Raw genomic sequence first — 283050 nt, forward strand, 5'->3', positions numbered from 1 at the left:
GCGCTTTCCAAATAACGCAGCGAAAGCGACGCGCCGGTGCTTTTCCCCAAACACACACACACACAAAACAGCGGTGTTTACAGGACAAGCAAGCGGCGGGACCGGGGATGATAGCAGCAGCCGTCCATCGGGGAAGGAGCCTGACGTGAAAAAAAAAAAAAATAAGACCAGAGCAGGGAGTGAGTAAACTGGTGCTCTGTTTGCTAATTACACTGCAAGCTGTGGAGTCAGCTGCTCTGACATCACCGCAATGGAAACGCTACCTCCAGCTGTGCTCCCCTTTATGCCATATGTTAACTCTGGGCTGCGCAGTCCAAAAAAGACACCCAACTTTAAATGGGGTGAAAAAAAAAGGGAATATATATATATTTACGGGAGTCACAAGACTTCACTGCGTTTCCAACTTTTTTTTAATCGGACGATTTATCACACGCTGACATTAAAACGCTTCGTGGCCCCCTTTTTTGCGCACTCATCGGACACTACGCGCGCAACTGTGAATATTTGTCCAAAGGGGTTAATTCAAAGCTGATGGAAAAGGGAGGATGGAAAGTTAGGGGGGAGCAAAAAAAAAAAGAGGATTATAGGAAATTAAAGTTGGATGCTGCCGAGAGAATTGTGCAGAAGTATGATCTCTGCGGGCGATAGTTTGATTTCTTTTAAAGGAAGAAGAGGAAAAAGTGTAGGAAGGAGACCGGAGGGCCAAGGGCGCAGTAAACCGAGCTCCATGTCCGTGTTGGGAAACGCATTGCTGGGAGCCTTTTAAACAGCGGAGGAACTCACGGCAAAGCCAACTGCGCTGAACGAAGCGCCGAGGGGGGAACACTCTTTTTTAACTTTCGCTTTCTCCGCTCAAACGCACGAAAACGGTGTACTCACACGTATTTCCGCCCGCTTCGTCGTCTTTTTTCCTACGAGCCCCGGCGTCCTTTCATGATGTGCGGCCAGATGTTCGCTTCTCCTTGTCGTTTCTTGAGCTCCAGTCCGACCCTGGTAAGGCAGGCTGCACTCAGCGCTGCTGTGTGTCAAGCAGGTTGATAATGGCTCAAGTCTCGCGATAGCGCGCCTCCACAATAAGTTCTGTACTACTCCGCGAATTCACACAGCGGCAGCAAGTAGCAGGGTACACTGGGGACTTCAATTGGCTGCCTTATTAAAACACCTGTCCCACGAACAGGGGGAGCTCTCAGTGTGATCAATCTTTTCACTGTTGCCGAGTAAAGGAAGTGGACAAGTGGAGCAAATATAGATGGCTGACAATCAGTTTTACTCAGAAAAATGTGGATAAATGTGGACTTTAAAAGAAGACAATTTAATAATAATAAGTGCACATTTAAATCTGTTTTTTTGCCCTTCCATTTTCTCAGAAGTATACACCCCACTTTGACTTTCACATCCCCTACTTGAAATTGATGATAAATAAATCTTACTTGTGTTTTTGCATCTGCTCTGGGTGAAAGGACCCTCAAAGAACTGATATCTGTAAAAGAATCTAAACTGATCAAAGTCGAATAACTCGTGTATTGTGACACAGAAGGTCAGTGGTCTTTTTGGGAGCTTTTAAGGACTCTAATCCCGCTTTGAGTTGCGGAATTCCCTGGCACCAAACCTCACAGTGCTTTTGTCTTTTTCCCTTCCCAGAAAACACCCGGTCCTGGATGTGATTTATTCGGCTCAGATTGTCTTGAGACCGGAGTGCTTCTCATTTTTGAGTATTTAAAAAAAGGTTTTAAAAAAGCTTAACCGTTCGAGTCACTATGAACAAACCGCTACCCGGAGCCTGTTCTGTAATTGTTAAAGCCAGAGATGGTGGCACGGTGGAGAAACAGGGACTCGAGGCTGCAGCTGCTCATCTCGTGCCCCCTTCCCCTCCCTCCCTCCTGTCCCTCCCTGTGCTCCCCCAACTGCCTCAGTCACCTTTGCCCTGTGTTCCAGCTGTCGTGTGTTTTGAAAGGGCCATTTGCAGCTCCTCACAGCCTCCTGACACAGAGGGGAATGAGCAATGTGACGGGAGGCGGCAGCCACTGGTCGGAAGGGGCCACCAGCTAGATTCTTAACCACTTACTGCTTTATTCCATTTTTAGTCCGGCTGTTACTGTTACAGAGGGAGGATATCTGCACTGTGGTCATGTCCAGATGATCATAACTGAGACAGTGTCATGCTCTCCAAATAAAAATTATCCGGTTTAAGAGGATAGATGCGAGCGGGAAATAAAACAATGAATGACTTCTTACACCAAGTAAACTAAGTGTTTACTGGAGTGTCAGATGTGTGCCACATGAGAAACAATTTGCACTTCACTCAAGGACCGATGCACACACACACACACACACACACCATCCATGCAGGGGCAGCGATGTGGATAAGAATGGGAGCAGTGGCCCTGTGTTTCCCTGGCCCTGGCAAATCTAGGCGCCCAGTAGAGGAGGGGTGTGTGTTCACAGGGCAAGACAAAGCAGTGGTTGTGCCTGGGGACCGTGGCCTCAGCGGAGAGAGGCTCGGCACGGTGAAGGTTCTCACACACAGAAAAAAAAAGAAAAAAAAAAGATAGAGAAAGAGAGACAGAGAGAAAGAGGGAGAGAATGAGAGAGTGGGGGAGCGGGGGAGAGAGAGAACACTTCCTGGAGGTTCATTCTTCCTCTCTGCAATCATCAATGGCATTCTCCCCCTGACCCACTCCTCTCTCAGACAAACAAAAGACCCCGCATTCCAGTGTAGCCTGACCGGCCAACCAGCCAGCCAGCTATCCAGCCACATCACTCTCCCCACTGGACCAAAGTCTCATCGCGGCCATCCTGTAGGTGTCCGTTTGACAATAGCGCGTCCTTACAAACACCCTAAAACCCCTCAACACACTTCTGAAACACTTTTAATTTCACTTTGAGTAGCTTTGATGTTGAAAAAGCCACAACATGTCACAGTGTCTGGTTACACTGTGTGTCAGCTTGCTCCAACTCGTACAAATATTCAGACATGGAAATCAAAGGTCCTGCGTCCAAACTTTTAGAAGCGTTTCCAGAAGTCGCGCAAAATCTGCAACTGGGTTTGAAAAACTGATGTTTCGTGAATCCGAGCAACGTCTCGCCGCACATCGTGAGGTCATAATGGCGGACTGTCTGAGCGGTTTAATCCAAGTTCAGGCTGTTTCATCACAACACCTGCACTGGTTAAATTAAACAAGTATCCTCACACTCCTCTTCTGCTCGAATACAGAGCCACAATTTCAGATAAATGTTAGACACCTTATATTTTTATAAATGCCCCCCCTTCCTATTCTTCTCACATATTAAGGTACATACTGTAAGTGAGACATACCTAGAGAACAGCAGTACAATAAACTATGTGTGAATCTCACATTAAATGTGGATATTGCATCTTGTTAAATCATGTGATGGCTCAAGCAACATTGCTCTGCAGTTGCCTGGAGATCCTGTTTTGGTCACCCCCTCATTACCTCCTCCCTATTGTGGTCCTCCCGCCCTTCTGTGTCTAATAGTTGTTAGCACTTGTTATCTATTCTCCTTCAACAGTTCTATTCTATTCCATTGGTTATATTCTAGACAAAGCAAGTAGTCAGGGATCAGATGAGTCTGTGTCAGGTAAGACATTATTAACTCCCTTTGACTCTTTGAACCTGCAAAACAACAGGCCGCAGAGAGCCGAGGAGGGAGAGGAGTGGGAGGACTTGGTCAGTGAATAACAACAGCAGAAACTATGGGATACCCTCACTGCCAGCTCTGTTTGTGTGACAGGAACAGCTTGGCAAAGCTGACGCATAGTAGCAGCGAGGAACACATTACAGCGTGAGTGACAAAGAGGGGAAATGACAGCAGAAGAGGGTGAGAGACAGAGGGCACAGGCCGACGAGGGTCTCACTACTGAGGGAACACTGCTATCCTCTTCTTTTAATATTATTTATCAGGTACTGCACAACTTTTCCTCTTTGCATTTTTATATCATACATATTTATGGCTGAATGCACCATAGCGACATTAAACCTAGGTTAACTGCTTTGTCATGCTGACAGATGGAAAGATAACCAATAAGAAGAAGTAACAAACATCACAAAAAAGGCCAAGAGAATCACAGTGTGTGTTATGGAAACGTCACAGCGAAAAGTTTCCAAAAATGGCCTCATTTGATGCAGAAGCTCCCTGACGTCTTTTAAATAGACTGAGCTGGCCTGTCTGTACCTGTCCTAAACTGGTTTAACTCCTGCGGCTCCAACAGAGCGTTGGCTGTAGCTGTAGATGACGGTTCATCTGTAAAATCCTGATAGACACCAGGAAATAATCACATAACTTTAAAGGTTAATCTAAAAGCCTTTACAAAACTCGTTGGCAGTTTTATGTGGGAACACTTCCCTTTTTAACTATTCTGATTTGAAATCATGTCAAAGCCCCATTTACACCTAAACTAGGATGCATATGAGGCGCTGAAAGAGAATATTCAGTACGTCCTTCTTACATCTTACTAACGAGGATACTGGGCATTTACGGGAAACGTCAGTGCTCCTTTCACAGAAATTCTTTTTTTGCATCAGCAGATTACAGTAATGCCCTCTGATCAGGTGGCCCAGAAGCCCTGGCATAAATCAGTCACCAGAAGCTTGATGCTTCAGTGGTGACAAGCCACAGACGGAGAGCAGCATCACACCTACCGCTTCCAAAGCGCACCCACTATGCTGTTTGTTTTCACTGTTGATCTTTTAATATAGAAACAACGTCGACGTTTTTTTTTCTCACCACAGAAAAAAAGGTGTAATGCTTGACCAGATCAAACACAAAACTTAGCGCAGTATGCCCTGTATCATTCCCAAGCTAAACTTTCTGAACACACTTCTGATGGTGCATTATTACACTATTTACTTTAATGCAGAGAATTGTATTTTTTTTTAAAAAAAGAAATCATTGTTTACTGTCCCTATTTGAAATGCGCCACTTTCAATTTAGTTTCCATTTCCACTGATTCTGTCTGAAAGCTGATTTACTGATTAATAGGGATGGAAAGCATAAAAAAAGCAGATCAAATTTGTTAAATGTATTTCACTCAAACTTTTACTTTCACTTCGATTACGTGCACTTAATAATTTCTTTGCAGATTAAAGAGTTTACACGAGAAACACAAGCTTCACACACTGCCGTGCCAATGAAACAATGCCTATAAATAGGATGCCATAAGGTGCAGCTGCAGCTTCTTATTAGCTAACTCATTTAACACCCTGAATGGAGCTGCTCTTGTGTACCACATATACTGTTTTTCTTTTTCTGTTTTGTGTACTTTTACATGATTGCAGTACATTTTGCATCAATAAACTACTTTTTATATGTTGTTGTGAGATGGTGCACATCCACCAGACAGATGAACGGCCCAGATGTGAAATTCTTATTCATATGACTTGATTTGGTCGAGTGTAGATGCAGTATTTTTTTGTCGTATAAGCTGCTGGGAAACTTGGATGAGCAATTTTCAAACTTTCTTATAAAATTATTACTTAGAAAGATGGCGATGACAATAATTTCTGCTGGGTATAAAAATGACTACTCGCATACTGAAAAGTCATCTCATGAGATTGCAAGTGAGAATGAGCATAACCTCCACCATTGTAGCAAGGACCCCTTGGAAAGCTTACAGGGGGACGTCTGTTGGTTCCTGAACCCCATTTTGGAAACCACCGGCTCAGATAAAACAGCTCAAGAGTTCAACGGGGCCGTGCAGAATGAGCCCCTATAGAAACTGCAGCAGGATTTTTTTTCTCTTTCTTCAATGGGACGGCTGACAGCCTACTACTCCTCCTGCGAGTGTGACTCTTAAAAAGGTCGGCTCTAGGACCCGGGGAGAGCGGGCTGCCACAGAGGCATTGCAGACAGCGCGTTTGGGAGGTGTAGTGGAAGAAAGGCAAGAGAAACGGAGTAAATGAGAGCACTTTGTCCACATTGTTGAAGGACTTATCAACTTAAAATACCGCCGAAACTGCTCACTAGAATGAGACGGACACATTGTTGAATTCCTGTCCAGGTAAATGTCCGCGTTTCCTTCGCATGGTTAACTACAAGAGGTCGACAGCTAGACAGGGTAGGTCCCCATTGTACTTACATGGGATGCGGTTATTCTCACCCAAGCTGCCCTGCTAGGCCCCATATCCTTTCTATCGCTAAATGCAAACCTGAAATGAGGTACTTTCCTGACTTCACTTCGCTTTTAGGAGTTATTTAGCAAGCGAAGTCGAGGGCTTTACAAACGACCTGTGGTGAATTATAACGCGCTGTCGCTTTTCCACTAAACAACAGCGAGCCTCTCCTTTTACCATGTTTAACCATTCATTTTTTTTTCTCTTTCTTTTTTCCTCTCTCTCTCTCTTTTTTTTTTCTTTCTTTCTTGACAATGAGCACTTTTGGGACTCAGCCCTCAGGCCAAAATATCTGCAGTCATGCTACTTTAAACGGTTCACCGCCACTGGAAAGTTGTTTTTGCTTGTGCTGCTGCTTTATGGCCCAAATGAAAACAAATGAGCTCAACAAGAGAGCAGCTCATTCATTGTTATGAACTGCGTTTGTTTACGTGTTTGAGGGCGAAATGTATTGCCAAAGACAGCCGTTTTTATCTAGTCATTAGCTCTGCTGCTCGCCTGTTGAGACACTGTTGTATCCACATTACTGAGTAGTATATCTTTGTTGTGACTTGTTGCCACCATGCTGGCAAACAAAATGGGGACTTTTTTTTTTTTTTTTTTTTTTTTTTTGGTCAACAACTTGGACACCAGGGAGGTCTTGAGAGAGGAAAGAAAAAAAAGCCGCCATAGTGTTATTTTCATGTTTTCCACTCCAGTAATCACTACAGTCTCATAACACTTAACAGTTTTTTGATAGTTTCCCCTGCCATCATGCCACCTACAGTGATGACAGCCTGTGCTGAATCATGTTAACTGCAGTTCTTCTTTATTTTATTTTTTTAAAAGTTGGTTTATTTTCGCAGGAATCCCATCAAGTGGGTGTGTGTGATGAGAAGTGTACTGAGGTTGGTGGGAGTCCAAATAACAAGGCGCATGTGAGCAGCACAGGTTTCACCGCCATCCATGCAGGATGCAAGGCCTCGCATTACTAATGTAACTGTCTTGTTTGTTTCCATCTCCCAGGGCTTACATAGGCGCGTAGAGAGAGAGAGAGAGAGAGAGTCTGGAAAGAGAACATTGTCCTCGGGCGTGTTTTACCCGCAGTGCCTTTAGTGTCAATATGTTTTTATCGGTCATGAGACCACGTCTGTCCAGTGTGTGTACGCAAGGGGACTTGGCATGTGACCCGGCGAAGACGCAACAAGCTGGCGTAATGATGCAGCCAGTGACTGCTTGGCTCTCTCCCTGTTCTATTTAGAAAATACCATTCACCTCCCACCCAATCCCCTCGCAAGCCCCGTTGACGCAAATGTGCCACCAGTTGCATGCAGAATCTGAGGAATGTTGTTCGAAATTTTGTCACAGTCAGACCAGGCTGCAACCACCACAGTTTAGATGCGTGTGACCTTTTTTTTTTTTTTTTTTTGCATCTCATAACCGTACACTCGGTCTGTGTCACAGACTGAGAACACGTTAACGCTTTTAGTTTCATTCATCGTGTTGCCGTTTGATTTGCAGCAACCCAGATGTATTGTTTTTTTTAGTGGATGATGGACGCTTGTTAAGACTGGCAAATATTTAAATGAATTCAGTTTGGTTTTGCATCTTTAAATTGGCCCGTAACGTGTCTGAACTGCATGAGTCATAAAGAGGCTGTTCATGTCACTGCTGGTTTAAAGCAGTGAGTCTACTTCTCTGTCAAGGTTGCTGAAGCTGTGGTTTAGGTATTCATCTATAGTTACTCGCAGTATTCTTATCATGAATGGTGTGTTTTCAGAGAACTTGAAAGAGGAACTTGGTATGGTATAGTAGGTCGTACTAATACTGGTTCCACTGAGACATTTGAGTACAAACCAAGTGTCGCTTCGGGGACTGTTTTCCAGCAGCAGGTGAGCGTGTTTGATGTTCTCGGAGTAATTTTAAATATCTGAGTGTAATGTTCTACCTTTGTAACTGTAAACCCGCTGCAGACTATCTTGTTTACCCGAGCGGCTGCAGAAAACGCAGCAAAAACAGACGTGTATCTATTCATCTGTGATGAAGGAAGTAGTGTGGTGATGTCGGCCTGATTTTTCAGCTTCCTGCCATAAACACATGGGGCTGTCCTCTCTGGCCCGTTGACAGGCTCAGTGTGTGGCATCTTTTGCTGCATGACACTGATTTGCATTGAATGGGGTGGCCCCCGGTGCTGGAGCCAGAAAGATGAATGATTGAAAGCCGCCCTGACATCAGGGCAGGCAGGCAGGCGGTGGCCCAGAGGCCTGAGGACCATGTGACCTGCTGTCAGGGTACTGGGTTCATTCAGTGGCTGCTGGCTGCAGCGCTGGCAGCAGCCCAGCTTTTCCACACAGGCCGCAGTAGCAACAGGTCGCTCCCATTAAAACAGCAGCGCTCTGTTGTGGCTCCAGAGCCGGTCTTGTGCATGTGTTGCTTTTTTGGCTGTGGTGTGTGCGCTCAAGTTTGTTTGTGTGATGTATCCCAATGTGTATATAATGTGTGCGTGCCTGTGTCACAGAGTACACACCAAGATGCCGAAGGGATCCAACGGTTTGTGTGATCCTTAGTTTGAATTGCTCTCAGTGTGCTTTTTCAAATCCCTCTCCAGGATCCTTCCAACATCGGTTGTGTGACACAAGCACCACAACCTCAGTGCAATAAACAAAAACACTGAGCAAAAATAAACTTTGACTTCATAAACTCACTTTTGCTCATTCATGGAAGTGAGCAGAATGACAGTAAAAAGGCGTGTTGATCGCACATTCACTGATAGATGTGCTCGAGCCTGAGGCTGTACTGATATGACTCGTAGTCTGTCAATAGTCACATTCACTTCCTGTTGTTGTCCTCACCAGTAAGCTGGATGAGGCCATTCAAACAGAGCTCTCTTTTGATGGCCTTACTCTGATGGTGCAGCAGACAAATTGATTTCAGTCGATAGTCAGAGATTGCCTGGCGCAGTATGTGGCTCTTGTGTGAACAAGCGTCGCAATTGATCACTCTTTTGCCTCTTCCTTGCGTTCAAAGCTATCTTTATGTAATAGAGAAGAACTGAATGAATCAAGGCTCGAGCGTTTTGTTTGTGATAGCCTGTAGGTTTTTAGTATGCGCTGTGGATAACTGAAGTGTGCCACTTTATCAGATGACTGTTTTGCCATGTCCTCTGTCACACATTTAGACATAAATTTGAACAAGTCAACTATTGCATCCCCTGCTGGAGCCTGATCTTTCACCCATTTTTAGTTGTTATACCATGCTTTACTCATACATCTCTCCGAAGACCCTTAACAGACATTTACTATGCAAATGTGACAGTAGTTTTCTTCATGTGTGTGTAATTAGGGGCCTAACATGTTGTTCTGTAAACACCAGTCTGGCATTTCGCCATTTCTGGACCTCTTACTGGTAGTTTTTTCCAGCGCAGGTTAGTGCACATGTTTCTGTCTAGCAGTGAAATAAAACAACGACACTCAAAATAGTCAAGGCATAAAGGTTATTTACGTTCTTAAACATGTGAATCTATTTATCCTGGCAGTAAACAATGGGCCTTCTTCTCACAGTATATTTAGTTTTGTTGACAGAACAATCTCACCTCGAGGTTTATTTGGTAGCTGTTGTTCCGTAGCTGTTGGGAACATTTGATAATATCACATGATCCTCATCAGCTGTTGTCATGGAAGTGTAAAATGAACCACGGACCAGTTCACAGTGAACCAAAATTATTATTAGCAGTGTCCATTCCTGAAGCTGAATTGAATTAAAATAATAAAAACAGCGGCATGTTGGACAACACGTCACATTGCTCTTTTACCTCGCCAAAGCAGTGAGAAAGGTAACAATGAATTGCATTTTAATCTAGCTCTCAGACACAAGGTGATCAAATTAATAAAAGCCAGTGACATAGTCATGTTAATTTGTTTCAAGTTGTGGGACAGATGATGCTCTTTTTCCCTGATTCAGTGTTGGCCAACTAGAATTAAAGACTCAAAATTATCATAAATGTACAATATAAGGAGTGATCAACGTCAAGAGTTCTGTTGGTGCCTGTTGAACTTTATGGTGGCAGGCAGTGGAGCACTACATTGATAGACAGTTGGACACTTCCTTTTGTTCTTTGGATTTTCAAGTCATTGAATCCACTCCGAGTTTTTGCTTTGTTGCTAACCCGTCCGCACTACTCCAGCAGGACCCTTAAAATGGATACGAAAAGTCTGCTTACATTGCTTTAGTTTGAAAGCTCCAGGGATGAGATTTATTCTTGTTGCACAGAAACTAAGAAAAAAAAAAAAGCCAAAACACTGTAGCTAAGTCTACATTTTTGTGACTTCATCCTTTTGGTGTGGGTACTCCTTACCATTGCCATGACGTGATCTGGTGATGGGTAACTCTCAAATATGTCATTATGTTTGCCTTTCCAATTCTCCATTCATAATATTTTCTACAACTAAGCAACCTCTCTAATGCTTCCTGTTTATACCGGCACACGCATGCCTATTGTACTTTCATTGGTCATGTGTTGTGCTTTTTCAGGGGTGTGAGTATGAATGGAGATTAGTTTTTAAACTGGACAAAGAGTTTTAAACCAGATGAGTGCTTTAACATTGTTCTAGTCTTAAAGTGAAATGATCTACAACAGGATTTTAGACAGAGTGTGAAATGCATGCAGCTGTGTAGAGTATGAGAAAAATCATATGTTCTTGAACATTAAATGTATAAACCTACTCAAGGAGACCTCTTAGATTAAATTATGAACCTGTAAATTAGTATAATATGACTGTTAAAGTATGAGTAGATGAACAGCCATTCAGTTGTAAAATGAGTTTAAAAATCAGATTTACGTGGACTGTGTTAGAATGATTTGACGTCATTTAGTAGAAAAAAAAACAGCCAGTCTATCAGGAGTGGCTGTGTCGGCTGTGAACGGCATGGAATTTTCCAATACGGGAGACTTCATTGTGAATGCCAAAAACCACGGCCTTACACAGATATTTGAACCTTGAAATATTGCAGGTTCCACTTGTGAAAAGAACTACACTGTGGTTGTAGCATATACTCCACTGACTGGGGCCATAAAGCACGAGGATCTTCTCAGTTCCACTGCCTCCCTTCCTCTTCTGTGTTGACCCGAGGGTTAATATTTATTCAGACAAGTGGAAAAAAGTCTTTCACCTCAGTGTGGGGCTAATTTTTACTTTTCTTCAACTAATAGGTAACCACCATTGAGAAGGCGGCTATAAACCCCAGGACCCCATCTCCAGGCTCTTGCACAGGGCTGGGCAAAGAAAACTTGGGAAACAAAGTTGTGTCTCTCCCTGTGGGAAACCTGGATCCTCCATCCTGCCCACCAACATGACCAATGTGGTGATCGTCAAGGAGGGATGGCTGCATAAAAGAGGTAAACACACAGATGCAGTTTTTACTCTATGGTTTTCTATCAACTGTAAACTATTATTTTTTTTATTTAATTCCTCTGTGCCCCTCCTTATTTATGTGCGAGGGATTTTTGTATGTTTAAAATTCAATCAAAATATGGAATCGTCATCTTCGCCTCATGTCCCAGAAACTCAAAGTTTCCAAACATGTGGGTTAACGAGTTTTGGCACACAACATAAAGTATGTAAAGACCCTAAAATATGTTCATTGCGCAAAGATTTTGAAAATCCCTTGTCAATACATGTTGGAGTAACATATTTAAACCACAAAACAAAATGGTTCATGCATTCACCGCTGTATGGCATTCTTGTGTATTCTGTATGTTCTTCATATTTTGAGTTGCCATTGGAGCAGAGTAAAAAATTTCACATTAATAGTTGAGATATTTTACCGTATTACCTTAATTCCTTAGAACGTAGATTAACAAGAGTTTGCTGCGGTACAATATAGTTATTTTCTAAATGCTGCAGAAAGGACTAAATCCAATGACATTACACCATGTGCAAAGTGATTAGGTAATATATTTAAAAAGTGGTAATGTGCTGGATCTAATGTATAGAGCTATCCAGTTGCTGAGTCCCCCAGTGGGCCCCATTTAGCTGCTCTGACAGTGCTGTGTGGCGTGGCGTGGCTCTGTGTCGGGCGTGAGTCCTGTTGTTTGGACGAAGAGGCATTCCTCACATACCTGCTGGCTTTGAGCAGCTTTATGTGTGCATACTAAGTCTGCCTTCAACTGCAGCAGAGCCCACTCCGCCGCCGCCTCCACCACCACCAGGGGCAAAATAGGATAAGAAACCTTTCCAAAACCACTGAAATCCTGTGGGCACGGAGCCAAGGAAACAGTCTTTTACTGGAAGGTGGGAAACTCAGACTTATGGGATAAGGTGATGGGTGCATACTAGAGTTCTGGGACTCAAGGAGGGGACGGAGTGCTGTTTTGATGTGTCGGCCCACAGTCTCCCTCTTCAAGGCTTGGGTTAGGCGCATAACAGGCTTCTGTTATAAGAATGGATCAGCCTGGTTTGACTCAGTCAGCCCGGCCAGACACACCTCACTGTTTTCTAGTGAGAGTGAGGATGCTGTTAGCAGAAGTTGTGTTTATCTATACACTGAAAACTGTGAACAGGAAGAACCTTTTCCTTAGAAGTGGATATGTAAAATAATGACATTTGTTTGGCGTGACAGCCAAAGTGTCATTCATTCTGAGTGTCTAAATTGTACACTCACAATCATTCAAGTGTTTCCCTGTTTATTGCCTTTTCCGCAAACTGGCTTATGTCCATTTTTCCACACCTTTCCCCGTGCTGATAAGAACGGAACATTCTAATAGAAAGCCGGTGTAAAATATAACTATAAACGTAGTCAAATAGTGACTGGTAAGAAAACATTGAGGTTGTGTGGAAGTTGTGTACACACGCACACACACACAGGTCTAGCAGTGGCACCCCTCTAGTTGTGACACACACACTAAACAAATAGCCCTTCAGGAAGAGTGAGTTGGCATGCTGTCGCAGCCCAGCAGCTGTGCCCTGTGAAATGTCACCCAGAGCCTCTGTGTTTTGATTGGAGGGCCTCTGCCTCCCTCCTTGACAGGAAGGCTTTTAGTGTCGCGTCACTGTCATGCAGTCTTTGCCCCAGAGCCACTGCACAGAAGGTGAACCTGCAGTAGCCCTGTCTTACTGTCCATCACCTCAACAAGGCAGTATGTGCTCAACAACTATCTTCCCGTCCTGCACCGTGAGTGGAGCCTTTTTTGTGTGGCGGCGCCACCCAAGTGACTCAAAACTTCATGTGGGCGTGATAATAAATGGCTTATACTGCCTCTAAGTGTGTTCACCATGCTCATTACTCCCATGTGTGCAGTCAAAACACCAATTTAATGTTTTACAAAAGATAGACGTGTGTGTTCCGTGCACCAGGTCAAGCACCCAGCTATTTTCTTATACAGCCTTACGACGCAGGTCTAGTTTGAATGGCCTCGTCCTCTAGCAGTGCCCATTTACTAGCTACATGATGATTGGATTACACAGGCACAGAGTACAGCCGCATGTCGGCTGAACGCAGCCACTCACTCTCACTCTTTCATTCCTTTCTGATTAGTCATCTTCAGCATGCACGTGCAAACTGTGTCAAGACTCCTGAAAGAAAGTGGAGAGAGCTTTGTGCCTTGGTACCCTGTGACCCCCCCTTCCAGTAGAGCTAATCTGTCATTAGACCTCCAGATTCTCAGCCTTGGAGAGCTCTCTACATTTGTTCCAGACAGGCTGTGCTCGCTGAAATGATCTCATTCTGAAGGACACACCTTCATACTTTCTCCTTAAGCCTTGTGCTGCAGTAATGCGTCTGGATTGTGGACACTATTTGGGATGTGTTGTCGTGGCTTTTATCTCGGTTATCTGTTTGGGAAGGACAGTTTTGGAATGTAAGACAAAGCAGCTAAGTATAATGGGAGGTGTGTGTACATGTAGACGTGCATATGCAAATGCATGAGCGAGCACGACAGTGTGAAGCACATTTATTTAGAAGTTACACTGCCAGCAGGACATTACCCATTGCCCTTATGCACAGACCACATTGCAACTACAGGCTTGCAAAAACACTGTAACTTTGTTGTTACTATCATAACCAGTTGTTATGTGTCCCCAAATGATACTTCCCTTTTTGATCCTTCACAGAGAGCACCCACACACTCTGAATGTGCCTACGGCCTCTAGTGGCCACAGAGACCGAGCAGCATGTTATTTCTTTTTGCAAGTGTGTTTTTCCAAAGTTTCCATCAAAGCCAGAGCATCATCAGACATCAAAGAGGCAGATTGTGGGTTCCCTAGTTTCCAGGGAAGCGCTGTGGCCAAGAACCCAGTGAAGCTCGACAGAACAGCGTTCGCTTGTCCTCCCCTCTTCCCTGGCCCTTGTTTGTTTGACTCATTTGCTCCCTGACAAGTATAAAGAGCCGGCCCCCTCGTTAGGCTAACGAAGGCCACAACAACTGTTGGATTTGGGTAGCACGCTCAGCTGGCTCCGACTCATGGGGGGAGGTGTGGGGGGAGAGACACACTAGTAGAGATAGTGAGGGAAAGATAAAGGGGCAAACGGAGAGAGAGAGAGAGACAGAAGTTGAGCAGCGTCTTTGTGATGTTCCCAGAACATTGCTCAGTGACCCAGTCGGCCTGAGCAGAGTCGGTGGATGTTGTGTGCGACGTGCCACAGAGAGGCTCTCGTGGTTTGGGTTGGACCTCATCAGCTGATTGGCTCCTTTGCTGGTCATGTGCTTGAAGGACACCCATGAGCTTCTCCTTGAAGCGAGACCTTGTTGGTGGTCCAGAAAAGTGCATGAGACACAGAGGGAGGAGGGGGGTAGTTATGAAACACTAGACACAGTAGTTGGTGTAGATGAAACTTTTTTTTTTTTTTTTTCTCCCATCTTTTGAATATCTGTGCTTTGTGCATCTGGTGAACAGGCCTGCAACAATTCAGCCAGCATTTTCCACATTTGTATTAACTTGCTCCGTAAGATCTCAGTAAGGGAATGCAGTGTTTCCTGCTCTGTAAAATTCTCTTCAAAAGAGCAGACCCACCTGATTAAAAATGTCTCATGATACTGCAATGCTGACTGTCTCAGGACCTCAGGACTTTGACTTGCTGCCAGATCTGCTGCTGGGCTCACCCAGGCTCCTACACATCCCCACATTATGGCTGTCATGGGCCGCACAGTGCTGCAGTACAGAAACGCACGCTTACATAAACATATATCCCACTGAATATTTACTTTCTGTACATTGCGAGGGATTTAATAAACAAAAGTCTCAGGTGCCTATAAATGATTTCATTCTGTTAAATGAATTCTACAATCATTGTTGTGCCGCTTCTTTAGTAATATATGCATAATTAGGCCTGTTTTTTAAAATCTGTATTAAATATTAAATATTTCTATCCTGTTCACATTTGGCCTCTAAAGCTATTGTGTCTGCAAAAAAAAATCATGGGAGCTTTCTGACAGATAAAAGGGATATTTTTTCCAGCGGAAAAGAAGTTGTGGGAGACAATTCTGTGACAAAGGGTGACGTATTAGTTTGACTGAAGCTAGTAGTTTAGCATATATTACTCTCAACTAACTTTTGATAACTTTTTTTTTTTTGGTTAAATATCTCAACTAAAACCAGCAGTGGAAGCCGCAGTGGCTGACAGATCTGGGAGTGTAGCCCCCGTAGACGGGGTCCAGCAGCAGAGGGTATCACACCAGGAAGCCAGCGCTCTGGCCGGGTGTTTGGCCGACAGCGCGGACCCCCTGCTCTGGGTAATGGGAAGCAGTCTTCCTGTTAAATGTGGTGGAGAGAAGTAAATTACTGGGGTGCAGCTGTCGGCAGGCAGGCTAGCTGGCATGGTGGGGGGGACCAGGAGGCTGAGGGAGGTGACACCTCCACTGTTCGCCTCCTTTCACGGCAAGCCCGCTGTGTGCTTATTTTGCTGTGCAGAGTCCGCCTGCTCGCCACAACTGTGGTGCTCAGCAGCGCTCTCTGTTACACTTACTCTGTTCCCTTTTTGTCTGTGTTGTTTCCTCACTGTCTTCATCACCATCCTTCCTCTTGTTCTCTTCCATTCTTACTCCCACATTCTTCCTTTTCTTCTTGTCTTTACCCCCTCTTTGCCCTTAGCTCATGCCTACCCCCACAAGCTCAACTCCCCCCCACGGTCCTCCCCCACTTCCAGCGCACGCTCCCCACCCACCACCCTGTTGCTAGGATAATGACCCTGCTGACAACTCAGACCCATGGCGGAAGCGGCTATGGACCAGCGAAAAGCTCCCGGTCTCCGACATCAATCACATCACTGGCACCTCTCTCCAGTTTAGGGAGGGTCGGGGAGACGGAGAAATGAAAGGGATGCTCAGCTGTCTGCTGACTGAGAGTTGACTGTATGCTCTATGTGTTACTTTCCCCGTATCTTCTTTTACTGTTACTTGTTAAGAAGTTACTTGAACATGTTTGACAAATCAGAAGCAGATAAAAACAACTGGAGATTTACCTGTCTTAGAAAAAAAAAAAGCATCCTCTAGATATTATTCCTCACTTGTTGGATGGTGTTAGATTGCACGCTGGTCATTGAAAGTTCATTGGCACTAATTTGCTCTAAATAATGTGTGTTTATTTGTTTGCCATGCAGTAACCCAGTTAACTAATCCATGGACTGCTTGTTTACCCAGGGAGAGGGGGCAAATCTCAGCCCCAGTGTGGCAGGGGGGAACTTCCCACAGTGTCTCTATGGTAATCAGCAGGTGTCACTCACCATGGAGAAGAAGTGAGGGCTTTCTTACGAGCGTGAGAAAGAGGGGCAGCCTCCATCGCACCCCCAACCCCCGTGCTTCTTTTTTTTTTCACGTTAGGGTAGCAGCAGCAGCAACCCTAGTGACAGAGAAAGAGGGGGATAAGGGGAAGAGACAGGGAAGGCTAGATTGGAGACTGGGGTGGCACTTCAACGCAACCTGTTGATGCTGCTGCCAAAGCCCTGGCAATGGAGTCCTCTCATCCAGCTGCATAGGAGAGAGAAAGGCCAACAAAAGAGGTTTGGGGAGTGGGGGTGTCAGGAAGACATAAAGAGGAGGAACGAACGGAAGTAGTCCAAACTCCTGGATAGTTTAGGATGGCATGCGAGCCTCATGCTGCCTTATATGGGCACAGCGAGTTGGGTAGCATGAGAAGCTCAGTTCAGTGCCCTGCAGCTCAGCGCTGGGCACGATGAAGGCGGAGTTTGTCGTTGCTGGGGCTCAGTGGTGACCCCCTGCATCAGGGAGCCCCCTCTCCTCTGGAGCGGGCAGCCCGCGGCTCATTAAGATGCAGGGCACAGGGTGGCAGGCCGCAGCTGCAGCCTACAGGCAGAACCCGGCAGAAAAGGGCCGAAGGGATGGCGGGGGCGGCTGAGGAAAAACCAACAAAAGACGAAGCCCCTCTCCCCCTCCTCCCTCGCTTTGGAGTTCTAATTCCCTAATCCTCAACCTCCGCCCACCCCCCCTTCCCATCCGATTCTCACCACTCAAACACACACACATGCACAGTTCATGCAGTTACCACTGGCTCCCTTCCTCTCATCCCCAAGCCATGAATGGCCAGACGGGGGACAAAACCCAACAGCAGCCCTCTCAGGAAGTCCAACCACTGGGTGTGGGCACAGAGAGGCACATTTTGTCTGACCCTCTCTTGGTTCCTCTCACCCTGTGTGAGATCATTTACCCACTTGCAGTGTGAGTGTGCGTATGGTTTATCTAGAGCCAAATGACTACGGTGGTCCTCTTTGTTTTGAGATTATTGTTTTGAAAATTTTATTAAAACCCTGTGAAGTCGAAAGAGACAGGAGAGGACAGTGGAGAGAAAGGGATGATGTGCAACAAAGCTGTTAGTTTGGATACATTATTGGGACACTGTGGCCTCTCTTCTGGGGCCCGCTTGATGAATGCTACATGATGTGTCTTATTAAAAGCCAACAAGCCACTGCAGCTGGGACCTCAGCATTCCTGTCGTTGTCACATAGAGACGGATAGAACAGGACGCTCCTCGGAAACAACCACTAACCTCTGTCACTCCCTCTTCTGTTTAAAGTGTTCCACATTTTTTTTTTTTCTTCTTTTATTCAGTGACTCCCCAATAAGCTGCTCGGCTAACCCTTAAGGTTTAGGCCTCATACGCTAAATTGCCTTGCAAATTGTTCCTGAAATGTGAAATCTGAAGTTGAACACATTCTGGTAATATTTTCAGCATCTGGAATAGAATTAGAAATTTTAAACTATGTTTCAGAGATGTCGTGTCCTTGCTTTACTTTGTCCACATGCAAACTCTGAGCATCACAAATCAGTACACACGGGGCCTCGTATTTCACAAATGCACGCATAAGCGAACAAGACGATGCTCCGCCGTTTACAGCTGTGGCCAAACCTGTTCTCTCCCCCTGTACCTTGTTGTGTGTGTGTGTTTGCGTTTGGGGTATAGAGGGTGTGGCGACGGCATGCTGGAGCTGTCCACACACAGGGCCATGCAGCAGTTGGCAAATAAAGATGAATTCTGTTGTGTTTGGCAGCGGTTCTCCGTTCATTATTTTCCACTTTGCCCAGCGCGTGTCCCAGCCCTCAGCAGCTGCTTGTCATGTAAAGACACTCTATCAGGTCCTGACAGCTCCTCCCATGCACACACATGCGCACACTTTAGTGCGCATGGCTCATACACACTTCACTTGCGCTCACACCCCCCCCCCACTCATAGTCGTACATATGTGGGGAACATATGTAGTGATCTGTCTCACTACCACTCCGCTCAGCACAGCTCTCTCCTCACACTGCGTAGCTTTCTCATCCCCTCCAGTTCTCTCATCTCTCATCTCGTGTCAAATCAGTCTTCCTATTCTTCCGTCCTTCCCCTAATTTGCTTGAGTTGAGCCACATGTCTGCTGCCACACTTTACTTTACTCCTGCTTTACTTTTCTGGGACGCAGATCATGTAGAGGATTTCCTCGTAGAAAAGTTTTTTTTTCTGCGTGTATGTGTGTGTTAGTCTAAACCAGACACTTGAAGTAGGTGTTATCTTATCTAGGTTGTGGTCAGTCTGTCTGTTGGCCACTTTCCTGTTTTGGAGAACATGTTGACATCAAAAGGGTTGAGTTTACTGGAAGGCTGTGATGATGAACTGAGTTAAAAGCAGAAGGCTCTCCTGTGTTGTTTTGAGGCCCATTGTCCTTTGTCAGCAGTCTGCACCGCGTTTCTTACTGTACACAGGATGTATTTAGGTCCTACTCTGCAAAGCACTGAAGTCAAGTTGTGTTTAAATATTTAAACCTACTATAAATAGAAATATGAACATTTAGTTAATGAATCAATTTGGTGTGGTTTTATGTTGCCAGTCCTGCTTAACACTCCTTATAAATAATCCCCATCGTAATGTAATGCTATGACCACATTTACGCTCTTAAGTGTGTTTAAGTGAACAATAAAAAGCCCAGCTGTCAGTTTCGCTTTCTCATCATGCGTAGTGTTTTAAGAAAAGCCTGCGTGTAAAGTACAACCAAATAAAAGTAGAAGAGGAAATGTGTGTGTGCATGTGTGTGTATATATGGGAAGCTGACAAGGGTCATCTTTGTTGTTTATGCTCTGAGCGCAGACTGTTTAGGTGGGGTTGGGGGGGGGGGTTGCACTGCAGAGTGGTGGAGACTCACACTCTGAGACAACCGGATATAGCCGCTTCCACTCTTGTCATGTGACCCTGTTTGTGGTCACAGACGGGGAAGTTGCCGTGTCCTCTTGTCTAGAAGGAGTGTGTACAGTGTTGTAGTGCTAAGGATGCCTGAGGCAGACGTGGGCAGGCTTTGATGTCAGATATAATAGCATTATAGAAAACTATTAGAAATATTTTAGATTCTTTTTATTTATTTATTTTTACATCCGATTACAGTACGATAGCTATTTATCTGATTACATAACAGGGTTAGATCTAAAATGTCACATTCTTTCATGAGCTTATTTACCATCTTGTGTGCTTTGTTTTGGCTTTACCTAGTGACCACACACACTCACTCAATTTCACAGTTGCATAATTCATAGTCTAACAATTGTCAGTCGCTGAGAACGTTGGGCTGGCATCATCTCCGTGACGTCAATGTCATGAAGGCCACCCAAGTGTGACCGACTGTCTACTAATACAGTACACGTCATGCCTTGTGCTGCTGCTTGCGTCATCACATACGACCACCCATGCTACCTCTGATAGGTGCTATGAATCAGCTCTAAACCTTCCAAACTGAATGTTGTTGTAATCTGTCACACACAAATACCTTTCAGTGCTTACAAGGGAGTGTACGCGCACGAATGTATTTACACGTGCGTGCACATAAACACCTGTCTCTGCCCATCAGGTTCTGAGATCACGTACAGTCTGGAAGTGATTTGCTGCATTCCTGCTGCCAAACTAAAACTTCTAAACTGAAACTTTAGTCTCTGCTGGCGAGACGAGCGTGTATGTTGAGCCTTCATCTCGTGTCGTGGTGTCAGGTAGGGGGCTCATTATGCTGTCTCTGCGTTGTGCACATACTGTCCTCAGTGTTGGCTGGCATGGACCATAGCTGGGGGATATGGGTCAGCCAAAACCTGACCAGGGAGCGAGGCACCAGCTGGGGCCCAGCTGAGGAAAACAAGGCTCAATACGAAGGGCTTAGGAGACTTTGTGGCTGCTGATTTAGGCAACCAATGTTTGTTGATCAGGGTCTTGATTTAAATACATGTACACTTAAATGGCACCGTTTTTTTGTGCTTTGATCATTCCGAATTTTATGCTAACCGTGTCTCCAAGCGCTATTGTGCTGAAGTAAGGGAGTCTGGATCTTCTGAAGGCTTGTGATAAATAACCCTGTGCTTGTGAATTCTCCGGAGACCAGCATGTACATGTGGGTGACTGATGGGGAAGTTGATTGGTGAGGCTTGTAGTTCGAAACAGACAAACGACTCATCACGGTAATTGTGTTACATTGAAACAGGCATGAGGGAAATCCGACAAACGGACTCCTGCCCTCGTGTATTTCAATTAGGACAGCACGTCCGCGGCGAGCGGCTTTGTTGAAAGGCAGGGAGAGTTGCAATCTGACGTCTGACAAAGTCGAGCTAATTTCTAAATGAGCTGCGTTTGGTGCAAAAACACTTACTCTGCAGAAAACTAGATGAAAAATCTATTCCCATTTCATGATGGAAAATGTAATACCATATTGGACATATGCTGTGGATTGAAGACTAAAGTATATTGTGCTCAAGGACAGAACCCCTAGTGTTGTAAGTGCCACCACCTTGCCAATCACAGTAAATCAGGTGTTTTTACACAGACGGCATGTTTTACAAGGCTTCATCTTTGCCATTTTTTCTTAAGTGACAGACAAGGGTCTGTCACTTAAGAAAAAACATAAAACTTAAGAAAAAGGGCCAGACAAGCCATACAGAGGATGTCCTATTAGAGGTTGCTGTTCATGACACCACTTTATGGGTGAATGTGGCAGAGAAGTAGCAATAGGAAGTTCATAATTTTGAGGTGTCAAAAGTGTCAAAACTAGAAAAGTGGCATTCAGCCAGTGTTAATAATTCATGTGATTTCTTTAAATATTTTATAAGGACGTGCACTAAACATAAGACACATTACTAGCTGCTGTTTGCTCTGCACTGTCTGATCTGTTATCGGCTTCATCAGTCAGAAGTGTGTGTGTTTGAAGGAGGGTAACAGAAGCTCATATTGACAGATCTTCTGCTTCTCCCTACACACACACACACACGTATCACACTTCTACGTTAGAGGAAATGGGGCAATTAAGGACAGCTTGGTACGGCTCTGCATGGGGTTAATATGCGGCTCCGTAATTAAAAATAAATTACAGTTTTCCTGTATAAATATTCAAGTTCCACTCCGCTGTGTGCCACTGCCTTGTTATGGTATGTAAGCTGTTTTTTTTCCCCCCGTCTGCACAACATCTGGCGCAACATTTCCTGAAGCATCACCGGAATAAATTGAGTTTCGTCTGCCTAAGAGAGATTCATTTGTGTGACTCTAGTGTGTCTAAGTGAATGGGATGGACACGCACGGCTTGAGCTCATGGCTGTTGTCTAGAAAAGTTTTATTTGAAGATGGAACTGAGGCTTCGGCAAACATGTTGCTCTGAGTTAAGAAAAGATTGAGAGGAAGTTTTAAATGGCCCACCAAATGTACGCATCAACAGTACCTCTGCATTTATTTATTTTTATTTATTTATTTTTACATAAAACCTTTTGTGGCTCCGGAAATGGCTGTGCAGATTTAGAACGGCAGTGGCTGAAAAAGTTTGAAAATGAAAGAAATCTAAGTGAATAATTTCAGCACTATATTTTAAGCACATATAATCTCAACTGCAAGTTTTTGTCTAAAGTGGGTAACGTTTGTCAACTTGGATCGTAAATTTTAGCTCGCCAGTTCAAGGAAAGCTTAGGACAAGGTTTTTAATTTAGTTTGAGCATTCCCTGAATATCTCCATTGCAGTTCACTCCTGAAAAGGAGACATTACTGGGTGACGGAAAGAGTCCTGACTCCTGCTTAAACCGGCATTTGTCCTGCTGCTGACCTACACTGAAAAAATAACAGTGACAAGATGGTCATTTTGGTGCGCACTTGTGAATAGCATAATAATTAGAAATGAGTTGCTCTGCTGGGGATTAATGAAAAGAGAGAAGGGACGAAACCGTTTTGTCATTAATCATGAAACCACAATGTAAACAAAGCTGTTGCACATTAGTCAGCATTTTGAGAATGTAAAAATATGTGAAGTCTCCCAAAGAAGGTGAGCAGAAATAAAAAAATAAAAATAAAATACTAGGTCACGAGTTGTTTAGCGCCTACTGTAACTCAACTGCCCTTTTCGATCTCTTTTTCATATCAGGAGAATACATCAAGACCTGGAGGCCGAGGTATTTTCTCCTGAAGAGTGATGGTACATTCATTGGCTACAAAGAGCGACCACAAGATGTTGACCAGCTGGAAACCCCCTTAAATAACTTCTCGGTAGCACGTGAGTATCTGCTTCAGAGAAACCACCGCATTTTTTCCCCTCTGTTTCTTGGCAGCTTGGTTTACTCTTATTTTGTTTGCTGCTTTTCTTTGTTTTCACTTTCATCCATGTAACCGATACATTTACATGTTTTGATTTTAGATGTATTTCATCTCTGTCCACACTATAAAGTAATTATTAACATTTGAAGTTAATCATGGCCAGGTTTTGGGATAAAAGTATGAGAGGGAATCATGTGTAATATTGAAAGCAAGCAATCATTTTATCATACTAAATGATTATGAAGAGAAAACTTTGTAAATTAGCTGTAGTATCGGTTGCCTCCGAACGTGCGTGCAATGTGTCTGGCTTCTGACATTCAATACATGTCATCCCTCTTCTCTGTATGCGCCTTCCCCAAATTCTGTTTTTATGATGTGACAGAAAATGGCAAATAACAAATAAATGCCCAGAGCAGCGGCTCACTCCATCTTCACATCAGAGAAAGTTGCTGCGATAAGCTGTGCAGATGACTGAACACAGCAATTAGACAGCATACTGTTTGTTTAACAAAATGTTTCCTCCGCGACACTCTTGAGTTATCGTGGCCATTAGTCGCCTGATTTCAAGTATTTATCTGGGCCCCGGCTTGGCTTTGGTTTTTGTCACCACTGCGACCCCACCGCAGAGGACACATGGTGCGACGCTGCTGACGGGGCGGCTGCAGCTGGATTACATATTCACCCTGATGGAGCCATGTTGGATCTCAGTGGTGGTCCACTCCGAGTCCTCCATCTATCAGGCAGAGGCCATTTTGTGTCACGTTCTGACATATTTGCTGACATGTTTCATTTGGGAACAGATGTTAGTGCGATGGAGGTGCAGATGGAAGTCTCTGCTTTGTAAATTCAGTTATTAGACTGTTGTGAGTAATTGTTTTACGAACTGCTTACAAGACAATTATTTGCTCCATAAGTGTGGAAACTGAACGAAATGCAATAAAAGAAGGACGTGATGAATTTTTTCTAACTATAAAAATTAAGAATAAGTACACAAACAGGCAAAACATTTTCTCAAATGGTCTGCCGCTTTTTATTGTTTTATGTCACTTTAATGCCTCTGGGTTGTGTACACTTTATCAACAACACATTCAAATTGGTAGCTTTAGAATTTCTTTTTCAGAGTCATCAGTGGTGAAAATGATTATTTGCATTTATAGTCACAAGTGCAGTAACAAAATGCCGGAGACTTGGTATTTTATTGCTGCAGTTAAAGTATATTCAACTGCACGACTCGACTGGATTATATTGGAATTTGCATTTGTTCATTAATTCTACGTACTTCTTGATTTTATTTATTACAACTCGTACTCCAAATTTCAGTTCAAAGCACATATAAGCTACAAGGGCCTGACAAGTTAAGGATCATAGTTGTTTTCTTCCACCGAAGTGCACCTGTTCTTTTCCAAATTGGCCAACAGTGTCTGTTCGGGTGGCGATAAAGATAAATGGCTATAACTGTGGGTCTGTCTCTCCCCTCTGCTCCCCTACACACTGGCCCTTCTCTTCATCTCCCTCCCGTCTCTCCCTGGCTGTGGTCAGAGTGCCAGCTGATGAAGACGGAACGGCCCAAGCCCAACACATTTATCATCCGCTGCCTGCAGTGGACCACTGTCATCGAGCGCACTTTCCACGTGGAGACCCCCGAGGAGAGGCAAGCAAGAAGCACACACTACTTTGCTCACAGAGCAGTGAATCACAAATCATTTACATGTTAGGAATCGGCCCCTGACACTAGAACGCAGTTCAGCCGTTCAAGGGTTTTGTTTTTCTATCATGGGGAAGCATACACAAACATTCAGTCATTGTTATACACTTGCACAAGGACTACTGGCTATTGGCAGAACTCACACTTGAAATTGCCTTCCTGTTGATAAGAAGACAATTATGTGATTGGGCTGCTGGGCTTGCATGATGGTAAATGGGCTGATGTAATCTCTTTGCTGCCTGTGTCTCCCTCAGGGAAGAATGGACCAAAGCCATCCAGGCAGTGGCTGAAGGCCTACAGAAACAAGAAGAGGAGATGATGGACTCCTCTCCGGACCCCATGGACATGGAGGTCTACCTGACCAAACCCAGACTCAAAGTGGTACTGGCAATTAACACTCTATGCATCTTTCATCCATTATCTCCACCATTTACTTACAAGCATGAATAACTGTAATCATGAAACTCAGTTACCTCTTTTTGTAGAAGCTGTGCAAGTGCCGTACTTGCACTTACAAAGCTTCTGCCCATTTTTCCTTGCCTCCCTCAGCTTCTTTCCCAGAATCAGCTGTGGGTGGTTTAGCACCAGATAGCATGTCCAGTAGGTTTCACAACCCCCACATGTTTCATGACATAAAGGTCCAAGGCCACCGGATTGGATGTCCCCCACATAACCATTTTCAACATTCTGCTCCGTGCTGGGGTCACAGGTTAACTAAGACACAGCCACATATAGGCCAAACCATTAGAGGAGTGGAAATTCCTCAGTGGGTGAAATGGTGCCTTAAATGTTTCAGTGTTGTTGTCAGTGGGATTGTGTGTTTTGCTGTTCTGGTTAGGTCTTGAGTTTATTAATGCTCCTGTTTGTAACTAGATGCCACTTTCTCTCCTCTGGCCTTCCAGACTATGCACGACTTTGAATACCTCAAACTCCTGGGAAAAGGCACTTTTGGCAAAGTTATTCTGGTAAAGGAGAAGGCCACAGGACGCTACTACGCCATGAAGATCCTGAAGAAGGAGGTGATCGTAGCAAAAGTGAGTGGTTGCCAGTGAGCTAGTAAAAGGGTGAAGGCACACGGGAGGTTTTGGGGGGAGTGGAGCAATGACTGATACCTAAATAGTTAGCTATTGTAAGAGTTTCACAAACACTCTTTGTTTGATTTTTTTTTTTTTTTCCCCAGGATGAAGTGGCGCACACACTCACAGAGAACAGAGTCCTCCAGAATTCAAAGCATCCGTTCTTGACAGTAAGGAGCCCCTCCATATACCTAAACCAAACCTTATCTTAACCCTTTGAGATCCTCAGGAGCCTCTTCAGTCTAACCTAGCAGCATCCATTCAGAAAAGTGGGGCAGTTTCACCAGGAATGTTCTGAAGTGCTGTGCTCACAAAGGCTGCAATCGAGTGAGGCCCTTTATAGTAAAACTGGGCATTCAATTTTTTTTTTATCAGTTAACCCTTTCTCTTTAAGTTTGAGGTCTATTGTAGTGAAAAGCCCCAAATTGTTAGGTCTGAGTGGTAGGTGGAGAAAGCACATAAAGTGATGTGGTGCAATGAATGGTACCAATGTCACACAACTCTTGTTAAAATGCTGAACACACTGGATGATCTATGTTGTGTTTTGCCATTTCTCGTCTGTTGTTTGAAAATGTAGCTGAAGGCGCAAATCTGCATCATGTGTTGCGATATTTAAATGGCAACTTCCTCTAGCTGGAATGATCAACTTCTGCTTAGATTATTTTTCATTTATATTCATCTGTTTTTTGCAGGGACTGAAATACTCCTTCCAGACGCATGATCGCCTGTGCTTTGTTATGGAGTATGCAAACGGTGGCGAGGTAAACTATCTTAACCATTACTAAGTGTGCATCTTTATGTCTCCAAGAACCAACTGGAGTATATCATGAATGTTAATTTTCCCATTTATTCTGGACTCACCAACACTCTGTAATTTTGTAACTTCCCTCCTTGTTGTCAGCTTTTCTTCCATCTCTCGAGGGACCGGGTATTCTCAGAGGAACGGGCACGGTTCTATGGTGCAGAGATAGTGTCAGCACTGGACTACCTGCATGCTGAAAGAAATGTGGTTTATCGAGATTTAAAGGTAGGTTAGGGGAATCACATCCCTACTTCCTGTCATCCTCGCTGTCCACCCCTCTCCTCTGCCTTTCTCCTTTTCCCCTCTTCCCTTCATTCCTCCCTCCCTCCACTGGCAGGATATAAATAGGGTTTGCCTCCATCCAGTGCAGTGACAGTGGCCAGGGTTTATTGATCTGCCTCCCCCAGATCAGACTCCAGACCTCACTGCAGCTGGAAGGAAGCTTGGTCTGTACATTACTGCAGCTAAACCGAAATAACCACCGGCGCTGTTTGAACAGATTGCCACTGCCTCCTATTATAGCCACATACAGTCCTCAGTGTGGGATATTTGTGCACTTTGAATGTGTTTGATTTTTATATGTAGCGCTTTTTTAAGAGAGAAAAATGTTCGTAATCAGAACTGTAGTTTTCTAAAGATGACATACCGATTGAAAAGGCATGCTTGTTTTTTCGAGCGCTTTTTTGGGGATTATTAGTGTGACAGTAGGCATCAGTACCTCTACTACTTCCAGCTGATAAAACCATACCAGCCAGGTCAGCACAGCGCTCCCTCCCTCCCTCCTTCCCCTCCCTCTCTCCCTTGGGTTTATGAGGCAGGCTCCCAGCCTGCTAGGGTTCTCTTGAAAATGCCAGGGTAGCAAGATTGGAGGATGTGCTGACTCTGGCCGGGCGCTGCTGGCCACGTGTGAGCTACAGCTGCCAGGTGACTTTAACAGAGAGAGAGAGAGAGAGAAAGAGAGAGAGACAGTTAGGGGGGAGGACATGCTGATATTAAAGGCCATGCAGTCTCAAGTCATGACACTGCATGATGCACGTCCTTTAGGTCAGTGTACAGTGTACATGTAGTCACCAGGTACATTTTCATTTTTATGTTTGTATATTCAGTCTCTGTGTTAAACTGATATGAAGACATCCAAAAAACAGAACCTGCAGAAATAGAGCAAGGAAGCACTGTTTGGCTGATTTGAAGTGGAAGCGTCAAAAAAAGAGAAGATGCAATAAAAGCTGATAGAGAAGTAGTTTTCTAACAGATCTCTATTATGCTTTTATCTTACTCTACTGGAAAATCATTCGTGTCACAGTCTCCATCAAACGTCACGACAACTCCCTGATAATAAAGGGGAAAAGAACATAGGTGTAGAGGGATTTTATAAGTGCAATGTTAATTTAACTCAAGATGGGGAGGGTTTTTGGCACACTGAAACCAATTTAATCAATAAAAGACAAGCGGTATCTTAGGTTGGAAGCAACAAAAAACGTAATCTTGATTACACTTGATTAGTGATTTATAATTTCTGCCATTTTTGTAGATTTTTAACAATTGTTTGCTGCAGAACTTCATGCCAGAGGAAAACGCTAACGTATGTCTTTCTCTTTTCTCCTCAGCTGGAAAACCTCATGCTGGACAAAGACGGTCACATAAAGATCACAGATTTTGGCCTGTGCAAGGAGGGGATCAAAGATGGCGCCACCATGAAAACTTTCTGTGGGACACCAGAGTACCTTGCACCAGAGGTAAACACAACAGTGGTTCGCATTACCTGATTTTGGCTTTAGCATTTCTTTGACACAAAGCCAGTTTTGTGTAGTCCAGTCAGGCCAGTTTAGAGCTTCAAAGTATCTGTTACATTCATCATTCAACGTTTGATGTTAGTGGAGAGCGCCGTCTTAACATGTCAGTCCAAAATCTTTTACTGGTATTGATATCTGGTGACTGTTAAGGGCTTCTGATATGCCTCACGTAAGTTTTGTAGTTGATGAGACGATTGAGCGATCCCTTCTGCGTTTTTTTTGATTGTTGGTTAGGTTTCTTTACTTCTTTATTTAGGTCTTTATCTTGATTGAACTAAATCAAGACTAAGATGTGGAGCATGGCGATGAATGCTGGTCCACGTGACAAAAAGGCAGCGTGTGTTGTTGGACATTAATGTATGAGAAGCATTTGGAAGAAAGGGCAGCTGTCCCAAAATGCCTTGCTAATCTCCAGCCAAAGTGGAGTTAATGAGTGTGCCGTGTGCCCAGGGCAGGGCAGCCTGCTCTCATATTTGCTGTATGTGGAGGGGTGTGGCTACTCACTGTTGCGTGCAGGTATGACAAGTGTTGGAGTGGGCTGTGTAACCCGATATTTCATTGTGAGTGTTTGCCGTGTGAGTAAGTACGTGGGTGTTTGCGCTCGCCCCTTGCCTGTTGTCGTAAAAATGTTTTCCGGAAGAAGGGTGACCGTGTTGACACAGTTGCCGTATCGTTGTTTTTAGCCTCCATTTGGAATTTTCTGTTTGGGGGAGGAGGAGGAGGCGTAATTGGCGGACAGCATCTCAGGAAACGTGAGCTTCCGGCACTGGAAAAAAAAATAAGAAAGTCCACATTGGCTACAGCTGTTGTGTGGCACCAGGGGAGCCATAGCCCCCGCTGCTGCTTGGGATGCCTCACCTGACCTGGCAGACTCTGCACTGGTGTGAGCACGCCATCCCCCCCAGAGCTTCAGTCTGCCTGTCGGGAACACATACCTGTAATTGTTATCAGTCAGACTAAACTCTAAACTAAGCTGCAGACCACGGAGTCAAAAATCTAGGCTGGTCTAGCATCTGAAAGTTTACTTCCTCTCACCTGGACAAACATTCAAATAATAGATTTATCTTTCATAGGTCTATAAACCCTTTGTAAACACTCTTTACGGCGCTCCACCTGCCTGTCCAAAGCTCTTCCTAGCCCACTTTGCTCCTCCACAGAGTAGCACAGTCCATGACAGCTTCAACCTCGGCAGCGGAGAGCAGGGAGACATCAGGGGGCGTTACCGTGGCAACAAGGTCGCTGGCGAGCGTCTCTATGGAGTGCGGGCCAGGCAGTGTTACAGGTTGTTCTGCAGTAAACAATGACCTTGTTGTGTGTGCTGCACAGGAATGCTGTAACGTCTGGGAATATTCCACCCAGAACGGAGGGAAAAGAGAAAGAGAGCGAGGGAGGGAAGGGGAGGACAGACCCAATATGCAATAGCTTGACCAGTTTGTCTCTGGAGTGAGGAGTGGGACAAATTTCTCTTTTTATTAAGTGGTTACAAGAAGAAAACCATTACTGGCTGAGGGAATGGGCTTTTAGGGAACATCTACAAAGAACAAATGTGGACAGGTTTAATCTAGCCACTGACACTGATCTGGATTCACCATCCTAAAAGATTAATGGCTGTCAGTGTAGAATTCTGTGAGCAGGAAAAAGTGCAGTATGCAGAGTAGAGGTTCAAAGCAGCAGCAGCAGCAAGTGTGTCTTTTATACTCTCTCTCCTCCCTCTCTCCTCCCCGATCTCTTCTCCTTTGAGGCAGTGTAACAGTATTAGTTCGGGGCCCAAGCAGGCAGGCAGGCAGGAAAGCAGTCCTGGTTACGTATATGAGGGATGAGCTTGGCTCCTGCGCTCCTGGCAGCTTCACAGCTGTGGTACTCTTCTACATATATGGGGCAGCTGCAGGCCCAGCTGTCGCACGGTGTGAATCACACGACAGCAGCGCTGGAAATAGAGACGGCCCAGTAATCCTAGCCCCACACCGGCTTCACGTTTCTCCCCCTGCCCTCACAGTCCTCCTCCTCGATGCTCACCACTCACCGCAGCACCAGGCTGAATGCCCACAAGCACATGCATGGTGTCCGCGTGCACATACACAGCAGTTTGGTTCCTTTTACGGACACATCCTTCCATCTGTTTTCCAGGACCCCCTTTCCCTGTCTGTGCACTGATGAGTCCATATCTAATTCCATTAATCCACCCTCATCTTTTTATCTAAGTTTCTATTCTTAGGTCTGAGTTACCTGGCATCATGCTGCTGAAGGTTTAAGAGAACAGACTGTTCTCCTTGTCTTGATTTCACCTTCAACATCCGCCTGGCGAGGTAGAATCCAGTACAAGTCCCCAGAGACCTTGGAACAACTCCGCTCAGCACACATTAGTCATGCAACAGGTTGCGCTGTTCACTAAGCACAACACTGGAGGAGTTTGTCTCATTAAGAACTGCCAAGGAAAGTCATCTTATGGAAAGAATAAGACTAAATGTGTCCCTTTCTGTGACTCTGGCTGTGTTTTTTTTTTTTTTTTTTGAGTTGTATGTTTGTTGCCACATATTTGCTTATTTAAGCGACCCACACCTCTGCTGCTTGTTGATCTGTATGTGTGTATGTGTGGAAGGCCCTGTGGTGATTAAATATGCAGGGCTCCAGGGGAAACTCTATCCTTGCTCCTAATGTGAGATGTGAGTCAGTGTTGGCTGAGGCTGCCTCTAAAGCTCTGACCAGTGGAGGGAGCAGGTGATTTTGTTGGTGGTGGGATGATGGGGGCAACCCTTGCTTTAGTGTTTGTATATTCAGCTTACAGAGCTGCTGTCTTTACAGCATTTTGATGTATGACCTTATCAGTTGAGCCATAAACAGTAGCAGTAAAAGCAGAACAACTTTTTTTTATTTTATTTAAGCTCTGCACATCTGTGCATGAAACCCTCTTTGAGACATCATAGAACAATAGTGCGTTCTTAAAATACTTCTTAAAAAGCTACAGACAAACATTATCTACCCTCCATCCTCAAGGTACTTGAAGACAATGATTACGGCCGTGCTGTGGACTGGTGGGGTCTGGGCGTGGTGATGTACGAGATGATGTGTGGCAGACTGCCTTTCTACAACCAGGACCATGAGAAGCTGTTTGAGCTCATCCTCATGGAGGACATCCGCTTCCCTCGGACACTCGGCCCTGAGGGACGCTCACTGCTCTCTGGTCTTCTGAAGAAAGACCCCATGCAAAGGTGAGAACCTCTACCTCGACCTCAACTGTAGTGATTCATGTATCATTTTGTTTGGATAAAAGAGCTGGAAAAGTGACAATCAAATGGTCAGCATCCTTAGCGATCTTTATCCTGATTTAACCTTCTGTACTTGTGTTTCCAGGTTAGGCGGAGGGCCTGATGATGCCAAGGAAATCATGCAGCACAAGTTCTTTGCTGGGATTGAATGGCAAGATGTTTATGAGAAGAAGGTGAGTTTCTAAAATGTTGCTGATGCTGAGTTCTCTCTCAATCATCAATACCATTTTGTGACTTGAAGCGAAACCATCTAGAATAGATTATCATCAGACTGGCAACTGTTTCCAAACTGATAGACGGCTCTGATGTGCCGATACATTTGTGTCTCCTCTCGTCTCCAACAGCTGGTCCCGCCGTTTAAGCCCCAAGTTACCTCGGAGACGGACACGCGATATTTTGACGAGGAGTTCACAGCACAAACCATCACTATTACGCCACCCGGACAAGGTAACGTCAAACAAACGTTCTCATAAACACACACACACACACACACACACACACACACACACACACAAACGGTCTGCTTTGGTTGTGTGGTGTAGACAAACCTCAGATGATGTGACTCATTCATTGTTTTGTTTTTTTGTCTCTTGATGTTTGCATGTGATATGCTGATGGGCACTGTGAGAAAATAATCTGCCAGCAAATTCATGTAGTAAAGTTCCCAGTCACACATTAACCATAGTACACTCATAATTTCACTCAGATGAAAGTAACCTTCAACTTCAGGGTGTCTGATTTAGTTTTCACGTGAAATCCTTTAAACAACTGTCGGTATATCCTTGTAGTTTACATTAAAATCTAAATTGACAGCCTAATTTTACAGACTTTTGTACTGTGTTCACTGGCTGATGTTTGAGTTAAGTTGTGAGAAGCTTATAAAGATGAGTAGTAGAAAGCATTCTGCAGGCCTACCCCTCTCCCTTGAGAGCAGCCTGCCCTCTACTGGAGAGCCAGTGTCACTAAAATTAAACATTGTATCTCCATAAAGTCCTCAAGTCTGTGTGAATGTTCTTTATGTTTAAATGATTATTAATTATTTGGTTAAAGGAAACTAGTGTCATAATTAAAACTGGTTAAATTACAGTATATTGGGCTATTGTGACTAATGACATGGAGAGAAACAAGAGGACAGGTTTAAGGAGTCATGCTGCCAGGCAGTAGCTGTTATTTCACTCTTCAAAGATGCAAATTCAGATAAACTGTATCATAAACTCTCTCAGTTGCATTTATATGGACACTAATAATTATATAATAACCCAATCAGAAGAGAAATGCCTCCATGTAGCGCCTAATAACCATGTAAGCACATGATCCCATCCATTTCTCTCTGGCTAGGATAAATACATTCTTTCTTCCCATGTGGATTAGCGTCAAATGACGTAACGGGTTTCCAAGAGGGACAGAAACATGGCGGTAGAAGAACTGGTCTGTGGTCGACTTATCTTTCCTTGTTGGAGAAAATTGTTGAAGGTTGCGATCAACAGTCAGAATCGACGAGTGTTTATCTTAGACATCTTTTTTTGATTGAATCAGCGTAATGTTTTCATTCTAACGGATGCTTTGGGACTTGTAAACAAATGTAGCTTATGAGATCATTTTATTTGGCATCCATGTTAATAGTTGAGTTGGAATCTGATCAGAATTATTTCGGTCAGACTGAAGATGTATTGTCCGTGTAAACACAGTCACTGAAATACAGGTAGTAAAGTAAGGAAAAGTCACCTTACATTAAATTAATATAAGAAAAAAACAGTTGAGCATAGTGTGTTGTGGCTCTAGGGGTATTTCAAATTCACATGTATTTTTGTTTCTGTACACTGATATAAGACATTTTAAAATCGTGGGATGTCTGTTTGTTATGCCAGAGAATGAAGTACCTGACAAATAAAAAATCAAACTAATATTAAATATTTCTATAAACTGCCCTGGTCATCACTTTGTAACATTACAATGGTCAATGTTAAATGTACCCATGTATAATTGGTATGGAGAAGTGTTCATCTCTTAGATCAGACAAGCATTTGTTGCCTCATTGTGTATTTGTGTATATTGTCATATCAGTCGCCCCTGACTTCATCAAGAACTGACAGGCTGTTTAATCTCCATCCCCAGATGACAGTATGGAGTCTTTTGACAGCGAGCGGAGACCTCACTTCCCTCAGTTCTCCTACTCTGCCAGTGGGACAGCCTAAACGACTCTCAAACATTCCTCTGGTCCCACCATCTCCCCTCACCCAACCCGACTGCACTCTCAAAAAGACGGGCACCGCAGCCCCCGTCCTCCCAGCATTGTCTGCGCACGCTGTCGATGGATGCAACCGTCGCAAATCTGCAAGTTGTGTTTTACAGGAAGGAGGAAATGCAAGATAAAACAAAGATAACTGTGGCTGCTCTGTGTGGCCTTTGAAGACTGACCACAGAGATAACACTACTCTGCATTTCCTGGTTGTTATGTTGTATACTGAGCAGGCACCCATACACCATAATGAATGGGGAAATGTAGTCATGTTATGCACAAATTAGGCCACTGCTATAAAACGATGAATTATGAAAAGGGCCATTTATATTGAACATATACAATGAAATACAAGTCAACCATTTCAAATAGAGAGTAGGCATGCTGTGGACCAAAAAAAAAAACACAAAATCATGTGAGCAGAGTGTGTTGTTTGTTGAGTGGGTGATAAATTCATGTTTTCCCGAGTCCGTTCAGACATTTTTGGCTTCATAAGTGAATGTACCGTATCAAATAAAGTCAATCTTCCTGCATACTCATGAGTTGTAACACATGGCTAATTCTCCTAAGACTGAAATGCCATCCTCTGGAAAGGTTTTTTTTTTTTTTGTTTGTTTTTTTGTTTAAAATATCACCTTCCTGCTACCCTGATACGAAACTGACACTAGTCGGTCTGTTGTATTATCATGTCACACCGTGATGGGTCTGATAGATCAGTTGTGCATTACAGTCTGATATGAGGAATGGCAGACATGCAAAGAATGCACCGACAATATTAATCATTAAGGCATACGCCGGCCTGCAGTGGATTCCTTTTGTAACTGTTTGCACATTGAGAGACCCTCAGTTTCCTGTTCAGGATAATAAATAGCTTCTCCAGCTTCCCCCCTGAAGTAAGTGCTTATAGTTCCTGATGCCTTTTTATCTCGATGCTGTGCTACAGACACCTCTCTCGGTTTCCCTCTGATCGGGGTCTCTCAGTGTGACCCCCTCAGAAACTCTTTTTCTCCTCTGGGTTTTTCCTCCATGTACAGTACACTATTGGGTGTTTTCCACCCAGTGCATTCGCTGCAGCCTCAATGAGGTCTCTTTAACATAATACACTTCTTTCGGAATACTTTGCAAACAAACTGGGCTTCAGGGGAAAACACACAAAGAGTCATCTTTGATCTGCTACTTTAGGGGACTTCTATCCCTTCACGAGCTTCTGAGTTATTTATATGAGACCAGCATTGATTAAAAATGAGTTTTACTGTGCCAGTGCACTTTGCTGCCCCCAAAATGATTGTATTTGGACTCTATTTTGTACTTTATGGTTGGTAAAGACTAAATTAGCTTCTTTTTTTTTTTTTTTCTTTTTTTTTTTTTAAATATGAATTCAAATGTTGAAATAAAACACAATTTGCTTGTTTGGATGACCCCCTCCCCACCCCACCCCCCTTCTAAAGTCAGCTGAGGCTAAACTGAGACTCTTTGGAAGTGAAACTCTTCTTTCAATCTGTACTCAGAGTTTCCAAAAGCACTTCAATATTTTTAAGATGACAGATAATCATTTTTTTTTCTTCAAAAAGTGCATAATACCTTATTGAATGTAATGGTTTTTATGATATTGTTTTCTCTTCAATCGTTTTGCAGACTTTTGTTCAGTCTTTGAATCTGTTTGTTACTTATTCCTATGCACTCTCTCACCCTTTGCTGTCACCTTCTGAAAATAGGGAAATTCATTTTATACTTTTTATTTTTTTTTTTGTACCCGCCCTCCCGTATTCCCTGAGACCTGAGGACACCAGCTTTAGTAAACAAATAATATAAACTTTGTACACTGTTTTTACATGTTTCTTTCAAATTGATGAAATAAAAGGTCTTAACAACGCCTGTGTGGACTCATCTTTACCAGACCCGATTTGTTTTGTGGGTGTTGTGGTTTAAACAAAAAGCGTTCACGTGCTTTTCCACTGATTTCTAGTCAGATTTTTTGCTTTATTTATCCTGGGAACTCACTTAAATTTGTAATTCTTTCTGGATTATACGGCCCTTCCTGTTCATTGTTTGAGGTGTAAAATAAATGGTATTCATGATGTCTATAGAGGCAATAGCAGAGTTTTATGTTGCAATAGTGATCAGATGGCTGTACTTTCTCTATCCTTCACTAAATGATAAAAACATTATTAAAAGCAGGACTTTTGTTTGTCTAACCCTCGCCGCGATCACACCCTGCAAATAAAACATGGCTAAGTGCGCGAGACAAATGTTCCAAACTCTCACTGGCTCTGACTGTGTCTTGGCCGTGTTCTCCGCCTCTGCAAGGCTGCTCAGGTCTGTGGCTCCGCAGCTGGCCTGAGACGAGCAGAGATGCTCCCCCCGGGGCCTCGGGCAGATGGTACGGTCTCTGGAGCAGATGTTGACAGCCAGGGCTCGCAGTCTGTCTCTTGGCCAGCTGCAGTGCACATCATCACACGGCGAGACCGAGGTTTGGCCCAGTGTGGCGCTCACCTGACAACCATCCCTTACTTGACTCCAGCTGCACTGCCCAAAACACAACGCAAAGCTTGGCCTCCCCTGGGGGGCGTAGTCACTCACACATTGCCTGCAAGCCAGAGTACCTCACTTCTTATCTTTGGAAACAAAAGTATATCTCAGAGAAATATATAGTAAGTGTAGACTGGCATCAGTATATACCATATGATTGAATTAGTAGGCATTTTTGCTTTTGTTTAAAGGCAGCAATGAGGCAAAAAAGTACTTTCCTGTTTAGAATAAGAAATGTGAGACGTGCAAAAGATACAAAATGAAGAGGATGCACTTTTACTTGATAAACATGTGACTGCAATAATCATACACAAAAGCAGTGAATGTATAAAAACAACTGCACCTGGGACGGACCTGGAGCATGTTCATGGACACTTCAGCAGGGCTGCTTTATCCAGATGTTTCAAATGTGGCTCATGGATAAAAGCAGTAAAGTAAAGGAATAGCAGGTTTAATGTTGAAGCTAAGGCCCCTGGAAACAAGTCCAACCTGTTCACTACAGGCCCCTTGATTACACTAAGAGCAGGATTATAGTAGAGGATCTGGATTTGCAAAAAAATGTTCAAGAAATATGAGTTCACACATACATTTATAAGCATGCTGTTTTCATTGTGTTCAGTGCCTCATTGACTTTATTTCTCTTTTTTAAGCTACTTCCAACACATTCAGAAAAACGAATCGATGTGTGATGAATGAGATAAATGAATGGTGACTTTTTATATAAACACAGAGAGACGTTGTGACTTTCTTGCTTCTTGAAACTGCTTAAATCAATCTTGTGGCTAAACTTTCGCTGAAGAGCAGCCACACTGTAAATTGGAACTAAAGCGCCATCTAGTGGAATATTAAGCTCCTGACAAAGGTATTTCCGTTTGGATTACTATTATTCATATGTACACATCATCACCAAAGGTTTTGTTGGATTACAGGTCAAAGGATTAGCTGGGCTGCTCACTGCAAATTGACTGCAGAATGATGCAACCTATTGTGTCTCAGTTTCTGTGCAAAGTTTTTAGCAAACAACACCGTTAGACCGATCAAATCCCCTTTATTCTCTCGGTACCAGCCCTTTCTGACTGTATCTGACTCGCCACTTGTCACAGTAGAGTATTAATTCAAGTTATGAAAAAAGGCAAAGTGACACATTAGATAAACAAAACTCCTGTCTGGCCTGGCAGCGACTGTAGCCGCAGATCGTCTATAAAAGCGGTGACTCGCCGTATAGTTAATAAGGTTCTCCTGCACTACGCATGCGCTTCAAGTCCACCAAAAGCAGCTTTCCGTGCACGGATTTAAATAATTACAGCATATTCTTGCAATAGGGAAAAGAAACAAACATTTAAGTAGATTAATTTTATTAGTTATTTACATTCTAATATTATTTATGCCTGCGCACTGTAGATGCCAAGAAGTGCCAAAATTAAAAATAAAGTAAAGTAAGTAAACGTACGAAAGAAAATTAATTTATACAATCTGAAATAAATAATAATTTCTCAGTTTCTTTATTAACTGATTGTATTTCAAATGCAGTCATTTTTTCGTATTTATTAGTGAATTTATACTCACTTATTCATTTATTTTAATTTTAAATGTCTTTATACGTTTCTGCTTCAATATGCAAATGAAGGGGGGTTATTTTACAGTTTTAAATCACCGATATAAAAATATGATGAATATTACTGACACCAATAATAAAAGCTTTTGTTGTGCTTTAACGGTGTTGATAGAGAGGGCGTGGCCGTCTTCTTACTGTTTTTGTTTTTTTTTCCGCCAGCGCCCGGAAACCGGACAGAGTGAGAGCTCTGACTTCCATCACCTCTCAGCTTAAACGCCTTTGATGGGGACTTGTCAAGCTACGTCACCGCCGTGTAGGGAGGAGAGAGGACAGTTTCGCCCGGTTGTCATTCCCAGAGGAAGAAGAGGGTGTGAACGAAATTTACCTGGCCAGAGTTACCTGGTGCGTCTTTTGTCGTGACTACATGTCGGTCGTCGAATTTCACCCGCTGTGAGGACGTTGTAAACGCTGGCTTCACTCAGGAGTAAAACGGAGAAGGCATTAAAGGTGAGTCCTGGACAATCATTGGAGAAAGCTGGTGTCGTTGTGTCCGGAGGCTCACCGACGTTAGCCAAACAAGCTCACTGTCACCGACCGCCTGGTTTAAACACGAGTTCTGCCTTTAACACAGGCTAATGGTCGTAATTTAAATTATGAATACGTGTTAATATTTTTAACAATAATGTTTAGTTAGCTAAGACTTCAGGAAGTCAAACCTGTGCTTTAAGTTGAAGTTGTTAGCTAACTTGGTCACAGTTTGCGGCAGGTTTCCCAGCATGCTTCATTAAACTGGCTCTGGTTATAAAGGAGGTCACGTCTGGGTTACCTGATCTGTTAATGAAGAAATCTGCATCTGTGACTTGTGTGAACCAAGGTAATATATGATCAAAATAAACTGTGTGACAAAAGAAACATTTGACTTGACTGAAAATTAGAAAACAACTGAAATGATGTGGTGTGAAAACTTAAACAAAAATAGACAGGAAGTGTTTTTAGTCCATATAGTCCAATATAGTCAAATTTGTCAGCGCGTATGAGGAGTCACGTGTGTTTATTGAGACAGGGGTGTCCACATGACTGAGCTTTCACAAACTGTTGTGTATGTAATGTAGTTAAGTCCTCCTTGAATCTAAAACTAACCCCGGACTAATAAAAAAAACAAAGCCAAACATTTTTAATTTTCACTGAATCAGTAAACCCAAAACTAAGAATTCAGCCGACATAAAAACTAATGATAAAAACGTAGACATTTACACACGGAAACCTACAAACAAAATGTGTTCATGGTGTTTATTTAGCTGCATTACCTAACTGTAACCGGTATTGGTTAGATAAACAGGCCTAACTTGGGCGACATGATTACTTCCCCTCAGTAATCTCTGCATTGAAGCAAGCTTATTTAAAAGACACGACAATCCATTTTATTATTTTTTTTATTCTTTCCATTGTCTTTTCCCAGGATGCTAAGAAGATCCTGACTCGTGGCCCCAACATGAGCGTCACATCATGGTTTCTGGTCAGCAGCTCCGGCACACGCCACAGGTTGCCGCGGGAGATGATCTTTGTTGGACGGGATGATTGCGAGCTAATGCTGCAGGTGAGCTTCAAGTTTACACAGCAAACACCTGCACGGCATCACGTGGGTCCTCCCCGTCCTTCACCGCAGCCTGTGAAAGATGGACAGGAAATGTTGCATTGCTCTGTCATGATGTCTTGACAGGACGGCGCGTCACATGAGTATGTGAAGCAGCCAGCGGCAGGTTTCTTGCATGCTTTGTGTGTGTGTAACCTGGTGACGGTGCTTTTAGAAATAGCTGCTCCTGACATTGTTTCAAAAAAATGACTTAAAACGCTGCTGAAGTGTTCCACTGTGTTGTTTTTTCCATTCTCTGTCTGTTATAAACACAATTTCTTTGTGGTTTTTGTATAATATTCTCCCACCCGCCTTCTTTTCACTCTGAATTTAAACCAGTGAAGGAGGAATGTTGCCTCAGAAGAAGTTGTTTATACTTTTCCCTCAGTTTGTGTGTTGTGCTCAGAAAAGCCCTGCCAACCACAGAGGCCGGTTAGATTGAAAAGTTGCTCGTGTCCACATTTAGGCGTCGCCTGATCCAGGAAAAACCTCAGCTTCTCCCTGTCTGGAGTGATGCAGACTTTCTATTGCGCTGCTTAAGTGCTCAGCACTGCTTCCTGACTTGGCACACACTCTGTTTCTGTCCCAAATTATCTTTAACCCTTTCATGTTTTGGGGTATTTTTGTGGTTTGCTCAATGCATTTTTTTCCATTGAAATCACAGCTGAAAGTCTGTAACATGAGAATCCTGTTTGGCTTGAAAAGCGGACAATCAGTTTAAGTGAAGCCCTATCAAATAGCAGAGCTCTGACCTTAGTGTTTGGACTTTCCATGACAACTGGTGTTTGATCAATATCTCCATGGGCAGTAATTAACCCAACAATAGAGGCTGAAGTTTGTTTCTAGTTCAGTTGTGTGTTTACTGTTTCTTAGTGCCGGAGCTCACTTTTTCTCCCTGATGAGGGGGCAAAGTGAAGCTAGGGGCTGTCGAGTTAGGAATTTGAATTTCTTTACGCTGCTGTGGCCTGCACAGTTAAACTAATCAAGAAGGTAAACTGATAAGCCCACAACTTTAGACTGCGTGGTATTTACAAGAAGTTCACTGACAGTACGCACAGCGTCTGAACACTGTTTATTCCACTTAGAGTTTCTAACCGTATATGTGGTCTATTGGAGGACAGCATTCATTTTGCAAATGAGCTTGGCAGTCATGTTCAGCCTGTGATGGAGAGGCCCAGAGTGGTTAATGAGCAGAAAAGAGAGAGTGAGTCAGCCTGAATCACTTTCTCGTCTGCACATAATTGATGAAAGCATATTTAGAGAGAAGCAAATTTTAGGCTGGTGAAGGGCAGATAAGCGCGCATAGATGAAGGTCATCTAGGAGTTTAATCAACTACAAACATTTCTGATGGTGTATGGGGCTCTGCTTGTGTGTCCAAATATAGGATCCTTAAATTAAATTATTTTGACATCCCCATTTTAGTCAGTGGGCTAGGCTAAATAACAGAAACACCTTTGTGTGTAATTCAATACAGTTTAAAAGCACCACAAACTACATCCTCCAATGTTGATCTCTGGTAATTCAGTTCAAGTTCTACCTTTCTGATATTGTTTCAACATAAACTGAGCATAATAACCGTCATGAAGGAGGATTTAGTGTAGGACTGTTATATTAGGATGCAATTGTTTTCACGAGTGTACCTGATGTTTTTGTGTGCACAAAATTTTTCGATTTATCAGCTCATCATTTCAACTGTATTGACTTTACTTATGTTTTAATTGATGCAGTCTCGCAGTGTGGACAAGCAGCACGCTGTGATCAACTACGACCCGAACACGGACGAGCACATGGTGAAGGACCTGGGGAGCTTGAACGGGGTGAGCGAGTCCATCTCTAGTGGCAGACAACCTGCCTCAGCCGGAGCAATAAAGCTTCTCTGCTCCCTGAATTATCCAGTCCACAAAACAAAACACAGAGACAGTTTGTAGAACGCTGACCATCGGGAGACTTGATTTTCCTGCTAGACTGGACCCCTTTCTTTCTGTTTCTCTTTGTAGCCCTCTCCCTCTCTGACTCTGTTGCCACTTCATTGCGCCATTATCCCAATGAAATCCAGAGTTGAGCAGTGAGAGAAACCGTTCATTGTTCTCAGAGAGTGTTTTCTTTTGGCCTTGGTAACCGCAGCCAAACTAATCAGAGCAGAACAGAGCGAGGACCTGTGACTGAAATCCCGCCACAATTATAGTAGTTTAGTCTGCATAGAGTGAGATCTGTCCCTTTCTGCACTGTGTTACCCGTGAGTATCTTTTCAATTAGTGATCTGAAGACAACTGCTGATTCTAAGGTTATCGCAAAACACCGTTACATGTGTTTAGTTCCATCTGGCCATTAAGCATCACACAAAAGCTAAGACTACCATTGCATAACAACATAATCTCATCAGAGTTTCAGTGTGTTGCTGGATTAACTTTCCATGGGAAAAGAGCCAATTGCAAAGCACCTTACAGTATCTGGGTGCATGCCAGCCTTTCACTTGTGTGTTTGCACTCATAGTTTTTTTTAATTAACAGTATAAACATGATCTTGATGTTATTTTTCTTTATTTTGCAGACATTTGTGAATGATCTCAGGATCCCGGACCAGACGTACATCACCCTTAAACTTTCAGATGTCATTCGCTTCGGTTATGATATCCTTTTTTTTGTCCTCATATTGTCCTGATTTGTCCGTGGCTTGTCCATAATCCTGACTGGAATTGTATCTTCTTGCTCCTCACTTGGAACAATTACAGTTAGCAGCACACATTGAAACGCTCCAGCGTTTTGGCAGCTGTTTCACTCAAACATTTATTGCATTTTCTTCCCCCTCCGTGGTCTTTCACTCCATTGGCATGTTAATCCCCTGTGGTTTTTCAGTCAGGGGTTTTAGATTATGGTCAACTGTGGATAGAAAAGCTCCTGCACCCTTTGACCCCCCCCCCCCTCCCCGAAGAAAACTCATGAATGGTGAAATGCAGTTTAGATTACAAGAGGGAAAACTATTGAGTTGTACAGACATTTAGGAATGTTTGACACCACAAGTAAACACTGTATGAGCTTGTTTGTATTGCCGCAGTAGAAGAAAGTACTTTGCTCTCAGGAGAAAACTCAAGTGAAGGGGCACAAAACCCTAGGTGGCAGTTTTTTGCATCCCTTGTGTCCATCTGCTGCAAACATGTTTCCCTCCGCTTTCTGCTGAAGTGTTAACTACATTTACATTATAACTAGTTTTGCAAAAACATTTGTTCTTTAACTCCTTCTGCACATGTTCACGTGTATATCTTGGAGAAGAGTCAACACAAAGTCCCAGAAGAAGCTCTGAAAGTGAGTGATGCTAACAGCCTATTCAGTCTTGCATTGATCCGCTGCCTTTTTAGGAGAAATAAAACCTCAAGTGCATTATTCTTATGTTATCAAGTGACATTTATCAATTTAATCACTTAACCATCAAGATATCAAACTGTCAAAAACATGAGGCGTGTTATGTACTAACTTTAGTCAGCTCTGTGCTCTAAAACAAAAGTGTTTTTCTTGTTTACTTTGCATCTACAGCACCTTTGTGTGTCTTAAAGATTTAATGTCCTGTTTTTATGTTCTCCCTGCACTGGCATCTTAATAACTCTTCCATGTGCTCATTGTGTGTCATTTAAAAGACCATTCCCACATGTAGACCCAGTTATTTGTCAGCATTTGACATTTTAATGGAAGAGAATTTGTATCATATAAATGTCAACACTTGTTTCTAACAGTTGAAAGATTATGGTGAATTAAAACCGCATGGTTAACAATTAGATGTAGAAGCCAAAACCAAAGAAATGTATGAGGACAGTCGCGTCTGTACTGATTGTTGGCACAGACGTTTTGCTCACATCCTGCTTCCCTCCTGTGTATGTGTGCAGCACGAGAAGTACACCAGCCAATTGCAGCTTAGCACAAAAGCCCTGGAGGCCAAGGTGAAGGAAAAGCAGCAGATCCAGAGCTCAGAGAAGAGCAAAGATTCTCTTTCCAACGTCAAACTGCAGGACAGAGCCGAGCGTAGAGCTCACTCACTCACAGGTAAACAGCTGTGGCTGTGCACACGCAGCAGGTTCATGCACCAGCAGAAAAGCAGCAGATTTTATGACAAAAGAAGTAGGTTAATTGTTCTTGTCGCCTAAGAGGAACTGTTTTAACTGAAGTGGATTTGAATGTCCGGTTCAAACACGCGAGGAAGAGGAAGTCTTTGAGTCTCCATGTGTTGCATGACTTTGGCCAGAGATCCCTTGATAAGGCTTCTTTTATTAAGAGCTCGCCTGGTGCAAGATTAGGATGCCATGTGAGAGGACAGGCTGAAGCTGCAATCCTGTGGTGTCAAATAGATCTTGACATCCCTGGTTTGGCAGAGTTAGTAAACGTGAGTAAGACAAGCTAAGGAGTTAGGGACAAGCAGTCTTATCTCTGTCAGCCATGCCTGACTGCTGACAAGAGGTGGGGTCCTGCCAAGCTCTCTCCCGATGAGTCAACACGTGCTGTAGCAGAATTAAGAAGGTGTGTTTTTAGTGTGGCTTCTCTGTCCTTGCTCTCATGCCCTCTCTGCTCTGAGTTAGACTGAGTAAATCATGCTTTACAATATGGGCTAGTGGAACAGTCAAAGGACTGTTAGATCAACAGACATACTTTGTGAATGAAACTCATTCACACTCGCAAGACTTTCCCAGCTGTTGCTGCGCTAGAAATTCTTGTGCTTTCTACTCCGTAGTCAGACCTCTGAGCTTAGTGGGAAAAAAACAACAAGTGCCTAAAATAGAACTTTTCATGCCTTATAATTGTCTATTTGAACTGGAGCACATTAAGAACCCTTTTGTGACCTTTGAGTTCAAAGCATATCTTACTAGGAGGTGGTTGTTTTGCCTGCGCTTAAAAGCTAACCGTGTGATGATCCGACAAACCTCACACTGAAGCCATGTTTACTAGTGATTATGCACTTACTTCCTGCCCTCAGTGTAGCCTTGCCCTGTGAGCCAGTTCTTCTATGATAAATAAACCCTTCACTGTTTCGCACAGCCAAGATAAGGGTGGTGTTTCAAAGTGTGTCAGGGAAAATAAAGCTACACTTGTGTTACAGTAGCCACTCAACAAGATTGGAAATTGGATTTTTTACATTACCTATATATATTCCCACATACTCCCAGTTTGTTTAAGGAAACTCACATACAAAAGTCTGCTGCCATATTCCTCCCAGAGCTCACATAGCTCTGTTGACCCATGCAAATACATCCTCTTCAGCTGAATTAGTTTGACTAGAGTCCTACATATAATGTTGGTGTTTGTCTGCAGCAGATTGGTCTTGTTTTGTTTGTGTTTTATTTTAACGCCACAAACATGACACAGTTTTCTTATTTGAGTGCTGAGAGAGAAGCCAAGATACTTTTCTCTGTGCTTGTTGCTCGTTTCCCTCTGCAGCTGCACAGGATGTGGAGCGAGTCCAGTCCTCCAGCTGTCTGCAGGGCAGGGCACTTCACTTGTACAGTGTGTGTGACTCAGTCAGGCCTACTTTACTCTGCCAGTGTAGAAAAGGGGCATGAAACCGAGAGCTCACGGTGTTCCCTGATAAAGGCATTAGCCCTACATGATTTAAACTGTGCTAATATCTATTTTTATGTAACTGCTCATGTAATTTCTGCACCGCTAACATATAGAACTTAAGCAGAAAGTTCATCTGCCTTTTTTAGGCCTGGCCACTGGTCTCGGCCATTCTACCATCTTATCTCATGTGCTTTTGGTTTCTTTTGCTCATTAATAAAATAATAAATTCAACGTAACTCTCCATTACACTCAGTTCGTTTTAACTGTGACACTCACCCATGTTTTCCTTAGCTAAAATGGGAGGACTGAGTAAGTGGGAAGGAATTGGTAACATGCCTCTCTGCCTCTCCTGTCACTCTGTTGATGTCTTATTGTGTGTGTCCAAGGCAACAGTGGCCAAGTGCTGCTGATGCTTGGGATTGTGTGGCCACAATAAACTCCAAAGCTTGTTTATCCTTTCTATCTGGCTAAAACCCGGCATTTACTTTATCTGATTAGTGCAGTATAGGCTGAATGTTCGGACCGCCATGCCAATCTATATGTCAGCTCTGCCTGGTTCAGAAACCTCACGGACTAAATTAACCTTAACTCCTTTGATTATACCTGTATAAGGAGTATATACAGAGGTCAACAAAGATTGGCATTGTCTACAAGAATCTCAGTTTGGATGCACTGATTATCCTATATCCTGCGCTGTATTTGAAGATTAGGATTATCTGCATGGTCCTCACATGAGGAGGATTACATTTTAGTGGTTTCGTGATACAGCTGGTATCACTATTTACCCCCGCTACTCTCTGTGTCATGGGAATGTGTGGGAATTGTAGAAATAAAACCCAAAGGCTACGAGTAGTTCAACACTGGGTCCTTTTGAGCCCCGGCGTTGCAACACTTCTGCTGTTGCTAAACACTAAACCCAGACACAACTGTTTGGTCATGTGAGTATGTGAACATAAAAGTATTGGCTTATAAATACAAGGGGCTGTATAAATTCAGCTCTTTGCTTGGCTCTTTCTTCATTCCTGCCTGTACCTCGGGTTATTATGTGCCTGACGGTTTGCGTGTGTCTGTGTTTGTGCCTTTGTTTGTGCGTTTCTCTGCTAGGTGCCACAGATACTCCGTTATCCAAGCCTACTCCTCTGTATGGCCAACCGTCCTGGTGGGGGGAAGATGAGGACTCGGCCAACAAAAAGCAGAGCAGAGGTGGAAAACTGCCAGAACAGGAGTCTCCAGGTCAGAGAATGTATCTTACGTTTTTACATAAAAGTACTGTCCACTAAATAAATTGTGGTATTTATTCTAAAGTGTGTGTGTGTGTGTGTGTGTGTGTGTGTGTGTGTGTGTATATGAAAAAAATCATATTATGTGCTGCAGATATTTGTACTGTAATTGTATTGGATATTCACACATCTGTGAATTAGACCCTAATTTAAAATGACATGCTTCTCTGCGGCACCGTTATCCGATGCTCTTTGTGGGTCACTGAGAGATGGATGGTGTTAAGCCCAAGGCAGGTCTCTGGCTGCCAGTTGTGGACCGTTAGCCAGCCCTTACTATGCCAGGCCAGCGGGCAGAGGCTGTCTGCCTCGTGATGGATTATGACCCTCTAAGCTGCTGGAGGGGGAGGAAGGGTGATTGTTCTCCTCATGTTGCCCAGACTGAAACAGATTATTCCCGCTCAGATACCCTCCACTGGACTCTGAGCTCCTAAAGTGATATTTGGCCACATCCAACTGGCAGCCAATGGGAAGATTTGTTTTCTCAGCCTAACAGCTGGAACCTTCGTGTTATTTGTGGCTCCTATTTTCAGGGATTGTTCATCAGTAACTTCCCAATTGATTTCCTTATTGTGACTTTTATATTTGTATTTATTTAGTGGAGAGTGAGTTGTGTAGGACCATCCCTAAAGCTTTGTCTGAATGTGTATTTATTCACATCTCATCACTTTATTGTTAACAGAGTCTGCAAAAGATGTGTCCAGATATGAGGTCAACGGTTCTCTATCAGAGAGTCAGGCCAAGTCCTTTTTCCCCTACCGCCGGGAGCCCAGCTACTTCGAAATTCCAACTAAAGAGTTCCAGCAGCGACCTACCAAGAAACCTGAGTCGCAGGTTCACGAGGTTCCAACAAAAGACACTTCAGATCCCACCCATTGCGCCCCCTCCACCCCCACACCCCCCGTGGTCCAAAGCCACGCTTCCTTCACAATCGAATTCGATGAATGCACGCCAGGTAAAATGAAGATCAAGGACCACGTGACCAAGTTTTCTTTCCGGCAGCAGCGCAGGCAAGCCTCCACGGAGGTTGTCACCACACCTACTGAGGTGATGTCAGCAGAAAGCAAAGTTGCTGATTGGCTGGTCCAAAGCAATGCTAGTATGATAAGAAGGAAGTCACTAGCTGAAGACTTGTATAGCACAAACAGTGACCCGTCACTTCTGAAACACAACAAAGGTGAGTCCCATATACACTTTCTATTTACATTAGCTATGGTTTAATATTGTGCTTACTATTGAGCTGACTTGTTGTCTTTCTGTCATCAGCAAACCATACTGAAGATGGCTCTCACAGTGATTCAGGGCAACCTACAATCAATGGAAACAATCTTCTCCAATCAGAACCTCCGATTGTGTCCCAGGTTTCTTCACAAGGATTAAGAGACTCCCCACCACAACGCTTTGCTTCCCCTGGCTCTGAGGAACACATGCCCTGCTCTTCACTAGAGTCCCAGTCGCTGTCCAGTGTTGACAAGCCTGAGCCCCACCAAGCCTTTGTTATTGAGTTCTTTGATGATAACTCGAGAAAGAAGCGCTCCCAGTCCTTCACCAGTAACGCAGCCCCACCTGAGCCCTTGGGCTTCAGGCTCCAGCAAGAGAAGGCAAGAAAGAGCTCAAGCCCAACTGGGGAGAGACGAGTCCCACCTACATCGTCCACCACTCCCCCAACCCAACGATACACTGTTCCCCTGAAGGGCCCTGCGTCCACGGGCTTTCAAAGAGCAGGTTCTCTGCGAAGAGAAAAGACAGAAGACCGCATCAGCACGAGCACCAATACCAGCTTTTCCTCTCGCTCCTCCTCATCTGTAGCTTCAAGACCCTTTAGCAGTGTGGGCCGGAGATCTAAACTCGCCCAGGAATTCACTGCTGAGTTTCTCAAACAGGCACAGGAGAACTCTGCTCCGAGCTCAGAGAAAAATACTTCTTCTCCCCTTAGATCAGCTAAAACGGGGACAGTGGTGGTATCACAATTTGATCAGAGTTCCACCAGCCCTCCTCAGTCTGATGGGCATTACCAGCCTCAAACCTCCTCCCCTATCCTCAAGCCTGTTCCACTTAAGGTCCCTGTCATGCCCCAGACATCTCAGAATGTGGAAGTCAAGAGCCCCCATGCAGGCCCCAGAAATGAAGAGGAGGACAGTCTGAGTGATGCGGGGACGTACACCATTGAAGCAGACGTTCAAGATAAAGAGCTGGAAGAGGCACGCAGCAAGATTGACCAGGCAAGTTGTTCCATCCAGTTTATGTTTGTTCTAAAGAAAAGTTGGTTACGGCTAAAAATCACATGCTCCTTTAAAAGCAACAAGCCTTCTTTGCTGTTCACTGCTCTGTTTCTTGGAAGTCCTGCTCGGAATGAGCCATGGATACTAGCAGAGCCACTTTCTGCATTCCAGCACTTATCCACTTGCAATGCTTTGTTCCTGACAGGTGTTTGGTGTTGTTGAGAGCCCAGAGCGAACGAACCTGAGTGAAGCAGAAACATCGTCCGCTTTTAAACCTGTTATTGTTCAGGGCAGGGAGCAGCATAGGCAGAGTAGCGGTGGGGAGGTGAGGACAGCTCCAGAGCAGGGACAGAGTCTGGTAAAGGTAAACCCTCCTGCTCAGGGTGTGGTCAATTAATAGATGAATAATTCCTAATTTTAACACCAAAGACAATGAATATGTTGGGTCAGTAAGCCACAAGTGTCTACATGCACAAATCAGCATGCATAGTGATTTGGCTTCATGGTGTTTCCTCTCTCTTTTTGGTGTCTCTCTCGATGATTTTGATTGACCTCTTCTTTCCTGACAGCTTCTGGGTTTGGTTTTGTTTTTTCTGTCTAACCAAATTTAAAGTAATCCACGTTTGTATAGCAGTTGTACTACATAGTTGTTGTTGTTCTGTTGTTTGACTAAGGAAATCACTGAATTATCAACTGCACCTTCTTCAAAATGTTTCTACCTTTTTTTTTTTTTTTTTAAGCTGGTGAATAAGATGTATATTTTCTTACACAGGGGGCTCCTAAATGGATGTCTCGATGGGCCAGCCTAGCAGACAGCTACACAGAATCTGGCCCGTCATCTGGCCTCTTTGACATCCCGTCCCAGATGGAACTGTCAGGAGGGGGTAAGCCACCTGAAGAGACATTGGTCTATTTGAAATGATAATGAGACACTCTGATGAATATGAATGATACTCAGTTTTAGTATGTGTGGTTAATATGCATTAAAACTGTTCCTCTTCAGCACCGGGTACACCCGTCCACAAGGCCGCGCTCAGCCGAAGCCACGACAGCACAGACTCTAATGGTTCAAAAGCTCCACGTACACAGGTACCACCGAAGGAGACAAGTGACGTTCCATCTCCCAGTATTCATGTTCACTATGACCCGCATTCAACATTTGATGTGGGAGACAATAGTCTGGTGGCCCCCAGGTCTCTGGATGGTGTTCATAGGTTAACAGTGCAGGATGACGTAGAGCCTGACAGCCTCAGTGATGCCAGTAAGTCTGATGATGGCTCCATCATAGAGCAGAGGACGAAATCGGTGTCGGACACAGAACAAAAGCAAATTAAGGATAAGCCCAAACTTCCAGCCAAGTCTACATCTTTCTATATTGGGTCACAGGAGGCTGGCTCCAAACAAGAATATGGAGGATTCAAACCCAGCACTCCTAAGACTGAGAGAAAAAATGGGAACAAAATGTTTTCAACAGCCACTCTAACCAAACAGAGAGGCAATCAAGACTCTGAAAAAGTCAAGTTTACTGAGCTAGGCCAGGAGACACAGAGTCCAGAGGGTAAAGAAGGCACAGGATCATTAATCAGACAGGAGAGCTTCACCAAGGAGCGGCCTAGCAATGCCAGACTGCCCAACATTTCTAGCCAGCCTGCTCTCGGCGATCCAGAATTATTCCAGGGAGCCAGCCGTCAGGACACTCATTCTTACCTCAAAGACACAGAGGATGTTCTGGCTGTTCTGGAGGCCAAACTCCAAGCAGGACAATCAGTGACTACGCCGTCTTCTATAATGGACTCTCTTTCTGGGGAGTCTGACGTGGATACATCCAGCACAGTCAGCCAGCATAGCAATAAGACAAAGCCAAACACACTGACTAAAAGACCATCCATTAGTGGCCTTCATAGAGAGAGGTCTTCAGCTAGCATAGCTAGTCAAAACAAATCCACAACATCAGAAAAGCACCGCTCTCAAGGAGCAGAAAGCAGCAACAAGACTGAGTCTTTCAGGAGGCCGCTTGGACTGAGACGTAGTGTAGGGAAACGTGGCTCCACAGACCTAAGTGATGACCATCAGAGTTTACCGTACTCTGATCAGGAGTCTAACAACCACCAAGCAAGCAGGAAATACATCATACCCCTTCAGAAGGAGGATGGCAAGACTTCCAAAACGTCACAGGGCTTGACTCGTACCAACAGTTTGTCAGCCCCAAGACCCACCAGGGCTTCCATGCTCCGCCGGGCTCGCCTCGGAGAGGCATCTGACAACGAGGGCACAGAGACTGACAGGCTGTCCCAGGAAGCAGGCAACACCCAAACTAAGCAAGAAGCTAAGAAACTCTCCAGGCTGGATATGTTGGCCATGCCTCGCAAGCGGACAAAATCTTTCAATACACCCAGCGACAACGAAAGCTCCTCCACCCCTCAGGGTACAGGCAGGAGCACAGGATTTTCCAACCGCAGCACAGAGTCAGGCGCCACCTCCGTTCGTAGGGCCTCTGCTGCGGGGCCAAAGCCCGTTGAAAGGCCGCAGAAAGCACCGCTCGCCAGAACGCCACTCACTCGTGTACGCTCCACCACGTCCAAATATTCCAACAGCACGGCAAGTGAGTACAATACATTGACATACTTTATTAAGCTGTTTAATTGACTCCTAAGACATTTGCTTAGTCAAATCAGCATTGTAGAAAAGCAATGACGTGTCTGGACTGGAACCTGGACTACGCCTTTCAAACAGTCACAGTGAGCGGTGAATTGGTTTGAATCATTAATAGGCCTTCAAATAATATACTTTTTTGTTAGCCAAAAGCTGTGTGTGGGAATCAGACTCACTCTGGGTTTTCACTAACATCAGTAACACTAACATTAATGCTACAGATAAAATTTTATTTCCTTCATCTTCACATTGTACTTATACTATATAAGGTGATTATTATCTTGTTAATATGTTGAGGGTTTTGCAATCATCATACTTTGTAATATGTTTCATGGCATACATGAATGTTTTCACTAAATGGTTTTATTTATTACTCATCTAATATATTGTGGAAATCAAGTGCTCATTTCAGTTTGTAAATCATCTGGGAAGGAAACAGTGAATAAGAAATATGGAGATGAGCACTTCCACACCATCTTCTCTGTCTCTTGTTGTGGGAAATGTTTTGGTGACTACATCTGAAAGGGGGTTTTCCCTTGGCACTATTCTTTGATGGTATCTCCTCTCTTCTGTCCTCATCTTTTGTAACTCAAACCAATTCACGACGCCAAGGCTCCAGGAGACGACAGAAAGGCTCTGACTATACCTCTACCTCAGATGAGGAGTACGACTCAAACCAGAGCACTCCTAAACACAAACGCTCCCAACCTTCCTCAGCTTCTCATGGCAATCGCAATGCGCCTCGGCCCCAGCCGCTGGTCGCCCTGCGTCCCAAAGCCCGCAGCAGAGATTCTGAAGAGGAGACACATGAGGGAGAGGCGTACCACAACTGGTCCACCCACAGTGCAGAGATTGCACGGTATGGAATTTCACACCTCAGTCTTCTGGTATTAATGATCAAATCGTTGTATTGACCCTTGGACAGAAAAGCTGGTTTCACAGTTACGGCTTAAGCATTTTTGAAGTATATTTTAATCAGGATTCAAGTGTAACAAAGAAGCCTATAAGTAAACAAGACAACAAGAAAGAAATTGGACTGCTTAGTTGGGACTTAAATTACTGCAATGGAACATTAAATCCAGTATAGTTTGATATGCAGTGTCTAATGTTTCTGCAAAAGAGTAATCAGGACTAAGAGTGGTGTTTGTGTTATTTTTATCAAGCTGTCCTGTACTGTTAAAATGCAAGAGTATAAAGAGATTTCATTTTTACATTCAATAGAAAATGTTTATTATTATTATTGTTATTTATTCCTTTATGTGTTTCCCTTTGTTAGGTTGAGTCAGGACCTGGCCAAAGACTTGGCGATATTGGCCAGAGAGATCCATGACGTAGCAGGAGATGGTGATCCAAAAAACCCTGAGGTGGAGTGCAGCGCACCTGTCTCCACAGTGACCGCTCACGAACAGGTACTTCTGATAACTACTGCATTCCCTGCACTTTTTTAGCTCCCGACATGTGACTATACTTCAAATGTAATGGATATAGATGTCACAGTAACAGATGTCATAAAGAGAATTGGTCAAAACCCGAAGGAAACGACTCCAGACATAACGTTAACAAGTTGCTTTATGAGCTAGCTATCAAAGTTAGATTGAAAGTCAACTGTTTTCTATAAATTAGATTTATTTGCTGATACTTTATTTAATCTTACCTACATTTGCCCATAGAATGCCACATCTCTAAAGCATTTGTTGAGTATTCATGTACATGAACTGCACAGACTGCTGCGTTATTACTGTAATTTAAAGACGGACTGATACATACCCATAATCTTATTCTATGTGCCATATACTGTATGAATAGTTTTTAATAGTTGGGATAGCGTCATAATAAAGTAGTAGTGCCGTTATGTCACTTTTAAGTTTAAGAATCTAAGTAACATAACTCTGTTGACATTTTTTCCAGCTGGTTCAGTGTATTCCAGAGGCTGGACTGAACTACCAGCGAGTCCCACAAAGTTCTGCACCTACAGGGGAACCTGACCAGAGCTCAAGTGACCACGAACAGGACTCCAGGCAACAAGCTAGAAGCAGAGATGAGGTCTGACACGATGTGCTGTTTCCCCTCGTTTTTAAAGCCTCTGTAATTTGCCATCATTATAAAGTATTTCCCATTTCCTCCAGGTCGTTGTGGACAATTTGATCCTGAACCCTTTGTCTCAGATCATCATGGCCATCAGAGAAAACACAGAGGAACTTGCTGACAAAATTAAGTACGATGTTGAGACACACACTTGCATGAACGCCCCTCATTCTCATGCTTAATCTGGCTTTGATGGAAAACATTATTGATCCTGTCTGACGACCAGACTGCACTGAGCATCTAATCTTATTTAATTAGTGGAATTTACTGAGTCAGCACACAGACAGATAGTCTGACTGACTATATGGGACAGAGAGGAGAGAGATCTAATCTTCTCAGTAGCCCTTTTTCAAGTCTTTATTTAATGACAACAAGATACCAAAGAACAAATATAAGCTATAGTAGACTTTAATTTGATCCAGTTTACGGCATTAGCATTAAAATAGCTGTTTACAGTGTTTTGGACACAACAATGTCGATTATCTCTCTTTAATGAACACTTGTAAGATACCACTGCTCTGGCACACAGGGGACTGTTCCAGGACAGGGTGGATGTCTGGGGAGAAATCGAGGCAAAGGTTAATTCTGACAATGATGTCCCTGTTGTAAAAACATCCAATAAGGTTAGTGGCTGTTTTTGTTCAGCTGTAAGCTAAAAGATTGCTAGTTGATGCTCAGTATCTGACCTAATGGAGGCTATGTTATTTCAGGAAATCATATCTATCATGAAAGAACTCAGAAGAGTTCAGAGACAACTTGAGGGTGAGTCACTCTGACCTATTTAAGACAATATAAATGGAAATCCTTTATAATTTTATATGAGCTAATAGCTAATTTCTTGTCTATTGTCTTTCCCATTTCAGTGATTAACACAGTCATAGAGCCCAGTGGGCAGTCTGAAACTACAAAGACCTCCCGATCATCTGGAGTGCGCTCATCCAGAACCACGTCCTCACAAGACTGGAGAACAGTCCACTCCGTCACCAAACGTGGCGGCGGCCCAAGGCCGGGAGAGAGTGTCAGGAGAGCAGCTGTGACACCGGACGATCTCAGAGAGGGATACTTAGTCTGAGATCTGACACACAAATAACACAAGACGGGTTCCGCCAGTGCTGAACTTCTGCTATAACCCCACAGGTGCTGTACCACCACGCTGAATGAAACCAGGAGGGGGGAAGTGAGACTGAATACATAGAAGTGGCACGTACAAATACAACACTACTGCTGCACTGTGAGCACCACGAACCTACATGGTGGTGTAACACAAAGTGAAGCCTGCGCTAAATGCTCTTAAAACACACTGAGTGGGAGGCCACCATGTGAGGTGATGATTTGAGGAAGTGCCACTGTGATATTTCAGTGAATTTTACCTTCACCTCTAAAAGGCAACAGAGCTAAACTTGATTCTGTGCCGTCCTCATTATTTGCCAATGATATGACCAAGATAGCTGATTTAAAGGGCTCTTTGTAATTATTTGGTTTAACTGAAAACCAGCCTGGGCATAATCATCTCAGGGAAATCTATAAAGACATCAGATATTTGTGTTTCGTGACAAATCAAATATTAGTTCATTGATGTTCAAATAGAAAGGAACTGTAGGTAAAGCTTACAGATGATGGTGTACTTCTACTCTCAACAACCCCATTGCATTTCCATATATATATATATACATGTATTTTCCATGTCGTTGTCTTTGTCACTTTTCCTGTTTGTGGACCAGATTTATAGAAGAATGTAAAAAGTATTTATTAGTGGTCTTTTGTGAGACACTGTGGTATTTTTGAACTGACACTACATGACATTGGCAGAGAGTTGGTCGCCTTTGATTCCAGCGAACGTTATATTACACAGTTGCTACAAGCCAATGCTGCGCGTGTTCTGGTAACAGTTTTCTCCCCGGCAGATGAATGAAAACTACCTGTTTTGTCTGACAAGGAGTGTAAATCCCTCAGGAATGTGGGATCTGAATAGAAGGAGTGGCTCATGGGATAGTTTAGTCACCTGGCAGCCACTAACTCAAGTGGCTCTAAAACATAACTGGTTTTCAAGGCCAGTTATCTTTAGAAAACGTGTTTTTATTCATGTCAAACATTTCTGGGAGCTTAAAACTTGTTCTTTAGTTTGTTTGTTTCCATTCCTAAAAGGCTCATAAGTATGGCCAAAGACAATCATAAAACAACTGACAGGAATAAGTCTGTGTTTGACTGAGCTCATCACAGCGCACTGATAGCTATCAGAGCAAAAAAAAAAATAAATGGTGTTGCCACGGCCTCTTGAGTCACAAGTTCACTTCTGTGACGGCCTCACATGATGGTGGAAGTAATTATAGCATTCATGTCGACTTAAGTGTAACTGTAAGCCTTGATTGTTAGTAGCTGTCTGTACGTCCTACAAATTACCTCTCAATCTTGTCTTTTGCACTAAGGTAGTACAAACATGGTCCCTCTATAGCCTGATAGGCTGCAAACTGAAAGCTTTTGCTCTCCCGTGTAAGCTAGTTGGCATCTGATGCTGAAGCAGAGGGGAAACGGGCAAAACAGCACATCAGCAAGTTTTTGTTTTCCTTTCCCCAATCCATGCACATGTGACTGTAACTGGGAAGTACATAAAAGTGCCGTACAGCTGTGTGGGATGATGTGTCACGCAGCCAAGTATAGTGGTTGTTTACAAGCTCAATCGAAAATCGAATGTCTTTCTTTCTTAACGTATTGCTGCTATTCATCTTCTCTGGGATAGTATTTTTCCCTTTGCTTTATTCCAACTCAGTCAGAGAGCTGAAGTTAAAAAGAAATTGTGTCAAATGTGTGTGTGTGTGTCCCTTTTTTTTTTTTTTTTATAAATGATATTCAGTTTCTGTTTCCCCTCCTTTTCACCCCAAGTGGTTGCAATTTGTTAGCTGGTATTTATGTTGTGTGGATATTTCTTTAAGTTCTTAGACAATGATGATTCTTTTTGTTTTGTTTTTTTCAAATAAATATTTGATTAGCAAACTTTGTCTTATTCGATTCTTTATTTTTCACTGACTGTGTCCTTGCATTGCACTGTTTTTATCCCTGATGTCTGAAAGCCTGAAATGAAAGTAAAAACAGGAACTGTGCTGTGATATATTCAACAACAGAGACATCACTACAGCGCAGTTCTGAGTGAAAGCTGGAGGAGGAAGAAAGAAGTTTGTCGTGAGCTAAAGAGGAAAGGTCGCTACATCTTTCTGTAAGTGCTTTTATTGCCTCGAAGCACGTTTGGACAAATTGTAACTGCAAGAAAATGATTTCCTGCTTCTGCTCTTTAGTAGGTGGGTCGAGCTTGAAGGGAAGAAAAATGCCCTCTCCGTACGGCAGCCTTCATGACAGTTACGTTTCAAACAAAGGGGTAGGGCTACATCAAACATTAACTATTGTCTCCGTTTTCTGGGACGCATTATTCTGACTCGGCAATGTTTTCCTGCCAAACTTGATGTCGTTAGAGGTCGACCAGCTGTGTAACGTTGGCTGTGGTTTTGGGATGTCTCACGGTACTGGGGGTTTTGCTTGCCATCGCTGTGTTGGAGAGACCACCAGAGCCAAAGAATGAGACGCTTCCACAGGACATTTATGACAGCAACTACACTAATGACCAGTGCAGGTAACGATAGTAATCATACTATATACTGTATATAGAGATATATAATATCAGCTGTCAATACCTGCCACGGTTTAAACTTGTCATTTTTATATACTGATACTGATTTTTATTGATTCTACTCTACTGCCATGAGGTTTTATTTCCTGCTCAACCACTTATAATCTATTGATTTAATCATTAAAGATTAAAGTCTCTCAATTGCACCAAATTTCTGAGGAGCTTCCTCTGCAGACGTCTTTGTGTTACCCCTCAGTATGTCCCTCGTGGAGAGCATTCCTGAATATGTGAAATTTGAAGCCAATGCAACGCTTGGGATCCCACTGGAGCAAACCTGGAAACACCTTATCTCCCTGGCAACCAAACAAGTGCACGTGGTCTCTTTCTACTGGACGTTAACTGGAGAAGACATCAACGTTAACTCTTCCTCTGACGCACCTGTGAGTTATCAAATGAAAGATGTTGATGTTATCGTGAAAACATTCCTCTGGATCTTTGTGGGAAAAGATGCCTTTAATAAAGTCAGTCTGTCCTCGGCAGGGGAAGGATATCCTCAAAGAACTCGAAGAGCTGCCCTCCAGGAATGTATCTGTGCAAGTGGTGACCAGCGTTCCCACCATCAGGACAAACTCAACTGATTTAGAGTTCTTAAAAGAAAAAGGTGTGGGTGTGACTAACATGTTCACGTAGGTCCTGTTCACACCTGGTGATCAGAACACAAGTGGACAGCTAGTCATCAGTATCCTCGTTCAGACCTGGTTTAATATTTGAAGGGTCAAATTCTTTTAGCAAAGTGAACACAGAAGTTTTAAACATTTCAAATAATTCCAAAACAATGCTGGCTTACACATTTCTGGTTTGATTTGTTCACACCAACTTCCCTTCCTCGGCCGTCTGCAGGAGTTCAGGTGAGGAAGGTGAACTTTGGCCGGCTGACATCCGGCGTCCTCCACAGCAAGTTCTGGATCGTTGATAAAAGGCATGTGTTTATTGGGAGTGCCAACATGGACTGGAGGTCTCTAACCCAGGTGAGACAGTGAATTATACGACCACAGGTGCTTATTTTCAACTTCAAAACGCTGATTGATTATTTCCTAATTGACTTTCTACAGGTGAAGGAGCTGGGTGTGGTGGTGTACAACTGTTCCAGTCTAGCCAAGGACCTCCATAAGATCTTCCTGTCCTACTGGGTGATGGGACAACCCAACAGCTCCCTGCCGCAGCCCTGGCCTGCAGAGTATGACACGGCCATCAACCAACATCACCCCCTGCTGGTGAAGGAGGATAACGTCACCAGCCGGCTGTACATCACAGTGAGTTCCTTCAGTTTCAGTTCCTCTTTACAGGACACTGATAAACTGATGAAAAAAAGACTGTTTATAGAGAAGTTTCAGCTGCAGTCACCAAACTACTAATTCTTTTGAATCCTCACTGATTTGTGTTTGGCCTCAGGGTTCTCCACCATCCTTCTGTCCTCCATCGAGGACTCAGGACCTCGAGGCTATTCTATCCATTATCTCAGAGGCTCAGCACTATGTTGATGTAGCTGTCATGGAGTACTTCCCCACCACGCGCTTTGACAGGCCTAACAAGTGAGCAGAACCTGACAATTTTTTATAACCTTCTGCTATGTAAATTTGATTCCTCTTCACTTTGGATGCTTTACTGGAACTGAACAGATACTGGCCGGTCATAGACGATGCCATCAGGACGGCTGCATTCGAGAGGAAGGTTAGGTTCAGGATGCTGATCAGCTGCGGGCGGGACTCTGATCCGGCCATGCTGCCCTTTCTTCAGTCTCTGGCCTCAATGGACTTTCCTCGCCATCATATCAGCGTCCAAATAGTAAGACGCTGCCTGAAATGAAAGCATCATCCAAATATTTTCAACACTGAATTGTCTTTAGATTTATTGTGTTTATTTATATTTTTCTATTTCAGAAATTGTACATTGTTCCTGTGGGAAACCAATCGGATATTCCATATAGCAGAGTCAACCATAACAAATTCATGGTGACTGATAAAGTAGCCTACATTGGTGAGTCACACAGTTATTTTTTAACATTTAAAGTGATAAACAGATCAATTCTTCCAACTTCAGTAGGTCAGTTCAGTTAATCACTGACCAGATAACGCTGTTTGCCTGTGCAGGCACCTCCAACTGGTCAGGAGACTACTTTCAGACCACAGCTGGAGTGGGCCTGGTGATTTCCCAGCATGCTCCCCACTCTGTGTGGAAGACTGACGCCCTGCAGGGCCAGCTCAAGGCCGTCTTTGAGAGAGACTGGAACTCAGAGTTTGCCGTCTTCCTCGACGATCTGGGGCACCACGCGGACTGTGCGCTATCAAAGAAGACCTGAACCCTTTCATGAACTTTATACTTTTGCTATCAAGGCTAAAGCCAATCTGTATATAGTTATTTTTACATTATCTTTATTAAAACTGTCCTTTCATCGTTGTTTTATTTTATTAATTCACATCTAATTACAAATGTTTGTTAAACTAACAGTGTTACAGAGAGGTAGTGACCACAGTGTTCAACTGGTTTTTGAACATATGACGACTGAATATACTGATAATACAAAGTAGTATTATTAAATGTTTAATAAATGTGTATGTACTTTATAATATGCTACAGCGCTTATGAATTTTTCCCCTTTTGTTGCTTTCTTAAAGGGAATTGTGATCAATATAATTTGGTACTGTAAAAATTTTTAATACGGGATTCCCAAGTCAGTCACTTCTTGTAACCGCATGGATAGATGTGTCATCTGTCACTGCTGTGTGTTGGATACGGAAATCCCACTTGACTGCGGTAATGGCTCCACCAATGCCTGTGAGTGCTCTCTGTGGCTCATTAGTAACACTGACTAAGACAGCGTTGTAAAACCAGACACTAATGTCTGGGTTTAAGCGTGGATCCAATCAATTAGGACAGACGTGAGGGCTCATAAATCCACCAGTGTCATCCACCTGAACAACCTGCTGCGCCTGAACAACCCCTGTCACAGGCTTGGTAATCACGACTGCCATATCTGGTTAGAATCACAGCCGCAGTTCCAAGAATAAAAAAAATAACAGCTCTGATAATGACGGCTCTAACTTGTTTTCAAGTGTGGACCATGTGCACTTCCTCTTAATAAAGTCCCCTAAAGTTCCTGCTGCAGTCATATCTGTCAACCACATCTATACTTTACATCTGTAACAACTGGTTAAATGATGTTAATGAATTAAGTGTATATTCTTAGTTGTATTGCGCGCCATTGTCAGAAAACATTACATTAAGAAAAACTACATCCGTGTCTGACAGAGGGGCTGTTTACTTGTTGCGCCACCTCCTCCCTGACAGTAGGCGGCGCTGTGACGGCAGCGTAGACCCCCGCGGTGAGGGCGCAGGGCGGGGCTTCGGCTTGTGTAGTACGTGTGCTTCCCAGCGGTTAGCTTGCGGCGAGTGAGCTAACGCTACAGCTGAAAAGAAGACAGAACCATGGTGCTGCTTGAAAATGATTCGGTAAGAACAAAAACTACACCCACAACAACGAGGCCTGTTGTCGCTGTTGATAATTAATGGAAAAACTGACACTGTCCGCTTTAACTCACCAACAGTTAGCTTGCCGATAGCCTCAACGATAGGCAAGCTAGTCGTTAGATGATTGGGTCACTAGCCTGCTAACGTTAGGTTGAAGCTAACACTGGTTTAGAGTTGATTAAGGAGCCGTATAATGTGTTCAGTAGTTGGACTTTCTGGCATAAATGGAGGCAGTAACGGCCTCTTTCTTGCTTAACTGTTAAGCTAGCTCCTAAACTAGTCAAACATCGACTGTTAGCACCCTGTTACGTAGTCTTCCAATGCGGAGCAAAGCGAAGTGAGTTAAGTAAACACGCCTTTAACTTCATTCATTTATCTGAATGACAGTCGTTCGAAATTTGTAGGTTCGCCACCAGATTACGTGGCAATTTATTTGGTAAAATCACTCTTAGCTAAACTGTAGTTGTTAAAATTGTTCCGTTTTACATCATTTACAAACTAAAAACTCCTCCAATATCTCTGAGTGTCCTTAATTCAGACTTTACGCCAACTATTTAATGCGGCATCCTCAGTCTCATCCAATAAAGCATTCTAATGTTCATAAAGGTCTATTCTACGGTTGTTTTATTGGACTGTATTTTTGACCAGGTTTAGCTACTGAACAGACAGTTGATTGCGTAATCGCCATCTTTGTAAACTATCTCTTTGTGCTGAGATCCGCCTTAGTACAAAACATTCACAACTGCCTGCCTGTGTTAGGACTTGATCACCAAAACATTAAGACCAACACCTTCTTTCTTTCGTCCAGTTTCTCACTGAGCTCACACGGCTCTTCCAGAAGTGCAGAACATCGGGCAGTGTTGTCATCACGCTAAAGAAATGTAAGTGGGATCTTCTCAGTCAGATTTAGCCAAGATGCATAATTTAAAAGAGGATGTAGAGTTCCCCTTTTCACTATCAAAGCAGCTATAACGGGTTGTGTTTTTAATTTTTTTTCTTTCCAGATGACGGCAGAACCAAGCCGGTGCCGAGAAAGGGCCACACAGAGTCGTTTGAGCCTGCAGATAACAAATGTCTCATCAGAGCGTCTGATGGCAAGAGGAAAATTAGCACAGTGGTGAGCTGACGGAGTTTATTATGTTTGTGGATTCACGAGCCTTTGCTAGTTAATGTTTGTCCACAAGCTGTTAATGCTGAATTCTTGTTTCTTAAAATTTCAGGTCAGCACCAAAGAAGTAATCAAGTTTCAGATGGTAGGTAGATTTGTGTTTTCGGGCAATTATCCTGGGTCATTAAATGCAGCTTCTCTTAATCAGTTCTTCTTGATGTTCATAAAAGACTGTCAAGACTGTCACTATCTCTGATCAGCCATTTGTAACACTTAATCTCGTCTTTACAGGCGTACTCCAACCTCCTTAGAGCTCACATGGATGGACTTAAGAAGAAAGATAAGAAAAGCAAAAGCAAGAAGACCAAAGCCACTCAATGAGCAACAGACTCTTTAAAGATAACCTTGGGTACCTGAACTGGCCTGTACAATCTGAGGGAATGGGAGAGGACTCCATCTGATCTGCAGCCCTAGCCGGCTTTCTCCCCGTTCGTTCGAGGCCTCAGGATCACCGTTAATCCACCTGGTGACTGCTTTGATATCACACCATTGTTTGCATGGTAACGTGTCATCCCTGGCTGCCTGGTGCCATCGGTGATTTGGAACAGAAAACCTGAGGATTTCTCACGCAGTTCAAAGCAAGCCAACTTTATTGAACCTCCACTATTTCTGCTCCGGATTGAGGTTTGGCAACAGCGGCGTTGCCTCTGGAACCAAATGCACCGAGCACGATGATTAACAGCCCCTCTTTCTATTTAATCGTTAAGAGTCCCTATTTATGTTCTTATACCCGCTAACGTCGTCTTTAGCAGGCCATTTCATTTTACAATATTAGAATGTTTTCTTGAAGGGGATTTAGAATTTCAGAAACACAGATCAGATTTATTCTTGTGACATTTCACCGTATAAAATGTTGTTTTACATTTTTTTTTTATTGTATCTTTTGAAATACAGCGAGAAGTTATTTCCCCTTTATTTTTTTTACATACCAACACCAATCTGTCCCGCTGGCTGTCTTAAATTGTTAAACAGCAGTGAAATATACTGTATTCTTCAGTTTACGTGGTTAATTCAAGGTTTCAAGTGAAATAGCACAAAAAGCTGTAGATTTACTGAAAGGCATGTTTAAGTTATGAATACAGAGACAAAAGATTGGCTGCCACTCTAATCATGTCTTTTCTGTTTATCACAAGTAAAAGGCAGGTTCAACCACGGTCAGAAAATGTTGTCGACCTCTTGTATCGTCTCTTGTCCTCGTGGAGGAGGACTGCAGCAGAATTTAAGTTCAGAAATAAAGTGCTTCGTTAAAAGTCACTGCATGTTTTTGTCCGTTTCTGACAAAGTAGCAAATTATGATTGAACACGAGCAATGTAGAAAACAAAGACAGTCAATATACACTATATACACGTGCGCATTTCTGCGCCGTAGTGGGGAGAACAGTCTGTTGTGGACGAGCGATGCGGCGTCTCATAGCGCGGTGTTCCTCTTGTCTGGTCTTTCCTTCGGGGAGGCAGCTAGGTGGCGCTGACGGGCGCTCTCTTCCTGGTATCCCTGCTTCATGAGGCCGGTCACATACAGGAACATAGCCTGGACGACAAAGAATAAACTGGGTCAGGACTCCCACAGGTGGACGCTCGGTCTTTCATCCAAGCATTGAAGTGTGTGGGCAGGAAATGAATGATTCTTTTGTATTCAGACGGCGCTATTCTACTTAACCATCTCATGAAAAAGACAATGTAGGAAAAAAATGCACAAAGGTTGAGTTGATTGCTCATTTTTGAAACATTTAGTCAGTTACTTAAAAAAAAGCTTCCAAAATTGTCTTTATAAGGTTAAACTGTGAAGTATTTTTGAATCTGCTGTTTATTAGTCACACATACTTGAAAATAGTATAAACAATTTTCCAGTAGACTTTTTTACATTTTTTTTACGTGACAAAAGATTAAGTATGTTGTAATTAAGGGCCCAAGCACTGAAAGCGGTTGAAACCCTGTTGTTTTGGTCCAGGTTTTTTGTTTCGTCCTATGCCGTTTCCTCCTCACAAAGAATTTCAACTCTAACACAAATGAAAGTGCATGCATCTTTTCTGAATGGACGCCAAGCAGCAGCAGTATTATCTGGGTATTAATAACACGAGGGGCCTTGGAGTGACTTAACGTGATGTGACAGAGCCATGTTCCATTTTCTCAGCACGCTCGTGCACGGTTCAGGGTTCAGTGAGATGTAAACTTCCGCATCAGTCAGGCTGATGTCGTGCTGGTTTCCATCTTGACACGTTACAAGGAGCATTAATGAGATGTGGGCCGGACGCGAACCATCCCTGTAGCTATTACGATCATTTTACAAGGCGTTTCCCCTCCCGAGAATCTCCGGCTGTAAATGTCTCCGAGTCACGTCCGCAGGAGGAGACGCGCGCACACACATTTCCTACCTTCCATGCCTCCTCCAGCTCTGCTGTCCACTTCTCCTTCAGGATAGGCCGCACGGCACAGATGAACTCTGCTCCGACGTACTGCCAAATAACAACGTGTATCTTTGTAATCACTTACAAGAGCATGTGTGTGTGTTAGCATTCAGCAGAGACATTAGAGGCTTTAGTACGACTGTGAGTCAAACAAAGAGCTGCACTCCTCTATAAACAAAGCAGCACTGTTGGGTTCATCGGGCTCTTACACTGTAGTACTTGGGTGGTGCGTTGTAGTGATAATGGCTTTTCCCCAGCTCTAGTGCCAGGGCCTCCAGCCTCTCCAGCTGGTCCAGTCTAGCCACACTTTTCTCTATAAAAGACATCACCCTGAAAGAGATGGAAATACTCAGAGTGAAACACTCAACTTGATTCATCATAAAACAGCATTAGGCGGCTATGAACTGATGCCCTTCTGTGTTGAACGTTGGCAACATTGGCATTCTCAACAAGCACTGTTTAACACACAAGCTAAACCAACTGCCCCCAAAAAGGGTTAGAGCCGCTTCAGCTCTCTCTTAACTACGTCCGGGCGTCCATGAGAGCGGAGCGGCTTGAAGGACCATTTGGCCTTATCATCGGATTTGAGAGCAGCCGCCTCATGCTGGTGCGCGCAAGGCCACGCCGACCCTCTGCACCTCCAGGTCCTCAGGCGGTAATTGGCTGCTTTGGCCTCGTGTGTATGTGTAGAGGAACACAGAGAGAGGCACGGTGCACCCTGGGAAAACGGCGCGCAAGTGCCCTGTGATGGATGCCCCGCGCTTCCGTCTGCAGCGGCGCCCTGATTATACGACCACCTGAGGTGCTCCGCTCCGCCATTTATCTCATGGTTACACGGCGATGTGTGCGGCGCGCCTTTATCATCTGCTGCTGTTCCAGTGAAATTAAAGAAAAATCTAATCAGCATAAAGAATCAGATGAGTGGTTTGGTTGATATTTTCCACAAAAACAAAACAAGAATGAATCAATAGCATCAAATCAAGCTATTGCCTTTAGCTGTCTGCATATTACTCTGAGGCCGTCCCACATTAGCCATCCTGCTGCCATAGCGCATCGTTCTCTGCCAGGAAAATGAGTGGAGGCTGAGGTAATTTAGGAAAACAAAGAAATTAGGTTTTGGTTAAGGGAAAAAAAAAAAGGGTGGTTAGGAGCAAAGCATCACTAGCATAAGAAATCAGCCGATCTTTAGTAAATTTAGAGTAAACCACCATGTAAGGGAGGTTGTATGCACACAATAGACCTCAGTGTCAAAGAGAAACTGACTAAATGTTCACCTTCAAGTGACAATTCCACCGAATCTACTGTAGAAAATAATAAAATATGATAATCTATGATAAAAAAAAAACTACGAAGAGGTTCTGTCTGTAATGGCTGAAAGTACAAACAAGGATGGGACCACAGTATAAACACAGCACAAAAGACCAAATGTGTGATAATCTGTGCCTGAAAAAGCCTACTTAAAACAAAACTATATATGTCACGTTATTTAAAATGTCCTATCAAATACAGTAAACTGGTACAAGCTGTGTTTTTAAAGAGATTTGTTGCATAACAGCAGGGTTCATGACAGCCGTCAGTGAGCGATGGTTATGCTTTGACCTCAGTGTGCTGCATGTCAATATGCTCCGCTGCCCCGTGTGTGACACGCACTACTATGCTTTCACTGCCTGGGTCGTTCATAGCTCTGATGTATTGATGTGTTGTGAATGTGCAGCGTGCCAACGGACCGCAGGCCGTGCGCCCTCAGCTCCCGGTTGGTCCGCAGCCTCTCCAGGTCCTCCACGTCTCGGAACAGGAAGAAGACGTCCTTGCATTCGGGATGGGTCTCAAACAACCTGTTGCCAAGGCGACAAGAAAACAAGCAGCCATCCGTGAGCCTCCCCTGAAGCAGCCTGTCACGTTCATTCCCACACCAAAACAAATGAACCCCCCCCTTTACTAAGATCACACAAGCCCAAGAGTTTCAGCATGGACACACATACTACTGGAACCCCCCTGGGCTGATGGTGATTGTGCACACTTGAATGATTAGAGGCTTCCCTCTCATCCTTCATCCATTCCACACTCTGAATAGAGATCTGATTGTGCCCTTTCTGATCTTACTCTGATTCTTCTTATCGTCGCTGCCTTCCGCCTCGGGTTTTCACAACCGGCAGCTGCCATCAGCAACAGGGCAGTGGGAGATCGGGGAGTTTGTTAGGCAGCCAGTCCATACCCTCATTTCACAGCCGCAGCTGCGTCGAGCCGCCCCGCGCAGTCAGATCCGGGATGGGGGCCCTCGGTTTTCTGATTTAACCTCAATCAAATTTCCTCAACCCGGGGAGTTTAAACGCGGCGCCATCCAATCAAACATGCCTTCGGTCTCCAGCTGAGCTACCTGTCATTAGTGAGGGTGCACGGTTAACTCTGGATGTGGGTCGTGTTGCGCCGCACGCTGAGACGCTTAATTATTCAGAATGGAGTCTGTGGAAGGAAAATGATAATGATTGGCATCAAAGCTAAGCCGGCTGCTGAATGTCAGCCCAAGTTAAAGCTGGAGGGATGTCTGGATGCCCACTCTCCCCTTAAAAACCCGCAGAGCCTCCGTGACATGATCCCCTGCCATCCTTGCCCCAACTGTGAACCCTCTTTAAAAGTCTTTCCATCTTCCATCTGCACCGTTTCTCCACTCATTTATTCGGCTCTTCCCTCTTAATCCACCACTCATCTGTTTCCATGATGCACAATCCAATTCAAACAATGGGAGGATAATAACTCAACACTAATGTGCCTTCCCCATCGCTAGAACAAAGCAGACACTTGTGCTGGATAACCTTAGTAACTGACAAGCATGTGTGAGCGACAACAAAAAAAAAACATTCGAATAAATTAACATACTCTCACACTAATTCATGTTTTAAGTCCTGCCTCGCTCTCATGCAACCAGGCCTGGATGGAGAGGAGAGAAGGAACAGACGGGCTATAAGTGGCGTCTCTGCTCCACGGCCATGATTTTCATTGAATGTAATTATCAGCTGATTCAGTTACAATAACAATATTTCATTTTGCCCTACATTTATTAGCCAATAATATCTATATAATATGTCAGGGGCAATCCTGAGCTCGATCCCAGGAAAAAAATCAGTGCAGGAGGATAGTCATTGCAAAATATATCAACAGGTAGCCATCCGAGGGCCTGATCATTCATTTTTAATTTGAATAATTGTGGCAGTTCAGGCTCTTTTTCTTTCTACATTTGCTGTTTTTTTTCCCCCCCAGAGCCCCTAGCAAGAGGGAAAAAAAAACCCTGGAACACAAGGCTGTAGTGGGTCCCTATGAATAAATGCATTAGATGTCGAGAACATGTGCCCCTAGATGGACAAGGCAGATGAAGTGGCTCTGTGGCCTTTGACAGGCAGATGATAATAACGCAGAGAGGTCTATAGAAATACAATATATTGACACGGTCACCAGGCCCCGACAAAAGGAAATGGGAACGAGCGTGGAGGGCTTTTTAAGTGCACTAAAACACGTCTTCGTGGGCCCGTTGCGCTGATTGTGTCTCCTTGTTTTATTTTTGGACCGGCCTCTTTGATTTTCGAAGTTCACGTTTCGACGGCGGCTCAGGCAGAATTAGAGGAGGCTGTGTTTTTGTCTCAGTACACCCAGAGAAGGCCTCACGCACAGGAGGTGTGCATGGAGATGTGCGCATTTGAAAGCACCGTGATTAAAGGAATAAACTCAGCGTCTGCGTGGTGTAAGCAGGGTCTTTTTGGTGTTTTTTTTTTTTTTTTGTGCGTCTTATTCGTCTGAGGGAAGCTATAACGGGATTGAAGTGACTGTGAAATGTTCTCCCTGCAGATGAGAGGAAACTGCTCCGATTCCACCGCTGTCAACGCACCGTCAACACGTAGAGAGAGAGAGCTTGTTATTTTCCTCCACTGTGTGTGAACACGAGTGCAAGCATGCGTAACATGCGCAGACACTGTGGCACCCTAAACGCCTCGAATGGGGTTTTAATTGGCATCGTTTTGTTTTATTTTAAAATTATTCAGCAGCCTTCTTGCCAGGGAGCGAGGGGCCGAGCTTAAAATTCAGAGATGAGAAATTGTGATTCTCATCTGTTGGTTTTCTGTGACAATGACAGTGAGGCGGTGGAGGCCCCTGAAGGCCTCGGGGTCACTATTGTAACCCTGACCCACAATGAGCCCATGTAATCCAATGCAGGCTAACGCGCTAAGGTCAACCCCTTGGGCTTCTAGCCATATTCCATATTCCTTCATTTGTTTTATTTCCATGCCAACTGCCAAAGGGCCAAAGATGCTTTCCGGACGCTGGTTATCATCATAATTGATAAAATGAGTTTCCCTGATGGCTGATGCCTTTAATTGCACGGTACCACGGCAGAAGTGGAGCTCTGAGTTACAATGTAATGAGGTTAAGATGTGATATGAAGTGATAAGAAAGGGGAGGAGGAGGATTCCGCTCCAAGCTTTCCCTGAAGAGCTCAGGGACGTGGTGGAGGTATGTTGGCTTTGTGCGGAAAGGTCAGCTCACCGTGTCATCTTTACAGACCCTCTGCTGAGCCTTTTTGTCTTTGGCTGCAGGAGGGTGAGCGCACCGTGCAGACGATTCCCTGAACGCATCATTTGTCTTTTAAACATACATGATACAGAAAACCAGTGGAAAGCCGAGATTTATTTTACATCCTTGGTGTCCTAGGTTGCCAGATCTGCAGCATTTGTTTTTAAACGCATCAAACTACTTCCTTGTATTGTTACACGAATGAACAATCTTGTACCAAACCTTAAATTTCTCCTATCACACCATTTACAAATGCTTTTACTTCCCTGTGAGTCAACTTAATGGACGTTTTCTTCAGTTCTGAGTTCAGAGTTTGCTGAAATGCAACAAACACGCGGCAAAATGTAAAAACTGAATCCTTAAGATCTTACCTGACAAACATAATAATCCCAACTTTGGCTATGTCGTCCCGGATAACTTTCCACGAGTCCTTGATCATCTGGATCTGGTCCTCGTCGAGACGCGCAGCGGCGCCAGCATCCTCTGGGTTCCTCTCTGCAAACTCCGTCTTCGCTGCTAGACCCGATATTGCGCAGCCCATTCTTCCTCTAAAGAAAACGAGACGGTGATGGGTTTTTTTTGTTGTTGTTTGTAGCAATCCAAGAGGAAGGGAAAACGAAAAAAAAAAAAAAAAAAGAAATGTTAAACACTGTTGTGCCAGAAGATATCTACTGCTGCTGCTGCTGCTGCTGGTGGTGGAGGAGGTGGCGGCATCTGGTTCGAGTGCGCGTCTCTCACTCCGCTCCTGTGGTGGGTATCGCGCGTCAAGTCAGCCAGCAGACCGGATGTTAGTTCTGCTCGTTGTTTCTAGAATTAAAACAACTCGTAGATAGATATAAAAAGGAGAGGGGATGAAGCATTTAAGTTGAAGGGTAGAAATGAGTGACTTCCGGTGTAAGCCAGCCTGTTAATTTCTGACTTGACGCAACTTTTAGACGGAAAGATGATACAGTTCAGACAGAGACAGCGCACCATAAGTAAACTGAGGCTCATTTAAGGCCGGGCTGTGCTGTCATTTCAAATAAAATACAGCAATGATAAATGAATAAAGACACTCACATGGGCCCACTGTATAATAATGCACAGCCGCTGCAGCCTGGATGCTCTGATTAAAAGAGTCAAACCTGCAGATTATACTGACATTGGCTTTACCTCCATTGTTTGTGCACACAGACCTCATTATTATGCATAAAACATGTAAAGGTAATGTACATACAATAAGTACTTGTTTTGACAACTACATTATCTTGCCATAGGTATGCTGTGGGTGAGCAAGACCTGTTTAAAATCACATTTAGAAGTGATTCTCGGAAGCTCGGTAAAGGCCTTGAAGTATCAGGCCAATAAAATGGCAGGTTTTTAGAAAAAGTCTCCGGGATCCTATAAATAAAATGTTTATTTCATGGTGTTTCCTTAGATAAGTGGATCTGCTACGTCTCATCTCGTCCCCTGTCGTTTTAGAATAGACATTTTATCAACCAAACACATTCCTAGCCCACTTTATGTACACTGCGCAGCAATAAAACCGGCTCCGCTTTCCTTTCTGTTTCGCTTGATGTAAATAACACTCTCTTAGGACCCACTTCAACCACAGCTCAAATGGATTCAGAGTGGAGATAGAGTTGCCGAGCTTTAACAAAGAGGAGACCTGTGGAAACTTACCATTTCTGCTTTTATTGAAAACATGGAAAACTGAAACAAGGTATTGCCTGGAATGGAAAAGTAAAAAGGGCTTGTTATTTGTCAAGTATTTACACGAGGCCAATCGTTCCCAAATATACAGTTTCATAAATAATGTCCAAGAAAATATACAACGAGGAAAAATAAAGCTCCAGTGATGTGCAGTAACACTTTGACAAGCAGCTACAGTAAAACGTGGAAGCAAATGACTGCTGTGACCACATGCATTACAAGGCATCCATCTTTGGTGTATGGACAGAGACTTAAGCTCCCTTTCCTTTTCCCCTGAAAGTCTCAGCTGGCAGTTTACATGGTTAATGATAGTAGTGTTGTGGTAACTACAGCCACAAGCACCAACAATAGGTGGGAAACTAATACATCATTAAAAGAAGAAAATCATTTTCCTTTGATACAGAGACTATATACACATTTTTACCTTAGTATTGTGCAGTCAAATGCCCAGTGTACTATATAGATATTGCAATACACTTTTTTAATGTCAACATGTGTTCCCCTCTTGTGGTTTAACTGATAACATCCCTTTAATATTACACTGGTGCCAACATCACCACCCAGTGCCCCCTATACTTAAATCATTGTGCAGACAAGAAGTTGCATTCTTTTGAGGGATAAAACAGTTCAGGTAACTGAAGGGAAATGTGAATTTGATAGTTCCTGATATTAAAAAAAACACAGGTTCATGAGCTTATTGTTAAGCTTTGGAACTTTTCCCGTAAGTTTTTCACAAGGTGACTTTCTGAGGTCTTCCCTGAAGTCGATGCACTGTCTGCACTGTCTGCACTGTCTACGCCCTCCTGGAGGAGGTCGTCCCCGTCTTGGATTTTGTCGACAGCAGGACAGGTCCTCACAGGTTCCTGAAGGTTCTGTACTTCATGGAGGGGCAGAGACCCCAGCATGTGGTCCAAAGAGTTCCACCTGCACAGCAGGGGATTCTGCCGAGGCCGTGTCTGGTTCTGGGGCCAGTCCTCTACCACAGGACACTTTTCCTTGGATAAAGATTCAGACCGTTTTCTGTGACAGTCTGTCAGCGCTTTGTGAAGGTCTGAGGAGCTGTTGTACTTGTGTGAGCAGCCATTACACCTGTTCTTACTGCACTCCTGCATCCCATTTGGGGCTGTGCAGCTCCGGGTTACGCTTGAGTGGGAGGTGTCTGTGTATTTGGAGCGCAGCTCCTGGACGTGGGGCCAATGGAAAGTCTCTGACTGTGTGCTTTGTGGGGAGGTAACTGTGCTGTGGGAGCTGGCACCAGAGCTGGGAGTCTGGACAGGACTTGGAGAACAGACTTCAGGGATGACTGCCTGATCAGAAGCATTCCAGGGCAACCTCAGGTTGGGTCTACCTGCGTACATACACAAAAACATACAAAGAAAGCTTTTCAGTTCTCCATGTACATAAGTCAAAGTGGTAGGTTACTGCAAAAGAAAGCATTGTGGCAATCATTTGCATCCCATTTACCCCTTTTTCTCAACTGCATCTTCTCTTCATGGACAGCAGGCATATTCTTGAAGCCTTCTTGACCCGCTGCTTCTCGGTTCCTCTGCCAGACTAAGGGTCTGTTATTTTTGATGCGCTGACTGTACTGACGAGCGAGCTGGAACACCTTGTTTTTCATCTTTCCCATGTCTTGTAAGATCTGGTCCTCATCCATGCTCGTTCGGAAGTTGACGATCTTAGGTAGCTGGTTGTGGTTGACATGGCTGTTGTCTTGAAACATGGAGGTCTTAGATGGCTTTGTGTCCTGACCTGATCCATCCTCCACTGTTGGGGAAGTCGTAGTAGGTGATGTCACGGGGGAGCTCTCAGAGGCAGTTTTTACTTCAGACTCTTCCAAAATCTGAGGTGGCTGCTCTTCATTTATACCATCTAAAGTGTTTGAGTTCATATCCTGGGTAGCTTCTAATCTTGAGTCACTAACTTTCTCTTCTGCAGCCTGATCGACTTCCTGGCTCTCCTCCTCAATTTCCATGTCTTGCCAAACCTTGAGCATGTCCGATGAGGGTCGGAACTCCTCTTCTGACATAGAACAGTCTGCGACACTGAGAGATCTAGCCTTGGTTTCAACGGATCTCTGTGGTTCAGTTCTTTGACAGGTTTCAGTGTTTCGACTCTTTTCTAATCCTGGAAGGTCAAATACAGACCAAGAAGTAGGCCTGTTGGGAGAGAGGCCTTTCCTGTGGACATGGGCCACCTTGTCCTGGGGAATACTGTTGAGCTGTCGACTCAGTTGTCTGACCAGACCCGCTGGAATATAGGACAGACTTTCCCTGCGCTTGATGCTGAAGTCAGCATCGTTGTGCTCAGCGTGCTCGTAGTATTGCCTGATTTTGTGGATGAGGAGGCGATCTCGTTTGGAGAGAGTGGATCCGCGTTCCCCTTCAATGACAGTGTCCAGCGCAGATTCATCCACAGGAACCGATGCCTCTGAGACTTCCTGTGGCACCGCAGAAGAGCTGACCAACATTTGGGTCTGTTTCTCCAAGTCCATGCAGGCCGAAGGGCTTTGAAAGGCGTCATTCTCTACTGACGGCGAGGGGCAGGCCAGGGAACCCAGGTCCTCTGAAACTAGACTGCTCCTTCTGGATAGGCTTCTGGTGAAGTGGTCAGCAATCACACTTGCCTGGTCCAACACAGAGGAAGGCAGGATGCTTTTATTATCTGAAAGCGCCTCCTCTTCCTCTTCTGAGAGCTCCACATTCGTCAGTACACTTGTCTCCCCCGCTTGAAGACCAGAGGAATCACTCTCTCCTTCCTCTTCCTCTCCAGTCTCTCTAGAGGTATCCAGAGATTCTGGGGTCTCGGTTTCTTGTTCAGGTGGAGTCACAGGAGACTCTGGGCGTTGGGAGTAATCCACCTCCAGCTGATTGCTCGTCTTCACTTGAGGGACACAGTCTAGAGGACACAGCTCCTGCACATTGACCTGAAACATGAGAAGAGCGCACAATGGGATGTAATGAGTATAAGACACATTCTAACAGCAAGTGCTCTCCTTTCCACATTAGCTTAATCGTCCTTTTCAAAGTCATCTAGACGGTTAAATGTGCATGTGTTTCATCTTATTGGGCCCAATTGAGCATCATTACAGTGTCCTGTTTCTACGTACGATATCTAAGTGTGGTAAACACTGATGCCATTTGCTGCCTTGTTGTTAACGACTCTTCACTGAACCATTTTCATTACCCTTGGCGAGTTCAGCGGTGAATCTTGTCATGTCTGAGGCCCTACCAGCGTTCATATTGCTGATGTCGCCCCACTCTGCCGTTAATCTAAATTTGTTTCCAGGTGTTGCCTGCTCTTTTGAAATGACTGCATTTGTGAAAATTGCAGCTTGGAGCTGTGTGGTGGAGATAAGGTGAGAATAACAAGTTACACTCTACACTCTCAGATGCAGAAGTTTCTCAAAGTTTCAGATTCTAATGACGGGACCCGCTGCCTTTCTCAGTGGGAGTGCTGACCAAAGGATGACAGAACGTGTGTGGTATTTTAATTTCCCAAGATAGCTAACATAATAATAACGTAGCTCCAGGCACGATTTAAATAGGCCTCAGAGAAACGCTCGTGGCAAAGAGCAGCTATTAGGCAGCAAACTTACTTATAAGTCTAATGCAGTATTGAATCCGCTCGCTCTCATTCACACAGAAATAACAATGACAGCAAATACACTGAAAGAGTCACATTCAAAACATACAATGCGCTGGAAAATAGGCTCCGCAACGAACGTGAGAATAGATGGGCATTCTTTAATAGAGTGAATACACGTCATATGGCCTCAGAGACACCAGTGGAAATGATACTGAATGGACGTGCGTATAAGCATTATACTAAGCTTTATAGAGTACCTGAGTGCTGGGAGTTTCTTTCACAGCCATATCCCCATATTTTTCCATCTGCCTGCAAGACTGTGTCTCCTGTCTGACAGGCGTAGTGTTCAGGTCAGCAGTATCTCTGTTCTGATCATCCTAAAAGGAAAAAACAGCATTAAACGAATTAATTAAAATCCTCCAGAGAGATAATTCTATGAGGAATAAAGCAGAACAATTTGTCACAGCAGGCAATCATCTGCTTAATGTTCAAAGTTTATAATTTCACGTTATCCCTGAAAACTCCACTGTGAAATTCTAGTCTTCCTACTGAGATGCTGTGTATTCAATCATTAGGAAACAATACAGCGGCAACAATTAACCTTAACAAAGACTTCCTAATTATGAAAATTCAGAGGGGAAATATGATTAGGAAATATGATTATCAAAGACCAAAGCTCTTGTTATTATACTAATTATTTAATTAGATGGTTACGTTTACCTTTGTAGACGACCAACATTTACCAGAGCAAATTGAGCCGCTAGTTCTAATGCAAATGGTCTCAACAGCATAACCTTCAACATCAATCATATCCCAACACACAATTATAAACAGTACATTGTAAGAGGAAAACAGTAATGTGCATGCACAAGGGGATCATTTCAACTCCAAAGCAAAACAATCCGAGCAAAGACATGCACAGGAATGACTCTTAAATTTCACCCATATGTTTAGTCTTAGAGAACATCGGTCCATGCACTTCAGAAACAACAGCTTGACCTGGAGCATTTGATGTGGAAAGTGCAAATGGTAACAGGAGTTAGTTGTGATTTGGTTTATTAAACAAAAAAAATCAAAAATGAGGGATGAGAGCAAGCGTGGGAGAAAGTGTGGCAGAGAGTGCCGGTGATGCCGGTGAAATGGAGCAGGAAATGGGAAACCTGTGGGTGGCAGAAACCCTCACCGTTGTGAAGTGAGTAGAAAGCAAAGCCCTGGCTCTATAGTGCCAGCAGGAGATGGCTGCCAGCACTGAGCTGGCAAAGTCGGCTACCTGGTCGTCTCCCATCAGTATATCTTCCTTGCAACTCTCCCCCTCCACCTCCTCCTCTTCCTCCTCTGCCTTCTCCTGCTCCAGCCCCCCATCACTGGGTGAAGAGCCCAGTTTCGGGTCACTGTCAGGAGGACTTAGCTGCTCCAGAGAGTCCCCTCTGGAAATTAGATCCTCCAAACTTGGCATCTCAGCCTCGGGCTCGCCTACACTGGAGGTCAGCATACTGACACTAGTGGCTGGCTGAAGGGAGCACCTATCCCCCAGCAGCGCACCCTCACTGTCTGCATGCTGTGGCGTGAAGTCATAGACATGTGGTTGGTTATTGCAAGGTCAGTGCTAGAGCCATGTTGTGATTGCAAGGCTGTAAATGGGATGACGTCACATAAAGCAGCCTTAGCTTTGGGTGAGATATGACTTTGGCAATGCGTAGGAAGTCCAAGTATGTTCTGTGCAGATAAGGATTTCTCATTTTTAGTTGAGGTTTCTTTTTTTCCAATTAGAATAGGAAGTTTGAACTGCTGAGTCAAACCTGCACAAGCCATATCTCACCACAGCCCGGTGACCTACAGTAAGTAAACAGCTTTGCTACAACAGACTGGAAAACCATATCAATGCTTAATGAAAGACTACATTTGGATTTCAGACGCTTACCTTCAAGACAGCTGCGTGGAGAACAAAGATAAACAGGAGGAGGAAGAGAGAGAAAAACAAATGAGAATGTCAATAACAAGCATGCTCAAGTCAAATATTATGTGACAAAATAACCTGAACACCAAATGCATCTTGTGCAATTATGGTCAGAACACAATCTCTGTCTGCACAAACAAGGACTGAGTGAGGTAGTTGTTAGTCTGGGCCAGACTTAAGGGAGGCCCTGTGATTAGATAAATACCGATAAAAAACATCTTGTTCTCAGAGGCTCAAACTGGACATGATGCAATTAGCCAGGATGTGATGACCTACTCCTTCACCCAAATGAGAAGGCTGACATGAAAATTGCTTCTTCATTACATTGGTTCAAAAATTGATCTGGACCGAGAGCAAAGGAGAACTTTCTCTTTCGCGGGCGGCCAATTAGAATCAGTGACAACAGGAAGACGCGTAGATCTGAGGGCAGGGCCGAATTTGACTATTAAAAAGAGCTTGTGTATGACAAAGCCTCCAACCAGTGTGGCATATAATTAACTTCATTACGGGCGAGGTGGAGTGGGAGTGAGCGCGTGTGTGTCTTTTGATCTGTTTTCCAGGTGTCTTTGAAGGGGAACAAAGGAGAAGTTCAATGGAGACGTGAACGGCTCTTATCCAACACAAAATAACCTTGGTAGTGGGCTGTGGGGACTGTGGGGCCACTGGATAGCAGCCAGAGTGTGGATCAAACTGAACCGCTGTTAATGATCATGCCCATTTCTCCGCCCAAATCCGGTCAAATCAACAAAAAACAAACAATGTACCAACCTTTTGTGCTCCTTATGATTTGCTTTGCCGGCTCTGAAGAGAGAGAAATTAGAAATTGGACAGCTGAGTAGAGATACAGACGACAATGTTGTTACTTGTGGTAAAAAAGGTGCACAGGTGTATTTTACCTGATCTCCTCCTCCCATTTCTTCCTCCAATGTGGAAGTCGTCAGCCTGGCAGTACTCTGCTTTCTTCAGCCTCTCTGGACTATACTGATACTTCCCTGGATCTGAGCAGCAGATGGATATATCATTACACTCTGCAATTAAGAAAAACTATTTTCTCCCCACAGATGGATGGGTTACAGGCGACGCCTTCTTGGCAAATTAAGCAGCATTCCATATTGAACACAGAAAACAAAGCAACTCTTCTGTTTTGTGAGCAGCATCTTTGGTTGCTGTGGCAACGATTGAACGGGTCTGTCTGTGACACTTACAGTTTGAATTGTCCATGATAGCTTCCTTTGCCTTAAAAAAAAAAAAGAAACAGACGGCGTGTTTTAAAGAAAAGGCACAAGAGAAAGAAATCCTGCGTGAGGGATGATGATGTTTACCCTCTGTGGCACGATGGTGTTGTGATTCTCAAGGATGAGCCTCTTAATTTGATGAGCCCAGAGACGCTTCTCTTCCACAGACTTGGCCTGGAACAACAAGCACTTCTCATTTAGAAAGAGCCATTCACATTAATAAAGACAAACCAGGTACACACATGCACACGGGATAGCCAACAGGAGAAGGAGGTTACAGGAGAGAATTCAGTAAACCTATGCACTCATAAAAGCATATGTAAATGTACAGTGGGCTCCTAAATACCACTCATGAATACACTTCTACTTTGCATTTGTTTTAAAATGGAAGGTATGTCATTAAAATTATAATATCAGAGTAAAGAGTTCAATCTATGAAGAATGTAGAGGAATTTTAGTATTAGTTTGCCCTCGTTTTGGTTTAATGAAAGCAGCACTCGAGCAGCACCGAATCCAGTTAGTTCAGAACGTGATAACCACAGTTTTTCCTACAAAATAAAAATGTTCCAACTGAGAGATTCTTGTGATTTGAGGAATGTTCAGCTTGCTCAGTCTTCAACTGCCTCCATAAATGTTCAGTGGTGTTGTGGTGACTGTGGAGGAAAACTCTAAATGGTCTCCGAGCCTTTGGGCTGATTGTCCTGCAGCTGTATGAACCCTGCTCCACAAAGATACAAACCAAAGGGTGTGGCGTGTCTCTGGAGAATGGAGTGCTGCTTCCTTTTGGTCGGTTCAGTGTCAGGTGTTTAACTCCAGAGCAGCAAAACTTCCTCAGACACAAAACTCTAACTTGGATTTATCAATAAACAGGGCTTTTCATCCCCATCGTCTGCTTCTGATGGTCACTGCTGGTCTGCCTCATCACTTTTGGATTTAACCGATTCACATATTGTTTCAGAGCTCCGCTCACTGGACCTTTAGAGAACTTCAGCCTGTCCACTACTACTTAGTAAGCTATGTTTTGCCAGAAACATGAGGCACAGGAGAACAATGGCTGCAAGTTGATTCAATTGAACAAGACCCCTTGAACAAATCCGTGAGTTGAGTGTCATCTGAATGCAGCTTCAAAGGAAGTATACAACTACAGGACACAACCACTTTTACACAAAGGAGTCATTTCATTTGATTGCTGACCTAAAAGAACCTGAAATGTTCCTTCTGCATTTTAGACAGTTGTGTTTTTAGAGAAACCCCTGAATGTTCGGATTATTTCCAAAGATTTGCTTTATTAAAATATGTAGGCCACTTCCCTGGTGATTGGTAATATTCCTGGGGGCAAACGGAAATGCAGCATATTCCGTGGGGTGTAATTGTGCTGCAGGATGTGAAAAGTTAACAGTTAACTGGTGTACCTGCACGGTATGGGGTTGCTTAGGATGCTTGAAATGGATAACACTGAAGAGCAGGGGATCCTTGGCGCTGTCAAGTAACATTAAGGTGGAGCACTGCAAGGACAAAGAATGTCGTGATGTAAAGACTACAAGTGTAGATTATTTGCTACATTATTAACAGTATATCTGTTTGATACATATCTCATTTAATTTGTCAAATAACGCCATCTTCTTCTGTTATATACAAATATCATCTTTTTCCTATTTTTTAAAATTATTAAACCACTCATCAATAGAAATAGAGAAAGAGCATACTAAGATATGGATCTTGTAGACATAGTGTTCCCCTCTTTTCTTGGTAATGAGGAGCATCTTCTCGAAGAGGAAGAGCGTGCGGGTGTTCTTCGCCCTCAGCACATGAAAAGTGCCCTCAAGCACCAGCTCTCCATAGGTGGTCAGGTCAGGGCCCTTCCAGTTGATCAGCAGAGACTGTATCTCCTACAGATGCACATGAAAGCACATAGCATCACACACACACCCTCAGCCATGTTATTTAAAGATGATAAATGCCAGCCCGGTGTCACTTTCTATTTGTACACCTTATACAACACATATACAAAGGAAACCAAGGAGCTGAAGTGGATACTAAAGCAAGGAAATGTGCAGCTTTAAAATTAAAAATACATCAAAATACATATTGTTAATGTGCAAATAATTAGGTTTGTCACAATTAGTGTGTGTTTGCAATTATTTGAGCGGACCACAATCGTTTGAATTGCCTTTTAAAATCGGTTGAATGAAACAAACAGGAATGTCATATGTTCATAAGTGTTGCTACATGTCTTTCTATGGGCTGGGGTTTGATCGCTTTCATGACGTCATCTTATTACGTCCCCTTCTTCTGCCTTGGTTCAATAGCACCTGAGGGGGAAATTAGTGCCCCCATCTGTTTATCTCATGGTGCTTGAAATTATTTGTATGACATTTAATTGTCAACTAATATTTCATGACAACCCCACAAGAGACTGAAGTCACGTAAAATTACTTAGCAAATATGTGCCCTTCTGGTTACGATAACTCTCAGATGTACAACACATGGTCAGTGTGTAACAGAGCTGCCCATCTTTTCTAACCCACCCTTTCCAAATATGTTCTGTACTACATGTGAGCAAAAGTACTTTGCATGTGTGGCAGTGCTGTCTGACCTGCACTCTGACGGCATGTTCATGTTTCCTCTTCATGTCGTTGATGTACCAGGCCACTCCTGTCATGGTGTCTATGGCCTCCTGAATGACCTCATAGCCCTCCTCGTCTGGGTCAAAGTGCTTTGCAATTTCCTTTAAAAACAGATCAAGAACAGTTACAAACTCAGATAAGATCAACTTGATCCATCTCCGTTTTAACCTTGTAAAATTATATATTCCTTTTAGCATCTTGACACTTAAATAATTAGAAAAACTAAAATTACTCTTTGGTCAAACTGTTCACTCAGTCATTAAGCAGTGTGTAACAAGCAAATTAGCACATTGTTAAGTATTCCTTAACAGTTTTTAAACATAAATATACCAAGCTTGTATACTGAAATTGAAGAGAGATCCCTGGGGACATTCTGTACCTGAAGGAGCAGGTGATACTTCAGGATCCTCTGGACTGGCTTTAGCAGGTAGGAGCCCAAAGGGAGGGAGCGCTTTAGACTAGCCTGACGATCCCTGAAGAACTTGGCTAAAGTTTTGCTCCTCATGCAGTCAGTCAGTGACGCCACTGAGCTGGAATACAGACATTTATGAGCTCATTTATGCGTGTTGCACCATGGTTTTTACAATGTTTTAAAAGAAACATCTTCTCGTTACTTACTTGGGATAGTTGGTGCAATACTGGGTGTAGATTTCAAAATCTTCACTCTGGGGAAACACAAATCAGATAAATACATCATGAATGTGTATTTCCTTAGAAACCAAAATTGCTGTCAATAAATATGTAGGACATGGTTTGACTCACCTTATTTACAAAGCACTGAGCGATAGCCACAGGGTCATTCTCACACATGTCCAAGCACTGCAGTAGTTCACTGAAATGCAGAACGTGGTAGAGATAGTAAGCATCAACCATCAATGAATCGATCTTAATGCTTTAACCTCTGTTCTGACTTCTTGTTGCATGAGTGACATTTGATCTTACATGTGATCAACAGTAGAGGGCGCCATACACTTTTAAATAGGAACCTATGAACACGATTAGACTGAGAACACATGGCGGCCAGTCCCATCAGAAACAAGCTTTATTCAGAGCAATGAAACCAAAACCTGAGAGTTGCATTTAAATATTCTACAATGTGTGGAATCAACAGAATAGAAAGTGCCTGACAGGTGTTGGATAACTGAGGTGAATAGTGGGTAACTGTGTAAAAATACAATTATAAAAAACCTCAACCACCAATAAATCACATAATCAGCTATGTGAATGATTTTCAGAAAACTAACACATGAAAATGTGAGAATTAAACATTTCAAACAGACTTGACTCAGGGCAAATGTGTCAGCATGTTCAATGAGAAAAGTATGGACATTGAGATTTACAAGAGTCAATATTTGTTCCTACTGCGTGTTAGCTTGGCCAGCTACGTTTACACTTGGGACAAGGTTAAGTGCTACAAAGAAGTACAAATTCAAGGATGACAAATGTCAAATGTGAATTAATACATTTTGAGAACACTTAAGAGGTAAGTGCTACTAGCTAAAGCCAATAATGAGATTAAATTACAGCGAACCAAGTGTTAGAAAGACATGCACATGTACAAGTACATACACTAGATACATACTATATAGACACACTTTAATGTTCTCTTGCAACACAAAAGTAGTGTTTCCCCTGGCCAGCCTCCAACAAATTAGTACAACTCTGTTGCAATAGGTAAACACGTAGCACCTGTGCACGGGCTGACACAAGAATTTCTCCTTCTAAACAAAACAGTAATAAACGACTTTTATTACTGTTTTTGCATTGTGAAAGCAATGGGTGCAATGTAATCCCGTGACAAGAGAAGAGCCTCCTCTCTGAAAACGACAGTACATGCCCTTTTGAATCCAAAAATCTGTCTGAAGCCTTCACTTTAATAAAGCTGGTCAGAACGTGATTAAAAAGTAAAATGTAATCTTCTCTACTGGTTCTTCAGAACTGTATAATAACCTTGGCATTACCAGGGCGGCTCCTTGCTACAAGAGAGGAATGTTAATGTGTGTTTTGGCAAGAGGGGCGCTCAACAATGAACACTTGCTGACATAAGATGTTGAAATGTAAAGGCAGCTGCACTGCTATTTCCTATGGCTTTCAGATATTTGTGTCTTTGCTGTAGTGTTGTCACATTGTATCCTCTGTATCCACTTTGAGTGACTGAATGAAGGTGTATTAGCAGTCAGAGAAGCAGACGTTGTCAATTGTCATTAACTCTTACTTTACACTTTACAGAACAGAAGGTAGGCTCATAATCATCTTTACATTTGGACGGATGATTTACCTGTTGAACTCGTAGATGTCCTCTATGTTTCCAAAAAGAAAGCACACTTGCTCCGGCCGTATGGGAAGGTTGCCCATGTCGATTATGTGTGCCAAATAGTCCTGGTAAAGACATGGAGTTAGACTTAAAAGCTCATGTTGAAATCAGTAGAGAGAACATGCACCACGAGAACCATTTTCTTTTTCCTTCTTATATCTAAGCTGAGTGATTTGACATTTGGTTTGTCCAGCTGATTGTTGATCTGTAATAAATGATCTAATGTACATAAAAATATGGAGGGATTTGAGGATTTCCTATGCTAAAAAGGCAGAATCATTTCACGGGTTAACTATGTGATGCTTAAAGGATCCTTTTAAGGACTTGTTCCATGGACAGTGCGACTCTCTTGTAGAGGCTCTGTAGTTGCCAGACACTGTCTGTTTCCCTCCCAGAACCTGACTCCCTCTGGACCTCAGGAGTATTCAGAAAGAGATAAAAATATCCACACACACACAAAAAAACAAAACGACAAAAAAAAAAAAAAACACCAAAGCCAAATATGCCAACATCTGGATGATTAGCCTCTCTTGGTCAATTACACACTCATGTGGGATGCAAACAACTCCAAACAAGTGAAAGAGTAAGTTAACGAGAGACAAACACGCACACAAGCAGCACACCAAACAGCTCCTTCCTGATGATGTGGTGCAAACAGACACACACACTTAGCAGGCCAGCTGGACGGCCTATGAGGAAAGTCTTCACAGCACAATACTGAAGCAACTGCAGCCCTTCGTCAATAGAAGTACAGCAAGAGCACTGCTGATGTGCAGTCAGTCTCATACAAAAAAAAAAACAAAAAAAACACCACTGGTGTTATAATACGCATGTGACCTTTGGTGTGGCGTATGGTTTGTCACAGCTTAAAGTGCTACTCTATTCTCATTAGAGAATAAGCAGGTTCCTCCACCCTCTATAATGTTTTTATGGATCAAATGATATTGTTTAATCAAGAGTTAATCCAAAAATCCTAAATCTTACTGAGTGATATGTTAGACAAGTTCTTTCTGAATACAGTAAGCATCAATCACATTCTTGTTTTAACAATGCTGAGCATGACTGAGCTGGGTGTGTTCAGACCAGGTGTTGGAGATGTAGAAATGCATGTGAGACCAGCTGGGGTCAAACAGCTGTTCTCAGAACTTTATCCCATGGAGAAAGCTTTAAGAGTGAGAGCTTTAAGAGTAAGCATGGAAAAGTGATAAACTAGATTTTACAACAAGGATGAACATGCCTTACAGCTGCTCCTAAGCTCCATGTCACTATCAAGTGGAAGACTTGAAATAGCTTAAAGCCGAATTGAAGGAAGCATTTCACACATCTCTGTCAGATCTGAGGCTTGGTGTGAAATTAAAATAGGCTGCATGGAATTAAAATGATTGAGGCCATACTGTAATCGTAAAACTATAGAGGATACATGTGCGGTTGTCTGTGTTCCCACACTATAGTCTATGGAAAAAAACAATTGCTCTTCTTCATGTGTGTTATTTCTTCAGCTGGTGCAAAGACGGAGGTGTTTGTGTTGGCTGGGAGGGCCCGAGAGTTCAGCTTGCACCAAGGCCTGTGTGCTGGGCTGCTGCTCCTGTCAACTGAAATAGTTTGAAGTCCTGGGAGTGTTTGTCAGGAGCAAGTCGTTACTTAAGCTGCACGAGGGGCAGCACTCCCTCCCACAGAAAAAGGCTAGACGCCAGCTCAGTCTGCGACGAGGTGAGGAGAGGTGCTGGCTGGTTTACTGCCAGTCGGTCTCAGAAAGGCCTCACGTGTTAAAGCCATTACTGTCAGTGCAGGGGAGACGACTGCAAACTGAGGGCAAGGGAGGTTTCTCCGTCTGGAAGTTGTTTCTAGACTACAAAGGTAGACTCCATGATAAGAAATAAGTGGTCTGTTGAGAGGTAAAGTCATCCCAGGCTCATTTTCAACTCCTCACATCTTTTAGATGAGGTTTTCCCTATCTTAAACTGAGATCACAGTGACCATGATTCATGACACAACAGACCTGCACTGTCTCCCATTTCTGACTCCAGATATGAGCCCGCAATGTACAGGCTATAAACTTTCACTGCACTGTAAATATACAGAATGGTTTATACAAAACACTACAGCCAGATCATAAAACGCAGGACAGCTGTCATTTCTATGAACTAGAAATCTATAAACAAAGCACACAAATGCCAGATGTCAGGCGTACATTTTTTGTCAGCTGGCTGATTTGTTTGGAAAGCAAAAACATTTCAAATGAATCCTGTTCAAGAAAAAGAAACATTCACCGGATGTTTCATAAGTACAGACTCTTGTATCTACAAACAGCTACTTGGAACACAATTTCACATTATTTGCTCTCAACAGCTACTGAGTAAAATTCCCCTACGTTGCATCCTGGCTGCCTAGATTCAGTTAATCACCACTATAGAGCACTGCAGACATTAAGTCATAGCTTTAAGTTAATCCAAGTCAAACATAGGCTTTGAATACAGGATATTGTTGATTTACCTCTATAATACAAAACGGTTGGCTCAAAGTGAAACACATTAACAGTAACGGAAAATTCTGAGTAAAATCACCATTTCCTTGACATCCACTCACCTCCACAATGCTGCGCAGGTCCCTGACGTACATGCGCTCTGTCTCAATGATCTCCATGACAACACGGTCCACATAGGTCAGCTTGGGGTTGGGCGCCATGGTGTCCGTGACGACCGGTGAGGCAGGGATATGAGGTATTTCACCACTTGCCTTCCTGTTGGTAGTGGCGTTGTTGTTGTTCCACTGGTTGCTGATCACCCTGCACTCCAGCTGTTCCTGCCAACTTGTGAGGGTGGGACTCTGGTTTCCAGCCTGCTCCCTGGTGCCTTCTGATGGACTCAGTTCCAAATCTATGTCGTCCTCGCTCGGTACGGGTGGCGTAGTGGAGGAAGGAAGGGCTACCGTGCTCCCAAAAAGACTGTGACTGTCGCGGGATGAACCAGAGGACAGGGTGGACACCAGGCTCACCGGACGGTCACCCTCTCCATCCAGGGGCTCAACACACACCTGGCTGTAACAGTCTGGGCCCACATCAATGATTCCCTGGACATGTTCACCGATGGAGAGGGGTGAGGACAACTGAGGAGATTCTGGAATAAGTGACAGGAAAACAGACAGAAGGTAAGAGACAGCAAACACCTACAGGGAGAGCAACAGGAAAACATTTGATGGAATTTAGTTTTATGTACTTTAATGTTTTTTTGTGACCTTACAATTAGCTTTTTCTATCTACAAAGAGAGTGTTTTCACAGCGGCTACTCTAAATTCTGCTAAATGCTTAGAAAAGAAGGAGTGAAGCAAGTCGTTTTCAGTTGGTTGCAACCTGCAGCTCCACCACTAGATGTCACTTATCCCCATACACTGGGCCTTTAAACTTTGTTTATTTTTACATATATATAATTATTATTATTATTATTATTATTATTTTTGAATTTTTTTTTTTTAATCAAAATCAGTGATCATATTTATGCATCTGCATAGTTGACAGCTGCCCTGTAAATAATATTTGGTAGCTGCTGTGGATTTTAACTGAAGTGTTAAGGATAACCTGAGTGGCTTAGATGAAACCTCTAATAGTAGTAAACACATCTTACCATCCGCATTCATAATTTATTGATATATTTTGTAGTTAACAGATGTGCAGATTTCAAGGACAAAAGACTATAAATGTTACAGCTACAGTACATTGAACAGACTACCTCCAAGAATCAATAAAAGACAGCTCTGTGTTTCTACTCCCAGGCAAAGATGTGGAGGAGTGGTTTACAGTAAGAGTCCTCCTTCAAATCATTACTGACATGGCCTAATTACAACACTGCATATTCTATGGAAAATCCAGCCATTTCCTCTTGCTCTCCTGACTACTGAAGGCTGAACCTTGGAAAAACAGAGGAGGGGGGGAGTGGGGCTTTGTTTATATGTCTTTATGGAACTATGTCTGAATTTAAGAGAAATGGAATCCATATTCAGTTTCACATCCTTCCTGGCCAGATGGGGAATTTTCCTCACAAATGTTTCCTAAATATATGAAGTCATGGCGGTGTGAGAATGGGGCACTGAGTAGCCACTGTGCAGAGAGCTCAATTTCCTTGAATATTTATAGGGCAAAGAGGTCAAAACCATTTTGCCAAGCAACACAAATGGAGCTCTGTCATGTAATTTGGCTTTCAGACTAATAAATGTAAATCTACATGGCACAAACCACCATCAATAAAATGTCTCCAGTAAGTGATAATGTGGAAAGGGCGGATGTAGAGCATAATTTGGTGCTGATAGCAAACAGATGTAGCTTGTGTGATGAGCCTGAAATACACTCTGTTTTATACACGTGTTGACAAGCTTTCAACCTCAATATCTTCACCATCAGATCTTCTTCGCTGGTAGGTGGCCTACAGCTGTGCCGCAAAACAGATATTGTAAAGAACATTTTTTTTTTTTTAACTCAAAGAGTCTGGAAAAAACTTGACTTATCTACTTAATACAGAATATGCAACCTTTTATTGGTGTCCTTGGAATAAATTATGTTTAAGCCCAATTCATATAAAGCATGGGAAGGGCACAAAGCTAGTGATTTATGAAGGTTTGATGTGCAGCTGGATGATGGACTTCACATGAAAAGTCACACTGACTTTCAGTTTCTTCACACACACACACACACACACACATATGCACACACACACAAACGCACACCCGCACACACACACACACACACACGTTTTGGCATCCTGAAACTTTCCATGAGTCAGTATTGGGCTCATGTTGTTCGTACTACACTCCTTCCTCCACAATCCACATCAAGCCTTCCCAACAACGCAGTTCCCATGCAAAGCCTCGCTGGGAGAAACAGATGAGCTGGCAAGCAGGAGCTGACCACTAGAGAAAGCTCCGTTTACGCTCCATGACAAATCACAGGGTTGATGGTGTAAAGGGGGTGTAGCGGTGAGCTATTACACTCACTACACCACTATGAATTAATACGAGGCATCTGCTTCCTCTGCCACTTGTGTCTTTGCTTTTGGGTTTGAGCCGTGCTGGGTCTGGCTTGTGAAACTCCCTTCCTCTTTCCATGTCTTCCTCCCACCAAATATCCTGCTATAATAAAGCTGTTGTGCTGAGGGCTGCAGTCACTGCCAAACCAGAAGGAGAAACAAAAAGAGGAACAGCACAGTGTGGACTTTGTGTAGCCTATATTCTACTTCTTTTTTAAAACGACCTACATCCCCTTATTAGCCACATAGGTAGCAAAACAAGACATGCATGACTGACCTATACTAAAAAGTAAACAAAAGTGGTGTAGGAACAGTCTGACTTATCTGAAGACTGGAGCACACACTTGACATCAGGGCCAGCTCAGCACCACTTTGACCACTTCAGATACAGACTCTACAAGCAGAAATTATCTGCAGCTGATACCACACGCCACATGTTTTTGGGGAAAACAACATAAGTTGACTAAGCACTGACTATGTTGAAACAGACTATGCAGAGGAACGCAAATGGCCTGGTGATCTAAGATAAGCTGAACGCTTGGTCCTGTGCAAGCCAGTGCAGTTTCCAGCGCTTCCAGTCTGCCTGTTGCTTTGCACAAAGATGACAAAGTCCACTGACAGTACAGTCTGTATAAGCTGTGACTTTTCCACAGAGTCATGAATTTGTTTGTGTTTTTTTTTTTAATCTGTTTTGACTGTGTTCTTTAATAGAAAGGTGATGTCCAGGCCCTTCCACTGGAAATTATAGACCACAAAGACCAAAAGCTGAGGCTGGCTACAAAAGTGAGTCAGTCCTTCTAGACCTCCGTGTTACAATCTCCAGCATTACAGCAGAAGCAGACATGTTCACTGCCTGGTACGGCCACTTCCAAGTTATAGGTGGGTGTCTGCCTAAGTGTCATCAACCACCTCAGCTCTACTCACACACCTATTTGCTCATTTTTGACCTAGGCAGGAATTATACTGAGTCAGGCCCTGTCAAGATGGTAAAAGCTGGTGCCACCCACACTGAACCGTTAAAACACCTTTTCAGGAATCCTGGGGTGACGTCACCGAGGGTTTGTGTATCTTTGTGCATATTAGTCAAATCATTTGTTGAATAAGTCGCACCATGGCTTACACATACAATAGGATGTTGGGCAACCTAGAAAGTTGCAGTCTTTAAAATACTTCACAGACCAGTGTGCTAATCTTTATTGAAATAAGGTCACAAGGTGTCCACAAGAAGGGACTAGACTTTCCTCTTTATTTATCCTTAATAATAAGCTACTATAATCATAGGGACAGTGTAAAAGCAGAGTGTCTGGGCTTGCTTGGTGCCACAGCATCTCTTCAACATGTGCAAATATTTATCACTAATCGATGAGGGATCTGTGGCCACAGTGGCAAAGCCATGCCCATCTACTGTGCCACCCTGTTCTCAAATGTGGGGCACCGTAAAGCATCTAGTGTCTAATTTAACCTTTTAGAAATACACATATCAATTACAGAAAGACAGATTAGACTGCACTGTATTTTGTGTATTTATGTATCTTAAATATACCTGCATTATGCATTTCTGTGCTCCGGCTTGCATTTGTTGATACGTCTGTAGTGTTCACAGCGACCAACTTGAAGGTTATTAGTGGGAATATAAATATACACACTAAAGAAATTTCTTGTCACGTTCAAGCAATGCCCTTCAGTTGTCAGGACTGATCAAAGTAACGCACAAGGTTCTGACTGCTTCTAGGCAATTTGTCACCGTTTACTTCACTGGAAGAATAAATAGTTATTGGACTCCATCCCTTAAAGGCCAAATGCCAGGGATGTTGTGGCAATAAACTGCGGAGGAAAGGTCTATAAAAAGAAACCACTATAACAGCAGCAGCGAGCAGCGCACACTGGCTTAAACCATCTGTTTTCTGCTCAGCTACTAATTGGCTCAGGCAGGCAAATACAACATATGTACATAAACATATATTTTGTTGTGTGTTAACTGTTTCTGTATAGGTGATAACTGTTCTTTTAACACCTTAGGAAAGAGATATTTGGAAAATGCACAAAACATTGCATGGATCACAGCAGCTGAAAAATACACTGCATATTATATTGGGAATTATCTTAAAGAAGTACCCTGAGCAAGTAGAGGTTCAATCCAAGAGTTTCATACATTCACTGAAGCTTTGCTTTATACCTACAATAAGTGTTTCCCTTATTCTTTCATTTACAAAAGAACTTCTCTTGCCACTTCCTTGAAAATGCTCAGTGTGTAGACCTGTTAAATCATTTCTTGCCCAGAATAGAGGTGGAGAATGTTAAGTATATGTTACAGGGGGAAAAAAATCCATTTCAGCCAAGTCAAGATTGTTATTTTCACATTCACACACACCACAGTTTCACAAAGTATTCTACCTCTGCTTAACACAACACGCTCCTTTGTTTCAGTCGTGCATCAATAAAACACGGACGTAACCATTAACCAAGTCAAGGCTGCAGAGATGTGCACTATATTTCAGACAGCCTCTTAACCTCAATAACTCACAAAACCTTTTCAAAGTCTATTTAGACTCAAAGTCTAGAGCAAGACAAAGTGCAAACAGACTGTGTGGTCTTTAATGGATTACATTAGTTCAGACGAATTGACATTACCAATGTTGTTGTAAAAAATAAAAGCTAAATGGTTGGGATTCCAGAGAAAAAAACCGGCAAGCCCCTCATTGTAATTCTTTAGATTCCAATTTCCTGACTGTTAAGCTGAGGTTAACATTTACAGACAAAGGTGTGTTAATGCTACAAGCATGACCTCCCTTTTCTTTTGTGCCTCCCTGAATACACACCCCCTGGAGTAGACACGTTACAGTCCCACTCTGTGTTAATACAATTTGTACAACCAAAGTGATTTCGAAAACTGGAGTTTGAGGAACATGGTTTTGGGTAAATGCATTATTAATAAAAGCAGACATTCACTTACAGGGGAGCTTGATGACTAACCATGTAAAGTCTACACATGTTTTGATTATGGTCTGAGGTTATCAGACAGTTAACAATGCACACAGTTCATAAACTTCCCTGTCTCTGACATCATGGTGGTAGGAATGACAAGCAGTGCCTAATAAGGTCGTGGAAGAGTTGAAAAGGAACTTTGAAATGAACACCACAGCACCTGGTTATTAAGTTTTCTGAAAGGCTACATTATGACAGCGATGATCTCTATCTGCTTGAAGCGTATGAGAAACACAAAGCATTCCTTTATTTTGAAATTTCTCTGGCTTGCGTAAATACATTTTTCTTTGCATTCTTGGTCAACGCCATGCGCATCTGACAAACAGCCACAGACAGTGATGTGTTCGTACAATAAGCAGACATGATCTGGCAAATATCAGCACATCCTGTTTTCCAGGTTACAGTAAATATTACCACCTTCACTAGGAAGATAAGCCATGGCATGCAGCTCTGACGTTAGTTGCATAACCATGTGATGATGTGACTCGCATTTTCTCATTGCTTCATGCAAACCAGTTGCTATGCAGATACCCATGCAAATTGTACCTAGGACAAGCTAAAGTTTCCTTTTCTCACACATCTAAAAAAAAATAGCCCTGTCCTTGAACCTGGCTTATCCAAACTATGGTTTCCACTAAACAGAAAGGAAGCCGCAAGATCTTTGTAAACGGTGCATTACGCAACATGATGTCTGCCTGACTTATAGTATTAGGAAACTAACCAGACACAAACAACAGTAATAACAACAACACATGAAAATTATAGTGCAGGTTTAAAACTGGGCCGTAGAAAATATTACAGCCGCCACAACAGATGATAACTTCCCTAATTATATGTTTTTAAATGTCTCCGTAGAGCAAAGTTATGTATGTAGTCATTGTTACTGTATCAGTGCCGGCTTACCTTAAAGATGGAATCGATCTTTCGAACGAAGCAAGGATGATAAAAGGACATTGTATCAAACTCCAAATCACTTTTTCCCAGCTCTTCTCCAATCCCTCCAACTCCTGTGACTAAACCCTTAATATGATGAATGACGAGTGTGTACCTCTTAGTTCAAAAGAACCTGCCTCCCAAATAGACACACCTGTATGACTATTTCGGATGAATTTTCGAAGACCCTGAGTCCATCTGAACTTTGAATTTGCCTACAGGAATACACAAAGTTTGTTCCTCCTGTGCGACTCAGTCTGACTTGTGGCCCTTTGTTTTCTAAGCAAATGAGGGGCAAAGAAGCAGGAACAACACAGCCTATATTTATGTTCACCATGCAAATGCTTACTGTGCCTGATAGCTAAAGAAATGCGTGTCATCACCATTTCTCTTGCAACTGGAAAACTTATGTAACATGTAACAAAAAACACTCTGAAGCACTTCAGCCTTACATACATTTCCTTCCTGTGGTGAGTCTACACTTTGCATCAGTGTTTAGCAATTTTTTCTGAGAGCAGAAAATGAACAATGACAGTATTTACGAGTGAGGGAAATTTGGACAGAACATCCTACAGTAAAAACAAGCCCTTGCCTGCTCAGTTAGCAACCTTTGGTCCGCCGCTCCTGCTTGATTCACAGTGACTCACGTATCAAAAGATGACGAATTTGCACCCAGCGTACAGTGAATCACATCTAAAGCCAACTTGTGATATTTCTCCAGACACTATCTGCCACTGCATGAGGATAAAACCTACAGGACTGAAGTGTGCTGTATGTCATCCTGTTGAGTCATCTGGTAAGATGATTCCTTGTGTCTAGGCAGCTTCGTACATTACTTCTATCCTCTTAGGACAAAGAGTTTTTTAACAAGCGGCGGCGTATCAAAGTTTCATGAGTAAAGTTTACAACTTGGAACATATTTCTTGACATAAATCCTAACTCAGAGCACGTTGTTTCCGTATTTTCAACTCTTTTTGTGCAAGCACAGAGTAGCTACTTTATGATTGCCACTCAACGTAACTGTCATCACATTACAGCATGTAACACGGTGGAAAATACTTGTTGGTTGATTTGTGTGTTCACTCTCAAGCAAGGAGAAAGAATAACAACTTCAAAACAGCTCTGGAGACGACAGCTAATCTGACAATTTGTCCTTTACAGCTAAGGCTACAGAGTGCAACCCTCTTTCCTTTGGGAGTGGGACTCAGGTTTTGCACTACATCTTAATAAAGTGCTTCCGCCCCTCAACATCCACTCTGCACTTCCTTTTTCAACACCCCATCTCTGGCAGTCATCTCCTCCCCCCGGTGGCTGCTGGGAGACAGGGAGGTAACCTTGTTCTGATCCCCTTGGGAAAAACTCCTCCCCACCTGGCAACGGTGAATGGCTGCCCCCCAGGAGGGTGCGAGGCGCAAGCATAAAGGGTGCCTCTGAGGATTAGGCCCCGAGTCTTCACAGACCATTATCAAACAGCATGAGTCAGAACAGTTGTGATTAGACACAAAGACCGATGGACTGGAGTGATCTCTCATTCCTTGATGGAGGGAAGAATTTAGGGCACCTCAAGGGTTTTCTGCTTTAAACTGTCCTTCATATGTACAAGATGGTTCGATGTATACCCGTGTTTGGCCCCACAGGGAGCTTTCAATGCCGCGTTAATAATTAGCCCGAAAGTCGGTAAACCGCGGCGGTTTATTTACTGCGGTTTAGAGGCTGAATACACAAAAACTCAACCTGCATTCCTCACAGACAGTCAAGGTCAAAATGTTGCGCTGGAAGTTTTTGGGGAATTCTGCTGCTTAAAAGTGAAACTAATTGCGTGCCTTGTACAAGTCTCACTTTTTTATTGAGTGTAGTTAAACATCAAGATACATTTTTACAACTGTTTAGATCCATAAAGAGCGGTCAATGATGAACCTATAGATTTATGGAAATATTACAGCATAAAATGTGGCTACTGCGGCACCTGTTATCCAATAACCTTTGATCAAAGTTAATATGAAAAGTTAGTATGAGGCTTATTTCAACAGTACTGCAATAAAACAGGAAACAAGATAAAGTGACATGTCTCAGATAGGCAGATTTCTCTGAGTATCAAAAGGACAAAACTCCTAAAGACGCTCAAATTTAATCCTATAAAACTCCTCTGTGCTCAACACAGGCTCTTAAAGGCTTCAGCCGTGCCAGCTGACCTCAGTGCATAGGCATGTGATGATCCACTTAGGAAACTCCTCCAACAACAAGCCCCCCCCCCCCCCCCCCCCGCTAGCGCTCTTCAGGCACTCAAATATAGCGAGCCCTCGATCTATTCACAACTCACATTTCCTCACGACAGCACACACTTCGGGGGCCTGAGGTGTGAGTCTATTGTAAACTTTACCACCAATATGACAGCCTGCAACCAAACAGCTGTCCTCTTAGCGCCCCTCTGTAGAGTGCAGACAGGCTGCTGGCAGGACAGCTGTGAAGCGTGGAGGAGAGAAGGTCAGGGAGGAGCACTTCATTTACTGCACATCAAGCTGGTTAACACATGCAGCGTTATGAAGGGTGTGATTGTGGTTTTTGTCTGGGTGTTTAGGCTTTAATTATACTTAGTAGTCAAAGGAAGAATTTAACGTTTAGTTCCGTCTTTATGTATATAACTTCATAGAGAACAAACACAAGCTTTTCCCAGGCTCTAATAAATCACAAGACAAGAATCATTTACAATAACACATCAGACCATTATTATAGCTTAGCACCATGTCTGCAGTCCAGTCAGAATATATTTTAATGTGCAGCATACTCGCCTACAAAACATCATCTGAATGCTAAGTATTGAAGAGGAAGCAAATAAAGAGTTTTATAGATTCAAATGAGGCCGTCCAACAGGAACAACCAAAGCAGAGAGCCTGTAACTAATGTGGGTAATCCACCGGAAGAGCTCTATGGGAGGAATGCTATTGTGGGAGGCTGTAAAATAATTTACATTGAAATAAAATCTTTTGTAAGGAGTACGGGAGTTAGAGTCAAACAATGCAAGGAAATGAAATACAGTGAATGTGTCGTTGTGCAGCAGTTTTACATAAACCTATGCAACACAATTTTGAGGAGGATAAGAGGCTGCTGGGGGTTTCAGTGAGCATCAGTGCGTGAGCTCAGATCTTTGCTGAACAGGAGTTCCTACAGGCTCACCTGAGGCTGCCTGTGATTAATGCTACAGGCAATTAAGCAGAGAAAGAGTTCCAGTCCACGAGCTCCATTAACAAGTCCACTCAGAGACGCAGCCACCCCTGCCATCATCTATCTATGTCCACAACCCTATGCCCACTGGTCTGGAAAAGCTGCAGTGAATGGAGATGATCCATCCGTCCCCCCAGAACCCTTTTAAAGCTGTACATTCTGCACACGCAGCTACATTCCTGCTTGGGGTTAAGTAGGTCAGAGGGAACCCTTATCTTTGGGAGAGCTGCTCCACGCAGACACGGGTCTGTCTGACACACTGCCATTGGACTGACAACGTAGACGTGAATTAGTTTAGAATACATTTCACATGTTGGATTGCAATCACGGTGGTTCACGTTCCACCAGGGTGATGAAAGTTTGACTTTGATGGAAATTATAAGGGGTCTAAAATAGGCTCCCGTCATCACGTTTGTCTGGGAAAAGAGTGCAGAACAATGAAAAAATACTTGCAACAGCTGCAAAGATCATTATGCTGGAGCCCTGGATGACATATTTTTCTTCATGGTGATTTTGTCTGATAATGCACGGTGCCCTCCAAAGCCAGCTTGCAGTAAAATAGTCAGCGTGACATATTTTAACATCGGAAATCCTTCAGAGGAATTGGAGCTGGGTGGTAACTACAACCTTTTCATTGTTTACCTTGACCAGACAGGGGGGCTTCCTTTCACCATGTGCGCTCCTCCTGCCTGTTAACAACATCCAATCATCACCTCACCCAGATAGCATATTACCAGGAGCCCTGCCCCTTAATTACCATCTATCCATCCATCCATGGCAGGGGAGCCAGGTCAGTCACACTTTAACTCCAAGTGGTTCTTAAACAAATCTGTCTGAAAATGTTTCAGCTGCAGGTGGGTGTTCTATCATTGCAGAGGTGATTCTGCACTAGACATCTGAACTGAAAAACGAGCTGTGAAGAGAATGTGTGGCTGGTGCAGAGTGGCCTTCTGGGGAAATGGAGACCAGGATTTTCATGAGGGCGGCACACGTCTCCCCCAGCCAAAACCGAACCAGAGGGACAGGCGTGGGGGATAAAGGAAACCATTGAAACATTGGTAGTCATCGGCCAAAGTGGAAGCCCAGCGCCAAATGTGTTCAGCACATAAGAGAGGGGGAGTCGGGGTGAGGGACAGAGCAGGCAAACAGACACAAAGAGGCCCTGTGTCTATGCTGTGACTCCGCGACTGAAGATAATGAACACTAAAATAATATGTAATTTGAGTGGCCCAAGCATACAAGGTCAGCACCACTGGCTAGACGAACCATCTTGGCTGTCAGTGGTTCTGATACGTTCTGGTTTGATGTGTGAGTGTTCAGGGGATTCAGCTGTATGAAGGGGGTTGGCCGAGCTCCACAGCCACACAAAGAGCCTCTCTGCCAGCCAGGACTGTAGGAGGGGAGTTCATTGCTCTCTCAGCTCTGGCTCTCAAAGCCTCTACATTTCCTCTGTTCTTCCATTTCCAGCATTTTTCCATTCACCTCTGCTGTACTTCTGTGTTATGTTAGCACACTGCCTTGCGTAACCAGATATACCAGTAGGAATAAAAAGACGTTTTAAAACTCCATATCATAAAACTGGTTGATTCGTAGACAGCAATTACAAGAGCACAGGTCAAACTAAACATAACTGCACTGGTCTTACCTTCCCCCATTGGGCCCTGGTGGAGAGCAGAATGGGACCCCTCTGGCATGGCACGTAGGCCTCTGGAACTGACAAAAGAAAAACAGAAAGGTCAAGGACAATCCAGACATTACATGTCAAGACTAACAGTAAATACAGCGGGATAGGATCTTATTAAAAACGCCCTTGGTGTCCTTAATCTTTTGTCAAATAACTCATCTTTCTCTCTCAACTAGACACGGCCTATTCAGGTCTTATATAAAACGGACATTTTTCCCCACAGCCCTGTGTTGGCTCATGCAGGCCACTTGGTAATGCATAGTGAGATATGTGGAGGCAGCAGTGATATGAGCTCATACTAATGAGCAGAGAAAGGGCAGGAATGAGTCCAACTTAGACATGAATGGACACTCAAGAGACTTTCCAGATTATAAATAAATCTTAAAGGATTCGAGCGCCTCTGTAATGGCTATCAGAGTATTATAAGTGTCTATTACACTTTGTTAATTGACTCAAAATTACATGTCAAAGTGCTTTGCATAAAGAAGAAGGACATAAATATAAATATACATAAAACAAAGAATAATGCAGATGAGCTACACAAAACCACATACATTTTATGTAAACCTGCTTTGTCTGTACACATTTCTTTAGCAATCCATATCACCTCAAAACAAGTCTCTCATTATTAGTGTAACCATCCAGTGAGATTACAGGTTTGCCCCTGGAGGCAGGTATCTTTCTAATCCCTTATGCCAGGCTGTGGTGTTCTTAATGATGAGCTGTGTCTCCTCAGAGCCACTGCGCTGCCAGTTTCTCACATCACTGCCTCTCTGTCTCCTTAGAGCAAATTAACAAAGTGCATGAGAACTTGTCTCCCTGTGATTCCTGGTGAGCCTCCGGCCTTTTAAACATCGCATTCTCGGGGCCAGCTAGATCAGAGGAGCAGGAATTCTTCAGGGATTAGGATGGGCATTGTTCCTAGTGCATCTGCTGGCCACTGTGCCGAGCTGACAGCCAGGCCAGCTGAGGCCAGAGTGAGCCCGCTGCCAGGAAGGTTTGCCAATTAAGATGTGCAGGAATGCAAGAAGAAAAGTCACAGAGCTGGATCTGCCCGCTAAGATCACTGATTCGCTGCAGGGCAGCAGTTGCAGCCTAGACTAAAGTAAAGCTAGTTCACTGCACAAAAAATTATCTGCGCCACGAAGCTATGATGATGTTATATGAATAAGGAAAAAATGTCAATTTGTTTGTATTTCTTTGGAGGCAGTCACAAGATTGGATGTATAATCATGATGATGGCTTCACAATATTTTAGTGACTTCCACTGTGGGGTGGTAGGTAAAGTCATAAAGAGAGCTGTGTTTGCATGTTTAAACTCTGCAAAATAAATCCAGAATTTGAAAATTTGTCTGGACAGAATACTTTGTTCTTGTTGTGTGGATGTCATTTTTATGACATTTAAAGCTAATATTATTTAGATTCTAGACAATGACCAGAGTGTGTTGGATGAACTTTTATTCACAAAAGGCACTTTGTGTCTTCAAACTTTGAACAATACTTCCAATTCAACCAACACCACCATTAATCTGTTGGTCCTTGGACATACTGCAGACAGAAACAAGATTATTGACTCCAGTCTATGTGACTGGAGTCAATAATCTTATTGCAGAGCAAAGAGTATGACAAATGCTGTCAACATGGAAATGTGCCCAGTCTAGTCTGTGCAGCTCTGCTACAATGACATTCCTTGAAGTTTCCCCCGTCTTTGACCAAGCTTGGCCAATTGAATTTGAAGTGGTGGGTTAGTTTGTGTAACCTGCAAGAGTAGTCCTGATGTTGAAGGGCAGGCTTTGAACTTGTCTCTGTGAACAGTGAACTAATAAAATCCTCTGACAATCCCACCTACAGTGACCTCTGAGCTAACCCTGCCTAATGACCAGACCCAACTATGCTAATCTGTCTCTGGTCAATGAGAGGCTAGACTGGGAATAAAATGTGCAAACCTAGATCACTACAGAAGTCTGGGCTTTAAAAATGTTTTCCCAATGTCTTATCAAAGGCTGCTTGTAGGTGTAGAAAGACCGACTGGGTGGAGGAATATGTTTTAAAATGTCTAAAAGGATATGGTAAAGCAGTTTAACCCACATCTGGACAGAATTCAACAATCGTAACTCATTAAGTTCTACCTTCGATCTGCTGACATATGGTAACTTCAAATCCTTGTTTTCCCAGGGAGGGGGCATGGCCAAATTTCAAATCCTAAAGAAAACACTACATACAGACTAACATTCATGCCAAGCTGACCACCTGTGCCTGAACTAGTTGCCATTCCAGACAAATGGAGAGCATTTGGTTCCCACAGCTGATGACTGCATTACCCGCAGCATGAACCTCCCGCATGGGAATTTGCAAGTTGCCCCGTAATTGAACACAGATGCGCCAAGAGCCGATCTGATGGTTATTAAAAGAAAGACCTGCAATGGATCATTTCTTCAGATGAGTTGATAAACTTCCCTGTTCCTCTAATTGAACGGGTTAATGCTGGTCCAGGCAGTCATGGCCTGAATTCCTTTCTTAAAATCAAAACAAATAGATGATTAAGGGGAGCAGATGCTGACCAAGATAAAGCACTCATGCAAATAAAGAGGAAATTTATACTGAGTCATCACCACTGAGGTGTTATAAGCGTCGCTCACTTAAAAAATACACACAGACAAACGAATACCTCAAACCAAGATCTTAGTTAGAGGAATGTGTCCTCAGGGCCTGAGGGACATCTGGAGCATTTTTCACTATTGACAGTCGGTCAAGGTTATGAAACCAGTGAAAACGTCTGCAGAGGAAGCCAAAGGAAAAACAACTTCTCCTCTTGGGGAGACTTGCCACTTTCTCTGTCTCTTCGGAAAGGCAATACAGAGTGCACAGACAAGTCAATGAGGATGTGACACCAGCATCGCAATTATATTAGAAATCGTGATGTGTAACAGTGTCCAAAAGACAGCTGCCAAATGATGATGCACACAACTAATGAGCATCTGAATCCAAGGTTTAATCAACCTTTTGTGCAATAATTAAAACAATGATTTGCACTGGTGCACATGAAGCTGATGGAAGGGGAAACTAAAAATAGGATAAATTCTGCTGAACGTCTCTCTCACAGTCAGAGACCTATTGCACAGAGGTATGACATAAGCCTTGTGGGATGTGTTCAACAAGTATGGCGGAGGGAGGGAGGGAGAGCGGGGAGTTGAATTCTTAAAGTCACCATCAGTCAGGAGTCAGACGAATGTTTACGTTCAGAACAAGTAAAAATTCGACCTGGAATGGCTTTCAGAGGGCCAGAATCCTACCGTCTACCTAATTATTTCAGCACCAACGCCATGTTTATCTTGCATGACCTTTCTCTTACCCTCTTACCCTGTGTACCCCTGCAGAAAATACCCCAGCCTTTCTGCGAGTGCCCTCTTTCCCACATTACTCCTGCAGTATGTCCCCTGACACACAGGCTTTAACAGCTTTTCATTCAGTGGAGAAAACAATACACACCCTGATGGTCACTCTTCGTCTCAATCAAGTCCACAATCTCCACAAAGGCGCTGCCTTAACCTTCCCACAGACACACAACATAGAAGCCTATTTTAGCGTTTATCCGCTGCATTTTTGAGCTCAGATGTGGTGATAGCCGATCCATCCTGAAGAAAACCCGAAGGGCACTGTTAGGAGTTTTGCCCATCTGTTGCACGTACACTCAAGTTAAAATAGCGCTTAATGGGAGAATAATTGTTTCCTACTGCTACGAGAAAGGAGAAACAGCAATTTTCACCTCCACACCTTTGACCTATAACCACAGAAGGCATACCTGGCAAGCGAGGTCGGCAAGTGCAGTCTTAACCGGCAAATGACAAGTGAAGACTTCCAGTTCTTTAAAATTATAAATGGTAAACAGCCAGAGGGTACGTAGTCCTCCATAGTGTCCTGCAGTTTTTGAGGGTAGAGGACGGGACTGTTGGTTAAAATTAGACAGCAAGTCTCTGAATAGAATCCGAGCGTGCCACTTTAAAAGGTATATTCTGCAGGCAAAAAGCTCTCGAATCAACACAATTCCCACAATTCAACCAAAAGCAATGTTGTTAGGTCGTGTTAAAAGTCATCCTTTAACTCACACAGTGTAATCCAAGCTGTAACTTGTAAAACCTGGAATTTGAGGTTCAGGTCTACTGCAGCTGCCCTGAAAGCAGCTTCAAATAGGAACTGAACCAATAAATAACCAAGTTCAAATGGTGTTTTATGTATATATAATGCTCGCGTAGATGAATTCAGCCTTTCACTTTGCAGTTGTGGTAATTTTATCAGAGCTGCAGCATACCAAGACTCTGGAAGAGGGATTTAGGGGCCAACACTGAGATCCAAGACACACTTGGGCAGTTTCCTGTCTGGACCACCTAAAAGAGAGCGCGCTGTTCATCGCACCGAGGCAGCATCTATCTGAAATGAAGTTGTGACTTATTGTCTGACAGGTCAAGTGAGGTCAAAGAAGGAGAAGATGGAACTTTTCAGAGGTAATTGATTGATTTTGTCCTATTCTTCTGGTGTAGGACTCTCCCCACAGCTGGTGGGGAGACTCACTGACCTGTGAAGAGCCTGCATTTTAAACCTCCCTGTGTCTCAATGGGGTGCTCATTAGCAAAAACAATTAGGCTTGCCGCTGGGGCCAAGTATGGACACCGTGGGGGGGTTGGAAATGGGATGCAGGGAAAGAGGAAATGGCAAATGATTCAGCTGCAGCATGAATGTTAGTATATCTCACAAGATAAAGTGGAAAATCTAGCACCGTAAAAAAAAAAGTGGGGGGAAATTAGATTGCAGCAGCTGACCAAAGTTCATTCAACTGAGACTGTACTGCTTCAAAGACAAACAGAACTTATCTGACTGAAACTCCTGCCCACTACTGCGCTTATGGTCAGGGGGAAAGCAGAGATGCGGAGACCTAAACTCTGAGTATCGGTCTAAGTTCAAGCATTAGGAAGTATCTTTTACACGAATACACAACTCTTGAGTGCATGCAGCTGCTTTTAACTGCTTAAACAGTTTGTTTCATTAACTCTGGTTAATTATAAAACTACCGACAACCCAAGTAGCGCTTGACAAAGATTTTAAAATGTTTCGCGTTTCTTTGCAGGACTCAGAAACGCATGTAAATACCGACAGCATGAGCGCAGTAGAGAAACGCTTGACGTGATACTACAGCTAACGTTAAATTAGCTCAATCTTAGCGAAAAGTAGCTAAAAAAAAGTAGTTCACGTACCGAACTCACCAACTTCTTTACTTCCCCCGACTTCTGTCCTCAATAAAAACCTCTTCTCTCTGGTGTCTTGGTGAGAAAATTGAGGTTAGTCCGTTAGTTTCCTCTTTTCACATGGTACAAGCCGCTCACACACACGCTCACACACACACACACAGCCCAGCGCAGCTCATCAGCTCACAGTGCGCCCTACACACTGCTGCATCTTTGAAGGACTGGGAAGAACTCATGCTGCATTCAGGTGCTGTCGGAATGTAGAAACTGAAAGTTGACAGAGGACTTCGCGCAAACGTGAATCTCTTTGGACCCCGGCACACATCTCGGCTATATCGAAATACAGTATTTTAAATCCTGTTACTCTCACTTCTAAGTGTATTGTTCATATGTATCACAGGAAAGCTGCCTTTACCACCGGGTGACATAATTTACGGTTGTCACTTCCAAAAACAACAACAGCTACTACAAACAATATAGAAACAAAGAACTACTTACCACAAAGTAAAATAACATTATTTAAAGTCATTATAAAATATATATATATATTTTTTTAGGTAAACAAACTATCTAAAATGATATCAAGCTTATTACGATTAGGAAGTAAACGCACCACAGGAACGCCTGTTTTTGACAGGCCAGCTGCTCGGTGAGTGTCAGAGCAGAAGCGTTCCCACATCACAACATCTGGACTGCGTAGTGTGGTCGTGTCTTGGACTTGGACTGATGTTTTTAACGATATTTTTACTTAAACCCATGGTATATGCATGCAAACCACCGACAGGCTTGTGAAAGACATAACAAATTGTAACCCTGCCAGTTACATTTACGAGGGGTCAGGTCAGTAGGATGGGAGGCTCACAAAGGATGCCTTCAGAGAATCAATTGGGTGGGCGCTAATTTATGTGGGGCGCCTTTACTTTGCACGGCTCTCCTCTCTCTGCCATCCTCCTGGAAATAATCTCAAGATCCCCATAAAAAGCTGAAGAAAGCAATATGCTGGAGGACTTTGCTGAAAGAGGTGAAAAGGCTGCTCCCATTGTCATACAAATGGTGTGAACATGCCCCAGTCCATCTAAAAATCGGTCTGAAATCTGTTGAAATGCAAAACATGTGCAACAACCAGTTGAGGTTTTGCAAAGGTTTTGTAGGAGTTCATGCAGGTCAGTTTACATTCATGAACTGGCCGCACAGTGCTCTCAGGTTGAACATCTGACCAATATCGCCACCTGCTGGCGAAGTAAATAAAACTCTTTATCCGGCCGAGTTTGCTGTGTTGACACATCATAACCTAGAAAATAGTACATATGGTGGCTATGGGAATCAAGCACCAATATTGTTTAACCAGCCATCTGACATGAACTCACAAACACACTCAGACCCCAGTGCTCTGTCCCCAGTTTAACTTGTCGTTTATGCTGAGTCCTGTAACTAGCATCCAGCTGCCACTAGGGGTCACTGTGACATAGTTTAATGACTGCACATGAGAAAACGTCTGGGTTTCCACAACTCAACTCAAAGTTCATGTCCTCCAAGGACAGTCCTTGGATGATATTTTGTACAAACTAATTCAACACCGTATATTAACATTTAAATTGAGTCTTTTATTATGTCTTTTCAATATGCTGCAACTGTGCATTGATCAAGCTTGTGTAGAAAGCCAATGTAGGCAGCTCACTTGCCTGTAAACCATTAAATCACCTGAAGCTTTTAGTTTTACAAAATAAAATGAATGTATTTTAAATCTTTTTTTTTTTTTTTTTTTACTGTAATTTCAATTTGAGAAATATAGATTAAATACACCAATTGTTTCCATGTGCAGTGAAGGTGTTCATATAACTGAAAAGGTTCACTTACAGTAAGTATACCCTAAAGTTAACCCCCAACTATTGTGTACATGACTTATGGAAATACTGTCATGTATTACAGTGAAAAGGGCAATCTTCTTGTGAGGGAGGTATCTATGTGTCACCACATAGACGTCAGCATGCTGAGGTTTGACCTGTTATTGCCACAAGCTGGTGGCAGCCAAGCCGAAAGAAGAATATTCAGATGAAGCACCGTTTGTCGCATTTGCCGCAACAAAACAAGTGTGAAGAAAAGAGGCACAGAAAATTACAGAACAAAATATCCACATTATGCACACACAACTTCGGCTAATATTTTTTTATTTAGTATTAACATCACAACATTGTTATCAAAGCTAAAGAAACCTATATCAGGTCATATGTACACACAAGTTTAAAATGTTGAATATTTAACTGCAAGGGTGCTTCAAAAGGCGTGAATATGTGTTTTTTAAAAAGATTATGAAGGTTGTTCTTAATCACAGACAAAATACACTTCCAAGTCAAATATTACTTTCTCAAATTCTATTATGTACAACATTACACATGTATGTGTGATCCATTGGAATACGACAGCATATTAAAAAACAAGATGCAGGGGCTCACGACATTGAAGGGATCACCATGATATTAAGAGTTCACAAAACCTCGCAGAGATCAGTTATAAGAAAAAGCGAAGAAAATCTAGACTTTTATTTTGAAGTAACAGGCCAATGCAAATCTACAGCGACACTTTGATATTAAAGCTAGCTTTAGTTGCAAGAGAGCTGTCAGGCAAACACCTGTTAGATCATTTAAGCAAGAACATATAGACAAGTAGAAAATATCTATGACTTTAAAGGGGATGGTATCCTGCGGTAGTCCATATGAATGAAAGTCCTTCCCTCTTAACCTGAGTACAAACTGTTGTACAGAAAACCGAGCTACAAATCAAAAAAGATAAACCATTTCAACGTTGAAGACATCCTGCGTACGTCACATATTTAAAAACACTTCTGTACTTGAACAAAATAAAAACAGACCTCCTCAAGCATTCAAACTTAACGTTTCTTCTGTCATGAATCTGAGCTTGTTCAGTGTATGACACAGCTACGACAACCAGTGCCATTCACCATCATAGATGATGTGGGTCAGATGGGCTTGGTAGTACTGTTGTAGACTAGACGCTCTCTGTCCTCGAAAGATGTAACCGGGGGGTTGTTGACGGGCATATGTTGGTGTTGTGAAGACTTCTTTCCTTTCATTAAGCAGTACCCCAGAACGCCTAGTAAGACGAGGATAGCAATACCCAGGAGAGCAGCGATCGCTACTATACCTGTTAAATAAATAAGCATATTGTAAAAGTTGTTTTGGTGGTTGGTAAATCAAAGGCTGTACAAGAAAAGGCTGCAAAGACACTAAATCAAAAGAGTGCTGATAGACGCTGAAGCTTTGAATCACTTTACTGAAAAATGCACTGGAAGCAAAAGCTGGTGAAGCAGATATTTCACACAGTAAAGGTCAACATACCTGTCTGGCTGTCAGAAACAATGGCTTCGAATTCTGACCTGGTAAATACGTCTTTTTCTGAAATAAAGTAAAGAGACATAATGTAATTTCAGGATTTTGTGTTGCAAATGAAATGACACCAGAGAGCTCATTTAACTCTGCATTCTCTTGGTCCATCAGGATAAACAGAGGAGCCCTGTGAACATGTGAAAATGTGTTGTTTTTTTACATGAACAACCAAATTGAAATAACTGCCATTAAAGTTTCTATCTTAACCACTTACGTGAACGCTAAATAGAATGATTATGACCACCTTCCTAATATTGTGTAGGTCTCCCTTGTGCCTCCAAAACAGTTCTCAGAGAATGGACATGGGCCTCCTGAGGGTGTCCTGTGGTGCCTTGCAACAGAACATTGCTAGTGGGGGGCCTTTGGGTCCTATGAATTGACGGGAGGGGCCTCTGTGGATCACGCTTGTTCCAGTGCATCCCACAAATGCTTGATCAGTTTAGGATCTAGTGAATTTGGAGGCCAGGTCAACACCTTGTGCTGTTTTTCTTGGATTCTTTAGTTGTTCCTAAACCGTTTTTGTGCCTGTGCCTGTGTCAGGCTGGCAAACATGCATAGAAAGAATGTATTCACTCCAGCTAGAAATGACTAAATCAACATTTACATGATTATTAGGCACCAGTATATAGTTTTTGGAACGCATCATCAAAGGTTTCATCCACCACTTTCAATCCGAATGACAGTTTTTTCCAGCTCAGGCTTATTAAGAGGCCTATTAGTGGAATACTGGTGTTCATGTAAAAGCAATAACTGACACAATCTTTTAAGATGAGCAAATTCCATGGCAAACGTTTCACATGTACACATCCAACAACCACAGAGCAGGGTTAGCGTTAACCTGAGCACTTCAATATTCAGTTCTGAATTTGTCTACAACTCCTGATGGAAGTATCTTGCACATAAGCTGTGGCTTGTGTTTAGAGAAGCAGCTTTGGTATTCTAAAAATCGCATTTTTGGAGCCGTCACTAAAAATGTCGCTCTACTTCAGCAGTGGTAGTAATAGTTTGTCGTCAATTTCAAAAGTTAACAAAAAAGCAGAACTCTTTCGTATTGACATGTCGCCCTGTTGACAGTTCTTTGCCTGGGTTATTCCACTTGAACAGACTGAGCCACCGCATGTGACAACAGATGAGGAAAGTGCGTCTCGGATACAAACTGAGGTTTGGTAAAACACATTTAAACATTAAAGTCTACTCACCTGTTATCCCTCTGCAAACTTTCAAACAGTGGTCTTCACTGTCAAATCTGTTCTCATTTCCCTGGCAGCCACCATAGTTGAAGCGGAGGCAGGCCTTTTGGATGGGGTTGTAGTACCACTTGGACAAACTATCTCTGCAGCTTCCTGTGACGGGAGGCTCTGTGCAGCGCACTGTGACAAGCAATAACCCACAGGTGAGGAGAGACAAACATATAGCAAGAGTTTAGAATTAATTTCTAAAACCATCAACGTGCGGATTAGAAAGCACAAATGATCACCTTTTTGTTCATCCACCGGAATATTCAGCAGAATCTGAAACTTGTTGTCCACTGACGCAAACACAGGACATAATTCAAATTAGCATGTATTCCAAAGAAACAATTTGCCAGTGCAGTATTTATAATTCAGTGAGCCTGCATGATAATGAAGTAGAGTCGCTGCTCACAGTCCTCGCAGTTCAGTTCATCTGACCCGTCGCTACATTGCTTGACCGAGTCGCACTCCAGTCCTGGATTCACACAGCAGCCGTTGGCACAGGTGAACTGCTCTGAGGTACACGGGGCACCGCATTTCTCGTCTGTGGAACACAAAGACGGGGGGGAAACGGTCACGAGCAGTGTACCATGCCTGTCGCTTTAAAGCAGGTGTCTGAGAATTTTACATGCAAAGTGAAAACAAAATGCGACTATGGTGCGCTTGTGCCGATATAACCACGGAGAATCATCACCCAAAATGTGAGTTGCGGTTGGCTTTTGAACATAGTGGAGCATGTACCAGCCGAATAGCAAAAAACATAACTATGTGAGTATTGAATTTAGCCAGAAATCTTCAAATTAACGCTAATGTTTGTACTGAAACTGCTAGATGTGTGGTCAAATAAATAACTCTGCACTAGCAAGGTTAGCTACAAAGACAAGGAAGCCCCCCACTGTGACCAACTAAAGCACAGATATGGCAAAAAATATTAGCATTTACAATTGTGGAAATTCACATGTTGCCTCTACCCTGCAAACCCTTCGTGTACGTCAACAGTCAGACATGTACCTTTATCTCTGGAAATAACAGGAATGCTTCTTTTACCTACAATTACCGGATCGCTACATGATATGCTGTGTCTTTATTTGCTTTTCCGTTTGTTCAAAGAAAGATATGATTGAAACAAAAATGAAAAAAAATGAGGAAACTGTGGCAACGCTGCTATCACCATGTGCATAGTCCTCTTACCTTGAGTTCCGGGAACAGGCAGACCTCTACCACTTATGCCACCTTTTTCTGGAAGTGAAAAACAGTGAGATAAAAATGAATCACTCCACGTAAAAAAGAGACTCTAGACTTCTGTCGCTTTCAGGTTTTCTCTGAACTGAAGCCGTTTGATGATTGCCGATAATGTTGAGGCCGCCCGTGGGCAAGATTTGAACATTTTTGACGACGGTAGCCCAAGGTGAAGCCATCAAAAGGGATAAATGTGCTGAAAGCAACACCTATTCTACACCAATATTCACCACGATGGCTTGTTTTTTTTTTTAGGATGCCCTTTTGTGCCTGGCTTTTGGATTCAAATGTAACTGGACGGATGCACATGAAGTAAACAACCTTTTGAATGTCTTGAAGAAAGTCCTTTGCAGTCACCGACTAAAATCATTTAACAACAGACGTCCAAAGTGTGCAGCAAGATGCTGGAAATTTTTTACCAGTCTGTTGTGGCCAGCACACTTTTCTCTACTGTGGTCTGCTGGGGGAACAGCATCACAGCCAGTGATGCCAACAGACTGAACAAACTGATCAGGAAGGCTGGCTCTATCATTGGCTGCAGACAGGACACTTTTGAATCGGTGGTGGAGAAGAGGACTCTGAACAAACTGTTATCAATCATGGATAACCCTGACCACCCTCTCCACCACTCAATAGACAGACAACGGAGCACCTTCTCCAGAAGGCTCAGACAACTTTGTTGTCTCAAAGAACGCAACAGGAAATCTTTCCTGCCCCAAGCCATCAGTCTGTACAACTCCTCATCTGTGTGTGACAGATGACACTCTGGACTTTTGTTTTTTTTTTTTTTCTTGCACATTTGCACACGCTTGTTTGGTTATTGGTTGTAAATTTTTAATCTTACCTAAATTCAGTACACCTCATTGCAATCTAATTTAACATTTTTTTTTTAATATTCACTTATTCACTTATCTTATAATTCTGTTAATATTGTGTATACTTTTTGTTCTTTTTTAGTTCTCTATTTTTATTGTTGATTTTTAGCTCTTGTTATATTTATGTATGGTTGAATGCCTGTACATTGCTGCTGCAACAGAGGAATTTCCCAGTTTGGGATTAATAAAGAAACTATCTATCTATCTATATATCTATCTATCTACGTCCGCTGACACTGTACACCTTAAGGTCTTTCCACCTATACAACTACAAGGCCCCTTTGGTGGTTGAGGATCATTGTTTTACTAATGATGAAATGTTGCCCTGTGATGTCTGTTGGCTGAATGTGAGCATGCAGAAGGCTCCCACAAAGCTCTGCATTCACCACAGTGCTTTCATCAGAAATGAAACTGCAGATCTGACCCAGTTCAAGTGGCAGCTATACATGCTGAGGCCATTTCAAAAGAGGTGACGCTTTGGTTCATGAAATCTTTTTTTTTTTTTTTTTTTTTCCTGAGATTAATATAGTTGAAAGAGGAAGAACTGAACTGTTTCTTTTTTTTTTTTTGCCATGTTGCGGTGAATCCTCTGAAGTCCTTCCCCATAAATACTGCACAACATTTCACATCTGCTTTTTCACACGAGCCCACGGGCCAATTTTGCCAAACCGGCTACTTTCAACATGTTTTGAGCGTCATTTTTTGTTAACTTTCCTTTCAAGCACTACTCCACACAGTAGGAGAGCTTAATCCGGCTGATGGAAGCAGTAGGAGGTCTACAGTATGAGGGCTAAAACTAAAGCAGCCGAAGAAACTTAGTAGCCAAGTGCATAATTACCTTTGCAACCTGGGTAGAGTGTGGTAAAGGGATTCTCACACAATTCTATTTCAGTATAAACCCGCTAAAATGAAAGCCTCGATCTGACACTTTGATATCAGCTATTCTTATTCAAAATTAAAGTTGACACAAAAACCAAGCGTGTAACCAACCGCTCAGCCACTAATGGTCTGTTCATTCTTTGGTTGCTTTGGCCGTGTGTTTAAGATTGTTTACCAGCTGAATGGTGCTTCTGTATACCTCCGCAGTCACCATCAGCAGTAAAATCGTTGATAAATGCCACTGAGCCGGTTCAATCGACGGGCTATACACGCAGAAAAAAAATAAAAATAGGGTGTTGCTTTGGTTCATGAATTGCTTTGTCTCTTCCACTTTTCTGATTTTTGTGTCATCAGGTCATAGAACTCTGTTGGTCTCCTCTTGAGGATAGTTTTTTTAAGGTGTATCAGGAGATTTTGCATGTTGTTGTGAATTCTTTGTTTTTCTGAACAATGAATCTTATTCTTCGTGAACAACATTACAAGTCCAGCCACACCTAGGAAAGTATTCTCAACTTGCTGTGCAGTCATAAAGGCGGTTTTCTTCACCATGAAAATAATCCACAACACTTGGACACCTTGATCTGACGGCGAATATGCTCTCGTTTACACATCGGCTTTTTTTAGCATAAGCTCATTTTGCCAAACATCAGCTTTCCTTCCTCACACCAGGATCTATTTCTTGCATGAACTAACAGCCTGAACAGCCCAAGAAACTTGGAAACTTGAACAGTGTGCAATTAATTGGTAACCCTTGTAACCTGGCCACTACGGATGAAAGGGTGAAATCTCCCACATAGTTTGTTGTATTCTTTCTATATCTGTGTACACCTACCCAAATAGAAGCTTAGATCTGACTCATTGATATCATGATCATTGTTTTAATTCAAATGGAACATGCTGAAGCACAGACCTCGGGGGGGGGGGGGGGGGGGGCACGTGTACACGCCCAGATACTCACGGTCTGGTTTTGTGACATCAATCAAAGTCTGATGTGCATTAGATGTACCTACGAATATAACGCGACAGAGAATACAAGCATAAAAGCGCAGCGCACAGTTACCCAGTTACCTGAGCGATAGCAGGCGTTGGTGCACTCATCCATTGTGAGATAGTTGTTGAGATTCTCCTTGCAGCCCCCAAACGTGAATGGCTCGCACTTCTCCGAGGCGGCATTGTAGTGAAAGCGGGGGAAAGAACCACGACACGGCCCGGCCTTCATCGGAGCCATGCAGTGGTCTGGTGGGACACAAAAAAAAAAAAAACTCTGGTTACTTCCTCCACCAGAGCACTTGTCAAATTTCTCACCAGTATTATTAATTACTGTGTTGACAATTTATTCATTTGAAAGAAAATGTTAAATGTAACAATCCCTGTGCGTATATAATGTTGAAACACATTCTTGTGTCTTGTCCGTCGGATGAGACAAAGCAGCTAACAATGTAAAGCTTGTTCCACATTCATAAACCAGTTTTCTTAAACACTGCAAGTTCTGTGATGAAATGTCTGTCCCTACTTCCTGATATTTGCATCCGTCTAAACCACAGACAGACGCTTGCGTATGTAACAAAAAAAAAAAGAAGTGGTGTGTTTCCAGTATGTGGCGAGATTAGAGAATGCTATTAAGGTCGTCTACATGTGGTTGATGAAACACAATGTAAGTATCACAGAGATCAACATGTAGAATACAGCTGCTGTTACATATTCCAAAGAAGTCCACTGACACTAACTGGAGCTTTACACAAGCAAGCTTAACTTTCTTTATGAAGTTATGCTATTATCGTGTCATTCATGAATGAGCTGTTATTCGAGCCATTCATTACCGAGGTGTAAAAGTGGACTGACATGTAGGAGAGTCACCGCCATATTCCTGTGAGGCACATTCCTAACACTATTCAGGACTGAAGCTGTTAATGGGTAACTGAACTACTGGGTGGTTAAAAGTCTTTTCTTGTCCGTCAGTCTACAATAATCCCCAAAAAACTAACCACAGAACTCAGCGAAACAAAGCACATTTAAAGGCTAAAAGTTGAATCACTTATAATCAATACAGACTGTGGAGTTTTCTTGTTTGTGAAACCCAAGCTGAAACCAGACTGACGGGTTTTCTTGAGTTGGGGGTGGAGAGATGGTATCAGTAGCAGGAAAAAAAAAAAAAAAACAGCACCAACAGCACAACTAACTTCAATTTTCTGAGGTAAACAGGGATCTTCCCTGCAGCCCGCTTCCATGGAAATGACCTGGATACTTCACGGCAAACAAAAAGTATCTTTCAAACTTGTTGTAGTTTTGGTCTACCAAAACCGGAAATTGATGTATTCTTCTTAAAGCTTTTATCTCTGCTGTCGGGATGTTTCGTCATGCAGTCCACAGGAATTAGCCAAACGTGCCACGACAAGTTTGATATGGAATGGCTCATGTTTGTGACAAAATGCAAACGAGTGTAACTCATGCAAAAACTTCCTCAGAAACAAATCCTTTTATCTTAGATATGTGAGGCTGCTGTAACACAGCAGTCAACACTTTCCCAGACAGTTTGAGCTTCAAGTAGATGATATAAAAAATTTAAATAAGAACTATTAAGACTGGAGGGCATTGTCCTGTCTAACCTACTGTGTGTCTCAACATTAAACACAAGGCAGGTGACTCTGAATAAGTCACATGAAATGTCAACAAATAGAGTGCTGTGGAAATATTCCACTCATTAGAATTGATACTCAACTTTTTCTTTGGCTAAATGTCCCTTTTGAACCTATACACCCAAAAGTGATTTGGCACTAATGTCGTGTGAGTTTGGGGTGAAATGTTTGGATTTAAAGCATAAAACGGACCCTCTGCGTGAACGAATACGTTCAGATCACGAGGGAGACTTTCTAGATACTCACGCTCAGACTGCTCAGGCGTCAATACCAGGACCGTGATCTTCGCCATGTCTGACTGGCCGATGGTGTCCGTGACCGTCAGCTGGAACTTGTACACCCCAGACGTGAGATTGGAGACGATGATCTGGTCTGTGAAGGTGGTTTGCTACGAGGCAATAAAAAAAAAAAAAAGACAGCGTTGTAGATTAAATAACATTGTAGTGGGATTTGTAAAACACACAGTTTTGGTAAATTTCCTCAAACCGGACTCATGGAAAGAACAGTGGCTACATCGGGGTTTGTGCTGCAGTGGCTCTCATCCTCACCTCAATGATGGCGTAAGGATATGGAGTGAGCATTTGCCACTGGTAGTTCGAAATCCCCTTGTCGTCTTTGCTCTGAATACCGTTCAGTGTCACGCTTTCCTGCGGTTGGACCACCCGGTCTTGCCCTCCATTGGCCACTGGTGGATGGTCTGATTCTTCTAGAAACGAAAAATAATTTGAGAAGACCACGAAATAAGGCGAAGTAGAAATATCCACATTTATATACCCGCATAAGCTGTCACACAAGAAAACTGTAACGTTAGGTGAGGTAGATAACAGATATCCCCAAAACTCCAGGGCATGTGTGTACTTGCAGAGCTCTGTCCTAATTTGTGGCGTCGCATGTATTCATTACAAACTGACAGAGCAATAAAAGAACATATTTAAGTTTATGGATGAGAGAAGACTGGATTTTTATTGTTGGCAAGTGAGTAACCTGAAAATATTTCTGTCTAACGTGATTACATTTAAGTGAAATTTAATTTGGGACTGTTTTCAAAGCCCATCATAACAGAGGACCTAAATTAAATGGATTTAAAGTGGACCACCTTCTATTATTATCATGTCAAACCTTTATCAATAGAAGCCCCTCATGACAAAATAGTGCATTTCTATTACTATATATTTTTGGTCTTACTTGGGGGGATATCCACTTCGAGGTAACTCTGATAAACGGTGTCCAGGATGTAATTCATGTATCCTTTCCTCCTGACAAAGCGACAGGCGTATTTCTTCTTGTACAGACAATCAAACAGAAAGCAGGATTTGATGGAGCCTTCCTCGCCCTTCTCCATGAAGGCGACATTACACTTGGGCTCCTTGCAGCAGGCGACCACGCAGTCCCTGTATCGGTCCAGTTTCGGTGAAGAAATGAACGTCGCCCCGTCTTTCACAGACTCGTCGGCATCGAGCACAAAGTCGTCCCGACCCTTTTGGAATCGGTCTAAGCATTGCCCGCCGGTCTCCTGGCCGAAACCGAGGTTCACGAGAAGCGCCAGGAGCAGGAGCGCGCACGGCCCCAGTTGCGCTTTAATTAATGTATTCATTCTAAGAGTCCTGCCAAGGTCTCCGCGTAAATAAAATCCAGGAGAACCACAGTAAAGTCTGTAGAGAGTAAAAACTACTAAATAAATGCAAAACTAAAAATAAAAAAAGAAGCTCCAATGGGTATTTAGGCCGCAAAAGAGCAAAACAATCCCTTGCTACGTCTCAGCAATCACCTTTCATGAAAGTGTTGAGAAAGCAGCCGGTGACTTCCTGATATCCTCCCAGATGTAGTTCAGAACTCCTACGAAGGCAATATCCGACAGTTAACGACTCTGAAACTCTCGCAAGAGATCTACCCGTTTGATGTCGACAAACACCTGAGCAATCGACCGCATTACCCAGGTGACTCACCTGAGAGATACAGGAAGTGAAATTCCACTCTCGAGACGCCACTCCCTTCCTGCTGTTACATGACTGAGGCCGCAAACCTCACTATGCGAGAAAACCTGTTCACACAACTGTTGCTTCTTCTTCTTTTTTATTTGTTTTTAATCAACTTCACATGAAGGACACATTTATAATTCAGATTTAGCGATAGGCCCGCAGTTTTTCCCCCAGCAAACACCCTGAAATAAACCCGTGTAACATTGTACAAATATGACTACAAAAACGCAAAAGGCGCTATATAAGTCCAAGCTATTATTATTATTATTAAAGGTAAGTTTAACATCAACAGGCTTACTCAATAATGGAACAAAATACAAAAATAAATAAATAAATAAATTAAAAAAATCTTTGGTATAGCCTGACATAGTATAAATATTATATTATATACTATTTTAGCTTTTTATTGCCATTTAAAGAGCATAAAATAAAATAAACAGTTAAAAAAAATGACATAATCATTACAGTTTTTTTTTAATCACTAACAAGCGCTTACCCATACTTCAGATAGTTTTTCTAAACTCTTAACACAGACTCTTACCTACAAAACACAATTGGCCAAATGGATAATTTTCTTCTCAAAAACACATTTTGTTAAATACATACTAACTCTTCATTTCAAAATCGAACACATCTTTCTCTGCACACACCAACTTTACCAAAACACTGGAAATCTGACTCAAAATGAAATGATTCTGTCAAAGGATAACACTTGTTTTCACTTCACAAGGTACATGCAGTCAATCAAAGTACACCAGGTTTCAAAATACTGGCTATTGTTGACATTACAAAAACTGCATAGACTTTTATGTTTCAGTTTTACATTATTTGCATGCAAAACATGCAATCCACCGTTTTTACACTAAATTTCTTGGTTGGGAACTGTATGTCCACATGTAATGTTCAAAAGCATTCCAGTAAAAAGCAAATAATTTTTTTCCCCTTTACTGTTTACTACAGGAGGTACAGTAGAAATACTGTAATACAGTATGATAGAACAGAAAATGTTTTACAGTATTGCTTACAGTGAAAAAAATATCCATGACACACAAGAGCATTCTGAACAAAAAAACAACAGCAAAAAGCCCAGATAAAAGGGGGGGGGGGGGGACTAAAAAAAGCACAAAACTACCGTATCAACATCGCATCTGATATTATCCAAGGCAATGCCCCTGGGATAAAACCGCTTGGTATGTCGGACCAACCCTTGGCAATCATCAACTGTGATGTCACTGCAGCCAGCATCCATGGCTTCAAGGAGGTACATCTGGTCATGTGGCTGATGGTCATAAACCTTCCACCTCCATGCAGAAAAGAACTCCTCTATGGGGTTGAGGAAAGGTGAATAGGGTGGGTAAGCGCTTGTTAGCGATTGAAAAACCTGTATATCATTGCAGAAGCAGAGGTTTTTATGCTGTATCTAAGGTTTGGAATATTGTTTTTGCTATTGTGGGATGTTGTGTGTTAGCATTCGTAAATAATACAAGAACAATCCATAATTTTGTTGGGAGGTATAGCTTGTCTGTTAAGAAAATGTAAGCATTGTGGAAATGTGTTCACTGACTGCATATTGTGTGAAAACGACATGAAATGTGTGAATGGTATGGCCACAAAACCTGGCCGATGCTGTGCTAATTGTGTTTAGAGTTTTGAAAATGTGACAACTGGTTGGACAAACGCTTGTTAGCGACTGAAAAAAACTGTAAACGTGTGAATGACACAGAGCAAAAAGGGAAGGAAGGAATTATCAGAGCTAAGAAGACTGAGCTTTAGAATATGAACAAATGTGTGACAAGATTAAGACAACGCTTTCACATGAACTAAAATTATATTTATCTTTCTATACATTGTCAGACCATCTGTGTTCTGGACAGTGTCTCAAGCTTTAATCCAGCAGGTGTCAGTGTGATCCCACCAACAGCTGAAGAAACAGCTGATTTTATTTTCTATTACTTTCCAAGCATTGTGACATATTTGGGTCATTCTTTTTCAGATAGAGTCTCATCATTAATCATGACATACAGGTTAAGTTCACAGGAACGCCAGTGCTCCTTCTCACAAACTCCATTATGGCTGGTGATTCACTTGCTGAGTCATCAAAACAGTGCGTGGTGAGTCATGAAGCTACAACTTACAAACAACTGCGGATAAGCGGCGGACACTCAAGTTGTGAAATGCGCATTTAGAATTTGGGAACAAATCGTAATCACTAACAAATTTAGTCCAAGAACTCTACAGCTTCCTGACACTGACAGCTTATATTTTAATAAAGCAGCCAGAGGCCGAGCTCATGTGCTACCTCTGCTTTCGTTTTCACAGCCAGGTCCAAGACACACGGAACACATATGGATATCCATGCAGTAGGTTAGGTGCTTTTTAATACTGACACCGCATTCACAACAGGTATACAAACATTTTGACGTTGTTCGAGCAAAGACTAACCTTCAGGGAACGTTCTTGAAGTGCTGCTAAGCATTTTTTTCAAAAAAGAATGTTATAGGAACGCTCCCTGAGGGTTACAGTTTCTGTAACCTGTTGTTTTTTGTTATGACTTATTTCTGTAGAACTTTTAGAGAACATTTCCCTAAAGTTTCCCTGAATGTTACAAATATGGCAGTCTTCGGAAAATTGGACTTGTTGAGGTTTCTTGAAGGCGTTTCTCCACTCGTAATCGGAGGGATCTGTTAGAATGATACTCTTATGATTCATTAATGGTCAGACTCCAGACTCAGGGTATGAACAGGGGTTAAACTTTTTGAGGATAAATGTGGTGGTAGATTAGATCTCAGCCCACCTCCCCTGTCCAGAGAGTTTTTTTGAATTTTACATGAATGAGTTACTTTACTCCTGTTTCAAATTATATGTCTTACCTGGCTAAAATTAAGTCTTCAAATGACCTTCTGGTCTGAAGAGCTGACACTCCTGCGTTCAGCCGTGGTTTTGCAAAAGTCTGTACATTCGTTACTGCACTGAACTGCTAGAATTGCAGAATTTTTGCCTGGGTCTTTGTGGTGAACCAGTTTCAGCCTCTGTGTGTTGCCAGGCTTGAAGTCCACAGGTATGCTGCGTTTTATGAAAATTCTCCAGAGTTTCTCTGATATTCCAGCGGTGTAATGAATGACAGTGTTTCTCCTTTTGTCGTTCACTTCCTGTCTCTGTCCGTTCTGGGATATTTAGATAGCCTTCAGGTAACATTTTCTGAACATTTTGGGCAACGTTCTTCAAACATTTCCTGAAGGTCTCCTAAAAAAAATGTAATGAACTTCTGAGGACCATGTGTTGCACAAAAACTGTAACGCTCAGGGAACATTCACAAAAATGTCAGGGAACGGGTTATTTTTATTAAGGAGGATATAAAATGTTGCTTTTGACTAAAGCAAAATAAATAAATAAATAAATTGCACTTTATCAAATGTACAGTACCACTCAGATGTTTTTTGTTTTGTTTTGTTTTTTGCAGTGTAATGTAAAACACAGTCTGTGCTGGCAGCAGTGGTGAATGCATGGCCTACAAGTTCACTGATGACCCCAAAACGTTTTTCAGTTAAACCGTCTGAAACAAATAGATGAATTCATTCGGGGTTTGGTCATGAAGGGCCTAAAACGTCAAAAAACCCAGATATGTTAATTTTCTCGTTCTACTGTGCCCAACTGAACTAACAAGATTGATTTTCCATTAACTCAGACTTGCCCTGAGGATGAGGAAGCACAGCGTCCTGCTGTTCAGCTGCTCCATTAACTTTTCAAGAGGACAACGTCACATCATTTATTTTGGCTTTTCCTGAACTGAATGTTTCAAGCCTATTGAAGCAGCTCTCCAAAGCCACATATTTGGACGATCCAACACATTTTTGTGGTGTTATATTTTGGCACACAATTTATTATTGCACTATACAATGACATTCATGTTATTATATTCACATATCTGTGATTTGTTTCAAGTCATGCAGCTTTGAGCGGCACACTTTAAAAAAAGTTAAAAGACTACATCTGCTGTCAAGAAAAGGAAATTACTGTCTCACCTCAATGAAAATGCTTAATATTACATTTGCACATAATTCTGACTGATGAGAGCCCAATCTCTGAACAAATAGATGTCTGTTAAGGTTTTTACAAGAGCCATTTTAGTAGAAAGTGTGCCCTCTGCTGGCCATGACCTTACACGACATTAAAATCCCCAAATGTTTGACAAAGTTAAACATTTAACCAGTTAACCATTAATAGTCTGTATCATTAAACAACACTGGGCACCACCACTGCTGCAACTTTTCCCTGCACAACTGTTAATATTTTAAAACTGGAAAACTACAGTTGTTGAATGAATGGTTTTTAAGATACAATGTCAACTATTGTGTTTGTCAACCCCCAAAAAGATCTTTAGTTACAGGACTTAAGTTATAATACTGCAATGCAAAGTTTTTATTTCTATAGGCTCGACAAAAAAGGGCACAATAGCACTGAATTATGTATAATTTCTGCCTGAGATCACGACGTGGGGCTAACGTGTTAAAAATCAACTGTTTGCACCGCTTGGTTTTCCATAATTCACCGCCTCTGCTCTCCCTTTCCTCCACCCCTACAATGACTCACCCGGCCAGGTTTCGAGGTGAGAAGGCCTTACACGGGCATTCAGTCTCTTTTCCAGACGGCACCGACGGTGCAGAACCCAGTGGCATAAGACGGGATGAATGAATTTGTTTGCCCGGAAAGGTGAGCTGCTGGAGGCGCTCAATAATTCAGTGTTTGTAACAGACGGTGCATCAGTGGGTGAACATGCACGGCTATGGCTGATGGATTGTCCCTGCCAAAAGAAAAAAACATTGTAACAGGATCTGTGGAAACTGCAGCCCCATGTCTCACCTGTAATAATTTGGCACAGGCAGCTACAACTGTGAGTTTTTGACCTTTGGATGATGTGCTGCATACATTTGAGAAAATTGAAGATTTCACGACTTTTATTTGACATTAGATTTGGTGAACGGCCATAAATACTACTCCCCGTGCATTATTTATGGCTGCGTAACTGAGGATGCCAATTTGACTTCAAGGCTTATTAAACGTACACCTGATAATGCCTGCTATAAAGGACAAAGGAGCTATCACACTAGAGGAACCCTGGCTCACCTGTCAGGGGGGACCCGACTATTGTTAGAAGTGTTTGTGTACACAAGAGCGTGCAGCGTGTCAAACGCTTTAAACTTTGTGAGCAGATAACACTTGTCCTGGGAGGAGTAATGGGAAATTGTGCTACCATGCGGATATTTCTGATGACAGCAATGTCAACATGTGCAAGGAAACCCTAACCCTAACAAATGTGCAGATATATTTTTTTTTATATTTTGAGATGCCACACATCTCTTATCATAACACGTATCTTAAACAGATAGCAGAATTAAGCAGAATTGATAGCAGTGGTTGACCTCTGGCCCCTTCTCCACCTTTTATTGCTGTAATTGACCTATGCTCTCCCACCTCCTATTGAACAGAGGACGAGAGCAAAAAGCAAACACACACACCCCCGCGCACACAGATACATGCACAGAGCCATATCTCATTACCATCCTCCTGATAGTGCAGCCAGTGGGTGTTGCAAGAGGCGGAGGGAGCAAGACAGTGAGCTTTAGAGAGAGAGAGAGAGAGAGAGAGAGAGAGAGAGAGAGAGAGAGAGAGAGAGAGAGAGAGAGGACGAGGACAGGCAGGGAACCAGAGCCAGCAGCGAAGAGAGGAGAGCACGAACACTCAACAAGATAACAGGAGATACGCGTGGGATCAGCAGCCCAGTGGAAACACAGAAGCAGATATAGATAAACTGCAGGGGAGTCGGCGTGTGCAAGAAGAACTTGTCAGAGCCTGTAGGTCTGTGTGTGTGTGTGTTTGTGAGACAGCTTGGTGTGTTTCCACGGTTCTTCTGAGGCCGTGGCAGCCATGGCGTCAGAGCCCAGCACCCAGTCCAGGGTGATGTTCCAGTCAACGGACAAAACAGAGGAGCCGGCGCATCGCAAGCTGGGCAAACTGACAGTCAAATACAACCGCAAGGACCTTCAGAGGAGGCTGGATATTGAGGAGTGGATCGACGGGCAGCTGCACCTGCTGTTTGACTGCGAGGTAGGATAGGGCTGGCTCACACAGACACACAGTTGCACACTACGCTGACTGCCTGAAGAAGAGGTGAGGGAGGGGAGTAAGGGAGGCACTGAGCTGCTCATCGGTGCTTGTGGTAGGCTATCCATCATGTGTGATTGCAGCGACCTGAAAGAGGAGTGGGCGGCAGGAAAGAAGCTTCATGGCTGCAGTTTTCGGCACAGAAGCCCTCATGTGTCATCAAACTGACTGCAGAGTCGGAAGGGTAGCGTTCACGGTGTTCTGAAATCGAGATAAGATTATTTTTGCAGAGATGTGATAACCACTGGAAAGCACTTGCAAAGCACGTTTCAACCTCAATAAAAAGCCGCTCGATCACTTTAAGCATATGGCTGCCATATGGCCACATTAACAATTTAGGCATTCAGATGATGGTTGAACACAGTGTGTAGTTGTAGAGATTAGATTCTAGTATCAGTGACAACTGAAGCCAACAATACCCAAAAGAAACAACGTCAAAGAAACAGGACAATTACTACTGCGCCTCTGTGACAAATCAATACAGAAATGGCAGAGAAAGTAACTAAAATAAAAGCTAAGGAGAGGACATTGCTATCAGGGTGGCATCCTGGGCATTATGTCATCTTTTCAGTGTCTCCGTGCGTGTGTCCTGTTTCTCTGACTGTGCATGAAACAAACTACTGACTCAGATTGACTCACATGTTAAAGGATGATAAATGATCATGGTTTTGAGATCAAACGGTGCATAAATTAACATACAGAAACAGGAAGAGTTATGTCTTAAGGTTTAAGATATAGACAGCTGCTGTATATTAATACAAGTATGGAAATATTGCCATAATTAACATGTTTATATAGATGATTACAGTTTGATTTATACTGGGGATTACAGACCGGCATCTGCCAGCTCACACAAACACGCAACAACACAGCCTTCATAACGCCACTCCTGTACGGCGGGACGCAATCCAATTATGTCAGAGGCTCCATATTGATTCGCCTGGCATTCTCCGAGGGGAAACCATGGCAACAGATGCCTCGTCGCCCACACGGGGCAGCATGGCACGGTGGAATGAGGGGCGTCTGCTGAGGAGCATGAGCTCCTTAATGACGATGCGGATCAGATGACAACACCGCCTCCGTTTCATGCCGGAGAAGGCTGAGACAAAGTGTTTATCATTTAATCCTCAAAACCACACAGAGACCCTTGGACGTAGATGGCCTGCAGCCACCTCCGGGTCTGGCATCTCCTTACACTGCTAAAGAGCCCTCTGCATACGGCACTGACAGCACACAGTATAATAACACTGTTACACATTGCAGAATGTGAGCATCCATGCATATCCATCTAACTATCTGCCTGCTTTATTATTAAGACACTGTAATCCCAGCTGGGAGATGGGGATTTTCAATATTGTTCAATTATCTTCCTTATCACGATTCTTATTTTATGAACTTTATTCCATTTACATCCAGAGCCTCATTCCCTGTGGTAATATATGGTAATATGTTTAGGAAACTGAGGGCGGAATAAATCACATTAGTGGAAACCGGGATGTGCAGATAACAAACACAGATCTGAGGTCTTTCTCTGTCTAGTCTTTTGATCTTGTCCCAGAAACATGCAATTATTTCTCATCTGCAGTGCCTCTCCTTTCACGTTTTGGTTCAGACAAGAAGTAGAAATGACTATCTGATGGGTGGAATCTCAGAAAGACATCAATAACACTGTAAATTTCTTGGACTGGATCCTGATACCTCTTGTGCACCGACTTTAAGTTCCTCGTCTTTGCAGTCTTTCTGAGAGTAGTCTGCGTTCCTGCCACGCGTAAATTTACGGTTAGCTTTCCAGCTGGGATAGACTGGATATTTGCATCAGCCTCTTGTGTAGAATTAGCTCGTCCTGTGCACTGGCCAGCGTAATGAATACTGCATGGGCCCAGGGGAAGGCTACTCTGTTGGCTCTCTGAGTCTTCCGCGTGGAAGCATTTACCGTCAGTCCCCTGTGTCACCGCCTGAATTATTTAGCCACATCTCTAATTCATACATGCACTGCCTCGGTCCGGCGTGGCCGCCTTCGTTGCAAAGTTCACACCTTTTCAGAAATGGTGCACTAAAAATATGTGTGAAAACCAGTTACTGTAACTTTTTAGGCCTGTGTGCTTTGAGTCTGCAACGCCGACGGGTATTTTTAGTGAACGCAGGGTTTATTGAAATAAGCAGACTGGAGGGCAGCAATTTAAATTTCCACTGACAAAGAAGTTTGTTTAAAACTTGATGAAGACTCAGAGCGATCCCTTTAGGTTCATCAAGCTGTCATCCCGGAACCAGTCTGGTTTAATGCAATTAAAAACAGGATTTGGGTCTTTGCACAGTTTAACTACGCCATGACTCACTCTGTGAAGTCAAATAATATATTTTGATACGTGGGAAGCGAACGCCTCCGGCAGGAAAAGGGTCTGATAAGTTAAACACGCACCAGCATCTTCTCAAAACAGACATATTTTCCTGGGCATGGTTTCCTCTACAACACATAGTGTGTGCAACGGAACCACAGTGTGTTTGATGTCACTGTTTTGTTGTTATATTTTTTAGAATGATAAGCCAGTGTTACTTAAAACGTTAGGGGAACTACGGGAAGTTCAGCTGAGCATGTTTTACAGCTACGGCTATGAAGCCTGCCATGCTGCCAGCTGCTCACACCCATAATACTGAAGAGTTAGACAAAACAAGAAACCCATCCTACCCCAGCCCTCAGATGATTTGAAAAAGCATGATCTCGTGTTAATGGCCGTACTTAAATGTTTCGTTGCAGATCATGACTAGCAGAGCTCATGTTTGAAATGTCGGCGATTAGATTTTGTGGACTGATGATGGTATTAGTAAATATCCAATGAAATTTTCCTTTGTTTCACCAGTTTCGAATCAACACATGAAACAAAGGTCAAGAGCAAATCCTGGCCTTTGGGTTGCCCTACTTCCCAGGTCAAGGGTCACCAAAATCTTTTGGAATCCTTCCCTTGGGGACATGATTATCAATAGTCAGTTTCACAGCAATGCCCCCTTTGGATGAAACTGATGCCTGGGGAAATAACAAACTGATCAATGCGCAATGCAATCACATGACATGACAGCATGTATGCAACACGACACTAAATTATAAAATGTGTCTTTCAGAAGTGGGTTTGATCATTTGTGCAACAGGGTTGAAGTCGTTCAAGAACTGGCGAACAGATCTTTAGGTCAACCCCCGACAGCGGCAAAACTTTTAATGCCGGCGGAGGTCATCTTATCTCAACAGCTTATTTAGACTGCGTTTGTACTGCCGTCTGAAACCACGGTCCTCTGAGAACCACTTTGATATTCATGAATTCTAGTATTGGTGCCAGCGTTCATTTTAGCTTCAGTCTATTGCTTTTAACTTCAAAAAAAGTGCTGCCTGAGACGTTTCTGCCCGGAGGCCTCATTAAAATGCTATCCTCCTCTGACAACGGAGGCAAATCAACAAGCTGAAAAGTGCGACTGCGTACAATAAGTTAGTGCGAGGTTCATTTCTTGGCTTCATCCATCAATGCACATGGGTGCTCTGCATGGCGAAAGAGGCGTTAAACGGTTTTATACTTCCAGATCTGGGTTTCACTTTCGCATTTTTTCTTCACTTACAGGACATACAGTGTTATGTAACTGTAGTGAAGCCATGTAACACTACCTGAATGTTAAATTCACCCAGTGCCAAGTGAAGGCTGTAATCAGTGGCGACCTAAGGAAAGACATATGTGTGCTATACCCCCAGTGCATGGTAGCCGTCACAGGGTAGATAGAGGGGGGCCCTTAGGGAGGAGTTGTGGAGTATTGTTGATGCACTGCAGGACCTCCATGGGTTTAAAGGGGTCTATGGTTGTCATTGCAAAATATGCCAAAAGATCTGATAGACCCAAATAATTTCTTGGTTTGCCTGTACTGACGGTGTAGTGAACACTAACAGGCAAGTTGTTCAGGGTCAAGAAATACATATTTTACTGCAAAAATGAAACATACATATCCAATTCATGAGGACAAAGCATAAAACACAGACTTAAGAGAATCTGCACCATTTCATGAACACAAAACGCCAACGAGTACTCGGACTGACTCAGTACAAAAAAAAAAAAATCGATCATCCAGAGCTGGTAAAGCAAAGCCCACACAGCAGAGAAATGTACAGCACGGATCATAAAAATAATAATAAAAAAAAAAAAAAAAAAAGAGTTCAGTCTTGCATTTATCCTGCAGACATCAGCAGAATCACACAGGGTCCAAACTGGCAGCACGTATCAATTAGAGGGGGCACGGGGGACTCTGAAGGTGGGCCCATCTATTCCGCCACTCAGCACTTCCACATTGATTAGCTCTCTCCTCATCTAGAAAGCTGCGCGGGCCCCATCCTCTCTAGCCATGAAAACTCCCCAACCGGAAAATATTCCTCCTAAAAAAAGAGGCCACAGTTGTCAAACGTGATTGCTGACTCCGGGTATCTGAGCGCTCTGGAGCCCTCCAGTGAGCACTTCTCATTCCCTCTGAAAATGTAGCTGAAAGGTATTAAGAGCTTCTGATGTGAATTGATTACTGTGGAGACTCGGCCGGGTTTTACAATCGTTAAATGTAAGGCTTAGCTATGGCGAACATTTTTACAAAAAAAAAAAAAGAAAAAAAAAAAGGGGGCTTTGTCAGGATTTTGAAAACAGGTCACTATATATTACAGTTAATACATGGGTTTGTATTTTATTCAAGTGCACAATCTATGTCAAGATACGTCTGAGATACAGAATATATTCTTTAGAAAATAGTTAAACTGGAAATAATCTCTCAGCGAGCTAAATGCCAGCTGGGTAAACCATCCATGAAATGTGATGGCAGCATGTGGCAAGTTTGGCCTCCTACAGCCTCACTCCCTTCATGCCTCAGCGCTCTACAGTAAAACTAACACACCACTAACCGAGATGACTGGCTGCTCAGAAAACTCAGCTCTTTAAAACGTAACAGTATAACCCTTTACCCTTTAGTGTTATGCCGTGTGGAAATTCTTGCAATGTTGCATGATAGCTCGCTCTTTATCTGCGTTGTGAATGACCGTGATCAATTTCGCGGGCAATGCGGGCATCATGCCATGCTTTCGCTCGCAGTGGCAAGATGCCCACATTGCAAAACACAATTTGCTTGAGCTTTTGACCCATCTTCAACTTTTATTTGTGTCTGCTCTCGCAGGAGGAGGAGATCCCCGAGTTAGAAATCGACATAGACGAGCTCCTGGAGCTGCCGGACGAGGGGCAGAGGACTCGGCTGGAGGTAATGCTGTGCAGAACAACCTTAACACCACACCATCGCTCGGTTTTATCGATTTTTAATTGCTAGTTAAGTGAAATTACTTCCTCTAATCTGCTGTTGTGCAAACAATGGAAAGCGTGAGTCCAACATTCAGCCCAGAGACTTTGAACACTGCGCACCCTTCTCATCAACACCTCAGTGCAAACATGACTGTTTGCTATGTAGGGCAATAGCTTAAAAAGCACTTGACCCTCGGTGGTATCCAATGTCACAGTGTTTGCAAAGGAACGAGTTGCTTCATTTTCTGTTTTGTTGTCTTTGTTAGGAGCTGTTGCAAGAATGCGGGAAGCCAAAGGAGGTGCGAGAAAAGACCACCAAAAAAAAAAAAAAGACTGCAGTATTAATCATTTTATAGCTGTTGCACAGTTTAGAAAAGCTTATTTTTCTCCATCTCCTCTGCAGGACTTTATCAACGGGCTGCTCTACAGGATAAAGGGTCTACGCAAAATGTCAGGTCCCTTGAAGAAATAATTCTAGGTCAAATTAAGGATCGAGACAATTGCGGAGCCTCTTCTCCTCCCACGCGTTAACCTTACGGATGCCTGTATGTGCGGTTCGCATGTCAGAGGGACTCCTTTCCATCCCTCCTCTTCCTGGAATCGGCATCAATCTAACACAACAGCAGTCAGGTTTTGAATATTTTTTTATTATTATTATTTCACTTTAATTTATGGACTGCTATAACATTTTGTCTCCCATTAACATAACAATGTACACGTGATAAAAGTTGTCTATTACTCAGATGGACTGTTTTTTTGTTGTTGTTTTTTTTTGTGGAAGACTGTACATTTTCGGTTGCCTATTTATGTACATAAATATTTTGTTCAGATAACTGTTGACGGAATAAAATTGAACATTTTCAAAACAAGGCTGTTGGTGTATTGTGGACGTAGTTACATGGATCTAATATGCATCATCAGGTACAATTAATTTCTAATATACAAATAAACATTGACATTATCATAACAGCCTTACATTTATAGTACCACTATTGCCCTTTATTACTCACATGAGTGATTATGCCATACTGTCTGGAGAGAACAAGAACCCCTTCCCTGTGGATTAGCAGACAGCATATCATTCCCAGAATGCAAGCTTCCATTTTCTGGTGTAAATTTTTCAACAGGGTGATGGAAACAAAGGAGACATGTCAAGTCTAGGAGTAAACACAGTGAAATCAGCAGCAGGATGTTCCATTAAGTGTGCCTCCATTATCCTCGTCCATTTCCTGTCTGTGGTACGTGTTTGACATGGCCAGAGAAGGCAAACACAGTAACTGGCTCCATACAAACCTTAATGGAGAAAGCCCCCGGAGGAGAGTGTAATTATGGTTTCGCCTCAGTTAGCCAGACAGTAATGCACACTGACGAAACTGCACTCTGGCCTTCTCTCTGCCGTACACAGGGGGTCTTTCGGGCGAGGGCTCCATTATAGTAATTTGTACGGTTCTCCCCCAGAGAAGCCGTCCATACTGCAAGACTGCACTTCTGACAAGGCCTGGCAGACTGAGACGCTGCCGTCAAGTAATGTCGTCTTTGATTGAAAAGGAAAAAAAAAAAAAAGGCCGCCTCGGAATTAAAAATAAGACTAAAAGATATCGCTCTCAAAGATGTGACTTATAGCGCCAAACAATTTGCTTAATTTATAACTGAATTACACATAAGGACAAGAAAGCCAACAGTCATGTCAGAGTTGTGGCCAAACATAGATTACAAGAGTGGCTGTGGTGGCTGCCAAAAGAAAACAAAGCCGTCAGTAATCCTTTTATACTGACTCCTCTGTGCTTCTTCAGCCCAGAGCTGACAGCAGTCTGGGACTGTACATCATCCCCGATGAGCACATGACGAGTCTGCTTTCTGTGTGCGTTATATAAACCTAAAAAGGATCAAATGATGACAAGTGCAAAGTGCACTTGAGCAGAGCCTTTGTTGCCACTAGGAAGTAGGACAACCAACCTAAAAACAAATAATAATCTTGCCTTTCTGTCTAAAATACCAGCACTGTCTAGCAGCCTCTGCAAATGTTACTCCTATTTTTATACATTCCACAAAAATAAGCTATGTTTCAAATATTATACATATTGTTCTGCATTTACATTGAAGTTTATGTCTATGTCTACCAAGTGCTCTGCTTTAAACGTTACCTGTTGCTTCTTAACATACTCTTACTTCGTGTTTGTTTAGATCAGCTTTAGCATTTCCAGTAAGCAGGTGCTAATCTTCCTGTGAATTATTGGTTATGATGGATTCAGGCTTGTTTTACATAATAGGTAGTGTTTACATTTTTTTAAGATGCTGTTTTATTAACCGTATTACCAAGTCACTTAAGGCTAAAAGAGCGATGTAATAGCGATGACTGACCGGAGCCTGATAAGGAAAACACCTGCAGCACAGTCTCATTCTCATGTCTTCCTCTTCTTCTTTGGTGCAGTGTAGTTAGTGGTGCGATGCTCCTTCCTGTCATATTTATCATGGCCTTCCCTGGGGAGATAATGGAGCGTGGATTGATAATTCATCAGACTAAATACTTTATATTCATGCTGCTTAACAGTATGGCAGCAGCCTGCCTACCGTTTATCTGGGTCATGGCATGCATTCCAAATCACAGGAATGTTTCTTGGGCACCACAGTTAAGATTTCCATGCGAGACTCTTCTATGAGCCGAAACCTAGAACTCTTGTTGGCTTACTGTAATCAGAGGGTGCATTTACATGGATGTGACTATACGGTTTTATGTTTGCACATGAAAACATCACATCCCCTGAAATAACGCCTGAACCCAGTTTTGAGAAACCCAGTTATACTAGCTGGAGAAACTGGGATCCTGCTGCATGTATACATTTCATTACAGCTTCAACCACTTGACATAACAGAAAGACAAAGATGATGCCAACAAACGGGTCTCACTTCTGGAGTGAAGAAGAAGTTAAGTTTTCCATATTGAAATAATTGAAAATAAAATACGCAGTTTACATCCAGCACCCATTGACCAACCATTCAGGTCTTACACTGAACACTAAAGAAAGATTACTATGTGGCCAAATCCATAACCCAATGCTGGCATTTGTCAGGGCCATTTATCTTAACAATCACAATCAAATTAATTTATAGTTAGGCTAACAGCTGCAGGAATGGCAAATAAAAATTGAAATTAAATTGAGTTAAACTGTGTTGTGTACATCATATGTGCCTGCACAAACAGGCCGCAGCTATCGCTAACTGGTTTATCATGCATGCAGGGATATGGATAACCAGATTACACCTGCTTGTTCAGTCTAAAGGCCTTATCACGGACATAACATAACCGGGATGCTGGTGCAGATGTAAACGCAATCAGTGTTTACCTGAAGCAGCGGTTGCAGTACAGGTCTCCATCACAGGTGTGACAGCGAACGGTGGCGTCATGGTTACAAATGCAGCACCACGGAAGCTCATCCTCGTCACTGTCCGATGGCTGATGTGCTACAGCAGCTGCCGAACCCCTGCTCTTGGCTGCAGGAGTTGGGGTCTTGAAAATACAACAAAATCAAGGATTTAAATGTTATTCACTCAAACGGCTGAAAAATAATTACGAGTTTACATTGTGAGTGTTATCTAGTACCGGTTTCTTTGCAGTCTTTTTCTGTTCTCTGTTTCTTGGGCCACTCTGTTCTAAAGGTATGTTGTAGCCGCTGGCCTCATCCAGTGCAGCTTCTTCTGAGAGCTGAAACCAAAATCATGAAAGAGAAGAACCTTAGAACAAGCCTATAGTTCAAATATTTAAAATGGCAAAATAGCAGCCCCTTGTGGTTGCACTGACAGACTCGATATCATCTGCATTACATCACAATGTTTATTTTTTTATTAAACCATATACCTGTTTCAACACTCTCATCACAGCTTCTTCTTCAGTCTCCTCTTCGCTGTCAGGATGCTGGAAGTCCTCCTTGGTAACTAAAAGTAATCAGTTTGTGACGCACTAGCTGATTAACACTTGTCATGGCAACACTTTCAACGTGACGTCGTATTTTCTGAAATTCTGGTGTAAAACTATTGATAAAAGATTAAATAAAAGGAGTATTGTGCTAAAAACTCTGCATGTTATGCACCTTTGTCTGGGTCCTGGCCCTTCAGCTCCGCCAGCCTCTTGGCCATGTGCAGGATCTGATCCTGGGAATGGTGCTCCTTCCTCAGCTCCTCCATGGCTTCCTCTAGCACACGCGCTTTCTCAGCCTCCAGCTGCTTGACTGCATCCTGGTTCTCCTCTAAATTCTCATCCAATGTCCCCCCCTCCCCCTTGTTGAGATCGTTCATGCGGCTATCAGCACCTGCAGAGGGAATAAAAGGTTTCAGCACATTTGTAACAGAGCAGTCCAGACGCTTATTTAGGTATGAAAATGCAGCCGTTATATAATTTTTATGACTGTGCAAGACCGTAGTGTGACTGCATCATTACATATTAACTGAATGTGGATGAAGTCAAGTAATATCTTACTGCGCTCAGGATTTGACTGCTGGTTGTCAATGGCAACTTCCTCTGTCATTTGATTAATCAAATCATTAGCCTGTTCAGTCTGAGTCCTGCTGTCTGGAGGCTGATGCACCTGTGCAGATGAGAACACAAGCACGTATGCCTGTAAGCAACTGCAGCAAACTACTGAGCATGCAGTTCCTTCTAGAAAACATCAAATACTTCAGCTGCACTGCAAGGCGTCACAAACAAGAACAGAAAGAAGAAGAGACTCGGCTCACAGGTGGAGGAGCTTGAGAAGGTGGAGGTTGACCCCGTAGAGCTGCCAGACGGTCCTCCATGTCCTTGGTAGAAGGTACCGGCTGGCTGGGAGCTTTTAGAGCAGCAAGGCGAGATTCAAGGTCTTTCTCAGAGGGGATAGACTCTAAAGGAAAGATGGGGGGGAAATGTGTTATTTCGGAAACTGTCAGTAAAAATCTAAATCGTATCTGCTAAAAAAAATGTCATTACTTGGTGTCGTGTCTTCTTTGAGCTTTTGGAGTCTTTCAGCAATAGCCTGATCTTCTTTACTGAGACCTTTTGGCGGTAGAGGGTCTCCTCGGCTGTTTCTAATCCCCCCATGAGCAGCAGGCACCGTCGACTGTCCTTGCTGTTTGGCCTCAAGTGCAGCGACCCGTCTACGGAAGACACATGAACTTTAGATATTATGAAACAGCTGTACTGAGAAAGTGTAATTTCTTTGCCCAAATCTGATCTTGTACTGACTTTTTATAATTTTCAGGAGGGGACCATCTTCCAGCACTGTTTGTAGCCTCCCCACTAAAAAAAAAAAACAGGAAAAAAAATGCTAAAGGCTTTAAAGAATTATGACTACAGTCTTTTCTTTCTTACTGCTTGGCATGGCTTGAGTCTTACCTTGTCAGATTACCATGGCACTGCTTGCAGACCTTCTGCTGGGTGTTACCACAGCGAGGCACCACAGCACTGAAAGTCAAACAACTGGAGCAGAAGGATCGGCCGCAGCTCTTACAGCCCAGCTATGAGCACATTGAAATGTAAAAAAAACACATCATACGTTACTAAAAACGTGTAATATGTATATCTAAGTGTTCAAGAATAGTCAGAATTAGCTTACCTCCTTCTTGAAGAGACTAAATTTTGACGCACAACAATAACAACGACTGTCCATTCCGACACGTGTAGACAGTCATGAGACAGGCAGTTACAACTAGACTAATATTACTCTGGCGTGGTAAACATGGAAAGAAAAGCGACTCTGTGGACAATGATTTAGCAGCTAGCCGCCTATTTTCAGGTTTCCTATGTTGTCATACTCAAACCAGGAACCAACCCGGAAGAAGTGGTGTGACGTACATTTACGTTTTCCTGTTTCAGATTCACCCAATCAGCTTTCTCCAAATTGTCTCGCGGTCCTTGTTCAAAACAGAGCAGCCCTCCGTTCAACAGTTTTCCTGTTACTGAGTCGTTACTACGGTCATCTGGAAAAGGGATAAAACAGTCTTAAAAGCGGTATGAAAAAACCCATTTAACCGATTATCTGTTTTGTTTTATATATGACTGGTATGTTTTGCTAATATAGCGAACGACAAAGTCTATTGAGCTAAAGCTAATATGAACTAGCCAGTGTGCTAGCTCCCCCATTTCATGCACGTTAGCAACAAGGACACTGGGAACACCAGCTGTCTTTCACTCGTCAGATAATAACCACAATAAACTGTATTTCAGTTTTTCAGTTGTAATGCTGTGTGGCTATATTTTAATTGTCGTCGTTATTGAGTTTATAGTTTACAACGATAATCATGTAACGATCAAATTAAACATAATCATGTCGCTTTTATAGAACGTGATTCACCTGACTTGGTTTCTGTTGTTCGTAAAGTCAACCCCAAGTGGATTTAACTGCATGACAGATTTGATGCATGGAAGTGTGTTGTGGTATTTAACCATAGATTAACGCAGAAAGATGCAAAAAGAAAAAAGAAAAAAGGACACAGTTATAATGCAACAGAAATCTACACATTGTTAAACCCTACATGAATAGGCCAGGCCAGAAAACTTGGCATGTTAGAATAATTACAGATCTTAGTAGTAGTCTTCAGTCTGATGGTAGAGGAATAACTTATGCTTAAGTATACATTAAATGGTGAGATAAGTAACATATGTCTGTGTGTCTGCCTGTAGGCATCCAGTCCAGCCACGATGGCAGAAGGAGGAGATGTGGAATGGGAGCTAAGCAAAGAAAACATCCAGCCGCTGAGGCGAGGCAGAGCCATATCAGACTTGCATCAGGCTCTCAGTCAACAGCAAGAGGGAGCCATCTCTGTGATCAATCAACAGAGACAGTATGGATAATCTGTTAAACTTTGCACTTGAATGGGTGACAAAATGTCTGTCTGGCTGTCTGTCAGACACTTTTCTCTGCCGTTTTTGCGTGATGAAAGGATTCACTTCTTCTTTGTTTCTCCAGGGCCTTTGAGTCTGAGCTGCGCATGTATGACGGAGATGATCCGCTCGATGTTTGGGATCGGTAAGTAAAATGCACAAACAGCAAATTGTATTTTAAAATGATGTTCTAAAATCTGCTCTTCTTAACACTGTTCTGTTTTCACAGGTATATTAAGTGGACAGAACAAACCTTCCCTCAGGGAGGAAAGGAGAGCAACCTTGCCACACTGCTGGAACGAGCTGTGACCAGATTTACAGAGGAAAAAAATTATCACAATGACCCCCGCTATGTTGACCTCTGGATCAAATTTGTATGTGCATTAGTTCTAGTGTAGTATCCTTTAATTATGTTTGTTACTTTGACAAGCTAACACTGCATCATTAACTTTTGCCGTACATGTGTATATCAGGCAGAGAACTGCCCGGAGCCCCTGGACATTTACAGATACATGCAGGCACAAGGAATAGGACTGACACAGGCGTCCTTCTACATTGCTTGGTCTGAGAAGTATGAGGATCAGGGCAACTATCGCAAAGCAGACCAGGTCTATCAAGAGGGGTTCAAGAAGAGTGCTGAGCCGCATGATAAGCTCCTGCAGTTTCATAAGTATGGACCCATCCAAAAGCTCAGTTCATAAAGGGAAATGTTTTCCCACACTCTACAGTTGTGTCATAATCACAATTATGATAAATTTCTGTGTTTAAATTCATAGGGCACTGCAGGCACGTGTGACCCGGCAGGTGATGATGAACGTGGAGGAGGACAGTAGCGATGATGAGCCCGCAGAACCCGAGAGAGTTTCTCTAGCCGACCTCAAACATAGAGGGAAGAAAAAGACCACTGTCCCCGTCAACAGAACTGGGTCGGCGATCAGAAGTAAGCATGGCAGTGTACAAATGCTGAGCCGATGTTACCAGTGCTCCAGGACCTTTTAAACATGAGCGTTAGTTTTTGAAAATGATGTTACATTCTTGATGGGTTTGTGGATAGGTATTTCAGGAGGCCTGCAGTCACGTGGCGTCCCTGTCCACGGTGGTGCTTCAAACACTCAGTTGATGATTTTTGATGAAAACAAAACTCAAAGCGCTGGTCCATCAGAGCCTAAGTTGGAGTCTTGGATGGCTCCTCCCACGTCTAAGGCAAAGGAGAATGAGCACAGGACTGAAAAATGGTGTGATGTCAAGGTATGCGAGAACGGACTCTTTGTATGTTGATTTGAATGTGAGCTTTCAAATCCAGTATAGAAAGTTCAGATTTTTCTGACTGTTTAAATCTGCATCATAGATGCCCCAGAAGACAAAATTTGGACATACTGTTATGGCTCCACCACCTCCCAAGCCCACCTTCCAGCCATTTGTTGAGGAGTCAGACCAACCTCCAACAATGTGAGTAACTACAAGTATAAAATTTCCTGCAGTTTCTTTTCATGACCTTTATTTGCTAATTATTAAACGTGCACCAAAACTGGTTGATAATAGTCAGGAGCTTAATTTTCCTTAAATTAATTCATCCACTATTTGATTTGCCATTTCAAGTTAAATGTACGCCATTCCACCCCTCTTTCAGGACTCCATGCAAGATCAACCCAGCAGTGAACACGGTTTTGTCGGCACGCAAGCTGGGCAAAGAAGAAACTCCTCTCAAGAGACTACAGGATCATCATCAGCAACAGAAGGAGGCAGAATCAGGAAAACCTCAGGAGCAGAGCATGTACTGTAAAGAGCTGCTGCTCAGTGGCGCCACTGAATTCTGCTTTGAGGAACTGCGGGCTGAACGCTACTTCAAAAAAATGTCCCAAGAATCGCAGGAAGTCAGAGGTCCAACTGCTCAAGCTACTGCCGGTTCTGAAAACTGATCCATCCGTCTTCATCTGATTGTGTCTTTTAAGAATTTTGACCTTCATTTTGACACGATTTTATCTGGAAGTATCATGCAACGACTGTTGATTTATTGTTTGATATCTAGCTGTAAATATTGTGTTTACAGAGCTCCAGTTACTCAGAAGCTTCTTCGGAAACCTTATTAGTCACATTATTTTAGATGTGTTGGATAATCCAACTTGGATTTAGTAAAAATACAGTGGGTGTACTTTATAATAATAGGAACACCTGTACGATGTTATGTAATCCAGGACACATTACAACAGACTGAACAGTTGAATTTGGTGTGGAATTATCACAATTTCAACTATGTAAAAAGCTACATTTGTAGAGATAACTTCATATAAATGTATCTGTGCACTAAACACTGCTCGATGCTGAAGACCGACATTTCTTCCTAATTTCACTCTTTGTCTATTTATCAGTTTTTCTAATTTGCGTTGTTCTTAAGAACAATTTTTTTTTTATGTGTGCTGCCTTTTTATCTATACAATTCCAACCCAACCAAAATGAGCTTCAGTGAGGCGTTTCAGCTGGGCTTCACATCTCAGTGTGAGTAAATGCCCCTTCCAGGTCACGTGTCATTGATGTTCAATAAACTTGTTAAAACATCTGATTTTTTTTTTAAAAAGACTGAGGGTGATTGCAGTAATGCACTGTCAGCAGGGGGCATGCAAGGGGAATAGTGTCTGGATTACAGGTGGTGCTGGAGAACAGTTCCCACAATGATGTGTTTCTGCAGCTTTAGAAACGCTGGTGGGACCTGCATTTAAATGCTTAACTGACATGGTTGTTCATATTAATAAGAAATACTCAATTTCACTTCCTCACTGCAGGGGATCTGTAAAACACTTGCTGGGCATGAGACATTTAGCTCAACAATGTTAATCATTGTCCAGGAGAGGTTACCCAGAAGCCCACTGACTAAAGTGGTGGGAGTATACCTAAACCTAATCTACTGTGATGATGGGACTCACTTCACACACAGCCAGCTCGCAGGGCAGACTTTGATGAATGGCTGGAAGATAAGGTGGTTGGCTCATTAGCAAGTGAAATCCACCCCTTGCAGTTGTGGGCAGGACAGGCCTTGGCTATCCCCAAGAGGCCACTCTCCTGATGGCACAGGAGAGCCGCGCTGCTTTTACATGCATGTGGATCACTCCGGGAACAGGGAACTTTAATCTCACACTGGAAACATGACAGCCAAGATCCTCTCAAGTGGTGAGTTCCCATACTGTCTACTTTAAATTCCGGATCAGCACTGAGAGCAGCTGAACTTCGGTGATAAATAGACAGGCAACGCGGTGCGCACCCCTATCATAATAACGCAGCATAACTGCGCCATAATGCATCCTCTATAGCTCGCGACTTATTAAAAGCGCATCCCGTGAAAGCATGCAAGCAAGCAGTCAGCGCTTCAGACAGAAAATCCATAGCACTCTGTTTCTGCACTGGAGAGATGCTACAAGCAGGCCAGGTTTGTAAATGCGCATCAGACGGGCTCTCGGAGGAGAGCTTCAGTCCGACGCTCGTACCGTGATGGATATGGACACTCTCAGGCGCCGTATCGGCTTGTTTACACGCTTAACCTATTTGTACGGTTTTGAATTAACACGCACCAGTTAACAAAAAGTTCTCTGTCCAAGCTTTTTGACTCCAGCTGGAGTCACTAGTAGACATTTTGACCTTTCACTGAGGTGAACTGCACTTGGCATGGAGATAAAAGAGGACTGCTAAAGTGCAGCAGCGAATTATATGTTGATATTTTGCATACGGTTTGGCTATGGAGGCCCACATGCGCCAACAAAAAAATAAAATATAAAGTTAGATAAGGGTTTTAATTATGATTCAGTTCTCATAATTTTGACTGACCTATTTCTAAATTACTAACATAATATTGACGCTTTATGATTTTGACATTTAAATTTGCTGCAAAAATTAAAAAAAATGTTGACGTTTCCATGATTTTCTATCTCAGAGTTATTATTTTACAGCTAAATTAGTTAAATTCCATCATTTTGACAGAAGTTGCCATCTTACACTCTTCCAAAAAACAATGCAGACCTTTTCTCATAGTTGTAGTTTAAATTTTCCATTTTATTATCCAATAATTTTGACTTAATTGATGCAAAAATAATTGTAAGTAGGGAACAGCTGTTTTATTATTCTGATGAACAGTTTGACCTCTCTCAACGTTTTGAATTAGCAAGAGAAAATTATCGCTTTTTAATCATGACATAACAATAATCTTGACTCTTACTTAAGTAACTTTACTTAATAGGTTTTCTCAGTTTTCACTTACTGAGTCAGAGCGGTGACCTTTATCTCATAATTATAACAGCACAATGCACATTTATTGTTTTTATCTTGAGTGACTTTCGTAGTTATTTTCATCATCATTTCTACTGGCAGAAATCTATTTCCATATTTATATACGTGAGCGAGCGGGTGAATGACACTAGCTTTGTCTAGATTTCTACTATAACTGTACCGCTGTCAGAGAATATAATAAAATGGGTTTATAGGTAATCTGGAAATGTCAGTGGATTTTGACAAGAAATTACATTATCCGTGGCTTTATAGGCTGAGCCCTGATAGCCCATAGAGTAATCCTTACACATTCATCGTAAACAATAGAATGAATTGAGATGCGAACAATTAAGGCGGTATCACTTATGCGGCTTCTGGCCTTTCATTTTAATGACCCTGTGCTTTAAGACTAGTATTGTCATTGTAAACCCTTTTTAGCATTACAAACTATTTATTCCACCATTTATCCAAATGGGAAGTCTGGGAGAGTCCTAAATTGACAAATAGCAAATAAAACCTTGTCATTGACAATAATGTAAGATGCTATATCATAGTTTTTAGCCTTGACTAGAAAAAACCCTACGAAAACAAAGAAAATATAATAATTAATTGAACTGAGCTGATTTATCTTCAAATCAAAAGAGGCTCTTTAACCAGTAGTGCTACAGTATTTTAGAACAAATGGTCAATAGACAAATTCTTCTCTTTTTGCCCCTCTTGCTGGAACAATGATGGTGTAGTTCAGTGAACTGTAACACCAAAACAGGCAAGGGTGTTTCTTTAATCGACCTTTTGACCTGCCCAGCTCTCCTTCGTAGCTGCCTAGCAGAGATAACTGTGAGTATGAGGCTCAGATAGCCTGGGCAAACATTTTGTGTGATAACCCCTATATGTTTTACATGTATCTACACCTATTGTTGTTCTATTGCTGTTCACATCTGTAAACTCAAAAGAGATCAGGAAAAACGGGCCTTTGGGGCGGTAAAATATAGCCGCGCCAATAAATCTATAATGAAGTGAAAAGAGAGGGAGGGGTCATGTCTGTCATGCCCCCAACAGGCAAATCTGTCATTGTCATGCAGATTGGTTGAGTGGAGGCTCTTTTTCACTTGACTCTATCGGTTGTGTTTGGAGGAACGTCCTTATTTAAACCTGTTATATTGCCATTGCACGCTCCCCTCATATCAAAATGCCATATATTACGCATATGCCCCAAAATCTGGCTCACTCTTGCAGGCAATTTCTGCCCGACTTGACCCTAATACATTTTCCTGCTTTGTGTCTGGTCTTAGCGGCTGTATAAATAATTCAGGAAATGATTGTGGTGGAAAAGAGAAGGGAATGTTTCGCTCAAATAATGAGGATGCAGGATCAGATGTAGGACAGGAGCAGCGCTGTAACTTCTTCTGCCTTCACCCGCAAAGCTTTTTTGGGTCACGGTGGACTCACAAGAGATTGTGAGGATGAGGATTGCACCCTCTACGGAAATAGCCCCACGCCCCGGTTATGCGCAGACCATATACAACAACCCCTCTTGCCATCTGCCATCCCTGACCCCGTCACTGCATGGATAATGCATTTGACTCAACAGTAGCACAGTGGGTGAACGCAGCGCCCTCGTGCTCTCATGTCACCCACGTTACGTGTAAAGGAGACAGGGGGGTAGAGAGAAAAGGAGGGCGGGGAGGTGGATGAAAGGTATCCCAGGTGATGAGGTCTCCTTACAGTCACTGGAAACCGGCTTAAAATCACACGCACACACGCATGCACACGCCGCTATCAGTTCTTTTGCAGCCCAATGAGCGAGTGGGAGGAGGCAGAGAAGGAGGGAAGTGATAAAGAGAGAGGGAGAATGAGAGGGAGAGAGGGAGAGAGGGAAAGGGAGGTGGGAGGGAGTGTGTGTCTGTAAGAGAGAGAGAAAGACAGCGAGCCTGAGAAGGAGAGTGAGAGAAAGAGAGGGGTGGGGGGGCTGGATGGAAGGAGCTACATGGGGCCGTGATATCCTCTCCTCCTGGATGCTGTCTTTCCTTTTCATGGCTTTGTCCCTCTTTTGTACGGTCACCCCGTGTCCCCGGGAGCAGGCACCGGCACACGGACCAGCACTCTGCCACGGAAGCCGGAGATGAATCAGCCTCAACAAAGAGCCTTTGAGATGGCAGTGTGCGCTTCTGCCTGGAGGGAGGAACGCATCAGGCTTTCCCAGGCAAGCGGCAGCCTGCAGTGTGCTCTTGCTTGAGAGCCAGCCCTCCTCGTCGTTGTGTGTATGAGGGAGAGAGAGAGAGAGCGTGTATGTCCCTGCGTGAGTGTAAGTGTGTGTGAATGTGAGTGAGCGGTGTATAATAGTGTACGCGAGTGTGTATGTGAACACTCTCGCTTCCAATCCTTCCTGGAGGAGAGAGAGACTCTCCTCTTCACTGGACGGCAAGGTAAGGGGGAATGACTGATTTTTTTTTTCCTCCTCTAACAATGATTTATCCCTCCAGAGCCCTGTTTCCTCTCTCCACGGCGAGGAGAGTGGGGTAAAGCGGGGGCAGGGGGGGGCGAGAAAAAAAAAAAGGAAAAGAGGCTTAACGTCATTGATAAAGAGCAGGCTAGTGTGTGCCATCGGTAGGCATCAGCCGTGGTGGAGGAAGAGGAGAAGGAGGTGGAGAGGCTGTGAGCAGAATGCAGCACAGCCAGGTGCAGATGTGGAGGAAAAAAGGGAAGATTCAGAAAGGGCTGTTGGATGTATTCAGTGATGGACTGCATCTCAAAAGAGGAGCCTTCACCTTCTACTCACCCCTCCTCCTCAAAACCCCCACATCCTCGCTCTCCCTCTGTCTCTGTAGCTTCTGTCCTCAACCTCTATTTCAAGGAAGAGGATACAACACTCCATGAAACGTTGCCTTTCTCGAGATAGATCACACTTGACAAATACAGACTCTGCCATTACTAAGGGCGCCGTGGACCGACGCGGACCGACGCTTCCTGTTTTTACCGCTGTGTATTCTAGTGTGTGCTTGTGCGTGCAGGCTCAGGTGATCTTTCTGGTCATACCAGTGCATGAGGATTCAAGGAGCTACCGTGTATACACACTTCAGTAGATGGATGCTGAAGGAAAAATAGGCCAGGAGAGGAGAGTGACACGTGACATATTGTCTTAACATTTAGAAAACCTGTTGTACGAGGGCTTGTATAATCGTGGGAGGCGATGTTTGAACTGTTTGAATTTGAGCACTTGAGAAACAAGAAATCTGACAGATGCTGCAGGAAATCGGTTCGTCAAGTCTCTCTATTAGGTGCAAAGTCCTCAGTGAAAATCAGTCCAAGGCTAGAAGTGTATAGATTTTAGTTTAATGCCTCATCAACCCCGCACTAATTCGTGTTGGCAACGTCACAACATTTGCACGCTTGCTTTCCAAAAACTATTCCTGACCCCGTGTGTGACCCTGCAACAGCGGCGACTGCACCTGTTATCGTCCCAAAAACGGCATCTGCGATCGAACGCAGTTAGTGGAGTTGAGTTTTTGTGTGTGCGTTTTAAAAAATACGACGATGACGTAACTGAGGCTCTGCAAGTGAAGCCATGTGTTTGTGTCTCAGGTTGCTCATTGATATTCAAGAGGTAGAGGGAGGAGGGGGGGAAAGGGTAGAGCAGGTGACAGAGAAGGTCTCTTTGGTGCATGTACACACACACACGCATGCACACACACACACAGTCGGACATCTGCTTCACCGAGCATGATGTGTACACTCCAGTATCTCCTGAAGTCGTTTTTTTTTATGCTCTTATAGGCTTACAGTGAAACTAAAACAGACAGGCAACGAAGACCCTAGCTCATGCAGTGGGACACTGATGGGACAGGAAGTAAGAAGGACATGCTACACACACCAGAACGTAGCACACATGATGTAACATCACCGACACCTGCTGTGTTTACAGTTGTTTCCATGAACGTTCGTGTCATGCTCATGTCAGCCGAAGGAGGGGACTGCGTGCATTACCAGCTTAGCGTCGCCACTGGCCATGAGACGCCAAGCACTAAGGATTAAAAAAAGGCTCTGAGTCCAAATTAGGACAGCATGACACGAGTCCCCTCTCTGGGCTCAAACAGCACCCATGCTGGGTGACTCAGGAGGGCAGCGGAGTCGGTGCAGATTGATACCACAAAGGAATCCGAGGTTAAAAGTGGCCTGTTCTTTGTCTCTTGGAGAGACACGCTGAGGCCTTGGCTGAAAAAATTATAAATCAAAGCTTTCATAAGCACATGCGCGTACAGTAAAGCTTGCACCAAGTCCCAGCGCATCAATAAATTAGACCCAAGGGAGAAGAGCAGGGCTCGTGCCATTGGTCCAGCCTGATCGTACGTCTCTATCAGCGCAGCGTCAAATTGTTCAAAGCACTTGTGAGAGCCAAGAGGATCTTTAATTAAACAGAGTGTTGGTCAGTGCTGCATCTCCTTAGTCTCCAGACTCTTTGTATACATATTGTTACACTGCATGGAGAAGCCTACTTCCTGATTTAAGAGTGTGTTTTTCTAGTGGTGTGTCAGCATCCAAATAACATCCCATAAAAGCCCCGGGACACTAGAAGTGTTGCTTTTACAATGTCATTATCTTAAGGTGTTAGGAGTAGATAGAGACTATAGCTCTTACTGCGCATTAATGTCCACACGACACGCTGCAGGGCGGAACAAGATAGTTTTTCTTGTCCATTTTCTCATCCGGGAGAATCAGTGCCATTATGTCAGGTGACAGAATGATGTATGCGCTCTGTTGATGCAACTGTCTTGTCCTGAAATCCCCTTTCCTGTGGCTTGTTTACTGCGGAAATCCAGAGATGATGGAGGAAAGAGGTTACATCTTCCGAACTGACGCCTGGGCCGCTCTCAACATCACTGTGCCGCTAAATTAGACAAAAACAAGCGGACATTAATTTTCAGTGACAGCTTCGATTCTATATCTATTTCTCTCTGTCCTCTCGCTTTCCTCATCTGCTCTTTTTCTGTCGCTGCAGCTGAGTGTCCAGACTCTCCATTCCTCCCCCATCTCTCACTCCTCCTGTCTTGACCTCTCGTTTCTAGCTCCCTCCTGTCAATATTAACACAGGACTGATGTGCACTCCTGAGCAGATGTGCGCCCTTGAAGAAGTGACAGCCCACACTGACGGGCACAGACACCGTATTTTACTATGTGCTCCTAATCCTCAGGCTCTTTCCTGCTTATTTGGAGCATGAGAAAACGGCACACGGGCCTTTCGGTCGTATACCATTTCCGACTTGCACGACTTCACACAGAGATTGGAGTGAAAGCCTACATGTGACGCATCACTGCAAGTTATGTGACATTTGAAATACCCTAAGATGTGTCACTATCAATGAACTCTCTGTCTGAATGTGGGCCATCCCCCGCCCTTAATGTCCACATTTACCAACTGAAAGCAGCATATGGACGCAATTGGCTATGTTTCATTCAGTATTTATTTTATGTCTGATTATCTTTTAATCACGATTTTTTCCATGCCCTGAAGCAACTTGTTTTGGTACACTGCTGTCGATAAACTGTACACTAAAACTAGTACGCAACACATGCCCTTGGGTATGCTCTACATCGTCTCTACCCCTGAGTGGAGCTTTTATCCTAGACGCAGCTACATCTAAGGACTAAGAAAGTTGTTGTTGGGCCACTGGCACAGCACATCTGCACTTTCATATTTGCTCAAAGTCAACAGAATTCATCCTCAAATGTTTTGCAAACTATTGCATAGTTGCTGGACTAAAGTTCTGGACAGCTTGACAACTGCCATCCCCAGAGCAATGCCAAAAAAAAACAAGAGCGCTAACTGCCGTAGCCACATTCATGCACTTTACGGAGGTATAGAAGGTGCATGCCATTATCCAGCATTCCCTAAATTCAAAGTGCTTTGTCGTGCATGATGTACCAGACCACTAGCATGAAATATGCATGCTAGTGTCATGTTATTCCATGTCGCTGCGTGCAGCTTGTTACATCACGTCATCTCCTATTGAGAATCCCTCCATGTCTGCAGAGGTGACTTCAAAGAGAAAGCAGGCATCAACTTAAATCATAAACACTGCCATTTTACCGACTAGTCACGTCCAGCGCCTTGTATCTTTTTTTCATGCCCTCAGATGGTGTGTGTAGGTGTTTGTGTGTTTTACAAAGCACAAAGAAGAGATGCCCAACCAAGACCCCCCCCCCCCCCCACACCACCACCACCACCACCCCCACCCCATCCGAGATGCAGTCTCATTACACTCAAAGGGCAAAACGGTCATCATAATGAAGCTGATAGGACAGCAATATCTAAACCCTCCAACCCTGCACTGCAGAGTCCAAAAACAGCAGTTAAGACCTTGATGTTATCTATGGTACCGTGAAATAGATGTAGCCCCCCTGTAATTCAGTGTAGCTGGATTACATTTATACGTGCATTGACAACCGCAGAAAGAGGATTACCTCATCTCTGTCGTCTCCCACCCTCACCTCAGCATTTGACATGAATCCTGTACAAAATAAACACGCGTCGGGTGCTAGAGAGGAGAGGGGGGAGATGACGTGTCCTAAAATTAGATCAGTGAAGGACTGAAACCATACTAATCCTGCGAGCACAGTCACCTGCACTCACTCACTCACTACATTTCTGCATGCACGCCAACTAAAAGACAGAAGCAGAAACCAGGGCAAATGGGGGGAAAAAAAAATCATTCAACAGAGCTGGGAGCACTAACATCGAGCAAATCCAATATCTCTCTTATCTCTCAATCCCCTCCCACTCAGCCACAGCTCCTGCTCCGGGTGGTTTGAACATGAGAGGAAGGCGAGCATGCCCTATCTTCTTCTGTCATGTCTGTGGGAAACATATGGATTGCATGGTTGAATTTCGGCATGGCATGAGAGGCGCAGCCACTCTGCCAGGTGAAGAAGCTCCATCGAGTCAGGGGGTAAGGCTGTGATTGGATATTCATTTGAGCCCGGATTGGGATGGGATTAAGAGCAAGCTCTCTGCAGAGAAATAAGGTTTATTTACATGTTTGTTGCCCCACAAATTTTCACGCTTCATCAGCTTTTTTTTTTTTTTTGAAGGTTTATGTTTAGTCAGACTTCACAAACACTTCTTGCAGACAGTTGTTTGCCGTTTTCCTGCACAAGAGATTTTATTTCTCAGTGACAGGATTTGAGTTTTTAGGTCATGCATTTGGATCTATTTAATTTGTTGCTCCCGCACAGAGTTCTAGTGATGGAAATACCTAATGTAGCACAATTTTTATGGTGACCTCATCCTCCCTGGCTCTTCATATCCCTGACTGCAGCTGGCTGAGCTTTGCCTCAGCTCTTTGATAGATTCAAGACAAGCCACTGAGGCATAGGGTCAAGTCCGTGCAGTTTTTAAGGATGTGACCAGAAAGCGAGATTGTGCACTGTGCAAATTCAGCTCTGTGCATCTGTATTTAATGGACAGGCTTGGAAATCAATAGCATATTGTTATCAAGACAGTCATAAGCTTGGCAGAGTCAGAGAGGTCAATATAAGGCCGCTTGCATGTGATTAAAGCTTGTAAATCAATAAGAGCATCAACTTTTTAATTCATTTTGCCGTGGCATGAATCAACAAAGTATGTGTGTGTTTGTACTTGTTTCTGATATCACAGTGGTTAGATTGTACTTCTTCTGAAGGGAACCGCAGTCAAAACTGAATAAGGAGTACTTTGAAATGTTCTGTCCTGCGCTGCTCCGAGCTGAGATTTGATGACGTATCATAAAAACCACAGTGCCCTGTTTGCACTGGTATCACCCCATTATTGATGGCAGTGGAGGACTGTAGCAGTTTGCATTTCACCCACGAGTAAATATTGATCGATCTGCTTGAAAAAGAATGCATGAAAGTGAACGTGTAAATATTTGTTCAGGCGATGCCAGCCTCTACACGTTGGGCAGCTATCTAAGCAGATAGCGTCTCATGCAGCAGGAAAAGAGAAAAGAGAGATTACAATCTGTTTTGCGGCTTGTTTTCTCAGGCATTTGTTATTCAAAAAAAGAGCTATAATTGGGTGTTAAAAGCCTTTCTGTGTCTGTGGGATGGAAACTGGGTCCCTGTCTCTCTAATACATCCAGGCCTGACTGTACCCGTGGCCCCGGCTTCTCTTTCCCCCCTCCCGAGAGCCCTCACACCATAATGTCCCTGTCAGATTGAATTAAAGTCCTTCCCAGCACAACATTATGTACATGGGGAGAGCACAGAGTGATACGTTTATGCAACACTTAGCATATTAGCCTTGTGATTGAATTATCCTTGGAGGGTGACGGGTCTCTCCCAGCAACATTTCTTCACTCCGACCCCCCCCCCCCCCCCCCCGTAATGAGGTGGGTTCTGCCGATGCGACTGGTGGGCCCGACCTCCTTTTACCCTCCAGTGATGCGGCTGGGTGAGTGGCGTGGGTTAGTCACCAATGCATCTCATCTCAACAGGCGTCATTGATGCCGATTAGACCCGTGCTGGTTTGAGGGTGGGTGTGGAGAGAGGAAAGGCTGACAGTGTGATCACCTGCTGGGTTACGGACGACTGCAAAACTCATTTCCTCATCTCCCACGATTTCATGGTGCATGATGGGAGATTGTGTCGGACGCTCTCAGGGCACCTTGTGTGTCTCTGCATTGGCCACGTAATTCAGGGCTACATTTTGCTTTTTGGTATAATCGTTTTAATGCCTCTCACAACACGTAGCCATTTGATGCTCTTGTTGGGCAAAACTCTATGAATATGTATCACATGGCTAAACTCTGACATTGAAAATAGAGTAAAAGGAGCAATCTGGGAATATTGCAGGTCCTAAACCGAGGAAGTGGCAAAATTTAAACGTGATCTGGACAGGAACTAGGTTCATCCTCTCAGAACAAGGGGAAAGTAAAGGGATTTTTAACATCAGCTGGATTCATTTTCTAAGAACTGTGAATGTCTTCAATTAGATGGCAGTTCATCCAATAGTTATGAAGACATTTCAGTCTGGACCCGACTGGCATCCACTAGCATGGCTCGCAAGGATGTCCTCTACACCACAAGCTACATAAAACAGCATTAATACTAATCATGAGACTTAAATGTGACTGATTATCTCCCAGTACAGCTGTGCAGCAGAGGAAATGAGATGTAACGTATTTAATTATTTCCCTCCACTTGGATGGAAAATAAAGCTCAACATACAGTAAACCCCAGTTAGTGGCACGCCGAATGCAGGACCATCCATCCAGAGATTAAGAGGCTGCCCTTACTGCAATCAAGGGCACAGAAGCTACTAATTAGAATGGGTTATGAAAGGGTTATAAAGGGGTTATGAAGGATAGCCTTACCTTAGTGTATTTGCGTTTGTTTATAGGCCTATGTGCACGCATTAATGTGTGTGTCTGAGTGTCGTACTTGTCCGCTAATGCACTGAAAGCCCGTGGGCACTGGCCAGCCCGGCCGCGTGCTCATCAGTAAAAGGGCACAGAGAATGAATAAACCTTAATTGACCAGATATCCTTCATTACACATGTGCTTACAAATCCATCCGCTCTCCTCAGAGCTGTTCTCAGTGGTAAAAGCACATGATAGCCGACAAGGCAGCGTGGGATATCCACATCCCAGACACAGAGCAGTTTTTAGATGAGCCATTCTCTCCCACAAGGAAATATAATCAGTTGGCAGAATTAGTTTCGATACACCTGCTCAGGGAGTAGGGAGCTCTACTCTATGGCGACTTGCACTCAGTGACTGGTATCTTTTTAATCACTATGTCAGAAGAGATTTGCTTATATCCAATTGTCAAAATTACAGCTGCTCAAACATGTGCTGCTTATAATGTTGGGTACAATTTATTTAAAGTATACTTCTCTCTGCAGGGACATTTTGAAGCAGACAGGCTGTCCCACTTCTGGACCTGAGGATGTTTCGCAAGAAGAAAAAGAAGAGGCCTGAGATATCAGCGCCCAAGAACTTTGAGCACCGTGTCCACACCTCGTTTGACAGCAAGCGTGGCTGCTTCGTGGGCCTGCCGACCCAATGGCAAAGTCTGATAGAGAACCTGCGAAGGCCCAAACCCATGGTGGACCCTTCCAGGATCACAGAAGTGGAGTTGAGGCCAAAGAAGGTATGCGACACCTTCCATTTAACTTGTTATTGATTCTCCGACCTTACCTTGAGCTGACCCCTGACAAATGGCACGCCACTCAATGTCCTCATTTGGCAATCATGCGTCGTTATTCTGAGAGTTTCACTTCAGTCTCAGGGAGAGTGATGAATAAACATATGCTGCTAGTTCAATCACTGCAGAAGTATTTTTCATTGCTGCAGAGGGAATCTGCTGTCTCAGAAAATGCCATAATCCTCTGATGACAACATGCTCCCCTCCCCATCTTTTTGCTTTCTTATCTATCGCAGGGCTGGGCTAATGACCCTGCTGTGTACACTGACTGTACGGTGTACTCACAGGGGCCACAAGATTTATTGCTCCACGCAGGCAATTAATAACAGTCCATGGTGCCTTCCCACAGATGTCAAACAGACGGGATAAAAAGTGCAGGTACAGCAAAGGAAATGCCAGTGAGTGATAAAGCCTGCAAATCTCAGGATTTCTACACTTCACGGAGCAGAGTGTCGATGCTTTTTATGACCCCCAGAAAAAAAAGAAACTACAGAAGGCACCAACATTTCATTAACTCCATGGTGTGATTGTGATTAGTGCTGTGCGAGAGAACCATCACGTCAGCATTTAGGTCAGAATTATAGTTTTAATTGCGTCGTAAATATGAGTTTGTGTTACCCGCAAGACCCTTGTAATACAGAAAACCCCAGCTAAACCAATAAACAGGTGAACACCCAGCAGATTGAGGAGAGGAAATGTTTCAAACAATTATTACAACATCCTTTAAAATACAGTATCTCACCAAGGCCAGTATCACTTGTGCTCTCAGAGACCTACACCAGGTGAGATGTCATCTGACCTCTACCCCCTGTGCAGGTTTAATGGCACCGAACCAGAGAAACACGAGAGCCCGTAGACTTACAGTGAACTGAATATGACTTCAGCCTGACACTGAGTAACTCTGACAGTAACGCTATTCTGGCAAAACATCTGAAGTTCGTCTGATCATTTTATGTCAGAGCATGTTTAGGCCCTTCTCCTTTGCTTGCCCGCAAGCTATGCATACCGCTTAAAATGTTGTAAGAGCAGTTATCTGGAAACAAAGCAGCAGCTGTAGAGCTCCTGTTTCCGTCTCTTGAAATATTTGCTTGGAATATTTGTCAGCGTGTTGTCAGAATAAGCCACTGGTAAAATGATTTAAAGTCGTTGTCTTCGAAGAGTGACAAAGATGTCCTTTACAGATTCCCAAGTCTAAATTTAACTCGCCTCGGAGCAATGATTATGTCACCCTCATTATTCCTTTCAGTCCAAAATCTTTCTGTAGTGTAATCATTGTGTGCAGAGTGTGATAAAGATAAACGCCTCTCCCCTTCCAGACCATTGTACGTGGGAGCATGATTGGTCACGGAGACTACATCGCAGCCATGATCAATGACATGAGCCGTCTGTCTGTGACCAGTTCCAACTCTTTGCGGAAGAGCAGCCCCTCAGCCAGGAAGAGAGCTCAGTCTCTGGGGAGGCTGGGGGAGGTGAACGAGGGAGACGTCTACCAGTACGAGGGCCTGACCCAGGATGACGATGAGGATGAGGATGCAGGTCAGGACCAGTGGAGGGACAGAGCCAGGAACATCCACAGTGAGACCAACACTCCTTACTTGGGCATGAAGAAGAGCATCACTCTGCAGCCTAATGGGATCTTGCCAAAGGCCAAGTCTACTTATGAAGTTGGCATCAGCTCCCTGGAGGGACCCTCACAGCCTGCTCCGTCCCAGAATATCCAGGTGCCAAGTCACGGGGCTTATATGAGTGGCGAGATGGGCAGTCCTCAGGAGAGAGTGATATGGAAGAGAGATTTTCAGCTGCCCAGGGGAATGCCACCAAATCAGAGACCGGTAGCTTGTTTCTATAGCCCAGCTATGACTGTACAGCACCCCCATGGAGATCAAGCCACAGTTACCACGGAGCTCCGACCCGGCGTACCAATGTACATGCACCCACAGAACAGCCCGGGGAGGCCGTACTCCTCCTATGACCTGAAAGTAAGCCTTTGCACTTCTTTGCAGCCTTTAAGTGCACTGATAATACATTATTCATAGAACACGCAATATATGCATATTTCTGTTAATGCTATGTACATCATATTATTAATGCTCAGCATGTTTTTGCATGAGCTTTGAATGCATTAAATAAAGTTTTTTTTTTTGTCAAGAAACCATCAGGGATAATTTTAATGCTTAGGTTGTGGAACTTAAGTGAGGTGGCATATTGATTGGCTCCACACTAAAGTGATTAAAGTTCCGGGTTTGAGTAATTCATTTAATTCTAGTGTTAAAAAAAATGAAATATAGGTTTAAAGTGCCAGTGGTTGTAAATGTTCAAACATGGTGTGTTCGCCAAGATCTCAGTCGGACACTTGGGACCATATAGCAACAACTTTACATGGGTCGCATCAGGTAAAGTGGATGCAAGAGTGAAAGAGAAGGACTTGATTTAGGTTCAGTTTTAAGGTGGGTCATGAAACCCGTCCAGGAAGGTGGCCAGCATGCCTTTCAGCTTACTCTCTTAAGTTAGCTCACCCTTTTTTCTGTTGTCATGCAGGCAGAATCGGCAGTGAGGTACCACTCTGGTTTCTTGCCCACCGGCACCAGCAGTCCTCTTGTGGGCGGCATCAGACCCCAACGGACTGTGCGCTCCTCAGCTAGCTACACATTGGGCCTGTCTCCTAACATGGGACTGAGGCCCAGTGGACCAGACCCGTTTCTCAGACACTCCGGATGCCCCAACCCTCCTTACCCCCGCCAAGACAGCCCTTCCCAGCCTCGACCTTCCCCTACCGGCTCCCTAGCCACCAGTCCTCCAGGTACCTGCTCTCCCGCCTTTAGACCCCCGCAACATCCGTCACCCAGGCCACCTCCAGACCCACCCAAGGTGACACACGAACAGTTCAAGGCAGCCCTTCAGATGGTGGTAGACAAGGGCGATCCGCGGTCTTATCTGGAGAACTTTGTGAAGATTGGGGAGGGCTCGACAGGCGTGGTGTGTATTGCTACAGAGAAGCACAGCGGCAGGCAAGTGGCGGTGAAGATGATGGACCTGCGGCGGCAGCAGAGGAGAGAGTTACTCTTTAACGAGGTACAAAAAACTGATCCTACAGACAAATACAAATAGCTCTAACCAAAGTATAACATGTATAATAGTTTGCTGTTGAACAGTTGGGTAATTACTTTGGTGCTTTCCAAAGACTAAGGAAATAACCTTATAATGTCGAACTGGGTAGTCTTGACTTATGTTTGATTTGGACTTTGAAAGAATTGTGTCTCTCCTTGGCAAGAATCTCTAATTAAAGAAAGCGCCTGACTCACACTAGGGACTAAAAGTTAGGAGGTGTCACCCTCTGCTGATGATTTATCTCAAGCAAGTACCCCAATTAAATGACAATGCAACATGAACTGCTGCACAGTACACCTTAAGTGCTACTGAACCAAAATGTGAAACAATTGTTTATTATATCTCTAAAAACTGTGTCATTAACACAATTGTTTTATGCTGCAGGTGGTCATCATGAGAGACTACCAGCACAGGAATGTGGTGGAGATGTTTAAGTCTGCCCTGGTGGAGGAGGAGCTCTGGGTAATCATGGAGTACTTGCAGGGTGGAGCGCTAACCAACATTGTGTCTGAAACCAGGTACCAGAGAAAACAAGCTACATTTAAAAAGCCACATTTGGTGCATTCTGTCTCTTTGTCATATCATTTTTAATAACTGAATCAACCACAAGGGGGTAGTGTGGTATAGAAGCATGAGTGATTAACATTGATCCCAGTGTTCAGTCTTCGCCTGTGCTCCTGTTCTGCTGCTTTTCTCTGGGGCGCAATAATAATTCAGTGACATAATTGAATTTTCACATGTTTACATGCCACGTGGAATGTCAATTTTGGGTGGAAATTTGATTCCCCGATGCTGTCACAATTTTCAGAAATGCGTTCATCAGAAATGAGGAAAACATATTGACCAGCAGCAGGGAGCTGAATATTGTAGGGTTATTTGTTCTGAGCTGTCGATGTGTTTTTTTATTATTAACAGATGGCTGGCTCGATCTCCATAGGACGACCTCAGGGTTAGATCGTTTGACTCCAAGGGATGAAAAAAAAATTCTGTGAAGCCAGATGACATATAAAATGAGCCAGCTGTCACAGCCACTGTTTGTCAAAGACTAAAGTAATCAGTATATTGACAGAACAATCAAGAAGAAGAATGCTTTGTTTCTTCTGTTTTTCCTCCCTTTGGGATGGTGTCATAAATATGTGTACATACACCGATCAGGCATAACATTATGACCACCTTCCTATTATTGTGTTGGTCTCCCTTGTTCCTCCAAAACAGTTGTGACTCATCAGAGAATGGACATGGGCCTTCTCAGGGTGCCCTGTGGTGTCTGACAACACAATGTTGTTAGTGGGGGCCTTTGGGTCCTATGGGTTGAGGGGAGGGACCTCCGTGGATCAGGCTTGTTCCAGTGCATCCCACAGATACTTGATCAGTTTGGGATCTAGGGAATTTGGAGGCCAGGTCAACACCTTGTGCTGTTCTTCATGTTTTTTGAGTTGATCCTGTGTCAGGCTGCATCCTGCTGGGGATGGCTGCTGCCATTAAGGAGTGTCATTGCTATGGGGTGGGGGTGCCTGGTCTGGTGTAGGTGGGTGGTACATGTCTAAGTAACATCCATATGAATGTCAGGTCCAAATGTTTCCCAGCAGAACATTGAATTGTCACAAGAAGGTCAATGTTATTTAGTTCTCCTGTCAGTGGTTTTAATGTTGTGGCTGATCGGTAAACATATATATACTGTATATATTTTAGACTAATTCAAATCTCTTTAAATTCATGAATGAATGCTGTGATGATAGTCATGTGTATAGAGCACTCCTTAAAGTAAATGTTACCCTTTCTTCCCTCGCTTTACAGCGACCTTTCTTTCTGAATGAAAATGGCGTTTAGTCGCCTGTATCTCACGTGTACATATTGTGCCTGTCAAATATCAAAGTCACGTTAACATTTTAGAGGAACGAGCGTGTTTTGTTTGCCATTCCGCTGTGTGGGAGTTGTTGTTTTGCACCCTGCACTCTTTATCGTTGCCTTTAATGTGCAGTGATTCATGAATTTCATCATTCAGAACTGTTGATTTGTTGCAACTACTGATGGAAGCGTTGTGAAATGTTCATGTGATATCGGCACGTATGTGTGTAAACTTGAGTGTGTATGTGTGTTGTACTTCAGGCTGAGCGAAGAGCAGATTGCCACAGTGTGTGAAGCTGTTCTGCAAGCCCTGGCCTATCTCCATTCACAGGGAGTCATCCACAGAGACATCAAGAGTGACTCTATATTACTCACATTAGACGGAAGGGTATTAAACGTATTTCTTATTTCCGTCTTTCTTGTTTGTGCTGTGTTGGTAATGAATTAGTAAGATGTGTTTTTTTTTTTGTTCCCCACAGGTCAAGCTTTCAGACTTTGGCTTCTGTGCTCAGATCAGTAAGGACATCCCTAAGAGGAAGTCCCTAGTGGGGACACCTTATTGGATGGCTCCTGAGGTCATCTCCAAATCACCATATGGCACCGAGGTGAGGAGGCACGCAATCAGCTTTCATTCACAGTGGTGATCTCGGTCAGGCAGCACGAGAACCATCAGTGGCAATCTGTGCTATGAGATCTGTTACACAGTTTGTTTCTGCGTTAACCCAGGTCGATGTGTGGTCGATGGGTATCATGGTTGTAGAGATGGTGGACGGAGAGCCTCCGTACTTCAGCGAAACCCCTGTAGCAGCGATGAAGAGGCTGAGGGATGAGCCTGCTCCTACTGTACGAAATGTCAGCCAGGTACGAGAGCAGACACAACACTTTTTTCAAGATAGTGTTGAATTTTAGGCCTGTTAACAGTGTTGCACTTTCTCAGTGAGCCAGTTGTTCCACCACTTTGACCCACACTGAAATATCTTAACATCAAATACCATTATACAAACGCATCAGATAACTGCTGGAATGATGCATTAAAGTAAAATATAATGTTGCTTTCCAGATCTCCCCAGTTCTGAAAGACTTCCTGGACCGTATGCTGACTCGGGACCCCCTCGAGCGGGCCAGTGCCACTGACTTGCTGGAGCACCCCTTCCTGCTGCAGAGTGGCTCACCTCAGTGCCTGGTCCCACTGGTGGAGCAGTACCGCAAACGCATGTCCCGCTGCTGACCTCGAGGGGCACCCGTTCCCCACACACCCACTTCAGCCCGATCCTGTTCAGGCCTCGAAAGAGGACTAGCACCGGGGTCCATCTCCTCCAGCACCTAAGCCAGTTGGCTATCGGCTCCAGAGAAGCAGCGCAGCCAGTGCAATGGCGGCAAGAAGCAGGTTTGGTTGACAGACTCAGCATGGTCACGGGCATGAGAAAAGCACTTTAGGAGTGAGTCAAAGGCAGCATGCAGTTCCTCACCTCTCAACTCGGTTCAGTCCGAATATTGATTGGCTTCCTGTAACATTCGGAGCGCAGCACAACACGGTGCATATCAAAGTGATCAATCAATATTGCACACATGAACCAAACATGTGAAACTCTAAAAATCCTTTATAGTGTTCATAGTGGGCATTATTACTAGCTGTGTAAAGCATAACAAGCTGGTGTTAGGCTCAGAAACTGTAGCTCATTGTGACATTCAAGGATAAAGTTACCTCTGCACACTCACACACTGTTGTGGAAAGTGGACAAAAACCCGATCAATACACACTCTTTGCATGGCCAAATGGAGGCACACCTGGCCTGACGTGAATGCTTGAATATGTACCAAACTGGGATGTGAAAGACAATTCTCCTTTATTAGCATAATAAATGGGTAGATGAAAGCCCAGCTGCTGCTATTGGGCTATTGGAAAATGACCAGTACCGTACTCCTCTTTTTCATATTTATTCTTTACTTTCAAAAGGTGTTGTGGGTTGTTTGTATGATGTGAAGTTGCAAATAAGATTTCATTATTAAGTATGGACTTGAAACATAAGCAGATAAATGAATAATGTAAATAAAAATGCAGAGTATTAGGTCCTTATACCTGCAGATTCACTGCAGTAAGTTATACAAATTCAAAATGTTACTTTTCTTTAGTGAAATGTGAGTGTATGTATGTATGTATGTGTGTGCGCATGTGTGTGTGTATGAGGGGACATCTCAGTTTTTGGTTCTGATACAACCCTCTTTGTATTGTGACAGACTTTTTAATAAATCACAAGACGCGTGTGTTGCTGCCGAGGACGATGTGTATGACTGTATTCGCATTTGTTTGCCTAGATAAAGCACACAGGCCTGGCATGTGATGCTGCAGGAATCCAGCCTGCTGAGAAACACTTTGCACATGTAGTCTTTGTATTCTGACACACGTACATGTTGACATGTTCCATGTATTTCTATTTCTGTGTGGATCGTTCATGAAAAAGAGAATTACACATTTTAATTTTGTACAAATCAATAAATGATGCATACTGAAGCTGAATTCCTTTAATAATTTTTCCTCACTCGCACACGTACACATGAGAAATACAGGTTGATTATGCTGGTGTGTTTATTCTGTATTTAGCATGAATGCACAGTCACTGAATATCTTTAAGCAAAATAAAACATCTTCTTATAAACACAGAAGCCATATCAAATACATTTAATTCCGTGTAATATAAATCTTATATATATATATATATATATTCAACAAAAAATGTATTTCAGTAGCTCACAGATGGATATTATGTCAATTTATAAATATTTTCAAATATGGGATAGCAAAATGGTACACAGCTTTATGCAAAGGACCAATTAAATTTCTACTTTTTCCTTGATGAACATTGAAAAAAACAAAGTGCAACAAAAGCAAATTATTCTTTCTCTCAGTACAACGTTAAACAATAAAAATGCATCAAATGCTGTAAAAACATCACTATCCGCAATTTCTGCTGTTTGCCATTGTCCTTATTCTAATCAAGGGTGGACTGAGACGAGCAGCTCTCAAACTCACACTTCACTCCGCTGATACTGTCGACACTCGGCTGACTGTTGACCTGCTGATGTGTGTGTGAGAAAGGGAAGGTTTCGGAGCGGGACATACGACCTCTCCCGTTTGAGGAGCTGGGTGAGCAGTCTATCACCATCCTCATAAACTCTGGCGCGGTGAATCGACGCAGCAGTCTGGTCCCCAGGCCCATGAACCCAGGGGTGCGGCCGGGGATCTTCCCTGACTCCATTTCGCCCCTGGCAAAAAGTAGTTTGTTGTGTCTGGCAGTCGGGCCGAAGCTTCCTCTCTTCTGCTGCTCTCTTCTGCTTGATGGAGCTGTGTCATTAGACTCTTCATTCTGCAATTTGACATTCTCTTCGAGTGGTCTCACGGGCTGACTCTTGCCGTTTAAAAGAGGTTTTGGCACAGAGACAGTTTTGTCAGCATCGTTTGTCAGGCCCCGGGTGTTCCCTTGACATTCCATCTTGTCTATCAGGCATCTCTCATCCTGTAGCGAGGCTCTCTTTAATTTGCTGGCTGACAGGCTCATGTCACGCACATCACCCTGATAGGACTGCTTTCTGCTGCTCAGAAGGTCCAGGTTAAATGACTTTGCCTTTCCCCAGAGAGGAAAACTCTCTGGTGTTTGCTCTGGAAGCCGAGTGTCTCGGCTGACATCTTTCTGGCTTGGCTTAGGAAGAGAGCTCAGTGTTTTAGCCCCCCATAGCTCTCTGAACTGGCAATTTTGCAGTTGTTTGGCAGTGAAGAGAATGCTGTGATCTCCCTCAGTCTGGCTTTTTTCAGTCTGAGGAGGCAGAGCAAAGCTGTGGCGGTGGTTGTCCTCTTGAGACTGACTCCTGGGGCATCTGAAACGGTTCCACAGTCCGTTACCATCTCCAATCTTCAACTGTCTCTGAAATAGCCCAGGCAGTTGGTTGTCATTATGCAAATGCTTGGAGAATCTCTCCAGAACATGTCTGGGGAGCTTGTTGGGCAGACGGCACTCTCCTTCAACAGCGGCACCTGCATCAACAAGTGGATCATCTGTGACAACACCTCTCCTGCACGGAAAGTTCAGAATCTGGGCGCACTGGTTGTGTCCGAAGAAGTTGGCAACCTCGATAGCTGAGTGACCGGCATTATTGGTCTTGTCCAACCTCAGTCCCAGTCTTTTGAAAGCCCTGACCAAGAAGTCCAGAACCTGGCTGTGTCCAGAATAGGCAGCATACATGAGCGCGTTGTTACCCCACGCATCAGAGACGTCTGGGTCAGCACTGAACTGCACCAGAAGTTTGACAACGTCCAGGTGACCCATCTCACAGGCATGGCTCAGGGCTGTGCGACCGTCCTCATCCTGGCAGTTGACATCCGCCCCTTTCTCCAGCAGCAGCCGAGTGAACTTGGCCCTGGTCCCGGAGTCTTGCAGGCAGACAGCGAACATGAGTGGGGTGCGGCTGTTTTCGGTTTTCGAGTTGATTATGCGTCCATCCAAGGCGTCCAGAATGAAGCGCGCTAGGTGGACTTTGCCACCATGCATGGCATCTAGGAAGGTCTTAGTGCCAGAACCCTGGCGCAAATCTTTTGGTCGCATCATTTTTGAAAAGCTAATTGTGGAGCCGAGCCCTTCAAGCGAGCCGAGAGAGAAGATGGCCAATTGGGAGAGAAAGTGTGTAGCAAGTTCTCTGAGGCTCCCTCTGTTGACAGTGAGTGCATTCACCTCAGAGTAAGACTCAGAGAGGAGCTGCCAGTGTTTTTATACCTCCCTCTCCACATGCCCTCCCCACGTTGCCTAGGAAACAAACGTCTGAGGACCATTATGCAGTGGCAGCATCCATTCAGCCCAAGCACTCTCTGCCTGGAGAGAAATATATGCTATTTGAACAGAATAATTACTCAAGGAGAAAAACACGGCCAGTGTTTTTTATCTGAAGTCTGTCAGGTTAACTTAAATTCACCAGTTTTGCCTAAGTTTCTAGCAAATAAACTCAATTAACAAATTCCTGCTGCCAATAGAGCAGTCACAGTTGTATCCAGTGAAACATATGAACAGTGCAATGTGTTGAATCCCATTTAATATATTGTTATTTGGAATCTTACCGAAGACTGAAGTCAGGCTTTGAGAGTTCACTTCAAAGGGAGAGGAAAACGAGCATTTACCCTTTACTCTTCAGAAATACTACATCATCTATCCACTTAGTGTTGAGGTAGAAAAAGAACAAATTACTCTGTTACGCTTCGACTTTGTCAAGGTTTCCTAACAATGGCTTTGCTTGAAATGTCTTGTTTTTTTTGTTGTTTTTTTTTTTTTGTCAAGGGAAATGGTAAATCCGGCAAACACAATAAAAAGGCAGTGCTTCACCGAATTTAAAAAGAAATAAAAACAGTACCCAGCTGATGTGGAGAGACTGCTCTTTGTCAGACAATCTAGTCCTCTCAATGACTCGGATCCCTTTAATCACACAGATTTAAAGACAAGACCACTGTTTGTACCAGGATGAGCATGATTATATGTTGCTTTCTGAAGTGGCTCTGAAAACAAGCACCAGATGTGATTACGGACTGCTACTCATTCAGTGTTGAGATTATCAGTGTTGTAGTATTGCACTATGTCCATTCTGTGATTTGAGAAACTTGCAGGTAATTCTTCTGTTACTACATTTTTGTACTATTACACTTTTACGGTTTATTTATTTATTTATCTATTTTTGTCAAGCCTTGTGACCAAGATCCTTGAAACTGTTTCTACCTCACGAGACCAAAATTTTAATTGCTAATATAAATCTCAGCGGGACCAAAATGGTGCCAAACAGTGAAGGTGAGAGAAACATTACCTGGGTTCCACCTCGCTCGCTTGTTCAGCATCCGGCTCCATCAAACCCTCAGCGGGTCCTTTTCGCAGAACCGAGAACCATTCACTCATGGAAAGCGGGCCGGGATTCATCAGCAGACACTTCCTCCTGGGTGTCTTTCAAAGGCTGGAATTTTCATCATAAAGTCATATCTTAACCACATCATTTTATAACAAGGTCATATTATGGCAACATCTCAATGGGCTTGAGGTCTCATGGCGCCAGATTTATCTTCACTATGCTCATATCCTGCGGTGTCGGGATTGATGGTGTCAGTAATTTAATTCAATAGAAGCAAGCCTGCGAGATGAATGGACCCAAAAGCCAGTGGATGTACTGTATATGATTAAACAAAACTATGCGAGAAGGTCTTTTATGCCAACTTGATAAGTACCCATGGTAAGTGCTAAAGACAACAGGTGCAATTCATTTATAGTGTTTGGTGATATAACATAGTAAAAGGGAAATTTATATTTTTATGCAGGAAAAATTAAGAATCCTGAATATCTGCACCAGATACCCTGGCAGTCCCTCAAACATGTCATTTTACTAATAACTACAATGTGAACTTGAAATTCTGCTCCTTAAGTAAGTATGCACTTTTTAAACAGGAGGCACATTAGGCACACTAGTGCAATTACATTCTAATATAACAGTCCTGCACTAACTCCCTCTTTGTGAATGTCATTATGGTCACTTTTTGTTGAAACTGCATGGTATTTTTTGTTGTTTGTCTAGACCACTGACTAATATGGTCAAAATAATCCAAGCATGTGTTGGTACAACCCAAAGCAGTTCACAAAGCTAAGATTTAGTGCAGGATCGTTATATTAGAATGCATAGGCTTTCCGTAGTGTACCTAATCTATTCAGATCATCTGAAATCATTTAATTCATACTTATGATGTCACCTTGGTCCTGTGCCACAACCATTTCCCAACAGGTTTGTTTTTCATATTTTAGCTGTGAATCCTGGTGAGATCTTTGTGCATTTGTAGCCTCACCACCTCACATGCCAATCGACACGCTGCTGCCACACTGAGCTATTAATGACATTTCATGTATTTTTATTTTTTTTTTAAGTCCCCCTGTTAGCTGGATCTCCTTCACTTAAAAAGTGTTTGACTACATTGAGCCCATGTTGTCTGCAAGATGACTGAACCAACATACATAACACATTTAAAGAATTGTGTATGAATACTGACAAACTATACAAAATACTGCATCACCATTGTATGGGGTTTAAATTACAATTGCAAAGTGGCATGCACTTCAAGTGCTGCATCACGGGTTCCTGATCATGACTGTTGAAAACCTATTCCCATTATAATTACCATACTGCACAATTTTCATAGCAGTGCGGTGGCACTGATGACATAACCCTTTCTCTGCCTCCTACACAAAGGACTTAATTTGATGAGATCATTTTCCCATCTGTTGTGCACTATAGTATTCTGATAAACCCATAAACCATCTAAGGCACAGTCAACAAAACACATGCATTAGATGACCACTTGGAGGATAAATACATTGCAAAGAAGAGGCCACCTTTAGGACAAAAGTGTTGCACAGAGCTCGACAACACTCAACATGAGACTTCTTATCAGGCGTTCCAGTTTGAACACGCCAAGACTTTGGCTGCTTTTTCAAAGGACAGTTCATCCCCAGAAATAGATTTGATTCACCTGGACAGCATGCTTTCTCACAGGCAGGCTGCGAGCTGGGCTTGAGTTATTGTGTTGGCCGCAAGACTTTCGGCCGCTGCTGATAATCTGTATGTGGGGTGACATTTTCTATTTGTTGCCTGTTAGTTCCCACAAGAAGAGCTCAGGATTAATAGACTTCTCAGTTCTTGAATAGTTTGTAGTGTGGCTGTCTATGAAGAGTGTGGACAGGGTCACTATGAAACATGACAGAATACATGCCCTTCATTTGTTCCATATTTAATTAAATTCAATTCAGTTTAGATTTAAACCAGATCAGCCGTAACATTAAGACCACTGTGAAGTGAATAATGCTGTTTATCTCAGGGGGTTGGATATAATCCACTGCAAGTGAATAGTTTGTCCTCATAGTTGATGTGTTAGTAGCAGGAAATGTTGTGAAATGGCCAAATTCTGATGACTAGACGACTGGGTCAGAACATCTCCAAAACCGCAGCTCTTGTGGGGCGTTCATGGTCTGCAGTAGGCAGTATCGATCAAAAGTGGTCCAAGGAAAGAAAAGTGATGACAGAGTCATGGGCTCAATGATGAAGCTTGGACTCAAAGCTGTCCTTTGTGGTCCAGTCCAACAGATGACCTACTGTAGCTGAACTCGCTGAAATAGTTCATGCTGGTTCTAATAGAAAGCTGAATCAGTTTGTTTTGTCGAAAGCACCTACAATGGACACGTGAGCTTCAGAACTGGACCACAGAGCAATGGAAGAAGGCGGACTGGTTTGTTGAATCACGTTTTCCTTTACTGTACGTCATGTGGATGGCTCAGTGTGCGCTGTTTACATTGGTAACACATGGGAAAAAGGAAAAGCCTGGAGAGGCAGGATGCTGTTTTGGGTGATGTTTTGCTGGCAAAGGATGGGTCCTGCCATTCATGTGGATGTTACTTTCACACGTACCACCTATGCACTGCTGCAGACCATGTACACCCTTGTTCTATACACGGCTACCTACCTACCTCACAGCTTGCAGGCCTTGCAGGACATGTTATGGCCTGTCAGTGTATATAGAATTAATCATCAAAAATGTTCTTCTGATGCTCAGGTGAAGCTAGAGCTTGAAACGCTCAGAGCGAACAGTAAGGTGACGGTGATCTGCTTGAGGCCGACCGGGTAGAGAGAAAGAACAATGGGATGGGAAACAAGAGGAAGGAGTACAGGAGGAGAAGAGAGAACCATAAACAGGCAAATGAATTCACACATGTATTTCAGTAAAGCGTACATGTGGCACATATACATGGTACAAACATGATAACATCATATCTGATGATGCATGCTGCACAGGAGATTGACAGTGAGTAACAAGGATGTGTTAAATTGTTATTGCATGAAACAGCGTGAATAAATAAAGACTATGTTGTTTTAAAGGTGTATACGTTCTTGGTACCTCAATATGGATGAGGAAAGCCCTGTACGCCTGCCAGCTCCATCCTCCATGCGCTATTTGCATGTAGACAGGTATGTTATGCTGAGTGAATAGCCTCAGGTACTGTAGCCCCCTGTTTTAAATGAGGGACTTGTGGTAAATTTTAATATTCGGAGTGAATAGTGTACTGTATTTATTTTAAGACGGTAACAGTACTCTGATATCCACCTGTTTGTCACAATAACTAAATACTGTCACTCTGTATTCCGTTTGTCTGATTCCATAGCATGTGACAAGCAAAATAATAATTGCATTTGATGACCACTTGCATAAATTGAGCATTTGTTTCATAACACAGTTTCAAAGAAGTTCAGTGTAATTCTTTACAATACTGCTTCAGACTAAGAAGTGATATTTGCATAGATGAGTAACGGTTCATAAAAGCAGTATTCGCAGTATAAAAACCTTCACCAATCATGCTCGGGATGCCTCTATGCATGACATAAAACCACTCTACTATCTATTCACCGAATTTGAAAAATGGCCTGAACAGAAATGAATGAAATGTGGATGAAATATTCAGAATGTGAATGAGTTGGTGCCATGAGACTTGCTAATTGGGCAGATGTATGCAATAAAGCAGAGATGTCATGGTAAATACCTGATCTCCCATTCATTGCGGGCTTGGCCCAGGCAGAAGCCTCTTTGAATGCCTGATTAGAAATTAAAGCTTGTGTCAAGTTAAGGTGTTATCCACAGGCCTAAATGTCTTAATTAGTCACAGGGGAGAATGCACTTCCAGTGCTGCTAAATCAACAAATCTCTAAAGGTTCTTAAAGAAAAACTTGTAAATGGAAACAAAACCCTGAGCTAGAATCCCCTTGGTAACTTCACTTAGCTACTAACACATGGGATTAAATTAGTTTATGAGCACAAGGTTGGAAGTCAAGTTCATTCGGGACCAAATTTAACAAGGTCAAAATGTTTTCTTACCTGTGACTCAACTTGCCCTCATCCTCCACGGACTACTTTGATGTCCGCCTGCTAATTGACTTTGCACTGGAAATACGTGAAGCAACAAGTGATGACCTTTCTTTTCCATTCCTGTCGCAAATGAGAAAAATATTGATCAAGTCATACACCTGATAAGACGACAACTTCTTAGAAGATTTCATCATTATCACTGATCCAGAGTTCTGTCGTTTTAGCAGTCAGGAATAACATCTCCTACAAGGGCCCCAGAATGATGGACTTCATATTCAGCCCAAACATCATGTGTCAGTGTGACCATTCAGTTTCTCTGGTACCCTTTGATTTTATACAAGAACACAGCAGTCTTAGGTCGAATTGCGATTTCACACGACTTCAGTTCCAGGAAAGAGGCAGCAGCTGGCCGGCTGTCGCTGTGTAACCATGGTGTGTGCATCATCGCTAAGGTTGAGGTGAGGTCACTTTTAGCCACAAGCAAATGTCAACAGTAGAATCTTTGAATGAACTCCAAACCTCCATGAAAGTAATTTGGATGTTGTTTTCCATATTTATGTCAAAGAAGAAAATGGAAACTTACCAAAATACTAAGCTATGTTTTTAATTTTTACAGATAGCCAGAGAGAGTTGGATGGAGGACAATTACTCTGATTTACAGGGCTGCAGCTGAAGAACCTGACAGCTCAACAGGAGCTGCCAATCAAGAGGGCCACTGATATGTTATTGGCCACGAGGCGGGCCCCTCAGTGTCTTTGCTCATCAATTATCAGCCTGATTCAGGCCTGCCAGCCTGCCTCAGCCAGATGGTAAACAGTAGGCTGTTCCTTCAGCCTTTGGATTTAGGGGACTTTAATATTAGCTCTCAGGCTGAGACATTTTGGACAACAGCGCATTAGCACCTACAGCATGTTCTTTTGCCATGGCAATAGGGGGCATGACTATTAATTAAAGAGGGAAAGCAGCTCTGCCGAGGGAACGTGCAAACGCAAATGAGGACTGAATTTCTTTTTGATACATAGCTTTATAGTTTGTGGACAGACACAGAAGCGGCATGGACCTTTTTCTACACTAAACAGGAATGTGAAGAAGCTTTTTTTCCCATAGTCTATTTTTAACTGCGTCCCGGTCTACATATCCTAGTAATCTAACTTGTCACTGGTTTCCTGTTGAACAAGTGGATTTCTATCTGCATCCACAAAACTTTTTGCCACACTGCAACTCTCTGCTGTTTCCAATAAGCCACCTGTACCCTCTTTAATTTATCAGGTCTGATGGAAATTCCTTTCCTGCAACGATGTTCACTCTCCATCTCCTCTTCTGACGGCACCTATTTGTAGCAATGCCGGCCCGCTCGCCTCTGACAGCTCAATAAATTGCACAAATGGACAACAAATGTATTTGTTTGATGTCCACATTGCGCAGTGATGGGTAACACTCAGCCGCACCTGGAGTAAAAGACTGCCACACTGTCACATTCATATCGGAAGCAGCAGCTAATGGCAGGTTTGACTGGGTCAGTGAAAAACAAAAGAAGAGAAGAACCTGGAGGCTTTAAGACGGCAGCAGATGCTAGCTTTCATCTCATATGATATCTCGACTGCTGGCACTGTGGCATCTTTTTTTATCTAGTCCATCACTTTCAAACTTTTGTTGTGAACGGAAACCAATTGTTTCTTGTTTTCTGACCAACTTCCTTTTGAATTTACAAATTTAACACACACTCTTAATACACTGAATCTAACATGACCCTGTGAAAGCGGAAGATGTGAGTCAAACCTCACCTCAAGACATGAAAGTTCTGTTAATGACAACCTTGCTGCTCCCTGGAGGAACTTCGCTCTTTTCTAAATGAACTAATGGCCCTGAGGCTCATGGCTATCCTCTCTCTCTCTCTCTCCCACGTGCCACGCTTCTCACGTTGCTCAGCGTTCACCTTCTCTTTTCTTTTGCTGCACAGAGTATACTGTAAATGCAGCTCTGAGTAAAAGCATAAGTTTCCCATCTTTGAAAAGCAGCACTTGGTGACTCACCTGCCTTAAGTGCAAAACATAATGAGATGTAAGTTTTCTTGACATTGCGGGCACTGCTTTGGATCATGACCCTTTTTCACACCCACTGTTTCAATGAGCATCTACCTCATGGAGCTCACATGCAAAATAAACTAAAAGGGAAATACAAGACTAATGGCAAATTTGACATTTAGGCATATACGCATATTCAGATAGATGCATTGATGCATTATCTGTGCAGATTCAACTTCAAGCTGTTGGGTGCATGGAATCAAGAATAATAATTGTTTTTATTTCATATAAGGTCTTGACACTTTATTTTTTTCTTTTCTTCAAAAGATGAAATACCAACCATACCAAAATAACAAACAAGATTTTTGTTCAAGTTTAAAGGTTAGATTAGAAGGTTGACACAACTGTAATGTAGCTTTAGTTTGACAGTTTTTCTGACAAATATCATTTTAATTTAACTGAAAGATAATGGCTTGGATTGCCAGCAACACCAAAGGAAACTTAAAACATAATGACCAGTAAAAAGGTTTGATTGATTTTTTAAACACATTTATGTCAGAGCATTTAGTTCATCCCACTGGGGGAAATTTAACAATCAAACATGAACCTATTCACACTGCAGAATGAAGTGGACTGTGCAGATCATTATGCACGGCCATTTGCCGCTTAAGCCATGCATGTTTATAATTACATAACAGTGTAATCAGCTGCCAGGGCTTTGATATGACTCTTGTGTTTTCGGTCCTCATAACTCACGGTGAGACAGATGCTCTCGCCCTAGAGAGCTCGGAGCCATAATGGAGCACAACAAGGTACCAAAATGGTGCAAAGAGCCAGCGCAAGAGCGGAATAAATCACCCGAACCTGAGCCTGATGGCATAAATTGTAGTTTCAAAACTGCCTGGGGAACATGAGAGAATCGGATTTCAAGTAGCCCATGAGAGTGCTGTCTGGCACTACTTTAAAGTATGTGGGTGTCTACACTCATGAGTGAGTTTAAACGTAAGGAGAGCCACCTCAACACGTGTTGTAAATTCAAATTTGCATCGTTGAGAACATGGAGGGGCCTCTCAGACGCCCTCGGCGGCTTATGCGACACACAGGAGTGGAAGGGCAACTGCACGGAGAAGAGCATCATGGAACATTCATTAGGCTGTTGAAGATATGCTAGATTTATGATCTTAATGGAATTATGCAGGGCAACAAAAATCAAGTTTCCTGCAGAAAGCTAGCAAATCATGTCTAAAATCAGTATGAATTTGGCAGTAGAAAGCAGTAGAAGTACAGTAAGCAGCCCACAGAATGATCCACGCACACACAAGCAGCCTGTGATGGTGCAGCCTCGGCAGGTGGTATGTGTGTGGGCAGCGTGGGTGTTTAATATTCATCCAGGATGGCATCCACTTCAAGCCAAGATGGACTATGGATCATGGCTCCACCTCCTGTGGGTCAGGCTTGCTTATTCACACAGGAAACAAGAATAGGAAGAGAAATGTACTCTACACGTACCTCACATTTTTCTTAAAGTTCACCAAAAATAAACCGCCTCCGTTATCTGCTGATGTTGTTTAATCTTGCATTTTGCACGTTTCACCACAACATTGAACAGAATTGGGGTTTCAAATCGCTGGATTTAATTTCTCTTCCATGTTTTTTGTAAGGATTAGAACAGAGTGATTGAGCACAGACTGCAACAGAGAAAAGCTAGTACTGTCTTTTCAGCTGCTGCCAAGCTACAGTACCATTGCACCGATGGCTGGTGTTAACAGATTGTTTGCCAACTGCCAACTATTTCAAGTTGAGAGGAAATCAATATAAAACTTTGTTACTTGACTTATATGTGAAATTTGCCTACATACACCAATCAGCCACAACATTAAAACCACTGACAGGAGAAGTAAACAACACTGACCATCTTGTGACACAAACACAATGTTCTGTTGGGACCTGGCATTTGTGTGGATGTTACTTAGACGTGAAGCACCCACCTAGACCAGACCAGCACCCCTGGAGCAATTCAAATACAACATGAAAAGCAGCACAAGGTCTTGACCTGGCCTCCAAATTCCACAGCAGCATCTCCCCTCAACCCATAGGACCCAATGGCTCCCACTAACATCATTTTGTTGCCAGACACAACATGACACCCTCAGAAGGCCCATGTCTATTCTCTGATGGGTCACAACTGTTTTGGAGGCACAAGGGAGACCTACACAATATTAGGCATGTGGTCATAATTTTATGCCTGATCGGTGTGCATCATATAACATCCATTTATGCACCATATGATCCTGCAAACATTTAAAAGCACGTAATTACGCTTTTATTGTACATTTCTAATTTCCACCTACATACTTTAATTTATTCTCATTTAGCCCGTTTCTCTCTGAACATGTTGGGAATTCGTCTTGCAATCAATAATAAATATTCCATCTGCTACTGCAACTACTTTGCAATTTGTTGAGTGTGTGCGTGCGCGTGCATGTGTTTGTGCGCGATCGGATGTGATTTCCTCCTTTTTCTGTCTTTCTATCCAGTGTGAGTAAGTATCCGAGTGTTGCCTGCTGGGTATAGATCCTGCCCAGGCCATCCCTCTCCAGCTGGTATGAGACGGAGCCGCCGGAGCTGTCTTTGTCTTATGTAAGATTATCAGCCCGGTGATTCAGGGCTGACTGGATTCACACTCAAAAGCTAGCAGTTCATCTGTGTTGTGCATGAGGTGGCAGTACTCTCAGGCACAAGCTGTGTCTCCCGGTGACTTGTCCAGATCCTCCACTTTTAAATGTCAGTCATGTCATTTGATTCAGAAGCTGGGTGTCGCACCGAAAAGGAAATCAAAGGAATGGACAGATGGCCCGTGGATGGCGATGTTCATTAAGAAGTGCATGCATATGTGTGTAAACACTTGAACAAATAAGTGCCTCTCGCTGATTTGGCAGATACACCGTATATGGAAAGGAAATTAATCCGGAACAGAGAGTCTTTTTTTGCCCAAATGACCACCATTCTCCAGGGTCAACGTGCCTTTATTATAGCTCTGGTTTAAAAAGAGCACTTGATCCATTGCAGATCTTGCATTAGTCAAAGAGAAAGGCCATTGCAATCATGTAGTATAGTGAATCAGTCGGACCATGGTGTGCTAAATTATACCAGCCAGGTTTGAAGCAATGCACACAGAGAAAGAGAAAGAGGCTTCACCTCATCACCCAGTGTAACTCTTTACTCACGTTCCGGCTGCCGATTGAAACACTGGATTTTGTTCTGCCTGAATCATACGGTACTAAGTGGCATTCAGAAAATATCCAGCACGTGTAGAGTAGCTTTGTTAAACATTTTACAAAACATATTGTTATGTATTTAAAGAGTAGGCGTTTGAATTGTTTCACCTGCTTGCACGTTTTAATTTCATTTCAAGGTTTTTCTCTGAACCTACATGTGCTGCAAATTTTTCTCGCGATCAATACTACATCTTTTTGTCGGGCTCCTGCAGTTACTCTGTAATTATACATGACACATTTATCTTTTGTCCAGTTGTCTTTCACTGCTCGTCATTATCCGCACTGTATCTGCAGGGACTGTGAGTAAGTATGCGGAATATTGTTCACGCTCTTAGAAATATCTAGCGATGTGTTTTCTTGCTGAAGAATTATGAAAAACAATTGTTTCTGGTGAAATCCTGCATAGTTTGGCCTTTTCAAAGTTTTAGCTGTTTAATTAAAGTACATATTTTGATTTAAACAAATGTCTGCCAAGTCACTATCTGTAACCAAACGGGGTAACAAAACAGTGCACGGCCCACTGATGAAATGATATGTAAGTCAAGTAATGTAGAGCAGGGGTACTCATTTTAGTTCAGGGGCCACATACAGCCCAGTTTGATCTCAAGTGGGCCACACCAGTAACATAATAGTATAATAACCTATGAATAATGACAACTCCAAATGTTTCCCTTTGTTTTAGTGCAAAGAAGAACAGGTACATTATGAAAATATTTATAATTAATGAGCTACAAAACATTTTGTGAACAACTTGGAATTTCTTTGAAAAAAAATAAAGTGCAATTTTATTGCTGTCTGACTTTTGGTTCTGGATGTTGTGCTCTGTTCGCTACTCTTACTAAAACAGTGGATAAAGCAGGAATAGCAGTTACTTTTGTAGCGCTCTGTTATCTTATTTTACAGGAGGGTGGGTAAACTGCCTCAAAACTAATCACTCTTTGCATGGGAAATGAACGGATGACAGGTCTACTAAAGTATTAAATTTGGGATGTGTGTATAACAGCAGTTAGAATGTATGACTGGTTATCTTCATATACAGCTATGCTGCCCATTAGAGCTCAGCCTCCCATACATTAACAAAACCACTGTAGCCCCATAGTTCCCTACTCGTTAAAAGGAAATGCATTATCACAAAGGTACTTCTAGAAGCACACACAACATTTATTTTTGACCTGGTGTTGAACTTAATATCAAAACAAAACAAAAAAAAATGTATTTTGAATGGATTCTTAGTAAATTAGTCTATGGTACCAAACCATTGGCGCTCATGTTGGAGCCCATTTGAATCCAGTGTAGTGTCTTAACAGTACTCACAGTTCCTGGGATGCAGTGCTGTTAGATACAATTTGGCAAAACCCTCCTTCAGCAGTGTCCCGTCACTGTGGTAAAGAAACACATCCTCAGGCTCCGTCCACGTTCATCCAGTAGGTTCTCAGCAGCTTGGTGCAGTAAGTGTTTCCCAAACACAAGTCTCTCATACTGCTAGCACAAGGAGCTAACTAGCAAGAGTCCGCAGTGTGGTCACGGTTTAGCATCAATTAAGCAGAATTGCAGACGGAAAAAGGCTCCCATTCAGCGTCCAGCCTCTCCAGCAAACAAATACACTAAGTCATGCAGGCGGGCACGTAACTAAATCACACCAGCTTAAATAAATATAGCTTAGTTTAGCTGTGACTTTCTTTCTTGCTCCATTTCTTTCCTCTCGTTCCCGCCCACCTGGTTACCCGGAACATCACTAATTGGCTAATCAAAAAGACTGACACCTGTCTATAGACAAATCCGGCGAAACACGGAAGTAAAGCAGCGCCGCCATTACTGCGGGCCTTGCTGCTAAGGAAATAGCGGAAGTAGCGTGTTGGTCCCGTAGGCAGCTGTAGCAGATGTTAGCTGTAGGAAATGTTATTTTTATTTAGTTTTTTTAGTACGTATGCTGTCCAGTGATGCCGGGAAGATCGTGTTGTGTGGTTGGCTGTTTTAACAACAGCACAAAACTACAGGCCTGGAATAAAACTGAAATTCACGAACCTTTATTGCACATCGACTGTCCATGTTTACGGCCATACGGATTACACAGCGTTCCTGGTTATTCTATATAACTAGATGTAGATGTAGATGTAGAATATTTATTATTATATTTATTCCTAGATGCAGGATATTTTATTGCTACAACTGGTCGTGGCTAAGTTATTTGCAACTTGTGAACATATTAGCAACACAGCTAGTGTAGAATGACGTTCGGTTTTATTGTTGTCATCAATTAATACACGTCTTAATTACATTACATTACATTTGGCTGACGCGTTTTTACATTAATACATTATGTTGTCAGTAAATTGTGAACATATTAGCAACACAGCTAGTGTAGAATGACGTTCGGTTTTATTGTTGTCATCGGTTAAGCTTAGCCTTATAGCTACACGTCTCAATTACATTACATTACATTTTGCTGACGCATTTTTACATTAATACATTATGTTGTCAGTAAATTACCTTTATCGATAAGTTTTGGCCACTGCCTGACATCATCTACCCAATGTTCCCTTTCACCAGACATTTTTTTTAATGAGCAGGGTCCGCTTACCGGCAACTGTACTGTACTGTACTGTACACCGTCACACTTCGCAGGCCCGCAGTAATGGCGGCAGGCAAGATGGCGGCGCCCATAGAGTTCGCGGCGGATTTGTCTATAGCATTAACGCTACAAGAAAGTGGTGCGTTCGGGAACAATGTTGAACATAGGACATTCCATATACTTAATTAACCTTCCCAAATCTATGCTGCTATGTAACAGCTTCTATGTAATTTCTGAATTTTGCACTTTGCAAATTCATGCTGCGGGCCAGATTACATCATCTGGCCGGTTTTGGCCCGCTGGCCGTATGTTTGACACCCCTGATGTATGATGAGTATTTTGATCTGTGAATATCTGTGGAGACAATGAGTAAAAATCCCTTCCCTGCTGTGGCCGAGAGAGCTCAGCTGTTGTGTGTTTGCTGGTGTTGTGAGTTTTTGCGGCGCGTTTCGTTTTTTTTCTGTTGTGAGTGCACCTTGAATTAAAGAGTTTTTTCAGTTTGCTTGTGTTTAGTCTATTTGCACGTGTTTTCCCGAGCTACAGTGCGTTGAGCTCACTCGGCCACCACCCTTCCCAGGCACACAGTGGGTCACTTCAATCCACCGTGCAGCAGTTATCTTATCAGAGAGGACGTTCAACTGGCTGACAATGTCACACAGGCGACAGTGTTTGGATTTTGATGAGCGACCTTCAAGGAAACACCTGCAATTACCTATTGCTTTTGCTGCAGAGAACAAAATGGAGAGCTTTGAGATTTAAACAACCCGAGAGCAATACTCCATCAGACTCTCAAATAGTTGACACAGGGACGCGGATGACAAGAAACCTTAATACCACATAGAGGGATAAAAAGAATTAGTTTTTTTTATGTTCTGTGTAACTATCATATCCTAAGTGTTATCAAAACACAGTCTAGACAGTTAATAGTAAACTGCATGTAAAATAAAGGACAGAAAACACATGAGCAGTTTAAATACAAGTTTATTAATAGCAATTCATAGCAATTCTAACTGCATAAGGAATATTTTATATGCATAAATATAGGACAAGCCTTATTACAAGACAGCCTCACATTTTCAGATGTAATTGCATGCTATATTAGTGCTGCATGTTCTGCTTTTTACGGTTCTCTCTTTGTATTCTTTTGGTAAATGTTCTCTTTATTTTTGCACAACTTGGTTACATCACCAGAGTCAGACTGAGTGCTTTCCCGTGGCTTCGCTGACTATCACACATCCAAAATCAAGCTGCACTGAAGTGTGACAAATGGAGTCATTGTCTCACTCAGCCTGCAGACTCTGATTTCTTCTTGCTACATTTATTCCCATTTTAAACGTATTAAGAGAACAAAGAGGAGACTGAGAGCACCGGGTTCAGGCTTTTAATAGCGAAGGGCCTTCATCTGGAAGATAGTTTCTAGTGCGTTGCCTAATTTGGGGTGTTTGTCATTGGTGAAAAGAAACAGAAATAGTCCAATTGAAAATTAAAATCCATTCCAAATGATCTAACCTTGGACTATAAGACATTCAAGAAAACATCATAAAACTATCTATGAATAGCACACCTAAATTGAAACATCACTCCTCTCTTTGCTTATTGAATAAACGTCTTCTATGTCATAGTTAGGCTCAAACCGTAGGTTATGCACCAGGTGGAAAGTAAATATAAAGATAGGAAGAGGTCAGGGATCAAAGGGCACATCTAACCCAGGAAGACGTCTCCATAGCCCACTGCCCCTGCCTTCTTGTCTCCAGCCTCATCCACCAATTCGGGGAAGTGCGCCCCCACACAGACGTTAACAGCCTCCCTCGCTTCTGCTGGCAGAGACCTCAGTTTCTGAGCGTGCTCCGTCAGGGCCTCTTGATTGAGCTGCCGACACAGGGGCCACAGGTTAGTTAGACAATTATCGAAACGACGAGTTGATATTTTTATAGCTGACACTCCTTTCAGCGGGTGCTTATCATAATCGTTAAAGAGTGGATTTCTGTGTTTCACAAGTGAAAAATAAAGATCACTGCTAACCTTAAGGAAGGGAACTGGCTTGAACCCAATGGCATGGATTGATTTTAAATAACTTGATCATGAGCTACTTTAACTAAAGCACACGTAAGGATTTTTTTGACGTAGGTGGAAATTCTCCTGAAGGGCAAATAGTTCTCAGTCAATAATGTTGAATACAGTTGCATATGCACCGATCAGGCATAACATTATGACCACCTTCCTAATACTATGGAGGTCTCCCTTGTTCCTCCAAAACAGTTGTAAGTCATCAGAGAATGGACAACAGGATGTTGTTAGTGGGGGCCTTTGGGTCCTATGGGTTGAGGGGAGGGGCCTCTGTGGATCATCCCACAGATACTTGATCAGTTTGGGAGGCTTTTTTGAGGCCAGGTCAACACCTTGTGCTGTTTTCATGCTTTTGTTTGTTGAGTTGTTTGAGTTGTTTGTTATGGGGTGGGGGTGCCTGATCTGGTCTAAGCGGGTGGTACATGTCTAAGTAACATCCACATGAATGTCAGGCCCAAAAGTTTCCCAGCAGAACATTGAATTGTCACAAGATGGTCAATGTTATTGACTTCTCCCGTCAGTCGTCAGTAGTTTTAATGTTGTGGCTGATCGTGTGTATTTGCTCACATTCAATTACTCTAATTTGTCCCTTTGTTTTTTAAGCCTCTCTTAAGTCCTCCCACCACTTCTCACGATATCAAAAAAAAATAAAAAAGTATTTGTAAGCTAATAGTACTGGTGAGACATAAAAACTCACCATCCATCTGGTATTCGCACGTCAACGTCTAAACTATCTCACACCTCCTCTTTCTTTATCTGCTGCCAAGCGTTCGTCAATTCAAAGAAAAGCATTGTCATTCAAAACCCTCTGACACCATTTACAGCGGTGAGAGTTTGGTCTGTCGTTTCTCAATCGCCTGAACTGGATGTGTCACGCTGCAGCGTTACGTACACTCGCTGAATGGACAGATGGCCACTGCTGACAGGGTATTTGTTGTTGGCATAGTTTGGATTGTTGGTGTCTGTAAGTGAATGCATGTAGTAAAATTTACAAGTACAGAATGTGTGCTTGGAAAAGGAGACAAAAAACGGGCAAAGCATTACGTTCATTTACGTAACAAATGCCAGATCCACCAGAACATTGTATTGTCACAAGTCTGTGGTTTTAATGTTAAGCCTGATCAGTGTAATATATCTTATAAAATAATTTTATTTACCATCCATTTAAACTGTTTCTGAAATCAGGATGATTCTAGTTGGATTGACGAAATATTGTCCATGTAAAAGTGACCTGTGTGTGCCAGTTTGTGTTAGAGTGTGTACCTGATTAGTCAGGGTCTTGATTTCTTCCAGTGTAGCAGCCTGTTTTTTCATCAGAGCCTCTTGTTGTGCACTGTAATCTGAAGACTGTAACAAAACAATTAAGTGAAAAACATGTAGCTACTGAAAAACACTATTGATTTGTGGTGTTGAGCCTGCGTGTGTGTTGTGCACGTGGTATCAAGTGAGAGATGAAGACTGTTTGCATGTCTATAAGCAGTTCATCTGCTCATGTTCCTCCCTGTGAGCGTATGCACCTACCCATGGGATGCAACCTGAGACAGAGTGGATCAATACGGTTAAGTCACAGGTTGGACTTGTCCAGTTAGATTACACAGCCCTTTATTGCACTCTGGCATTCAATACTGAGGCTGCGCTGATTAAACAAGTGATTGCATTATAAATGGTGGCGGTAATTAACGGAGAAATGCTGATTACGTAGATCAACGTGAGCTGCAATGTGACCTTAATGTATGGAGGGACGGGGGGGCGGGGGGTTCTGCCTTCTCACGTTGAGTTGATGGGAAAGGGGCAGAGCTAAATGGAGGGTTCTTTAACCCAAATACAATAAGTCTGAATCCTGATGAGCCACTGGAGGAACAGAGCAGAGCTCAGTGAGTCATCGGCCACACATGGATTAGCCCACTCCCTGTAAACAGCCTCTGAGTAATGGACAAGCCTGGCCTATGGTCAGGGCCTGCTGCACTTTACTCATTGGGTAAAAGGCTGTGTGTATGTGTTTGTGTGTGTGTGTGGAGGAGTGGGCGCTGTTGTGGGCAAATGGGTGTCCATGTTCACATGTCTGTGGGTGTACTTACTGTCCAACTGTTCAACAATGCGTATACCTGTAAGCAACATGTGGGTGGACTGTATATGTGTGCAGATTTATAAAGGAAAAGTGCTTTAACATGCCGAGGGTAATATTATTTCTGTGCTTTTATTGCACTGCGTAACCATGGTTACACTGTTAAATACAGTATATGCTGAACACACAGTTGTGAGCTGGTAACGGCACTCAATGTTAAATGTAGGGATATATATCAGCTCATAGCTTCAGAATTCATTGTGAGTTACTGAATCCTTTGAAGTCATAGTTCAACATTTTGGGAAGTACACTCATTTGCTGTCTTGCTGAGTTATGGCAGGGACACAAACAGGAACTGCTGAGCTGATTACAAATCAAGCAGCAATCTCCTGGGCTGAAAAAGGAAGCCAACACTGAAGTGCCAAAAAAAACTGAACACACGAGGCTGGAAAAAAAAGTGAGTCAATCTGAATGAACCCCAATGGTAAAATGTTCACTTTTACAGCAGAATAAACATTATTTACAGTCAGCCCTTATAAATTATATTAAGGCTTAAGAGCACAGCTTCTTTGATAAAAGCTGTCACAGATCTGCCAGCCGAGGCATCACCTGTCCGCCTCAGCTTCTCTAACGCCCCGCCGCACTTCCCATATTTGAATTAGCAGGCACTGACAAGATGGCCACAGCCAGGATCACCACACTGAGCTTTAGAGCTGCTCTTCAGGAAACCTACAGATTTGTCCATATTTAAATACAGTCCATGCTATGAATATTATTTGGGTGTGAGCGGTCCAGTCTGGACCATGTTGTCTGGTCCAGTCTGGACCGTGCTGTCTGGTCCAGACTGGACCATGTTGTCTGTTCCAGTCTGGACCGTGCTGTCTGGTCCAGACTGGACCATGTTGTCTGGTCCAGTCTGGACCATGTTGTCTGGACCATGTTGTCTGGTCCAGTCTGGACCATGTTGTCTGGTCCACTCTGGACCATGTTCGGTTGCATTTCCTCCAGCCCTGGTCAGATGGTATTTAGAAATGGCAGACAAAATCATATATGAGAAAATATTCTTGTCTAAAGTCATCAGATCCAGATGCTTCCACTCCCTCCCACAAAGGTAATTTTAAACTTCCTTTATATTTTTTGACATTTGTGACTGACACTGGCGACAAATTATGCTAATTATTTTTTTTTACGTAAAGTCAGCTTTGTGTTAAAAAAGTTCCTTTTGCTGGTGATGCTGTTGCAGGACAAACAGGGCAAATTGTACTTCTTACAGTGTAAACAGTGCAAGCTGTTGCAATCTATGTTTATATCAGTATGCAGATAACAATTAGTGTTCTCACTGGATTTATCCACTACCAGAGCTCCTGTCTTTACTGGCCAGCAGTGTGTATACAGAGAGCCACTGTGAAAGTGGAGGCTAATCCTTCAAAATACTGACATAAGCCCTACATAGTCAAAGGCTGAAAGCTACAGCTTGACAGAAACGCCATGTCCATCAATAATGATTTCTAAAACATGTGCTGTAGTGGACAGCAATGAATAGTAAATGGCAGGTGTACACTTCACATTCTCTCAAAAAAGACCAATGACAGAAATGCTGCATGAGAGAGTGGAACAGTGGCTACTCCAAACTGGACACCATAACTTTCGGATCTTTGTGCTCCATCATTACCATCAAAGACTTTGCAAACGGGTGGACAATATTTGTGCTTTATGTGTTTAGTCTTTGTTGGATTTGGTTCGTGTGAAGCCTTATGCTGCGTTCCAGAAAACTCATAGAATAAGTGCTCTGGAGTGCCACTTGAAGCCGGAGGTCCTACTAGCGAGGTTGGGGCAAATCGACCTACCCCCAACTTCACAGCAGCCTGACGTCACAGAACAATGGCGTCGCCCATGGAGATGCACACGGTGAATGTTAAAACATAATTTGCTACACTATGAAATGCATTTATCTGTTTTTTTTTTGGTCGTACTAAATATCATCATATTATACAACATGACTTTTGCGTGAGGATATGTCACTATAATCAGTGGTCGGCCATGTTTGTTGTTTATCTTTCAACTTCGTTCTCCTGGAATGCTTTGACGTCACTAGTACACTCCAAGTGTGATAAATCCGACATCCCAGCTTTCTGGAATGCAACATTAGATTCAACACAACTCCCATAAATCTACATTAAATGGGAAACCAGTTAGCTTAGCTTAGCATAAAGAAGCTTAAGTGTTGAATCCATACTTGTCTTTGGGTTATAGATGTACTGTTGTGAGTCAGGTTATCTATTTTTGGCAATAATTTCCAGGCTGTAGCCTCACATTTAGTCTATAAACTGGTATAAATCTATTAATTTAGCCCTCAGCAAGACATTTCCTGAAGTGTCAAATTATTTTTTTCATTTTATTATTATGTTAAAAATAAACTTTATATCTTGTGCTTTTAGTGAGTTTAAAGAAATGTTCTGTACTTACTGCGGCATCAGGCTGACTGGTCTCATCCAACAGCTCAGTGCTCGCTGCCTTTTTCAGCCTAAATGTAGATAATTATTGCCAATTAGACCTCTTGTACATGATGTTTAAACTTCACCAAATCACACCAGGCTGAACGTGCAGTGCCATGTGACGGAGGGGTAAGAAGCCGAGCTGCTTCTCGTCATTTCTCTTTTGATAATTATTTTCTCTATGGACGGTTCGATGTGACTTGGTGGGAACAAAGGAGATGAATGTAAACACGTGAAGCAACCAAAGGCCGTGAACTCACTTTGACTTCTCTGTGGATGAACCTTTTGAAAGCGCTTTCTTCTTATTTTCTTTGGCTTCGCTGGAAAACAAGGCACAGACAGCGAGTAAGGATATAAAAAAGAAAAAATGGAAATGAAACATGACCCTGTGAACAACCTTTTTCCTTTAATCAAGAGTTGCAAGGCTGTGTGTGTTTGATGTGACCTTATCTTTACAATGAAAGGAAGGCTTAAATACAGTGTTATAATGTGTGGACAGGTAGATGATCCGGGCTGCCTTTGCTTCCCCACTGCTGTTTAAACACCTGCTGGATAATGGTTGTCCTGAGATAACCATCTGCCAGCTGGGGACTTGGGATAACACACACACACACACACACACCCACACACACCCACACACCCACACACACAAAACCCCATAAGCCGGACCAGTACATTGGAAGATCCGTATGCTGGGGTGATTCATTCATTATCGGAGGTATTCTCTTTGCAAAATGTCAAATGTTTCACCTCAAATGCCACATACACACAAAGAGTGTCACACTAAACTCTCAAGGCGCAGACTGAAAAGACTCAGCAAAGCCTTCTGTGCTCTCGTGTGTGCATCATGTCCCAAACGTGTTGCATGCGTGCTCACACCTCTCCAGGCTCTTCAGTTCACTGGAGTGTCTCTCTGTGGCCATCTCCAACAGTTTGGCCAGTCTCTGTCGAAACACAATAAGGAAATGGCACCATCACAGTCAAGATAAAGCCCCAAATGAGACTCGAGCAGCTCTAAATAACAATGTCCAAATGTTCAGCTGTCCTGTTTCTGCAAGAGCATTTGAACAGAGCCCTTGGCCCAAAACCTGTACACAAGATACCTCACTTCAAAGAACTTATAAAATACAATCCACTCTCTGTGTTTTGACGTGGCAGCTGTTCAAAAGTTACCTGGCTGAACCTTAGATCGATTCAGAACTCACCTCAGTCTATAATGAACACAGTGGAGCCTCTGAAGTGCTGGCTGTCCACCTGTGATCCCAGATACCCGGCAATGCGCGGTAAAATTAGGTGCTCCATGAGAATAGCGGCTGCATTCTGAACTATGGAAATGAATCCTATTTTTGGGGGTGAGTCATTAAATAGAATAAAGACAGCCGAGAGCGGCGTGTCAGTGGTGAGTGGTGGCTGGACGAGGAGCGCATGAAACAGCTGTATCAGAACAAAGAGCAGATTTTCTCTTCCAAGTACCAATTTTAAAAATGTCCATATATAGATTCACACACTACATTTGAGAAAAATAGCAGGCGGCCCCACATAACCCAATTGTACATTTAAGAATACACGTCTATAATTATACGTCTATAAACCATTTATTAACACCCTTAGTAACTATAAGTACATGTGTAAATAATATGATGTATAAATATACATTGAAATAGTTTATCATTTACTTACACTTTATAAATTATCTTATAACTAATAACTCTGTAATACTTGTTTTGTAATAATTAATTTACAAATGATAAACTGCTTAATACTGTCTATTAGTGATGCTTTATATAAATTCATAGTGTGCCGCTATTATAAAGTGATACCCGATTATTTGTTTGTCGTATTTCTGTCGATGTGATGAATTTAAGTTCAAAACTACTGTGTCTAACAGGTTGTAGCTGAATTTGTCAGTCTGCCGTTTGGTGTCAGGCAAGTTGCATACAGCACAGCAAGTTTTATTTGAGTAGAAAAAGCTACATGTTGCAGATGAATGGGTTTGCGGGCCAGAAGATCAAAACCACAAACTCAGCAGATGCTAAAATACTGTAGAGATGAGCAGAACTGCACAGTTAAGACAGTAAAGAGAGGCGTTTCACATTACATGTAACCATTTCAGGCACTGTTAAAGCTACAGTGCAGTACTTTTACATATAAATGAGCATCCATTACACTGAAGCCAATGCTTGTTGGGTAAATCTCTATCTCGCGTGATGCCGGTGTTTTAAGACAGTTTTCTGCAGCAACATCCTCAACAGACTTCTAGCACTTCAGCAAGTAGAAGTACAGGCTGAGTCTGTAGCGGAGAAATAAATGTTACAGATGTAACTTGGGCTCTATGAATTCACCATTTTTGGTGGCCAGGAAGAGTGAGTCAGAACCTATGATGTGTCCAAGAAACGTTCCCGATGCTCCCAATAAGAAAAAAAATACGTACAATTAAGATTACAGTCTCAAAAAGAAAGCGATCAATGGAACAACACTGATTTTCACTGGTACGGCTTTTCTTCATTGAAGAGCACTGAAAGAAGAGGGACTGTACAGGTACGTCATACAAAGAGACAAAGTTTCTGCACCGTAGCTTTACTATAACAATATTGCCTTTACTGCAGCTTTTAGTACAGTTTTTGGCTAAATGTTTTGCTTGACCGCAGACTTCTTATTTGCTCGTTTTAGAGCTTCAAACTAAAAGCTACATTTGACCAACCTCTGTTGCACACTGCTCCTTCTTCTTCTTCATCTGATCGCACTGATCCGTCCACAGAGCTTGTAGTTCAACCTGCATTTTTTCCTTCTGCTCCTGCACCCGCTCTGTCGTCACACTGGTGTCTGAGGTGTCTCCCCCTCCCCTGACGGAAACATAAGATGGTACAACAAAACAGGCACTGTAAGGGGAACATAGTGTATCGACTAACTGCCATAACACTTCCAAGTACAAAACGTAGTGTTCAACCATGGGCTTACTGGAAATGCTACACAGCAACGCTCATTTGGCCTTTAATAACACATGGTTTGCTTGAAAGCTCATTGTGGAGGACTGTGTACACAAAAACACTGCAGCCCTTACTCATTCAGTTGTTTTCTTTGGCCACTAATATTCTGCTCCAGTTAAAAAAAAAACACATTAGCTGCTGAATATTCTACATGCTTCTAAATATAACCTGGCCAATAACACTGATCACGAACAACAACAACTTTATTAGTGGGTTAATTTTAATATGATGTAGAATTCATTGCTACTTTGCAGGAAACAGAACAGTCCTTGGTGAACGGTTAAACACAAACGACTGGACCGATGGGTACTCTCCCCGCGACACGATCAAAATCTCTTTTGTCAAACATTCTGTAGAAACTGACTCTGAAAAGCGTTGTCACGGCAAACAGCGAAAATAAATCTCCTTACTCTTTTTTCTTCAGTGAGCCCTTCTTCTTGATGGCCTTGAAGGAGTCGGAGTATTTCTGAATCAGATCCTCTCCCTTTTTCTGATACTTCTTTTCTGCTTCTTTCATCTCTCGCTCCTGGCGCTTGACGACCTTCAGATAGTTCTTGTGCTGTGTCAGTTGTTCAATAGTCACAGTTGAAGGCTCTGCAGCAGAAACACAAGAGGCTATGCTGTGAGAGTCTTCTTACTTCCCGGCACTGGATATGCACTCCCAATAGATCTATTCAACGAACAATACCTCTAAATTGTTTTCTATTTTCATTGACAGAGACCTTTTAGCTACAGTGTATTGACAGAAGGGAAACTGTGAAGAACTGTAGCACGTAAAGTACTTTGGGGTTACCTTCAGAGGACGTCAATGGCTGAGGTGAGTCCCCTGATCCTGCAGAGACAGGCGAGGTATTTGCTGGACAGGCTACGGCTACATCAGCAGGCTGTTCAGCAGTAGGCTCTTCCTTGGCAGGCTCCTCTTTGACAGGCTCTTCAGCGACTGCCTCTTCAGGAGCAGGCTCCTCAGCAGCACTTGCAACTTCTGTTGCCTCTTCTGATGCACCAGAGACAGGGCCTGACTCTTCTTTGGATTCAGGGGCTGCCTCTATAACAGCTGCCACCGCCTCAGGTGCTGCTTCTTCAGCAGGGGTCTCAGGAGGCTCTGCTTCAGATTGTGAAGTATTGTTTTTTGTGTCTTCTGCATTAGCCTCTGGTGCAGACTCGGATGACTGCTCAGTGGGCGGCGCAGGCTCAGCCGCGGCCTTTTCTAGGAGAGGCAGAAAGTTCAGGGATCAAATCTAAACGCAGACATATTAAAGCTTAGAATATTTAAAAATAAAATTTAAACTGTGTCGTTCATTACCTGCAGCAGGGGCCTCATCCTCCTTTGCTTTGTCTGCAGTAGGTTGGACCACAAGAGGCAACTCATATTCACAAACATAGTCTGAAGATGACTGCAGGTGTTAAAAAAAAAAGTCATCTTGTGTCGTCTTCTAGGAAGTTAATTAGTGCTGTTAAGGTTTTATGGAAAATCTGGGGACAGTGCATGATGACTGCATTTTAGCAATTTAATTTTTTACCTCTTTGGGGGTCTTTGTTGTCTTCTCTGTGCCCTTTGTTGGATTAAATAAAGCGTCTGTGAAATCTGAGGAGAGATGAAACGCATCAGTGTGCCAAAATAGAAGAACAGAAATAACTAAATCAAAATGCAGCAGAGTTCCGCACATCCAAACTACATCAGCCTTGTCCCTCACTGTCACTCTGGCAACATGGGTTCAGTTGCCGAGGAGGTTTTATTTTTTTGCCAAAGAACGAAGTGAAAAGCTAAGCACCTGCGAAGGCAGCGGGGATGTAGTCCTTGACCTCGATGTACACAAAGAGAGCAGGCAGAGTGAGAGGCATGTTGCTCTCACTGCGCAGGCAGATGTGATGGAAGCCTGCAGGGCATAAACAAAAAAACCTTGGTGAATTAAAACAGCAGCTCCTCTGATCCAGAAGCTGGCTGAAACAGGTTAGCAAGCACTCAGAGGCCTTGAATGACTCAGTGTTTTAAATTATGGAGAATAGATGAAGCATAAAACGTTACTATTTTTTTTTTTTTCTCACTGACCTGACTGAATGGCATCGACGGGGATGATTCTGTGTCCCAAGAATTTGCCGTTCTCTTCATGGACTACGATTCTTAGAGCGGCCATTTCTGGGAGCAGAATCTAACCATGATAACAACAACAAGTAGATTAAGACCAAAAGCAGCGGCTCATCAGGTTACAATCACTGAGTTCACACGAACTCATTCACCCTCATACTGTTTGTGTTTGTACATATTTGATCCTGTTCAGTGATTCAGTGCGCACCTTCTCAAAAACAAAAGGCTCCTCATTCCATACTGGGTTAATAGCGTTGGGCGTGGGGGACCACTTGGTGCGATACTTCTTCTTGGGGTCTCCTGGCAGCCCAATCACCTCCACCTCAACCCCTGTTTTCACGTTCTTGTCAGACAGAAACTGCCCTGAATAGATCTGGTGAGAAGGGTGAAGATAATTCCATGACATGTATGTACATACTGGTTAACAGTACTGATGTGTGCCGCTGAGTCTATTCATGTTGACGAAAACAGTGGATATAAATAAAGCTCAGGTTCTCATTCACGCAGAGGCAGCTGAATACCGGGAACCGAGTTTCAGTCACAGCTGGAAGCTTGTGTTATTACAGACTCCACATCCAAACTGCAAGGACAACGCACACCATCTTCCCAGGGCTACTGAGGCTAATTTATTGCTCAATTTAGAGGAGCAAATGCACCTGTCAGCTATACACATCTTGCAAAGCAATATCATAAGAGATGCAGCGGCAAAATGTGAAAATTAATTTTGTGTTTTGCAAAGGTAATATGGCACCCCAGGGATTGTTAAAGTGAGAGAGGGGCAGCAATAACAAGGCCGTGAACCTGCCTTTATGGTCAGCGTGCTCGCTACAACGGTGTCAAGCCTGTCGCAGAAAGGATCAAACTTCTTGTCATTGCGACGCATCACGTCATGCTTGAGCAGGTAGCCCGTTCTGCCGTTGAACTCGAACAGGGCCAAGTTCAGCTGCATGGGGAAATCTGAAAATAGACACAAACAGCCCTTTCATGCCGCCTCTCTTCAGCTTGAGGAGGAGCAAGCGAGCGTTTGGGATGCAGAGCACGGCCGAGGCCTGTGCAGCACAGAGAGGTGCAACACTGACCTGCTGTGGTAAAAAACAGAAGCTCAGCTTATAAAAAAAAAAAAAAAAAAAAGAAAGATGCATGATACATTAAGCGTGTCAGAAGATTAAGATTTAATAAGAACTGTGGAGCGTTGCATTTGTTCATGTAGTGGAACATGTGATATATCTGGTTTTTCAGTGCCACATATCCACTTTTACCCATCGTCTGGTAGTTGAGTGCCACCATCTGGCAGCCGACGTTCCAGAAAGGTTGGGGGCTGTAGTTGGATGAGTCCATTCTTGTTCCTTTGGGGTAAATCCTGCTCATCTGCCTCTTGTTGTATCTGAGAGAGGTGGTTTAGGACGCTTAAATGTATGTCTCTGTGGTTGTATTTTTCTCTGTATTCTCCTCTGAGTGCACTAAACAACATATTTGTCCCGTCACAGTTTAAAGCACTTTTATTTCTTTATTTTTGCAGCTTCATCTGCAGCACTCTTAAAGGATACTCGACAAATTCAACAGCAGTCTTGGCAATCATCGCCTCCCCTTTGGTCTCCACAAAAGATGAGATGACGTAACTCTTGTTTTTCTCTGTGAAGATAGAAGAAAAGAATGGGAGGAAGAATTGCATAACCCTCTTTGATGACTTTGATGTGTTTACCGGACCTGCGAGTATGTTTACATTTCTGGAGCACAGACGTACTTTTAGCATTGTCGAAAGAGATGAATTTGTTGGGCTGGATGTAGTTGACCAGAGAGGACATTGCCTCGTACGCCGTTACTTCTTGTCCAGCTGTGCCCTGTGGGGGATTGACAGGAAGTTAGATGATGTTTGGACTCTTCTGGCTGGAAACAGATGATGTCAGTCAATAAAACTGTCGTCGAGGCCATCATCGTTTACCTCATCTGAAGTCTTCATTTTCTCCTCATCCTGTTCCTCTGTGTCTTCTTGCTCCTCCAGGTCCTCCACAGCTGCGTCCCCCTCTGGTTCGACATATGAACGAAATGTCAGTGACACCTAGGAACAACAGAGCTCGCCTATTTTTGGAAAACGACCCCATTTGCCTCGGGATTTGTCATGTGCACCTTGGTTCTCTTGGGGGCTGGATGCTGGGTTGGTAGCATCCTGAGGAGGGGTGTTAGGATCCTGGGCGGGTGCAGCCGTGGGTGCAGCTGTGGGTTGGGCCTGCTCAGTGGCTGCCGCGCTGGTTTTCTTATTCTGGGCCGGCTTCTCGTGGCTGCCCTTTTTGTTCTTGATGAGGATCTTACCCATGAGCTCGGACGGGCTGGGGATCTGTTGGCCTGGCTTCAGCTGGATGTTAGAGACAGATACAAAAAGTAGTCACAAACGGTGCGGTTAAATTGTTACGTGAGATTTCATTTTCAGGACAGCACACAGTATTGGTTTTATTTTTTTAAAGCCATTTACATTAATGATGTTTAGCAGTTATAATGATCTTACTTTAGCCAGTTAGCATGACTGATTGCTACTGAGCGCAAAACTTCAAGTATACAGCTGAGTCTGATAGAAATTACATTAGTTTTGTTAGATTTTGCTAAAAGAACTCGGCAGGGATCTGGTGCAAAATCCAGACTTCTCACACAAAAAACAACTAAACAAAAGGTTTAATTCTTTGGAATCCACACATATTTGTAGCAGATCTGTAAGGCAGTTTCTCTCTGGAATGAATAAAATGTAGGAAATGATAAAGTATTAAAAGTATATGTAAATAAAATATTGTGTACTTCTGTAGTGGTTGAAAAAAAGGAGTGGGATCTGGAGCGAAGATGTCTCATGACTTTTGCATTTTTTAAATTCTTATGTCTCTGACATTATCTGAGAGTTAAACACATGCTCTCTCTGATTGACAAGGAACAGGAACAGCTGACAGGTGAAGAGACATCGGCTGACTATATAAATCACTGATTAGTTACAGGAGTGGAGGTCTTGTCAGCGAAGATAAGAAAGAGAACAACTTGGACATTGCCGTTTGTTGTCTTTAGGCTAGACTGCAAAACTGAGTCACACAGAAAAGCATGAAAATCCTGCGGCTAATTTATTAGACAAAGTGTTCCGTTTAACAAAACCCCACAAACAAACTTTATCTCGCTATCATTTTGACAGCGGGCTGAGTTGCAGCGGTGTACTCACAGGGTATTTGTCCAGTGGCTCTGTTAGCAAGGCATCACCAAATATGGTTTTGCAGTAGTTGGCCATCTTCTCCTGCTGTTTCACCCTGGGACAAATCAGAGTCACACCTGTTACCAACCACTGCCAGATCAAAATGTTCAGTTACATCCTCAGTATGCTCCATCTGTATTATCCCATTGGGGATAATGGCATCAGAACCTTATTATATTGTGCAAACAGCATTACACGACATGAGTTCATGTAAAAGCTCAGCTCTTACGAGTCAACGTGGTTCTCGAATGAGAGGATGACGGGGTACTGTGAGGTCTTGAAGGCGCTCTCGGCGATAGCCTCAATCACATCCTGTTACATGTCACAAAAAGACAAATAGTTTGAGTTGTTGTTTTTATTGGTTTACCTAGACCTAGGCCCAATGAAATTACAGATACACAAAAAGTTGAGATCCACATAGCCGAATAAAAATGGCTATTTTTGGAAAACATGAACACAGTCATCGTGACAAACTGCAGAGCTGTTTCTTCTATGCAGAGGGCCTGAAGTCAACTCCAAAACAAGCACATCCAGAGGCTGACTGTAAACTGAACTGAGGTGTTGTGTCTAGGCCTCTGGGACTGTGGTGCCTTGGCTGCCCTTAAATGGAAGTGTTCAATGTGAGGGCATGGAGGGCCTGCCTGCCTGCCTCTGTGTGTGTTTGTGTGTTGCTGTGTGCTCTGAAGCATATACACACTTTTGGGCTTTGTGCACCTAAGCATGAATAAATGGCAGCAAGGGAATCCGCAGGCCTGTCACGGTAACTGTGATACATTTTGACACCTAGTGTCAGTGTGAACAGCATCTGGAAAGTGCAAATGAGGTGATGCTACGTATACCCAAACAATGTATGCTGGCAAGAAAGTGTGACCTTTTACTAGCACAGATATGTGAATCTGTATGTGAAGACCGAATACCCATAACTCTGCGAAAAATACCTTGAAAAGGATCTCAGTGGTCATAGTGAAGCCATGAGTAATGATGGGCTCTTCATCTGGAGGTTTACCCTTCCAGCAATCCAGCTCCAGACACCGGCAGCCGGACAGCAGACACTGTCGGTACATCTCTGGAGAGGACACGCCAGAGAACTGACCGGCTGCACACAAAGACAAACAGAGACTTCAAACACGACCCAAATGTGAGCGACACCTTGTAGGCTACAATCAAAGTGCTGTTTGTGACCTGTTAGGTATGTGTTGTGTGAACTCTTGATGAAGTAGTGGGGTATTGGCTGGGTCATATCCTGACTCTTGGCCAGCCGGTCCTGCATGACAACTGTTGTCTCCGGACCCATCAAGAAGAATAACATACCTTCAGGAGAAATCAGACCTAGCGACAAAAACAGAGACGCATTTAAAACAAAAGTACACAAGCGCTACCAAATCCTCCACACAGTAAACGAATCATGAATGAATCTCACCTCTGTTAGAATTAGCGGATAGCGGTTCATACTTGTCAATCAGAGCCTTGATCTGGTCTTGGCGGAGGCGCGGGAACAGCTCCTCGTTGAGCCGAGAGTCCCTCTGTTTCTCGTTGAGGAACTTGGTGAAGTTCTCCTTCGTCATGGTGGGTTTGGTGGAGCTGGAGGGCACAGGGAGGCGTGACAGTCACTTTAGCGTACATCTATCTAGTGCTGCTCACGCACAGCCCCTCCACCTGCAGCCCCACTTGAGGCCATACCAGGTGGCCAAATGCACAAGACAAAGACTGGCCAAATATGAGGCTTCTCTGACTTTGCGCTATAAGATTAGACCAATAGTCCTGTTAGAGTTGTCAGTATTCATGATATTAATTTACTTATTTAATTTTGGTTTCATTTTCACCTAACTTTAGTCAGTTACTTAAGACCATTTTGGCATTAGTTTTTCTAATGGACAGAGGAAATCTTTACCAATGACAAGCATAAATTCTTACATTATTCTTTCTGATTCTAAGAACAATATGTGATTTAAGCTATAGCGTGTGTGTCAAATGATAAATCAAGTATTTTTCTGGCACATCAGAAGACAATCAGCGTAGCCCAGGGACTCACTAAGTGGTGAAGATCTCGTAGATCTCGGGCCGAGGACAGAGATTTGTCAGGAAGGTCTTGAAGGCCGACTCGGTGAACACATCCGGTTTCATGGTGTCGTACTGAAACGTGAGCACGGATATTCATTCCAAGAGAGGATTATGTCTACTGCAAAGCTGAAACCAAAATCCTGAATTTGAAATGCGTGAGTTGTTTCTTGCAGTGTTGTGGGCAAGCAGTTTCGTTTTCTGACCTTTCCTTTAGGGAGGTGTGCTGATGCCAGTGCACTTTCCACCCTCTTCTTATCCGCAGGGAACATCTTGTAAATGCTGAGAATAAGAAGAAACAGTGAAACATAGAGAAGGAAATATGGAAACTAACTACTGCGTGGTTGGATTGTAAGTAACCTACTTTTTCACTGGGATCTTGCCGTCCTTGTTGGTCTGAAGAGAAATCCGGACATAGCTGAGATGAAACGCACATTGCTTCCATTAGAATTACACGCAATGATGAGACACAATACATTATCAAATTAAATGGCACCTTGTGCACTCATCGTCTACAAGCTGCTGTGTCAGATTACATGATGTTCACTTACATTTTGTCCAGGAAGACTTGTCTGCATGAGTTGTTTCTCGCAGCGTTGTAGGCAATTGAGAGAATGTCATTTGCCCAGTTCTGAGGTGCATTTAATTACAAAAATAAACAGGGATACTGGGTCACACTTAATGTCAGCCTGAGTTTGAAATGTCATTACCCCTTAAAGCATTTTAAAAGCTACCACAGCCACACGAACGGACCACTAGAGGGCGCTAACATAACGGGACCTCAGGAAATGAGAGCACTGAATGTTGCAGCTGAACAAAGCACAATTGTGATTTCATTACAGTTGATTAAATCTGGACGTCGGAGTCATAAGGTCTAATAAAGACTAAAAGGGAGGCTGAGGGTGCGCTATTAGAGGAGAAGCAAAGGCTCATTGTATAATGGCTAATGGCCCGTGGCTGTGTTTGAACAATCAGAGGAGACCAGTGACAGAGAGGAAAGATTGCAAACAGCGAGATAAAGTGCACGTAGCCACTAAGGCACAGACTCAGTGTGCACAGTGGTCTGTCACCTGCGTCACTTTCTCCTTGGAGGCGAAGAAGTTATGATAGGTCAGGTTCACCGTGTCTGGGCCTGTGACAATGGTCAGGGTTTTGGCAAGATGATTGCTGTCTGGGAAATCCAGGTTGAACACATTGCGGACCTTGGGGTGCTGTGAAAAGCAAAAGAAGAGAAGAAAGGTGGACTTATTACAAGTCTATTTTTGTGAATAAACAAATAAGTTGATTATTGTCTCCGTTTGGTTTAAAGGAATAAAAATGTGTAGCACCCATATGCGCTGACAAGACACCTGGATGCTTCTTGGACAAAGTCAAATACGCAGACCAGGATATGCAAACATATGCATAAACAACAAGACTCACAGCACAAACAGGAGTTTGAAGACGAGTGAATCAAATGCTGCCTCCCTGCTCATGCTTCTCTACAATCAGTCAATTATATGCCAATTCCAGAGCTGCGGAGCTGACGTCAGCACTGGAGCAGCTTTCCCAAAAGCTCCTCGGGGACCCAGGAGGAGGATGTGCACCCCATCTGGGATGATGTAGCTCTCCCCGAGGGGAACAGATTTCATATTTGACTGCGTACTGCAACTCTCCGTGGAGGCCAACGAGGAGCAGAAAAGAACGGCAACTACAACTGTCAGTTTACTACGAACGCACACCCAAACACACAGCTCGCTCAGAAATCTCAGATCATGACTCAGTCTGTGGCACGGTGTTTATGTTTGTTTGTGCGTCTGTGCATCTGTGTGTTTCTGTGATGGAGAAGTAGTCTGGGTACGTGTGTCCACTGCAGTTTTTGCAATGCAAATATGCCTCCCATAGCCTACTAATGGGCAAATTGAGGGCCTGACGACATATTTGCATGCTTGCAGAGATTCCTGCCCAACAAACACATCTGTTGGACCTAATTGACTCAGAGTGCAGGTTGCAAGACATTAAATAATAGTACTCACTTTAGGAAGTTTTGCATATTTTCCTGTTCTGGTGTCTCTGATGGTAGCAACGTCCAGGAACGTTGTCTCCTAGAAACAAGAGACAAAGAATAATCTCCAGCACCGAATTCAACATGTAGGCGCCAGTCCAAATATGGATCGTGATACAAGTCATCTTTTGGCAAAGTGCAAGAACTACGGGATCTGGTTTGTTTGTGTGGAGAATTTTGTACCGTCTTGAAACAGCATGTGGAAAAAATAAGAAGCGCATGAACGGTTTGTAAAGCACACATTTGACGTAGATTTCACCGGCTTTCAGACGTGGTGGAAACCGGAGAGAGAAACCCCTGGAGACACATTGTCATCTCCAATAACTGCATTGTAGTCCAGCTGCCCTGTGCACCAGGATGTAAGCCCACATCAGTACCAATCAATAATTTCCACAAGCTTTTAGGAACGGAAGGTTCTCAATGAAACGCTCAGCTACACCACAGATTTTGGCAGATCCCGATCACATGCATGTTGCCCACACAGTGGAAGTGGATCTGAAAAATGACTACCTTTATTTGATATAAATCTGTTGAATCCCTCATAGTTGGAGCTGCTCATCCCCAGTTTTCCTGACCCTTAATATTGATTACCTTGCTTTGGTTAATCCAGTAGACATAGAAGCCTTTCGGATCCATCTTCATGGTGATGGGGACAGTCTTCGTCGAGTCCTTGATTGAGACAAAGGAATTGGCTTTCACACAGTTTGCACATTTATTGAGCTGCTTGTCACAGATGTGCCGATGCCAAACTAGATCATGGCTTTCATTTACATGAACAAAGAGAAAATTAAGAGATTTAAGTGTGATTCACTAACAACAGCTTCAGTGGTTTAAATAGAAAAAAAAAAAAGACAAATTAGTAACCGCAAGTGTTTCACATGTTATCTGCATATATATTTCTCTTCTTTTCACTGATATGTAATAATCACCATTTGTATTTGTTTTGAATATTCACTCACCTCTGACCACTTGGTGAATCTTTCTCCTTTGACCAGGTAATCTTTGACCTCTGGAGGCTCCAGAAAGTATCTTTTCTTATTCATTTTGTCCTTCTGGAGGGGCTTTTCTTTCAGCGTAATACTATAACTGAAGCATATCCACCACCTGAATATCCACCATGGTCCTAGCCATTACCTAACTCCTGCCTTCCGTCCTTCCATGTAAAAGGTGCACTAAACTGGAGTTAGGCTGAACTGACTGTGCCCAGGACGCACCCCGAGAAATATGCCTTGCAAATTAGTTGGAGAGCAAAACATGTAAGACGAGCAAAGGCGAATGCTGCTGAACTGATTTACAGCTCAGGATTGCATGGACAATATGAAAAAATAAAGGCCGCAAATGCAAGTTAAATGGCCATTTACTCAAATAACAAAAAGGCATAGTCTTTCCACGCAATATATTTTTTATTTTATACCTTTCTGTGATACAAGTGATGCCACAACAAGACAGTGGAGGTTATATTACTTCTGTTGGCAATGTTTTACGGGTTAAAACATTTAAAAGTTACGGTACACCTCAGTCTAAAACTGTTTTAAATACTTTCAGCAGAAGAAACTGTCCATAAAAAAGTGTTGACATTGTATTTTATTGCTTGTCTAGAGTAATAGAGACACTGTTTTTAAGGCTGGTCAAACAAATTCTAAATTATCCGAATGGCTGAACACCATTTCAAGGAAGTAAAGGAGGAATAAAATGTCTTTGTTTTTTCTTCTTCTACCTTGCGTGAAGTGACTCTATATTAAGTGATACATTTTTATGGCTACAACATTTGCTACCTACCTAAAATATTATAAAGTTTATAATAAAGTTTAGCCCTGCGATAGACTGGTGACCTGTCCAGGGTGTACCCCGTCTCTCTCCCGATGACACCTGGGACAGGCTCCAGCCCCTCAATGTGACCCTTCACAGGACATGTGGTTACAGAAGATGATATATGAATAATAAAGTTTATTGGTTGTTACTTTTGTGGCATTGTGCCGTGCAATTTACATGAACAGCAAATCCACGTTCAGACCTTATTAATTCATCAAATTATGCCACCGCCACCTGCTCCGGGTCATAGTGTCATTTATTACTGGAGGCGGGACACAGACTGCTGTATCAACAAGAGATGCCCGGTCATTTGGATATCATTCAAATAAACCGTCGGTGTGCACAATATCTAATGCAAACAGTCAGCCAGACAAGGAGGAGAGGAGACACGTCAGGTGAACCACCACGGGGTCAGTTTATTCAAGATGCTGATGGTTTTAACAATGAAATGTGTTTCTGTGAAAAACAGCACGCCTGATGGAGCGACACAGGACCTCGTCAAACCCGCATCTGGTCGTGTTGCTCACAGTCTCAAACGCTCACACATCATAAGTGATCAACGTTCCAGTAAACACAGAGCACTGCCTGTCTCACCTGTCACACATCTGTGCAGACACTAACTTAAAGGAATCATCAGTCTTTCAAGTACAACAGTGTTCTTTTCCTCTTTGTATGGATGTTACAACACAGTTCATTGTAAACTTGTGAAAATGTAAGCCAGTGTTTGTAGATGTTTGAAATGTATTTAACTTTAGGCCTATTCATTATCAACATGGATACAACTGTGCAACAATTGAACCTGAGGTAAGTATTCAATATTCAGTCCATATTTTGTTTTTCAAAGTCTAATTAAACTGAAATTCAGATGTTTTTTTTGTTTGATTTTATTCTCACAGATGAAAAACGGAGAGTTAATTACTTTTGTCTCAATAAAAGAATGAAGACGCATGAAGCCCGTGTACACATCAACCACAAATTCACGAATAAGAAACTACATTCTGTGATCCTACTGTGCATTTGTTTTCATTTTTAATCGATGGCTTTTTGCTTTCACATATCTTTGGTCAAATATGGCCCTTTCCCCTCCACCTGTTTGATTTCACCTGACCGCTTCCTTTGGGACATGCGCACAAAAACGCATCTCGGTCGCTGTCCTCGGTGCTGAAAGGTCGCACTGTCAGCAACAACAGGTGTGAGGTCAAACCCGATCCAAAATCAGTCAGATATGTATTTTATCAAGCATTACATGACTAAACTTAATGTCCATCAATATGAATTAATCGCCTCTTCTTAATGCACATGTCATCCTCTCCACTTGGGTGCGCAGCGTAATAAAAACTACTTCACAGCGTCTCTTAGACGAGTGTTCATCCCCTCTACAACATCCTGCTCTCCATGCGAGACGCAGACGTCCTGATGTGAAGGTAATGCATTTATTTTTTTGGTATCTTCTCAGGCTGCTGCACAGCTGCTGCTTCTTTAAGAGCCACCGCCCGCCCCCTCTCCTGTATTTTTAGCTGAGCCAGCCACTTCATTTGCTGGATAAGACAGACAGTTGTGTACCGTATGATCTCACTTAATCGTTTCTAATAAATGACATCAAATCGCACACTGCGGATTCGCCGTGGGCCCGCAGCCAGCTGTTCCCTGGGAATCTCGCGCAGTCGGATGCTGAAACGCGCAGTCAGCCTCTGGATGCTTGATGTCCGTTATGAAACGCAGTGCTGCACTGGGTACCGAATATGAGGCGCAGCGCTTCTGAGACCAAATGAATTACAGGGAATCAGTTTAGCTGCAAAAACCTTCCTGCTGCGCGGACGGTTCAAGGTGGTCAAGCATCTTTCTCCTCAGCCCGCTGCTTCCTCTTCTACTGGACTGTGGATAACAAAAAGCCTTCAAGACGGAGGGGGTGGCGGAGCATCGAGGAAAAAACAGGGGCAATATGAGGGAGCGGGACTTCATGCCCAATATGGAGAGGGGCAAACCTGCTACTTATACGGGGGACAAAAAGGCTAAGATGGCTGCAAAGACTAACAAGAAGTGGGTGAGACTAGCAACAGTTTTTGCATATGTGTTGTCTGTGTCTTTAGCAGCCATCATCCTGGCGATTTACTACAGTCTAATCTGGAAACCAACCAGTTCATCCTCTTCTGCTGGGAAGCCGGGGATGCACGGAGAGGTCACCCCCACCGCGAACATCTCAACTAACACCACAACCTCCGCAAGCAACAATTTCTCGGAGTGGAACTCTACACAGGCAGGGATGCTACCTTTCAATCAGACCACACAGAGCACAAACCCGCACAGCCATTCGTATCAGTGGGATAGAGGGGCCGTCACCCCGAGCGGTGCCGGAGCAGAAATTGCGCACTCGCAGCAGGAGGAAGAACTCTACGCATCTTCCCACGGTCACACAAGCGCGCAGAAGTCGGGCACTTTGGGCAGAGAGACGCGCGCGTCTCAATCCCGGGTGAGACAATACATAACGCCGAGCACCAGTGACACCTTCGAGGACGAGGACGAGGTCGAGAACGAGGAGAGGGAGACGCACAGACGAAGCGCGACTGACAACCCCGAGCAGGCGGCTGCAGACGGCGCCACTCTTCCTCCGACCTAAGCGACGCGCCGAGATGGCCTGAGAGGACCCTGATCTGGCCCTGTTCCCATCACCACGCCGCCCCTATCACATATAAACTCACCCCAAAACGGATTTTTACATTCTCGGTGCCGCAGGTCGGATAACACGCAGGTCTTCTTCTTTAAACTCGATTTGCAGAGCCCCCTATGGATGCTGAACTGCACACATGGACCGAGACCCTGGCTTTTATGACTGAGAAAAGAGACGAGCTCTTTTCTCCTACTGTTTCCCCTTAACTATGCGTTATTTGTTTTTCTCCTAGGCCATGTGTATGCCTTAAATCAATGTGTGTCGAATTTACCTCGGACTGCAGCTTTTCAGGGCACTAACCTGCCTGTTGGTGTGGACAACACTGGTATAGATATTTTGTTAAATGAATAGGACACAGGCCCCAGAGATGCTTTTGATTTTTGCAGGACATATATGTCTCAAGGGCATATCTAGCGCTTAATATCACTGCCATTCATCAGCCGTTTCAAATCAATACTGCATTATTGCATTTTAACATATAGGCTGTATTTTCTGTCACGGACCAAAACCTGGATTCCAAGTAGAAGAACTATTGAGTTATGCTCAGGTATGTGCATATAACCATGTAAATGTATTGTGTATTTGGTTATGTACATACAGTACAGTACAGGACAGGCATACATCTTTTGGCCTTTGATGAACTTTTAGTGTAATTAGAAGATTTTTATTACAGTTACAGTATGTATAATAGATATAACTATATCACACAATACAAATAAACATCCTTAGAAAATGGTCAATTTCTATGGTTTTATAATAGATCTGTGTAAGAATTAATCGCTGACATTATCCTGTATTTTATTTATTCTGGGCCATAATGGTCGATATAGAGTCAAATAAATGTTGGGTTTTTCCTAACATTGATGCATTTTGTCCGACAAAACTCTGACAGATTTAAGTTCAGAGTGAAAACGAATAATCACCGACTGATATGAAGGTGTAGGTTCAACAGAAACAACAGCAGTGCCAGCAAAGAGAGGGCTCAGTTGTCAGATTTTGGTGAAGGCCCTTTTTTTTTTTTCCTTTTACCTGAGGGAATTGCCCATCGGGTGATGAGAGGGGCTGTCTGCTTCTCACAGAAACCGAGGCATTCATCTCCCAGTCTGCCACAGTTCAGTCGCTGCAGCTCACACTGAAACCACTTCACACAGTCACATGTGGTGAACTATGAAAGTGGAAATAAGACCAACCACCCCGCGCGCTCTCTCAGCAGCATGTGAGGGAGGTGTATTGATTTGAGAGCTCTGTTGTTGCACTGTACAAAACAGAGAGGAACACATTACACAATGCCTCTTGGTGCTATTTTGATCCAGCTCTCTCTGAAAAGGGATTGTTTGGCTGAAAGGTTCGGTTCCCTGCGCCGGCGGTGACAAGCATCATTCACTATCACACTCCCAATAAAACCACTTGATTTCCGCTGAGCAGCCAGCACGCTTCGCTGAGATGTAAATGACAAGCGCTGTTGTGATAATGTGACAGATCTTCAGAACCAGTGCCAAGGCATGTGCCTGCTTTGCTAAACAGGAAGTCCATTCACTAAAGAAGACAGCGCAGGGTGGACAATCCAACAATATACCGTGTGTATCGGAAAAATGTATTGCAGAGTGTGCTTAACACAATGACAGGCCTGTCAATGCTGCTGTGGCCTCTGTTTACAGGATGGCTTTGACAGATGTGATTTGCCGGCCTCTTATGGCTTCTTGTGATATATGAGGGGGCAATGAGTGACCTATTGATGAAAGAGTTCATCTGTGCAGGCAGTTATAGCCCGGAAGCTACATGTGAGTCAGGAAATAGCACATAACCTCATGAGTCTTGAACCCAGTCACCCAGGTGGATGATAACATTATCTGATGTGAAATCAGTCATATGTTACAAAAGAGGGCAGCGTGGGGGATTCATTTGTTTTGTGGCTCAAGCCATGCAGCAGACTAAAAGCTACGTGACATTTATTAAATCATAAAATACACACGTATATATTAGCCAGTTGTCACTGCTGTCTCTGCTGCCTGTTTTAAATGATGGCAGTTGCTGCCACTTTACCGTCAGATGTCAATTATATTATCCATCATTTATCATGATGGATAATATAATGACCATCAGGGTATGTGCAATGGAGACTTCCTGTTTACTCATCGCACCATGGTCTTGTGCACACTGGATGACTGTTGACTATCAAGCTAGTAGTGACGCTGCAAATAATGCTTATATATCACAGAAAACTGAGCAGTGTGCCGAAGAGGAACACTAGCATAAAACTGCACACATACATACACATATATTTCTGCATGGCGAATGTGAAACACACAAGAGGAGTAACCATGAAAAAAAAAAACGAAAAGTCCTGCTTTCCAGAAACGTATTTCCCTCGTCGGGTTTGACATGACACGTTACGAGGTAGAGACCTTTCCTACAAAGCAGGAGGAATTAAAGGCCCCTCAATACAGCATTGTTTGAGCAAGACACCGCAGCAGACGTTATGAAATATTAGCCTGTTGTCTTGCAGTAGAGGGGAACAACAAGAAGGCAGTGAACAATATCCTTTTCAATTAAGAAAAGGGCAAAAGCGTGGTGTTTGCTCCATCGAACAAAAGTGAAGACGTGTGCATGGGAGAGTTTAATAAGAGTGTCAGATCACTGCTAGTTTAAGCACTGGAACACATCAAATTGGAATACAGGATTTTAAAGGTATCGTGTGTAGGTCTGCTCCATTTTGGAGCATCAGCTGATTAAATCAGGTCACTGGCTCAAACTAAGTTGCTGACGTATAGACCAAAGAGAATGTCACTTAATAATAATAGTTTTTAGGTTAAATCACCTGGGATTATTTCAAATGGATACGTGCAAACATAAAAACAGAGGTACTAGCTGTGTGTATCCTGAGAGGCTTTTGAATAGATTTATTAGACGGTGTGATGTCGATCTTAGATCAATACGGCAGACGGCACGTGAACACATTGCCAGCCAAAGCTTCCTGTCTCCTGGAGGAGGGCAAGGAGAAGGAGGAGATCACACTCTCCTTGATCGGGGCAGCTGCTGAGGTGCGGCTGTTACATGCTGAACCATGACAGGGGGAGGATGACGCACACACTCCGTGGGGACTGCCAACCTGTCAGCTTCTGTCAGGGTCACACTTAACCTACATCCATCAAGTGTAATGAAACACCTCAAGAGCCTTGAACGGTTACCTCACTGTGCTTAAGCCACGGAAGGCGTCACAGGCGGGAAACCAAATGAGCTCTTTGTATTTTTACCTCAAAGCAATAGTTAGGGAAATGCTGTTCTTTCTTCCAGACGGTTAGACAGGAAGATGAATATCCCTCTTATATCTGTCAAGAAGTAATTAGATAGCTTAGCTTGACATACAGACTGGCCCTCATCAAAGCTAACAAACCCCCACCCATCAGCATATCTGAGGTTAACACATTACATCTTGTTTGCTTGATTTGTGCAAAGGGTTGTGGTTTTATGGATGGCTGCGTTTTATTACTTGGCTTGAAGCCCTTTGAGAAACAAATGGATATCCAGGAAGTCACAGTCAGGACACAGTGCAGCACATTAACCACATAAAATGACACAAGGTTATTTTTATATTTCAGCTTTAGTCCATATTAAAAATGACATATAATGTGGAAATTTGTAAGATTTAGAGCTACCTTTGGACAAAGTGAGGTTGATTTCTTAGGCATAGCAGAAGCTAACATGCTGCTGGATGAGATTTACTGGGCTCATAGGAAGTGGGGCTGATCTTAAATGTGGAACTATTGCTTTAACCCTAAGATTAGCCACCATTGAAGCTGTCAGAGGAAACTGTTCTAAGTGCCATACATTTCAAACCCAGCATCAAAATAAAAGCCAGGTGTTGCACACAGACACAGGCCTCACCAGCACCTTAATTCAAAGCTGCTTTACCGAACGCTTAGCTCATATTTGATTTTTCCTCAGGAAAGCAAGCTTCTGAAGCTTCTCTCCACTGCAGAGTGCAGCTGACATAATCCTACACTGCACTTCAATCCTCTAACACAGCCTACAGGACTTATTTCCATAATATCAACACCCCCACTGTAGTGTCAAACCCTTCAAACTATTAGTTCCCACAGCACTAAAGTGGACCTGTTACAGATTTAAACAATGGGTTTTATAATTTCCTTTGCAGAGATTGGTGTTAAAAGGTTTTGCTGAAGAGGGTGTTTCATTGTGTTTTCAAGGGGAGCGAGGCTGCTGTACACAATGTACAGCAGGGCAGGAGCACGAAAGCCTCAGTGGCAGAAGGCTGCTATGGAGGTAGCCTTGGGAGGAGATAATTAAAATAGTAGCGCCTATGGGAGGTCCCACCTGGAGGGCTGAGAGGCAGCCGTTTCCAGTGTGACAGCCCTGCAGAGAGCTCATCTGAAATTAATCAAATAATCCAGCATGAAGGCAGAATCCGTGGGCCGAGGTCAGACTTTATGGTCTGTTGACGCTGCAGCGTGCTCTGTGCTCCTTGCTGATGTGGATTTATTTCTCTCCCAAGACATTAAACACTTTCCAGAATGGATTCACACAAACTGCTACATAATTCCAGGTTCACCGGTGAAGTGAGGTCAAGGGAAGCGGGGGGAAATGCTGAGAGAGCGCAACAAGAAGTTTGAAATACAGAAAAGTTTTATTCATGTTCTCCTTCAAAATTGCTCTACAGTAAATGAAGCCATGTTGCACACAGATTCAAATCAGCGTGAGCACTCCAATCAGCAAAAAAAAAAAAAAAAAAAAAAAAAAAAGCTGAGATCACACCTTGAAACACTCAATTACACACACTCCTTTGTCACGGGTGTGTGTAAAAACATGGACAGTGGTGCACACCGAGGTGCACCGAGACAATCACAACCACCTCTTAAACTCATCATTTAAGGAAGGTGACTAAGCAGGTACTAAACAAGGACACAAAACTGTTCTATGATTGCAGTTTCTAAAGTACATTTCACAAAATTTAATCCCACAGGGAGGTTTAAATATTTCAGAGGTAATCAGCAACCTGTTTTCCAAACAGATGTTTCCTTCACTAGTAATTCACAATCCACATATAATACAGAATAAGGCCCCTACTCATGTGATTTTCTTCCTTGACGAATGGATGGCTTCAAACACTGTGACTTGCTTCTTGGTTCTCCCATTGTGCTTCATCCTGATCATTTGTAATTTATGTAACCAACGTTGAAGTTGACAGGGCCCTGCAGCACAGAGCATGGCCACTATGTTCTTTTCTTACAGTTACGCAACTGTTTACTATACTGTAGCATTGACGAAAGCCAAAAACTTCTTCGAGGACAGAGTTCTTTTAAGGCTTCTTATTATACTCGTCGCTTGATACCCAAAATAAAGCAACAGGCTGGCAATAAATAAAGTCCATACATGTCACATGACAGTGTTTAAGATTTGCAAACTCATCCTAGGGAACATTCTGTTGTCTAAATGCAGAGGCAAATAAATTAAATAAATGAATGCTGCACTGTCAGTATACAGTACGTGGAACAGTTATGATACAAACCAAGTAATTAAGGTACACCTTCAATATTTGAAGAAGCCAATATGCAAGGCACAACAACTGGCAAGGTTCATAATTAAGGGAAGCTTCTTAGAAAATATTAGCTTTCAAGACGAAACAACAGCAAAAGTGAAGTACAGCTGAATCCCAGTGTTTCGACTGTGAACTAAAAAAGGCTGAACCCTCGTAAATCTGGGCGATGTATTTCGAGCAGTCAGGTCAGCTTGTCCCATGTGGACCAAGAGCCTCAAAAGAGAAAAAATGTTGGAGTCTGTTCCACTGTTCTGTACCACGACTCTTATCTCTGCTTATCTAAGCAAACTTTTCAAAAGAAAATGTTTTAGTTCCCAAAATAGCTTTCAAGTGAAAGCCTCGCGACTCTAATATGTAAAATTACAAACGTACATACAGTAAGTGCTAAAAACATAGTAAGAGTCAGAGGAAGACTAGGATAACTGGGGTTCAGCTGTAAAACTTTAGCTAGCCCAACAGCTGTGAGTTAATACCATAGTTCTATGGAGTTACTGATCATTCATCCAGATGCGTTTTATCCCAGTGGTATGCATGGCTGTTTAGTGTAACAGTAAACTCCAGTGTGTACTTTTTCTGTCATGAATTTAAATCTGATAACCTTGAAGACATCATTATTACAACATCAGGGTCCTTTTTGATTTCGGACCAAACTGTTTCGGGTTCTTTCTGAGGGTAACTACCCCCTGAAGAGTTCCCCCGAGTACTATACATCTTCAAGAACTTTTTTTTCTGCTTGTATTCGCACAACCAATATGAACGCTGAAGTGATGTAATTGCCAGTTATTGGTTGGGCAACGATTTATCACATTTTTTGAGTTTAAAATTTAGAGCTGCTGACTGAACTGCTAGCGCTTTTACACGTTTTCATAAAATCCCAATTGCCCCAAATGTACCTCATTTATTCTATTCCTCTGGTGCTGGTAAAGTACCTACCCTAAAGTAGGAGCTTAAAACAGAGAGCTGGTTCTCACTTCCTGCAGTGCAGAAACACAAAAAAGAGGTACTTTCCCCCAGAGTTATAGGAACGATCACGAAGTTCCTGAGGTCCGAAAGCGTCTTTTGACAAATATGATGAAGCTCCACCAAAGTAACTGAACGCTATACAACTATTATTACACTCTAAGTGGCACTAACCATGTTGGAGTAAACTCATATGTAAATCACTGTAGTGCTCCTTTAAACGTTTGATCTCAGTAGTAACATTTTGGAAACTTTAGAGTGTCTTTGTCACTGGCCAACCACAATAAATTTCATAATAATGTGCATTTAACAATGGATTGATTTTTTATTTGTGAAAGGCCATTAGCTGATGCTGGAAGTGGTTAACAAATAATATCTACTCACACCGATTTGAGTGCAGAAATACAGACTCGACTGAGGGTCCGCAACTATCGTATCATCACATGATACTCAAAATACCTCCAAGGCAGATTCAGGCACTAGATCATTTGAATGTGGCTTATTGTCAAGGGCTACCAAAGTGAAACTGATTAGCTAGCCTCCTGATATGTACCTCGAAATTTTCATACAAATGTAAACATTCAATGATATTGCACTCAAGCAGCATACTAACATACTGAAGAATGTGTCAGTATACAGACTTTTATACTCATAAAGTGCTCAGATGTAGAAAAAAAAAAAAATACTGGAGCAGGGAAATGTTCTGAAACACTTCTCACTGCTGTAATGCCGAATTGTAGATCAACCATGCTTTTGCTGGTAAGCCATAAATGGGGCATCTCGAATGAGCTACCTGAAGCAAAATGATGTTTTGGTTTTGGTATTTACATCCCAAATACGTCACTCAAACAATCTTCCCATGTTCTCTTGCCTGCAAAAAAGAGAGAAACATACGAATAATTAACAATTAAAAGCGTGATTTTCTTTCTATTCACAATATAAGCATCTCATGCCCACCGCTTCTCTATGTGAATGATTTAAGTGGGCGGTCATATTTTATCTGTGCCCGTGGTGGACGAGATGAAGAAGCCTTCTCTCATGAGACGATTTCTCCTGCACTCCATCAGTCCTCAGAGGAGATGCATCAAAAACTGAATGATACACAGCTGCAGTGCAGATATACTGCATATCTTTCTGTCTCTTCACCCATTTAACTCCTCATCCATTTGCACTTGCCTGCGTCATTCCATTTACACATCTATTGATTCTTCCAACCATCTTCCTCCCCCCCCGCACTGACCTTGTCACTGCTGGTGGAGTGTGTTGGGTGTGTTTCTCCTGACTCCAGACTCAGGACAGACAGACCGGAGTCTATTAGTTCCTCTATGAAAGAGAACCAACATTAGCTTAGTTAAATCCATGTGTACTGTTAGAAAAGATCACTGGAGGAATCTCATACCTGTGTTTGTGTTGCTGATGTTGCACTTGGCAAGCTCTACAGGCTCTACAGGCTCTACAGCCTGGACAGATCTCTCAGGCAGAGAGGCACAGGCTTTTTCAGTTGGAGGAGAGCTGGGAGCTGTTGGGGGGTTGATATCTTTTTCAGTACATTCATTTTCAGAATCCTGCTGCTGGGTAACAGGAGGAGCAGAAGGACCACCTCCTTTGTCCTGAGGACTACCATCATCCTGTTTCGTACTTTCAAGAGGCCGCTGTGTTTCATCTTGGCACTTTTTAGGTGAAGACGCTTTTACAGAGCTATGATTTCTGGATTCTTGGGTGCCTTGAGAGCCTGTGGTTTGCACTGGGCGAGCGGCCTGGATGAGTTCCTCTGAGAAGCGCACTCTCTTCTCCGAACCCCGAGGGGACGAGGTCTCAGCCTTCGCCTGAGCGGGGGTGTCCTCTGTCTCCACACCTGCAGAACCACTCACGCCCTCAGGCATGCTCAGTGAATCTGGGCTGGGCGACAGCTTCGTTTTTGAGTCCTGATCTCTCAGATCCTCTGTGTCAGCGTCTGTGAGGGCGTCAAGTTCCTCGAGGAATTCCTCCAGCGTTGTGTCACAACTCTAAAAGATGACATCATATGAGACTGTGTCTTTTTTTTTAATCAGTGCAGCTCACATTTGCACTAACACAGATTTGATCTCTCACCTGTGGGTCATCACCTTCATCTCCAGACTGCCACCTGAAAGCATGTTGTAAAACAGTTTTTGTTTAGTTAGTTACAGTGCGCAGCAGTGTTGCATAGATTATTATCAAGTAAAGGTAGGGATGTAGGGATTCTAGATGATCATGTCATTGGGAACCAAATGCTGAACAGCCAATCAGTGAGATTTCCACTATGGACTCGTTCCACCACCAATTCAATTCTAAATAGCCAGCAACGGGGGTCCAACTCACACACCGGAATTACTAGAAACAAATAGACACTTGCGACAGTAAACGGACAGTTAGGGTTAGGGGGAAAAGGAGAAGCTGTGATTAGAGGTTGTGGTTGAACCTCACAGGCATCACAGATATCAGCTCCTGTAGTCTTAGCGGCCTGTGGGATTTCCTCTTACCACACTCTGTTGTCAAATGTGATCACAGCACAGCCTGATAACAAGAATCTCTCACGACACACCTAAGTGCCGTTTAGCAGAGTCCTCTGACCCTCTCCCACTTCAAGCCACTGACACACAGAAACATAAAACCATCTTACACTTAGTTTGTTTCAGTAGTTTGTTTCACAACAGAGGAGAAGCTGGAGGATCACAGTTGAATGCAGTGAAATATACATAATTGAGGCCTTCTGGGTTCTTTAGTCAGCTGCCATAACCTCTGAATCAAGTCTCATGACACTGAGAGGAATTTGAACATTAGGGCCGGGCAGTAAAACAACGTGGCTTCCCACGTCCGTTTTACTTATTTTATTAGTCACAGTCATTTTTCTCGTAACAGTTAATAGGAGCTGCTGTGAGAGATGTCCCAATGTTTGAATCAACTTTAACCTCAGGCAGTTGTGTGCATGGACCTCATTTAGATCATGTTTAACTGCTACTGACCTCCTGGCTCTCCCAGTCAGACGATCTTTGCCTTTTGCTTTGCTGCTCATCACTAGTACGTTTTTAGCTCCCTTGTCTTTGCCTCGCTTCTCATGACCTAGGATAGAAGAAGAGTTAAGATTTTTTGCATGCTATAGGAAAATTTTAAGGGAATAAACTTTCAAATAAACAATGTGTGGGATACCTCTTGAGTCACCGCCTCCTCTGGTTTGTCCTCTTCTAGTATTTCTTCCACCTGGAAAAATGAGACATCACTTTTTATCAGTTATCACATTTTTGGTGAAGAGTCTTTCTCCACATGTGGTCCTAGTTTGACCTGTGTCGGTGTCTCACCTCTGCTGGAAGGCCCCCAGTCTCTGTCAGGGAGGGATTTGCCTGAAAACCTAGAAGCAGAGGCTCTGTTTAGACAGGGACAACAGCTTGGTCCTGTTTGAATATAATTAATCAATTCCAGCCCGTCTACACCTAACAAACTCTCTCTTCTGACATTTCAGGGCAAAACTCAGCATTCATCATGGGCCTAGAATGCCGTGATAAGTTTTGCTCCACAAGGACACCCTACACTTTACGTGCAGTCAAACTATCTAAATCGTCAAATTGAAAACACATTTCCTCTTCTATTCTTGCGCAAGGACCTTGTTTAAAGATCACCAAATAAGGCAAAGCATTCCATCCCTTATCCCTAGTTAAAAATAGCCACTTCTCCCTTGTCTCTTTACATTTTGATGCTCCCTTAAACAGCACATTCATTTACTCTGCAGCTTGGTCACACACACAACTCGGTTTGTTTGAAATCTAACAAACACTTTAAATGAATGGGTTGTTATTTGTGCCTCCCGTCAGTTTGTGGTGCTACTGTTGGATTTCAACAAGCAGTAGGAAACCAGACTGCAACGTCACAAAGGGTGTTCAACATGTGGCTCATTTAAAAATAAGAGAAAATGTGTTAACACACGAAACAAGTTACATCTTGTTCATAAAAGGAATTGTTTGTTAGGATTATGCAGCATCCTGTGACTTCATGAGTCTTGTGATTGTATAGTGGAACCAAACAGCTCTGTTAATGGATTCTTCCGCTGAATAATCAAACTGGAAAGAAGCGTGGTGTTCTTCAACATTAGTTTCTCCATTCGTCATCTGCACTAAAAGCAAATTAAGTCTTTCGCTGATGTCAGAAGTGAAAAATGAAATGAGAAAAATGAGCATAATTTAATTTTAATTTTTTAACCGGTGATTAGCTAATGAAATGGATGAATCAGTGGTGCACATATAGACTATATAATATATATATATATTTTTTTTAAAGATGATTACACTTATAATACTACATTTTAATACATATGGATATTCATTTTCTTGCTGACAATTAGAATCACAAATTTTGCATTTCTATTTCAGAAGAGAAAAAGAAAACGAATTAGTGAGCTTAAGTAAGAAGTAGTGGTAAGCATTTCTTAAAGATTTGGACAGAGGCAGTCCCACATTTCATTGCTAACTTCAGTCTCTATGCTAAGCTAAGCTAGTTTATCTTGCCTCGACCCGGCAGGATGGGACATGTTTTCCAAAATGTCAGACTTTGACTACATGGCTTTTAACACAAACGATAATGCCTTACACGCTGTGATAATGGAAAATGTTGTGAATGTTGTGTGGCTGGATGAAAGATTAGCATTTTGCAAACAGATATTACACAGCTAACATCATATGTATTTAGCATTATGAGACATAGCTGAGGCATTTGTGAGCGCTGATATTAGCTTAAAACTTTAACATAGTTTGGCTAAAGTTACAATTTGACCGGTAACATCTGGTTGTGAGAGAAATAAATTTAATTAATCTAAATTATGTTCATAAATAAACAGAACAAACAGAAGCCACATATGGTTTTACCAGTTCTTTTGAGAGTGGGTTGCTGAGGCACAGACAGGTCTCAAGCAAAGAGACTCCTTATTTATTGATCTAAAAATGTCTTGTGATTGTAGTTTGATGACTATGGGACGAAAGAATTGGTCAGAATCTGTGTTCTTGTTCACTTCTCCTAATAAAGTGACTAGACTCATGTCCATGCACTGGATGAGCCCTCTCTGACATTACCCATAAGTTTTGAAGCCCAGTGTAGGGGATCCAGCCGTCGCCATCTTGGCTGTGCCTGACTCCGCCCACCTCTAACATAGCTATTTAAAAAAATGGGCATAAAGGTGGAGTGTGAGTTGAGCTAAGGCAGGTAGGTGATGTTTAAGCACAAAACTAGCAATCTGTGACTAGCAACTATTTATTTCTGCTATCAAGCCGGACGTTTGAACATATGGTGATTGACGAATCAGGGACAAGTGGGCATTTGAAGAGCAGCAGTCATTGACACATCTGTGTTTAACTGACTATTTCAAGCAGGGAGGCTGCCACTCATTTCATTAAGGGACTGGAAATTGGCAAAACCTACACGACAAAGACACAGGATTATGACTATTAAGATCATCACCTCATTTCTGAACTGCTATCACTTTAAGATGATTGACACTCGGCATTCGTGGAGAAGAATAAATAGATTCAGTCATCTTTTGCTGGTTCGATGACAGAACTTTTCCAGTGGGAAACAGGACAAAGAGGCCAAACAAATGAAGAAACTGGACGAGCAGCTATGAGAAACAATTAGCAGACACAGTGTCTTGGGAAGGATGAGTGCTGGAAAGTCTTACATGTTTTCAGTTTTGTCCATGTCCCAGGCCCGCCTCCACTGGCCCTTTGCATTCTTGTGCCTCGCCACCCTCTCCCTGTCGATCTGCTCGCGCTCTTTCTTCCACCGCACGTACTCCTCCTGCTCCTCTCTCGATGTGGGGATGTTGAGGTCTGTGCCGGCCTGCAGGTTCTCAGGCTCCTATGTGGTCACAAAACACCTCCGTGTATATTAATTCATAAAAACAGCTGGTCCCCTGAATGGAGCACCGGCATCACAACATGACTAACCACGAATGTGTCATTCTATAATGCATCTGAAGCACGGATGGGGGCAAACTGACAAGAACAAGAACAGCTTCTTATATATAAACAAAGCAACAGGGCCATACAACAAATGTGAATAAACTAATATTCTGGTGGTATTCCACATCACTTTAAGTGCCAATCACTGCCTCACTCTAATGGCCAATATTCCAGGAAATGCGTAATGTACATTAAATGCAATTAGGTTCCCTTCCTCCATCCCACTCTTAACTTGCTTATTGATTACTGTGATGAGAGCAGAGAGGATTGCTTGTTAATACTAAAGGGAGATCTGATACGGGCTCTTTAACACATCAAAGGAGACAGAGCCTGTGAGCAAAGCAGGACGACCAACAGCACTGTCCTCCGAGGGAAATCATCTAAAACACCAGCAACCTCTGAGAGAAAGAGCTAGTCAACATGGCAGCAGGAGGCAGAGATTGTTTCTGTCTAGAGGAAAATGAAAATTGTGTCATTTCTGAGTAACAGGCAAAAAACAAAAAAAGATCTACATGCTGCTCTGCTTATTACAGATCAATGCAAAAGTAAAAACAGCAAGAGAAGGAGACACAACAGCGCTGGTAAGATGATGGGTCATGTTTTCCCACTGTGATGTGGACCAATCACACTGAAGTAAACATGTTGCCTTGCTGCATACAGTTTTCGAAGAACATGGCATCTGTGTTCATCTCTCTGTTTTCCATGTCCTTTCCCCTCCCTCTCCTCAGGCTCTCAGAGGACGTCCGGGGCCACAGGGGAAGGCACTTCTCGCATGTTCCAACAGGCCGTCTCCTGCTGCCACAACGCTAATTAGGACTTTTCAATTTCTTGCCTCTGTGGGGCCTCACGGGGAGTTTTACCACTGCCCAAAGCAGGTAGGATGGATGTGGATCATGTTCTTATGCTTGAACCTCCAGAAGCTATTGGCAGAAGTGTATTTGCTAACCAAAACAGTTAAAGCCAAGGGCCTTCATCCGTTACGCAACACCACACACACACACACACACACATACACACTCTGCAAGGTATTTCCTTTAGCACTCACTAGGCCCAGACTGCAGCGCAAGCAAGGTACAGAGATCCAGAGAGGCATGAACAGCGTCACTTGTCGTGTGGCGTGTTCGTCGGGCCTTTGAAGCTCGTTCTCCCTGCCTCCCCAGACAGCCTGTTTATCGTGCGCCTGATCTGCGAGACAGCTCTGAGGTACTCCAGCACCGTTAACACACAAGCCGGCGGGAGGCAGATGGGGATAAGCGCTAGAAAAGAGGGGTGTGCATGGCAACGTGTAGTGTCTGTCTGCGTGTGTTTGTGATGGAGGCAGAGGATTTGCATTTCTCTGTGCTGGCGCTGTCGTATGGAAACCTTGTACTCCGAATTTGTTTTCCTTTCTGTGAACCATGTTGTCATGATGAACTGAAACTAGAGATGGAGTAATAATATTTAGATTTAAAATGTCTTATCCGACCTGATCCGGTCTGTCTCGGAAGCAGAGTGCATCGTTTGTTTTTTTTTACCTGGCATTGCTCTGACACCTTGTGTTGCTCCTCAGTGTGCTTCTGTCCTTGTTTAACCTCATCCTGTCAGAGAGGAGAGACGAGGAGATCAAAAGAAGAACACAACAATAATAAGCGTGACACAGCAGCTTGTTGCCAGCCAATTAAACGTGGTTGTAAACCCTCACATTACTGCTGCCATAAACAGTAGAAGAAAATCGAGTGAAGTCACAGATTCATTCATTGGGAAAGATTAAGAGGCCTGTACTGCCCCCGTGTGGTTTAATGGTGCAATAGTGTGAGTAGATGCTCAATTATTAATTGTCCTTTTTGTAAAGCTGTCATCAGAGCAGAGTACCGTTGGGAAGTACCTGGAAAATCAAACTCAGTCTTACGGCAGGAAAAGAAGGGCGTTAATTTTTGCTCTGGTGTATTTCTGACTGCAAAGATGCGCTCCAGTGAACACGCCGGATGAGTCATGTTGCCATTAACAGCAACATCCAAACAGCCGGGTGGAGGGGTGGCAGGGGGGGGCAACAAACACACTGGAGACTGTGGTCTTGTAGTGCACCTAGAGGCACAAACCCAAATGCAGTGTAGCACACGCACAAACACAAAAGACCTATGGCTACCTTGCTTTCTTTTCTTCTCCCCTCACACTCTCCTTCTTCCTCTCCCTCCCTGACTCTTTCCTGGCGCCTTGCCAGTCTCGTCTCTTTGGCAGCATAATGAGCCTTTTCAGAGTGAGAAGGCAGTTGAATGTTAATTAGATCAAATCGGCCCTTTCAGGATGGTGGGAATAGGGAAACAATCGTGCCAGAGGAGTGCAGACCACTTAAAGTTTGAGAGAAGGGAAACGGAGGATGGAAACAGACGGTGGGCTGCTAGGCGTCTCCCCCTCTACCTCCCTTTGTTCTTCTCACCCCTATACACTTCCATGCTCCTGTCTTTCTCTCTCAGGAGTGTGTGAAGAGACAGTCTAGTCATGAGGCAGTTCCACCCATTACAATCTGCCTGGGACAGTGCCTAATAACCACACCTCTGCCGGAGAGTCATTATTTATTTCCAGGGAGTCTCTCACATGCACACACTCATTAGAAAAACATTTCAGAGGCAGAGCAAAGCTGTAGCAATGTGCAGTTTAGGGTGGATCTTTTCTACACAAACATTTTCCTAACACCTGCCAGACGACTCCATGACTCGTTCTCTTCTCGTATCACCCCTTTGCAGCGTTCTCCCCGCTGCTCTAACCTACCATGTTAAATGATACTGGTTATGTAAACAGCGGCCATGTGGAAACCAGGTCTCTGGGATTCACAGATGACTGGTGCACTGGAGCGCTGGCTACTGTTCAACTGCTGATTCAGTCCACATGATAAATAAAGGGGGACAGGCCTAGCGGGCCAGAAATAAAAGCAAGAGAACAGCATGTTCAGCCCATAGATTTAGTGCACATTAACTCAGACGGGCCAGTGAGGTGTGCCGGCCAATCAGAGGCAGAGACACATATACATATTTAGACTGAGCCTCTGCTTTTGTGTCCAAAGACCCCTCCTGCGAGCAGACTGTGTCTGTGTTTACAGTGGCGAGGATCAGCTGCCTGTGCATCAGCTTATTGATTGAGCAGCTCGTGTGAGTGTTTGTGTGTATGTGTGTGTGCGTCAGGCTTCAGATTGAGGCAGAGCAGCTGTTCCAGAGTTTCTGCATACCTGGGGGGGGGCTAAGGTCAGTGACAGTGTGGCATTTCACAGCCCAGCCGGGGGTACTGCATGTGCACATGTGTCTCTGCCTATCTGTGTTAAATATGGGATCTCAAGCAAACCACGGTATGTTAGAAAGGCTAATGGCGGTAAATGAAATAGGTACAACATATATGCATTAGAACAACTTTTGTTGAGCTTCAGACTCAACTTTACAGCCTGTTACACACAACTAAAGACATCTAAAGCCAGAGGGTGATTGATGATTCTTGTTCTAAAAATACAACAGAAGCTCCTTGGAGGAAGAGAAGAGAAGAAATAACAACCAGACCTATGTAAGATTAGACTAAAAATGTTCCACAAACCAACGGCTCTATTAGCAACCCCCCTTCCTAATCCCACACCAGTTAGTCACAGCCCTGGTCCACCTCCTGTCCACAAAGCCATTGTGCTCCATCACTGGAGGGGACGGGCCAGCCGACATGTCTGACATCTATGTAAAACACATCGCAGCAACGCGAGAGAGTAAACAAAGGAGGGAATGTGAGAGTGGAAGCAGACAGGAGGGTGCAAGGAAGCATATGATCACTGGAGTGTTCAGTGGGTCTGATTCAGACCTGTGCTGCTGCTGCTGCTGTGTCTCTCTTGGTCATGTGAGACGGCTGCTTCCCCCTCCCGACTGACTCCACACGCCTCGCCTGTCCGTCATCAGTAGGGCTCTTGACGTCTGCAGGGCCCGGCCTCTTCTCAGGCTTCTCACTCACCACCCTCTTACCCTGGAGAGGCAGTTACTCAAATTAGTATCTGTCGCAATGTGCAGTGTATAAGTATATGATTCGATACTCTTACTGATTTGTAATATCAAATTTCAATACTAAAAATATCTATAATGTGTCAAAACTGTCCAAAGAAATGTCCCTGATACCTGTCAGTCTTGGCACATAGCACATAGGATTTTAACCAATGTCGGCAAGGATATCATTTTTGTTTTTTAGTGATAACTCTCTGCAACTACTGGATGTACTGCCCTCGAATCTGCTTGATACATTTATGCTTCCCTCGAGATGAACTGTAATCATTTTGGTGATCCCCTAACTTTTCCTGCGCTGTCCAGCTGTACTTTTGATTAGTGCTAATTAGCAAGCATCAGCAAGCAGATACACTAGACTATGATGCTGAGTAAATATTATCCACGCTAAACAGCTGTCTGTTTCGTAGTGAGCAGGTTAGCATGCTGACGTTAGCTCAAATAATGTTGACTCTAGTTTGTTTAGTGGGAAAAAGTTCTATTTTGCAAGTTGTGTGAACTACACCATGAGTACTTACATGAGAACATACTTTCCTATTTACTTTTATTTTATGTTTTTAGATTAGTATCAACGCTGCAGAGTTGTAAATGTTACTATAATCTGGATTGCAAATGTTTTTATCACAGTGAAAACTCTTCTCATTTACATGCGCCTTGTTCAACATCATTCTAAGAGATGGAAGAAGCAATCTAATGGCGAGAAGCCGAGGCTGCAGCTGCATCAGCCTCGGACCGTGCAGAAACTGAACTGCACAGAGAGTAGCTGGTAGTGCTCTTGCACAATTTGCTTTCTGATGCCACAGAAACTGAATCATTCTGCTGCCTTGCGTGGGATGTTTTAATTGGACACTGATGCTGACACCAACCCTGGAGGGAGTCTGTGTACACATGGAAATTTTACTCCTCATTTGGACAGAGATCCCCATGATAAATTGGAAAAGACATCCAAGACCAGCAGGCCCGATAGGGCAGATGACCACTGAATGAGTAACTTTGTCCGGCCAACAAAGTAATAGCTACAGGCTGAAGTGGTGATGCACAGCGATGTTGAACAAGCTGTGTTCTCAAAACGTTTGCACTATTTGCATAGCTTCTTGTTGTTCAGATGTTTTTATGTGTGTTCTAGTCAAACATAATGTCTTTTCAGATGCCTTTACATTTGGTGCACGGTTTCTTGGCTACAATGCATGCTGGTACATGTACGCAGTGTAATAATGGCTGTGCAAGTAGGACAAGACAAAATACTCAGCTTCATAACCTCATGAAAAAGTTTTCCCTTTAAAGAGTTTAAATTCAATATTCTAAGATTGTGTCTATTGACCATTCTGTGGTAATACACTGATTTGCTGGGAGTCTATTGGACCTGGCATTCATGTGGATGTTACTTCGATATGTACCATCCACCTAGACCAGACCAGGCACCCCCACCCCATAGCAATGACACTCCTTGATGGCAGCAGCCATCCCCAGCAGTATGCAGTCTGACACAGACACACACACAAAAACCATTTTGGAAAAACTCAAAAAACATGAAAAACAGCACAAGGCATTGACCTGGCCTCCAAATTCACTAGATCCCAAACTGATCAAGCATCTGTGGGATGCGCTGGAACAAGCCTGATCCACAGAGGCCCCTCCCCTCAACCCATAGGACCCACAGGCCCCCACTAACAATATTCTGTTGCCAGACACCACAGGACACTCTCAGAAGGCCTATGTCCATTTTCTGATGTGTCAACTGTTTTGGAGGCACAAGGGAGACCTACACAATATTAGGCAGGTGGTCACAATGTTAGGTCTGATCGTTGTTATTCTTCCTTAAAACTAAAGACGTCCTGCATACTTCCTTGTCACTTGAAATGGAAATTGGCACAGCAGGGTAGTTACCTTTTTGCCAGCCATGGTGACTACTAGCTGCTTCCTGTAGCCTCTGCCAGCACCGTGCGGTGGGCTCTCTCCCCCCCTGTCCAGCCCAGCCTCCTGCGTCCCTTTTCCAGCTGGTGAACCGCTGCTGAATGGTTTTGTCACAACCACACGATTATCCTGCCCCCAACCACAAAGAAGGCGTTATGAAATATTTATATAGGTAGCAGCAGCATTTCCTAAAAAGCATGACTCTAGTCAAGCGTAACTGATTTACTGTGAGGCAACAATTTGTGTATGTTTTAGAGACTGACTGTTGTCATTGTGGACACTCACACTGGTGGACTTGCTGATCGTGATAGTAAGATCGTCAGCTTTGCCCTTCCGGCTCTGCAGTGCCATTCCTTCCTCCTCTGCCCTTTTCTTGTCCTCCTCCACCTCCTAAATGTAATATAAAAACAATTAAATCAACCAGGAAGTCTTGCAAGACTGGGGTTTCTCTTCCTGCAAGCACTCGTCCTCACCTTGTACCTCTTCATGAGTGCTTCATTTTTCCTGCGGAGAGCTTCGATCTTCTTGTCCAGCTCCAGGTCCCTCTCCTTGGGCATCATGTCGCTGGAGGTCTGAGAGGAGACAGGTCATTGATCAATTGTACTGCATTACCAGTAAAATTTCAAATTCAGTGAGGAACTACTGGATCAGTGGTAGGTGACAAAATTACAGATCCAGCAAGGTATTTTATGCCATCTTTCTATAGCAGAAATATTCTGATATTTGTTGCTATGGACACATTTTTTACAGTATGTACAGCACCATCTCTAAATATATTTAGTATAACCATGAATAGAATAAATATTAAAAGGTCTGCGAGACAAGCAATTACAACAATGCCAAAACTTTATGGCCTGCTAATGAACCTAACAGAAACGAAGACAAATTCTAACCACTGCTTGTGTGCCACACCACTGTGTGTGCTGCTCTCGCACACACAACACTAACGCACACTCACACCCACCACAGATGGAGCATTCATTACCAAGCTCACTTTCCAGACAGAATGCATATGCAGAGCATCCTAAACATCCCAAAGCCGTCAGCATGGCACGCACAGGACAAGTGGCCCCGTAAGGAAAATATCCATGTGCTCAAACGGAACAGCAGCTAGTTGTGTGCTGACGCCTCCTTTCACGAGAACCTCGCTTTAACATGTTATACAAACTGAAAACACATTAGAAAAAGCCGCCTAAGGGATGGAGGAATGTTCACGTCACTATTACAGAGCAGTAAGCAGGACGTATCTGCAACACTATGAGGCCTGGGTTTACTTCAATCTGGTCTGTGCAGAGTATGGTTCTTTTGACGAGCTGCAGCACAACCTTAAAGGGCACATGTCTCATAAGACATACTGTCTTTGTTCCAGTGAAGTTGCCAGGTTGAAGAAATGTGACGGGAAATGTCCTACCATACAACCCGGCTTTTTTTATTTGTATGGATCAGTTAATTAGTGAGCTTTCAACGTGGTAGGGGGCACATTTTGATATCTTTAGAAAGAGAGATGATAGCCATTTCTGGTCTTTATACTAAGCTAAGCTAAGCTGACCAACTACTGGCTGGAGGATTATATTCGACATACAGACCTGAGAGTCTCTTCAGTTTTGTCATCCAATGCCCAGCAAGAACGCAAAGATTTCCTTTAAGTTTATACAACTCTGTATATAAAATGTGACAGAGCAGATCATAAGGTGACACCTAGCTCACATAAAATGCAACACAAACTTGAAGACACCAAAATATATGTTTTAAAAGTCAATTCTCTGGGATATATGGCCAAAAGTGATGTGACACATAAATTTGTGCCAAGACTGGATAGAGTTTGTGGCTCCATCTTTGTTTTCTTAATGCAAGCACCATTTCTCTCTGTGTCTTTGGGAAGAATTTCATTCAGATACAAACAGCTGCACAATGATAATACAGTAGAGTCATTGTAAATACATAAAAAAGGAGCTCTCAACTCAATCAGCTAAAGCACGTGTTCCCCACTTTGAATCAGTGCCGTTGTCATCTGTTGTTATTCACAGCTCAGGAGAGGCGACGATAACGCCGACAAATAGAAAAGTTGGCACTTCGGCCTGTCGGAGCTGTGAAAAACATTATTTATCCTGAGGCATCACATTCTCCACAATCTGAATAAATTATTCCAGCGGTTTGATGGAGACAGGAAGTGGATGTGCCAACGTGAGTCAGTCATCCTCCACTGTTGCCCTGTGACGACACAAGAGTTAAGGTTGCTCCTGTGCGGTATTCCTAGCACTGAATGATGATTCACTGCTAGCGAGCGCACAAAGACCATCGCATTGGGACCGCAAGATATTCTTTTGTGCGTTTTCCATCGGCGCTGCTGTTACGTCTGCAAAGAATGGCTGCCACCAGGATGTTTGAATTCGGTTACCACACTCAGATCTGACCATCGGAGCGTAGCCTTTTAGTAAAATAAAAAAAGCTACATGTCCTGACTGCAGCTGCGTCTCAAACCTGCAAAGACACAGTGAGCATGAGAAAAGTTTAGACTCACTCAGAGAGGCAGCAGGCTGGAAAGTGGTTACCTCACAGCTTCTAGTTGTCAGGGTATCCAAACACAACAGACCATGAGGGCATACCACCAAGAATAGGCGCAATGGAGAGACACCCTGCCGAATCTCAGCGAGGCCAGTGGCAGAGACTGAAGTGAACCGGCCTTCACAAAGTGGGGACACTCAGTGTGGGGACGGTAAACCTCCGGGTTCTGGTGGCCAGTTCTGTGACAGTGCAGCACGGACGGCTAACATGCACACACAATCAAAGAGCACACTGAGATGTTGTGGGTGCGCCAGCGGACAGCACCCATGCCTGGACGGGCTGGCAAAAAGGGGGAGGAAAGGGGCCTGCAGAGAGAAGGCTGCCAAAGCTCCCTCACTAACCCAGCGTTCCTGCCTCCTACAGGAGCGACAGCAGTGGAGAGAAAGAGCCAGAGACAAAACTGAAACGCTGCATGTAGCCACGGCTAAATCTGCAACAGTACAGGAAAGAGGGGGAACCTAACACCAGAGAGAGAGAGAGAGCTGGAGCGCGTGGGATGAGAGGAGAGAGGGGAAGGAGAGAGGAGAAGGCACTCACGGGTCTTTCCATGTCAGCGGTGAGAGGTGGGCTGGGTCCAGGCGCAAGGCAGCCGAGGCGGCAGAGAGGGCTGCCTGGAGTCGACGATCATGCCTCGATTACAATGAGCCAAGTTGGGCAAGCAGCCAAGACGTCTAACAAATGCACAGAGCTCCCCTGTTAGCAGATTTCACAGCACCCACCCGCTTGTTCTCTCTCTCTCTCTCTCTCTCGCTCTCTCTCTCTCTCTCTCTCTCTCTGTCTCCCTCACTCTCCAATCCGCATTCACGCTCCCTCTCTCCCCCTATAAAGCACTTGCTCTTTCTCCTCCTCACTTATCCTCCGCTCAGAGCGTGCTAGTTAAATGCGCCGACCGTCCCCGCATACACACCGTGAATTTGAGATTAACATGATTGAGCATTTAAAATACGCAGCCACAGAAAATATACATTATTACTAATACAGGGTATTAATTATTAAAATGTCAAAATAGCCACATAACATTAAAATTATAAGAATAATCATACTGTTGATTTTCCTTCTCTGCAGTGATTATAGATGTACATTATAGATGGGTCAAAACAGCTCCAAAACTAATTAAATAGTGATTTTTAGATTCTGAGTCTGTAATTGTGCCAATCATTTGCTTTGATCGAAGGTTTTCCATTTTATATATCATAATGATCTTGAAAATTTGTTTTAAAAAATTGTAGGTAATTCATTTTAGAGCATGCATATTTATTGTGGGTGCTTCCAAATCTCTTGGCCTACCCATGACGTCATTTTGATCAGGCCTCATTCACATGTAAACATGTATTTCCAGACATCACAAATGAGATGCGTGTGCTGCTCGTTCCCACTGCTTTTCCAACAGCTGCGTCCCCTACCAGCTCCAGACTACATGTTGAGAGTACTAAAGAAAGCTTCCTAAAGGCAGGAGCAGGGGGTCTGGGGGCAGGATTTCCCACAATCCTCCATTGACGACATGCTGCGGCTGCCAGCGTCTGAGAGCTAATGACATGCAGCAAAACATGCAGCCTGGTTGACAAATGCCACAAACATATCAAGAAATGCAGCAGTCACTTGAGAGTAAGTGTTTTGCACTTTCTTTTTTTGCACATTATGGAAACAAACACGCCGTTGAAAGCTGCCAGCGTGAGCTTCAACATTTTTAGCATACTCAAGTCCACATAGCTCACATTCTGCATGGATCAGTCCTGCTAAAGAGCAAAAGCTCTTTACAAAATATTGTTTGAGTTATTTAACATATTAATACCTCAGATTGGCTCCCTGTAAAGACCAGAATAGAATTTAAAATCCTCCTTCTTACATACAAGGCCCTTTCAGGCCTAGATCCATTATATCTTAAAGACTTCGTAGAACCATATCATCCCAGTAGATCACTTCAGTCTCAAAGTGCAGGCTTACTTGTGGTTCCTAGAGTTTCAAAAAGTAGAATGGGAAGTGAAGCCTTCAGGTACCAGGCCCCTCTCCAGTGGAAGCAGCTCCCAGACAAGACTCTACTTCTAAGGTTAGGCTTAGGACTTTCCTTTTTGATAAAGCTTAATGATGGGGCTGGCTCAGGGGACACTGAACCATCCCTTCGTTGTGCTGCTACGGGCCTAGGCTGCTGGGGGATGATGCACTGAGCACCTGTCCTCTACTTTCTTCTCTTTTGCACCGAGCACTTATCCTCTAATTTCTTATCTAATTTCTTCTCTCTTATCACTCATGCATTTGAATTTACTATGATAAATAAATTTAAAAAAAGCTGAAGTCCTTCAGTATCAACCTTGCGATTTATGGACTGCAAACAGAATGAATGAGTCTGTTCATGACTGTTATCATGGTGATCAAAATTCATTCATTCATTCATTCATCTTCTGTACCCGCTTTTACCTGTTAAGGGTCGCGGGGGTCTGCTGGAGCCTATCCCAGCTGTCATTGGGCGAGAGGCGGGGGTACACCCTGGACAGGTCACCAGTCCATGGCAGGGCGGTGATCAAAATTTACATCTATTAATCTCAAAGGATCATTCAAACAGATTCATCTTTTCCCAGAGTCTTGGATTGATCATTTATTCTTTTTTTTTTCATTTATCTTTTTTTTTTCTTCCCCAGAATGTTTCACATTTAACATTACTATTGCATAATCAAAGAAATCCATGTCATGAACTACAATTATACAGTGAACATCCCAGAAATAAATTAACCAGAGACTGTTTGAGGGTTTATCTCAATAACTTATTCGATTTTAAAATAACTAAGGGATCGATATCAAACTGTAACCACTCACCCAGGGGTGGAGCAGCAATTTTAAAAGTGGGGGGGTTCTGGGGTAGCACATGAGCACCGCAACCACCTTTGGCCCCTGTTTCAGTCTCCAAAACTAGTGCAATGCATTTCAAGGTTTTCTTCATGAGGATATGCAAATAATATTACATTCAAAATGTACATTATAGCACAAAGCTCTTTAACCCAAGATATATATTCACAAGCAATCACATACCATGGTATTAAGGAATTAATTTATGTTTTATTAAACAACAAGTGTGAGTGACGAGAAAACTGTGCTCCCTCCCTCTCCTCTCATGTTCTCCCCTTCTTCTTTTATGTTCTCTCTCCTCTTCTGTTCCCTGCCCCTTTCACTGCCCAAATTGCATACATCTACTCAAACCATCCAAAAGTGTTCTTCCTACTGTCTTTACATGAAACAAATTCTTTGGCAATTGCTTTCCTGTTCAGCATGTCAAGCCTTTCCTTGTGAATATGGCACACAGCCACACTGTTCAGGCGTGTTTGTGTCATGGTACTCCTGAGCCATGTCTTCAGCCTCCGGAGCCCACTGAACGCTCTCTCCGCCTCAGCTGATGACACTGGGACAACACTAAGCAGTCTCACAAGTGTTTCAACTTGATCAAAGAGGCCACGGACCTCTGGACACATACACTGAAGAATACCAACAACATCACTGCTGGACTGGAACTTATACTTGGTTCTGAACATTGCAAGTTGTATCTTAAGGCTTTCTGGGTTCAGCTCTGTGTAGTTTTTCACAGCATCATGGATCTCTCCAGTTAAGAGGACTTGCTCCAAATTTCTGATCATTCTCATTCCTTCCTGCTCAAATCGTTCTTTAATCTGGACATCCACCACATCAAGAACTTTGTAGTACTCTGTTCTGTAGTACTCAGAGGGGGTTGCATGCACATGTGCAGGAGCAGAGCCGGTAAAGCGCTGAGGTGGTTTATGGTGACGTGGAGATGCAACTGGTGTTAGACCAAGCGTTTCACACATCTGTGATGCTTTGCTATGAACAGTTTGAAAACTGTCTGGGTTTCTTTTTTTTGCAAAGGTTTCTTTCACACAGGCAACAGCAGAAAGCATACCTATAGTCTGTGTTCTTCGCTGGAGAGAAACATTGAGAGTTTCCAACTCTTCTGTTATCTCTAAGGCAAGCAGAAGCCCAAGAACAACATTTCCTTGCTGAAATTTTTCATATAGGCCCTGAGCCCTGCCTGCTGCATCTGAATGACCTGTTGCCATCTCACTCAAAGCATGCAAAACATGCTCATATTGGTTTATCACAGCATGTATGGCACTTGTGCGAACTGTCCATCTTGTGGGACAAAGAGGTCTTATAGCCTGCTGTGGCCTATCCTCAGTTTTTGCGATTCCCTTGAAGATATCCTTCAGCTTGCCCGACTGGCCAAAACAAACTCCCAACTCATGAACCCATTCCATGGAGTTACGAATAACAGCTGAAGCAGTACAGGCTTGCTGGGTGATGAGGTTCACGCAATGTGCACCGCAGTGCACATATGGAGCAAGTGGTTGCTCTCTCTGAATGATGGCCTGTGCCCCTGAATATTTACCAGCCATGTTTGCTGCTCCATCATACGCTTGGCCACGTAAGCTAGTGATGGGCAAATTGAGGCGTAGCAACACATCCTTCACCACCTTTGCCAAATTTTCTCCAGTGGTCAATGAAACCTCATACAGGCCAATAAAGTCCTCATGCACAACCAAATCATGGTCAACATACCTTAAGCACAATGCCTGTTGCTCTTTTCCTGACTGATCTCTAGTGCCATCCATCATAATGGAGAACTGCGAGTGCGGAATTGATCGAATCTTGTCAGAAATCTCCCTAACAATGGAGGTGCTCATCAAGTTAAGGAACTCATTTTGAATGGTTCCTGATGTGTAAACATCCTTTTTACTTGCCAACCACCTGGAAAGGCATGGGTCTCCTTCCGCTTTATACTTGAGTAGTTGATCAAGATTTCCCTCGCTTGAATCATGGCCCCTGAGAGCTAAACCCTGTCTTGCCAACAACTGCACAGCACCAATGATATTTAAGAGGCATGTCCTTGCTTCCTCTTGTTGTGATGCAGACACACTAGCCAGCTGACAGCGAACTGATCTGTCCTCATACAGATAGGTGGTTATTGCTGCCTTGTGACAATCAGACTTTTCATGTTTACTGAATCGCTCAATGGCCTTTCTCCAGTTCTTGAAGCCTGCTGAAATGAATGCAGGTTCTGCATTCTTTGCCAGTGGTGAGGTGTCTTTGTGAAATGCTTTACAGCAGTAAAAACACAGAACACCTTCCACACCAGGACTGAAATGGAGCCATGGGAATCTTGTGTACCACTGTGTTTGGAAGGTAAGGACATGTTTTCCCACTGACTGCTTAACAATTAATATTGATTCTGGTTGATTAGGTTTAGTTGCCAAGACCTCAGTGACCTGCATCACATTTTCCTCATCCTCCCCATCTCCCTCTTCTTCTATGGTGCCCACAACATCTCCTTCCTCTCCATCTTCTTGTGTTCTCGCCATCTCCTTGTCTTCTGTTTTCTACCTCTTCTGTCTCATCTCCCTCTTCTTCTCTCATGTGCTCCCCTTCTTCTTTTGTGCTCTCTCCCTTTTCTCTAGTGTTCTCTCCCTCTTCGTTTCTGTTCTCTCCAACTTCTCTCCTGTTCTCTCCCTCATCTTCTCCATTCTCTCCTTCATCCTGACTCCTGGACTTCCCTTCCTCATCCTACATAAAGAACTCAATGTTAATATTCCTGAACATGGAAGTGTTGAAATATTTTATGTAAACTTAGAACAAACCTCTACAGCCTTGATTTTGATGAGGAAACATTCATTTCTTTTGTTGTTCTTTCATCTGCTTTTTATGAATTATTTCACATATATTTTGTTGTTCTAATCTGTTTTAACTAATCTTTCATCCTAGACTTTATCATACTCTGTATTATTATTTTATTACTGTTATTATTGAAGATTTTATTTGTTTTATTGCATTTCATTGTCTTAATTTCTGTTACTTTCTAGTTTCTGAGAGCAGTAACAGGGATGAGTTTATGTAGGGGATTTTCTTCATGGAAAAGAAAGTTTTAAGCTCCAACAAATAGCTAGTTACATAAATGAACACCTACATGGCATTAATGCAAGAATATGTACTACTATAAAATTGAATTAGTGCATTTATGGATTGACAGCTAGCTTTCAGTTTCCCTCCTGTCACATAACCACTTACATGACAACTTGAATTGAAAAAGAAGTCAATCTTCTGTTGCCTCTTCCTTTTTGGCATTCCTAACAAAAAGAATAATGATAATGTTGAATAATATCTAAATCAGTGGATGGCTCTAGAAAACTGTCAGTTACCATTAACTTTACTCGGCTTGCATTAACTTTGTTTGCCACCTGGCTTGCTTAATATTAGCTGACATGCCACAAAGCAAGACATAGTTTAGTTATTTACAGAGAAAATTCTACATTATTAACTTGTTAAACAACCGTTTAATACCTCCACTGTTTTCGCTAGCTGCGGCAGCGAGTGACGGCAGCGTGTTAGCGTGTAACTGTTTACTTTGCCGGGAGGCTGGGACTAGCGGGTTTGGTCAAATGGCTCTGATTGGCTAGATGGCTGTCAATCAATCTAACTTGACCAATGGGTTTTCATGTGTCGGGGACTGAGGTGCGCTCCATTTCAGTACGCTGGTAGACTGTCAGGGCGGGCACACGGTTTACCTTTGGAAAAAGTGGGGGGGGGGGATGAAATCACCTTGTTGAAAAAGTGGGGGTGTTGCAACACCCCCATCCCCCACGGGTGCGACGCCCATGCACTCACCTCAATATTAGGTGGTTCCAGGTGTAGAAGCTGCAGTGTCACATTATGTCCACTGGGCTGCGCCAAATCGTCGTTAACTGAAGTCTCCGTGTTCATCATCGTCATCTTCTGTAACCGCTTGCCCTCTGGAGGGCCCCGATGGGGGGCTGGATCCCAGCTGTCACAGGGCGAGAGGGGGGTACATCCTGGACAGGTCGCCAGTCTATCGCAGGGCTAGACTCCTTGGTAAAATAAAATAAACTGTTAACTCACATGTGTTTTTAATAAATAATTAGTATTTCATAAATTACGAAAAATAACAGCGTGATTAGAAATAAACAACAACACATTTGTTTGAAGAAATAACATGAAAAATTAAATGAAAATGCAACGTGTAATTCTCAAAAATGTCAATAAGCACTCAAACACGTTGTTGAACTAAGAGCAGGGCCGTTTCTAGCTTTGTGGGGGCCATAAGCAAGATGCTGTTTGGGGGTCCCAGTTTGTCAAACTACAATGAAGAGATCCTAACCCTTAGATGGTCCACTAAGATGCCACAATCTATTACACTTCATGAGCAAAACAGGCTACAGTTAAAATTAAACATCTTAAGTTGAGCCACTAAGGCAAGTTAAACTGATAAATATATATATATAATATAAGGAAAATAACAATACTCTATACGTCAATAAATAAAACGAGTGTTGTTAACTTTAAATAAGAAAATACAACAAACCAACATCTATTTTAAATTGCAACAATGAAAATAAAACAACACTAAAAATAATGCTTATTTAACATCCCAGTCTGACACTTAACAGCATATGCCCTTCCTCCCTGTAATAATATTAATATGAATAAAGGGTCTGGAGTCAGTCAGTCTTTCCCATGGCAGGACAGGCTGTCCATTCACATGCGACATATTCATTTTATATTAGACAACTTTCATGAAGCAAACACTAAAGCTAAGTTTATGACGAACAAATCCTAGCCAGCTAGCTAACATTTATCCAGGGCTAGCTAGCTGGCTAGCAGGACAAATAAACAAAAAAAAAAAATGCATTTCACCTCCACCTATCCCCGCATCACCAGCAATGCCTTACTTTTATCCTTAGACCGTGTTTCTTCCTCCGTTTTCTTTTTCTTCCGTTTTTCCGCGCCACAGAGATAACTTCTTTTTGATGCCATTGCTGTGGTTGTTTTGTTTAATATTCTCGCTAGCGGTTATGATGAGTAGGCTACCTGTCAATCATTCCCATCATACCTGTCGGCGGCCAGGTGCGTCACTCACTGTGTGACGGTGCGGTCCAAGACGTGATAATGCCGCAAACACACCAGCCACAGCTTATCATTGCAGTTTATGTTATTTATATATCCTACGTTTATTTTTAAGCATGTATGGGATGTAATAAACACACGAGATAGCAATAAACAGGGCATTTTAATTCTCCTGAGATGCGGATGAGCATGCAGCTTTGGGGCCCCCTGGTGGCTTGGGGGCCCTAAGCATTCGCCTAGTTCGCCTATAGCAAGAAAGGGCCATGACTGACAATGACAGAGAAATATACAACAAACAATAGTATCATGAGGCTTTAAGTGATGTTTCTTTTAATAATCTTTAAATTAAAATTGTCATAACTAAATAGATACACTGGTCTGAATAAGGCGTCAAAGTAAAACTGTCTGGACTCACCTGAACAGAGGTCGCCGTCAAGCTAACAAAGGGCGGATAACCTGCAATGTCACATTGTGTCCATGAGGTGGCGCCAAAACATCGTTGATTGAAGCCTCTACAACGTGAGTATGACAAGGCCAAAATGATGAGTGCAAATTACCAACAAGCAAAATGAGAGAGATTTATTTTTTCAGTGCCTTTACGTATATACACTGTGGCATTTATACATATACAGGACAAAAATAAACAAATAAATGAATAAATAAAAGCAAGGTAGGACTGTGAGCACTGTCACAAACATAAGAAAAGACAGGAGTGACTTAAGGCTACTGGAGGGCCATCCCGATGTCATGAATAATGTGTTCTTCATTGCAAATGAGTCTTCATTTCGTAATGTACCTGAGGCAAACTAGAAAGGATAGAGCGGAATTTCACAGTAACATGGGGAAAGAAACCTCCATAAAGCCAAACATCAACAGCAGTGCATGGAACAAGACAAAACAGGAACAGTTAAGTTTGTAAAGTTATTGAACTATGTATAGGTTATTGAACAGCCTATGCATAGGCTGTTAAGATCAAAGCCAGCATGTTGTATGCTGATTATAATAAAGTAAATCAGAAAAAAGACACACCCGTTGGAACTGATCAAAAGATTGTTTGCATAGTGTTTGAGGGATTAGCAATGATCAACAGCAGATATGAGACTCATTCAGACTTTATTTACTTTAGCATGATCTCCACTTCCATCTATTATTTCTTAATGTATTGACCAATGTTTCTCGAAAGTAATGATGCAGGAGGTTTTCGGTTTTCTGTGCAGTGCTAAACAGAGGCAGTGAGCACATCAGCATAACTTACATAATACGATCTGACAGAATTACTAAAGCTGAAGTAGGTGCACAGTCGTGAGGTGTGTACAACCAACAGTCCTGTTGTTCAAACTGAACAGCCCCATGAATGTGCTTGAGTTAGCAATACTAACTTTGGTTGAGAACACAAATTCAAAAGGTAAGACATGGAATACATGAAAAATGACAATTCTACAACAACACTTTAGAGTTATTGCCCGTTCACAAAAACAAACGGACAGATCATTCCGGGCGTGTCCTGTATCTTCCGATGTGATGTTTCAGGTCATGTTTTACATGGTTGACAGAGAAAGGTGTGTCGTGAGTTATGATCGGTACAATTATTGTAAATGCCCAGACAAACAGTGAGGATTGTTTTACTATTGTTGCTGTCTGAAATGGCAGCAACATGTTGCAACACCAGTATGGCATTAATCACAGTTAAAATTCTTCTTTTTAATGATAGACTCGGATTACACCCACGCCTTGCATTATGCAGGATTTAGTTTAGCTTTCCGAAGGTCAAAGGAAGAATAAATAAGAATTAAAAAAAAAAAAAATCAGTGGCAATGGTAATCTAAGTGTAAGTCCAGATGAGACACTGCTTTACCAAAGTTTTGAAGAAAGTGTTGCTTTCCAAGACCATATTTTAGAGATAATATTTTACATTATACTACATTTGTTCCACATGTGATTGCTAAATTATTTTGGGGTTAGTCACTGCAAATCACATACTAAATGTTCTAATGCATTATGCATCGTCATGGACTAATTATCCAACAGTATAAAATGAAATGAGCTTAAACTTTTATGCTTCAGAGACATCTCACTGCTAATAGTAAATGCAACTTGACAAAAGTTGGTCTTGGAGTATTTACTTTACTTTTTCCTATTATTTCCAATGTTTAGTTAGTAAATCCTGTGTTTTGTTTTACCCGCAATTATCCTACAACTGTAGATTCTGACAAATGTCTACACCCTGCAGAACCTGTTTGCATGAGGTATAACATTCATATGGCGCACATTTACAGTGAAAGCATGGTAAATGGAATCGATGGTGGGCAACAGAATATGCTTCTTTTGTGATATGTATATAGATTAAATCAGATCTGTTAATGTGTCATCTTTGCACGTACACGGGAACAGGGACATTCAGGTTTAGGATTATTATTATTGACTTGATACTTTAGTGCGCATATTTAAGTCAAAAAGAACCCATTAAAAGAAGCAACATACAAGTATGATATTTTTCTGCCTCTGCAAAGTTTAACAAACTAATGCATTCAAGTTTCCTTTGCAGGTGCAGTTTCTGATCCATGGTAGTGTTCGGGACCAGGTACAAGCAGGAGCATGTTTTTTAAAAGTCAGTTTGACGTCAGTGGTGCTGAAAACCTGGATTAGAGATCTGTTTTAATATAAAACTTAAAGGATAAGTGCTATATTTTACTACATTAAGCCTTTAATTGCCTAACTTAACTCATTCCCAGGCTTATCTAAAAGAGTCCAATCTTCCATGCTTTGGGTAAATCTTGTTGCTAAAAGTCAAATTTCATATGGTACATATGGAATTTTATCAGATATCAGTCAGTTTAAGTTATTATGTGCAATGGTAGATAACTTTGATTTGTTTAACCTACTCAGAAACAGCAGGATTATTATTGTTTGGGGGGCATTTGGTCCTCTGTGCTGATAGATGCCGGTGGAGAGATGCAGGAAATGAGCTGAAAGAGGGGGAACAACACCCAATGAGGCACCTTGGAGATTAGAGATTCATGATACATCATTGCTCATCATTGCTCATATTTCACTCAAGAGAATCCCTTAAGAAGAGTGCCACACACAACCTATTTTCATTTTCTGCCTCATTTAACAAACCTACGCACCAAATTTTCTTTACTCCAACCGTCTCGAATTAGAAATATTTCCTAGATCGAGAATGAGAGCACCGTTGTTATATTTTATTTTCTTGACATTTTAGTAGCCAAACCTGACCCTTATCTTAAAGTCTTCACAGTGATGATGTGCAGATAAATTGAACATTGGACACATACATTTTTGCAATCACCGCATGTCAACATTCTTTTATGCAGACGTCTATTCTAGGCAGCATGTTATGTTTCCCCAGCAGCTCGCTCTATTACAATAGCCTTTTGGATGCCCTGGGATTACTTTAATGTTTTGGGTACATCTTCCTGCTATGAGCAAAAATTCAAAAATTTTGTTGTGGCGACAGTTACACTGCAACTGAAGATCCTGCAAAATGACTGCACCCTGCAGAACCTGTTCATATAGTCTAAGTCTAAGATATAATCAGATGATCTCATGGCTGACTTTTAACATGAAGGATTACTTTTTGGAATGAATGCTCATTAACAGTAACAATAACAGTAACAGTAATGGTAAGTAACGCTGTCTGCTTCTTTGCTTCATATACAGCACACATGGTTTAATCGGATAATATCTGTCTTTATGACAGTCGGTTAAAGTAGTGACCTGTATGTGCAGTGGTTACATGATTTGTTTAATTCAAACTCAGGACATTCAGAAACGTTGGGATTACTTGCTGGCGCTAGTTCTATCACAAAGAATCCCTTAATATCCTGCAATATGTCAGTATTATCAGTATGTTGCACACAACCTATGGCACACTTCAGTCACCTGCCAGTGCACATGTTTCTGTCCATTGGGAACCTTCGGTATCAGTAACAAGGAGCAGCATGACCATTTGCATTATATTTGCACACGTTAATTTCCTTTTCATGCAGACTTCTTGTGACGTTTCCCCAGCGACAATTACTACTTAGCAAACAAAAAATGGATGCGCATGAAGGCAATTTTTCTAAGAAAGAGTTTGAGATATCAAAGTAGAGCAAAAGGAGGCGTGTGTCGTCAGGGCTCGGCCAGCATCTTCCCAGACAGCCCTGTTTATGCCCCTACCCTCCCTCAAGTGTCTATGAAGATTCTTAATTTAGCGTTTTGACATTAAGAGTGAAAAACACTACTTGTTTTCTGCGTCACACCCAAATCTTACCTGTCCTGCAACTATCAGTCTGCACTAACAGTCGCATTTCACAGCAGGAGGCTTGCGTGCATCATCAACACACCCACATTCTTTACCTCACGCACTGCCTTATAAATACAGTCAACACAAAAGCCAGACACGGATAATTTTGACTTCTGCATCAGGTACGTAGCTGGCATTGATGATTATTAATAATGAAGACCAGGATAAGAATATGTTTTTAAGACTGTTTTATGTTTCATTTCCAGGAAAAGACTTGATACTACACTTTACCATACAAAATGAGTGATCGTAAGTCTTGTTTATAAAGATATTTTTTCGTAATGCCTTGAAATGGTTTTCTATGGAGAAAAAAAAAGTCTAATCAATACCTTAGACTGCTCTGCTTTAGTGCATGCTGTCCATTTGTATGCATACATTTCAGCCTCATCTGGTAATTTGAGAATACTATATCAACTTTTATGCTCACTTTTGAGTTGATTTTGATATTCTACATTTATCTACTGCATAAACCTTTTTGTAGAATTTTTGCTTCCAAATCATTTCATAGTTTCAACAGTGAGCAAATGTTCATTTCAGGAGCATTTAAATATAAGGAAAAAAATCATTAACCGTCTGATTTTCATTTTGAGGTGCAATTTCATATCCGGAAATGCAACAAAGATTAATTTATGAACTTTTGTTTATTTAATGTGCAATTTACACATTTTAACTTTGATTTTTTTTTTTCTTTTTCCAACTATAGAAAGCCAACAGGTGAGACACTTTATTTTCACACAGCGCTTTACACTTGTGACAGCATGAAAACACGTGTACTAAATCTGTTTCCATCTCTTAGGCTCAAAACAAGGCCCAGGCGGAGGAAGAAAACAAGCCCCAGGAGGAGGAAGAAGAATCTGGATCTGGATCAGGATCGGGATCAGGATCAGAATCAGACGGAGTAAGACATCTTCCATCTTGCTAACTTGTGCTTTAAGCTGTTTCGCTTCACCGGATGATGCTGTACTCTCGTTGCACCCATGTGTTCATTTTACGTTTTTTCTTTTACAGGAGGGAGGAAAATGCAAGAAGGTAGAATTTCATCATCCTTTCATCTGATCTTTAAAGAGACTGTGTCAATCTTCTTTGATTTTTTTGTTGATTTTTTTATTTATTTATTTACAGGGCAAAGGAAAGAAGGGAGGAAAGGGCAAGGGCCGCAGTGACAAGGGAAAAGAACATGGCAAGGGCCATGGACAAGGAAAAGGCAAATGAGTGAAGAATATGACTGTGGTCCCAAATGAAGCACTTGTATTGATATTCTGTGAAAATGATTCTTAAGAACTGAATACATCTATAATAAACTACATTAAAATTCAAGAAGACTGGCTCACAGTTTTTTCACACAGCATGTAAGTGACTCCATATTAACACATCCATCCAAAGGAGTAAACATAAAATCTTCAGCGTCCTGATTTCAAAAGTTTCAGACATGGGATGCACAAATGAAAATGAAATGAATTAAAAGCGGGATGATAGACTAGAATAGGATTAATCAGCTACATGCCATTCAGGTGCTGCACGTTATGATCACAAATAAATGTTATCAAGACACAAAGGTATAGGCAAGAAGAAGGGGGGAAATGTTGTCCCGTAGGTGGTGCTATAAGAAGGGCCTTGAGATGAATGTGGTTCAACTTCAACTTCAACTTCAAACAAACTAGAGTCAACATTATTTGAGCTAATGTCAGCATGCTAACCTGCTCACTATGAAACAGACAGCTGGCTGAAGGTGGTGTAAGTAAGACAAGCTCACAAAGTGCTATGAAGACATGTGGTCAGTTCAGTCGATTGCAATTTGACCTTCACAGGGTACAGAAAAAATATCTGACCAGTTTCACAGTCGAACATGTATCACCAAGTCTAATGTTGGGCTCTGCATGTCCCAGTATAAGAGCTAGTGAGAGGATTTTGTCACCTATGGACAGAGCAGGGCTTCCATCATTTATTCCAAGCCAACCATGAGATGGCAGCAGATTCATCTTTAAAGAACCAGAGAGAAGGATTTAGTGGCACCTAGTGGTTAGTCTGCAGATTGCAGGTAAATGAATGTCCCATCTTTTCCGAGAGCGTAGCGCCTGTGGTAGCTGCTAAAAACGTACAGGGCCCTCTCTAGATCCAGCGTTTTGTTTGTCCCTTCTCAGCTGCCATAGAAGCATAAAGTGCATCAAGGCAGACTTTGTGGAAGATGAAAATATAATTATAAATATTGTATTTTACTTAGCCCCTTAACTCCTTCACACTAGGTCTTCAAAATCCAAACATAACAGCATTACTAATCGTCTCATTTGATCCTTGACAAAAAAACACTTTCTTATAGTAGCGCCAAGAAGCTGAAAGTCAAAAAACACACAACAAATATTTGACAAAATGAAGTTTAACAGCTACCACACATTTATCCTTCCTCATTTAATAACAGTTTTGAGTTTATTTACACCATGTTGCTGGCTTCAAGGGAACATTACACACTTTATGGTAATACTATAAGGCTCTTGTGTATACGTATGTGTGTACATAATAGTTTTGTGTGGAAGCGGAAAACAGAAAAAAGTGTTTTTCTTTCCTCGCATTGCTGCTTGGTGTGTACAGTTCTTCCACTAACACTTCCACTTACTTTAAAGCATTCATAAAAGCAGCATCAACCTTCACAGTGCCTGCTGGTATTTTGTTGCCCCTCTGGGCCTGAGCTGCTAGCGGTGTGGTGAAGTGAGAACGAGTCGCTGTTGAACGCCTGATCTTGTCCCTTGCTGACGGATTCTCTGACGCAGTTCTCTTCAACACGCTTTGTTTGTAAATTTTGAGAAGGATGACTCACCATGCTATTATGAGCATCGATCATCTGACTGGTGATATGAATCACTTTCACATCATGACTTACATGTGAAGGTGTTTTAGGAACTTCTTTTCTGCTTCTGATATCTAATGTCATAACAGTCACATCTGCATTCACTGTCAGCGTCTCATGGTTGCTTTTACCTGATCTTCATGATATGTGTTTGGAGTCATGCTGTCATCAGCATACTCATTAGCAAAAACAATTCCCTCCATCGCAAAACACATAGTAGTTTCTCCAATATATTCCTGATGGAAAGGGGTCTTTTTGAACATCCGCCTCCAAAAGGGCTGTATCTGCAAAGGATTTTCTATCCTCAAAGACTTTGTTTTTGACTGATCAACACTGTTTGCACTTTTAATTGCGTCTCTATTTTCCTCCGCATTGACACACTGAGATATTTCTGTTGCCAAAGTGCCACAGACAGTGTTCATATCCTCAGAGTCTCTGGTGTGTTTGTTGAAGATTGTAATTGCGTAATCCTGACCTCCATCATGGTTTCCCCCTTCACCAGGTTTCGGGCAGTTCACTGAGGCAGACAAGATGTCCTTCAAAGCAGACAGCTTCTGTGTAAACTGATTTTGATCCACTTCAGGATTCAGGGAGCGCGAGCGTCTGCGGTGTTCTGCAGATGACTCCTTTTCGGCCTCTTCACAGGTTTGCACTGATATTTCCCTCTTATTAAGTCTGCGTTTTTGGGTGTTTGACCTGCACACTTCAAAGATCCTGCATCCAGCTTTGAAATTTGACTTTCTCAGCTGAGGACGTTTAGAACAATGTGGCTTTCTCCTGAGTATTCCCTGAACCGCACTACACCCTGTTTGAGCTTCTTTCACTGACATGGTTCATTTAAAATTGATCCATTTTCTTCGAATGTATTCCTGCTGATGGAAGAACATGTGTTCAATATTAGTTCCCCTTAGATTCACACAGAGCTCATCACAATGAGACAACATCAGTGAGTCACTCTCTGTTGTTCACAATGACGATTACATTTCTAAGCACTGTGGTCTGATTTTACCTCAGTGAAACTGATGCGACAAAACAAATGACAAAAATTTCCATTGTTTACCGTGCTGAACATTATAAATGCAAAGTTTCTCCTTACCCGTCTGTCACGTTGACTTCTTTTGTCCCACAGCATAACACTGTGTGTGAGACATCCTTGAATGTGCCTCTGCACTTGAGTGTCACCAGAGTGCTTACAGCAACATGCCACACTCGTTTCCATAGCAATGCAAGTGATGCAATAACTATGGAAAGGAATAGCTAGAGCCTCAATCTTATTGCCACACAAAATATAGCATGATTGTATGTTGAAATGTATTTTAGACTGTGTATTCATTTGAAATTTCACAATGGATTTTTTTTTCACAAGGTGGGTGGTACAGTGGCATGGTGGTTAACACTGATGCCTCACAGCAAGAAAGTTCCGGGATCAAATACCAGGCCAGAATGGGGCCTATCTTGTAGGCATTGTACGCAAACATATTATAATGACGGTTGCTAAGTTTCATAAGGATTGGGTGAATACTTCATAGAATACAAAAGTCATAGGCCTTAAAGTCATATGAAATATTTGTGGGTCACGTGTAGCGCCCCCTGTAGACGTAATGTCATGCAACTTGATGTGCATCCACACAATGTTTTACAGATTGTGTATGCCAAATTTCATGAAGTTAGCTATTGCAGTTTTTCAGATATTGAAATGTTGCTTTTGTAGCGCCCCCTGGAGACCAAGGGTCACAAAAGTTGGGGTGCTTGTACAGAATCATATTATCAATGATATGAAGTTTGATTAAGTTTGGGTATATACTTTACAAAATATTAGCTTTGGAGTTATACTGTTGTGTGCCATAAAGATTAATTAGCCATTAACTTTGTAATCAATAACCCTGCTAAAGTTCTTTTCAGAACTTTTCATTATCTTTGTCCATAAATGATACATGCCAAGTTTGGTGAGATCGGATGAACGGGCTAGGAGGAGTTGATTTTGCTTTGAGGTGCAATTTTTTCAAAATGGCAGAAAATAATGTCCATTAGAACCAGCGCTATATAAGGAATCAGAGGGAGAAAGAATTTTGTTTCTAGGGCACACGGTTCTCAAGAACATAAAGTGGCTTATTATAGCGCCACCTAGCTGTAGGCATGTGTATTGACACCTTGGCAAAGTGAAAAGCTAGGACTTCTACCATGTTTACCAGGTTACCAGGTTTGATGCCTTTCGCCCTTGCAGTTTGTCCTGGGCAGACGCTTTTAGGTAAGAACATTAAGGCCAAGAAATATAAGAAGAAAAATCAGAAGAAAAACAATAGGGACATGGACCCCTAATAAAAAAAAAATAATAACAGGCTAACATTTAAAAATTAGAAACATGTAATAAATGTCACCAAACTATCTAGCTGTAATTATTGTCTTATAGTTGTCTTTCTGGCTTCATATGTGAAGAGGTTTTTTTTTTTTTTCTGATGTCACTATGATTTTGACTTTGGGGTATGAAAGGCCAGCAAATTATCACCGTTTCACATTTTTATAAAATGTTGTCATAATTAACATATGTATTCTTGGGTTAATGGCCAAAAACAAGTGAAGTCACAATTACCTTTGACCACCAAGTTCTTCAGTTCATCCTCAAGTGAATATATTTACCAAAATTTGAAGTAATTCTCCTCGGGTGTTCTAGAGATATCGCGTTCACAAAACTGGGACGAACCCAAAAACATAATGGATCCGACATCTAACCAAAACTGAGCGACAGAAGTGATAGAAATTGGAATTTCTTTTCTGCATTTTTATTCTAAGAACAGGTAATTTTTTACGTAATTTCGTTGTATGTCGACATGCAATGACAATAAAAGCATCATGGGGTTTGATGAAAAGGGAGCGTGTCAACACAAAGATGTGATATGCGATTTTTCGTTAAGAGGACAAACTTTATTCGATCTTTTCTAACAGAAATGGCGATTTCTCCAATAATGTTACGACAGTGTTAGACATATTCAAATATTCATATTCAAAAAAACTGACAGGTAAAACAGAATCCAGTATCCACAGGCAATTAGACTAGATTACTCAAAAATTATACAAAAACATAATTCATGTAAAGACTTAATTTGTAATCATACATTTATCCAAAAAGGAACAGAAATTAGATAGAGACAGTGGTCGGGGGGGAATGCCTATGTATCTTTGTTACCACTGAACAGTGCATAAAACTTTTGTTTTTAGAAGAGCCCGTTGACCTGCTCAGTCTCAGGGTCCAGATCGATGTCATAGAAACAGGGCCGGGTGGGCAGACCTGGGATTGTGGGCATCTAAGCAGAAAAAAAAGAGAAAGCAGCTTTTATGATGGGCATTCAGTGTTTAGTCTGGCAATGATTTCCAGGCGTTGACAAAGATAATCATTTCGTTATTGGTACATTTAAAAATCTCATACTGGAGAAACTACATAGCCTGAAAGTCAGACCTGCTTCCCCCACCTAGGAATTTTTGACTGATTATGCTCCGACGAAGATCTTTTGGGGGTGTTTATATGGTGATAGACAGAAGATTAACAGCAACGTAGTTATACACTTCATCTTAGCGTCATGGAATTTAATCGGTTTAATGTTTAGTTTTAGGACTATCCAGTTTTATGCCTTTATGCAGAACTGTTTTGTTTTGTTTTTCCTCTGCGTCAGTTGAAACACGCCCCATAATGAAATCCAAGCGTCGCGTTAGCAGACTCATGTTCTGATAAGAATTGAGTCTAACCAGGCCAGGCTAGAAATTTCCATGCCTTTAAAGAAGGTGCACCATGAATACTGTGAAAGTATCAAAAGGCTCAGTCCACACACCCAGTATTCAGACATTGTGCCTTGAAATAGCAACTATACAGTCACCACCCTCAGCTCTGACCGCAACCTATCTATCTATCTGACCAACCAGTTTATCTATCTATTTGAAACCAACTCAGCCCTTTAGACCTGTTTCTTTCTCCCCTATTGTCTGTCTCTCACATACTTTATTTGAATGCGGCTGGATTCCCAGTAAAGCCGTTTCCAGCTACAGGTTTTCGGAAACATGTTATAACCAGCGTTATCCTCCAAACTATGTCCAAGGTGAAAACATGTAAAAACAACGGCTGTGCTGTGATTACAATAGCTGTAATGAAACGTGAAATCATCACTCAGAGAGAACGTTTGGAGCAAAAAGTAATCTTTCTTATTTTTTCAAATCAACACTTATTCCCAGGTCCTCTTGAAACCTAAGAAATAATAACTATTTTTAAAAAAGTATTTATAGCTTAAAATAATATATGCATACATATAATTAATTATAATTACTGGATTGAGTTTAAAAATGAATAGATTCAGCCTTGAGGACATAGTATGCACACTGGTTGCATTTATTACAGCAGTGTGGGTCTGGAATGAAGCTGACTGTGTGTTTGTTATTTGAAAGTAAAGTCAGTTGAGTAGTACGAGTCCCTGCTCGTTTTTTTAATGAGTCCTCAGTAGGATACTGCTGCATAACAAAAACAGACGTATGAGAATGAAAGTAAAGCTGTTTACATCGTTATGCAGTTTGGCAGCACGTAAATGCAGAGCTGTGAGGAGTCCCACCCTAGTGTCTTGCAGGTGTGCATTTGCGGCAAAAATGTGGAAAGGTAAGGCACAGCTTGTTTACTGTATAAGAGAGCTTACCGTGCCAACCAGTGGGAACAAGAAGCCAGCGCCCACGCTCGCCCGGATGTCTCTGATTGGCAGAATGAACCCAGTGGGCACACCCTTCTTGTCCGCCTCATGAGACAACGACAGGTGGGTCTTTGCCATGCAAATTGGAAGTCTGCCGAAACCCTGAGGGGAGAGGAAAGAAAAGATCTATTCAAGAATTCTCTGACTATAATGACCTCCGCTGACAGCAGGAGCCAACGAACAGGTCTGACAATACGGGAAGCTCCAACTGTGAGGGATGCTGACCTGTTTGGTGTAGAGCTCCACCTTGCGTTGGGCCTCGGGGAGAAGCTCAATGTCGTCCGCGCCGTAGATCTTCTGAGCGATGATTCGAATCTTGTCAGCGACAGGAAGCTAGAAGAGAAGAGTACATCTTCTTTGAGGAGAGTGTAGGATGTCAAGAAACACAAGTGTGAATGAGTGCAACAATCAAGAGCACACACCTCTAAATCATAGAGGAATTTGAAGTCACTGGGGGCCCCACTGGCCCTCTGGACAGCCTGACCAAGGGCCACAGCACCAGCTCCGCCCTCAGCCCAGTGGGAGCATCGCACAGCATCGAAAGCTCCGGCAGCTTTAGCCATGCTGCAGACCAAATCCAGCTCAGCCTCAGTGTCCGTCCTGCAATAGACGAAATATTGATTAGTGTGTAATTAGTTTGTAACTTTGTATTTTTTTTTTGTTTGTTTTTTAAATCATCTAAGCTTCACTTACTTAAAACCGTTGACAGCAACCACCACAGGCACGCCAAAGTGCTTTGCATTTTCTATCTGCTTCCTCATGTTGCTGCAGCCGTTCTTCAGCAGCTCGAGGTTCTACATGCAGGTACACACCACACATGTTCATTTAAAAAAGCTAAACACAGGCAGAGCTTCCGAACAAGAAATGCTTCTTCCTTGTGCAATCATTCAAGTGATGATTCGTGGCTCATATGCTCCGTAGAAACTAATAAATACACTCGACACTAATCTACAAATCACACACACAGTATTATCATTTAAAGTGAAGAGCACATTTTGACAGGCTGCAGTCTTGCATTACCTCCTCCACATATTCCTTAGGCAGCGGCATCCCAGCAGTAACCTGAACGAAAGAAATATTGGTTAATCGAATAATAATTACAGCCCGAATCTTAATCAACAGTGGCTATTATAGTTGCTTTTCCTCAACTGTTCATGCTTCATGATTAACAAGAGGCTCCGTTTAAACATTATTGTGTGAAATCTGAAATTGAAATGTGACAGTTATGTTAAACTACATTTATCCCAGTGTATGTCATGAACACTTTAAGAAAACAGGTTTTGTGGAACATGCACTTCTAGAATAAACTGTAAAAAAAAATAACCTTAGGTCTATGATTTTCCCCCAAAATAAAACAAGTTAAGAATTTAACTTGCTGAGGGAAACTGCCAAAGAATAACTCACTGTTGGTCCTCCCCCGTGCATCTTCAGGGCTCGGACTGTAGCCACCAACACGACCACATGGGGCCTCAGGCCTGAGTAGCGGCACTTGATATTGAAGAACTTCTCCATGCCAATGTCCGCACCGAAACCAGCTTCTGTCACTGTTGGACACAATCCACACAGGTTGAGACAGAGGGAAAAGCAAACGACTAAAAGGAATTCTGGGTAATATCATTCACTGACATAACATCTTCTCAATCACTTGTACAACCAGCTCATATAATATAAGGCGATAAGGCGATAATGTACAGCAGTCCATTAGTTGACTGACCTACAAAGCCGTCTGGTCCAACCAGCTTCAAAGCAATTTTATCAGCCAGGATGGAGGAGTTTCCATGGGCGATGTTGGCAAAGGGGCCGGCATGGACAAACACAGGGGTTCCCTACAGATTCAGACGTTAAGTAGAAGTTAAGTTTGAGTCATAAAGGATTCAATAAAACAAAAGAAACAACAAACATGTTCCATAAGCGGTTAAATAGTAAATGATCATGTATTTATATAGCGCTTTTCTACGTATTGGTACCATAATCTGTATATTAAAGATGAATGACGGGACAGCTCCTCAAAGGTGAAGCTACAGCGTGTGGAGCTCCCCCTGGTGGCTCGCTGCAGTATAGGTCATAAGCTCCACCAGTGGATGGGACTTGGGCCAAACTAAAACCCTAAAGCACAAGTCAAATAATTTCATTTTCAAGGATAGTTTCTGTTATTTTAAGTAGTTAATATAATGCTGATGTATGTTCAAGAGTCAATTTTTCGGATAAATCTAGTTTTAGTTATTTGATGCTGTAGAAACAGGATGTGACATCATGATGACCACCAGTTGCCATTCCAACAGCTCCATGATGGGGTTCGATACCGTGATAGTAGGAAAAAATAAATAAATAAATAAAGTACAGTGTATAATCCAACATTTCTTTGTAAGTGTTGGAGATAGAGCATATTAATTAAACAAAAACCCTAGTGAGTTTAGTGTGGGCGGGCCATCGATATCGCCTCTTCATGTGGCTCTACTCTCACACCGTACTGCACAGACTCGCAAGATGGCACCATCTGTACCTCTTATTTATACAGTCTATGGTTGGTACTCAAAGCACTTTACAGCCACAGTGTCACAGTCACCCATTTTTTCACACAAGCATGCACACATTAACCACACTGGGGTTCAGTATCTTGCATAAGCACACTTCAGCATGTGGCAGGGATCAAACCGCTAACCCTCTTGCTCAAGGACAACCCACTCTAACTACTGAGCCACAGCTGCCCACACATGGTGTGTTCTCACTGTATAAGGATTGAAGCCGTGAGTGTGTCCACCGTGTTTCACCCACCTCCAAAGTCTGCATCAGGTTTGGCTTGATGGCATCTTTCATTAGCACAGCCAGAGCACCACTCACACCCTGCAGAGTAAAACATCACTTTATAGGAGCCTTGTTTTGACAGTACTTATATAGAAGGCCCTATATGTCATGAGGGAGACTCCAGAGCACTGACCAGGTCTTCGGTGGTGATGGGCTGTCCACTGCGGCTGGTGGCTACGACCATCTTGGCCAGACGCAGTCGCATGTCCTCCAGGCTGCTGGTGAGTGCAAGCACTGCCATGATTTCACTGGCGACAGTGATGTCAAACTGGGCCTGAAGAACAAATGATCATCAACGGTACAGTAAGGGCTGAGGAACTCCCAGGCCCTCTGTCTTTCTTTAGTTTATATACAAGGCGTAAATTCAGTATGTGTAACATTTGGTACTACTGTACACCCCAACGGAATATCAAAATTACACAGTGTCCATGATGGAAAAAGAACTTCGAGAGACTGGTCAAAAGTCAAAAAGGTTTCTTTAATCAGCGATTCACAGAACCTGTGATTAGAGTCTCTGTTAATCGCTGATTAAAGAAAACTTTTTGACTTTTAAATAGGTTCTCTCAAAGTTCTTTTTCCATGATTTTGGTCCTTAGGTCGCTGGTTACTATGCGGCTCGATGCACCAAAGATTATGGAAAAAGAACTTGGAGAGACTCAGGTCAAAAGTCAAAAAGGTTTCTTTAATCAGCGATTAACAGAGAGTCTAATTACAGGTTCTCTCTGGAGAGAAGCTCCTCTGGCTCTCTCCGCTACACATACAGCTTTTATACACATAATCTTGGTATGTGGTTTCCATGGCAATGTGAGTACTATCAGTCCCTTATCACTTGTTGCTCACAACATCCTCAGTGCAATGATCTTGTGAAGGCAGAAGAACAATGAGAATACATTGTAAATCCAACCATAGAGATGTTACATAAAGGATGATGCACAGGTCATTGTTGTGTCACTGTTATACAACTCTATGTGTAACTAGTCTAAAGTTGAAGGTAAGGTGAGCATAGAACACAATCAATAATACGATCAGTAGTATTTTTCTATCAGTCCCTTACTGAATAATACTAAAATCTTCTTACCTCTCTTGTGTATCCTTTTTCAGTTGGCGACTGGCCAATAGTGATCTTCCTCAGGAATCGATCATTGGTATCCAACACTTAGATAAAACACAAATGAACATGTGCACACGAGGTTTGATTTAATACACTCACATGAGCACAAAGTCAGAGTGGAACACAAGCCTCTCTGAGGTTTATACCTCGATGCCAGGTCACAGAGGTGGGTTCAATGTCCAAGCGGGCGAAGCGGGTGATCTCTTCATCAGTGAGAGTAGAAGGATCGGTCTTCTCTATGCCCAGTTTCTAAACAAATAAAGAAAACTTCAGTGACAGAAAGGTCACATGCAGTATATTTAGTCAATACTTTAATCCGTAATGTGATTGCTTACTTTAAGTCTGTTGATCTGGATGGGGGAAAACGTCCTCTGTCCTCCGCTGAGAGGGACCAAGCGGTTAAACAGAGCCTAACAGTGCACACAGTCACAACACATCCATTAGTTTGCAGACAATGTGTTTTTTTTTGTTTTTTTTTAAGCAGTGACAGCAGGGAGAACCTACCTTATCAGACTGTGTGGACTCATGGAACATGCGGGCATCGATGGCAGCAGCCACCAAGTTGTTGGCAGCTGTGATGGCGTGAATGTCTCCGGTGAGATGAAGGTTAAACTAAAAACAATTTAAAAAGGCTCATTAAGTGCTTTGTATTATTATATAAAGAGTTCCTAAGGTATCAGCAACACAGTACCTCTTCCATTGGAATGACTTGAGAATATCCACCACCTGCAGCACCACCTGTTGACATAAAACAGAACTACAGCTATGTATACCAGTACCAGTACTGTGACACATGCTACCTCTCACTAAGGCGTATTCTTCCAAACCTTTAATGCCAAATGTGGGTCCCTGAGAAGGCTGTCGAACGCAAGCAAACACATTGAGCTTCATGTGGGCGCCAAGGGCCTGGACCAGGCCGATGGTGGTGGTGCTCTTACCCTCACCCAGAGGAGTGGGCGTAATACTGCAGACAGAAAAAAATAAAAAATAATCAATGCACAATCTCACAAAACATATTATAAGTTGTGGAAAAACCAGCTGTGCAATTCAGTTCAAAAGACACATGCTGACAACATACCCAGTGACCACCACATATTTGCCGTCAGGCTGAGACTGAAGGCGTTTGATAATGTTTAATTGGACCTTGGCCTTAGTCTTGCCATAGAGCTCCACCTCATCGGAGAGCAGGCCCACCTCCTTGGCTAGATGGTCGATGGGCTTGGGCACGCAGGAGCGAGAAATCACTATGTCACTGTTAAAAAGAAAACATGCACACATAAAAATTATACTTCTTCATCTCTGTAAAAGAATTTATAATATTAGGCAAATGATTTGTGCCACGTGGTTTATTTAATTTAACAAATCCTTCGGTGACAAGTTGATGAAGCACATGACTGAGATGAAGGAGAAGATTACGACACAAACCTTGGAACGGGTTTCTGAAGGTTGAGTTTGGTGTAAGAAATGTCCCATTTCCCTGGTTGATGTTTCTCCAGGAAACGCTTTGCACTAAGCACTGTGTTCTAGACAGGCAGATAAACACTGTCAATTTAACTTAATAAGTGGTAGCAGAAGAAAATCCAAGATAATTTAACAGCAAACAGAAGATTTAATCCTGTATTAAATACAGTAGTCCCTCGTTTATCGCGGGAGTTACGTTCTAAAAATAACCCGCGTTAGGCGAAATCCGCAAAGTAGTCAGCTTTATTTTTTACAATGATTATAAATGTTTTAAGGTTGCAAAACCCCTCACTACACACTTTATACACTTTTCTCAATAACTTGCAAACATACCGCACTTCAGTCACACTGCCAGTGATCAAAGATTCTGTATATGTAAATTTGGCAAGCTGAATGCATTCTATACTGTACAAGAGACACCGTACGGAGGAGACTGATTGACAATGGTCTACAGTCCCTTAGCCAATCAGGACGCAAAAGACGACACACGGGCTCTCCCTTAGCCAATCAGGACGTAGAAAACAATGCGCTGTTAAAAAAAAAAGCAAAAAAAAAAGCATGCACAATTGCACTAAAAAAATCCGCGAAACTGCGAGGCCGCGAAAGGTGAACCGCGTTATAGCGAGGGACTACTGTATGTACGAATCAAGTGACAATCAATAAGCCTGGTCTGACGAATACTATAACAGCACCAGGAACTTTCCAGGAATCTCAGTTAAATGGAGCTCAGCTGTACAGATGGACCTTACCCCCATCAGCATGGCCACAGTCATGGGTCCCACACCACCAGGAACAGGGGTGATGAAGCCAGCCTGCTCCTTGGCTGAGGCGTAATGGACATCACCCACCACTCGCTTTCCGCTGGGTCTAGTCTCATCTGAAAGACAGAATCTTTGACGTTAAATACCAAACACCTACCTCTGCTTTCTACTGATTCATTTAAAACAAACTCTGGAGCGCCATGATTGTAGTGATACCTGGAATGTAGTTTATGCCACAGTCGATGACTACTGCTCCCTTCTTGATCCACTCTCCTTTCACCATCTCCGCTTTTCCGATACCCACCACCAGGATGTCTGCTTTACCCACCTGGATGGAAATTAGTGAATGTTTCATGAATGCATTGTAATATTTACACAAGTATGACAAGACATTATGCCACATGATGGTGGCAGAGACCTTTAATTCCTACTATATCATCAGTAAGCACTCCTTTCAAGTAAGAATCAGAATGCTACGATAACAGTGGCAATCATGTTGTGATTGGAGGGTCGCGGAGGGACTGGAGCCTATCCCAGCTGTCACTGGGCAAGAGTCAGGGTACACCCTGGACCGTTTGCCAGTCTATCGTACTCACATGCACACCTACATGCACACCTAATTTAGAAGATTGACTGATTGATTCTAAATTGGCCGTAGTACCCGGAGAGAACCCACGCAGGCACAGGGAGAACATGCAAACTCCACACAGAAAGGCCACAGATAGAATCGAACCCAGAACCAGAAATCGTTTTTTTGGTGCATTATTGGTGCCTTTTCCCGCATGGCATTAAATAATACGCATTTAATATCTAATGGGAATTATGAGGATCACCATATCTGAGATTGTTTTACCTCTCCAGGAAGGTCAGCAGTTTTAGAGTGGCAGGTGGTGACGGTGGCATGGTTCCACAGCAGCAGATCATGCATCGGCGCGCCAACAATCTTACTGCGACCAATCACTACCGCTCTCTTCCCCGCTACAGACACACCTGTAGAGAAGCAACCTTGTCTCTCAGTTCATTATGGACACACCTGATTCTTTTGCTGGTATTTTGTATATTTTAACAACTTAAATTTGACTTTGTGGCATAGCTTTATTAACTGTACTGGTTACCGGTCTGTCTGATCAGCTCCATGCAGCCGTTTGGTGTGCAGGGGATGAAGCAGTCGCCCAGGTCCCCACGAGACAGCTTCCCTGCATTTATGCTGGTCAGTCTGTAAAACAAACCAGCATACAATGATCACAGTAAGCTAAATATGGCCATCATCTGAAAGTATCCATGTGAAATTCTTCTTTTAATCAATTACAAACGTAAGGAAATATTAAGCCAAAAGGTTAGTTCAAAATGTTCTTACCCGTCTACATCTTTTTCTGGAGCCACGGCGTTGGTGACCTTCTCTGTGTCGATCTTGTGGACCGAGTCCAAAGGCAGCTGGACGATGAGGCCATGAATGGACGAGTTCTCGTTCACCTCAGTGATACTGTGAAGAATCTACGGACAGACAGATAGCTTCACACCGTCTGCTGCTATCAGGCTTTATCCACATTGTAAGCATTTGTTTTAAAGTCAAAAACGCCTTTCAGCATGATTTGAGAAACAATCTCCGCTCTAACTACACGCCTGAGAACGCATGTTCTCGATGTAAGACTGATGATGATGCTGGACAGCTTTCCTCTTGCCTGATGTCTTCGAATACTATTTCTGCACATGTTTAACTTTACTCATGTCTATTGAGAATCATCTATCAGCTATGTTATGTCTAGAGTATAGAGAGGAATAAAACACCAGGCTGCAATAACGCTTCTTGTCCATTCTCACCTCCTCCTCGGTTGCAGTCTTCGGAAGTCTCATATGTGTTGCATTTATTCCAATCTGCAAACGCAGGAAAAAGTGTCACAACAATGTTACATAGAAGTTTGCCATATATACTATATGTAAATACTTCCAACATTAAAAAAAATTATATTACTTACCTCTGCTGCTGCTTTAAGCTTCATGCTGATGTACAGATTTGAATCATCGCGGTCTCCAACCTACAAGGACACATACTATCACTGTGTGTGCCTGTTTGAAAGAAGAGGCCCTCTACTGTACACACAGAGCTTTAAACATTCGCACACTTTGTATCCATGCTGTTGCACCCAGAGACACAAGGTCATGGGCATAATAATAACCCAACTGTGTCCATGAGAAAGCGCTTGTCACAGACATATACAGTCTATGGTCAAAGTTAGCCAAAAATAAATAAAAAATAAAGTTTTTCTCTCACCTATGCAGAAATGTAATCTTGAACTTACTTGTAAAACCACCAGACCAGGTCTGAAGTTGGAATCCTGGAGTTTCATCTGCTCCACATCCTTCTTCAGACGCTCCCTCACCTGCCTGAGAAAACAACGCAACATCTATTCATGCAGCATAACAATAAGGTAGTTTAGTACCCTATGGGCCAAACCATTGTGTTTTTCTGAAATTATTACAGATTTCGCAGCCAAATACATGCCATCTGGCGGGTCAAAGGTCACTACAGAGGAATGGTCTAATCTTTGGTCACTGTCAACACTTGGTGCAGAGTAACAAGATAACACAACTGAGACTAAGAGTAGGTCAAGTTAACAGAGCCAATCAAAAACAAGTCAGACACCAGTGGTACCAATTTTATTGGCCTTTATCTCACAGCAGTTAATATCTAAACCCTGATTGCATTGCATTTGTTATTAGTGACACAATCAGCTACTGAAAGGCTTGACTGATCTTCCACGGTGGATGAAAATGAGAACAAATTCAATCAAAAAGCTCAACAGAGGGGGATGGTTGTGTTCAACAGTTCAACAAACCCAGACACATCATCACGACTGATGAAATGCACAAGGACGCAATGCAGAGACACCAATTAAAACGTTCAAGTGGAAAGTTTGTTGTTTACGCTCGAAAGGGTTGTTTATTCAAATATCCATAATGAGTTTGGAAACGGTCCAATCAGTGAATAATCTTCACCAACAGGACCCATGTATACCGTCGGGCCCAGAGACACAATGTCTTGTCCTTTTTAAAGGTGCAACAGGTAAACAAAAACAACGACACAAATGTATTTAAAACTTTGTAATGCAAATAATAGTATAATATATAAAACAAATTAGTGAAACATATGTCGGTTTTTATTTTCTCCTCCAGGAGAGTGAGAGTGATGGGGAATTTTCATACTTAAAACCATAAAATCATAAAAGCAATCATAACATACTGGATCACAACAACTGACCACTCATCAACTGTCTGTTTAAACAGATAAGCGGCTGCAGCTCCTTCTACTATAGGGCCAGCACATCTTCAGCCCTTTTGTGTTGAATGAAATAATCTGACTAATGAGTCCTGTGAGGGGCAGTTAACAGGCTGCAGGCTGCCATGTCTTGTGACCAGCACATGGAGATAAATGTCCTGCATGTCACTGCTGATTTTGTCTCTCATCACACAAGGACTATGTCAGAGCTTGCAAGTTGTGCTGCAAAATCTAAATCGTGACACAGTCAGGATTCTAAAGTTAGTTTATGCGTTTCGTGAATGGGATTTGTGTTCTCCATTTGAGGTCACTGGACCAACAGGACAAAGATCACATCCACCACAGCTTCTTACATAACACTGCACGATTGGAACCATTCATTGCAAAGCAGACAAAGACCAAAGCTAACTAATCACCATTAAAGTGTATATTTGACAGTATGCATTTAGTGTCAATGTATTTACACTGTCAATCAAGAAGTAAACATCCACTGCATATAGAGACCACCGTGATTTGTCCCCTGGTTATGCAATTAGTAAGCATGCACAAGAAATTCAAAAATAATGTCATGAAATCACCACATGATGTCAGCAATGATTGAATGCTAACAAATTTTATTCTCTTTAGATATAACAGTTTGATTTAAAGTGAGCATATGGTTGATAAAGTGCACTAAAGTTAAATGAGACTGATTACATGTTGCTGTTATGTTACTGTAACTCAGCCAGCTAGCTGCACAAGTTAGCTAGACACGTTTCGTCACGCTAGTTACACATTTTTTGGCTATCTGTGCATCCAGAAACGTGTTAAGCAAAATCTGACACTTACGCTGAAACCTCTTTTCCGCTTATGATTTGAGCTGACATCTTTCAGTCCGAAAGTGTTCTACGGTGAAGACGTCCCCTGTGTGCTCACAGCCTGGAGAGAAGAGGAGCGTGGTGTCCAGGTGCTGACTACTTTCAAAAGATGAAGTTTTCTGTTTAGGCGCCCAGAGCTGAAGATAATAACGTAGGGTGCGCTCACCAATCACGCACTACCACACTACCGCTAAAAACAAGCGTATTAACTTTCAAGAATAACGTCTGACGTAGAGCGTAGTCTCGGCGAGGGATTTGACGACATAGGAGGGCGTTGCTATTGACAAACTCTGAAGTCTAACAGCCAATCACAGCTCAGTATCGGAATCTATTGACCAATAGTCTTCCTCGATTGTGGTGCACCACCCACAAGAGGCGGGACTATGCGCCTCAGCCAGTGCCAATGCAAAAACTGTTGGCGGCCGGCTTCAAAGGGGAGTGTACAGTCAGTGGTCAACTCCCGTAGACCTCCATGTTGAAATGCCCAACTTTACAGTAGAAATACACTTGTTTACAACCTTGTACATACAAATCTAGACTAAAAATGTTTAATAGTCTAACTCTAAAAATGCTTTTGGTCTGTATCTTCCCTGTTCTTGACTTTAACTACCTGTTTAAATTTGATGATTAGGTGCAAAGGTCACACGATATGAAAGGGGGGGCATAAGGGTTGGAGGGACATTGACTGTAGACCAAGAGGGAATGAGGCAGGTGGTACCAGAGCTGGAGATCCTGAGACAGGACTGTCCTCCATGTTTGATCCTTTACAAAGTACCACAGCACCACAAAATACAGCATCCAAAATGACGCATACAGCTGAATTAGCACCTTCATTACACCGTTTCAGCAACATAAACTGAACATTATAACAGTCATGAAGGGGGATTTAGTGCCAGCTAGTTACATTAGAATGCATTCATTTTCACTATAGTGAAAATGAATGCATTCACCTGAAAACTCACCTGAAAACTATTAAGTACACTATAGTGTTCTTCAGGTGAGTCTGCAGTACTTTGTTGTATACCAGTCAAAACACCTTTGAGAGTGAAGTTCTTCACCATATGGTTCAAATATTATGACATAAATTGTAAGAAACAGCAAAACAGAAAATATAGCATATCTAAAATAGATATTGATGCTCATTCACTCTTTAATTTTTTGTAACCGCTTGGACAAGTCGCCAGTCCATTGCAGGGCTAACAGAGAGAGACAGACAACCCATTCACACTCACATGCACACCTACGGCCAATTTAGAATCATCAATTAACCTAAGACATAAGACATGTTTATTAATCCCACGTATGGGAAATTTCCTAATGAGCATGTCTCTGGACAGTGGGAGGAAGCCGGAGTACCCGGAGAGAACCCACGCAGACACAGGGAGAACATGCAAACTCCACACAGAAAGGCCCCAGTTGGCCTGGATTCGAACCTTCTTGCTATGAGGCATCAGTGCTAACCACCACGTCACTGTGCTGCCCGAGATATTTATGTTAGTAAACAAAATGTGCAACATGAATAAAACCCACAGACCACCCAAGCAGAGGATTTGCAGCAGTGTTTTTTAGAAACGCCATGACTATACAGTCATTTGCTCCTCATGAGAGGTGAAAGAGGGGGCGGGGCTACGAGGACGTAATTACGTATAACGTCGGCAGAGGGCAGCACTGTATTTACACACACACTGCTTACGTCGTTACAAAACGTACAGCCGTGTTTATACAGGCCCAGCTTGGCGTCTGCTAAAGCTTATTTGAAATCCTCGTAAAGGTGTCATCATTTAGATATTGCGTAGAACGTGCTAGAAAACACCACAACTCTGTTTACTTATCTGGCTTTAAGTCCGACGTGAGACATGAAGAAATACAGAGAAGTATGGAGAGTAGATTCTGTGTTTTGACCGACACCGAAGACCTCCAAACGAGATTTTCAAACACCGAAAACAACCTCTACTTCGAAAGGTACGCTCATAGCAGGGGATAATTCATTAAACTAGTGAGCTTTCTTGCTGTTACTGTTCCGTTGAGGGTAACCGGACTTAACTCGTAATCGTGCGCCTCGTTTTGTCGTTTTAATAAGGATAGCTTATTTGCATAGCCTCTGTTTATGTTATCGTCGCCTTTAAGTGTCTTTCGAAACTATCCAGTCCAAATCCAGCAGTGCAACCGACCCGAACTCACCAGATGCCCGTTCCTTTTTTTGTTTATACCACGGCTAATGCATGTGTCTATTTAGGTCAAAGTCTCTGTTTGAAGAAATTCGTGCTTCCATAAACAACAACGATGAAGAGGACCGCTCCTTCTGGAGGCCTGTGCTCCCTTGGGGGGGCGTCTTTACCATCAAGGCAGGACGGAAGGCCATATCGTGCACTCCTCTGTACGTGAAAATCCAGCTGAAAAACACCTGCACCATTGACGGCTTCCTCATGATCCTTTATGTGATTCTGCGGGACAACCACGGCTTCTCTAGGGAGCTGGCTGTCTTCCTGGGGAAGCAGTTCGTGGAGTATTTCCTCTACCTGATGGACTCCTGTGACTACACCACGGTGAAGATGCTGTGGATCTGGGACAGAATGTCTAAAAGACAGTACCGCTCTGAGGTCCACCAGGCAGCGCTGGAGATTGACCTGTTCGGCAACGAGCATGAGAACTTCACAGAGAACCTGGAAAACCTGATGTCCACCATGCAGGAGAGCCTGTGCACCAACTGGAGCTGTCCGGCCCGCTTCCAGGATTTCCTGAAGACTACCATCAACATCAGGTAAGCTGCACCGAGAGACCGAGAGAGATCCTGATGCAACATAGTGAACTTGGTGCAGCTTTTAGACATTAGACATGGATGCACAAACAGCTGTTTGTATCAGTTATATTTCTAGTTGTCAAATGGACATCGTCTCAGATAATAGGAAGTCACTTTTAGCAGTTTGACTGTTACTTAGAATTCAGGTCAGGTTAGCTGGTGTTCCTTTCACTTCTACTTTAATATTTTATTTTCAGTCATAACTGAGGTGAAGTACGCAGAATACATGCACTGCCTCTATTTCTGTATGCACAAGTTTCCATTCACTAAGTATTGATTTTGGTATGAGGTGCCATATTTTCCTTTCACATAGTAGGTCAAATGATGGTTTATGTGAGTTCCACAATTCTTTTTTTATTTTTATTTATTTGTTTATTTTCCTCCAGTCCTCCTCATGAGCTGCCTCACAGAGACCCGATTCAGTCGGCCGTGGACGAGTTCTTCTGCCCCAAGCTGCTCCTCTGCTCAGAACTGGGGTGAGACACAGACGGAGGGTGGTTCATCTTCTATTTAAGTGCAGTGTTATAGCACTTTCTTGAGAAACTGGATGTCTTCTTCACAGGTGTGACGGCCTAAGGGAGTTCTCTCATAGGGTTTTCTGCCACGGACCCCCACCCTTCGTTATTCTCAACATGCAGCAGTGGAAGTCAGAGGAGCTGTCCTACGTCCCTTACCATCTGGCTCTCTGTCAGCACAGGTAAGAAGCATCTGCTCTGTGTTCCCACCAGTGTGATATGAAGCAAGTCCCAGCTTTTGCACAGAGCTGTGTTTCCAGTAAAAAATAGTCATTAAAGAGAAGCCTAAAAATAACATTATATGGGTTTGAAATAAAAATATTTTGTTAATTCTTTTAGGAAAAGGATTTTCATGTCTAATAGCCAAAATAAATAATGGATCGTGTTATGATGGAGACTTAAATATAGTTTGTTTCCAGAATCCTGCAACATTATTTCAAGGATATGCAAAGTCAGAAGCAGCACATATAGAGCTAATTAAATGAACTCTGTTTGCTCTAATAGAAATAATCTGAACTGAGGCAGGAAAACAAAGTTTGTAGTCTAAGCAATGGGAGATTAAAGCAGGATGCCTGTCTCTTCATCACTGAAGGAAAAGATAGTTAACCTTAGATTAAAAAGAAAAAAACTAAAAAGCTAATTAAAGCACTCCCTGCTATAAAAAAAATTATTTCTTGCGACAGCTTCTGCACAAACAACAGTTTTAATGTGTCTCTATTTTCAACCAATCTCCTTTTTATGTTCTTAACAGTACGTGTTAAAGAACTTTCAATATACAGACACAAATCAGACTGGCACATCGGGGAAGACCACAAGATTTAAATTAAATACATGTCCACTCTATCCAGAATTAAACTGGTGCAACTCAATGACCAGAGGTGGACATCATCTGTTTTTTTTCCCCCTATTGCCCTGCCCTGTCATTATGCTATAGATGTTAATATTAGATTAATGGTAGGAAAAATTGTAGTAAAAAAGTTAAGCTAACAACTGAATTGACACTCTTCCAAACGAGTAGCTCCGTGGCCAGCACACCTCAGTGGTGAGAAGTCTTCTCATTAGCACCTTCTGCCATTAATTTTATCCCAGCTGTGCCTGAAGACAAAGGCTCATCACAGATCAGCTTTTTTTTTTTTTTGGATTTATTGTTGGTGCACACAGCAAAGCGTTGCGTTAGCATTTCAAACACCTTTTGTACCAAGTGCAAAAAGAAAAAATTCTCAAGGGAAAATGGTGTTAAAAAGTCTCTTCTCCGCAGGTACCTACTAGAGGGCGCCACACTCTTTAACAAGGAAGAGCATCACTACTCTGCAGCCTTCCAGATAGACGGCTGCTGGATGCACTATGACGGTCTGAGGAGCGACAATCTGATCCTGTTGCACAAACCTCCAGAGCTCCTGCTGTTGTCCTCTCTGGTCTACATCCGCGCCTCTGACAAGTGAACTCATCTTGTCACAGGATGATAAAAGTGAATTAACGTTTCCTCTCTGTGATTATTCTGCCAAGTCCCCCCCCCCCCCCCCCCCTTTAATGGCATTATATTACTGCGTTTATTTTCCTGTTGCATTAATAGTTAACTAATGCCTGTCCTGAGTATTTTTCCTCTGTCAGCTGTAAGAGTGAACGACACATGCTCAGTTTCACCTGAATGCTTGCAGAAAGCACACTGAAAAATGAAAATTACTTCTTTTAGGGCATGCTTGGAATCCAAGAACATAATGGACTATAATAGTTCTGGGTTGATATACATATTTGATGATTCCAGCACTTAGTGTATATCACATACATTTGCAGTCAACTTCTACAAAACAGTGGTCGTTGAATGGGTTACGCTGCAGGTGCATTTACTTTAAAGTAGCCTTGAAAAAAATATCTGTTTGACACCGACAGTACAAAAGTATCGGTTCTTCTGTGTTCATTTTGACTTTATATTAATACATATCAGCCCTTTCCAAAAATTAAAGTGGTGCTAGATCTACGCTGTGGTCCGAGGAATAGAAGCAACTGGACAGTCAAGTCAAGGCAGATGTTAAAAGTGAAAAGCGTTTAATGTAGTGACGGAGTCTTAAAATAAAGAAGTTTTTATATTATACAATTGCTGAGACAAATGAAGTGTCTTTGCCTACACTATAAGATTAAACATGGCCTTGTTGGCTTCTATGGCACAAGGCATACAGCATGATTAATTAAAAAATAATAATCTGACATTTTAACACTCTAGCTCTGCACACACTTACTGTTAAGTCTTAGAAGAATTACTGTTATCACACAGTGCCTCCGCCAACTAGACAGGTTGGTGAAATCCTGCAGTGTTGAATCCTTTTGATGGTTATTTTTCTATGCAGATGACACTGTCTTTAAAATGCAAATACAGATATTTTGGAATACACCTGTATGGATTCGTTTTTGTTGATGCTTGCGTGTAACAAGTGATACAGAAGAGCGGACAGTACCTTTTAAGGCAGGCATTTATTTTAAACTGGGTACAACTGCACCACACAAACTGACTAAAATGTATGCAAAATGTCTTCAATCAAACATGATAAAATGTGAAAAGCTACAGTTTTTTTCTTTTTTTGAATTTTTTTACATCTAATGTTATCTTGTACTTCCAGTATTAATCCACAGGATATAAAATTCAAGATCGTCACCTTACTCCAGACACACAATGGGAAATGTAAAAGAAGCAGAGTGGTCGTTTTGGCTAACATTGACATCAGTTTCAAAAGGATTATTCTCTCAGACACAAACATTAGAGTGGCAGACCAGGTGTTAGTCATCCATCTGCTTTCTTTGTACAAGCACTTTGGTGAGAGTGGTGGCAAAACATGGAACTGGTTAGGCCGTAATAAAAATGCGTACAAACTCAATTTTCACATCCCTTTCTTTTTGCAGATTCACGTTTGCAGATCGTTTTTTCAGCCTCTCTTATTAAAACTCATTAAAAGTAGTAGTTACAACACAGAAATCAGTGAACATAACATTAATGCTAGATGAACGACGGCAGCAGCACAGAATTACGCCTGCGTGACTTGTGCTGTGGCAAAGTGACCGACAAAATATATTACAGCAGACAGGAAACAAATTAGGTTACAGAACACAAACAATACAAATTATAAATACAAAAATAGTCATGTCATTTAAAAATAAAATGACATATTTGCAAAAGTAAAAACTGGTTATGGGATACTCCTAAAATAAATCGGAAGTACAAAGGAACGTGTTCATGGTGATGCAAAACAATCCGTGACGAACTAAAAGTCTCACCAGTGACACCCTGACCGATTTGAAAGGCAAATGTCATTGAACATAAAGTTTCGAGTAGGCAGGGGTAAAGTGAAAGCACATGTCTATGTAGTGTTTGTAAGACCTGCGTGTGTTTTTTAAACTCGTGATTTGGCCATCAATTAAAAAAAATTGTAAATATTGGCCTGAATAAACGTACGCCTCACACGAATGAACCAGCATGCACAACAAAATGGCAACATGAGACGCCTGGTAGGTTGAGGCAAAGTCAGTGGTACCAGTTGATGTCTCATTAGGCGTCCACGTTACCGGCCGACAGCGTGAATGGACAGACATGCCATGTGGGGTTCTGTTACAGCAATATGAGATGCCTTGGCTTTTTAAAGAGACGAAAACATACTCATCCACACGGGGAACAGACGTCTTATTGCATTATCTAAATGCCATTAGCTTAAATCAAAACATATGTACAAATTACAATATGTATCAAATTGTTTGGTAAGTGCAATGCAGAGCTTGGTTAAAGTTTCCACGTTAAGTGCAAACATCAGTGCACAAAGCAACTCAAACTAGACTTGAACAGTGACTCAACAAGACAACACCTAGCCTTCTCCTCGTCGAGTGCCCCCTCCCCTCTATTGCTGTGCATTGCTTGAAGTGTCGTCAGTCGAGCACAAAGGTGCAGAGCGACACCCTCAGCCAGCCACATGCACACCCTGAGGCGCGCTCCGACTTCTCACCCAGGACACGGTACTGGTGACAGTGGCGACTCAAGTCAGCTAGCACAGCCCTTGGTGCTTTGTCATCCATCTCCACGTGAACACATGGAAGAATGTAATGCTAACACATTAACGATAAGGATGAGAAGGAAATGTTTCAACTGTGGCACACAAGGGGATTATTTTCTAGCACTGGGGGGTGGGGGCGTAAAAGATGGGAGTTTTGGCACTTCACATGAAGCTGTGAACACATCACCTCAAACCTGAGCTTGCAAGCAAGACCTGGACACATGAGGATCACATGTCTGGTTAGTAATCACAAAGAGTAGGAGTCAAACCCAATCACAGGCGGGGAAAGTCTTGTACATAGCCAACAGAGTGACAGTACACTGGCAACAGACATTGACGAAACATGCCGATATCTTGCAACAGGGCTAATATAAAGGAGCATGTTAACTTGAATACACAAGCATATGGAACGACATAAAATTAAATAAAGGTAGTGTTACTCTTCAGATTTTTAGGAAATCTGAGGATAGAAGTTTGTGGTTGTACGACCACAAGGGTTCCCTTTCAGCAGAACTTTATTTTATTGCATGTTTAGGGGCCAATGGGATTTTCTGTGTGTTAAATGCACGCAAAGTAAACAACTAACATAACAGAATAATGTAGCGGATGCAGACAGAGGCTGACATAACTGTGCAAGGCGACACAGACAAACAGCTGAATCCTGAATCCTAAATATAGCACCAGTTAGTATTGTGTACAGACCAAAGGGTGAAAAGAGGGCCAAGGTCGATTTTAACTATTGTGAAGAGTAGCAAGTGCATGACCCGACCGTAGAAAGATGTAACAGAGGCCAGAACACATGGATTTTTTTGAAATGGCTCCGAGGATGAAGCAAAAACTAGTGGCAAACGGTCCCAGGAGAATTCGTCATTCACCTCTACAGTGATCCTGGGAATCAAACTACACGCACATTCGCCCACACACTAGTTACCCAGTGCAGAAAAACATTTACAGGCAATGCACTAGAGGATATATTCATATCTATATATTTCATTTTGACTATTTACACAAGAGAAAGGCAGCCCTTTTAGAGAAAATATAAAGATTCTGACTTTTCTATTTTTTGTGAAGCACTGATTTGGATGCAGAACTGCGTCGCTGAGCTCGAGCATCAGTTCCGCACGCAGACACGTAACAAAACAAACAGTCCTATCTGACATGCACGTACTCCTCGAGCATACACACAGACATACACGCTACATGGCCGACAACCACATATTCATACAAATACACAAGCAAACAGCGGCGTTCTACCAAACTTCAACACATAGTTCTGGTTGCAGCAGGGAAAAAAGGACACGAAGAAGAACAAAAAACAAACATGACAGAGAATTCTGAAACATAAGTGACCAGATTTTCCCCCACAATCCTCTGGGACATGGCTCAAAGTCCTCATTGTGGTCCAGCAGCAGAAGTGCGGTTGTTTCCGCGGCCATCGAAACATCTTCCTTGCTTATCCGCGTAACCTTCATCTGTTCCTCATCTCTGCAGCCATGACTGTGGTCCCCCGCTAGCAAGCTAGCTAGCTAGCTAGCCAGCCCGGCACATCCATCCAACCAGCAAGCTCTCTGATGTTCTCGTAGGTGTGCAGCTATGCTCATCTGCACCTGGAGGATGAATGTGGGGAAGTAGGAGACAACAAAAAAGAAAAGTTTTTGCGTCTAAGTTCATTCATTTGATCCTAGCTGGCTGGGCCATGGGTCAAAGGGCAGTCAGACCAAAGTTACAACGGCAATACATCATGCCACTCGAGTCCAACCAGCTGTCTGAGATGGGATCATAGCGCTGGACAGTGTTCAGGTAGGATGACCCGGAGTGACCTCCTACCACGTAGAGGTAGTTGTCCACAATAGCAGAGCCCACACCTGCAACACAATGATGCAAGAGCCGTATGTAACTAATTATACGCGTCACTCACCGCTTTCTGAATCAAAACAACAGGTTAACCCCTTAACGCCTAGTGTTGCGAATTCGCGACGCACTGTTTCCGTTCAGACTGCAGCCGAAATAACGCATGTAATACTCCAATGTCGGTTTGTGCACATTCAAAAAATCCCTAGGAACCTTTTGCAAGCACTAGTTCCTCGTAGGACCGGTCGGAGTGGTAAGCAAAAACACTAATTAATTTCTTTATATAATTGAAAAATTAATTCAGGCGTTAAGGGGTTAAAATTACACAAAAACGATATAAACATAAACTCACCAGTGCGGGGCTCGTTCATTGGCCTGCAGGCTGTCCACTGGTTCTGATGCGGGTCATACCTCTCAATGCTGGACAGGTGGGACACTCCGTTGTGTCCACCAACCACAAATATGAAGCCAAGCATGACACCCACGCCAAAGTTGATCCTCTTATCTGCCATGGGGGCTACCATTTCCCAGGCATCCTTGCTAGGATCGTACCGCTCCACGCTGTGTGAAGCAGATGAAGCAAAATTTTGAAGATTTGCTTTAGTAGAAATGTAGAATATGGCACAATGAATGGCAAACCCTGCAGAATGTACAGTAAATTATGGTCACATTATAGCAGCCGTATGAATATACCGGCTTCATCTATGCTTATATGTTTTGGACTTTCAATGTGCAATGTTATATTACTGTTCTAAGAGCTGCTTGTTCTGAAATACTTTGTAACCTGGTTTGGAAAAGCATTTGATAAATAAAGATTATACTTAAATGATTCCAAAGCAGTTAATAATGTAGCATAAACTATGCTCAGTTTGCATTGGCTATGTCCTCATTTTGAAGAAGCTGTACTGAGGATAGTTATTTAGGTAAATAGATCTTTTTTTGACTATTGGACCTTAACCAGTGATTGGTGCACTCAGTCAGCCAATAGAAACAGTGCTGCATTGAGTTTGTAAATGTATAAAGTATTTTTTCCAGCTCGTTTCTTCGCCCTCTTCCAGAAATCCCTCATGTATCATTTATGGTTTTTGATTATTGTGAATGATATTTATTACCCCATTAGAAACATAAAAACCTGGATATTGTGGGGCTGCTTGCAGAGACGTTTCAAGGAATCTGAACCATAACTTTACTCAGGAGTAGTGAACCTGCTACATGTGCAAATGTAATTAAGCAACATACACACTATATAAACACCAATCTCAAACCACAGACAATTAAAGTTCAGTTCAGCTGCTTGGATATCAAACACACATACACACACACACGCAGTTGAGCTGGTAACGAGGCAGGGATGAATTACAGCCAAATGAAAGCCCTTACAGACGCTAGAACATTGGCAATCTGGGACTGTTTTGCAGTATGCAAGGACATACAAGCCACAGGGGGAAGAAAAAAAAATAGTCCCTAAAGATTCTCTTTCCAAACACATTCTCCTGAGGGGCTTTGGGCACCAAGGAAACAAGCAACAAGAGACGCTGCTCTCTAGTGACCCACAGCAACACACAGGCAGAAACCCTCTCAATGAAACATCAGCAACCACTTCTGTTATAACTCCTCTTCACTCATTAACAGAGCGCTGGTCCTTTTCTCAGCAACACTTGATATCCTTCACTTGATTGCCAGTTCTATTAAATAACTAACAAGACCCTGAGAGAGAAAGTCGGGTTATGAGGTCTAAAAGGGCTGCTGGCTTATAAATGGGATCAAAGACTATTTTGACATAGGTGTGTTAGAGGACCACAAACTTATGTTGCTAATGTCAAAAGTGAACTGTAGGAGCAAAAAACATTTAGCTGCCTCCTACTAAATGTTTAGTAGGATGGCTTTCTGCAGTCTTTCTTGTGTCATACATTAACAGAAACTGAGCAGCTAAATAATAAATGGTGCAGTGATTTTGTCAACCACTGGGAGATATGCAGTGGTTATCCAGTTGTAATTTACTCATGCAAATCATCCGAATTGCACAGAGTATGCAAGACAGACTACACAATTTGTACCCGCTAACCAACTATCAGGACACATGCAATTCAAAACAAAAATCAGCAGAGACCATAAGCACTCTCAGTGGTATTACCTGTTCATATGAGCTGGGCCATACCCTCCAATAGCGTACACCATGCCATCCAGGACAGCAGTGGCAAAGCAGCTGCGGGACTTTGTCATGGGCGCGACTGGTTGCCACTCCTTCAACTTGGGAACGTATTTCTCCACGGACTGGAGGTAATACTGGCCATCATAGCCGCCCAGTGCGTACAGCTCTCCAGCCAGGACCACCACCCCTAGTGTGCTGCGGCACTCAGCCATTCGCTCCACTGAGGTCCATGTGTTGCTTTCGGGGTCCCAGCTCTCCACCGTGCTCTCATGCCTCCGATAGCTAATGCCCTGCCTCATGTGCGTGGCGATGCCTCCCACCACATACACCTTGTGGTCCAAGACCGCCACTCCGAACTCGTATCGGGGTACACTTAGAGGGGCCAGTCCTATCCACGAATCTGTCTGAGGGAAATACATTTCCATGCTGAAAAGAGATAACAACAAAAACAATTAGTCACTTTGTTTTAAACATTCGACATCAGCATTTAATTATTATTTAAACATTATCAGCATTACCTTTCCAATGTGGCAAACAGTCCAGCCTTGCCTCCGACTGCAAGCAGCACCTTCGGGGCGCACCTGGGCCGCGCTGACAACACAGTCTGATAGGACAGCCGGTGCTCAGGCATAAAATGATATTTGAGGGCCTCATTGAGCAGGTGCTTGCATGCGTGGTCATCTCGTATAAGGTGGTTGGCTTCATATAGGCGAGTGAGGAATTTGACGCTGAGGAGTGGAAGGCGAACACAGTGCAGCAGCTGAGCCAGATGCTGCTGTCTCTCAGTTACATCATATTTGATCCATGATTCCAGGGCGTAAAACACAGTCTCCTCTGTGACCACCTTAAGGCAGTCATTGGACACAATTTCATCCAACTCAGCCCTTGTCAGTTCAAAGAACTCCTCTGTCTGACAAACTTCCTCAAAGTTCTCACAGATAAACTTAGTTGCAGCGAGGCACAGGTCATGACAGCCGTAAGTCTCTGCAAAGCGGGAGATGCCTATACAGTTCCCAGCATCCAGCTGGCTCTCTAAGAAGGAGCAACACTCTTTAAGTACTAGCTTAACCTGGAGTAAATTGGCAGCTGGTAGCAGAGATTCCACCGTTTCCTGGGAGATAAACACCGTGCCAGTGTAGGCATACTCAACGATGGCCTGGAGGAGAAAGAGTAAAAGTGTCACAAAAGCATTTTACAGCAGTCAATCGGTGCGGCTAGGGTCTACCGGCTCTAAGCGTACCTGCAAAGCGGTCTCATCGATGCACTGGAATTCCACCTCGGAGGTCTCCTTTTCCGAAAGGTTACCCGTAAACATGGCCTTGAAGTAAGGACTGATGCTGGCCAGCACTACTTTGTGAGCGTGGATCTTGGCATCACCCACACGCAGGACAATGTCACATAGTTCGTGATCCTGCCGCAAGAGCTGTAGGCCCTGCAGCAGCTGCTCTGAGTGAGGCCGTGTCAGACTTGCAAACATATAGGACTGGTCCTGCTGGTCCATCTGGGAGCAGGAATGTACGGATCAGTGCAGTGTTGACATTTCAAATACGGTCACCGAGTCAGTGAAGCTGTCTGATTGACTAACACATCAACCCATAAACCAGCAGAAAATTATCCAGATGTCATCTTGGCCCTGAGACAACAACATGCCTGTAAAATCCTCTAAACATACAGCTGGTCTATGCGATGCGATGTGATGTGATGTGATGTGATGTGATGTAATGGCAGCAGGCGTGAATAGTATAATGCATTAACACTATAGTTATTGCAGCCGGATCTGTTAGCAGTATACTGCGAGCCAAGCTAAAGAAACAGGATCTCCTTAATCCAATGCTAACGCTGCTTAAAGTCAATCTAACATGATAGCTAGAAAGGACTCACATTGGTGGGTAAACCTAACGCCTAACTGCATAAATAAAACACTACATATTTAAGCTTTACGACACCGAATGGGAATAACATGTCAATTTGCTGACTGGGGCCTTGGCTTGATTTTTGAACTGAGGACACGGCCAGATCAAAACTCACTAGCTACCCTTTAGCTTTAAATAAGCACACAGCTAATACGCTAGCCAACACACTGTAAAGCCCACAAATATCTCGGCTTATGCAGAAATAAATTCGCACGGATATCACAATGGCAACGTTCACGTCGGCATCGCATCGTGAACAATTTTCGACTTTAGCAAACGCACAGGGCACACGCTTGTGTTTCATTGCACTGCAGCCAGCGCAGGTTAGCTGCTAAAAATAAACACGGTTCCTGTGGCTAGCTGCATCATTGATTGATATACAGTAACATGGCTGACAGATACGAAACGTGACGTTATAGCTAGCTTTCAGATAACAGTTCATATTGCCAAATGGGGGAAAGCATACCTGTAATTTATTGTCCGTCTGTTGCGCCGCTGTGACGACGGATTTTGCAGTGGCGGAGTTCAGTGGCGACGAGTGAGAACCCCGGGCGTCTATCAAGAAAACAACCTACTGCCAAACCTTAGCCACAAAGCTACAGACGAGCTCTTATAATAACGAGCTTTGAGGACGGCACACACACTTCCGCTCTCTTCAAAATAAAAGGACTTTTACGGCTGTTTACACGGAAGAGTCGCGTTAATGTCAGACAATGAAATGTGCTATAGTAAGAACTTTACTAGTGATTTTAGAGGAAGAAAAAAACAACAACACCAGAACAACGCATGTATTTTTACCGATTAAGTCTTGAAAACAAGAACAATTCAAATACATCACCCCCATACATTCTCGATAACAATGTGCAGTAAATATTAACAGCAAAATATACCTGAAAATGTTGTAACATTAATATACGAAAATATTCACAAATGTAGCGTTATTGTTAAATAAATAAATAATTGCTAATGCTAACTCATCCTAACCTGCATTATCACTGTCGCAGAGGGTCCAGGTGGAGCTAACTGACATTCATTCATAAATACACATAAATTCGTCGCATTGAAAGTTAAGAGATTTGTATTTAAAATATGTCAGTTTGTTCAATAAAAAGTAAAATATATGAGTAATTTGTTACGTACAGTATAACGCTACTGAAAGTAAAGTACTAAAAACGATATCGTACAATATTTTATGCTTCTTTGTATGTAAAAATCTATATGATATTATTAACTTCGGGTGAATGTAAACTCCACTTGTGTCACCATTCAGTAACGGTTCAATAATTCATTTTAATTAATAATTTTAAGCTGTGAATGGCTCCAAAAGCATGTTTATTCTTCAAAAACATAATATTTAAACAAAAATATCCGGTATAGCCTAAATATAACTATTATTATTTGTCATTGCATACATTCTTTGAAATGCACCATACCTTAAAAATATTACAACAAAAGCCTAATACATTTCAAGTCATGTATGTTATATCATACCCGTGAGGCAACAATTAGTATAGATAGATAGATAGATAGATAGATAGATAGATAGATAGATAGATAGATAGATAGATAGATAGATAGATAGATAGGTTTTTATTTGTCACATGCACAGTTATACATAGTACAATGCACAGTGAAATGTACTGTTATACCTGCAGCCAGTAGTATAAAAAAATAAAGAATATAAGTACTACAGTAAACAGTAGTTTCCACACAAGATAAGCAATATAAGTGTAATGTACACCAATAGAGAAATAAATATAAAATAAAAATAAGAATAAAATATAGACTAAATAAAAATATAGACTGGTAAACTTAGAGGGGGTGTAGTTGTATATGTACATAATTTACAGTATTTAGTATTTAGCAGCTACATGAATAAAGTGCAGTGATATTTAAGTCCAGTTAAGGCTCAGAGTTGAGCAGGCGGATGTATATGCATCCTATAAGTAATTTAGCTAAAATGTTAATCTCTAGACTCTGTTTCGTCCACTTTTCCTCACAGCCTCAGCTGCAGCCCTGTGAGGATGATGCCTCTCCCGGAGGAGCCTGAAACTCGCGTCACCATGGAAGCGCTCCGTTTGCGACATGTATTCGCCATTTTGCAGCCTCGATGTGTGTATGTGTGTGTGCGTCTGTATGTGTGTGAGTGAGTGAGTGAGTGTGTGTGTGGGCTCCCCTGTCGAGGTGAATACCTCTGTAGCTTCCAAACATTCAACACTCCAGACGCCAGCTAAAACGACAACCGGAGGGATGTCTGCACTCAGAGAACTGTAGCCGCCGCAACGCGACATGGAAATTTGGACGACGTAACAGTAAACAGTTCTCCCAGCGTTACTGAAGAGGACAAGAGAAATGCAAGGTCTGTTTTCTGGCTGTTTTTCTAACTTTGTTAGCCCTGTCAGCCAGCACCAACCACCACCAAAATTAGCGGAGTTAGCTTAGCACCGTCTCAGCGGTGTTGCAGTTAGCTACGATTCCATGTAGCTGCTACGCTAATTAGACTGCTTAACGGTAACGTGCAGTTAAGGATTGATTGTAGGCCCATTTAAGGCTTTACATAGTAGTATATAACTGGCAGAGGCTCCAAACGAGCTATTTTATTGAAACAAATGATACAATAGGAGGACATAATGTAAAGGTTATCTCATCGGTTGTGCTCATAACTACCGTTACTTAGAGCCACAAGTGGTTGTGTACCTTTCCCCTAATCTGCCGTATCATGGTGATCGATCACAGAGAATAAGACACTCTCACTTACAATATGTACCGGGACTTGGCTCTGTGTTGCCAGATATTTTGATGAATTATTGTCCTTGTTAATTTTCTATGTGTTGGATCCACAGCTTGAAAAACAGGACAGTGGTTTCCATCAACAGCCACTCAGGATGAAAGCACCAAGTAAAGAGGAGGAACATTATCTTCCTCACAGGATTGTGTTTGCTTCCTTGGATTCTCAAATTTGACCGCATCCACAAAGACCACCAATGATGATACCTGGACTGATCACCCAGGAGTTACAGGAGCAGCTCCTGGACCTGAAGAATTACCAGAATCGCACAAGTGGGGTGGAAGAGCTCAAATACGTCCTCTCAGAAGTGGACATTAAGTCACTCCCCTCTGCTAGCATTGAGGAGTTCATCAATTTTCTTCCTCGACTTCTGGATGACAGTAATTTTAAGGTGTTGTATGGCACCTTACAAGTTTTAAACCTGCTAATTCAGAAGCTAGATACGGGTGTAGACAGATATTTCAAACATATAGTCTTAGTGGCTCTCAAAGCCCTGGGGGACACTCGCACTGTCACCAGGAATGAATATCTTAATGTTTTTCGACAGCTGATGAAAACTGTTGCACCGCAACAAGTATTGGATCTTGTAATCAGCAACTTGAAACACAAGAATTCTAGAGTTCGGGAAGATGTCCTTAATGTCATAATGGCAGCTATGCTCACTCATCCTAGGAAAGATTTCAACATCCCCAAACTTTGTTTTGATGTTGCTCCACACCTGGCGGACAGCAAAAGGAAGGTCCGCCACGCTGCCCTCGAGTTGTTTGCTGTTTTTGACCATTGCCTTGACACGGGGAAAAAGCAGCCTCTAATGAGAGCCGTGGACATGGTTGAGCTCAACCAGGATGCCGAGGGTCTGATGGCAGCTGTGCAGGCACGACGAGCAAGGCACGTTCTTCCAAAACTCACCTCGGAGGGAGCGGTGGAGTACGGTTTGGTGGTGCCTAAACCAGGACAGCGGTGCTCGCTACAGTATGGTTCTGGAGCTGATCTGGACTGGGTGATGAATGGGGGGCGGATAAGCAGTGCAAGGAGCCACAGAACTGAGCCAGACTGTGACCGATTGCATGGCTATGGCAGCCTAGGCTCGCTCACTGATGATTTCCCACTTCAAAGGAGGATTGTCAGCGCAGGCAAAGGAAAGAACAAACTACCCTGGGAGATGTCGAGCTTCTCATCCACTGAGAATGAGCAGCAGCAGTGCAATACACCTAATGGAAAGTGCTCTGAACAGGTGGGGCCCATCATTACTGGCTTCTTGCCATATTTCCACTCATCTCTTATTATAATTAAACCATTTGGATAATATTCGCTGATATATTTTCATTAGAAGTATGTTTCCCTGCCAAACTGAGACATCCAGCCAAGAGGAATGTTCTGGTATACTCTATGTAGGTTTACTCCGACAACAGATGGAAATTTTATCATTTTAGCTCTCACTGATTGACACTAATGAAGCAGCTATTGACTTATTGACAGTGTGCATTTACCTTTTTGCTTGAGGAGACTTAAAAAAACATATAAGATATAAGAATATCCTAAAATGATGAGGATACTGTTTGTGTTTTTTTGGTGAGTCATACACAAAGATCCTGAGAGACTTAAGAAATCTTAGCATTGGCGCTTTCCTCAGAGACATGAGACAGAGATTTACGGTTGGGTACAAACCTAAATATAGTTATATCTCTCATGGTGCAGTATGTATGGAGAGCAGCAAAGAGGGAGGGTTGCAGCTTGCCTGTCTCCTGCCTGTGCATTTTATTCGTCACATTAGATTGCCGAGACGCACCCCATAATGTCTGAAAAGCCTGTTATTTTTAGAAATGAATTGCATCCGAGAACAATGGAATTGTACCACTGGATATGCAGCTCTCAGTTCTTCGCAAACCTTGGCACTGAGAGAGAGAAACAGATAAGTCGCAGAGCACTCCCGTATCACTGACACTATTCGTGGAAGCAATACAGCAGATGAGTCATTTTCCTGCACAATGACACCGTTGCTACAACTGTCAGCATCCACTGTTTTGAGAATGATAGTTGTGGTCAAGCTACCGCACTGCGTGGTTAACCTTGATTCTACCAACATATTTACATACAAAGACTACCGACTGAGCTCCCTTAGGACCCCAAGAAGAACAGCATCTGTAAACAACTGAAACATCATAACAAACATTATAGTTATGAAATTAATATACCCTTATTGTTTATAGAAGTTACCAATAATTATATTAACAACTAATGTGGATTATACCTAGTACAGTTCACATTAGTATATAAAAGGTTATTTACCGTCTTCTGATTTGGTTGTCATTTAAATTTTGGCAAACATTTATCAAATACAATTTATCAAACTTTAACACTGTTTTATTTTATATCTCTCTCAATATATAAAGAGATCAAGATCTCTCGTAACGCCCAGTGAAAATACAAGTTGAATCTGTTTTTTCAATGTGTACATTGTTTAAACATGATCTTTTAATAGAAAGATGTGCACCATGTGCTACAGGCAAAATCACTGATACTGATACTGATTGCAGTAGGTTGGTATTTCATTTGAAGCACCAATTAAAACATAAAACAATGATAAGAGGTAATTACAAAAACATGATTTGGAGTTTGTTGGTACCCCAATTGGTAAAATTAGTAGTAGGTAACTATTATATTAGCTAACAAACTAGAGTGATTTGTTAAACATGATCTACAGTCAGCTTCTTTTCTAATAATGTCCATTTGTTGTGATAAGTGGCTTTGTTTTATGAGGTATGAATGGAACGTATTTTGTTCTGGGAACTATTATCCAGCAGCTTAGAGCCTCCATTTAAAAAAAACCTTCTGTTTACTGCAGGGTCTGTTTCCCAGCAACCCCATTACCGCACAGCACACTTACTGAAGGGGGCGTGAAACATAATTGGTGATATCCTGGGGTTAGGCTTGTGAAACATGGCTTATTTACTGCTGGGCTGTTGATTGCAATCACACCAAGTGCTCTGCGGTGAGTGTTGGGTCAGATTGTAGGCAGAAGGACTGGATTCAGCCACGTTGTCTAGTGTCAAAGCCCAAGATGTGTGCACTAATGCGAAAATCTGTCAACATTCTGCTTCATTCACTTGTAGGTTTTATATGTATTTTCCAATCGCAGTAAAACTTAAATGAGAACAGTAGATATTATATAGATTAAGTCACTTTACAGTTGCAATAGACCCTCTTAAAGGGAAATGTCTCTTGCCTGAGCTTGTCAAATATCTGCAACATCCCTTTGTTCAGGGTAGTGGATGGAATTACACCAAGGCCCTTGTCATGTCATAGATTGTTTTACGTTATCATTTATTGTTACTGATAAAATAAATAATTCCTTTCCTATTCATAGGTGGCAAGTGAGGATTTTCTCCCTCTCTCCAGGAAGCCAGAAACCTACATTCCCAGTTTCAGTAAGTGTCAAGACTCCCTACGTTCAACATTGCACTCACATTAATTCCATACGACGAGTGCAGGTAACTGGTCGTCATGGTCAACTTCAGCGTGACTCAGTTTAGAGCAGCTTTGGATTGGATTAGCATGCTGAGTCAAAGGAGTCACTGTTCCATATGTCACTAAAATCCCCGAGGTGAACCCTGTTACAAACTGCTTGGCAGATAATAGCCTCACATCATGACAGACGTAACTATTACACCATGCTGCTGTCCCTGAATGTTAAGGTCAATACTCACTCACAGAAACTGCCCTGACAGTCTTCAAATCTTACTTGCACTTTGCACTCTCCATGGAACAACTGTTTCGCTAATACAAAAAGAGAGATTATGTAGCAAAACATAGTTGAATATATAAGTGACAAGGACATTTAATAGAGACTAGACTAGCAAACACACGGTATTGCTGCTGCTGTATGTTTGGTTTTACAACAGGTTGTTAATGCAGTTTAAAGACGGTCTGACTTCTTCACAGGTTGGACAAAAGTATTAAAAAGGACTTCTCCTTTTTATGACTGAATTATGACACACATAAAATGGACAGAAAAGTATTTAACAGCAGATCTGTTGTTGGCTACTTTATTATTCTTTCAAAAGTGCTGTGCGGTTTCTGACGTCAGTATATTTTCTGTTTTATTTTATCTCCTTGACCTACTGGCTGTTTGATTCTGGCTGTTTACAGATGGATTAGACTCTCTTCCAGTGCAGCCACTTCATTTTCTGTAATCGGGACACATGCTGGCAGTAATCCTCAAATGAAGATTACAATTGTAGGAGGCGTGCCAGGAATATTTGAATGCAGTATTGTCTTCCCTAGTAAAGTCAAGGGTGTGCTCAGCTAAAGTGTTCCACTCTTGTGTAACATTACTACGTAAATGTCAATTTTTAGGACTGCGGTTGTGTCTGACCTGGTCTACATAGCCATCTGTGCTAACAGGCAAGATGGGACATGAACCTTATTAAAGTTTCCGCAGCAAAGTTCGCCAATAGAATCAGCTCTCTCTGGGACTCTTTGGGAACAAATATCTAAATCACTGTATTTAATAAAAGCCAATACCAGGGCAGTCTGACTTGTTTGAGATTTTGTTTCATCACTTGTCCAAGTTGCTTCAACTAAAAAGGCCTCTTGTATGAGTGGTGAAACTCAAAACAAGTCCAGTACCAGTATGATGGATTTTTCAAAGGTCCTGTGGCTGTCAGTGTAGTCACTCCATTTGTCTTGCGTCTCCGTTTTGAAAATGTGCTTTCGGTGTAGGTTCTACAGAGCCACAGAAGCCTCAGTCCTCCAGGAGGAGGGAGTCTCCTGCTCGTCTCAGAAGAAGTGGAAGCCTCAACCTGGACCCTGATATCTTTAAAAACACTAACTTCTCAGACGTGGATGTCGGTAAGAAATGATTATCTCAAAAGATTGCAAACTTCCCTGACATACAATGCATTTTTTTATTTTTTTTAATTTTTAACAAAAAGCTGCATTTAGCATTTAGCCAGCCACAAGCCATATCATCATCCATGCTAACCTTTCTTTCATGGGTCTGATGTCTCACAGTGGCACCCAAAGGACGTATGCTCTCGAGGAACCCCAGTGTTGAACGAACATTTTCCCTCCCCTCAAACCCTACCACATCTGGCTCCTTCCTTCTGCCCTCCTATCCTCTGGCTACACTCCCAGGGGGCATGCTTACCCCCACTCAGTCCCGCCGTCATGCTGCAGACTCCTCTCTCTCTATGTCCAATACCTGGCCCAACAAAAGAGAGAACAGCCCTCACCAGAGGGAACCCAGTCCCTGGAAAGACACAGCGGGCACAGCAAAGGGTAATTTAGTAAAAAGATATTAGTTCATATATATTTGGTTTGTCAACAGAATGTAAAATTGTTGTGGCTTCTATTTTGATATTGATATTGCTTTTTATTTCTGTCCCGTCCTAGGAGACCTCTCTAGCAGACACTCCCCCAGACCTATTCGTGCCTCGCTCGTGAGTTCTTCATCCACTTCATCGTTCCGGCGGGCTCTGAGTAACACCAGAGCAACCCTTTCTATCTCACCCGTAGTCCCTCCAGCAGAACAGATCCAGTCTTATAATGGCCAGACAGCAAATGATCCAGGAAGCCCTCAGAACCATCTAGAAAAGAACCTGCATTTTGACTCTGACAGCATCAGTGCAGCACAAGATCTTCAGGAGGATGATCCTCTGGACGTGCAGGAGGTCAGCAAACCTCTATATTTTACTGTCTATATCTTGTTTGACATAAACACAGGGGGCCCTCTAAGCAAGTCCACGGTGTGGATGGTTGTTGCTGTTCTTATGCTCATATGTGCTAATTTGTGTGTCGCTCACAGATGCTGAACTCACTGCGTTCATTACGCAACAGCGCTGCCAAGAAGAGGGCCAAAGTGGGCCTTAGTAGTCCAGATCCTGACAGCCCCGACTCAGCTGTGAGGGTTGACTTGGGTCTGGACTCACCGTCACACACTTCTCCAGTGCTCACCAGCTCAGCCAGTGAGAGTGGTCTTTCCAGTCTGAGCTCAGTCGCTAACTCCAGCTTCAATGGCATCAAAACTAGGTGATGGATCCTCATTTTGGTACCTTTTTATTTATTGTTTAGGATGTCCCTTCACAATGTCATATGATCTGACTGTGTCTGTCTTTTAGTAGACTTGTAATTTAAACAGAATCTCAAGATGAAGCTCATGATAAAAGCTTTGCGATTATACCATTGGTTTATTTCACTAACTAAAGCATCTAATTTGGTCGTGGTGGATCTGTTTTGGTATGGTTTTATGGCGTTATGTTTATTTTGATAAAGGAATACTATGTTGGCATTACATTTCTTAGGTGCCTGTTATTATATTTTAGTTGACTGAGTAAATGTCACAGGGCTGTTGACAAGTTTGAGTTACCCAGGTTACCCATCTGGTGTTGTGATGATCTGTTCAACAGTGTTAGGCAGTTTCCCAGTATAACCTCTCACGTGTCACATCTGTCAACAGCCCCAGGAACTCTGCCTCTTCAGGAATGAAACCTCGCATTGCAAGAGTGCCTTCTGCAAAACTGAGGTCTTCTGTGTCCATGGACTTCAGTAGCCTTCAAGGTATAAAAGGAAAGAGACGGCTTTGCCCATTTTGCAGCATTGTCTTGAGTTTAGTTTTTTTTACATCTTTATTTTCTCTTCCTACAAGCGTCGTCCCCGAAGAACGAACTGTCGTCTGAGGTGGGTGTCGTTGGGCAGAGAGTCACCTACTCTAATGGAGCGATCAAAACTGAGGAAGAGACAACTGGACCATCTCCTTTACCAGTCAAACCATCCATCCGCGAATCAGTTAGAGCTCTAAAGCCTGCCAAAGGTCAGCCAACAGTAACGAAGCGTTCTCCTGGACATACCTTGTGATGACCTTGCATGTAATTAGATAATTAAATTAGCCATTAATCCTCTCTTTTCATCTTTAGGGTCTCAGAGTCACAGCAGCAGTAGGAGTTCACCAGGTACAGACATGCCTGAAGGAGTGATTGGAAGAGGTCAGTCTCTGCAGATCTGTGAAGGCCATAATCATTGTTTGATTGTCCACTTTCTTCTTTTGTTGTTAATCTTTTTCATGACAGACAGCATCTTAACAAAATCCTTCTCCAGTTAAAGTTTTCAACCGTCACTACAAAATACAGTTGTTATTGGCCCAATTTTCTCGAAAATCTTTTGAATACAAACATACTTCATCCACAGTAAAAAATAAATAAATAAATAAAAAAGTAGATGTCATTACTAGTTTATGCAGTATTTCAGTCATACATTCAAGTTGTCTGCTTCTTAGGCATGTTTGGCACTGCAGTGTCCTCCAGCCGTTCAGGAGTCGCCTTGTCACTTGAGCAGGGTAATTTGGCTGCAGCCAAACCCCCCACTGATCCCGCTGCAGGCATCTTCAGCCATGCTCTGTATGGCAGTCATTTAGACAGCGATGACAGCCCACGTTCAGATGAGCTTAAGGTTAGTTACACTTTGCTGAATCATAGAAGGTTTCTAGTTATCAGAGTCTTGAATGGTGTTTTTTGATATTTTGATGATATAAATTCATGTGCAGGAGCGGGTGAAGAACACAAGGTTCGGCAGGGATAAGACACGTCTTCAGCATCTGGTTCAGCTAGATGATCAGTTAAGTCAAGGGGACCAGGCACGAGACAAGATCCGCCACCGCGTTAGAAAAATGTTGTCTGATTCACCTACAGAAGGATTAAACATGAAAGGCAAGTGACGGTATACAGTCATTCAGATGATGATATGAAATCATCCATCTTTGCCGATCGTGTTTGCAGCTAGAGTTGAAATGTTGCTTTTCTCTGTTGTAGATCTGCATCTGAATGGCAGCACGCTGACATCCACCAGAGCGGACCCTCTCTCTGATGAGTCCCCTATCAGTCCCACCAGTCCTGTCAGTCCACCGGGACCCCAAAGCCCAATAAAGTGCTTCACTCCGCCCCACCACCCGAGTCCCCCTACAGTGCCACCCAACCCAAAAAATGTGTCCCGCCTTAGGAGGGCGCCTAGCCTTAGCAGAACCCGACCATCGCTATCCCATAGTTCAGGTCAGTCTCTTTTAGACTTCATTGGCTATACTGCACAAAATGTCAAACTTAAATATCTGCATTTTATTGCAGTCAGAAAATGTCACTGTGAATCTGTTAACTCACAACTTTATCATGACACTGGCGTGGAATTTAGCAATATTCAGCTGTATTCTGAATAGATGAACCAGTGCTTTCACAAGCCTTTGTTTATAGAAAATTTTGAAACATTAATTAGACAGTAAGAGCCAACAGAGCATGGGTGAATGAGATGTTTGTTTCGGGTAATGTGCCACAGCGCTTTGTTTTGACAACCTACTGTTAATGCACCGTCGCCCACACACACACACCGCTTGCTTTCAGTCTGATAGAGATGTTACATGAGACCGAATCTGTGTGTCTTGTGTATTGTGTGGTGTGTGTGACAGGCCATTTAGATGAGCTTTCCTCGGGTACTGTGGGCCACAAGAAAAATCTCTCGGAGCCTCCAGAGCTGTGTCCGTTTTCAAAACCCGATCTGGCGCTGACGCAAAGTTTTAACCTGCTGAGCTCTGAAGCCTGGTGAGAAACACTCAATCCATCATACTGATAACCTACATATGAAGTTTCTACATTCCTTTGTCTCATGTGAAATTTAATATGCCACCTTGTAAACATAGTTTTGTGGACATTAGCAGATAAATGGACATTATACAGCCACTTCATGCATTCATCATAGCAAATAATACCATTACATTGACCAAAAATGACTCCAATTTATTTTTTTTTCTTTACCCAGGGAGAAGAAGATAGAGGGTCTGACGTTCTTGCGCTCTCTGGCTCATTACCACTCAGACACACTTCAGGGAAGGCTTCATGATGTTTGCCTGTCTCTCATTCAAGAGGTAATATAACTCGTTGCGTAACACTCTCACATCCCTTTCATCGTGCTGTTCCAAATTAATTTCATAAGTCACTGTCTTTTAATTATAAATATTCTTTGAGTGCCTCTTTTGTTTGATGTCTTTAACGTCATTTTTTTTGTTGTTGTGTGGTGCTGGAAGGCTTTTGTTACCTCTTAAGTGTTACTAATCTGTTTAGGTGAAGAACCTGCGTTCAGGTGTGTCCAGGGTTGCCATTTGTACACTGGCTGACCTGTACACACACCTGCAGAGGGCAATGGACCAGGAGCTAGAGGGGACAGTTAAAGCTTTACTGCAGAAGGCCGGAGAGAGCAACGCCTTTATTAGGCAGGACGTGGATGCAGCACTGGACTGCATGGTGCAGCACTGCACTCCAACTCGTAGCATCAATGCTTTACTCACTGGAGGACTCAGGTTAGAATATATGCAGAATAAATGACTGTCTCACCAAATACTTTGTTTGAATTGTGGTAGGTACTTTTGCATTGTTTGATTGTTGAATTTTTTCTCGTCTGCTAATAGTCACCTTAATGCAGTGGTGAGGAAATGCACCGCTCAGCATCTGGCTAATCTGGTAGAGAAGGTCGGTGCTGCACGTCTCCTGTCAGGGGGTAAAGATCTCACCGACAGAATTTTACCTGCTGTCACCAAACTCACACAAGACTCCTCACAGGAAGCCAGGTATCTAGAAACCTTTTGTGTTTCTCCATTTGAGTAACATTTGACTACCTTTACTTGATTGTGAGCATAGATTTAACTCTTGTAATTGCACAAATGACGATTCAAAAATACTAATTATGCAATTTAGAACAGAAAAATAGAAAAGGTCCTGTACAAAATAAACAAGCAGTATTTGGAAAACTGACAAAAAGTTGCTTTAGACTGCAAAAGAGCCAGGAAAGATGGTATCGGCACTTTAATGTCTGACTTACACTGCTTCGCCCAACAGATATTTTGGTCGTCGAATGCTGCTTTCTCTGTCTTCCCATCCTGATTTTGACAAGATCCTTGAGAAATATGTTCCTACCAAAGACCTGCAGACTGTCAGAGACACTGTCTTCACTCTCAAAACAAAGGTACTTGTGGTGTTTCTATGTGCTTACTGGCTCACTGGTGTTATTACTACAAATGTAATACTGTCCTATAACCTGGACATTTTTGGGGCTTTTAGGGTCTTGGTGAAATGCCCCAAGACACTCAGTCGGCCAGGGGCAGACGCTCCCTTCCAGGCAGTGGTACGGTCAGAGCCTCGTCTCTCAACAGAGAGCCACTCAATCAGACCAACAGGTGAGTGTAGATATCAAGCAGTACAGCAAAGCTGCCACTAAACTCTTAATTCCAACATGTTTCGCTTTATATTTATACTGGACTGTTTGATGTGTCATCCACAGGGAGTCCAATAACCATTATAGCTGTAGATCCCAGACACAGAGTATTGCAGACAAGACTGAATACATCACGCAGATCTCAGGTCTGCTGGGTTCAAAGGACTTCAGAGAGAGGATCAAGGGCATCGACCAGCTAGTGGCCGACTGCCAACACAACCCCAACATGGTTATCAATAGTATATTCCCGGTTCGTACAAACATTTCTTTATTTATTTTTTCAAATTGCAGCCATATATCTTTGCTGTACACTTTGTCATGGTTGTCAGTTAGCATACAGACCTGTTTAAGAATAGAATAGAGTGTAATTCCTCTCCCGTCTCTCAGGTGTTTGATGCCTTTAAAGCCAGGCTGCAGGAGTCCAACAGCAAGGTCAACTTGTATGCCCTGGAGTCCCTCCAGAAAATCATCCACTTGTTAAAGGACAACCTGTCCCAAGTGGTCAACATCCTGGTCCCAGCCATTGTGGACAATCACCTCAATTCCAAGAACAATGCCATCTACTCTGCTGCTATTGGAGCCATTAATGCACTTATCTTGAATCTCGGTACTTATTATGAGCATTCAAATCGAAATTTAAGGTTAAATCTGATTTGGAAAATGTTGTGTTTGACTGTATATTTTTCCATTACAGACAACAACATACTTCTTCTTCAGCCTTTCTGCACCAAGGCTCAGTTTTTGAGTGGTAAAGCAAAGGTGGACCTTATTGAAAAGGTTGCAGGTACGTTTGGTATAATAGTTCCGAATAATCAGCTGCTTAAGGTTGCAACTTCTGCACTGATTGATCTCAACACATCTCCTCATTTGTGTCTAGATCTCGTGACAGAGCTCTACCCTCGCAAGCCCCAGGTGGTGGAGCAGAAAGTGCTGCCCCTGCTGTGGCACCTCCTGGGCACCTCTACTCACAGCGGCACCATTCATGGCCGGGGCGGCAGTGTAAGGGGCGCTACCACCAACCTGTGCCAAGCCCTCTACGCCCAGATGGGGCCGAGCCTGAGCGAGTGTGCTGCCTCGCAGCCTGCCAACATCCATAAAAGTTTAAATGAGCTCCTGAGAACCTTATCCTAAGGTAAAGCAGAATCCAAACACAGATGTTGGAAGAGAGCAACATTAACACTGACCTTACTTGAAGACAGAGATGTTCTACATTTCTTACAGTGCCTGCACTTTTATATCAATAAAGAGAAAGTCCTTTTAATAAAGAGAAATTAGGAGCTTATTCTTATCTCAGTGAGATTTCTTCTGGTACAGAAGCATGGACAATTGTAATATACTGACATCAGGTTTCACACATACCCAACCTGCTCTCTTTGCACTTTGAAAGTAGCTCATTATCATGATAGAGTCATGAGTTTCTCATTTTACTATCCTATCATTGTCATTGCTTTTTTCCCATAATCTATACATGTACTGTAGACAAATCAGAGACACTATTGCAGAATGTAAAGTTCAAATGCACAAAAGGAAGAGGAAAAAGACAGGGACCCCAGAGGTGTATATTTTTGCTGTTTCTTCAAATGTGATGTGATATTTTTAAAATGTCTTACGTAGTTGATTCTGAGATTTGTGATTAACAAGAATAGTACGAAATGCTTTTGTACAGCTCAAATGTGTATTTGCACAGTATTAGCTTAATCTGTATAATGGTACAGTTATAATTTATCTGTTGTGTAATGGTTTAAAAGTCATATTAATGATGTGCTGAGTTGGTACTGTCTCTCCTGTTATTTCTTTGTTTTTTTTTTGCATGACCAAAATTTACTGGCAGGATCAAAACTGTTTATATTTTTGTTAAGGAGGTATATAGATATATATATATATGTACACGGATGCCTAGGTCAAGGTGAAACTAACGATCCTGGATGGGGGCAGCATTGAAAGTTTTACTCCAGTGGCCACCTGAGGAACGGTGAAAGGCCCAGGTCTGATTGTGTCTCGGTATAGTGCCAGTCTTCAAGTAGCCTTTTAACTCTATTGTTAAATTATATTGAACTTGTTTGTGAGCAAGAGCAAAGAGATATATAAATAAACTGTTCTATTTCTGTAACACTTAACTTCAGTGTGCCTCATTCAAGGATTTGACATGGGGTGGAGGGAACTTGACCGCATCTATTTTGCGTTTCATTAGCTTTCAAGTTGCATTGTGAGTCAAATTCTATCAAAGAAACACAGTAAATGCATTTTAAGTCACCTCATTTACCTTTATTAATGGGTACTGAATAAACATGAGATTCTTCACAGGGGTTTTTTATGCTTTTTTTTGTCTGCACCTGCTTAATACAGCATGTTGTGAAAAGTTAATGCCTCTTGGTGAAAACCTCTCCTCATGTGGAAAATAACAGAAAATGGCAAGAGAGAGAAAGAGAGAAATGTTTCACATATTCCAAGGCCTTGAAAACGAGGTAGGCTTAGCAAGCAGTAAAAAAAAAAAACAACGCTGCAATGCTTTGATTTTTCATTACGAACACTAATATAACTCTTATTGGCTTATCTGGGATTAAATACGATGGCTAAGGTCCGCTGGCAGGTTTGGAATTAAATAAAACCCAAATAAGAATCCTAACCTCCATGAAAGTAGCTGCCGTTTTGAAATAGCACAAATTTAGAGATTTATGACAGCTGCTGTCCAACGCAAGTAAATGTCTTCCTGTGTCAGACTGGACACGCTCCCTGTGTGGCCTACATGTGACAGTACTGTAGGTGGCTTCAGAGCGTTTCAGTAGCAGGGTGGACGAGCTTGTGCTTGGAGGGATGCTGCTACTGGGTCCTCATTCAAAAAGGCCTAAAGGCAATTCTGTCAAACAGTACAGTAGCTGAACTGCACGTAATCGCAACGTTATATCAACAATTTACATATAAGCAAACTTTATTTTTTTTTTAACAACATACCACCTTCTACAGTCCCTTCAGGGTGCACAGTTATAAGAAGGGAACACCCAGTTTTTATTAAACCCGGTCTGTTTTCCAGTAATAAACGTTTAGCAAAGATATAAAAATGAGGGAGTGCATTCAGAATAGCTGCAAAGCTCCCTTCAAACATCCGGGCTAAGCACAGTGGTCTTGTCAAAAGGGCCAAACGTCTTTGCTACGAAAACTAAATGCTGCAGATTTCATTCCTTTACTTACCGATAAAAGATGTAACAGATGAGACATATTAAGAACTACAGAAACAATCGAGATTCTCATGTAATGTGCTTTTTGTCACGGAAAACAACGACATGATGTAACCACAAAACTAAACTTAAACCTAAAATGTATTACTGTCACATTCCTGATCCAGTCATTTTTGTGCCATGAATGAGGGCTTTATGATTTTGGTTTAATTACATGCTCAGCTGCTTTGAGTCTCTGTATTGTTCCCTCAGCTTCACTGACCAAATGGAAAAAAAAAAAAATTAGCCCCTCCTCTTGTGGATCTTTCCACTCCGTTACTAAGGCAGCTGGATCAATGCCATGGCAACCGGGACTTGTTAGATGTTGGGAGAAGATGAGTGTGTGTGTGTGTGTGCGTGTGTGTGGTCGCCGTCCCGCACACCTCACTCCGTCAGGGACCAGATGTCTTGGGCAGGTCCTGGTTCTCGGCCAAGTGGAGCTTTTGTCTGGACGCGGACGCGTTAAGGATTCACACAGGAGGACTTTGAAATGAACGCAGATCATTCAAATGCTCCTGGAGGGCTGAGTGGTTCCCATAAAAAAAAAAAAAGGGGGTCATTCATTTAGGAAAGGATACATTGAGGTGCTGAGCTCTTCCAGCTGCGGAAACAAAAGAAGGAGAAGTGTATTGAAAATAAACAGCCAAAAATTAAAAAACAAAATAATCCAGAAGGACCGGACACTAATCTCTGAGTGTGATCACATTACATAACAGCCTGTGTGCGTGTGTCAGGTCAATATTTCAATGAAGCTCTTGTCATCTGACTACAGTGTTTACAAAAGCAAATGCTCAGCTTCCTTTCCTGTGTACACGAAGGAAAGTTGCTCCACGGCCAATCTGCTCTGTGGAAAATGATCCACTGCTGCAACAGCTAGCAAGTATTCCTGGCAGCGGTATCTGTAATGAGCTGAAGGCTTTTTCACACCTCCCTCACACATAACACTGCGACTTCCCTGCAGTGAGCATACCAGCCTCAGGTATGGGTAACCAGGAGAACACAACACGCTAACAATAGAAACTCTCTCGAGACATTTTTAGAAAGCAATTAACACTGAACACGCTAGCAGAGGAGGAGAGAAATAACCATTTATTGCGACGTATTGGTGTTTCCCGCTGAATACAGCATTTACCTTCATAGCATTACTCTTTGACAGTTTGTTCCTACAGTGAAAACCTTCCTCACTCTCTTTAAGGAGCTGCTTACCCCTCTTCAGTGTTCTGTCCAACTTGGCACAAGTACAGTGCTGCAGTACAAATTTATTGTAAAGTAGGGGTTGTTTTAGGCGAAATTTAAAGGTAGCCAATACAGAAACATACTAGCACGTTTGTGACGTGGTGAAAATAGTGTTTGTGTATCTTCTTTAAAGCTACAGAGCAGGACTTTTACATATAAATGATGAAAATATACGTCCGTTCTATTCGAGTTTAATCAGCTGCAGGTAAATCTTTCTGTATTTCTTTAGTGTATTTGTCTTCCGTGGAGACATTCTCAGCCAGGCGCAGTCATACAATGCTTTTTATGTCCACCTGGAGTGATTGTTTGCCAGAGCTGATAAAGGGAGTATGGCAGAACCTGTGGTGGAGAACTGGGAGTTACAAATGTAACTTGGGTTCTATGAATTCACCGTCTCTGGGAGTCAGGGAGAAGAAGTGTCAAGGAAAGTTTTTTTGATATTTCAAATAAAAAAGGAGAAAGATTGTATTCTAAAACGGGAAGTGATCGATGGTAAGGACAAAAATATCCTATCACTGGTGTGTTTTTTCTTTGTCGGAGAGTGCTGGAAGAGGAGAAGGGACTACGCGACTGTAGCCGTGTGTCATATGGGCGCATCAAGAGTACTTTCGCTACCCTCACTGTCAAAATGGGAATTAAAAATGTGAATCTGCAAACTGTGATTCATGCTTACGTTGCACAGCAGGTGTTCCAGGTTGTGGTCGGAGGCGCACTTCCTCTGGTCCTCGGAGAGCTCCTCCACGTGGCTGTCCAGGCTGAAGTGCAGTCGTGCCAGCTTCTCCTGCATCTCACGCACGTGTTCCAGCTGCTCAAAGGAGCATACCTTACCTAGAAACCAGACGGGTTAAACCAGACCGCTGCTGCATACTTCTCTGTGGTACAAAGTGTTACCTCTTTTGATAGCACCAAAGTCAAAAGTATTTCCATGGCAGCCGATTAGTAAAAATAGCTCCAAGGCTATTTGATTTCAGCGTGATTGATGTAACAAAGCCGCTTTTCAATTGCCTTTATTTTCGGCCTGTAACAGAATATTCCCCGGGTGGCCTGTGAAATCCGGGTTGTCTTACCGAAAGCCTGCAGTTTGCCTGAGTGGAAGTCGTTGAGGAGGTTGAGGAGGCCTCCCTCCATCTCTCTCACGTCTGAGACATCTGTGAGGAAGGAGTGCTGCAGGGGGGAAGACTGGACTACTTTACTGGGGCCTGCTGGCTGGGGGGCCCTGGGCTTCTCCTTGTGGGGCCTGAGAGAAAAAGGACATCACAATCACATTTGTAGGTGAATTCAACCACTCTTGTCCACTTGAGCTATTATTATTGATAAAAAGTCTAAAAGCTTGATGTTGAAGATGTATTACCGTAACCAGTTTATCCATATGAAGGAAAAGGCAGTTTCTATGTTACAATTTTCAGGAGAGTAATGAAGACGCAAACCTGGTGATCTTTGGTGGAGCTGCGACGGTCGCCAACACCTCTTTGGCCTGTCCCGGGGCGCCTATGGATCTTTTATACTTGCCTCTGTTCTTAGGGGAGGGGGGCTGCGGCAGGCCGAGAGAGAAGGTGGCACTTTTGCTGGCAGGCAGGACGGAGAGCTTGCGGGGGTTGATGGGGGGAGGAGGGGGCTGCGGGAGAGACACCTTCGGGCTCCGCTTCTTGCGTTTGTCTTCCATTATTTGTTTCTCTTCCCCACCGGGACAAGGCGAGGGAGCGCGGCCCGGCTGGCGTGCAGGACGTCCTGAAACAACAAAGGTGGGAAGTTGAAAAGCTGCCGCCTTCCCTCTGAGGAGGGCTCCGACTGCGCCAGAAGTAGCACTGCAGCCCGGGATCCTCCTCTGTGCAGCGTTTAAGGGATGCTCTCATTAGTTTAACAGCATCGCCAGGAGGTCGTATATCCGTCACAGAAAAACCCAAATCAACGTTTTAACAAAAAGTTAAAGAAGTGTAGACATTTTTTAGACCAGCCTCAAGGTGGAAAGAGATCAGTCAATATGTGTGAACTGAGGGATGCTGCATTACTGCTTTCTTACCAAACAAATAAATGACGTTGAGGCTTCAGGAATGATCAAGAAATCCATAAAGCTTTTAGTACACAGACGAGTGAAACACACAGAGAGCTGAGAGCTGCACTAAGGACGGCTGGAGTATGATATAGCTTACAGACACTATAGCAGTCCATCACTTACAGACAAGGTCTGAATGGAAAAGACAATACATTCCATTCTTATTAAGACCTGTCCATGTTAGGATATAGGAGCTGCAGTGGACAAACAGAAACACCACTGCAATGTAATGCAGTAGTCAGTCATCATGTCTAATCCTGTTTTATGAGTTTATAAGAAATGCTCCGTAGTAACAGCCCTGCTATATTGTCCTCGGGCTATTAGCTGTTTATTATAATGTGATTGTTGGACAAGGTGGCTACGTTAATGCTATTATAATCTGGGAAGGAGGCAGAGTGGCAGTCTTACAAACTTCTCTTCTCTAGAACCGTCTCACACATGGAAACTCCCCAAACTCCATAGAGGCTCTGCATGCTTCCAGTTTCTATGGCCCAAATAAAACAAATTAAAAAACAACAAAAGAGGAGTTATTCATACAAAAAGAACTTTACAAGAACAGAACATTTAAATGTGGGCTATAAAATATTAGATCTCTCTCGTCTTTTTTTTTAGTAAATGATAACTGATCCCCAGGTTGATCCGTCTAGTTTGACTTATCCTGATCATCACATTCCAGGAAACACAGGCCGAGGTAACAATCTGCTACTCTAATTTATCCATTAGTCCTAAACCTAAACAAAGCTTCAACTTATCTGAGAGCCCCACTCTCACATCCCGACTGGAAAACATGTATAAAAAACAATTCTGGGATCCTCAGTGGCAATTTGAATTGTTCCAGACGCTGCATAAAGTAGGATCTGACCTGAATTGAGCTGAGTTGGATAAATAACGCTCTATGTCATCACATTAGTTGGAATCACTGTTCTAATAGCAGCTGTCTCCTGAACACTGCGCCGGCCTCTCTCTTCAAAGTAGGATCCAAAGATGGCCACTACAGTAATAAACAATGGCAACTTTATGCGCTGAAATATCCCTTTTTACTGAGAGTCTATCTATTCTACACAAATTGGAAATTGCGAACAACGCGCGGCGGGACGTTTGTTGCGTCGCGTGTGTAAATCCAGGGTGAGAGAAGACGTGTAAACAGATTTGTCGTCTGCGGATGACACAAATAACACTTACCGAATCAATTACGCACCGGAGAGCAAACCGGCTGAGCGCGGCGGCGCATTTCTCCCGCTAGGATTCAAAAGGCCACTTCGCATGAATTAATCATTTAAAAAAAAAAATCGGGATGGTGTTGAGTGATGCCCGCGGTGGCTGTGTAGATTACCGATGAAATGTAAAGCGCGGTATCGATGCGCTCGGCCGGTGCGGAGATGTCGTCTTTATCCTTCTTAAAGGGCCAGTGCGCCGCGCCGTGCGCCCGGAGGAGGAGGAGCCCTGCAGGTTGCTATTAGCGTTTACTCAGTGCAGTCACCAGGATGCTGTGTGCTGCTGAAGGCATGTGTCAGCTGATGATACATATCTTACATATGTAGTCTATTATGACCGGGGGGGGATTTGATTTTTTGATTTATTTACTCCAAACTGGCCGCACGGTGACGCTAATGCTCTCCATCTATCACAACAATCCTCTATTTCACTGACATCTTGAAGTGACACAGTTCTGTGAGTATTGAACTGGTGAATTCTCTACTTCAGCCACTGACTCTCCTTGTTGCCTGTATCCAACTTGTCAGAGCTTTCTTAAAGATGCCTCACCACTCCAATCCAAGTAGAGTCTTCAGTTTTAACCGACTGCTGGGGAGTTTAAGGTTTTTTATTAGGAACACTGTGGGGGTGGTGAACACTCGAAACTCAAATGGGTCTGTAAACTACCCAGCACTCACCTGCAATTAGAAGAACGTGTTGAGCTCTACCCGAAAACCTCAACTCCCCATCAGTTCATCTAGAACTGAAGAAGCTATTTGAATGGGTGGTGAAACGGTTTCAAGAAAACTGAAAGAAGTGCAGTTGCCTTTGTTTTTTGATGTACAGTACAATGACTTAGAAGACTGAGAATCTTCAGACATCTTGTGATATCTGGCCTTCGGCAGATGGGTCCCTCCATATGAGCTGGGTTCTGCTCAAGGTTTCTTCCTGTTAAAAGGGACTTTTTCCTTGCCACCGTTGCCTTCAGGCTTGCTCTGGGGGTTTCAGGCCGGGTTTTTGTGAAGCGTCGAGACGATTTGTATTATTATTGACGCTATATAAATAAAATTGAATTGAAAATATCTGTTTGTTCAAAAAGAAGAGTGCAACTTAACAATTTTGGCTCTGCAGGCAGTCTGATGAGATGACCCTGTTCTTGTCACCGGTTATCTGCACTTTATCGTCCAATAAGATCATGCTAGGATGTCACATTTCCTATGTCAATACTTAATTGCCTTTGTTTTTTGATGTACAGTACAATGACTTAGAAGACTGAGAATCTTCAGACATCTTGTGATATCTGGCCTTCGGCAGATGCATATGCATGTATGTGGGGGCAGTGCTGCACCTAACACGGCAAGATGATGGCACATGCAAGAATAATGACTCTTCATCTCCAAACTCAGCCTACAGTGTTCATATTGATTTTTCAACAGAGAAACAATGGCGAACTCCGACCTGCAGGTCTGCTCAGTCATCAAAACAGGAAACACTTCCTCCCCCTCAAAATACATGCTTGAAATAGTTAAAGGGCAGAGGTGTTATGTGTCTGAACTGTTTTTTTTTTTTCGAAGCTTAATGTTGAGTCTGAGTGAGAGGATTTCACCAACTAGGCTCTGGCATTTCTCAGTCAATTCTAGAGACTAAAATTCAACTTATTTCTAAGACTGCTGCACAAAGTTCTCCGTGAACGCCACAAAACGGAAACAATTTTAAGTAATACAAAAATATTTCTTTTTATTATGGCAGATCAGAACAAAAATGTGACACAAAAAGCAGATTGTAGAAAAAATACAGGGCTCTTAGGCATGTTCTGTTTTGTTCCATAGTGAGAATGATCGACAATAATTTAAGTCTAGCTGACTTTCTGGTCTGAAGAGCTGTTGGAGAACGAGTATGCCTTTCCTAGGACTATTCTGTCTCGGAGGAGCTTGAAGAAGGCGTAGTAGTTGCTGAAGAGGATCAGGGCCAGCGATATCGTCTGATGCCACTTGTCCGAGCACATCAACGAGTAGAGCTGGTAGAATATCATGGCACCTTCCAGGATGATGAGTATGTTCAGTATTCGTAAAGGCTTGTTGAAGAAGAACTAGAGAAGGGAAGGGACAATTAATACAAAAAGAATATGACAGTGCAGTCTCTGGTGAGAATTGTAGTTCTACAAAGACTAATAATTTAGGGTTACTTACATAGAAGCGATAATGTGAAACATCTGACGGGATCGCAACATTATAGTGGCCCATGGCTTTATAGACATTCTTATTATGCTTAACAAGGACTCCCTGAGGCCACATGTACTCCTCTGTCCATCTGTGCAAAAAGAGACAACAGAGTGAGATTTTGTCTTAAATGAGTCTGACTGGACCTAAAAGTCCAAAGAGAGGTACGTACATGTGCTGAAGGACGTTTGAACAGAGTGAGGGGTCTACTTTCTGCCAGCAGCCGAGGTGAGCTGCCGCTTTGTGAAGCAGGTCACAGTATCGAGGGGGCAGCAGGTGCCTCATGAGGATGACTGACGTACTCACTGACACCAGGATGAACAGCTCACAAGACCACCGCTTATCCACATACTGGGTACTCTGAAGGAGAATGTGTAGGCAGAAACATGTTAAGACTATGTGAAGAGCTACTAAAGCACATTAAATGACAAATTTGTGTTTAAAAAGACAGATTTTTTACCTTTACAAACCATACAGGTACAAATGCCACGTAGTAAGCACTGAGCATTGAGCTGACCAGCACCTCTTTCATCCTCCAGTTAAAGTCCATCTTCAGGTACTCCACCTCCTTCCGGATGAGGTCAGGGGAGAGGCAGCAGGCGTGAGTAGGCATGGCCTGGACGCCGTACAGCTGGCTGGTGTGCTGCTTCCACGTCTCCTTCAGCACAGTCAGGTAGTCCCTGCCCCGGCCCATGCTGCCCACCTCTTTAGAGCCGATGCTGGCGATGGGGGAGAGCGGACCCGCTCGCCGGAAGTCGCAGCTCAGTCGGAAGAATGGGATATACATCCCAAATCTGTGAAAAACAAGGGCTACAGTTAACTTCTAGAGGATCTGCAGCCTCCCGTATAAATCATGACACCTACATCTGGGAGCATCAGTAACTGTAGACACATAGGTATAAAATTCAAACTCAATTTCAGACTGCATTTAGTGATCCAGGCAGGCTAAAAAACATTTGAATGTCCTCTTCCATCATTCAAATCTTCAGTTCAGACTGCTTTTGTTGACCATGTAGAAAGGCCAAGTCTCACCCCTTCCAACATAAACTATGGGACGTTACATCAGAAAAGATCGGTAGGGCAGACAATGACCAGGGACAATTTTTTATATCCATTTCGAACTGTGCCATGAATTACATATATGACCACACACATTAAACCGTATCAGTGAAATAAAGGTTCAAGGAGTTGTGGAAGGACAGTGAGCTCGTTGAGCAATTTATTTTTAGAAGACTTTGACTGCCCTTCGGCTAATAGGCGAGCAAACGAGGAGATAACAGCCTGTGAGTCTAAGGATTACTTACGGGTAGCAGAGGAAGAGCAGGCTGAGGACAGAATACGTTCTGAAGAGGTAAATGAGGGAGCGGCACAGACTCCAGCCTGTCAGCGTTAGCACTGCGAAGCGCACCATCACTAAAAAGATTGAATGAGGGAAGGAGAGTTTCCCACTCTGTGAGGCCTGGAGACAGAGCAGTCAAATACATTAATACAACTTAGCAATTAAACAGTAACAGTAATGTGAGTATTTGACATTTGAGTGTGTGTGGGACAAAAGCTCACTTCAGTTCTTACCTCTTTAACAATTGCTGCGATTAACCTCCTCGCCAGTATGATGATTGTGAACACCAGCATGTTGTAATCAATAAGATGAAAGTTCTGTAAAGCATTGACATCATATTTACTGTTGCTCTTTTATGTACACACAACATACATTGCATAGGAGGAGGGATCTCTCTTCAGATGGTTTAATTAAATATTCGTCAATTTATTTCAGTGTTAAAAGGGTGCTACAGGGCGTTTTTCAGCATTTGAGTTTTCACACCTAGTTCGTTGTTCCAAAACTGGGAGTGTTACCCCCTGGGTTGGTTTGTTTGGACTGCTGTGAACACAGCAATCACACCCTCAGAACAGATCCACCTAGCCGAGACCAGGTTACAGAGGGTGATCTAAGGCAGCCTGCTATCACTCCCCTGAGGGATTCGCTTGCAGTGAGAACACACCTTGTACACGGACCAGTATTACTAGATCATTGTATGCCTTTCAGAGCTGGTCTTCTCCTTAGGAGGTGTCTGGCAGCAGCAGTGAGGCTCCTCAGCATATAGATTATAATGCCGTTTCCTTTGTGTAGCATTATTGCTCAGTCAAACTGAACATGTTGAAATCCAAACTTCTTGCAAAATTGTAACCAGTCAAACTGTGCAAGTGCGTAGTGTGGAGGGCGAGGCAGAACCCGCCTCTGTGAACACGAACCAAGTTAAATACAACACTGGAACATATTGTATCGATGACTCCCTGAAACTAAACTAAATATAGGTATGGAAGTAGCCTATGATCTGAGATATTAAAAAATAAAAATGACCTGACGTCAGCAGAAATAAAGCAACCATCAAATCATAACAAACACAATCATTAATTGACCACTCACAAGAGATGTGTGTGAGGGAGGGTGTGACGGCGGGTACCACCACACAGTCTTATAGATGTTGACATAGTGCACGAAGAGGGCAATGAGGTGGCAGAAGAAGAGATGGAGCTCGAACAACACATTTCGATCCACGGACAACTCGGGGATCTTGCAGTGCTTCAGAGGAACCACCGTCTGCGCGGCGAGCGGGGGGCTGGACATGCACGTTCCCGAGCCGTTCCTGTGGAAGGCAGGAAAGCCATCAGGTAGCGTTTCATCGCGAGCACATGCAGTGAAGCGGCGTACCAGAGCCTGGCTTACCTGGTGCGAGATCGCACCCCAGTCATCGGGGAACTGGTTGTGTGATTGCCATTGCTAACTGAGCCCGGTTCACTGCTTAGAGGAGGTCTGCAGTACGTGGTGCGATTTCCTCCTCTCCTTCCCCCAGCCATCGCAGACACACCCAGGGCTGACTTCTCTCAGCGAACTGCTGCGGGTTGGCGACTTTTCTCCTAGTTTCTGTACCTGTTGCATCAAAGCAGCCGGTCGGAAAGAGTGGAATATTCAACAACTATGTAATATTAAATCATATGCAGAAATGAGACATCTATTCTATATTTGAAAAGTAGAATAAACACACACTTGCCAGTACATTAGGTACTCTAGGAAAAACTAGTGCATTCTAATACAACAGCTGTTGATTCATCCGTGTTTTCATTTTGGAGGCTGTGGTTTATAGTACTATTGAAGTGTATTGTATTGTACCGACATGTTTCTGTTATTTTGACAACTCCATTTTAGTCAATAGGCTAGGCTAGGCTAGGCTAAATAACATAAATAAATCTGTGTTAAATTCAATATAGT

At 42.9% G+C, this 283050-nt stretch overlaps 21 protein-coding genes and 1 long non-coding RNA gene across 32 annotated transcripts in view; 11 read left to right on the top strand and 11 right to left on the bottom strand.

The window, feature by feature from the left end:
- Nucleotides 1-5879: 5879 nt before the first annotated feature.
- On the top strand, nt 5880-34101 carry akt1 (v-akt murine thymoma viral oncogene homolog 1). 2 transcript variants are annotated; one of them, XM_084568421.1, is made up of 14 exons: nt 5880-6019; nt 11320-11505; nt 22965-23093; nt 24674-24785; nt 25094-25220; nt 25742-25873; nt 26020-26085; nt 26608-26676; nt 26817-26942; nt 28325-28453; nt 31505-31719; nt 31862-31949; nt 32121-32223; nt 33892-34101. In XM_084568421.1, exons 2-14 carry the CDS (start codon nt 11460-11462, stop codon nt 33969-33971), a joined length of 1422 nt encoding a protein of 473 aa, XP_084424547.1. In that variant the 5' UTR covers nt 5880-6019; nt 11320-11459; the 3' UTR covers nt 33972-34101. The 2 variants fall into 2 exon arrangements, with proteins under 2 accessions (XP_084424547.1, XP_084424548.1); XM_084568422.1 differs by having other exon boundaries at nt 5886-6076.
- Nucleotides 34102-38258: 4157 nt separating this feature from the next.
- cep170ba (centrosomal protein 170Ba) lies at nt 38259-54584 on the top strand (the record flags this gene model as incomplete). Of its 2 annotated transcripts, none has more annotated exons than XM_084568415.1 (18): nt 38259-38606; nt 39559-39696; nt 41461-41550; nt 42284-42362; nt 42977-43035; nt 43611-43767; nt 46381-46509; nt 47236-47730; nt 47820-48775; nt 49548-49659; nt 49779-51377; nt 52040-52286; nt 52704-52836; nt 53336-53470; nt 53554-53642; nt 54042-54135; nt 54223-54274; nt 54376-54584. In XM_084568415.1, the coding sequence occupies exons 2-18, from the start codon at nt 39592-39594 to the stop codon at nt 54582-54584; spliced, it is 4740 nt and encodes a 1579-aa protein (XP_084424541.1). In that variant the 5' UTR covers nt 38259-38606; nt 39559-39591. The 2 variants fall into 2 exon arrangements, with proteins under 2 accessions (XP_084424541.1, XP_084424542.1); XM_084568416.1 differs by having other exon boundaries at nt 52145-52286.
- A 2077-nt stretch (nt 54585-56661) lies between these two features.
- On the top strand, nt 56662-59500 carry pld4 (phospholipase D family member 4; the record flags this gene model as incomplete). Of its 3 annotated transcripts, none has more annotated exons than XM_084568419.1 (11): nt 56662-56723; nt 56803-56882; nt 56977-57134; nt 57388-57571; nt 57672-57792; nt 58032-58159; nt 58244-58444; nt 58584-58723; nt 58811-58976; nt 59072-59168; nt 59282-59500. In XM_084568419.1, 10 exons carry the CDS (start codon nt 56832-56834, stop codon nt 59488-59490), a joined length of 1455 nt encoding a protein of 484 aa, XP_084424545.1. In that variant the 3' UTR covers nt 59491-59500. The 3 variants fall into 3 exon arrangements, with proteins under 3 accessions (XP_084424545.1, XP_084424546.1, XP_084424544.1); XM_084568420.1 differs by having other exon boundaries at nt 56689-56723; nt 56806-56882; XM_084568418.1 differs by lacking the exon at nt 56662-56723 and having other exon boundaries at nt 56778-56882.
- Nucleotides 59501-60496: 996 nt separating this feature from the next.
- On the top strand, nt 60497-63090 carry srp14 (signal recognition particle 14). The gene is made up of 5 exons (XM_084568426.1): nt 60497-60641; nt 61468-61540; nt 61664-61776; nt 61880-61912; nt 62059-63090. The coding sequence occupies exons 1-5, from the start codon at nt 60618-60620 to the stop codon at nt 62146-62148; spliced, it is 333 nt and encodes a 110-aa protein (XP_084424552.1). The 5' UTR covers nt 60497-60617; the 3' UTR covers nt 62149-63090.
- xgb (x globin) lies at nt 62423-70318 on the bottom strand. Its single transcript, XM_084568425.1, has 5 exons — nt 69167-70318; nt 65960-66067; nt 64442-64562; nt 64200-64280; nt 62423-63355 (listed from the first exon to the last, which is right to left on the bottom strand). Exons 1-5 carry the CDS (start codon nt 69334-69336, stop codon nt 63236-63238), a joined length of 600 nt encoding a protein of 199 aa, XP_084424551.1. The 5' UTR covers nt 69337-70318; the 3' UTR covers nt 62423-63235.
- Nucleotides 70319-70447: 129 nt separating this feature from the next.
- LOC311505032 (pleckstrin homology domain-containing family G member 3-like) lies at nt 70448-101482 on the bottom strand. Its single transcript, XM_084568427.1, has 18 exons — nt 101297-101482; nt 96009-96076; nt 84795-85324; nt 82173-82273; nt 80657-80726; nt 80513-80559; nt 80274-80424; nt 79864-79995; nt 78974-79156; nt 78680-78772; nt 77355-77441; nt 77238-77268; nt 76929-77030; nt 76790-76833; nt 75259-75633; nt 74333-74452; nt 71952-73413; nt 70448-71835 (listed from the first exon to the last, which is right to left on the bottom strand). Exons 2-18 carry the CDS (start codon nt 96055-96057, stop codon nt 71174-71176), a joined length of 4239 nt encoding a protein of 1412 aa, XP_084424553.1. The 5' UTR covers nt 96058-96076; nt 101297-101482; the 3' UTR covers nt 70448-71173.
- Nucleotides 101483-103419: 1937 nt separating this feature from the next.
- spint1a (serine peptidase inhibitor, Kunitz type 1 a) lies at nt 103420-113425 on the bottom strand. Its single transcript, XM_084568417.1, has 10 exons — nt 112738-113425; nt 112101-112258; nt 111799-111940; nt 109985-110152; nt 107115-107162; nt 106336-106467; nt 106169-106219; nt 105891-106061; nt 104644-104700; nt 103420-104449 (listed from the first exon to the last, which is right to left on the bottom strand). Exons 1-10 carry the CDS (start codon nt 113144-113146, stop codon nt 104265-104267), a joined length of 1521 nt encoding a protein of 506 aa, XP_084424543.1. The 5' UTR covers nt 113147-113425; the 3' UTR covers nt 103420-104264.
- Nucleotides 113426-119275: 5850 nt separating this feature from the next.
- On the top strand, nt 119276-125530 carry ppp1r14d (protein phosphatase 1 regulatory inhibitor subunit 14D). The gene is made up of 4 exons (XM_084568637.1): nt 119276-119636; nt 124878-124958; nt 125263-125295; nt 125400-125530. Exons 1-4 carry the CDS (start codon nt 119457-119459, stop codon nt 125466-125468), a joined length of 363 nt encoding a protein of 120 aa, XP_084424763.1. The 5' UTR covers nt 119276-119456; the 3' UTR covers nt 125469-125530.
- Nucleotides 125531-125642: 112 nt separating this feature from the next.
- zfyve19 (zinc finger, FYVE domain containing 19) lies at nt 125643-130685 on the bottom strand. Of its 3 annotated transcripts, none has more exons than XM_084568635.1 (12): nt 130582-130685; nt 130362-130483; nt 130212-130265; nt 129957-130123; nt 129728-129870; nt 129471-129579; nt 129085-129303; nt 128853-128929; nt 128598-128699; nt 128341-128504; nt 127358-127477; nt 125643-126289 (listed from the first exon to the last, which is right to left on the bottom strand). In XM_084568635.1, exons 1-11 carry the CDS (start codon nt 130633-130635, stop codon nt 127399-127401), a joined length of 1290 nt encoding a protein of 429 aa, XP_084424761.1. In that variant the 5' UTR covers nt 130636-130685; the 3' UTR covers nt 125643-126289; nt 127358-127398. The 3 variants fall into 3 exon arrangements, 2 of the variants coding, with proteins under 2 accessions (XP_084424761.1, XP_084424760.1); XR_014699653.1 differs by lacking the exon at nt 125643-126289 and adding an exon at nt 127568-127684 and having other exon boundaries at nt 127385-127477; XM_084568634.1 differs by having other exon boundaries at nt 125644-127477.
- A 207-nt stretch (nt 130686-130892) lies between these two features.
- On the top strand, nt 130893-134377 carry bub1bb (BUB1 mitotic checkpoint serine/threonine kinase Bb). The gene is made up of 9 exons (XM_084568633.1): nt 130893-130976; nt 131649-131809; nt 131935-131994; nt 132079-132223; nt 132323-132519; nt 132626-132789; nt 132904-133097; nt 133198-133298; nt 133480-134377. Exons 2-9 carry the CDS (start codon nt 131667-131669, stop codon nt 133766-133768), a joined length of 1293 nt encoding a protein of 430 aa, XP_084424759.1. The 5' UTR covers nt 130893-130976; nt 131649-131666; the 3' UTR covers nt 133769-134377.
- A 3722-nt stretch (nt 134378-138099) lies between these two features.
- pak6 (p21 (RAC1) activated kinase 6) lies at nt 138100-153891 on the top strand. The gene is made up of 9 exons (XM_084569869.1): nt 138100-138529; nt 145982-146229; nt 147600-148262; nt 148822-149355; nt 149776-149909; nt 151501-151627; nt 151719-151844; nt 151966-152100; nt 152300-153891. Exons 2-9 carry the CDS (start codon nt 146026-146028, stop codon nt 152465-152467), a joined length of 2091 nt encoding a protein of 696 aa, XP_084425995.1. The 5' UTR covers nt 138100-138529; nt 145982-146025; the 3' UTR covers nt 152468-153891.
- A 160-nt stretch (nt 153892-154051) lies between these two features.
- Nucleotides 154052-155890, bottom strand: ankrd63 (ankyrin repeat domain 63). Its single transcript, XM_084568529.1, has one exon. The coding sequence runs from the start codon at nt 155838-155840 to the stop codon at nt 154230-154232; it is 1611 nt and encodes a 536-aa protein (XP_084424655.1). The 5' UTR covers nt 155841-155890; the 3' UTR covers nt 154052-154229.
- A 14344-nt stretch (nt 155891-170234) lies between these two features.
- plcb2 (phospholipase C, beta 2) lies at nt 170235-189516 on the bottom strand. The gene is made up of 32 exons (XM_084568998.1): nt 189020-189516; nt 188652-188729; nt 188032-188100; nt 187087-187227; nt 186568-186647; nt 186381-186434; nt 186223-186298; nt 185991-186091; nt 185379-185539; nt 185141-185287; nt 184897-185054; nt 184188-184270; nt 183929-184013; nt 182863-183088; nt 182678-182760; nt 182480-182576; nt 182283-182367; nt 181995-182119; nt 181541-181692; nt 180944-181108; nt 180700-180799; nt 180422-180526; nt 180170-180234; nt 179953-180043; nt 179443-179856; nt 179060-179243; nt 178364-178505; nt 176542-176606; nt 175923-175982; nt 175634-175691; nt 172366-172449; nt 170235-170904 (listed from the first exon to the last, which is right to left on the bottom strand). The coding sequence occupies exons 1-32, from the start codon at nt 189101-189103 to the stop codon at nt 170737-170739; spliced, it is 3786 nt and encodes a 1261-aa protein (XP_084425124.1). The 5' UTR covers nt 189104-189516; the 3' UTR covers nt 170235-170736.
- A 2058-nt stretch (nt 189517-191574) lies between these two features.
- LOC311505152 (uncharacterized protein) lies at nt 191575-193152 on the top strand. The gene has a single exon (XM_084568558.1). The coding sequence runs from the start codon at nt 191815-191817 to the stop codon at nt 192487-192489; it is 675 nt and encodes a 224-aa protein (XP_084424684.1). The 5' UTR covers nt 191575-191814; the 3' UTR covers nt 192490-193152.
- Nucleotides 193153-199685: 6533 nt separating this feature from the next.
- ccdc9b (coiled-coil domain containing 9B) lies at nt 199686-213234 on the bottom strand (the record flags this gene model as incomplete). Its single annotated transcript, XM_084568530.1, has 15 exons — nt 199686-199928; nt 200298-200380; nt 200457-201063; nt 201149-201182; nt 201559-201592; nt 201800-202138; nt 202226-202276; nt 202375-202424; nt 204738-204916; nt 206535-206597; nt 208831-208989; nt 210909-211064; nt 211221-211325; nt 211409-211507; nt 213211-213234. 15 exons carry the CDS (start codon nt 213232-213234, stop codon nt 199902-199904), a joined length of 2010 nt encoding a protein of 669 aa, XP_084424656.1. The 3' UTR covers nt 199686-199901.
- Nucleotides 213235-225833: 12599 nt separating this feature from the next.
- On the top strand, nt 225834-227038 carry LOC311505069. Of its 2 annotated transcripts, XR_014699650.1 has the most exons (5): nt 225834-225848; nt 225933-226440; nt 226523-226624; nt 226735-226755; nt 226849-227038. It is a non-coding gene; the product is annotated as an uncharacterized lncRNA (long non-coding RNA). The 2 variants fall into 2 exon arrangements; XR_014699651.1 differs by lacking the exon at nt 225834-225848 and having other exon boundaries at nt 225901-226440.
- A 4374-nt stretch (nt 227039-231412) lies between these two features.
- On the bottom strand, nt 231413-243862 carry LOC311505033 (C-1-tetrahydrofolate synthase, cytoplasmic-like). 2 transcript variants are annotated; one of them, XM_084568428.1, is made up of 27 exons: nt 243536-243862; nt 241731-241815; nt 241407-241466; nt 241252-241305; nt 240788-240924; nt 240546-240646; nt 240284-240420; nt 239647-239758; nt 239419-239546; nt 238634-238731; nt 238287-238460; nt 238036-238172; nt 237900-237946; nt 237713-237820; nt 237544-237618; nt 237355-237457; nt 237176-237252; nt 236231-236371; nt 236068-236136; nt 235007-235118; nt 234697-234836; nt 234313-234354; nt 233986-234086; nt 233715-233892; nt 233518-233625; nt 233242-233394; nt 231414-231870 (listed from the first exon to the last, which is right to left on the bottom strand). In XM_084568428.1, exons 1-27 carry the CDS (start codon nt 243571-243573, stop codon nt 231781-231783), a joined length of 2805 nt encoding a protein of 934 aa, XP_084424554.1. In that variant the 5' UTR covers nt 243574-243862; the 3' UTR covers nt 231414-231780. The 2 variants fall into 2 exon arrangements, with proteins under 2 accessions (XP_084424555.1, XP_084424554.1); XM_084568429.1 differs by lacking the exon at nt 236068-236136 and having other exon boundaries at nt 231413-231870.
- A 1349-nt stretch (nt 243863-245211) lies between these two features.
- On the top strand, nt 245212-249266 carry dorip1 (dopamine receptor interacting protein 1). The gene is made up of 5 exons (XM_084569002.1): nt 245212-245526; nt 245801-246325; nt 246751-246840; nt 246927-247061; nt 248138-249266. Exons 1-5 carry the CDS (start codon nt 245441-245443, stop codon nt 248319-248321), a joined length of 1020 nt encoding a protein of 339 aa, XP_084425128.1. The 5' UTR covers nt 245212-245440; the 3' UTR covers nt 248322-249266.
- A 138-nt stretch (nt 249267-249404) lies between these two features.
- klhl28 (kelch like family member 28) lies at nt 249405-257473 on the bottom strand. 2 transcript variants are annotated; one of them, XM_084568999.1, is made up of 6 exons: nt 257296-257473; nt 256157-256417; nt 255435-256072; nt 254899-255342; nt 253117-253325; nt 249405-252778 (listed from the first exon to the last, which is right to left on the bottom strand). In XM_084568999.1, exons 2-6 carry the CDS (start codon nt 256415-256417, stop codon nt 252615-252617), a joined length of 1716 nt encoding a protein of 571 aa, XP_084425125.1. In that variant the 5' UTR covers nt 257296-257473; the 3' UTR covers nt 249405-252614. The 2 variants fall into 2 exon arrangements, with proteins under 2 accessions (XP_084425125.1, XP_084425126.1); XM_084569000.1 differs by lacking the exon at nt 257296-257473 and having other exon boundaries at nt 256157-256999.
- A 1004-nt stretch (nt 257474-258477) lies between these two features.
- Nucleotides 258478-270996, top strand: togaram1 (TOG array regulator of axonemal microtubules 1; the record flags this gene model as incomplete). 2 transcript variants are annotated; one of them, XM_084569318.1, is made up of 23 exons in its annotated part: nt 258478-259188; nt 259673-260851; nt 262985-263045; nt 264340-264468; nt 264631-264897; nt 265012-265289; nt 265424-265647; nt 266075-266175; nt 266264-266428; nt 266532-266600; nt 266891-267063; nt 267158-267320; nt 267423-267659; nt 268067-268199; nt 268417-268522; nt 268719-268954; nt 269063-269221; nt 269490-269616; nt 269712-269827; nt 269932-270115; nt 270253-270472; nt 270560-270649; nt 270743-270996. In XM_084569318.1, the coding sequence occupies exons 2-23, from the start codon at nt 259814-259816 to the stop codon at nt 270994-270996; spliced, it is 4530 nt and encodes a 1509-aa protein (XP_084425444.1). In that variant the 5' UTR covers nt 258478-259188; nt 259673-259813. The 2 variants fall into 2 exon arrangements, with proteins under 2 accessions (XP_084425444.1, XP_084425445.1); XM_084569319.1 differs by lacking the exon at nt 258478-259188 and having other exon boundaries at nt 259400-260851.
- Nucleotides 270997-273418: 2422 nt separating this feature from the next.
- Nucleotides 273419-277685, bottom strand: ccdc28b (coiled-coil domain containing 28B). Its single transcript, XM_084569320.1, has 6 exons — nt 277552-277685; nt 275744-276044; nt 275384-275553; nt 274990-275144; nt 273659-273681; nt 273419-273527 (listed from the first exon to the last, which is right to left on the bottom strand). Exons 2-6 carry the CDS (start codon nt 275977-275979, stop codon nt 273473-273475), a joined length of 639 nt encoding a protein of 212 aa, XP_084425446.1. The 5' UTR covers nt 275980-276044; nt 277552-277685; the 3' UTR covers nt 273419-273472.
- Nucleotides 277686-279288: 1603 nt separating this feature from the next.
- Nucleotides 279289-283050, bottom strand: part of tmem39b (transmembrane protein 39B) — a 4974-nt gene continuing 1212 nt past the window's right edge. The window contains exons 2-9 of the mRNA XM_084568774.1: nt 282508-282711; nt 282208-282427; nt 281355-281438; nt 281087-281241; nt 280243-280576; nt 279955-280142; nt 279753-279873; nt 279289-279652 (exon numbers count right to left, since the gene is read on the bottom strand). Of these exons, the coding sequence (XP_084424900.1) occupies nt 279419-279652; nt 279753-279873; nt 279955-280142; nt 280243-280576; nt 281087-281241; nt 281355-281438; nt 282208-282427; nt 282508-282638 (1467 nt within the window). The 5' untranslated portion in view covers nt 282639-282711 and the 3' untranslated portion in view covers nt 279289-279418. The remainder of the gene's footprint in view (nt 279653-279752; nt 279874-279954; nt 280143-280242; nt 280577-281086; nt 281242-281354; nt 281439-282207; nt 282428-282507; nt 282712-283050) is intronic.

The sequence above is a fragment of the Chelon labrosus genome, assembly GCF_963514085.1.
Source record: "Chelon labrosus genome assembly, chromosome: 20".
NCBI lineage: Eukaryota > Metazoa > Chordata > Actinopteri > Mugiliformes > Mugilidae > Chelon > Chelon labrosus.

Coding starts and splice junctions, on each gene's coding strand:
- plcb2 (XM_084568998.1), bottom strand. CDS start 189,103: ATGAATAAGAAAAGATACTTTCTGGAGCCTCCAGAGGTCAAAGATTAC. Junction 185,288..185,378: donor ATCCGCTAATTCTAACAGAG/GTGAGATTCATT, acceptor TTTTGTCGCTAG/GTCTGATTTCTCCTGAAGGT. Junction 176,607..178,363: donor AGGAGCAGTGTGCAACAGAG/GTTGGTCAAATG, acceptor GTGTTTCGACAG/AGACTGGCCAAACTGTTGGA.
- zfyve19 (XM_084568635.1), bottom strand. CDS start 130,635: ATGGACAGTCGTTGTTATTGTTGTGCGTCAAAATTTAGTCTCTTCAAG. Junction 130,124..130,211: donor CCTCCTGAAAATTATAAAAA/GTCAGTACAAGA, acceptor TGTCTTCCGTAG/ACGGGTCGCTGCACTTGAGG. Junction 127,478..128,340: donor TACTGCAACCGCTGCTTCAG/GTAAACACTGAT, acceptor TTATCTCCCCAG/GGAAGGCCATGATAAATATG.
- srp14 (XM_084568426.1), top strand. CDS start 60,618: ATGGTGCTGCTTGAAAATGATTCG. Junction 60,642..61,467: donor TGCTGCTTGAAAATGATTCG/GTAAGAACAAAA, acceptor TCTTTCGTCCAG/TTTCTCACTGAGCTCACACG. Junction 61,913..62,058: donor AAGTAATCAAGTTTCAGATG/GTAGGTAGATTT, acceptor TCGTCTTTACAG/GCGTACTCCAACCTCCTTAG.
- ankrd63 (XM_084568529.1), bottom strand. CDS start 155,840: ATGATGCGACCAAAAGATTTGCGCCAGGGTTCTGGCACTAAGACCTTC.
- klhl28 (XM_084568999.1), bottom strand. CDS start 256,417: ATGGACCAGCAGGACCAGTCCTATATGTTTGCAAGTCTGACACGGCCT. Junction 256,073..256,156: donor TCGATGAGACCGCTTTGCAG/GTACGCTTAGAG, acceptor TTTCTCCTCCAG/GCCATCGTTGAGTATGCCTA. Junction 255,343..255,434: donor CTGTTTGCCACATTGGAAAG/GTAATGCTGATA, acceptor ATCTCTTTTCAG/CATGGAAATGTATTTCCCTC.
- LOC311505033 (XM_084568428.1), bottom strand. CDS start 243,573: ATGTCAGCTCAAATCATAAGCGGAAAAGAGGTTTCAGC. Junction 238,173..238,286: donor AAATATGTGGTGGTCACTGG/GTATGTTGTCAG, acceptor TTCTGTCTGCAG/TATTACGCCCACTCCTCTGG. Junction 233,395..233,517: donor TGGAGCTCTACACCAAACAG/GTCAGCATCCCT, acceptor CTCTCCCCTCAG/GGTTTCGGCAGACTTCCAAT.
- ccdc28b (XM_084569320.1), bottom strand. CDS start 275,979: ATGGAAGACAAACGCAAGAAGCGGAGCCCGAAGGTGTCTCTCCCGCAG. Junction 275,554..275,743: donor GCTCCACCAAAGATCACCAG/GTTTGCGTCTTC, acceptor TTTTTCTCTCAG/GCCCCACAAGGAGAAGCCCA. Junction 273,528..273,658: donor GAAGAGCTCAGCACCTCAAT/GTATCCTTTCCT, acceptor GTCCGCGTCCAG/ACAAAAGCTCCACTTGGCCG.
- akt1 (XM_084568421.1), top strand. CDS start 11,460: ATGACCAATGTGGTGATCGTCAAGGAGGGATGGCTGCATAAAAGAG. Junction 25,221..25,741: donor CCAAACCCAGACTCAAAGTG/GTACTGGCAATT, acceptor CTGGCCTTCCAG/ACTATGCACGACTTTGAATA. Junction 28,454..31,504: donor CAGAGTACCTTGCACCAGAG/GTAAACACAACA, acceptor TCCATCCTCAAG/GTACTTGAAGACAATGATTA.
- spint1a (XM_084568417.1), bottom strand. CDS start 113,146: ATGAATACATTAATTAAAGCGCAACTGGGGCCGTGCGCGCTCCTGCTC. Junction 110,153..111,798: donor GACGCCTGAGCAGTCTGAGC/GTGAGTATCTAG, acceptor GTGTCCCACCAG/ACCACTGCATGGCTCCGATG. Junction 106,062..106,168: donor TCCGGTGGATGAACAAAAAG/GTGATCATTTGT, acceptor TGCTTGTCACAG/TGCGCTGCACAGAGCCTCCC.
- ppp1r14d (XM_084568637.1), top strand. CDS start 119,457: ATGGCGTCAGAGCCCAGCACCCAGTCCAGGGTGATGTTCCAGTCAACG. Junction 119,637..124,877: donor ACCTGCTGTTTGACTGCGAG/GTAGGATAGGGC, acceptor CTGCTCTCGCAG/GAGGAGGAGATCCCCGAGTT. Junction 124,959..125,262: donor GGCAGAGGACTCGGCTGGAG/GTAATGCTGTGC, acceptor TGTCTTTGTTAG/GAGCTGTTGCAAGAATGCGG.
- xgb (XM_084568425.1), bottom strand. CDS start 69,336: ATGGGCTGCGCAATATCGGGTCTAGCAGCGAAGACGGAGTTTGCAGAG. Junction 66,068..69,166: donor GGGATTATTATGTTTGTCAG/GTAAGATCTTAA, acceptor CCTTGGCAACAG/GTTGTTTGAGACCCATCCCG. Junction 64,281..64,441: donor CACCACCCAAGTACTACAGT/GTAAGAGCCCGA, acceptor GTTATTTGGCAG/TACGTCGGAGCAGAGTTCAT.
- dorip1 (XM_084569002.1), top strand. CDS start 245,441: ATGGAGAGTAGATTCTGTGTTTTGACCGACACCGAAGACCTCCAAACG. Junction 245,527..245,800: donor AACAACCTCTACTTCGAAAG/GTACGCTCATAG, acceptor GTGTCTATTTAG/GTCAAAGTCTCTGTTTGAAG. Junction 246,326..246,750: donor AAGACTACCATCAACATCAG/GTAAGCTGCACC, acceptor ATTTTCCTCCAG/TCCTCCTCATGAGCTGCCTC.
- bub1bb (XM_084568633.1), top strand. CDS start 131,667: ATGGCAGAAGGAGGAGATGTGGAATGGGAGCTAAGCAAAGAAAACATC. Junction 131,995..132,078: donor CCGCTCGATGTTTGGGATCG/GTAAGTAAAATG, acceptor CTGTTTTCACAG/GTATATTAAGTGGACAGAAC. Junction 133,299..133,479: donor TCAGACCAACCTCCAACAAT/GTGAGTAACTAC, acceptor CCCCTCTTTCAG/GACTCCATGCAAGATCAACC.
- LOC311505152 (XM_084568558.1), top strand. CDS start 191,815: ATGAGGGAGCGGGACTTCATGCCCAATATGGAGAGGGGCAAACCTGCT.
- LOC311505032 (XM_084568427.1), bottom strand. CDS start 96,057: ATGCCAGAGGGGTCCCATTCTGCTCTCCACCAGGGCCCAATGGGGGAA. Junction 77,442..78,679: donor AGCAACCCCATACCGTGCAG/GTACACCAGTTA, acceptor TTGTTGTTCCAG/GCCAAGTCTGTGGAAGAGAA. Junction 77,269..77,354: donor ACACCATCGTGCCACAGAGG/GTAAACATCATC, acceptor TTTTTTTTTAAG/GCAAAGGAAGCTATCATGGA.
- pak6 (XM_084569869.1), top strand. CDS start 146,026: ATGTTTCGCAAGAAGAAAAAGAAGAGGCCTGAGATATCAGCGCCCAAG. Junction 149,356..149,775: donor GAGAGTTACTCTTTAACGAG/GTACAAAAAACT, acceptor TTTATGCTGCAG/GTGGTCATCATGAGAGACTA. Junction 151,845..151,965: donor AATCACCATATGGCACCGAG/GTGAGGAGGCAC, acceptor GCGTTAACCCAG/GTCGATGTGTGGTCGATGGG.